At 46.3% G+C, this 288358-nt stretch overlaps 1 protein-coding gene across 2 annotated transcripts; it reads left to right on the top strand.

Moving 5' to 3' along the window:
* The first annotated feature begins 84125 nt into the window (after window positions 1-84125).
* LOC147692214 (uncharacterized) lies at window positions 84126-230112 on the top strand. 2 transcript variants are annotated; one of them, XM_086938488.1, is made up of 4 exons: window positions 84126-84335; window positions 150795-150987; window positions 207652-208719; window positions 229757-230112. In XM_086938488.1, the coding sequence occupies exons 1-4, from the start codon at window positions 84253-84255 to the stop codon at window positions 229937-229939; spliced, it is 1527 nt and encodes a 508-aa protein (XP_086794614.1). In that variant the 5' UTR covers window positions 84126-84252; the 3' UTR covers window positions 229940-230112. The 2 variants fall into 2 exon arrangements, with proteins under 2 accessions (XP_086794614.1, XP_086794615.1); XM_086938489.1 differs by lacking the exon at window positions 84126-84335 and adding an exon at window positions 84488-84624.
* Window positions 230113-288358: the final 58246 nt, after the last annotated feature.

Genomic DNA, 288358 nt, shown 5'->3' with positions numbered 1-288358 from the left:
GTGTTGAAGCAGGACGCAGAGACGGCGTTGACTTGCTTGGTCATGGAGAGGGTGGAGTCGAGGATGAACCCCAGGTTGCGTGCGTGCTCGGTGGGTTCCGGGGCTGTGCCTAGCGATGTGGGCCACCAGGAGTCGTCCCAGGCTGATGGGGTGGGTTCGAGGATGAGGACCTCCGTCTTGTCTAAATTCAGCTTCAGTCTGCTGTCCTTCATCCAGTCGGCGACGGCCTTAATTCCTCTGTGGAGGTTGGCTTTGGCGGTGTGGGGGTCTCCGGTGAGGGATATGATCAGCTGGGTGTCGTCGGCGTAGGAGATGATGTTGAGGTTGTGCTGTCGTGCGACGTGAGTGAGAGGTGCCATGTAGATGTTGAACAGCATCGGGCTGAGGGAGGATCCCTGTGGGATGCCGCAGATGATCTCTGTGGTTTTTTTAGCGGAAGGGTTGGAGGCGGACGCTCTGGGTTCTGCCGGAGAGGAAGGATGTGGTCCAGGCCAGGGCCTTCTCTTGAATTCCGGCGTCATGGAGGTGTGCTGATAGGGTGCGGTGGCAGACCATGTCGAAGGCAGCTGACAGGTCCGGGAGGATGAGGGCATCTGTTTCTCCTTTGTCCGTCAGGATCCTGATGTCGTCGGTGGCGGCGATGAGGGCAGTCTCGATGCTGTGGTTGCTGCGGAAGCCGGATTAGGAAGGTTCCAGGATGTTGTTGTCTTCGAGGTATCGGGTTAGCTGTTTGTTGACAATCTTCTCTGTCACTTTTGCCGGGAACGGGGGCAGGGAGATGGGCCGGAAGTTCTTGAGGTCCTTGGGGTCTGCCTTGGGTTTCTTCAGAAGGGCGTTGATCTCGGCGTGCTTCCAGCTTTCCGGGAAGGATGCTGTCTCGAAGGAGATGTTGATTGTTTTCCGGAGGTGGGGTGCGATGGTTGTGCTGTCTAAGTTGAAAACGTGGTGAGGGCACGGGTCAGATGGGGATTCGGAGTGGATGGAGTTCATGGTTTTGATGGGGTCTTCGTCGCTGACGTTGGACCAGGTGGTCAGGCGACTGGTGTGGGTGGAGGTCACGGGGATGGTGGTCTTGGTGGTGGGTGCGGGGTGTCGACAGTTGAAGCTGTTGTGGATGTCGGTGATCTTGCGGTGGAAGAAAGTGGCCAAGGAGTCGCACAGGTCTTGTGATGGTGGAATGTCGTTGGTGTTGGAGCTGGGGTCGGAGAGTTCTTCCACGATGCTGAAGAGCTCTTTGGTGTTGTGTGCGTTGTTTTCTAGGCGGTCCTTGAAGGCTGTCCTTTTGGCGGTCCTGATGAGTTGGTGGTGTCTGCGGGTGGCATTCGTGTGGGCTGTGAGGCTGTCTGGTGATCGGTCGCGGAGCCATTTCTTCTCCAACTTCCGACAGGTGTGCTTGGAGGTCAATAGGACTTCGATGAACCCGGGCGGCTAAATTGTTGGTGTGGTTGGTTGTGGATATCTTGAGAGGGGCAAGGGTGTTGGCGCAGTCGCTGATCCACTGTTTGAGGTTGGTAGCGGTGGTGTCTGGGTGGTGTCTGGGTCAATGGGGTCGGCGGGTGGTCTCAGGGCAAGGGTGGTGGTCAGTTGGTCCTTGGTGACCTTGCCCCAGCTGCGGTTTGGCAACTGTTGAGTGCGGTGGTGTGTGGTGGGTTTCCTGAAGGTGAAGTGGACACATCTGTGGTCGGTCCAGTGGAGTACGGTGATGTGGTTGAAGGGGGGGCTTGCGGAGAAGATGGGGTCCAGCGTGTGTCCAGCGGCGTGGGTGGGTGTTGTCACGAGCTGTTTGAGTCTGAGGTTGGTGAGATTGTCGATCAGGGCGGTGGAGTTGGCATTGTTGTTGTTCTCGAGGTGGAAGTTCAGGTCCCCGAGGAGGATGTAGTCCGCAGAGGCGAGGGCGTGGGGGCTGACGAGATCGGCGATGGTGTCACTGAACTGTGGTCGTGATCCGGGTGGTCTGTAGATGAGTATTCCTCTGAGGGTCGTGTTGGGGTCGGTGTGGATCTGGAAGTGCATGCGCTCGGCAGTGGTGAGGGTTTCATCAGTGTTGGTCGAGACTCTGAGGTTGTCTTTGTGTACAATGGCGATTCCCCCTCCAACTCCGTTGGCATGGTCTCTGCTGGAGATCTTGTAGCCCCGTGGGATGGCTATGGCGATGTCAGGTGCTGAGGTGGCGTGCAGCCAGGTCTCCGTCAGGAAGGCGACGTCGGGGCGGTAGAGTCTAGGAGGTCCCAGAGTTCGATGGCGTGCTTGCGAGCGAGGCGGTGTTGAGGAGGATGCATCTGAGGTGGTTGGGTTCTCTGGTTGGTGGTTTGGCGGGCTGGATGCTGGTGTATCTGCAGTTCCGGCAGGTGAAAGGCCCTTGGGTGTGCTTCGGGATGGCCTGGCAGCAGGGGTGGTGTCGTCCGGGGTTGAGTGCGTGGAGGGTGCTGGAGTCGTAGTGCAGTCGGACGTTGTGGGGGGCGCGGGGTACAGGGGTTCTGGCACTGGGCGCGGTCCAGGCGCGGACGGGGGCAGACGGGCTTGCCTTTGGCACGCAGCAACCTCCATAAGAGGTGAAGTGGGAGGGAGGAGCAGCTGGGAGGCGGGAGCGGGGCGGCCAATGGGCGAGGGGACGGGACACAGAAGGTAAAAGGGGGCGGGCCGCAGGAGAGCAGCGGCGAGAAGCGTGGAGCGGGGGGGCACAGAGGGCAAGGGGCGCAAAGGAATGCCAAAACAGAATATAAAAACAGAATATAAAATACAAAAAAACAAATGGCAAGGCGATAAATCAACTTAGCAGGACAGTACAGTGGAGAACGCAAAGACAGTCACCAGGGGCACACCAGCTGCGAACTCCCGGCAGCGGCAGCAGAGGGGAGAGTCATGGCCGCACAGGAGGAGACGCGTAGCGTGGGGAGCGACCTGAGGACAGGTGAAGAAGCTTAGACGATAAGCGTGCAATTCTGGGAGTAAAACTCCTGACATTCTTTCCACCAAGGATAAAGACTAAAGGCTTATGGTCTGTTTGCAGGCAGAACTTCCTCCCCCAAATAAAATTTCAGAATTTCATGACAGCCCACCAAAATGCCAACAATTCTTTTTCGATAACTGAATACTTTACTTCTGAAGGAGATAGAACCCTGGATGTAAATCCAATGATCCTAACTTCTCCTCCTTTCTTTTGAGAAAGAACAGCTCCCAAACCAATATTGCTTGCATCAACCATGAGAGTACAAGTGAGAGCTGGGTCATAATGTTTGAGGACCATAGGAGAAACTAATTGTTGTTTTACCCAATCAAACACAACTTGACACTCTCTGGTCCATTCAAACACCACTCCTTTCATTAACATTTGAGACAAGGGTCTTAACTTGCTCGCAAAACCTTGAATGAATCGTGAATAGAAGTCACATAGTCCAAGGAACTACTTAAGAGTGGCTTTATCAGAAGAAGCCTTTGATTTAACTATGGAATCAACTAGACTCGCTTTAGGAAGAATGCCATTTTCATTCACTAAATGTCCCAAGTATTCAACTTCTTTTGCCATGAAAACACACTTGTCTCTGCGTAAGACAACACCATTTGTTTGAAACTTAGACAATACTTCTTTTAAAATGTTATCATGTGTGACTCTATTGGGAGCAAAAACAAGAACTTCATCTTGATCTCTGTACTGGGGTGAATGTATGACATTGTTCTGCATTCTGTCCATCAACTGTGCTTTTTGCATTTGTCACCCCGACTGGGATGGGTATGCTCAGACGTGAGTCCCATGGTCTCCACACCACTGGATTAAAGCAAGCTGGGCTGAAGACGGCTGGAATGCCAGAAACCGGTCCTCGGACGCTTGTTTCCGGTTCAGGGAAGGCATGGCTTGGCAGTTCGTGCTGGACTGTTCCCATGAGGCACAGGGTCAGACTGATTTGCATATGGCCATGTCTGAACTGGGGTGGTCTGGAGTGCAAGAAAACAATGGATTTAGGCCCAGATCTCTGTACTGGGGTGAATGGATGACATTGTTCTGCATTCTGTCCATCAACTGTGGTTTTTACATACATTTTACCAGCAATTTTTCTACCCTTGTATTCTAGGATATCTTCAATGTAGCCTGACAGATCAATTTCTCGTCCTTCATATGGCACAGCCTTACGATCAGGGGGTAACAGGGACCTTCCAGGCCAAGTTGTTTGATACAATTCTAAAGTGATCATAGAAATGCGAGTACCAGAGTCAACAAGGAGTTGTAGTACTCGATCTCCAACTAAAATATCTACATAAGGATCTACACACAATTCTGGATTTCCTACAATTACTCCATCGTCCCGTTCTACAAACACCATGTTGCTCAAATCTTTGGTAAAATTCTCTTCCTCGTCATCATGGACGGTTAGATCAGTGACACACTTTACTTGAACAGGTTTTGCTCTTGTGTTCCCTCTGCTAGTTTGACATACCTTGGCAAAATGTCCCATTTTATTACAATTCTTACATGTGACAAACCTAGCTGGACACCTAGTGCCCGCAGCATGTGGTTTGTAACCACACCTAAAGCAAATATTACTTTTTGAAAAGAACGAGTTTTGATTATTCCATGAACTTTGTCTTTCATGGGTTTTGTTTTCTACTTTCGTTTTAACTGCAGAGACGGGTTCACTTTTTTCTCTTCTAACTCTTTGGCCAACCATTGTGACGTCTCAATACTTTTTGCAACTTTGATTGACTCTTCCAAAGTAGGATTACCCATTGAGAGAAGTTTCTGTTTGATATTTTTGTCAGTGCAATGGCAAATAAACTGATTTCGAAAAGTTGGTCAGCAAAGTTTTCAAACTGGCATTCTGCTATAAGCCTTCCAAGGGCAGTGATGTAGGTATCCACATCTTCACCTTGTTTGTTTTCGTAAAATAAATTTGTAACGAAGCATAACAAGACCAGGCTGGACCTCAAACCTAGTTTGTAATTTTTTTAATGTTTCCTAGTACTCATCAAGCGTGTTTTCTTCATCAACAGGAAGAGCGGGAGATGTTTTAAAATTTCTCAACCTTCATATCCTAAAGAGTATAAGAGAAGGTATTTTCTTCTTTCGGCTCTGAACCTAGTTGCACCAATGGCACCGAGGTAGGTCTCAAAACCATCATACCATTGCTTCTATTTGATGGGTGGGTCACCTGGTGTGTCTAAGAAAGGTGCAGGGGGTGTGACACTTTGCATGTTTCAAGTTGAAGATGATAAAAATGAGAATCCCCCCAAAAAATAATGTATAAATATATGGTTGCTTGAATAAATTGAATTAAAAAGAATGCTGTATGGAATTAAGCCACAAGAAGAATCTAAAGAAAAAAAATACTGTGGGTATCAGCGACGATAATGAGTTCCTTGAAATTGGAAACGGATACGCTGATGCTGCGTGCATTAGTATAAATAGCTATGTGGACTGGCGAGTGAAGTAGTGTGTATGAACTGAGTTGATGTGGAATACTGGTGCACAAGTAAACTTAACACACTCAATAATATCAATCTCTGTGTGCACATCCAATGGTTGGCATTGCATAAAATATGCTGTGCACATCAGCGTTGGATAGAATATAATGTGCACATCGGCGTAACTTTGGCCCAGTTTTTCTCCTTCTTGTACTCTATTTAATACAAATATTCCAGTCAAACGTGTTTAATAAGGTTAGAATGTTGTTAGGTGCTCCCTTTGTCTGCTGCTCCCTTTGTCTGATTGTGACGTGGAGCTTGATGCCAGCAGACTTTCAAGAATCTATTTTTATAATGTTTTGGGAAAGCACTGTGAGGACCTCACAGGAAGTTCCCATGCGTTTCATTGTTGGAACGGAAAGTCAAGTGTAGGAACGTGCTAACATCAACATGCCTCTGACGTCACGCACGTCACTTTTACCATTGCAGGAACGCACGTCTGTGCTGTGCGTTCCAGTTCACTGACCTTAATTTCTTTAGTTGGCGCTCTGCTCCCTTTGCTCTTTTAACATCGCACACCTCCCATATGACTTCTCCTTACTTCTGTTGTTTTCTGACTGCCAGGCTGGGAGTGGATTAACTTGTCTTCAGGCTCTCCGGTGATTTTCGTGAACGATGATCTTGATCTTAACGTGGGTTCTCGTGAAAGGCCCAGCGCCCGTCGCCATATAAGATGTGGCAATGAATGAAGACTCAGCACATAGTATGTAGATTTAACACTTTTAATCCACATCAAGCTGGGCCATCGAAGCAGAGCAGCAGAAGCCTCCGTTAGGGACCATCAACTGTCTTTTCCAGAATCCAGGTACAGAACACCTAGACTATGGTGTGCTAAGATGATAACATTCTATAAACAAGCCTAAAACACTACAGATTAATTACCAACCGTTGACATGTAGGTGATGTTAGGAGTGTTTGAAGCGTGTTAAGTGTTGGTGGTTTACTAGGGAATGTGGAGTAGATGTCTCTTAGTGCCGCCCGTAAGCTAAAGTAGGCAAATAGCTTTAAAGGTGTGTGATGTGTTGCTAGCGTAGCGTCATTCTGTGATACTGGCGGGACACTCAAACACTCTCTTACCTGTAGGGTTTTTGAAGGTGTTTCGCAGAGACGCTATGAACCAACTTCCCAGAGCTCTACTAATTAACCTATGGTTTTTAATTACACTAGGCTATACAATAGAACCCCGGGAGGAGGGCCGGGTACTGGACGCTGGCGAAGTCCTGTTGTCGACCTGCGAGGCAACAAGACATATGTATAAGAATACTACCCTGAGTTGTCTTTTTAAGCTAACAGATTAAGACCTTCTGACCTTTAGTTCTGAAATTCTAAAGAAAACCTTCCTACCTGCAATCTTTAGGAATTGGGAGGGACGTCCAGTAGTCTTGTGATGGTGAAGATACAGTTCAGAAGTTGTGTCAGCAGTAGGTGTAGTCAGGATGATGATGGCTTATTCTCTAGAACATGAACATACATTAATAAGTTACTAATTTCTCTAACTGTTCTATTTTAAACACTAGAACTTCACTACCATCTTCACTTACTTCCTTCTGATTCTCCTATGTCTTTATAATATCATGTTACCCTAAAAAGAAAACAAATATCATGCAACACATTGCACATACAAATTATTTAAAAGTATAGAGTCCCTTAAATTCTCCTTGGTTTCTTCAAAGCTTTTGTTGTAAACAAATGTTTCAAAAATTGTTCCTTTAAGTTATTAAAGATTATCTTTCAAATTCTGTGCTTTCTTGCGATGGGTGCCAGAAAAAGAAACATTCACTTAGCTCTCTTTCTGCTTCTTTTCTTTCCTTAGGTGTTTCTGCAATGCTGGACTGCCATCTAGTGGTTTCCAGAAGAAGAGAAGAATCATGCCGAGAATCAGGGGAGTTACCAGCTTTCCTCGATCGAAGCTGGAAGACTAAGCAAGGTGCTGCGTTGGGTGTGGCATTATTTAGTCATGTCACACCCAAAACGGCTGTTACGTTGCACGTAACGTGACGTGCCTTGATTCCCGACCCCCAGTAAAGAACCGGGTTGGTATTTCAGTTGTTAGTGCTGAAAGCAGTGTGTGGACTGCTCAGCACGAGTGCTTATTCTAGTTCTGCTTAATTGCTGAAACAGAGCAAACCTGACACCAGTTAAAACACAAGGGAAATGCTTCTGTGTCAAACTGAAAACGAGGAATAATACAAGCATTGCTACATGCAAGAGAAGTCAAAAGCACAATGAACACTACAACCTACAGTTATAAACATAAGCACATTATCCCATTCACATATACATATGGAGAGCTGGTTTGCACGGGACAGGAGAGGGTTTCAAAAGGAGAAACTGTTTTGAGTTGCTCATGGGTGACGTAATGCATGTAAAACTGTATTAGACATGATGTACAGTCCCTATAGAAATACAAGAGTTCAGAGGGGTGTATGAGAACTCAGAGCAAGATTGGGAGTCATGACAGTACCCCCCTCTCAAAAGCCCCCCTAAAACCAAGGGAACTGGCTTTGGTTTGTTAGGATGTCTTCTATGAAATAGTTTTACAAGTTTTGGAGCATGTTGAAGATTAGCAAGAGCCTCCCATGGCCTTTCTTCAGGGCCATACCCCTTCCAATCCACCAAATAATGTAATTTACCTCTGATTCTCTTTGAATCCAGGATTGTTTGAACTTCAAATTTGAGTTAACCATCAATTTCAATAGCGGGGGGAGGAGCATTAAAACAAGTTTGTGGAAGAAATGTTTTTATCAGAGAAACATGGAAGACAGGATGAAATCGGTACTTGGATGGTAATGTTAATCGTACACATACTGGATTTAAAACCTTTTCAATGGGCAATGGTCCAATGAAGCGAGGACATAATTTCCTACTGCTTTGAATTTTTTAATTTTTTGGGGATAACCACACCTTGTCTTCTCTGGCATATGAAGGCTGTAAGTAACGATGTTTGTCAGACCTTTTCTTTTGAACTTCTTTAGCAACTGCCAAATGACGTTGTGCAAATTGTTGAATGGACACCAAATCTTGCACATTAGCAGAAACTGAAGGGGTTCTTTCAAACTGTGTTTTTTGACCTGGAATGTTTTGCGGCTAAAAACCATAAGCACAAAAGAATGGGGACATATTAATGGATACATGATCAGAATTATTGTACGCAAATTCTAGAGCCCAGAATTTGTCTGACCATTCTTGTTCACAATCAGTCAACATGCATCGTAAGTATTGTTTTATGGTTTGATTCGTACGTTCTGTTAAACCATCCGTTTGTGGATGTTAACTAGATGATGTGCGGATTTCCATGTGTACGTTTTTCCCCAACTGTTGCCAAAAATGAGAGATGAACTGAGGAACCCTATCAGAAATGACAACCGAGGGAATTCCATGCAATTTAACGATTTCTCTCATAAATACTTGAGTAAAATCTTTGGCTGTTTGTAATTTCTTTAAAGGGAGAAAATACGTAATACGTGTAAAATGATCTATGACAGTTAAGATGGTAGTAAAACCTGTTGAAGTACTGGGTAACTCCACAATAAAATCAAGGGATATTGTATGCCATGGTTGTGGAGGTAAGAGTAAAGGGTGTAATAAACCACTTGGGGCTTGATGCATTGACTTGTTTTGAATACAGATAGCACATGTTTTTACAAACGTTTGTACATCATCAAACATTGAAGGTCACCAAAAGGTTAGTTTTAGCAACTGTTAAGTCTTAGTGACTCCGGGATGTGCAGTCAACAGTGTATCATGATGTAGGTGAATTATCTGATTTCTTAAAGACGAAGTTGGTACAAACACCTGAGTATTCATATACAAAAGATCATCTCTCCATTGTAATAATGGGTATTCTTTTTTCCAATTCTGCATTTCTTTTGTCTTTAATTCCCTTTTGATTTCTTGTATGATATCATTATCAATTACGCCAACATGGAAACATTGGTCAGGCAAAATAGTCTGTGATTGTTCTTTTTTTACTTTACAGTCATCATTAATTCCAATTTGTGACAAAGCATCAGCTTTGATATTTTCTTTTTCTGGCCGGTATGTAATAACAAAATTATAAACATTAAAAAATATTGTCCATCTTAATTGGCGAGCAGAAAGAGCTGTGGCAGATCAAAAAGACTGTAAGTTGCGATGGTCCGTATAAATCGTGGCCGGGTGACGGGCACCCTACAGGTAATGACTCCATTCTTCAAAGACAGCCTTTATCGCCAATAATTCGCTGTCAGCTATGGCATAATTTTGTTCTGTGGAAGTTAGTTTTCTGGAGTAATAGGCAATTGTATGCATTTGTCCGGTATCTTTGTGTCTTTGCGATAGAATGCCTCCAATGGCACATTGAGAAGCATCGGCTTCAACTATGAAAGGTTGGGATGGGTCAGGATGCATCAAAATGGGGGCTGTGGTGAATTTTTTCTTTAAGTCCTGAAAGGCCAGTTCTGCGGTGTGATCCCAATCAAATTTGGTATTTTTTCGTAATAATTCAGTAATTGGGGTTATAAGCTTAGAAAAGTCGTGAATAAACAACAGTTTATAAAAATTAGCAAACCCTAAAAAACTTTGGATTTGTTTTATAGATGTTGGGGTAGGCCACGCGAGTATAGACTGGATTTTCTTTTGGTCCATTTCAATTCCAGATGGAGTGATTATATACCCCAAAAAGTCAACTTTAGTAACATGAAACTTGTTTTTTTCCAATTTCACAAACAGAGAATTTTTTAAAAGCTGTTGAAGAATGGCTCTTATTTGTTTTACATGGTCTTCCTTGTTTTTAGAATAAATTAAAATGTTGTCGATGTATACAATACAACAAATGTCTAGATAATCTCTTAAGACCTCATTTATAAAAAACTGGAATGCTGCTGGGGCATTGCAGAGTCCGAAGGGCATGACTTGGTATTCATAAAGACCGAACTTAGTTCGAAATGCGGTCTTCCATTCATCGCCCTCTCGGACCCGTACAAGATGATACACCCCTCGTAAATCCAGCTTCGTGTAAATGGTGGCGTCCCTAATTTGATCCAACAAGGTTGGTATTAATGGTAAGGGGTACCTGTTCTTAATAGACACATTGTTGAGGGTGCGGTAGTCAATGCACATGCACAAATCACCCCCCTTCTTCGGTATGAAGACGAGAGGCGAAGAGATCAGGGACTTAGAATGTCTAATAAAACCATTCTCTAGATATTCATCTAGATAAGTTCCTAAATGTTCATTCTCTGACTCGGTAAGTGCATAAATGGGTCTACAAGGTAGTGTAGCTCCAGGCGTTAGGTCAATTCGGCAGTCAAAGTCTCTATGAGGTGGTTATGTGTTCGCTTTTTTTAAATCAAACACGTCAAGAAGATCTGTGTACTCTAATGGAACCCCCTGTATGGCTAACACAGTTTCTGACATTTTGGGAAAGTCATTACCTTGTATTAACAACTCAGAACTATGGTGTTGAAAACACACTGACTGACAATGTTCCGATTTGAACAATAATGTTTTTTGTACCCAGTTTATCTGTGGGTTATGTCGAACTAACCACGGGATTCCTAAAATAAGGCGAAACTGGGGAGCGTCAATAACATCAAAAGTAATGTCTTCAAAAGGTTGTCCAGAACAAATCATGAGTAGATTTTCTGTATGAAATTGTATTATGGCCTGAGGTTAATTCTTTGCAATCTACTGCTCTTACAATCTCTGGGTTTAGTTTTTGTACCTTTTCAAACCCTAACTCAAGTATGAACTTAGTGTCAATAAAATTGCCTGTGGCTCCGGGGTCAATTAAGGCACCACGGACCATGACAAGGCTTTATTGTTGAAGGATTGTATGGTCACCCTTATACTAAGATGGTTAGTTGAGACCATAGGAACAGTAGAGGCCAAACTTGACTGCTTACTCGACAAAGCGGCCTCAATTTTTGCAGAGTGATCTAGTTTTCCGACTGTTCTAAGACAGCCACTTCATTGCCCTTCCCTTTTGTTTTGTTTGGACATGTAGGACACTCTTCAACGAAGTGACCTGATTTTCCACAGTACAAACACTGATTCATTTTCCTTTGCTTCTTCTTTTCCTCTTTAGTAAGTGGGCCTCTCAAAGTTCCGATTTGCATTGGTTCTTCCTTAGGAGATAAGTCACTTTTTAGATTAGATTTTTCTTTGACTACAAACATCTTATAATCAGTTTTCCCTTTCTCTCCCTTTTTTTCATTTAACCTGTGGTTTAATTTGACCACTAGATCTATTAATTCTCCACAATCTTCGGGTGGGTCCAAGATTTGCGTAACCATATCTTTAAATTATCTCTTGGACCTCTATAAAACAGAGAGACTCTTTTTTCTTCAGGCCACTCATCTTCAATCACTAATCGATTGAACAAAGGATGTAATGGATTAAATCAGATGATCCCTGCTTCAAGTTAAGGAGTGCATGATTGGCCGACTGAACAAACACATGTTTAGCAAACAACTTTTTCATTGTCTCTTTGAACCGCGGAAAGTCATATAATAAAGGATCATTAAGTACCACTATGGGTACCGACCATAAGGCTGCATCGACCCCTAAATAAGACAAAACGAAAGCTATCTTTGTAGAGTCGTCAGGGAAAGCAGTTGGTTTTGCTATAAAATGAAGATGGCATTTATTCAGAAAAATAGTGAATTTCGCACTATCCCCATAAAACCTTTCCGGGGGAGCCAAGCGCACAGTAACTGGAGTTACATCTTGAATTTGCATTGGGGCAGAGGTAGTATGAAGAGTCTGCATGTTTGGTTTAAAACTAAGTGGCTTTAAAATTGGCTTCTCTGCCAAAGGCGATCCCCAAGGGTTAGAACTAGAAGTAGGGGTTGTTTGCATATCACTTTGTAAAGCTGCGATATCTCTACGCAAATCTGCATTCTCAGCTTTAATATCAGACAGAATTGCAGCAATATCCTGCAGTGAGATCTGTGGAACTGGATTCATAGCATCTGGGCAAAACTGTAATGGTGGGGTTAGTCTTCTGTCGGGACACTCAAACACTCTCTTACCTGCAGGGTGTTTGAAGGTGTTTCGCAGAGCTCTTCTAAATAATCTATGTTTTTTAAGTACACTAGGCTATACAATAGAACCCCAGGAAGAGGGCCGGGTACTGGACGCTGGCAAAGTCCTGTTGTCGACCTGCGAGGCAACAAGACTTATGTATAAGAATACTACCCTGAGTTATCTTTTTAAGCTAACAGTTTAAGACCCTCTGACCTTTAGTTCTGAAATTCTAAAGAAAACCTTCCTACCTGTGATCTTTAGGAATTGGGAGTGAGGTCCAGTAGTCTTGTGATGGTGAAGATACAGTTCACAATCACAAGTCGTGTCAGCAGTAGGTGTAGTCAGGATGATGATTGCTTTTTCTCTAGAACATGAAAACACATTAATAAGTTACTGATTTCTCGAACTGTTCTATTTTAAACACTAGAACTTCACTACCATCTTTACTTACTTCCTTCTTAATCCCCCATGTCTTTCTACCATCATGTTACTCTGAAAGAAAACAAATATCATGCAACACATTGCACATACACATTTTTAAAAGCATTGAGTCCTTTAAATTCTCCTTGGTTTCTTCAAAGCTTTGGTTGTAAACAAATGTTCCAAAAATTGTTCCTTCAATTAAAGATTATCTTTCAAAATCTGTGCTGTCTTGCGAAGGGCGCCAGAAAAAGAAACGTTCACATAGCTTTTTTGCTGCTTCTTTCCTTTCCTTAGGTGTTTCTGCAATTCTGGGCTGCCATCTAGTGGTTTCCAGAAGAAGAGAAGAATCAACACCGAGAATCAGGTGAGTTACCAGCTTTCCTCGATTGAAGCTGGAAGACTAAGCGGCGTGCTGCGTTGGGTGTGGCGTTAATTATACAGTCATGCCACACCCAAAACGGCTGTTACGTTGCATGTAACGTGACGTGCCTTGATTCCCGATCTCCAGTAAAGAACCTAGGGCCCGATGTAGGCGGCAAATACTGGTCCGAAACGGCCGAATTCGGCCGTTTCCGACCGGTATTTGGCATCTTGAGATGTAGGGGGCCAGATTTTACAGATTCTGTAAATTTACCAATTCAGTAAATTTACAGAATCTGTAAAATACCGAATCGGTATTTTTACCGATTCGGAATTCCCAGATGTAGGTGGGACTCTTCTGAGTCCCAAAGACCCTACAAATTCGGTATTTTACCACCCAATCCAATTGGGTGTTAAAATACCGAATTCAGGTGTGCATGCACATGTGTGCATGCACACCAAGCCATGTGACAGACAGACATGCCCTTAGGGCATGTCTGTGTGCCACATGGCGCACATGCCTATTTTTGGGGTGCCAGAGGGTGTCAAAGTGACACCCCCTGCACCCTTGCAAAATTCGGTATTTACTGATTCTGTAATTATAGAATCGGTATTGCCCATTGATTCCTATGGGCTTTAAGGCCCATAGGAATCACTGGGCAATACCGATTCGGTATTTACAGATTCGGTAAATACCGAATCTTAACGATTCGGTATTTACAGAATCTGTAATACCTACATCTCCCCCTTCATATTTACCGACTCTTAAATACAGAATCGGTAAACTTCGGTATTTAAGAGTCGGTAAATATGAATAACCTACATCTGGCCCCAAGTCGGGTCTTTTACTTGTTAGTGCTGAAAGCAGCGTATAGACTGCTCAGCACGGGTGCTTATTCTAGTTCTGCTCAATTGATGAAACTGAGCAAACCTGACACCAGGGAAATACTTCTGTTTCACACTGAAAACGAGGAATAAAACAAGCATTGCTACACCCAAGAGATGTCAAAAGCACAATGAGCACTACAAATTAGTTATACACATTAGCACATTAACCCATTCACATATACATATGGAGTGCTGGTTGGTACAGGACAGGGGAGGGTTTCAAAAGGAGAAACAGTTTTGAGTTGCTCATGGGTGACGTAATGCATGTAAAACTGTATTAGACATGATGTACAGTCTCCATCGAAATACAAGGGTTCAAACGGGTGTATGAGAACTCAGAGCAAGATCGGGAGTCATGACAGATATGAATTGGTCACTTCGGAATATGTCTCCCATTACGGGTAGACCCATGTCTTCTAGCAGTTGTAGCATGTTTTTTTCTTGTGTGACCGTTATGCATGGGTGGTGTCGCAGGGGTAGCGCTGGTGCATATATGGGAAGTTTTTTGCCCGTTTTGTCAGCATGTGCCATGCTACTGACATGCAGCATGCTGGGCTGATTTCCGCTCTTGAGGTGTGTTGTCTTGGCCAGTGCTTAATTTGTAAAATATGAAGTGCAGGTGCTCAATTTTTTTAGGAGGCCACGCCCACTTCACTCAGCTCTACCCACTTACTCTAGATGCCCCACCCACATCCTCAAAGGGCACTTCTGACTCATGTACCAGAAAACTAGCACATGGTGGCAAAGGTACATTTGGACCCTGGACAGATGCAATATGGGAGCTTCCATGCAAGATGGTGGCTGAAGTGAAGCAGCATGACAGTTACAAGTACTGGGTGCTTTATAGGACCTATCACAAAGGAATATAAGAGAGACGATGTTGAAAAGGAGATGCATTTTACATTTTTTAGGTCAGGATTACATGCTATCCCCACTTGAAAGGGCAATCCCTTTGTTTCACAGAATGTCAGCACGTCATCTAGATCTCCAATGAGCAGCTTCAGTCAACCCTTTCACTTAATTTGTGTACATTCCTTTTCATTACTGCTTTCTTCCTGTGTCACTGTTTTTCCATATTTCTCTTCCTCTTTATTTCCCCTTTTTTTGTTTTTGTCTCTCTGCTTTGGGTGAAAGTCTGATTAAGAAAAATAGGTAGCGGTCCCCGAAAAATAAGTGCTGGTGGGCCCCCCCTGCAACATCCTGTTCAAATTAAGCACTGGTAAAGCATATGTAATCTACCTTTCCATCGCGGTCATAGGCACCAACTTCCCAACTAGGTTTAGACCTAACACTTACCAGTACTTATATTCATATATACCCAGAATGTGTCAGCGCTCATAGGGTTAACGCATATAAGCTCAGTAACAGTCGGTTTTGGTTAAATTGAGAAGCTGGGTGAGCATGGTGAGCTGGGGCACTCCCTTAATTCACTGAAATGGGCCTGGTGTGGTGTTGCTAAGGCTCTCAACGCAGTCGAGCTCACTTGAATGCTGCTGATGACTCATGGGGGGCGTGGCAATTTGGAACAAAATCTGCACATGAAGCCTGGCTGCCACGCAGAACCTACACCTGCCGGACCAAATCCAGCCCAAATTGCCTAATCAGTGCCCTGCCCAGCAGCAACACTGACCAAAGGGCAGCAAAAACAGTAACATAGCTGCCAAAGTTTCAGATTGCTTATGAGTGACATTTTCATGGTTTAGTGTACTTATGAGTGACTTTCAAGACCAAATGTGTGACATTTAAAGTGACACTTTCGCACGAGCAAAATCAAGCAATGGAAATATCAGAAATGACACCCATTTGAGCAACAAGAAACTCTAAATAGATCTTAAAGCTGTTGCACTAACTTAGTCCCTTATGATAAAAGCAGTAACCCATGAAATTATCCATATTAGCTGGTGGTACACTTTCTTTGCAGCAGAGATATTAACCCTCTGTGCTGCTTTATGAGAAGTCAAACTGCCAGTGGCCAGAACTCTAATTTCTTTCCAACAGGCACATTTATGATCAGTTCTCTTTGACATTTTTATTGTTGCCTAGAAAAGTGATAGACACATAAGTAACTCTGCAGCAGGTGCTTTTAAACGCATATGCTGGAATGTAAGCACAGCACCTCACCCCAGCTCAGTGTCAGGTGGGGCTGAACACCAAGCAATAAAACGATTTCTGTGACAAAAGCAGTAACCCATTGAGCTATCCACATTACATGCATAGTACACGTTCTTTGCAGCACCTACATTAATCCTCTGAGCTACTTTATGGCAACTGCTACCAGACAAAAGCGAGAACATGAATCATGAGTTTCCTTTCACTTACCTACTCGCTCAGCAAAGGCAGTGGTTGGAAAAATAATGTCTGCATCGGGCTGGTGCTATGGCTGCAGCGGTCTGTGGACTCGCACATGCTCACAGACGAGAGCTGCTCAGGCCAATTGCTGATGAAGATAGGAGCGTTCAGTGGCGGATTATCATCTCTGTCTGCAGTACTGTCAAAGTTATCCTGAGAGCTCGTGTCTTTGCACACTGGAGTTCAGAGCAGGCCCGTGCCCTGTTGTGCCTTTTAAAGATATATACAGCAAGCTCTCACCGACCACTGGACACAAACAGGTGACACTCGGATATATGTCCAAAAACCAGGACTGTCCTTGCAAATGCGGGACCTCTGGTCTCCCTACCAGAGGGAAAATGTCCCTGTTTCAATCACCTCCCTTCTACCACCGGCTTCGGCTAGCACCTCCCAGCTGTAAACCATTCCTTGAGTGTTAGCAGAGCTGTGAACAAAGTAAAAAGTCTTCACCACGTCTTGCTCTTGAGAATCCTTGCAGTGTGCACGATAGCACAAGGCCCACCTGGCTCTGGCATGCCGACTCTGCTAAGATAATACTAAACTGTAAAGTTCTCGGGAACGAGCCAGGCTGTGCTCCCCAACTTCGACAGACCCCTCTCTGCCTCACGCAGGACATTTGTACCACTGCTGCAGGTTTTTTTTTTGTATTTGGAAAGATCAAAATTAATATTTTCGAGGTTGCACGCTTTACTACCTTTCTTATGGTCGGTTCCAGGTGCGGGACTCGGACATTGTTTGCCATAATTCCACGCCGAGGTCACCACAGGGAGCCATTCAAATTCAGCTCTCTGTTTCCAGGCACTGGACTTCACATGAGTAAAGCGCAGTGCCTCCGGAAGGCGCTCGGAACAGTAGCAAAGTGCGGGAAAGAGAACAACAAAAGCAAGGAATTGTTTCCGGCCTGACCGCATGCGCACAACAGCCTCACAACTCCAGTCGTCGAGGCCCGGCCGCCGCTTCTGACTGACCTCACTTCCTTCCTGTAAAAGACGTGAGGTCATGATGCCCCCACATGGCGCTCGGTAATTGGGCAGGTGACGTGAATCAGTGACTCACTGTGACAGCGGGCGGGAATGTATTTGTTTCAATTATGCAGGCACAGAGGCAGCACTACTAGCCTGCCTGGCAGATTGTAACATTAAACCACTGACTCTCTCACCCACAGCCGCACCACTCTTCACCAGGGACTCGGGAGAGGAGAATAACACTGCGCCGAGGTCGTAGGTACATATACAAAATTTAAATATCGATCATCAATATCATGTGTGACATCACGTGCAGCAACGTGTGTAGACCCGGCCCTACAAAGGAAGTGCCGGTGCTAAGCACCGGCAAGCACCGGCACAAATTAAGCCCTGCAGATAGGTTTGTATTAGCCACTGATAAGACGCCTTCCGCCAGGTCCTATTGATAACCCTCCGTACACTACACACATTCCTGAGATCAGCACAATGGTAACCACATTGTTATTTAGGCCATCTCTATGAGAGTCTAGTGGAGAAGTGTGGCTCAATGGTTAGAGCGGCAGACCCTGATGCAGAGGTCTGGCCTGGGACCAGGGTTCAATTCCCCGCCTCGGCGGGTCTTGGGCTCAAAATTCCACGGACCTGATAATTCTCGCCTCGGTGCCTATTCCAATCATGGAGTCCCACTCTGCAACTCTGGGCAATAGCTTGCTTAATCTCCACAACAGCCCCCACAACGCTAAAGATGCCTGGCCTCCACCTTGGGGTGCCCAGGAGTGGATGCCTCACAGGGAAAGCCAGGACTGGTTCCACAGTGGTATTCGTACAAGCGCCTTGAGACCCTTGCGGGTGAGTAGTGCGCTATACAAGTATCAATTTACATTTACATTACATTACATTTACATTTACTCTACATTCTACATTACTAAGCAATCTGCAATGACTCCAAATCTTCAGTACATTTCTGGAAATAAATAGTCATACCTCATAAATATCATATATATATATATATATTCACTGAAAAAACCATAGGTTTCACACCAGTTATAGTTAGGAATTAGCATATAAAAAAACGAATAAATTCACTGAAAAAACCATAGGTTTCACACCAGTTATAGTTAGCTGAAAATTTTACTGACATAAAACCATTGAAATTTCACGTTATAGTTAGTTGGACTCACTATAATGTGCGCGTGTAATGCACTGCTGATGACGTCACATATTACATCACTCATGACATGGTCAGTGACATCACTCATGACATCACTGATGACACCATCCAGTGAATGTGTGTCTTTCTGAAAAATAAATATGTTTTCTATATGTATATGAAAAAGGTCGATGGAAGAATAAATGTTTCAATAAGTATCTGAATGGATGTTTTTTTTAAAAAAATGGATTGGTTAACTGGCTTATTAAGTGTATCTTAGTGAATACATATATTAGCGAGTAATGTTTAAATATTTAAATATATGTATCAGTGTTTCACTTTGTGTATAAGTGGCTGCATGGGTTGGTGAGTACCTACATGTGTGTGTATATGGGTTATTAGATGTTTATTTTAGTATCAGTATGAATGTCTGTATGATTTGGTGGGGGTATTACTTAGCACATAGATGCATCAATGACTGATTCACTGTTTGTATGTGTTTTGAAGACAGCATATGTGCAGGACTGTAAGGGTGGATGAGTGTCTATATGTGTGTGTTAGTGAGTTAATGACTGTCTCACTAGTGTCTTTACCAGTAACGACATATGTTTTAATCTAGTATATGTGAGTATTGATGTTTATAAGTGAGTATATGTGAGAGTGAGAGATTGTAAGAGTTCCTGTTTAAATAAGTATGTGTTTCTATAAGTGTTTGTTTAAGAGAGTAAGTATGTGTAAGTTTCCTTAGAAGTAAGGTGGTAGTGTGTGTATAGTTGTATATGCAAATAAATGGATGTTCAATAGTTTATTTGCATGTGTGAGTAACTTTTGGATGACTGTCGATGTGTTACAGGATGTATAGGTGTATCACTACATATGATGAGTGAGTATATGTATGAGTGACTACATAGAACTGTTGGTGAATTAGTGGATGTGTATATAAATGGTGGAATTTCTGAATTGGTTGTTGTAACTGGTATGGGTTTTTTTGAAAATTTTTAGTTTCTATTTTTGAATATGTGTGTCAAGGGTTACAGTGAAAGGAGGTCTGTCACTCTGTCACAAGGATGGTGTCATCAGTGATGTCATGAGTGATGTCACTGACCATGTCATGAGTGATGTAATATGTGACGTCATCAGCAGTGCATTACACGCGCAAGTTATAGTGAGTCCAACTAACTAACGTGGAATTTCAATGGTTTTATGTCAGTAAAATTTTCAGCTAACTATAACTGGTGTGAAACCTATGGTTTTTTCAGTGAATTTCATAGGTTTTTTAAATGCTAATTCCTAACTATATATAAGGCCCCAAACCTATGTTTTTTTCTTTGAAGTTCAAAATTTGGTTAATAGCAAATGTCTATAGCTATGAAATGTATTTATATGTATTTATATATATTTTGTATGTATTTATTTCTATATTTTATTTGTATTTTAAACAATTATTTATTTTTTTTGGACCCTGGAGCGCTCCCGGGGCGCGCCCCGGTGAGCGCCCCGGAGAGCGTAGTCTTTTGAAGCGCCCCGGGGCGCGCTCCGAAGAGCGTCCCGTTGGCGCCAATGTCACGAACGAAAACATCATCGTGACGTATCGCGTAGCCGCGTCCGCATGATACGCACGGCGTAAGCGCACCCGGAAGCACTCGAGCGAATACGATCGCGCAACGTAAACTTCCGACGCGCTTACATGACGCGACCCGGGGCGCGCCCGCGGGCGCGCCCGTGGGTGCGTTGCGTAAGCGCGTCGGTCATGTGACCTGAAAATAACACTTTTAATTGGTGCAGAACACTTTTACTTTCATAATGATGAAATCCCTGGTCTTGTGACCTGAAAATAACACTTCTCATTGGTTCAGGCCTATTTTTTTCCAAATGATGAAAGACCCCACCTTTTTTCCTTATTCTGACTTTGTCCTTTGACTGAGGAAGACCTGATTGTACCTCTCTGTACCTTTTGGATCTATAGAATGGCTTAAGTAGCAGCAGCAGCTGGTGCATCTGCACCACCACCACCACCACCACCACCAAGAGGACCACCACAACAGTACATTGGTGGTCAAGAAGAGGAGGAGGAGGAAGAGGAGGATGGGAGAAGATGGCTGCCTGAACAAAATACCCCATACAAGCCCAAGTCACACATTGTATGGGAGTTTTTTCACTCCCAGAGGGAAAAAAGAAAGTGAATGCGGCAAAGGTGACTTGCCTTATCTGTAAGGAACAACTCTCAAGGGGCAACCCAAACAAAAAGCATTCCTTTGGTAACAATACCATGATTCGACATATGATCCGTAAGCACCCTAACAACTATTCTCGTGCAGAACTCAGGGAACTGGCCAGTAACCCCCCCCTCAGTCATCAAGGACCACCTCCCAAAGAAACGAACCCACTTCATCGGGACCAGAAACATCAGAGATGATGCCTTGTATTCAGCAACGATTTGCTGATTTTAAAATCACTTGTACTGCATGTGGCAAGCTTATCGCCTATGGTGAAAAGAGCGTAAAGCTCATCGTCCTTGCAGGTGACAATCACAAGTGCCCCAAAAAGAAGTCATTTTTTTCTTTTTTTGTTTTTTGCTCCAGTTGAGCCAGTTTCAATTCCCTTTTTTTTCTTTCTCCCCCTAAAAAAATACAAAAAAAATATAAAACTGTTTTGAAAAGCCAAAAAAAGTACAAAATGTTCAAAAAACATAAAATAAAATATAAAACAACAAAAAGAAGAAAAAAAACAGTTCTTTTCAGAACTACCTCCAATTTATAAAAAAAGGCTTCATTTTTAAAAAACTCTGTCATTCTTTTTTCTCATGGAACGCTCCCCGGTCCGCTCCCCGGTGCGCGTACCGGGCGCTCCTCCCGTGCAAAACGAAAAAAAAAAAATTATTGCCCCGCGGGGCCCTTTTAAAGCCCCCACATCAAACCTAGGGGGTCAGGGAGGGTCTACCCTGCCCCCTTATGGTCATTTCCCCCTTTGTTTTGGCCACCTCTTGTGTCTCGATCCTACCGAGACACAAGATGGCGGACGCTCCGGACTGTTTTGAATGTTTACAGACACCCGAAAGCCAATCAGATTTCCGTGCGCACCTCGCGTGTCGCGCCCGGGGCGCTCCCCGGTTCGCGTACCGGGGCGCTGCCATAGATATATATATTTTTTTGAACCTAAATTACTCAAAATCCACTGGAGCACATATCTTGAGACATAGCAAAGGCACATCGGGCTACCAATCCCTACAATTTTGCCAAATTTGGTGGAAATCCATTCAGCCGTTCGGGCTAAAAGTGAGGTCGACCGCCCTATGGAAATTAACATGGAGAAAACGCGTTTTGGGACCCCCCTTTTATCTCGGCCCCCGCTTGACAAATCCCCCCCAATCTTTCAGGGAAGGAACGGGGCGCCGCGAGGCCATTTTGAGGAAATTTTCAGGCAGATTCGTCAACCGGCGCCAAAGTTATTTCAAATAGAATTTTGAGATTTAACATTGAAAAAAAGCCTAACTATAACTACCTACTGGCGACCGCCAGTAGGTAATATATATATATATATATATTGACATAGACACGAGTGCATGAGTTCTCGTGACCGCGCTTTTATCCGAGCCGCCTGCCTCCGAGAGCTTCAAATTAAAGCCATCTGTTGCTTCCCCAGCGCACTCGGCCTCACTTCTCCTCCCACTAATTAACACACACTTCTTTCACGGCGGCCGTGCTTCAAAGGGATCCGCTCCGCCCCCTGCTGCATTCACTTTCCCTCCACGTTCCCTCTTCTTCCTTCCTCTCCCCGTCTCCCTCGTGACACCTCTTTGCCCACTTCTTGTTCCCCGTGTGGCTCACTTTCGTTTTTATGGCCGCGCGGCCGATGCGAGGGTCTCCTATGAATTCTCCCCAATTTCCGCCTTCAAGTACAGTGCTGCTGAGACCGAGCCTGCTACTATTTTTCTTTGCAACTATTCAGAAACAGCAAATGGAAATATGGAATGAAAAACAGGCGCACTTTGCCTATAGTAAAAAAATGCAATGTATCATTTTGAATGCACTTCACGCGTAAGTATTGATCAAACTGTTACCAATATGGCGACAAACCCCCGAATTCTCTTCAGAGGGGAGGGACGCGGTCTATTTAACGATGCAAGATTGATATTAAAGGCGCCCGAGACTGATATTAAAGGCATCCGGGGTATTTTGAGATCTCACCTTCAGCAGCACTTCGGCAATTGTCATGTAATACAGAATTTGGCATTAGTGGCTGAGTTTTTGAAATATCTGATTGATTTCATGTCCCAACACACAAACAGTGTAACCAACTTTAAAGACGTCTCGCTGAAGATGCCACACTCAAAACGGAGTTCACTAAATTTTAATTTGTTTTGTTTCTTGTTTGTTTCTCGCTCGTTGATGTACTAGCCTGCCGCTGAAGAATAATGGCAGAGGTCTTGAACTATCAGACTCTTCAAAGTGAGTGCCCCTGGTGACGATTAAGTGCGGAGGCGCCCTGTAGTGGGTACTTGGTGTAGAGCACATAGAGCTAACCGGAAGACTTTTATTGCAGGCATCCACCCAGGACAGCAGGCAGTCAGTTTGGAATCTTTGCAGAACATGGGGCAGTCCTGGAATCACAATCAGTGTGATGTTGGCGCTTGCATGTGCAGGCATGTCCGCCCAGACTACAGTGCACGTGAAACTTTGTTTGCCTGTGGGGACCAAGGTGTTGTTTATCGCCATGGTAGAAATTATGGTGAGGGGGACCTCTGCCATCCTGCTGGATAAATAGCCAGCTCGCAGGGTTCTTCACAGCAGCGACAGAGCCGTTAAAATATTCACAAATCTAACTAGGTGAAACTCCGAGATCAGGCGCAGAAAACGCTCATTTTCTGCCCGCTCAGCTTTATGATTAAATACATAAATCCCGTATAGAAAGAAGCCTGCTTAGGGCCTTGCTCCTATCTCCAAATAACTGCCAAAAAACAGATGCTCAAAGGGAAGCATGTGTCGTGTGATTTATTGAACGGGGAAAAGCTTTTTAAAAAAATACTGGCAAAAAATTGGTCTTTTTTTTTTTGCAGAGTTTTATATAGCGCGAACTTGACCTGAATCGGGTATCAGAGCGCTTTACATAGCACCCGTTGAGTTACATGAGGACACACATTCATTTTTGTTAGGCACGGGGAGATTAGGTGATTTTCCCAGAATTTCCCACGTTAGAGGGTGTAGACCGTCCATTTTCTTGCACTTTGGTCCTGATGAATACCTGGAAACTACCACACATAGGTTGAAACATGTAGACCACTCACATAGATACTCATGGTCATAATCACCTACTAAGTATCTCAACACCCTTTTTTTTTTTTTTTTTTTTTAATTTTTGAAAACCTTTATTGTGCACAAAGACAGTACAAATACGGGCCACAACCATCCGGCCGGCCACGGTCACACAGGTAGCACTGGTGCATGCAATACGGTGCCAGGGTAATGCGGTACGACAAGAATTACAATACAGGAACAGACTGAAAAGCGCCGTCATACCTAGGCAAAGGAGCAATGCAGGTTAATTTTCAAAGTCTTTTTTCTGTGCAAATATCAAGATCAGGTCATACTACACCGCACTTAATACAACTAAGAAAAAAAGGCAAGGACCATGTAGGCGGGACTCGACAAAAAAAGGATATCAAGGTCCGGCAAAGCAATTCGCAACATGCCAGTCCCAACCAGAGGATGGCCACAGAATAGTTAGACCACGGGAAGCTGACTCAACAACCCACCTTAGATGACACCACCACCCATCCCCCAGCATACCTAACACGGCCTAAGAAAGAAGGGAAAATCATAAAAAAGCAAAAAAGAAGAACCATAGAAATAAAAACTCAACTAACAGTTAACCCCCCACCCTACACACATGCAGAGGCTATGGCCTATCCCCCCCTAGCAGAGTGTCTGTCGCCCCGTAAACCCGAAATTTAGAAAGAGAAGAAAAGAGGGGTAGAAGAGAAAGTGAAAGTAAAAAGAAAAATAAGAGCAAATTCCAAAGACATAGGGAGTGGAAACAGGACCCCTGTCCCGAAACGCCCCTAAGAAAAGATCTGGGAGGAGGAGCAATGAAACATGCGCGCAAGCTCCGCCGGTCCAATAAGCAATCCCCACCCCAACAATAACAGCAATAGAACTACAGCAAGCAATACAGTGGGGAGTGAGTCAATGCGCAAACTTCCATAAGACCAACGAAGTTCAGAGTCCACCTCACCCTCTCACACCCGCCCGGGTACCAAGCAAGGAAAAAGGGTCCCCTATCCCTGGCCAGTCCTGGGACTCAGTCTCTCACCCCCACTGCTCACTAGTCCAGTGTAGTGCAGGAGGACAAAGGAAGATGGCCGCTCAAGCGGGGGGGGAGGTGCACAATCGAGGGAAGAATGGTGACCGGTCCCGGGAGAAGAATCCACCTCGGTCACAGTCCGCTCTATCATGGTCCAGCAGTGCAGATCACAAAGCAAAGCAATCCAAGTCCAAGGCAAGCATGCCGGCGGTGAGGCAGGAGGGCAACACACTGGGATCCCGGGCCATGATCTCTCGCACATCACACAGTCCGGCGTGGAGCAAGGGGGATACACTGTTTCCTCGATGATAATAGTAAGAGGCAACAGACCCTTACCGGCTCCCACGATGGCTACAGTATCCTCCTCTGCGATCCCCCGATACAGTGTTGCGGCGTCAGACTGTAGCAACTCCCGTCCTGAGTCTTGTTGAGGGTAATGCCCCAGTTTCAGGCTGGGGTCTCGGGTACAGGCGTCAAGTCGTGCCCCCAGTGCGTCGCAGCTGTCCCTTATTTCCAATCGCAACTCGCCCAGGGCTGTAACAACGTCAGCAAGGGTGAGTGTGGGCTGGAGAGGCCCCATGGTCGCGGTCCCGTGGGAAGGAGTTGTTCCGATCCCTACAACGCTGGGAAGCTCGCTGTTGTGGTGGGGGGGCCGTGTAGCCTGCGAGTCAGCGGCCAGCCATCTGCTGCGCCATCTTGTTCCCCGTCCGACACAGTGCGGGGAGAGGCAGGGGAAATCAGCGGGACGCGATCAGGCGGGTACCGGGCACCCACCGGCCGGCAAGGATCCGCTCGTCTCGGTGGACCATCCGGGGGTCTACAAGTGCGTGGGGAGGCTCACGGATTAGGGCAGGGCAGCCGTCACTAGCCGGAGGGACTCAAAGCACAAAGCAGAAACATGGCGGCCAAAGACAAAGGTCCCGCTAGCGAGTCGCTCAAGCCGTCCGGCACCCCGCAGCCCAGAGGGTGTGCAGCGGCTCCCGCCGGCCGGCAGTGCGCCGGTCGCGAATGCAAAGGGGAGCGCCGTCCAGCCGAATCCTCCCGGTCACGGAGCAGCTGCAGGAGGGGGCACGAGGGCAGCAGGGCGCTGAGGAAGAAGCTGGATCCCGGGCCGGGGCGCGTCCGTCCACAGCGTTGGACCCGGGGCGGGTGGAGAGGTCGGCGGTACACCAGCAGCTGCAGCTCCGTCTCCCGCACCTTCTGGAACCAAAATAGGATAGCCGGGCATACAGAATCGTGGTGCGGGAATCCGGGGCCGGCGGAGCCGAGGGCTGCGCGTCCGTTCAGGTCGCCATCTTGGCTCCTCCCCCTCAACACCCTTTTTTAACATTGTCCAGTAGCTTGCGAATAAAGTTTTTTCAACCAAGTCATACCAGGACAATTTTTAACATATTTTCTGCACTTATCACTCACAACAACCAGCTCCACAGTAGTTCAGGTGCAGTATTATATATGCCGGACGTACATACAGGAGTGCAAGGGAGCGGATATTTGTCTAGGACACTTTCTGAACACAACCATGTTTTTATTTAGGATGCAGTGGTTGCGAGTCTGGGCAAGGATACCGACCTGGCGCCTGCGCCCTGAGGCGTTGGAGGACCAAGTATATCGCGAGACTGTGGGAGAAGCTATCACACAATATTTTAGGGGTAATGGAGGAACCGCTTCCACGCCCCTAGTGGAATGGGATACCTTTAAGGCGGTGATCCGAAGCCGCTTTATCGCTGCAACAGCTGGGGTGCGGAAGGTACTGTTGACAGAAGTAACAGAAGCGGAACAGCGACTAAGCGAGGTGGAAAGGGACCGACCCGGGAGGCCTGACAAACAAGCAGAGCTGCTGAGGGCAAAAGAGGTGATAGCAGGACGGGTAGAGCGCTTGCACTGCTTTGACTATAAAGCTTATCTTGCCTGTACCCATGTGGAGGGGGACAAATCGGGAGCTCTGTTGCCATGGTTAGCTAGCCCATCGGGAAGGGGGACGCTAATATTAGAGACCAGGGGTGATCGGGGAAGCCTGTTTTACTCAAGAGGGCATTAATAGGTTGTTTTATGAGTTTTACAGGGAACTATACAAGAGCAAGACTACAGAAGGGGACTTCGTCGAGTTTATGCGCAGGCTTCAGCTCCCACGCTTAGACAATGAGCAAGCGAAGGTACTGGGTGGAGATATTGAATTGAGAGAGTTGCGGGCGGCGATTAAACACAAGGCAAGAAATAAGACACTGGGGTCAGATGGTCTCCCAATTGAATTTTATTTAACCTACCGACCTCCCCGAGAGAGGCAGTTATTATCCTGCTACTTAAACCAGGAAAGCCAAAGTGGGATAGAGCAGCGTATCGCCCACTCTCCATGCTTAACACGGACTACAAGATACTAAGTCTCGTTTTGGCCACTCGGCTACTACCACACATGCCGACCTTAATCCATCGTGATCAAGCTGGCTTTATTCCGGCCTCAAACACGGCCTTAAATATCCGGCGCTTACTGCAGGTACTTGAATCAGACACTTATGTGAAAGACACTGCCACAGTGTTTGCCGTTGATATAGAAAAGGCATTCGATAGTTTAGAATGGCTGTATCTGTTTCATGTCATGGCGGGCTTTGGGTTGGGAGACACGTTTACCTCATGGACGGCGTTATTGTATCAGTCCTCCACGACACGAGTTCGGACGAGTGGGGTGATATCTGAAGCTTGTGAAGTGAGCCGGGGTACGAAGCAGGGATGCCCGTTGTCCCTGCTCCTATTCGCACTGGCCATGGAACCTTTGGCAGCAAAATCTAGAACTGGGGGGGTATTATCGGGCCTACAAGTGAAAGACCAGACCCACCATATTGCCTTGTATGCGGATGATTTACTCATGTTTCTGGTGGATATGGAGCGAGCACTAGAGGGGGCGAAGGCACTATTGCATGGACTGGGGGAGGTATCTGGCCTCAGAGTTAACTTGTCCAAATCTTGTCTATTCCCAACAGACAATAGCAGTGGGGACTTGCAGGGAGTGGCAGGAGTGCAATGGGAAACCAGATGCCTCCCATACCTGGGGGTCCAGATTTATCATGAAAGGTCGGAATTGTTAGAGGGGAATGTGCTTAGAGTGATGAGAGGGCTGATGGGCAGTTTTGAGTTCTGGAGCACGCTGCCATTATCGGTGGCGGGCAGAGTGGCCTTACTTAAGATGGTGGCTCTCCCCCGGTTGCTTTATTATTTTACGACTCTACCGGCCTGGATACAGCCGCTGGTGTTTAAATAACTCACATTAATGATCACCGGCTTTTTATGGGGTACCGGGAGGTGCCGGGTGGCTCTATCTGTCTTAAAACACCCGTGTTCGGAGGGCGGATGGGCCGTTCCGAATTTCAAAACGTATTATTTGGCTGCACAGCTACAGTGGCTGACACAGCTAGTGATGGCGAGGTTAAGGGGCCCGGAACAGGACAGAGGGGAGTACCTGAGCTGAAGTTGTTATCATGAAGCCTTTTGGACCTTCCCGTTTGGCTGGGTGACCTGCCTGAGGACCTTAAGACAATGAGGCAGTGCTGGAGGAGGAGTGTTAAACGAGCGGGTATGGCATTGCCATATGCTCCCAATAAACCACTTGCTGTGTGTGAGGAGCTCCCTCACACACAACAAGGGGGCTCGTGGCGGGATCTGAGCGAATGGTAGGAGAAAGGGTTGACTACCATTGGGGACCTTTACGAGGATGGGTCTATGGTGCCCTTCCATGTATTGCAGGAGCGGTTTGAGTTATGAGGGGGAGACTTTTTGCTACATGCAGCCCTTACAGAGGCTCTTTCGGTGCACTGGAAGAAGGGCCAAACTGAGCCTTGGACCTCTTTGGGTTGTCAATATGTTGTGACTGCTGCAGGGAAATATAAGGCAGTCACGTGCCTCTATAGCCTCTATAAGCGATGACCCTGGAGAAGTTGGCCCCCTTGGATGGACTTAAGCACAAATGGGAAGTGGATGTGGGAGACGAGATACCAGATAGGGCTTGGGCTGACATAGTAGCACAGGCGTGGAAGAGCACTAGAAATGCTAGGTTTTAATTGGTTCATTTCTATATTCTGCACAGGGCTTATCTCACCCCAGCGAAGATCAAAGCATATTTTCATGCCGAGACGGACGAATGCCCGCGCTGTAGAAGGGAGAGCGCGGATTTTCCTCACACGATATGGGATGCCCATCATTAGCAGCTTATTAGATAGAGGTGATTGACCTACTGAATGTAATAATGGACAAAGGGTTGGATTTGGGCTTGGGAACATGCATCCTACACTAGCTTCCTCATACGGCTGAAACCAAAGTCACTAGTAAGTTCATAGATATGGGGTTATTGCTGGCCAAAAGGGAAATCACAATGCACTGGAAGGCGAGAATATCCCCTGGGGTGGCTAGATGGAAGAAAGAGTTTCTTAAATGGGCAGAATGCAATGGGGTAGTACGGCTCCAATTGGCAAAAAGATCCATGAGCGAGAGGGCACTAGAGATGGCAAGAGCATGGGAGCAACTGGTAGAATTGCTAAAGGACCCCGACACTGAGAGTGATGCTGATACAGAGCCGAGCGTACAGGACCTAGAGAAACACCACGAAGGTTCATACCACTAAGGAAAGTGATGCACTTGCAGCTATTATGGTGGCAGCCGGGGATGGGGACATGCACATGCACAAGTTCACAATATAGGGTTGTGGATCTACTCCAGCTTTTATGATGATTACAGTTTAATGAAAGTTATGTGCAATTCTAGAAGCGACATGCCTGGAGGGGGGTTAGAGGGAGGGGGAGAGGGTATTTTGGAGTGTTATTGGGTTAGTTTGAGTCAGTATGTTTATAGTGGGCTTATAAAGTACAGTTGTTGCATATTGAAATATACATAGTTGTGATGGGTTAGGCTATTGTTTTTTTTATTTATGGATCGAGGGAGGAAGGTGGGAGGGTAGGGGAGAGCTCATCACAGAATGGGGATGTGATTGAATGCAATGATAACTGTGATTTATGTAACAAAGAATTGACATACCTACGTGCCTAATGGGTGTAAATTGAAAAACCAATAAAGTTTGTTTAAAAAAAAAGGAATATCGAGGTAAAAGAAAACAATTTACGGTTGGAGCGGCCCGTGGATCGCTGGTTACTGGGACGAGATGCTGGGGCATTTACATAGAGTTACTGGATGGGCGATCGCTAGGGACCTTAAACAGTGCTTGTTATGGACGGTACCTATTAGGAAGAACAGAAAGCTCAGTCGGAAATTTGCACTGTTGGATTGAGCCTAGCCAAGTGTTGAATCGCTATTTGTTGGCTGAGACTGAAACCCCCACTATCGGTGACCTGGCTGTGATCCATGATGGAATGGGCCGGGATGGAGGAATAACACATGAAAAGAGTAAAGAAAGATGATAAACTAGCAGATAACTTGCTGGCATGGAGTGCAATGACTAATGACCTTGATAATGCTGGCCCGCTACTTCTCCAGCGGCTGAAAGTATGGCTGACGAGGGGCTTGACCGGATGTAGTGTACCCAATGTACGGCGAGGAGATGATATTATGAATGTGGGTCTGGGTCCTGACGACCACAGCTGGAGGGAGCCTGAGGGCTGTGCGCATGGGGTCAGTGGCGTAGCTAGGCACTTTTTCACCCATGGCAGTCTCTGCCTTTCCCGCCCGCGGCCGTGTTGAAGAGCAGGGGGGTGCTGGTGATAATTCCTGCGTTTGCCACCGCTGCGGCAAACTCATGTGAGAGCGGGAGGGGGAGCCGCCGCCCCCACAACTTGTGCCGCCCAAGGCAGGACTTGCCCCCCCCCTCCTTGCTATGCCACTGCCTGGGGTTACGTTGTAGAGCCTGTTGTCCTTCAAATATGAATCTGTATTGAGCGAGAGCACAGGCGGTGGGGTACTTTATATAACTTGCTCCATGGAACTTTACTACCTAGTATTTTGTAAAAGAAAAAAAAAGTTCTTGGAGCATTCATTGTTATGTATTATGAGGGCAATTGTTCTGCCACCTTGCTTAGTACCTTTGGTCATCCTGCAGAAGAGGCCTACTGATATATGGTGTGATGCTATTGTATATATGCTTTAGAGATGTATGTCACTAAAATGCCAATCAAAACATTTATTTAAAAAAAGAAATGTACATGACAAAGAAAGCAAAGGAAAGCAAAAGAAAATTGAGTTTCTAAATTTGGACTTCAGCTTTGCTTAACAATAAAAGACATCCATGCCACAAAGTAAGATGGCAACCAATGATAGCAATTCAAAATGCAGGTCCCAGTTATCAATGGCCAATGTAATGTGAATAATATACAAATTATAACATTTGGGGCCACATGTATCAAGCAGACCGATTCGCAGAATTGACCCGTTTGCGACCGCAAAAAAGCATTTTAGTATGTATGAAACCGAAACTGTGATTTAATAGCACATTACCAAATTGCAATTTTGGTTTGAGATCAAATGGAAGGGGTGTCCCTTCCAAATACCAAATCGAATGTATAAATGTTTTATGACCGAATTCCAGTTGCAAAACATTATTAATATACCAAGACTACCGAAGAATAGTGGTAATGCATTTGTAAATGGGAAGGAGTCCCCTCAAGACTTCTTTCCATTTGTGAATGTAAAAATAAAACGTTTCTTAAAGAGAAGGCAGTGGTCCACCGGACCACTGCATCTTCTTAAAGAACAACATTTAAAAAAAATAATGTTTGCTTTTTAAACACAGCCCAAACAGGTGGCATTTTAAAAAAAAGACTGCTTTATTTAAAAGCAATCACTGTCATGGTGGTTGTTGGACCCGGCCCGTTGGGCAGGTTCACCCCTAGACTTTTTGCGTTTTCCTAGCCTGTTTATGGAACCTGGTGTTGGTGATTTTAGGCCTCTGCGCACTTTTTCACTGTGGTACAGTGTAAAGTGCTTGAGCTCTCTGTGAATGAATGGTGAGTGACCTGCCCTCCCATATGAATGAATGGGGAATATGTATGCCCATGGTAGTTCCTGATGCATGGGGAGTGCAGGGGCGAGTTTGGTATGAGCGAATTCGTGAGAATGAATGCTGCAAAATGATGTATGCGGCATGACTGTGTCTAGTCTAGAAGTACTACTTTTGGAAGTTGGCACATTTGTGTAAGTTGTTGCTGGCGTGTGATTGGCTGGTGAGCCTGGCCCAGAGTGCCTGGGCCTGCTTGTGGATTGACTGTCTGGTTTGAGGATGACAGGGGCTGGAGAGCCCAGATGGTTGTCTGAGTCAGCCCGTGGATGAAAGGCAGCATCTGCTGCCAAGGAAGTGGGAGGAGATTAGCACCTGATAGTGAAGGGCTGTTCCTGTGTGACTACAAAGCTGGCTCCACCTCCCGCTGGGTGACTGTCACCTCTGTCCCTGATACTGACAGGACTTCCCTCTAAACCAGTCTAGCTGGTTCTCACACTGCTTGCTTCAAAGGACTTCAAAAGACTTGAAAGGCTTTTCTATGTATAAGAAGGGGCTGTGTCTCCTTCCAACTTGTTCTTGTTTCTAACTTGAATCTGCCAGGGGCATGCTGCTGCTGGGGCTCAGGGGAATCCCTGAGCCCTGCCCAGCTCCTGGACTCCTGATGGACTGCTGGGGGACTCTTCCTGACTGTCCCCCTGCCTACTGCATTTCTTGAAGGACTTTTCTTGCTGGGGGCTATGCTGCTCCCTCTTTATGATTCCAGGACTGCCTGGAAGGACCTCGTGGCTGGACTGTGTGTCCTACTTTGCTGGGGGGCCTTTTTGCATTGCTGTGTCCCCCTGAAACTGCTGTGGGCCAAGGAGATTGTGAAACTGCTGTGTGCAGTGGACATCGTAGACTGCTCGACTAAGCCTGGCTGTGGTGTCCCGGATAGCGCGCTGGCTGCTCTCTGCGCTGATTGAGGGCGCCGCGCTGATTGCTGCCTGCTTTGCCCCGAGATCGGCATGTTCATCGACACGTGCTCATGGGGGCCGAGGGGTTCTGAAGCTCCCCCAGCGCAGCGCGGGTTAATTCCGCTGGCCCGTATAATCACCGCCGTGGGCCCGGGCCCTGAAACTGACCTCGAGGGTCGGCTTGCATCCACGAAGGGGCCGTGCAGCGGTTGGCTGTGGACGGAGGGTTCGGCAGAAGTGCCGCGACGGGATTGGCCCGTGCGCCGCGGCGTCATCCTGGTTGCCGCGCTGGGATTGGTTGAGGAGAGGAGCGCCATGGAAGGCCTGTCCCGGGAGCCGCACTGCCATTGGCTGACTCCCGGGTGCTGCTGGAGGCTCGACGTAGGGGCCGCGACCGGATTGGCCCGCAGCACTGAAGCCGCCGAGGAGTGTTGCCTGATGCCACCTCAGCGAGGAGCCGGAAGCCGAGTCAGCCGTTCGACCCAGTCCTCGCCGAGGGAATCACCGAAGTGCCGGGTGATCACCGCCGGGCCCGGGAAGAGGAGAAGTCGCGTGGCCTGCTGCTGGGGCTCTCGTGTGTCGAGGGAGCCCCGGCGAGAGAGAGAGACCGGCAGCAACGAGAGCCGCGGTGAGTGAAGCTCCGTTGGGGGGGCGGCTGGTTCCACGTGGTGGCCAGGGGGGAGGACGAAGCATTAGAGCGGCCCCGTGGCAGCGGGCCGCTCTCCCTTTTGCCCGCATGTCATTTAGGAGCCACAGAGGCTCCCCTTGGGCATTTCTGAGTTCAGAGTCCCCCGTGGGGGACTCCAACGGCGGAGCATTTTGTTTAGAAAGCCCAGAGAGGCCCAGGGGCCATTTTGTGTGATGTCGAGCCCCAGAGGGGGGGCTCCAACGACCCCGCCGTCATATTTCTTTGAAGAGCCTGTTAGGCTCAGGGGGCATTTTCTGTGGCCAGAGCCTGAGAGCTCCAACGCTGGGGGCATGTGTTGCGACAGAGCCTGTGTGGCTCCAACCCTGGCGCAGTTTGTCTAGGGGCTAGTGAGAGCCCCCAGCCGCAGTGGTGATGATTTTCCCAGCTGTCCAGCAATTAGTGGGCAGCTGCACCGTTTAGGCCTTTCTGTGATGTACACAGTTGCCCAGCACTTTGTGGGCAACTGCCACGTTTAGGCTTTTTGTACTCTGTGACTGGCGCTGCATGGCAGCGCGCCCTGACATTGGACACAGGGCATCTTTGCCCCACAAGGCCAGTTGGCCTAGGGACTGCCACAGGTAGTGGCTTATGTAGGGTTGGCGCAATGCGATTTCTATGCTTTTTAATAGTCATTGCTAATGTGAGTTTTTGCGCTATTGATTTATTATGCACCTCTGAATGTGTTACTGCATCATGTGTCTTTCTTTCCATGCGCTGCACCTCTGAATGTTTAGTCATCATGTGTCTTCTTGCGCTGCACCCCTGAATGTATTTTATTGCATCATGTGCTCTATTCTTAACACCTCTGAATGTTTAGTCATCATGTGTTCTTCTTTATTACTCCTCTGAATGTAGGTTTATTGCATCATGAGTAATGTATTCTTTCTTAGACCCCTAAATGCTGTGTGATACTTAGGTGGTTCTTCTTTCTTAGTACAGGTGGTCCTAGTAAGGTCCTGGTTCCTGTTACCAGTGGTTACTGGTTGTTATCTTTGATTATTATTTTATGGTAGATTTATTCTTCATTCTAGAAGTGATTTTATATTCTACATTTTATCTAGAAGTACTATATCTGATTCTGACAGGCGCCCATGTGGCCCTGTCTGGTGTACATAATCCCTGTGAATATTGCCTGTGCCAGTTGGCACAATGTATATGTGTGATTTTATCTGATATGTTTTTACAATACAAAAGTTATTTTTATAATAACCTTGTGTGGAGTCTCTTTTGTGGTGTGCCTAGTATGTTGTTGCTGTTGTGCACTGGCGCAAATGCTTTACACATTGCCTCCGAGTTTAGCCTTACTGCTTGAGCCAAGCTACCAAGGGGGTGAGCAGAGGTTATCTTGGCGTGTGACTTCCTTGCCCTGACTAGAATGGTGGTTTCTGCCTGGCTTTGGCGTCAGCCTTAGCCTACCAGAAATAGCCAGTTCTAACATTGTTGGTCAGCGGTGCGGATTTGGACTTGTGTTTGCGCAGTGCCATAGCGACAACTGGCTACATCACAAAACTCTGCAATTGTTTTTTTCAGATAGTCACATGTATGGGATTATTGTTTTTGATTTTTTTTCCTCAAGAGTGTCATTTTCAAATGTGTTTCTGCGCTTTATGTTTAGTGGCAGATGAGAGAAAGTGACAGGGCGGGACGCCAGTAGAGGGGGAGGTTCCCATAGATTAGGAATCCCTTGCTGGGTCCTGTGTCCAATCCCAAATCCTGTCCCCATATGTGTGTGTGGGTAGATAGGAGAGAGAAGGGGTGTGGAGGAGAAATGACTAGCTCAGGAGGGTGGTTGTTCCCTGAGTGTAGTGTGTGTCTGGATTCCCAGTGTGGTAGGATCCAGTGGTGGCAGCTTTAATGTGTCCAGTGTGTTAATTCCCATTCCCCGCTCCCAGAGTTTGGTACCTGTGTCACGTGTGGTCAGGTTGAGTGATCAGGGGTGGTGGAAACTGCCTTACCAGTCCGAGGGGGGGGAGTGTGCGAGCGAATGATGTGCTGAACTGGAGGAGTTGGTGTGAGTTTTCTTTTTGTTAAAGTGCTTGCATGAGAGGTGTACCTCTGGTGGTGTGCAGGAGGTCCTGCAGAGGCACTGGACAGGAAGGTGGATGTCTGGCGGTGTGCTAGATGTCTTGCAGAGGCATTAGGGAGTGATTCTAAAAGGAGTGGCTTGTGTATCTGATGATCCTGTGAAGGGGAAGAGGTTCATGTGTAACCCAGCTAGGTCCCAGTAGTATGGTAGGGGTGTAGGGGCTCACGCCCTGTCTCAGTGGAGGCGGAGTGAGTGTGGGACGGTGTGTCCCACGTTGGCCTGAAACCCTATCTCAGGGCCTGGAGGGTTCCCTAAGGGAGCGCCAGGTCAGGGGCCTAAGCTGTACATAGGTCATTTGAGGAGGATCTTCCTGTGTCTAGAGGACGGGGAGTGTCTGTAACCAGAACTCCGGCGGTCCTAGTGTTGGGCAGTACCGCTCCTAAGTGGAGAGTGCAGAAGTCCTGGCTCGCTGAGCATTTGACCGTCTAGAGTGCTTGACCATTTGTGGGGCCTCTGGAGGTCGTTCCCCAAGGAGGGGGGAAAGCTGGGTTGGGGTTGTGGCCTGACCTAGAAAGGAGTACTGGAGGAAAGTGTGTCACTGATACGCCACTGGCGTGTGCTCTGTCTAGCCTGGGACATACTGAGAATCACCCTGTGATAGGGAGTACTGAAGGGGAGTGTGTCGCTGATACGCCGCTGGCGTGTGCTCTGTCTAGCCTGAGACATCCTGGAACTGGAAGGGGGTGCAGAGGGACGGTGTCCTTACTTCTGACCCCGGTGTAACCTGAGGGTTTAGATCTTAGGTTGGGAGATTAGGAAACTTCTAGGTCAAGAGGAATCTCTACCAAAGTGGATCAGCTGAAGAGACTGAGGGGGCTGCCCTTGCTGTGTGTTCTGGGGCTCACCTGCAGTTTGTTGTTTCCACCAAGGCAGAGGAAAGGGGGCTTTGCTGTGTGCTGTGTCCCCCCACCTGCTTGAAGAGGGACTGTGCTGTGTGCTTTGTACCTCAGAAGTGGAATAGTTTCCAGGTGGTATACCAGTGATGGAGTGAGGTCCTGATCTGGTAGAATTGTGTTCTGGTGAGTGCTTCTCTGTGAGGGTGCGGAAACCCAGAAGTAGAGGTAGGGTGGGGCATTCTTGCCCGTGACCTCTGGTCAGCCTGAGGGTATGGTCCCTAGTTTGTTGGATCAGTGGTAGTTGTAGCTACACTGAGGGAGAGAGTGGAGAATGGCTATTGTATGCCAGGGGTTACTACCCCCCACTCTGTGGATTAGTTAGGACCTGTGATTTGGATGGCCTATGGCCTGGTCTTGGCTGTGGATGACTAGTGAGTACCAGTGGGGTATCCTAGTTGTGCCAGAGAGTTATTGTTTGGAGGTAACCAGGTGGGTTCAGAGTGGCGAAAAACCGGAGGGTGTCCCTGCTGTGCGGGTCCGTGTTTTTGTCGCCCAAAGCAAGGAAGCCCATCAGTGGAGTGATTGGTCTACCCTGCGTTTTGGCTGGAAGGGGGTTGTGTTGGACCCGGCCCGTTGGGCAGGTTCACCCCTAGACTTTTTCCATTTTCCTAGCCTGTTTATGGAACCTGGTGTTGGTGATTTTAGGCCTCTGCGCACTTTTTCACTGTGGTACAGTGTAAAGTACTTGAGCTCTCTGTGAATGAATGGTGAGTGACCTGCCCTCCCATAGGAATGAATGGGGAATATGTATGCCCATGGTAGTTCCTGATGCGTGGGGAGTGCAGGGGAGAGTTTGGTATGAGCGAACTCGTGAGAATGAATGCTTCAAAATGATGTATGCGGCATGACTGTGTCTAGTCTAGAAGTACTACTTTTGGAAGTTGGCACATTTGTGTAAGTTGTTGCTGGCGTGTGATTGGCTGGTGAGCCTGGCCCAGAGTGCCTGGGCCTGCTTGTGGATTGACTGTCTGGTTTGAGGATGACAGGGGCTGGAGAGCCCAGATGGTTGTCTGAGTCAGCCCGTGGATGAAAGGCAGCATCTGCTGCCAAGGAAGTGGGAGGAGATTAGCACCTGATAGTGAAGGGCTGTTCCTGTGTGACTACAAAGCTGGCTCCACCTCCCGCTGGGTGACTGTCACCTCTGTCCCTGATACTGACAGGACTTCCTTCTAAACCAGTCTAGCTGGTTCTCACACTGCCTGTTTCAAAGGACTTCAAAAGACTTGAAAGGCTTTTCTATGTATAAGAAGGGGCTGTGTCTCCTTCCAACTTGTTCTTGTTTCTAACTTGAATCTGCCAGGGGCATGCTGCTGCTGGGGCTCAGGGGAATCCCTGAGCCCTGCCCAGCTCCTGGACTCCTGATGGACTGCTGGGGGACTCTTCCTGACTGTCCCCCTGCCTACTGCATTTCTTGAAGGACTTTTCTTGCTGGGGGCTATGCTGCTCCCTCTTTATGATTCCAGGACTGCCTGGAAGGACCTCGTGGCTGGACTGTGTGTCCTACTTTGCTGGGGGGCCTTTTTGCATTGCTGTGTCCCCCTGAAACTGCTGTGGGCCAAGGAGATTGTGAAACTGCTGTGTGCAGTGGACATCGGAGACTGCTCGACTAAGCCTGGCTGTGGTGTCCCGGATAGCGCGCTGGCTGCTCTCTGCGCTGATTGAGGGCGCCGCGCTGATTGCTGCCTGCTTTGCCCAGAGATAGGCATGTTCATCGACACGTGCTCATGGGGGCCGAGGGGTTCTGAAGCTCCCCTAGCGCAGCGCGGGTTAATTCCGCTGGCCCGTATAATCCCCGCCGTGGGCCCGGGCCCTGAAACTGACCTCGAGGGTCGGCTTGCATCCACGAAGGGGCCGTGCAGTGGTTGGCTGTGGACGGAGGGTTCGGCAGAAGTGCCGCGACGGGATTGGCCCGTGCGCTGCGGCGTCATCCTGGTTGCCGCGCTGGGATTGGTTGAGGAGAGGAGCGTCATGGAAGGCCTGTCCCGGGAGCCGCACTGCCATTGGCTGACTCCCGGGTGCTGCTGGAGGCTCGACGTAGGGGCCGCGACCGGATTGGCCCGCAGCACTGAAGCCGCCGAGGAGTGTTGCCTGATGCCACCTCAGCGAGGAGCCGGAAGCCGAGTCAGCCGTTCGACCCCGTCCTCGCCGAGGGAATCTCCGAAGTGCCGGGTGATCACCGCCGGGCCCGGGAAGAGGAGAAGTCACGTGGCCTGCTGCTGGGGCTCCCGTGTGTCGAGGGAGCCCCGGCGAGAGAGAGAGACCGGCAGCAACGAGAGCCCCGGTGAGTGAAGCTCCATGAGGGGGCGGCTGGTTCCACGTGGTGGCCAGGGGGGAGGACGAAGCATTAGAGCGGCCCCGTGGCAGCGGGCCGCTCTCCCTTTTGCCCGCATGTCATTTAGGAGCCGCAGAGGCTCCCCTTGGGCATTTCTGAGTTCAGAGTCCCCCGTGGGGGACTCCAACGGCGGAGCATTTTGTTTAGAAAGCCCAGAGAGGCCCAGGGGCCATTTTGTGTGATGTCGAGCCCCAGAGGGGGGGCTCCAACGACCCCGCCGTCATATTTCTTTGAAGAGCCTGTTAGGCTCAGGGGGCATTTTCTGTGGCCAGAGCCTGAGAGCTCCAACGCTGGGGGCATGTGTTGCGACAGAGCCTGTGTGGCTCCAACCCTGGCGCAGTTTGTCTAGGGGCTAGTGAGAGCCCCCAGCCGCAGTGGTGATGATTTTCCCAGCTGTCCAGCAATTAGTGGGCAGCTGCACTGTTTAGGCCTTTCTGTGATGTACACAGTTGCCCAGCACTTTGTGGGCAACTGCCACGTTTAGGCTTTTTGTACTCTGTGACTGGCGCTGCATGGCAGCGCGCCCTGACATTGGACACAGGGCATCTTTGCCCCACAAGGCCAGTTGGCCTAGGGACTGCCACAGGTAGTGGCTTATGTAGGGTTGGCGCAATGTGATTTCTATGCTTTTTAATAGTCATTGCTAATGTGAGTTTTTGCGCTATTGATTTATTATGCACCTCTGAATGTGTTACTGCATCATGTGTCTTTCTTTCCATGCGCTGCACCTCTGAATGTTTAGTCATCATGTGTCTTCTTGCGCTGCACCCCTGAATGTATTTTATTGCATCATGTGCTCTATTCTTAAAACCTCTGAATGTTTAGTCATCATGTGTTCTTCTTTATTACTCCTCTGAATGTAGGTTTATTGCATCATGAGTAATGTATTCTTTCTTAGACCCCTAAATTCTGTGTGATACTTAGGTGGTTCTTCTTTCTTAGTACAGGTGGTCCTAGTAAGGTCCTGGTTCCTGTTACCAGTGGTTACTGGTTGTTATCTTTGATTATTATTTTATGGTAGATTTATTCTTCATTCTAGAAGTGATTTTATATTCTACATTTTATCTAGAAGTACTATATCTGATTCTGACAGGCGCCCATGTGGCCCTGTCTGGTGTACATAATCCCTGTGAATATTGCCCGTGCCAGTTGGCACAATGTATATGTGTGATTTTATCTGATATGTTTTTACAATACAAAAGTTATTTTTATAATAACCTTGTGTGGAGTCTCTTTTGTGGTGTGCCTAGTATGTTGTTGCTGTTGTGCGCTGGCGCAAATGCTTTACACATTGCCTCCGAGTTTAGCCTTACTGCTTGAGCCAAGCTACCAAGGGGGTGAGCAGAGGTTATCTTGGCGTGTGACTTCCTTGCCCTGACTAGAATGGTGGTTTCTGCCTGGCTTTGGCGTCAGCCTTAGCCTACCAGAAATAGCCAGTTCTAACATTGTTGGTCAGCGGTGCGGATTTGGACTTGTGTTTGCGCAGTGCCATAGCGACAACTGGCTACATCACAAAACTCTGCAATTGTTTTTTTCAGATAGTCACATGTATGGGATTATTGTTTTTGATTTTTTTTCCTCAAGAGTGTCATTTTCAAATGTGTTTCTGCGCTTTATGTTTAGTGGCAGATGAGAGAAAGTGACAGGGCGGGACGCCAGTAGAGGGGGAGGTTCCCATAGATTAGGAATCCCTTGCTGGGTCCTGTGTCCAATCCCAAATCCTGTCCCCATGTGTGTGTGTGGGTAGATAGGAGAGAGAAGGGGTGTGGAGGAGAAATGACTAGCTCAGGAGGGTGGTTGTTCCCTGAGTGTAGTGTGTGTCTGGATTCCCAGTGTGGTAGGATCCAGTGGTGGCAGCTTTAATGTGTCCAGTGTGTTAATTCCCATTCCCCGCTCCCAGAGTTTGGTACCTGTGTCACGTGTGGTCAGGTTGAGTGATCAGGGGTGGTGGAAACTGCCTTACCAGTCCGAGGGGGTGGAGTGTGCGAACGAATGATGTGCTGAACTGGAGGAGTTGGTGGGAGTTTTCTTTTTGTTAAAGAGCTTGCATGAGAGGTGTACCTCTGGTGGTGTGCAGGAGGTCCTGCAGAGGCACTGGACAGGAAGGTGGATGTCTGGCGGTGTGCTAGATGTCTTGCAGAGGCATTAGGGAGTGATTCTAAAAGGAGTGGCTTTTGTATCTGATGATCCTGTGAAGGGGAAGAGGTTCATGTGTAACCCAGCTAGGTCCCAGTAGTATGGTAGGGGTGTAGGGGCTCACGCCCTGTCTCAGTGGAGGCGGAGTGAGTGTGGGACGGTGTGTCCCACGTTGGCCTGAAACCCTATCTCAGGGCCTGGAGGGTTCCCTAAGGGAGCGCCAGGTCAGGGGCCTAAGCTGTACATAGGTCATTTGAGGAGGATCTTCCTGTGTCTAGAGGACGGGGAGTGTCTGTAACCAGAACTCCGGCGGTCCTAGTGTTGGGCAGTACCGCTCCTAAGTGGAGAGTGCAGAAGTCCTGGCTCGCTGAGCATTTGACCGTCTAGAGTGCTTGACCAATTGTGGGGCCTCTGGAGGTCGTTCCCCGAGGAGGGGGGAAAGCTGGGTTGGGGTTGTGGCCTGACCTAGAAGGAGTACTGGAGGAAAGTGTGTCACTGATACGCCGCTGGCGTGTGCTCTGTCTAGCCTGGGACATACTGAGAATCACCCTGTGATAGGGAGTACTGAAGGGGAGTGTGTCGCTGATACGCCGCTGGCGTGTGCTCTGTCTAGCCTGAGACATCCTGGAACTGGAAGGGGGTGCAGAGGGACGGTGTCCTTACTTCTGACCCCGGTGTAACCTGAGGGTTTAGATCTTAGGTTGGGAGATTAGGAAACTTCTAGGTCAAGAGGAATCTCTACCAAAGTGGATCAGCTGAAGAGACTGAGGGGGCTGCCCTTGCTGTGTGTTCTGGGGCTCACCTGCAGTTTGTTGTTTCCACCAAGGCAGAGGAAAGGGGGCTTTGCTGTGTGCTGTGTCCCCCCACCTGCTTGAAGAGGGACCATGCTGTGTGCTTTGTACCTCAGAAGTGGAATAGTTTCCAGGTGGTAGACCAGTGATGGAGTGAGGTCCTGATCTTGTAGAATTGTGTTCTGGTGAGTGCTTCTCTGTGAGGGTGCGGAAACCCAGAAGTAGAGGTAGGGTGGGGCATTCTTGCCCGTGACCTATGGTCAGCCTGAGGGTATGGTCCCTAGGTTGTTGGATCAGTGGTAGTTGTAGCTACACTGAGAGAGAGAGTGGAGAATGGCTATTGTATGCCAGGGGTTACTACCCCCCACTCTGTGGATTAGTTAGGACCTGTGATTTGGATGGCCTATGGCCTGGTCTTGGCTGTGGATGACTAGTGAGTACCAGTGGGGTATCCTAGTTGTGCCAGAGAGTTATTGTTTGGAGGTAACCAGGTGGGTTCAGAGTGGCGAAAAACCGGAGGGTGTCCCTGCTGTGCGGGTCCGTGTTTTTGTCGCCCAAAGCAAGGAAGCCCATCAGTGGAGTGATTGGTCTACCCTGCGTTTTGGCTGGAAGGGGGTTGTGTTGGACCCGGCCCGTTGGGCAGGTTCACCCCTAGACTTTTTCCGTTTTCCTAGCCTGTTTATGGAACCTGGTGTTGGTGATTTTAGGCCTCTGCGCACTTTTTCACTGTGGTACAGTGTAAAGTACTTGAGCTCTCTGTGAATGAATGGTGAGTGACCTGCCCTCCCATATGAATGAATGGGGAATATGTATGCCCATGGTAGTTCCTGATGCGTGGGGAGTGCAGGGCCGAGTTTGGTATGAGCGAACTCGTGAGAATGAATACTTCAAAATGATGTATGCGGCATGACTGTGTCTAGTCTAGAAGTACTACTTTTGGAAGTTGGCACATTTGTGTAAGTTGTTGCTGGCGTGTGATTGGCTGGTGAGCCTGGCCCAGAGTGCCTGGGCCTGCTTGTGGATTGACTGTCTGGTTTGAGGATGACAGGGGCTGGAGAGCCCAGATGGTTGTCTGAGTCAGCCCGTGGATGAAAGGCAGCATCTGCCGCCAAGGAAGTGGGAGGAGATTAGCACCTGATAGTGAAGGGCTGTTCCTGTGTGACTACAAAGCTGGCTCCACCTCCCGCTGGGTGACTGTCACCTCTGTCCCTGATACTGACAGGACTTCCCTCTAAACCAGTCTAGCTGGTTCTCACACTGCCTGCTTCAAAGGACTTCAAAATACTTCAAAGGCTTTTCTATGTATAAGAAGGGGCTGTGTCTCCTTCCAACTTGTTCTTGTTTCTAACTTGAATCTGCCAGGGGCATGCTGCTGCTGGTGCTCAGGGGAATCCCTGAGCCCTGCCCAGCTCCTGGACTCCTGATGGACTGCTGGGGGACTCTTCCTGACTGTCCCCCTGCCTACTGCATTTCTTGAAGGACTTTTCTTGCTGGGGGCTATGCTGCTCCCTCTTTATGATTCCAGGACTGCCTGGAAGGACCTCGTGGCTGGACTGTGTGTCCTACTTTGCCGGGGGGCCTTTTTGCATTGCTGTGTCCCCCTGAAACTGCTGTGGGCCAAGGAGATTGTGAAACTGCTGTGTGCAGTGGACATCGGAGACTGCTCGACTAAGCCTGGCTGTGGTGACCCGGATAGCGCGCTGGCTGCTCTCTGCGCTGATTGAGGGCGCCCCGCTGATTGCTGCCTGCTTTGCCCCGAGATCGCCGTGTTCATCGACACGTGATCATGGGGGCCGAGGGGTTCTGAAGCTCCCCCAGCGCAGCGCAGGTTAATTCCGCTGGCCCGTATAATCACCGCCGTGGGCCCGGGCCCTGAAACTGACCTCGAGGGTCGGCTTGCATCCACGAAGGGGCCGTGCAGTGGTTGGCTGTGGACGGAGGGTTCGGCAGAAGTGCCGCAACGGGATTGGCCCGTGCGCCGCGGCGTCATCCTGGTTGCCGCGCTGGGATTGGTTGAGGAGAGGAGCGTCATGGAAGGCCTGTCCCGGGAGCCGCACTGCCATTGGCTGACTCCCGGGTGCTGCTGGAGGCTCGACGTAGGGGCCGCGACCGGATTGGCCCGCAGCACTGAAGCCGCCGAGGAGTGTTGCCTGATGCCACCTCAGCGAGGAGCCGGAAGCCGAGTCAGCCGTTCGACCCCGTCCTCGCCGAGGGAATCTCCGAAGTGCCGGGTGATCACCGCCGGGCCCGGGAAGAGGAGAAGTCGCGTGGTCTGCTGCTGGGGCTCCCGTGTGTCGAGGGAGCCCCGGCGAGAGAGAGAGACCGGCAGCAACGAGAGCCCCGGTGAGTGAAGCTCCATGAGGGGGCGGCTGGTTCCACGTGGTGGCCAGGGGGGAGGACGAAGCATTAGAGCGGCCCCGTGGCAGCGGGCCGCTCTCCCTTTTGCCCGCATGTCATTTAGGAGCCGCAGAGGCTCCCCTTGGGCATTTCTGAGTTCAGAGTCCCCCGTGGGGGACTCCAACGGCGGAGCATTTTGTTTAGAAAGCCCAGAGAGGCCCAGGGGCCATTTTGTGTGATGTCGAGCCCCAGAGGGGGGGCTCCAACGACCCCGCCGTCATATTTCTTTGAAGAGCCTGTTAGGCTCAGGGGGCATTTTCTGTGGCCAGAGCCTGAGAGCTCCAACGCTGGGGGCATGTGTTGCGACAGAGCCTGTGTGGCTCCAACCCTGGCGCAGTTTGTCTAGGGGCTAGTGAGAGCCCCCAGCCGCAGTGGTGATGATTTTCCCAGCTGTCCAGCAATTAGTGGGCAGCTGCACCGTTTAGGCCTTTCTGTGATGTACACAGCTGCCCAGCACTTTGTGGGCAACTGCCACGTTTAGGCTTTTTGTACTCTGTGACTGGCGCTGCATGGCAGCGCGCCCTGACATTGGACACAGGGCATCTTTGCCCCACAAGGCCAGTTGGCCTAGGGACTGCCACAGGTAGTGGCTTATGTAGGGTTGGCGCAATGTGATTTCTATGCTTTTTAATAGTCATTGCTAATGTGAGTTTTTGCGCTATTGATTTATTATGCACCTCTGAATGTGTTACTGCATCATGTGTCTTTCTTTCCATGCGCTGCACCTCTGAATGTTTAGTCATCATGTGTCTTCTTGCGCTGCACCCCTGAATGTATTTTATTGCATCATGTGCTCTATTCTTAACACCTCTGAATGTTTAGTCATCATGTGTTCTTCTTTATTACTCCTCTGAATGTAGGTTTATTGCATCATGAGTAATGTATTCTTTCTTAGACCCCTAAATGCTGTGTGATACTTAGGTGGTTCTTCTTTCTTAGTACAGGTGGTCCTAGTAAGGTCCTGGTTCCTGTTACCAGTGGTTACTGGTTGTTATCTTTGATTATTATTTTATGTTACATTTATTCTTCATTCTAGAAGTGATTTTATATTCTACATTTTATCTAGAAGTACTATATCTGATTCTGACAGGCGCCCATGTGGCCCTGTCTGGTGTACATAATCCCTGTGAATATTGCCCGTGCCAGTTGGCACAATGTATATGTGTGATTTTATCTGATATGTTTTTACAATACAAAAGTTATTTTTATAATAACCTTGTGTGGAGTCTCTTTTGTGGTGTGCCTAGTATGTTGTTGCTGTTGTGCGCTGGCGCAAATGCTTTACACATTGCCTCCGAGTTTAGCCTTACTGCTTGAGCCAAGCTACCAAGGGGGTGAGCAGAGGTTATCTTGGCGTGTGACTTCCTTGCCCTGACTAGAATGGTGGTTTCTGCCTGGCTTTGGCGTCAGCCTTAGCCTACCAGAAATAGCCAGTTCTAACAGTGGTCTGCTGATCTCAGCAGGCCATAATCGCTGTTATTGCATTGATTTCTAATAGGTCACAAATTGCGACCTACTGCATTAATATTCATGAGGTAGGTTGATTTGCGACCTACGAGGCATTGCTAAATGAAAAGATGAGTTTTATACTTTCGGAATAGCCCTTTGAAGGCTAATAAGCATGGCAAAGCCAATAAGTCTGGCTTAGATTCAGATTCAGATTCAGATTAGTTTTATTCGATTTTAGTTTAAAAAACTATAAACGCAACAACAATACATACATAGATATCTCAACATTTCATTACAAGGTTAATATCAATTATTAAAAGAGGATTAAATCAGTATAACGGGTCAACTAATCAATGTTCGTGCGTATTCAAGACTAATTAGAGGCTAGGGTTAATGGCACAGGGTACACAAGATCCCCTTCTCCAGCAATTATAGTTCATTGTCATTTGTCTTGGTAACGGAATATGTTGGAAGCTCGGATAGAAATCATACAAGTCCCAAATGCAAATGGGGCCCTCTCCTTCATTGGGCTGGCAAAATCGTAGGTAGGGGACTATGTTCCTGTTCTTAAATTTGATTAACACCAGGTCCCCCGAGATGTCTTTGGGCAATGTACCTAGCCACCCCACCCTCCTAACACTCAGGATTCCACCATCTAGGTCAGGTGGCAAAGGTCTGTTGCGCTTTAGCCAGAAAATGACCTTATTTAGCAGGTCCTGGTGTGTTTCGAGTTTGCCCTGGCAGGGACCCCAGGGAGGACAGTCACGTATGGGGCGGCTTCGGGGGGTAAATTTATGCGATGCCTTCTTTCTAGAGCGGCCCTGGATGCTGTATGAGGTGTTAACGCGGAATTTAATGTAACATTAGGGCCAGTTGGAATGGGTGTAGTAAGAGGCAGTTCTAGAGTTTGGACTTTCCTGCATGCAATGGGCTTAGACTTTTCGTGGTTGATAGGAGGATTAGGGCAAATAGGTATAGCAGTTTTATTGATTGGTAGAGAGTTCCTTTTAAGTGTTTTTTCAATGCTTGTCAGCCTGTCCCCTAGTTGGTTAATTTTTGTAACCAGAGGTGATATCGCAGATATTAACAATTGCTCAAACTGAGCCAGTAAGGTCAATTGGAGGGGCGATACAGGGTCGTCTGTTCTATACACAGCCTTATCCGCCATTAATGTGATTGGATTAGAGGGGGATGTTGTAGAGCTGGTGCACGATTTAGGAACGTTAGATTGGTTCTCATTGTCTTTTTCCTCATCGTGCTTCCTTTTACAATTTAGACCCCGGGACGGTATATTGGTTTGAGATTGGTCTTTATTGAAAGGTAGAGGTACATCCCGTGGAGTGCCGTTTAGATAGTCAACATCTCTACCCATAATAGGGGGGGTTGATGCGTCCGGGACATACTTGGTGCCACACAGGGCATTCAGCTCCTCCCAAATGGACATGGTTAATAGAAATAAGAACTCCAAAAGCGACAATAGGCAGTACAGTGCAAGACAGATAAGAAAAACGTCTCTATACCTCCTCCTTGGAAAGGGTCAAGTGGGGTGGCCCGTCCCGTCCTCCTCTGGCCTTTGAGGGCCGTAGAGGGCCCGCCCTTTGCCCGGGCTTAGCCCGGCGCTCCCGCGACGCAGGTCTGGTGAGGGACTTTGTAGCGCCTCCAGGCGCGGAAGTTAGCTCTCGCGGCTTCCTGCCGCAAGGCAGGCCGGGGATTGTAGTCTCCCCCGCTCGGCGGCCGCAGCACGGAGTCAGAGGCTGCGGCGGCGGGGGGAGACAGCTGGCAGGGTCCCGCTGGCGGAAGAAGGTGAAGCAAGCCTCCCCAGGCTTGTCAGGTCCACTTTAAAAAGGCCGCCCGCTCCCCCGAGACTGGTGAGGGACTTTGTAGCGCCTCCAGGCGCGGAAGTTAGCGTAAGCCACAAGGCAGGCCGGGGATTGTAGTCTCCCCCGCTCGGCGGCCGCAGCACGGTGTCAGAGGCTGCGGTGGCGGGGGGAGACAGCTGGCAGGGTCCCGCTGGCAGAAGAAGGTGAAGCAAGCCTCCCCAGGCTTGTCAGGTCCACTTTAAAAAGGCCGCCCGCTCCCCCGAGACTGGTGAGGGACTTTGTAGCGCCTCCAAGCGCGGAAGTTAGCTCTCGCGGCTTCCTGCCGCAAGGCAGGCCATGGATTGTAGTCTCCCCCGCTCGGCGGCCGCAGCACGGTGTCAGAGGCTGCGGCGGCGGGGGGAAACAGCTGGCAGGGTCCTGCTGGAGGAAGAAGGTGAAGCAAGCCTCCCCAGGCTTGTCAGGTCCACTTTAAAAAGGCCGCCCGCTCCCCCGAGACTGGTGAGGGACTTTGTAGCGCCTCCAAGCGCGGAAGTTAGCTCTCGCGGCTTCCTGCCGCAAGGCAGGCCGGGGATTGTAGTCTCCCCCGCTCGGCGGCCGCAGCACGGTGTCAGAGGCTGCGGCGGCGGGGGGAGACAGCTGGCAGGGTCCCGCTGGCGGAAGAAGGTGAAGCAAGCCTCCCCAGGCTTGTCAGGTCCACTTTAAAAAGGCTTGTTTTAGATATGCGCTGGATGTTGTGTAATATGTTCCCATGCAGAATCAGAAAACTCACAGAAAGGCACCTATCTACTGGTCAGGTGGCATGCTACGTGAAGCACAGTGTTTTAATTTACAAATTTAAGACACACCTTTATTTACATAGGCCATACCTCTTTAAACTAATTCTTAGTCATGCTTCTTCGGCCACGGACCTTTTAAAGATCTCCTCCACACCTTTTTCGGTCCACTTAGGGTGCTGTCCAACACACACCAATTTCACATACAGAGAAACAAAATAACATACATGCCAACAAATCCAACTCTGGCGGAAGCCTACCGATTTTTTAACCCGGAAATGGCTTTTTTTAACTGTCAGTAAAGGAAAAAAAAGTACCCTTGGAAAACACTTTAATGGGATGAGGGGCAGCAGAAAATGTAGTCAGTATGCAAACAGACCTGCCAACCCTATATTTGTTCATGACAGTACAGAGTATCATCCGCGGCCCGTAGAGGTAAGAGGTAAGAGAGGTGGGGCAGGGTGGTGTTTGGGGGTATTTGGGCAGGCGACAATGAGAAAAAATTGATTATTTATGTAACTGTCCCTTGTGGTTGTCTGTCGAATTCCCCCCCCCCCCCCCCCCCCCCAATTTGGCCCACGGCTCGTATCTGCACGGGCCGCTGCTGCAGAGTATAAATAATTCACCAATTATAGTAACTGCTGCACTGCCAAAGAAAATATTATGTAGGACTTTATATCTTAAAATGTATTTCATACATTAATTTACTGGCTGTAAGGCGGAATAAGGATACTGACCTTGGACCCTTCTGTTTGCCTTCCTGCGTGGGTCGCCGTCACATCTCGCCGCACCCGCTTCGCGGGTGCCGCTTCGAGGTTGAGGACAGAGGGCGGAACTTGAAACCTGTGCCTGTGAACCTTGTGGAGCCGGGGCGCCAGCAGTAACCTCAGGGGTGGTGCGCGGCAGGGACTCTGTTGCCCAGGAGTCCCTGCACAACCAGGAACATCGCGGCCAAGCCCCCTGGTAGCCAGTCCCCCTGCCTGACCAGGTGCATAAAGTACGGCATTCCCTGTGAGCTTGCGGGTCGCTCACTTTACTGGCTGTAAGGCGGAATAAGGATACTGACCTTGGACCCTTCTGTTTGCCTTCCTGCGTGGCTCGCCGTCACATCTCGCTGCACCCGCTTCGCGGGTGCCGCTTCGGGGTTGAGGACAGAGGGCGGAACTAGAAACCTGTGCCTGCGAACCTTGTGGAGCCGGGGCGCCAGCAGTAGCCTCAGGGGTGGTGCGCGGCAGGGACTCTGTTGCCCAGGAGTCCCTGCACAACCAGGAACATCGCGGCCGCGCCCCCTGGTAGCCACGCCCCCTGCCTGACCAGGTGCATAAAGTACGGCATTCCCTTTGAGCTTGCGGGACGCTCACATTACTGGCTGTAAGGCGGAATAAGGATACTGACCTTGGACCCTTCTGTTTGCCTTCCTGCGAGGGTCGCCGTCACATCTCGCGGCACCCGCTTCGCGGGTGCCGCTTCGAGGTTGAGGACAGAGGGCGGGACTTGAAACCTGTGCCTGCGAAACCTTGTGGAGCCGGGGCGCCAGCAGTAGCCTCAGGGGTGGTGCGCGGCAGGGACTCTGTTGCCCAGGAGTCCCTGCACAACCAGGAACATCACGGCCGAGCCCCCTGGTAGCCACGCCCCCTGCCTGACCAGGTGCATAAAGTACGGCATTCCCTGTGAGCTTGCGGGAGGCTCACATTACTGGCTGTTAGGCGGAATAAGGATACTGACCTTGGACCCTTCTGTTTGCCTTCCTGCGTGGGTCGCCGTCACATCTCGCCGCACCCGCTTCGCGGGTGCCGCTTCGAGGTTGAGGACAGAGGGCGGAACTTGAAACCTGTGCCTGCGAACCTTGTGGAGCCGGGGCGCCAGCAGTAGCCTCAGGGGTGGTGCGCGGAAGGGACTCTGTTGCCCAGGAGTCCCTGCACAACCAGGAACATCGCGGCCAAGCCCCTGGTAGCCAGGCCCCCTGCCTGACCAGGTGCATAAAGTACGGCATTCCCTGTGAGCTTGCGGGACGCTCACTTTACTGGCTGTAAGGCGGAATAAGGATACTGACCTTGGACCCTTCTGTTTGCCTTCCTGCGTGGGTCGCCGTCACATCTCGCCGCACCCGCTTCGCGGGTGCCGCTTCGAGGTTGAGGACAGAGGGCGGAACTTGAAACCTGTGCCTGCGAACCTTGTGGAGCCAGGGCGCCAGCAGTAGCCTCAGGGGTGGTGCGCGGCAGGGACTCTGTTGCCCAGGAGTCCCTGCACAACCAGGAACATCGCGGCCGCGCCCCCTGGTAGCCATGCCCCCTGCCTACAACGCCCCCTATTTCAACGGCTCGCCTAACGTCTCACGGGACGCCGGGCGAAGCCCGGGCAAAGGGCGGGCAGTCTGTGGCAGTCCGGGGCTGGCCAAGGCTGGGCTGGGACACCCTCCTGTCATCTGCTACTCCTGGCTGCAAGGCTTGGACTTTATCAGTTATAGGGTGTCGCTGTACCCCCACAGTAACTACTAATGTCCACACGCTTGGGGAAAATCTTGAGGGGAGGAGGAGAGGTGGGGCCTAGTACTATTATAGGGACTAGGGACCAGTTCATCACACGAGTAGCTGCAGTTATTGAGAAAGAGATTGTAATGACAGAGCGTCGCCTTTCACATGAACAGTTCCCGCCCAAGCGCTCTTCTCTGGGCTCACTAGCCCAGGTTAAGTCACCAGTATGCAGCTCGGTTCCCCTCTACCCCACCCCCTCTACATCTGATCAGCTACGAATTGCTTCTCTGAGGGATAGTATCGACAGGCTGGAGAACCTGGTAGCACCATCCATTCCCACTCCAGTAGTTGGTAGTGGACTGGACTTGTGTTCTCAGTATGTCCAAGCCCCTTCACCCTGCCCTGTATCCTCTTAAAGTGGTTCTGGTTCTCCACACCCATTGGCCTTACCGGTGTTGGCCACCAAGAACCCGTCACTTGCTAAAAGGAAAAGGATTGCTAGCCTGCGTAAAGGTAGCTTCTTCAAACTATACAAGAGACCAAAGAAGCTTGGAAGTAGGGGTACAGGAAACACAATGGGGGAGGGTTTAGTTACGGATAACAACATCACCGAAAAAAGGGGCCACCATCCCGGTACTAAAGTTAAGGAAGCATGTGTAGTCCCCCCTTCTAATTGCCAACTGGCTGCAAGTCACGATCCGGTAACACTAGCACAAATTGAAAACTTGATGAAAACACTACTGTCTTCGATAGCTGACAGAATAAAGGGGTTAGGGGAAAGGGTGGATAGGTTTGAACAGGTAACCATGGACAACTTTTTTTCATTGAAAACCCTCATCAAATTGCATTCTAGGATGAGGGAGGATGGACAGGGAGGGGTAGTTGGCAACTGGGCGATCCCGGATTCCCTGCAGACAACTTCCTCAACAACATCCACAGCAAATACAGTAATTCTGCAGGCGACTGATAATGCTCCTGCAGTATGTGTTGTGGATACCCCAGTGAGCACTACCCTGAATGCCCATGCACCTATGAGTATCCCCAAACCCCCTGAAGCCCCGGCGACGAAGTCTAGTAAGGCCAAGCCGCCGGGAGGGAAGGGCTCTGGCAATATCATGAGCACATCGAAGGGGAAGGGTATTGGCAAGGGTCCTGATCGGGCACGTCCAGTCTCAACCTCCACTAGTATATCCAGAGCCACTCATTCTGAAGTTTCTGTGCCAAAAACTGCCCCAAAGTGCCCCCCCGGTTAATCTGCCCCTGATTGCCATCCGCATGTTGCCATCCTTACAAATGTACCAATCTTGAAGGATGAACAATACGATTCTCACCAAGCACTCAAAAACAAAACCTTGCATTGGTTAAAGACCAACAGACCACTTCCTAGGGGTGTTGACGGGCTGATCTTGGGAGTAAGAAGAGTAGGGTGGGTGGGTTACGGCAACAAGCAATTTGAAGGGGACTGTGTGATAGTTAATTTCAAAGACAGTAGAGTAGCACAAGTTATTTGCAACCACAGGGATATAACTGGGGGTTCCAGCATTGGTGTAGTAGATTTGACCTACTTCTACCCAAGGCCTGTTGCAATCTCCATTTGTCCATATTCTGGCAGGGGTTGGAGTAATAGTCCATCTTATCCCGATAATCCTGTTGGTCCCCAGTTTCACCCATGTGCTCCCTGGCCTGGGTTTGACTGGAGCCCTCCAGGATATTGAACCGATGTCCACCATGGAGAGGCTACCCGGGCACAGAGTACGGGTGTAGTTGGCACAGCCCTTAAGCCATTAGTAGTCGGCGACATCCCGTTCGCCAGCCCGGTGGCCCCTATTATTGTATTGGGAGATAACGCGTCCCATGGAAGATTAAGCAGGGGCAGTGGAATAGGAACCCTGGATCAGTTGGAGGGTGGAGATGGTCCCGTACTCCGCGGCGAGCGAGCTGTGGCGTATCCAGGCCTTAGGATTTGCCGCTGGAATGTCGCGGGTATTGATAGGAAGTTGGGCCTGCCGGATTGGAATACCCTTGTGAAGGGTTACTCCATCTGTATCTTCCAGGAAACTTGGTGCAGGGAGCCTCGTCACAAGGTGGGATATTCAACCCACTTTGTCCCAGCTGTTCCCCCAGTGGCAGGGAAGGGACGCCCTTCGGGTGGCCTCCTTATCTGGGTCGAGATCTCCTTAGAGTGTAAGGTGGAGGAGCACCCCACCAACTCTCCCGACCTCCTTAACATCACCTTAAAGGATTCCCGGGGTGTCCTGCTTTTGGACATCTTTAACATCTACGCTAGAGGAACAAAGGGTGGCACACAATCGGCCACCATTGCTCTCGTGGAAGGACTGCTTAGTCAGCGCCCCCTTAAATCCCATATCTTGGTGGCGGGTGACCTCAATTGCACGTTCGAGCCCCTTGATACGGACGATGTACTAGGCACAGAGGAGGAGGACTCAAGGAGGGGGATCCCCGCTCTGGCCTTGCCCCCCATTAAGAGGTGGACTCAAGTGGCTCTACAGATTAACTCCCTCAATATGGAATTTGACTTAAGGGAAGTCAATGGAGGGTCCAAATCAGATCTGAAAGGGGCCCACACCTACAATAGGCCAAATCATACATCTAGAATAGATTATATTCTTCTTGATGTATGTTTATGGGGTGCCCTAAGGGATATGGAGATCAAGTCGACAATTGAGAGTGACCACAATCTCCTCTCTCTTGTCCTCTCTCCTCAGTGGCTTAAGGGTAGGGAGAAACCCCTCCCCCATATGGCCCCCAACCCCCAGGCAGTTACTATTTCTAACTGTGGCCGACGGTTGAAGTGGGCAAAATTTACCTTATCCCCAGAGAAAGTGGCAGCCATAGGGTCTCTCCTGCTTGCAGCTTCGAATAAACTAGATTTGTCTTCCCAAGTGTTTGAGGAGATTTCGTTGACCTTCTGTAACCTAACCAGGGAATTAAGTAATTTATTTATCCTCCCTGGTAGGTGTTTGGGAGTTAACATCAGAGAGAAACCGCCTATCAAACAGGGATGGTACACAAAAAAATGCAGGGCTATGAAAAAAGCCTTGGTGGGAGCAGTCAAATCTAAATCTCCAGTAGCTACCAGGCTTGCAAGGAAGGATTATTACCGGACCTTGAGGGCAGCTAAAAAGGAGTGGGAGGAGAAGTTCTGGGCGGACCTCTTGGCAGCTAGCATAGGGAGGGACGCCAGGTGTTTCTGGAGCCTGGTCAGGAACAGGGATAGGCCGGTTGATACGCTGGTCACTTGTAATATTCCAGCTCAGAGTTGGTATAACCACTTTGAGGCTCTTTATTCCCCGCCTGATGGGGTCATCAGCGATTCCTTATCCCTGGTGGTCGAGGCAATGGTTGGTCTCCCCGATGCCTTCACCGCCAGGGAGGTTGAAGCCGTAATAAAGACCCTGGTCCCACTAAAAGCTGCAGGACCAGATGGGATTCCCGGCGACCTGCTACGAGCCTACCCCAAAGAATGGGGCCAGTTGGTTGCTTCCCTATTGAACGCAATTTTGGGGGGAGGTCCTGTACCCGACTCTTGGAAAGGGGCGGAGGTTGTCCCGATATACAAAAAGGGATGTCGGGATAGCCCTGCCAACTATAGGCCCATAAGCCTTATTGACTCCTCCCAGAAGGTGGCAGGGAAGGCGATCCTGGGGAGGGTTCTCCAATGGGTGGATGACAATAAGATTCTGTCAGACTTCCAGGCGGGCTTCCGGTCGGGAACTGGAACTATTGAACAGGCCTTCAGACTAATGCTCCTGCACTGGAAGGTGGTGGTGCTGGGCAAGGGCAGTCTTTACTTGGCCTTTATAGACCTGAAGACTGCCTTAGACCTGGTACCTAGGGAGGAATTGTGGAGGGTCCTGCAGAACATGGGGTTGCCCCCCTATATTCTGTCGCTCCTAATTAAACTACACACAGGGAATTATGCGCAGGTGCGGTGGGGTACGGGGGGGCAAAAGACCAATAGGATCCCGGTATGCAGGGGTGTCTGCCAGGGATGTGTGCTAGCCCCCACCCTATTCTCTTTGTATGTGAATGGGGTGGTGGAGCACTTACAAAAAGAACCGGCCAATGCACCCTCCGTGGCGGGCATTCGGATCCCTACTCTGCTTTTTGCAGATGATACTCTCCTCATTTCGAAGACCCCCCTCGGCCTGCAAAAGCTTCTCGACCGCTTCCAGGAGTTCTGTTCCCTGAGGGGACTGGTGATCAATATTGATAAGATCAAATATTTGGTCATGAATCCCCCCAGGAAATTAGGTCGTCCACCGGTCCTGAATGACTGTCCACTGGAGAAGGTAGCAGAGTTTGATTACCTGGGAATCCGGCTTAGTGACTCAATGAGTTGGACTCCGCATATTAATAAAATGCTTCTCAGCCATAAAAGGGTGGGCGGTGCGTTACTCAGGGAACACTGCTCTTCCTCAAAACATTGCATGGCCCCTGTTATTGATATCTATAAAGCTAGAGGGGTCTCCGCTGCACTATATGGGGCAGAGCTGTTGGGCACTTGTAATTTGGAGGTATTAGCCAAAGTGGAGAGCGAATTTTTGAAAGAATTGATGACTCTCCCCTTGAGCACACCCACAGTTCCCGTACTACTGGACCTGGGATGTAGATCGATTGTGGATCAGGCACGACTACGGCCCCTGTTGTTTTGGGCTCGTTTGTGGAGGGTCCCCGAACTTGCGTCATACGCTGAGGGCCTGTCCGAGTTGATGGCCATGGGGGGTTGGCACAGGGTAAAGTGGTTGAGGGATGTCAAAAGCCTCTTAGGGGAGTTGGGATTGGGCGAAGCATGGGTCACTCGCTCTGCCCCACCCAAAGCCACCCTGAAGAAACTGTACTGGGACTGGGTCTCTTCCAAACTCATTAGCAACCCACAACACTGCAATTCCACCGCAGCTTTCTTACGAATCAAAGACGTGGTGGCCTACGAACCCTATCTTGATTTGGTTTCCATCGCATTTGATAGGGCATTGTACTTTAGGTTTAGGGTGGGCACCCTACCAGTAGGCAATTTGCTATCGAGATGGAAATCGACCTCCCAGCATTCCCCCTATTGTGCCCTATGTTCCACGCGGGTGGAGACGGTTGCTCACATCCTTTTTGAATGTCCAGACTATTGTAACCCGAGGAAGCGTTGGCCCAAATCAGTGTGCAGATCATTTGGCACCCGCCAATATTCAGTGGCCCTACGTATTCTATTAACAGACACTTCCGCCCTTGTAGTTTGTGGCATCTCAAAATTTTTAAAATGGTCTTGGTTGATTCATTCAAATAGGCTTTCTGTATCAATTTAATTCTTTTTTAACTGTTTTTATCCCAATGTTTTTATCCTCTTTTTTATCTCTTTGGATGTATTGTTATGTACATTTGGTGAATGCCCTTTTTTAAACATTTGTTGTACGTACTGCTTTTAAGATATTTTTATGTATCGAAATAAAGCATATCAACCACTTTATTTATCCAACAATAATCCTTCAACAATAGTGTATGCATTTTGTCAAAATTGCTATACACATAAATATTAACAATATATTACTTTAAAGAATAGAAAATTCCTGCACCCCCACAAACACAATATAAAAGTTAAGAAACAATTGCTCACGCTCTACCCCAATCATACAGATCCATATTTATTTTAAATAAGATCATACATCTACTTATTACAGTGAACACATAAATATTGATACTTGAAATGATATACAATATTTAACACCTTGCCTGCTGCCTTGATTCCTCCCCGGTGCTGGACATCCCTTAACTGGGTGTGGTCATGACGGAACCATTCCGTCATCAGCACAGCTCAACCATGACTGATGACGGAATGGTTCCGTCACCAGCATCGAAGGGGTTAAAGTACATTGAATGTGTACAACTATTCCACCTTTTTATACTGTCCTCTTAGATCTGTTATTCATAAAGTATCCAGATGTAGCAATGAATCTTCCCGGGATCACCGGACCTGCCGTGAGGGAAACGGCTTATCGCATCTTCTGCTCCCTGACCTCCTGGTGCTCTCGGGCAGAGAGCTATCATCTAGCAGTGACGCCCCCACCCCTGCCGTGAGGGAAACGGCCTCAACTACACCTACCAGGGTGCGTGCCCCACTGGGCGCATGCAGACAGCGTCATCTGAGGGCGACACAGGCCCTCATAGGCGGCGCTGCTTCTCCGCAGCGCGGGACGCGCACCAATCTTCCCGGCATCACCGGACCTGCCGTGAGGGAAACGGTTTATCGCATCTTTTGCTCCCTGGCCTCCTGGTGCTCTCGGGCAGAGAGCTATCATCTAGCAGCGACGCACCCACCCCTGCCGTGAGGGAAATGGCCTCAACTACATCTACCAGGGTGCCCCACTCGGCACAGGCAGACAGCGTCATCGGAGGGCGACACAGGCTCTCATAGGCGACGCATGCGGGTGTGCCCCGGCGAAGCCTGGGCCAAGGGCGGGCCCGTCCGCGCCCGTCAGAGGCCGGAATAGGCTGGGCTGGGCAACCCCTCCAACATTTTCACCACAAACTCTGAACTCAAGGTACTGTCATTTTACATTGAGCCGACTTTGGCTGAGACTTGACAATTTGTGGGAGTTTTATCCTAAATAGGAGGTCAAAAGGAGGAAGGCTGGGGGGGGCGTGGCTTCGAGGGCGAAGATGGCGGAGGCGGCTCTGTAGAGCTCCTGCCGGCCCGATACTTATCCGCTTAATTATCCTGGCCCTGAACCCTTTCCTCCATCTGACGTAAATAATTAATTTACTCTCTTAATTTCTATGCAGGTAAGTATTCAATCAATAATAACTCAGATCGGATGAAAAAAGACAGAGTCCGTGGTGTTAGAGTTTCTAAGGGTTTTATTCCTCATAAAGGAATGGTCGTGACCAAGATATCGGATTCTGAACACCACAGGGGTGTCAGAAGGGATAGATGAGCGCGCTAACATTTTATTGACAATACATAGCTTATATACTTAATTCACATCATAAGTAATAATGCAAGAGGCGTAACAGCTGAGAGAAGTCAAGATAACAGTATACACGTGGTACTAGTACGTAATCAAGAGGCGTGAACTAGGCGTGAACTGGAGGTGTGTACTAGAAACGTCACTGATAGGTGACGCAAGTGGGTGGCACCAAGGGGTGGTGCTAACAGAATTGTTGCAATGTCAGCAGAAATCGGAAGCTTGAATGCGCGCGCAGCTGCATGACGTGTGATTGACGGGGTGCAGGGGACTTGACATTTACACTGACGGAAAGAGACAGAAGTCTGGCATGTCAGATCAACTTGTACTTTTATCACATCTGATATCTGGTGTTTAGGAACCATACTATCTGGGCGGAAAGGTCTCTAGGGCAGAAGCTATTCTATGCTAACTGTGGATGCGTGTATAAGCGCCTAAGTGTCTACATGAGAAGCGTGGGGGCACGGGGCCTTCCATGGGAGCATGGTAACAGAGGCTATGAATTACTTGCATTGAGACAGGTCGGCCCTTTGGCTCTGCAGCTGGAGAGGATGTTTACTGAAGCTAGTAGGCAGGAATGTATTCTCGAGGAGCGGAACAGATAACTCGAAGGTTATAGTCAGTCTTGGCAGAAAGCAGGCTGAGCTGAGCGCGAGGGGCCGCGCTGAAAGTAAGTCAGAGTTCACGGGTACAGAGGTAGCCTGGGCAGAGGCTGTCAGAGTCAGGAGCCAAAAGAGGCTCGATGGCAGGAATTCAGGGCCTACTCGGCCAGAGCAGGAAAACATGTAAAGTGTACTACAAAAAGACGGTGGCATAGCATACTTAGGAACGGACTATATAATCCATTCAGGGTGGATCTGAAAGAGGACAAGTTAACGTTGGACGCAAATGTTTTTGCGTCTTCATAGCTGGCACAGGAGGGAAGTTACATGCACTTTAAGCTGGTACATGGAGTCGGTGGGGTACGCGCTAGGGAACATAACATGACCAAAAATTTATATTTCCTCATTCCCTCCTTGTTCCCTACGGACCCTTCATGATATATCGATCCTCATAAATCGATCAGTTTGTTCTTGTAACATCAGTTGTTCTTCTTTCTTTCGTTTACGTTTTGAGAGAAAACTGGAATGTTCAATACAAGAGGTGGCACATAGTCCACAAATCGCTGGCCCACACTGTAGGCACAGGCAGCAACTGAATACTAGAACTAGGCCAATGCCTAGGAAGGATAGGATCTTCCATCCCCAAGCTGTTAACGTTGTCCAGAACCAACCGGACCAAGTCCAGGTGCCTGGATTCTGATGTATCTGATTTGCAATTTTATGGAGACGGGTGATAGCTTGATATACAGATGGTGCGTTTTGTGGTATGAAAACACAACAACTTGACCCGATGACCTTACAGGCTCCACCTCTATCTGCCAAGATGACGTCAATAACAAGACGATTTTGAAGGACAACAACCCGCATGGCGGACTGCTCTTCTGTTAGGTTACCTAAGGCGGAGGCAGTTTCATTCACTACTGCTTCAAGTGTTCTGGTTAATCTACGTATTAGTTTACTATTCTGAACAGGTCCTAAAAAGAAAAAGAATCCTTTATTAAAATCGGTGTACTGTTCCCATGCCGTTTCTGTGTAGTCGACAAGTGGGATATCTCTTCGGGGTCTATTCTTTACTAGATTGGTATTTCTATGGTAATCAGGGGGAGCTAGGAAAACAGGTGGCAGAAGGAATGCAATGTAACAGGTACCATCCCAATCTGGAGGTAGACGTATGTATGCGGTATGACCACAAACAAAGTAAGAATGACTAATAGCTTTAAAGGACGATTTTCCATGATCACTGAATTCGACCACAGTAGTGCATTTACTATGACCTAAGTGTACTGAACCTTTCTTCTTGATACATAATTCACCAGTGACTGGCAATACTGACATAATGGGTAGAACTTGCGTGTCTTCGGATTCAACAGTAAGAATCATGAGGCTAATTGTGTAATTACCTAATCCATATACTTCATTTTCTAGATCAGTTCCTATTCTAGTGGGGAGTCCCTCCTTATCAGGGTAACAGACGTCGAGCAGGACTAAGTTCAAGTTTCCCCAAACCCAGCCCCCATCGAAAACAGCAATATCAGGATCTAAGGAATTAATTATTTTAAACCATGCTCCGCAAGAGCCATTGTGAGTGAATGGGTACGGAAAGAGGGGCAGAGCTCCCTTGTAGTTCTGGTAGGGAGGGAGTCGGCCACATATCCAGCAATTTGTAGCATTGTTAGTTTGATGAGAATGGTGTAACATACTAATGAATGTGTTGTTGCGCAGCGCAAGTCTGTAGGAAAGCTCGTGTGGAGGTAACTCACTAAAAGTGTGTTCAGCAGATACATTATAGACAGATTGTTCACGCTTGAAAATAGGGTAGTAGACAGATAAAAGGATGCTCGCAACGATAATTAAGATACTTAGAATAAACATGATTAATAGTGTCACTATACAGTGACTACGAAGTGATTTACAATATGTACGTTTCTTGGCTTCTCTCTCTCTCTCTCTATCTCGATCTAGGGGATACATGTCAGAAACGATTTAACCGATTTACCTAGGGGAGGACTTAAACAATTAAACTGTCTGACTTGCTAGATCGGAGTTTCATGCGGTAATTTTCTTGAGGAGTTTTTTCTCGTTCAGATTCTGTAAAGTCTTTTGGCTTAGCAAAGTCTTTGGTGGGGGTGGACGAGTCTCGATCAGGTTTCAGTCCAAAAAATTTCTTCACATGACTCGTGTGAACCCACCCCTTTCTTCCTTCGATTTTCACGGCCGTCCTCGTGGTGAGAAGAACGGTCTTCGGGGACTTCCAGCGGGGCTCCAGCGGACTCTTTCTGTCGAAGTTGCGAACTAGCACAATGTCGCCAGGACGGACGTCGTGTGGCTTTACATCAGTGTTGTCAGGGAAGGCTGCGGCAACCTGTGAACGACATGATTGGAGTGCAGACATCAAGGAGGCAAGGTAATCTGTCAACATATTACAATCAACATCAGTAATCTTTTTCGGAATGGGCGTCCCCCACATGTTCGGTGGTCTGCCAAAGACCACCTCGTACGGGGATAGCCCTGATCTCGAATGGGCGACCATTCTCATGTAGAATAGTGCCACTGGCAGGGCGACTATCCAGTCGACCCCTTTCTCCTGACATATCTTAGCAAGGCGGATCTTTAGTGTCTGGTTATGCCTTTCTACAAGGCCTGTGGCTTCGGGATGTCGGACACAATGGAACTTCCACTGATATCCCAATAATAAAGAAACTTCTTTCATTAAGGCAGATGAGAATGGCTGACCGTTATCTGAGTACACGACACGAGGCAAGCCGTATCGTGGGAAGAATTCACGAACCAGCTGCTTGGCAGTGGTCGGAGCAGTGTAATCTGGGACTGGGTATGCTTCGGTCCAGCGGGACAGAGCACAGACAACTACGAGAACATATTTAAATCCTCGACAACGGTCCATCTGGATATAATCCATCTGGAGGACTTCAAAAGGGTGATCGGGAGGATGAAATCCACCTTGCTCTACAGGGACGCTTTTACCTGGATTGAACTGACAACAGATCATGCAAGTACGCACTTTCTGTTTCGCTGCTGCTCGTAAGTGTTTATTGTTCCAGAGATTTTGTAAACTGTCTAACATCGCTTTCTCTCCTAGATGTGCAGGACTATGTGCTGTATTTATCATGACTTGAACCATAGAGTCAGGGAGAAACCATGTAGATTTTCCCTTCGTCATCCAACCTTGATCTGTCTGGATCCCTCCTAGTTCAATCCATTTCTTTATTTCTTCTGGAGTAGCGTGTGTCTGAATGTCGATAACATCTAGTGTGGGATCCCTGACTGTCATGCAATTTGTCGGATCTGTTGTCTTTGTCGTATCAGTTGTCTGAGTGTGAGTCAGTGCTGTATGTTTTGCTGTCTGGTCTGCCAGGTCGTTACCCTGGGAAACAGAATCTGTGACTTTAGTATGTGCTTTACACTTCATGACGGATATGGCTGAAGGCAGATGTATTGCTTCTAACAGTGCTTGAATGAGGGGGCCGTGTTGAATCTTGGCACCATGAGAGGTCAGAAAACCTCGTTCTTGCCACAGCATGCCGAAGTCGTGTACAACTCCGAACGCATAACGGGAATCAGTGTATATGTTGACATTTCTGTTCTTGGCTAGAATACAGGCTCGGGTCAGAGCGATGAGCTCTGCCGCTTGAGCAGACAGTGTATCAATACGATGTGTGTCTTTAACTTCAGTTTCAGTGGTCACTGCATACGCGGCCACTAATTCTCCTGTACTCGTTCTCATACATGAACCATCCACATAAAGTGTCAGGTCTGGATTTGTCAATGGAACATCTGTTAAGTCTCGTCGGGGCTTTGTTACTGCATTAATGATCTCTATGCAATCATGCGGAGCTGGATCTGTCATAACTGTAGGTAACAGTGTTGCTGGGTTCAAGATACTGCAGCGTCTGATTTCTATGTGTGGCTGGAATAGTGTCAATTCGTAACCTGTCAGTCGTGCTATAGTCAAGTGTTGAGTTTGGGTTCTGTTTAACAGAACCTCTACAGAGTGTGGGACTTGTACTGTTAACTGATGGCCTAAAACAATTGAATCGCTCTGTCTGATTGCTAACGCTGTTGCTGCTACTGACTTTAAGCACGCAGGGAGTGCCTGGGCTACTGAATCCAATGTACTTGAAAAATAAGCACAAGGCTTATGTGAACCTGCCTGATCTTGAGTGAGGACAGACAATGCTGTGCCATCACGTTCTGTAACAAAAAGTGTAAACGGTTTGCTGTAACATGGTGTCGCTAAAACTGGTGCTTGGCATAATGCTTTCTTTAATTCCTCAAAGGCTTGTGTGTGTTCCTGAGTCCAAGGGAGGACAGTCGAAGTCGCTGCCTCCTGTGTCGTTAACTGGATGAGTGGTTTAGCTAGAAATGCATATTGAGGAATCCATTGTCTGCAGTATGAGGTGAGGCCTATGAAGGCCCGCACTTCCTTTTGTGTCTGTGGTCGTGGCATATTTACAATTAACTGAATGCGATCGGGAGTGAGCTGTCTCCCCACTTTGGACAGCAAGTGACCCAAGTATACAACTTGCTGAACACAGAATTGTAGCTTCGAAGGAGACACCTTGTGTCCCTTGTCGGCCAGGAAATGTAAAACTGTCAATGATGCTTGTTCACATTCGGGCTCACTTCGTGCGGTGATCAGTAGATCATCGACGTATTGCAGTAAAGCAGTGTTAACTGGCATTTGAATACAATCTAATTGTCTTTTCAGTGCTTGACTATAGATGCTGGGGCTTTCTGTGAATCCTTGAGGTGCGCGGGAAAATTTGAAACTTCGTCCATTTAAACTGAATCCGAAGAGATATTGGCTCTCCGGATCAATAGGTACACTGAAGAAAGCGTTCTTGAGATCTATTACAGTAAAGAACGTTGCTTCTGAATCAATGGCAGTCAATAGGGAAGAGATATCGGGGACCACAGGGTACTGTGGTACAATGCATTTGTTCAGTTCTCGAAGATCAATCACCAGCCGATATACTGGCGGTGCATTGGGGTCTGTTCGTTTAAGAATTGGAATGATGGGTGAATTACAGATATTGGAGTCGGTCTCTACGACCACTCCCTGGGCAATGAGCTCTTCAATGATTTTCAGTAAAGCCACTACAGCATCGGGTGGTAACTTGTATTGTCTGATTCTGGGTAGAACAACTCCTGTCTTGAGTGTAACACGGTATGGAGTGATATGCATACAACCTACGTCAGCTGGGCCTTTTGCCCATAGGTGATTTGGTACATTTTTCAATCTGACATCAAAATCTCGTAAAACATAATGACCCTTGAAATCCCGTAGAAAGAGTCCAACTCCCTCCGGGGAACAGCATATTATAGCTCCTAGAGCCTTCAGTGTTTTAATTCCTAACAGATTTTCTGGACATGAGTTCGTAAGTAACAAATCTGTAACTCGTGATAATGGGCCCACAGCCAATGGTACTGGTTCCGATACCTCATTTACAATAGGCTGTCCTGAAAAACCAAGGGAAACATTCTGCGAGCCTGAGAGGGGTGCCCCTGGGACTTCATTATGACTGATAGTGGTGCGGCTTGCCCCTGTGTCAATTAGAAACTTTCTGTCTTTTCCCAATACGTGACTGTGTACATAAGGACCTTCTTGATCTACAGGAATTTCAATAAGAGGCAAACCACCTTCCCTCTCTAGGCTGTTTCATGTATATCGGGGGTAATCTGGATATGCAGATTGGGCGTACTGGTACATCTGTTGTGAAACCTGTTGAGTCGCGGCAATGGGCTGTGGCTGTGGTACTGCTACTGTCTGTGCTGTATGAGATGGAGCATGCATAGGCTGTGTATTCTGCATTGGCTGTACATTTTGTGAGGTCTGTTGCTGAACCTGATCTTGTCTAGGCGGATGCGGTCTTTCTTTAGTTTTACCTGTCGAGATGTTATGTTTCAGGACTGGGCATTCATGTACATAATGACCTGGCTGTTTACAGTAATTACATGTCCCCTTAACGGGAGCTGTAGTATGACTTGTCTGGGTCCCACCTTTTCTCTGACCGTCGGCTGGGACCGTCTGAGCTACTAACATTTTCATCTTAGTGTCTTTCATACGTTTCTGTTCCTGATCTTGTTCTTCTCTAATTCGGTTCTGATGATATTGTAACATTTGTAACATCTGGGATGGCGTATTTGCCTGCCAAGTACTTTCAACCTTGTACACTCTATTTTTAACTAATGGTAGGGAATTCTCGACTAATTTTGATACGAAAAGGTGTGGATATGACTCGCTACTTGGTTGTAGGCCACTATTTATAATGAAACATTTCTCGAATCTTGAATAGAAGTCACTAGTATCTTCATCATGTTTCTGTTTACAGGACGAGATGGCGTCCCAATCTTCCTTTCTAGTTGTCAATAATCTTGGCAAAACCTGTACTATTAAACCGGGTAATGCTTTAGTCTTGTCCCCAAGGCCTACTCCGGGGATTCGTTTGCTTTCTTCGTCTTCTATTTCTGCCCATGCTATCTTTGTGTCCCCCACCTCCCATTCTTTTTCCTTTAATTTCTCGTAAATGCCCGTGGGCAACAGTACCTTCAACATTTTCATAATATCATCATACGTGTAATCCCCCATTAACAACATGTCTTTAAGCTCTCTGTGAAAACCTGCAGGGTCTTTATCGTGACACGGAACTAATTTCTTCATTTCTAACAGTTCTAACTTAGTCAGTGGCGTGTGAACATACACACGTTTCAAGACGTGATCCGTACCCATAACTGGGTGTACTTCTCGTAAGGGGTTCTGACTTTCAATGCCACTCAGGCATTGCATGTGATACGTTTTCCTTTCTGGAGCGGGAACATATTCGGAACTTATGAAGGTGTTATATTTATGTCGTTGTTCTAGAATTATTTGTATTAACTTGGTACTGAAACCTCTCCATCTATCCATGAGTAGTGCTTCTAATGTTTCGTGTAAGGGACCTGGATCGGAATGGTGGTTTCTGTACTTGATGAGGAGGTGCTGAATCATGTATACACCTGCTATTTTCTGCTCGTCTGGGGAGAGGTTCAAGAATGTCTGCGCTAATGTATCATCATGATATATGTCTGGATTTTCGGCCCATAACACGGCTGACCGGGCTAGTTCTTGTTCATCCATAGTATTTAGTACATGGTACCCCATTCGGTCTCGAAGCCTTTTATCAGTTTCCTGGAACTGATGTTCAGAAGAATTCGGGTTTGTTAAAGCAGAGAGAAAAACTCTCTTGTTTTCCGGACGGATGCCTTTCCTAAGGTAGTTTCCCTTACCTACATACGCTATAGTATCTGTAGTCCTTCCTGGTTCTGCAAGTTCTTCTTCCTCCTCGGAGGAAGCTTTGTCATTCCCTTTCTGGTGTGCCGTTATCACTGCCCTTCTAATTTTCTGGTACATACTGGCTATGCAAGCCCCCCTGTCATGTTTTCCTTCGGCTATATTTTGACCCCACTTGGTTAGTGCATCTAATTCACTCTGATCTGTTTCAGGCCGATCTCGTTCTCTTATTAGACAATTTATGAAAAATCGTAATATCTGTGCTTGAATGTCAACTTTCTGTTTATCCATGGCATCCTTGATACTGTCAGGGTCTTTCCCTGTCTGAACAAACTCATATATTCTATCGAGGCGCTCCTTCATTCCTACATAGCATAACAAGATATCAGTAGCAGATCTTAACCGTAGTGATGCCAATATCATTAGATCGTTTTTTCCGGGTACTGGATCATATCTGCAAACGGAAATGTTTTCTTTAAATGCGTCAAGTCGGGGTGACTGGAACGTGAGAGGACTCTGCGTGTCCCTAAAATTGAATCTGCGTGTTAATGGCGGGGTCCGAAGACCCGCAGTCGCACCTCCTGAAGCGGATGCTTGGGCATTATCTCCCTGCGGAGTCTGGATCTGAACTTGAATTTGTCGTTTAGTAGGATCAGGTAGGACTTGTTTCGGTAGGTCAATCTTGGGTGCGGGAAGTGGCGGAGCTGGCGGAACAGGGGAGGTCTGTCGCGGTACCGGCGGAACATGATCTGGAGGCGTAGTGCCACCCCCGTCCCTGTCAGTGGGCAGGGCGCGAACAGGCAAATTGGTGTAAGCTGGTGCTACATCCTCTAGATAAGAATTTAGGAACATGTCTTTAGTAGTCTTATGCATTACTTTAGTTGGAACTAATGGTGGCGGTAAGTTTTTCGGTATTTCTGATAGGGCCTCAGGTGTGCCCTCGGCTGCAAGATACATACCGTTTACAAGATTGTTTCGGGCACGGTCTATTTGTTCTGTTTTTACTCGGATCCCTTCAATAACTAACTCGTTTTCTTGGGCCTTTTCTGATTCTTTAAGTCTGTCTTCTCTACGGAGTGCTTTCTCAGTACGCTTATGTGATTCCTTACGCCAAAATTCTATGGCGTCTTTCTGGGATTGTATAGCTTTCTTTTTCCATAATGCTTCTTCTACCTTCATGATGCACTCGGCATCCCATGTTCCGGTAACAGGCCATCTGTGTCTTTCATCTAGGTGCTTGGTGTAATCGGCCCATAAATCTAGATATAATATGGCATCTATGCCATGTTTGTGGTACATAAAGTTACCTGGAGTGTCCCTAGGGGGGATAGGAATTTCTTCCTCCAGTATCCCTTTCCTAGTTCCTATCTGCTTTAACTTGTTGAAAAACGGCATTTTGCTTACTTATTACTGAATACTCAACCCTTACTACTTAATACTGGTTACAGCTACCTTATACAAGAAACACAAAAATGCACATTAAACGGTCACATTCATACCACGACATTAATCACATAAGAGACATTTAGGACATAGATGACTACCCCCCTATACTGGATGTACTGCTCAACAGTACAGATACACTGGTGTAACAGTGCAGAAATTCGGAATACTAGATATACTGCTAAACAGTACAGATACACTGCCTAAAAACAGTGCAGACCGGACTTGCGTACCCAAACCCGTCTAGATACGACCCAGCAATGGTACTCACCGGGAAGCACGGAAACAGAAGGCCTCGGAAAACTCGACTGGACTCGACGCGGTACTTCGGAAAACTTCGGAAAACTTCGGAAAACTTCGGAAAACCTGGTGGGCCTCTTGACACCTCGGACCTTGCTTCTTTCGGCTAGGCTCTGGTCGGGATCCTCCGCACTCCTCACCGCCTCGTCTGGGCACTGATCGCAGTCTTCGTCACCTCCGTGGGCCAGAGGGAGATGCAGGAAATCCTGCCAGTACGCGTAGGTTCCGTCTAACTGATGGCAGGGGACAGAGCTTGCAATGCGCCAACCGGCGCGTGAGGTGGGGGAGGGGTCCCTGTTCGGGCGCCAAAATGACGTAAATAATTAATTTACTCTCTTAATTTCTATGCAGGTAAGTACTCAATCAATAATAACTCAGATCGGATGAAAAAAGACAGAGTCCGTGGTGTTAGAGTTTCTAAGGGTTTTATTCCTCATAAAGGAATGGTCGTGACCAAGATATCGGATTCTGAACACCACAGGGGTGTCAGAAGGGATAGATGAGCGCGCTAACATTTTATTGACAATACATAGCTTATATACTTAATTCACATCATAAGTAATAATGCAAGAGGCGTAACAGCTGAGAGAAGTCAAGATAACAGTATACACGTGGTACTAGTACGTAATCAAGAGGCGTGAACTAGGCGTGAACTGGAGGTGTGTACTAGAAACGTCACTGATAGGTGACGCAAGTGGGTGGCACCAAGGGGTGGTGCTAACAGAATTGTTGCAATGTCAGCAGAAATCGGAAGCTTGAATGCGCGCGCAGCTGCATGACGTGTGATTGACGGGGTGCAGGGGACTTGACATTTACACTGACGGAAAGAGACAGAAGTCTGGCATGTCAGATCAACTTGTACTTTTATCACATCTGATATCTGGTGTTTAGGAACCATACTATCTGGGCGGAAAGGTCTCTAGGGCAGAAGCTATTCTATGCTAACTGTGGATGCGTGTATAAGCGCCTAAGTGTCTACATGAGAAGCGTGGGGGCACGGGGCCTTCCATGGAAGCATGGTAACAGAGGCTATGAATTACTTGCATTGAGACAGGTCGGCCCTTTGGCTCTGCAGCTGGAGAGGATGTTTACTGAAGCTAGTAGGCAGGAATGTATTCTCGAGGAGCGGAACAGATAACTCGAAGGTTATAGTCAGTCTTGGCAGAAAGCAGGCTGAGCTGAGCGCGAGGGGCCGCGCTGAAAGTAAGTCAGAGTTCACGGGTACAGAGGTAGCCTGGGCAGAGGCTGTCAGAGTCAGGAGCCAAAAGAGGCTCGATGGCAGGAATTCAGGGCCTACTCGGCCAGAGCAGGAATACATGTAAAGTGTACTACAAAAAGACGGTGGCATAGCATACTTAGGAACGGACTATATAATCCATTCAGGGTGGATCTGAAAGAGGACAAGTTAACGTTGGACGCAAATGTATTTGCGTCTTCATAGCTGGCACAGGAGGGAAGTTACATGCACTTTAAGCTGGTACATGGAGTCGGTGGGGTACGCGCTAGGGAACATAACATGACCGAAAATTTATATTTCCTCACATCTGCTGTTGTGGAGGTGGCTGCTGGTGACCGGGGGTGCCCGTTGGTGTGGTTGCTGGGGCCCCGGATCGCGTTTTGGAGCGGCATTTGGTGGCGGTGCCTGCCGGGCCTACTCGCCGCGTGGTGAGCCAGGACCTCAATTTTTGTCCCGCCCGCCGGCCGGCCCTGGGCGCTGGGCGGACAGCAGGCGGCTGTGCCCGTAGGCCTGAAGCTGAGTCGCCGGAAGTGAGGAGAGGGTGCACCCTGCCGCTGCTACATCCTGCGGAGTAGTGACCTAGCGAGACGACGGCGCGGATCCGGAGGTCGCCCTGTATCTACTTGTCTGCCGGTGACGAGGTGCTTGCGGAGTCGACGGCGTCCCGCCGGCTGGAGTGGGCGGACTGGCTGCGCCGCATCCGCGGGCTTGACTTTGGGCCCATGATTGGCAACTACTGCGCCTTGGCGGAGCGACGCTGCCCGGGTGCCTGCTTGTGACTTGGCGTGCTGGTGGCAGGTGGACGCCGCGCGGCCTGGTGTGATCCGGACGCCCCGGCCTGGGCCCGAGTGGTGGACATTCAAGCGGTGCGACCCCTTTACGGGTGTGTGTCGCCTTACTGCCTCTGCCGAAGCCATGACCAGAGGCGGGGGTGGCACGACTGCCACCAAGCAGGGGCCCATCGATAAGTTCACTGGCCCTGGAGGAGGTGCCGGGACAGCCGGAGGAGGCCAGAGTGCTGGACCGGACAACGCGGCGTTGATGGCGGCCATTACGCAGTCCCGCGACATGTTGGATGCAAAGATTGGCGCGGTTGGTGCCGATGTGATGCTGCTGCGTCAAGATCTCCGCAACGCGGTCGCCCGCATCACTGCAACAGAGACCAGTGGAAGGGGATGTTGGCGCCCTTAAGAAGAAAGTTGCGGACATGGAGAGGATTCAGAAGGGCCTGGCGCTTCGCGTGGAAGATGCAGAGGGGCGGGCGCGACGGAATAATCTGCGCTTTGTTGGCTTTCCGGAGGATTGTGAGAAAGGGCCCATGGATGCATTCCTGTCACGGTGGTTGGAGGGCTGGCTCCCCCCGAACACCCTGTCGCGCTGCTTTGTAGTGGAGCGCGCACACAGAGCCTTGACACAGAAACCGCCGGCTGGGGAGCGGCCTCGCCCGATCATCGCCAAGATCCTGAACTTTCACGACAGGGACGTCATACTCCGGGAAGCGCGGCTTAAAGACACCTTGCTATACGACAACCATAAGATCATGATCTTCCCGGACTATACCAAACTGGTCCAGCAGCAGCGACACTCATTCCTGGCTGCAAAGGCCAAGCTGCGTGGCCTAAAAATCCAGTATTCACTGCTCTACCCGGCCCGCCTCCGGGTGATCTTCAATTCCAAGACTCATTTCTTCGACTCGTCAGAGGCCGTCTTCAGGTGGACCGACGAGGCGGTCAGGCTCCGACCAAACGTCCAGCCGGGGTTGCACTCCGGGCCCTCGCGCAGCTCATCTCAAGACCGGAGCGACCCGCCCGGTAAAGGGAAACGTCATCGCAAGTCCCTCTCGCGACGGAGGTCCTTGTTCCGAGACCCGCTTTTGGGGGACACACAGCCCGACACGGATCAATCTGGCAGGGAATCCTGATCATCGTACGATATGAACGTCTACTGATTGCCTTTGATCTGTGGCTGTACATTGCGGCAGCCAGGACTTGGATGGTGGAGCGGACATTGACTGGTGCAGTATAGACTTATGTTTTGGCGAGTGCATGGGGCCCTCGAGGACTAGTACATATATGTGATGCCTTGCTTCTGGACCTGATGCCTGTGGGATGGGGGTTCGGGGCACGTTTTGTGGGCTGCCTCCTCCTTTTGGGGCTAGGGGGTGGTTCTGGGGGTGCGCCCTGTTGGTTAGTGGGGGGACTAGTTGGGATCCATTGGTATGGCTGGCTTTGGGCGCTATGTTTTGGGCCTGAAGTACAGTATGCTGCGAGCCCGCGACAGATACTTCACTGTTCTCTGAGGTATAGTGGTGGTGGGGGGGCGGGGGGGGGGGGCTGGGGTGTTTGGTTGTTTGGGGGTTGGGGCTGGTCGAGAGGGGTGGTGGGGGTCGGGGTTGTTTTATGTGGGGTGCACGTGATTCTTATGATATTTGCAACTGGGGTGTTGGGGACCTGGGTCGGGTTCTGGGGGTCGCAGAGACTAGCCCACCGCGACAATGGCTGATGCCCCACGACTGGTACCTCCTAGTACCTCTATGCGGGTCCTGAGCTGGAATGTTCGGGGGCTCCTGGACAAGATCAAACGGGGGGCGGTGCTTCGCTGGGCGAAAAGGGATCTGGCGGATGTGCTCCTCCTTCAGGAAACACACATGTTGGGTACTAAAGCATTGAGTCTGCAGCGGTTTGGCTTCCACCAGGTGTTTCATGCCAGGTTTACAAGGGGCTCGAGGGGGGTGGCCATTCTTGTCCACAGGCGGTTGTCTTATACTCATGAGCGTCACTGGCTCGATCCTCCGGGTCGGTTTGTATTTGTGCAGGGGAAGATTGGAGTGGAGCCGGTGGTGTTTGGTAGTGTGTATGCCCCTCCCCCGCTGCAGTGGACCCTAGCGGAGAAACTGTTTGCCTTGTGGACTGAGCTTCCCCATTCCCTGGCGGTGATTGGAGGCGACTGGAATGATGTGGTGGATATGAATTTGGACAGGCAGAGGGGGCAGGGGTCGCGGCTGTGGCCTCACCTACACGGTTGAATGCCATGATTGATGGACTGGGATGGGTGGATGTGTGGAGGCATCTGCATGCGGGGAAGCGGGAGTACACGTATGTTTCTGCAGCGCATGGCTCCCTCTCACGCTTGGATTGTGTGTTTGTGCCGGGGCCTTCCTTGACAGGGTGAAGGGGGCGGCGATCCGGCCTCGCGGGTTGTCCGATCACTCCCCTGTAGCGGTTGAGATTGATCTCTGTAAGGCACGCCAACCGTTCCGGTGGCGGATGTCCACGTGGCATCTACAGCGACCGGCTTACTCCCAACATATGCGCAGTGCGATTGCCGGCTATTGGCAGGACAACCTCACGGAGGGGGTGGATGCGGTAACGGTTTGGGAGGCTATGAAGCCCGCCTTGAGGAGTGTTGACATCGCCTGGTGCGCTTCTGCTCGCCGGACTCAGCAGGAAAGTATTGTTACAGCGGCCGAGCGGGTGGAGGTGCTGGAGACGCGATACGGGGAAGTGGCTGATGACAGAACGCTGCGGCTGCTTCTACAAGCACAGCAGTCTTATTCCTCGGTCTTGCTGGATGAGGCTCGCCAGGCGTGGCTGGCTACGCGTAGTAGGGTGTACCAGTGGGGAGACAAGTCCTGCACCATACTCCACAGGCTTTGTCAGCAGACTCTTCAACCGATCACCTTACCGGGGCTTATTGACGACGCAGGAGTGGTGATAACAGACCCTGCGATCCTCACGGCGAGCTTTGCGCGCTATTACGCGCAACAGTACGCCTCTCGGGAGAGCCTTTCCCCCGAAGGCATTGAGGGTTTCCTTGCTGAGGTCCCTCCTCATGCAGTCTCGGATGCAGTACGAGATGCCTTAGATCTCCCCCTGACGGCTGAGGAATTGGGCGACGCGCTGGGTCAACTTAATGTGGGTAAAGCACCAGGGCCGAGCGGGTTCCCCAGCGAATTCTATAGGAAATTCCACTTGCAACTCGGGCCACATTACAGGCGGGCGTTGGAACTGGCGCGGGAGCGTGGCAGCCTGCCCCCGGACTGGCGTCAAGCCGAAATTGTGGTCTTCCAAAAGCCGGGCAGACCCCCTGACCGTCACGAGTCCTATCGTCCCATATCCCTCATCAATTTTGAAGCCAAGCTCCTGGCCAAAGCGCTCGCGAACCGCCTACTTCCGCATATATCTGACCTTGTCCACCCGGATCAGGCGGGCTTTATGCCGCACCGGGCGACGAGACACAACATTCGGCGTGCGCAGGCCGCGATAGACGCAGTGGGGGCAACCGGGGATCAGGCAGCGCTGTTGCTTGCTGACATTGATAGTGCGTTTGATTCGGTTAGCTGGACCTATCTCTTTGCCCTTCTGCCGCTACTCAATCTGGGGCCGGTGTTCATCTCCTATGTGAAATTGCTTTATACGGATATAACTGCCTCTGTGCGTGTCTCTGGGGCGATTTACGAGCGGTTTCCCGTTACCAGGGGCACTCGTCAGGGGTGTCCCCTCTCCCCATACCTTTTCGCGCTGGCCCTGGAGCCTCTGGCCACCCGAGTGCGCCGGGATGCACTTTATCGGGGCTTTGTATGGGGGGCAGACCACTCGGATCGCATAGCCTTGTATGCGGATGACGTTCTTTTCTTTATGACTGATTTGCATCGTACGGGCCCTCGCGTACTTGAGTTGATGCAGGAGTTTGGTCAAGCGTCGGGGCTTTTTCTCAATCCACGCAAATCGACCCTGTGGGTGTTGGGGGGTGAATCGGTGACATGCCCGTGGGCCGCGACCCTTCAGGTGGCGGTCGATGGCATGAAATATTTGGGCGTCTTCCTCTCGGCCTCGGCTACGGTGGCGTGGGATCGGAACGTGCAGCCAGTGTGGGATAGAGTTCAGATGGACGTCAAGACTTGGACGCGCATGCCCCTCAATATCTATGGTCGATCGGCCATATTCAAGATGGTAGCCCTGCCACGGCTTCTCTATCAACTGCAGAATCATCCATATAGAATAGACCAGCAGTGGTTCCGACGTGTCAACTCAGTGCTGGGCCGATTTTTGTGGGCCGGGGTGCCTCCAGGGTGGCACTGCATACATGCTTTCTCTCTACATACTGCGGCGGCTTGGCGTCCACGGATCTTCTGTCCTATTACCAGGCCTCCCACCTCCTAGTGCTCAACGAGTGGTGGTATGGAGACCGTAGCGATCCGGCTTATGCTTTGGAACACTCTCTGATGGGGGGTGCCACTCTCCACACCTTACTATACTCGGCCAGACGGAGGAGGACGCTGCCGAGGGTCACCCAGGTAGTCTTCGCGATCTGGCGGCAAGCTTTGCACCGTATGGGTTGGTGGGGCAAACTGACCGCCGAGACTCCGTTATGGCATAATGGTCTGCTTCCGGCGCTGGCGTCCCTGTCCGGATTTGGCGGCTGGGATGCGATCGGGATTTCGTCCCTCGGTCATGTCCTCACTGGAGCTACTCTTAAGTCCTTTCAGGACCTTAGCTCTGAATTTAATATGCCTAAGTCCCAATTCTTCCGGTACCCCCAGTTCCGCCATGCCCTCGGCCCTAGCCTGGTGGGCTTAGATCAACTCCCCGACTTTAGTCCCATTGAAGCGAAACTCTTTATGGGGGACCTGGGCGACAAGAAGGTCTCTCAGATATACCGCTCCCTGGTTACGCACTGCTCTCCTTCCCTCTTAACGTTGAAGGCCTCCTGGGAGAATGATGTTGGCCCCTTGGATGAGGATGACTGGCGTGAGGCCCTTGAATCCCCCCGTGGGGCTGCTATAGCCGTCCGTCTTAGATTTGTTATTATTATTATTATTATTATAGCGGCTTTTGTAACGCGCTCTGCTACTAAATAGTATAGTATCCTGGCGCGGAGAAAAAAGAAGGGGACAGATCACAGTAAATGCAAAAGAGGGACAGCCATTAGGCATTGGTGTTAAAGAGGTAGGTTTTTAGGCCTTTCCTGAATGCCATGATGGAAGGGGCTGTTCTCAGTTGCAGAGGCAGGGCATTCCAAGCTCTCGCTGCTCTAACAGAAATGGATTGTCCACCAAGCCTGCTATATTTGAACTTTGGTACAGTCATTTGATGAAGATTGCTTGATCTGAGAGGGCGGTTGGGGGCATAAAGAGAGAATCTTTTTCTCAAATAGGTTGGGCCTGTTAGGTGGAGTGCTCGGTATGCTAACACAAGGATCTTGAATAAGATCCTTTGAGCCACTGGAAGCCAGTGAAGGTCTCGGAGTGGTTGGCGGACGCTAGATCTTCTGGGGATGTTGTTCAATTCAAATACCTTCACAGGGCATATTATACTAGAGAACAACTGTGGCGGGCGGGCCTTATAGCTGCTCCGGAGTGCCTGCGGTGTGGTACTGAAAGGGGGACGCTCTTCCATACAGTGTGGTCTTGTGGGAGATTGACCAGATTCTGGGCTGGGGTCTGGGACTACCAGTCGGAAGTGTTGGGGTGGGACCATCCCCGTACCCCTAGATTGGGCCTCCTTCATGTCCTGGAAAACGTTGGGGGCAACATCTACAAGCGACATCTTTTGCTATTGGGGCTAGTGGTGGCCAAGCGAGATCTGGCTCAGGCCTGGAAAATTGAACGTGCCCCCCCACTCGGCGCATGGAAGGCGGGATTGGACTTTCTCATGGGGCTGGAACTGCCTGTCTTTGAAGCCAGGGGGTGTCCCCGAAAGCATTACAAAATTTGGAAACGGTGGGCGGACTACAGGGGGCTTACTCTTGACCCCCCGATTGACATTGATGATGTGCTGCCTCCTGATGTGGACCCTGTACCTTAGGTTGTTGGACGACGCCTCCATTGCTTTCCATCTAATGTTGCTACTCTGTGAACACGTGCACTGGGCTAGGGTGGGATAAGGGGTGGGTAGTTGGGGAAGGGTGTTGAAGGGTATTTTTGGGGATGTGTGGGACAGGGGTGGGATGGGGTTTGTTTCCTAAAAATCTGGGTTCACTGTCATGCCATTACCTGCGTACTGTTGACAGTCTCCTCCTGACTGTGGAGAGCTATATTGATACTTGCTTGAACTCTCAATAAATACGGTTTTGAAAAAAAAAAAGGAGGAAGGCTAACTTAAAAGGCCCATACATATTTTCTAATTGTACAGAGAAAATGGGGAAACGTGCATGTGTGGGCAACAAACCTGTAGCAGCCCTGCCCAAAAGTAGTTCTAAACCCACCTCAATAGATAGGATGCTGGAGAAAGCGCTGGGGGCAGTGGCAACAGAAATAGAGTGGACCGAGAGACGTCTTTCTATCACCCCTGATTTAGAAATCTCAAGGTTGGCCACTACACCCATATTAGAGTCTAGGGCTCGAGCCTCGAAGCACTCACATGTTTTATCTACAGCGATAGAGGGGGTACCCTTAAGTCACCCAAGGCTATGACTAAAAAACAGCCAGTTAGAAATGCAAAAGTTAAATCCAAGTCGATAACTAAACAGCCAGTTAGTCGGAAAAAAGAACCCCAGCCCATCCAAGACAGAGATGTTAGCGATCCTATCTGAATAGAGGACCCAGCAGACTCCATAAATGAACAGCGGGGGTGGGTTACAACTCTAGTGTCCAACCTCCATGTCCAAATGAGAATTATAGTTAAAAAAGAGATCAGTTTTTTAACAGAGAAATTAGATGGGCTAGCTCTAAACCTGAAGGAATGGATAAAATCCAGGGAGCTTACCAGGGATAATATTAGTTCCAATAACATGCCATGTCATCAGGATGAGAGGGTAAACCCTGTGGTAATCTACAACTCGAAATCAAATGAGAAAGCATCCTCAGGGAACTCTAGCAGTACTCAATCAGTAAGGGAGCAGGCGGGAATTAGATATTCTACCGAGCCAGGCCTTGCAGTAAACACTAATTCATCTCGGTCAAAAAACAAAGAGGCTGTACAGAAAAATACCAGCCCGGAGGCACAAGCACCCTTTCCGACACTGGAATGTAACAAATGGACCTATGTCCCTCCTACTGTAAATTTACCTCCTGCATCAACCCCTTATGTAACGATCCTTGCCGGGGTTCCTGTCTTAAGAAAAGACCTAATGGAATCACATCGAGAACTGATGAATAAAACAGTACACTGGTTAGTGAATAACACCAACTTCGGTTATGAAGATTTATCTGAGATTCTCACAACAAGAAGGGTGGGATGGATAGGAGGACGCAATAAGAGTATTCAAGGTGATTGCATAATAATTAATTTTAGACATTTTTATATAACCCAGAGAGTTTTTAACTCAGAGTCTAGCAGAACCAGGGGTGGAATTCAACTGCTTCCCCTGGGTTTTTTTTACCCACCAAATAGGCCAAAACGGTACGACCATATACAAGGGGTGGGGTGGCGACTACCCACTAACAATTCTATCAACTGTGAATCATCTAATCAAAGCTCACATTGGTTTAACCATATAGATTTTAATATCCCTATCGCAAACAGATTCAGTACCCTAGAAGGAGTAGACTGACTAAAAGAACCATCCCCACTTAATGAAGAGGGTGCATGTGATGTATCTTTAAAAAAGGACAGTGAGGGAAAAGGGGCAGATCTCCGTATAGAGGAGGGTGTAACTTCTGGATGCATGAGCAGCTCCAGCAGTAGTAGTAATACACAATCAGTAAGTGAGTTTGCCCAGCAAGGAAACCCCAAACCTTTAACAACTATAGGGCCAAAGGGGGTGAGGATAGAGGACAACAACAAGTATCAGTGAAGCTCGCCCTTAAAGAACACCACATGCAATAGAAAGACATCGCGGGTTTTGTCATGGAACATAGCGGGCATAAGTAATAAACTGAATGACCCAGATGAGGTACTTTTTATTAGTCAATTTGAGGTCTGTATGTTCCAAGAAACCTGGGCTAGAGGTGAGATAATATTTTCTGGATATGCATCTTTTAGTATTCCTGCAACAACTGGGGGCCTGGGGAGACCGTCAGGGGGTCTCATTATATGGATAGGGGTGCATCTTGGATGTTCGGCTGTACAAATTGATACAAACTCCTTAGATATTTTATGTGTCCAACTGCGTTCCCTACCAAGTCACCTGTTGTCTTAATTAATTTATACTCCAGACCAACCTCCCGAGGGAAAGAATCTAATACGTTAGATGATTTGTCTACATTTTTATGCTCTATTGAACCAAATCAAATGGTGATAATTGGCGGGGATCGAAACTGCCATTTTGAGCCACTGGAATGTTTGCTTTTAGAAGATTCATATGATGAGGATAAATCCCTGGAAATCCCTGAGACTAGATGTCCCACAATTAAAAAATTGATCCCCTTGGTGATACAGTTGAACTGTTTGGCCCTAAAACATTCCTTATGAGCGTGTAACGGAAAGTCAGTCTCCGATACGTCAAATGGTTACATGTTCTTTAGTAAGGATCGGGGATTTTTATTCGATTATATCCTAATAAACTGTAACTTTTGGAATATTTTAAAATAATAACTCGATTAGATAGTGACCACCATGCCTTATCATTAGATTTAAAACCTTTGAATCCGGCCAATGTGTCCCCCACAACTTCAACTGACCTGAGGTTGTCTATCTAGAACTGTAGGAGGAAAGTTTGTGGACAGACTTCCTTCAATCACAGGATAGAATGAGTAGTCTTTATCATGCGCTTATTCCTGTGTTTGAAGAGATGACTGTCATGAATTGTTACCCTAGAGATGCTGGTGTCCTGGAAGCGATGGAGACCAACTATGCTAAGCTAAGAGAAGCCGCACTGACCTATTTTTTTCCTAATAAAACCATGAGACCCTCTAGGCCACCTTCACACCCATGGTACAACAGTTCCTGTCGTAAGGCCAAAAGGACACTAATAGCCTCGATTAAAGTCAACAACCGCCTGCTGATTAAAAACTCAAGGAAGGCTTATAAATTAGCAGTCAGAGAAGCCAAACAAAGGTGGGAAAGGGAAACCTGGGATTCTTTGAAAATAGCTCTCGGTGAGAGAGATATGAGGATGTTCTGGGGTATTGTAAATACAGGCTCATCTACCCCGAAAGAGGCAGTTGAACCGAACCTGGATGAAGAGGTGTGGCGGGAGCATTTCGAATCCCTCTATGCGTAAGAAAAAAGATCTGAGAGAGACCCTTCTGTCAGTTGTCAGGTGGGAGAAGTCTCTCTTGAATGCACTGGGACATGTAATCCCTACCATGATAATGACCCATTTATTAGTATAAGTGCAAGGAAAATCGAGACCGCACTGCAAAAATAGCACCGGGTAAAGCCCCAGGTATGGACAAGATCCCAGGGGACCTATATAGGAGTGAGGCATCTATATGGACTCCGTATTTCTGCGCCCTCTTTAATGCCATACTGGCAGTCATGAAGATACCTCTAGTTGGTTGGAAGCAAAGATTATTCCCATCTTCAAAAAAGGTTCCCCACTCCTTCCAACCAACTATAGACCAATTAGCTTAATAGACATACCCCAAAAAATCCCATGGGGATCCAAAGGGTTTTAGATAGATTTGAACTTTTCTGTAAGGACAGTGGCCTAGAAATAAACTTACAGAAAACCAAATTTATGGCGTTCAACAGTCCCAAAAGTACACGCCCAAACCCTGCTCTAAATGGTAAACCCTTGGAGAGAGTTACATCATTTATCTACTTAGGCATCACCATAACTGACAACATGGATTGGGGGCCCATATTAATAATTCAACACTTAAATTAGCCCAGTCTATAGCCCCTTCGGTGCTCATGACGAGCTCAGATCGTCATGAGGCACAGTTCTTGTGTGCTCATGATGAGCTGAGCTTGTCATGACCACACCCGTTTCTATTGTGGTCCAGCACAGGGGAAGAATATCTCGAGCAGCCAAGGTGATAGGGGGAATCATGAAGGTATTTAGTAGGTCTGATAAGAGAGCAGTTAGCCCGGTATTAGAAATATATAAGATACAAGCACGAGGTGGAGCAATATATGGTGCCGAGTTATGGGGCCATTCTATATCTGAGACTTTGGTAAAGGTGGAAAACCAATACCTTAGACAACTTCTCAGGTTACCTATAAGTACCCCGCTGGTCCCGCTGCATCTGGATGCGGGAGTGGTGGCACTCTCAGACTTGTTAGGTCTGAAACCGCTAATGTATTGGTGGCGTCTGTGGACCAACCCTGAACTCATAGCGTACAGAGAGGAACTAAGGGAAGTTATGTTGCTACCGGGCGCCGCAAAAATCCCCTGGTTTGTTTATATTAAACTTACCTTATTCAATATGGGGTTGGGTGACTGGTGGTCCAAACCTGCCCGAGCCTGCTACGAAATGTCGAGGAAAGAGCTGACGATTCGATTTGAGGATTTTAGATTGACTCAACTCAGCTCCAGCCCCAAAACTGGCAATCTAACTTCTACTTTCTTAGAAATAAAAGAGAAACCTTGTTTTGAGGCAGTTCTAGATCTTATCACTCCTGTGGAGGCAAGAAAGCTTGTCCTACAATTTAGGTATGGGGTCTTACCGCTCCACTGTTTTACAGCTAAATGGAGAAATTAAACCATGATCACTGCCCCGCATGTGATTTTCCTGAGGAAACGGTGTTACACGTTTTCTTTTCTTGTCCTGGCTACCGAAAAGCCAGGAAACGGTGGCTAGCCCAGATCTGTAGGAATATAGGTAGCAGACATTATCTGGTTGCCTTTTGGATACTGATGTCAGATCTCAGTATTCCGATCGTTTTCTCAGTAGCAGGATTTTTGTTCTCCATGTGGAACACTAGAAGGGCTCTTCTGAAACTTGCCAGGGAGGTAGATGATCCCCTAGGGAATAATGTTATTTTATAAACTGTATATGCAGTCGTGACTAAGGGTTGTGTCATTAGCTCATGGAATGGTGTTGTTTTAAGAGTTTTTTAACCCAGAATATTTATTTATTTATTGCACTATGCACTAAGCACTTTTTGAAATCTATTGTGCAATCACCTTCTGATAAAAAAAATAAGATAATTCATCATGCTTCTATGTAGCAGAGGGGACAGCTTCTATTTCTAATAATCTGTGTCTGTTCCTATGAAATGTTTTTATAACCACGCTTTTCTTCTGTATATCTTACTTTATGTTTTAGGTATGTGTGCTTTCAAGGCCGTTCTGGCCGAAATAAAGTTTTTCGAACTGAAAACTGAATACTTCCAGTTGTTACCACTTGAAAATAATATAAATGTTCTTATTATATTTAGTATGTACATTCATCTAATTCAAGTGATTATGGTATCCTCCTATGTATGTTGATGAGCATTTCGATGCATCACCTTCCTCAGGACACATTCATATAAACATATATAAACTTGAGTGGGGAAAGAAAAGGAGGGCTTCCTAAAAAAAGGAAAATACAAACTAAAATCCATAAAGCACCGCAAGACGTGGAAAAGTAATATTTACCTGAGCCCCAGTAGATGCTGGTATTAGGGAAAAGTGTTGTGACAGCGTAGAGAGACAATAATTAAACAACAAAAAAAAGAGTTTAACCTGCAGCTCGCCGCTCTTCTGCTCCTCTGGCTCTACTGCTAGTGCTGGGGCTCTCGGACTCCTCTACGACCAAACCAGATGCTGCTCTCATGCTCGTCATACTATCACTCAGCATGAGAGAAGGTACGAGATTGGCCTGAGGGGGCTAGTTTTGCGCTCCCATGGGGACTGGGAGCCTGTTCCTGCTGTTCTCCACACAGCAACGCAGATCGTGTTGGAGAGATCTCAATGCGCATGTCAGTTTGGCTGTCCTTAGACAGCAGGTCAAACTGATATGTGCACTTGCAGCAGTGCTCCTCCATACTTGCTGCATTGCTGTTGTCAGGATGGCCCTACCTCCAAGACTTGACTCTGTGAAAAAAATAATTGAATAAACTGTTTTATTATCATTTTATTTTCCAAGTTTGCCTCTGCTGGCAGTGGGGCTACACTCCTCCTCCATACCGAAGGAGCTGCTGTGCGCTACCCTTAAAATACACAGTGAACTACCATCAAGAGAGCACATTACATATGCAGAAAAACCTTGTTCAGCGCCAGCCATGTGCCCGTCACCCTGCTACCATGAAAAATTATACCTGGCATGCAGATCTCATCAATTTCTTATCAACTGTATGCCATCTTTTAGTATACTGGTGATTCATTCAAATACCACCCTCCTTAACATACAACCTTACCTTAGTCCCCATATATTGGGTGTGACCCCTTCTCCAGCATCGGAGATAAAAAATCTTAGGGGTTTGGCTGGATCCGACCCTTAGTTTCATCTGCCACACTAAGAAGGTGGCGGCTACCTGCTACGGCATTACCAGAGGTCTAAGACCTATCCTGAAATTTTTCGACTCACCCACCAGGCAGCTAGTGGTCCAAGCGTCAGTGTTGTCCCGGCTGGATTATGCTAGCTCGCTTTTGATGGGGATTAATCAGTCGGAACTCATCCGGCTGCAGCAAGTTCAAAACGCTGCAGCCAGAGTGGCGATTGGTCTGCCAAGGCAGTGTTCTGTTTCAAACGCGCTGCGCTCTCTCCACTGGCTTCCTATGAACCAGAGGATTAAATTCAAGGTATTATGCCTTGCTTTCAAAATCCTCAAGGGTTCATCTCCCCAAATACTGGAGAATTTGCTGAGGCCATATGTACCCTCACGAACCCTCAGATCCCTGGGCCAAAACCTAGCAGCTGTTCCGCGCTTCAGGCTGAGCAGAGTCGGTGGTCGCTCTTTTCGGGTGTTAGCGGCGAAGTTGTGGAACTCTCTCCCCCCTCACACCCGGGCCCTTGAAGACCTCTTGCTGTTCAGACGCGCCATCAAGACTATTTTATTTGTGTAGTTTATTTTAATTTGCTTCTTTGTTGCTCCATTTTTCTGGCCTTTTAACAGAGTTGTGTTTTGGGTACCTTGCAAAGCGCCGGGACTCCCCTTTGCTGGGGCAGCTGAGCGCGGTATAAGTGCAGATAACATAACATAACATAACATAAATATTTTCTAGAGAATAACATCAGGGCAACAAATAAGCAGGGCATGACAATCTTTCCACCGAATTTCCACAATGAGGTAGTAGAATATGGGATCAAAAAAACCCTCTCTCAGATTTCTATGAAAGAAATACCTTCATGTTCCTAAACACCTTGTAAGGGATATCGTTCAATCTCATCAGGGCCCATACTCTATTTATCTCAAGGATTTCTAAGATGCCGGCATCCAAAGTCTTCCCGTCACTTTCATATGCAGCTTAAACTTCATCCGCTAAATGCCCATAGCTGCTAAGTTTTCTAGGTCCATGCGTGGTGTGCTGCTAAAGTCCAGGATTTTACCTTTGAATTCTGAGATTTGTAGTAGTCCTGTTATTAGGGTGACCAGAATTTTATAGCCTAAAACCGGGACATTTCACAAAAATAGAAGGATTACAATGTTACTTCAAGCGATGAGAGCACTCCTCAGCAGAGAATTACAGAACAGGCAGTAAGAACATACATAAAATGCAAATGTTAAGCTCAGTAGCTTGCCTGTTAATTAAATTGCTTTCTTGAAACAACTGCTAACTATCACTGCTTTGTAAAACATAAAAAACACCTCCCACCGTTTTTAGTCAACCCTCTCTAAAAACTGGGACGTGAGCTAAATTTCTTGAAATTTGCTGGGACAGCTGGTTAAAAACATAGACTGTCCTGGCAAAACAGGGACGCCTTGTCACCCAACCTGTTATGTTATGTAATGGAATAACAAAAGACTACAAGTCCCAGAATTCAAAGAAGAAAACCTGGACCGGAGCAAACATCATGCATAGATCTGGGTAACTTTGTGGAGCTGGTAACACCCGTGTATTTTGACCATCTGATAAGTAAACCTTAATGAGGAAACACATAAAAAGGTCAGTTAAGAATACCATAGATGTCTAAATCGTTTCAGGATGATTATTAGAGCAGAGTAAAATTAGATCAGTAAAATTGAAAGAATGATCGCCATGCCGCGATCATCCTTTCAATTTTACACATAATATTTTTCACCAATAAGTTCTTGGCTTTTCGGAAATAGCAAAACGTAAACAGGTTGCCGAGATTTTTTTTCCTAACGGTGGCTACCAAAAAAACGAATTAAAGTAAGTTAAAACAAGCTAATTTTTATATTGACATTATTCAGCACCATATTTGCCTGTTCTAAAAATGGCCGCTACGGGGGCCAGCCTATTACACTTATACGTTTATGTCTGTGCAAAAAAGTCAATGTGCGAGAAGGGTGATTGCTAGGCTTTTTATCCAGCAGTAGACAAGTACGATTGGTGGAGATGCCGTTTAATTGTACGTATTTTAGGCGGCCATTTTGTAAAGGAGTCATCTTAGTAAATTGTATCTCTTTTTACACGATCACCAACAAATATAAAGAGCATTAAGAAAACAAAAACCTATAATAAGAAATATAAATCATTAAAATGTATTATTCAATAGCTATTGACGTGTCGTAATCGGAGAAAGGTAGATCTCAATCACTGTTTACATTTGATATTTAGCTATGCTATACAAACGGCATCCTTTCTTAATCGAGAAAACATATTTTAAAAAACCACATTGGAATACACTGACTTGCTTTCTTTCCTTGATCTTTTTCAATTCAAACAGTCAGTGTAATGGATCGTTTATCTCGCTGCCTGCTGAGGCTGAAACTCCGTCTTAAGATGGCTGGTACTTTGCAGCTCGTGGCAGGTCACTTTTCTAGTGATTTGTAAACACGTTTGACAGTAGCGGCTCTTGAGCCGCAGCCGAGGCTCCAGGCCTTGATCAGGCCCGGGCGAAGATGCCCAAATACTGCAAGGCTGCCCATTGTTACAACTGCGCTGGACAACTTTCTGCGGACAACCGCAAGCTCAGCTTTTACAAGTGAGAGCTACGTGGAAGTGAGGAGGGGAAAGTAAAGCAATAACCACGGTTGGGGCACTTTTGCAAAGGGAGGGGGCATTTACAGCACAGGTTGTACGCTTTAAGGGGGAAAGAACGGGAAGTTCAAAAGACCGGTAGCGGGATTTCCAAGCTCGGGCAATGAGTGAATGTCATTTGAAATCGGTAGTCGTTGTTGGCTGCTGCTCTCAGTAGACCAGTCTTTGCTTTGACGGGCAAATAGACACCCTGATATTGGGAGAGAGGATCATTTTCAGCTGCCAGAGCAGAGGTGAGATCACTCAAAATGTGGCTTTCAAATAGGGGCAGGATATTTTCTTTGTATTCTCGTGACCCTTCATTTAAAATTAGATTATTAAATCAGTCAATCAATAAAACTCACGAGTGGATGAACTGTTATGTCCGATCAATAATGGAGAGGAGTAGAACTCTGCGAGCTGATTGTGTAGCTGTGGCCTCCTTACTCTGGGTCCTGTCTCTTAGTGGGTCACTGTCAGGCCAAAGATGTCTGATTAAAAGGCTGGGTTAGCTAGTGCCCTTGTTCCTCATCCTTGTTATAGTCATGATAGGTGAATATTTCTCAACCTGAGAAGTGACCGCTAGTAAGGATTTTTTTTTAATTGGCTACACCTCCTCAGTTGATTAATGTGGCCACCCTGTTCTTTCGTGTACCCCAGATTGATGTACTTAAGTTACACACTAGTGTTTTTAATAATCATCCTTGCTTTTTATGGGCTGGCTTGACAGCGCAGCCAGACAATTATGTGAACATCACTAGAGAGGGGAGCCCGGAGTACATGTTTTGATTAGGAAGAAGCTGTATGCTTTCACAAAAAAGTGTTTCCCTTTCGCTGCTGTGATCATTTTGTTTATTTTTCAGCTATCTAAGCTTGAATTTTCAGGGGCACATACATGCCATTGGAATTCTGATAGTGTCTTAGATAACCTAGATAATGCATGTTGTTTTTTTCGATGGAAGCAGTACAGATGGGAGGAGGGCAGTCATTAACCTATATGGATTTTTTGGTCTGGCTTGCCAGTGCAACTATCACCTGATATTTTAACCTACACCAATATTATTCTACAGTTCTTTGCTTTCACACAGATACATATTGATCCACATGCTATTTACATGTAAAGCTTCATATTACCATACAACATTCCTTTAAAATCAGGCCTATTTGCATTGCCAATGCCTATTCCGCAAGCTGACCATGTTCTATCCTTTCTCTATATTTTGGGGGATGTGGAGGCTGCAGTACTGCTCCATTGATGCTGTGCCATGGTGGTGTGCTGCCTTAAGGTGACATGCGTTGTGTAACAGTCATTCTTCCAGAATGATTCATGAATCTATTGTCTGACCATGAATTCTGTCCAGATTCAGTGGTCATCGGACTTTCTGTCAGAATTCTCTTGGAGAAATCTCATCCCAGGTCCCCTACGACAAGAAACTAGCACTTTCCTGAGGGTGACCACATAACCACTTATGTAGGAACAGCAGTGGATACCAGAAGCAGAGAAGCCATGTCCGTAGCCTTAGCCCTCAATTCCTTCTGCCATCCTGCCTCTTGCTGTTTTTTCCCCTAAGTGAACACCGACAGGGTAGTGGATCTTATCACTCTTTCAGGGACCCTTCACATATCCACATTAAGAAAGGCATTTAGAACTCCTGGAGCCTGTCCCTTCCAGTGGTAGCGCAATTCTTTCCTTCTGTGAAGGATTCCCTTTCAGCCTTTGTCCACGTCTGTCACGATCTACTTTCCTGACCATTTGGTGCTAGGAGTGGCCTAAGGTTATACCCTGGAATTCTCCCACATTCTCCTGGATTTGGGTCCTTGCTGATTCATTGGGTTGGCGACCCAAGGAGGTGTCTCATTTCCCAGCAGGGTATTGCTGGGCTGCTGAAGAAGCAGGCTATCAACCCTGTTCACTAAGAAGAATAGGAGTTGGGTGTAGTTCTTCTGGTGCCCTAGCCAGGAGGGTGTTTTTGGACTCATCGTAGATTTGAAGAAAGTCAGGCGACATCTCACGACTGTCACCTTTTGGATGGAGTCAGTTCAGAAGATGAATCCTATTTTGGAACCTGGAGAATGCCTAGCCTCGATCCACCTATAAGTTGCTTAAATCGACTTTCTGATTCTGCCTCTTTACCAGGTATGTTGATCTGTGATTATCTTGAGACAGTAGCAGTTGAAAGACATTTTTTGAGTCTACATCTGCTTTGAATGTGTTCACAGTAGTGTTGACTCTTCTGTAGGGGAGGGCGATTCTAGAGTACTCCATATATTTGGTTTATTGGCTGACTCATGCTCCCTCTCTTTAAATGACTCAGCCACACAAATCTCTAGTCTGTTTTCACCTCTGTTCCTTTGTATGGGAAATGATTGCCCAGAAATCTAACCTCTCGCGTGCAAGCGAGGAACATTTATCAGAGACCTATGAGACCTGTATGCATGCATCCTTCCTCATTCTGTATAGTGAAGATTAAGTCTTGTTTGAAGGGGCTTGTAAGTTACATAACTGTTTGGGTTTTGCTAGCATAATGCTGTGCTCTCGGTGTGCATGGCATTTTCATACTTGTAGTGACTTGTCCCAGGTTGCATCCAAAGCCCCTAGAGTTTTGGTCTTGTTGGAATTCGGATTCTGTTTATTATGGCCTGTCCGTTCCAGTCGCAGGTTCACTGGATTGTTCCTTCCAGTGGTGGTTCATTATAGGCAATTTTGCAGAGCATTTGGACTTGGGACAGCCACAAACAATGAGCTTAATTGATAGATGCCAGTAGCAGGGCCTGGTGATCTGCATTGGACTTCTAGAATGCCTAAGGGTTGTGCTCTCCTACTAAGTCCTCTGCATCGTCCATTTCTAAGGAGCTGTGCACAGTGTGAATGATGTACACTTTCTCTGTCGTGGTCAGAGGGGGGTACCTTCTGGCATTGGTAGACAACACAGTTACCAAGTCAATCATAGGATCTGGTGTTCTCTCTGTCAGCTGGTTAATGATCACCTTGCTTGGGCTGAGTCCAGTCTGCATTTGACTAAAGTCTTATATTTACTGGGGTAGAGAATTTACAAGCTGATGTGCAGATGCATCTGTTTTCTGTTTGTGAGAACTTTTCACTTCTTTATGTGATCTTCCAGTAGATTAAGACTCGAATGAGCCTGCTGAGGCTGATCCTCCTTGCAAGCCTGCACACTTTTCTGCTCTGTGGTTTGCACTGATTTATTATCTTGCGCTGATCAGGCCCAAGTTGACTTTGTGTCAGTGCTCCTCTCCCTTCTGTTGCCTTCTCTTTAGCTCTGGTCAGTTACAAATGACAGCGTGAAACCTGAACGCATAAGACTATTGAAACTGAGTGCGTCCCTGGAAGTAGCAAAGGCCCAACAATCCACATGTCCTACACCTCTTATTTCTTCCCCCACTTTCATGCAATGCATTTTCGAAATTCTCATTTTTCTGAGGAATGGATGTCAGTTGAGTTTGGCTTCCTACTCTCCAAGGGCGAATTTGTCACCATTCGGGATCTCTATGGGCCCTGTTTTTGGCCTTCGTTTCTGCTTATTTCTTCAGACTGATCTGAAACTTGTATTAAACATTTGATGCCTTTTTGGGATTTCTTTTTGTTTCTTTGGGGTCTTACAGCTAGCCCCTTGGATCCTCTGCAGGATGTTTCCTTGAAATTGTTTAATATCAAAGTCGTGTTACTGGTTTGCATAATTTTGGCTAGGCATTCGGAGGGACTTTGGTTTCTGCTGCTCATCAAACCCTGCCTCCCTGTGAGTCTAGTTATGCTTTCTTCTGCCTTCTGGCCAAAGGTTCTTTTGCTGTTTTATCTGTCCGAGGTTGTTGTCTTTCTGACTCTGCATGATGAGGTTAGCGACCTAGCTGAGTCCAGTTTCCATTGTTTGGGCTTTGGTCATGCGGGGCATAATTAACTATCACCCAATGATCATGTCCATATTTCTGAGTTCTTGTTTGTCGCTTTTGATCATCATGGATGTATGCGTTAGAAACTGACAATCTCCATTCTTGGTGATTCTGTGTGGTATTCAGTCTCACTGACCTATTAGTAGGCTACACGTCTTCGCTTTGGCATTCAGTACGAGGACACATATTCAGGTGAGGGTGGACTCTCTCTTGAGAGAATGCAATGGAGTCACATGGTGGATATCTGCAAGTACGTCATTTAGGCTTCTCCCAACCTCTTTATTTCTTAATCAATTCCAACGTCTCCTTCGCTTTGGCCATGCTTGGTGTGCCAGCTCTCCTTGATTTGAAACATCCTGTGTTGTTATGCTTGTCTTTCTAGTTTTTTTGTTCTCTCTTGTGTATTGTATATTTTCGTTTGGGGAAACAATATAATCAAGACATCGTTTAAGAAAAAAATTAATAAAACTGTAACCATCTATCCATCTTAAACGATAAAGCTATCCTCACCAAAAGAAAACACGCAAGGGCGATAATTGACGGATATAAAAAGAAGGAAATCCAACAATACCTGGTAACACCATGGACGGAAAAAAACAAACAGGTGCTCCTTAAAGCCAGATTTGGAACAATGCCAGGCCTGTGTCACCTTCCCCCCTGTGGGAGAGACCAGAAACTCAAAGGAAATGCAGACTGTGTAATAATGGTGAGGAGGATATGCTTCATCTTCTCTGTATTTGCCCTGCGCTTCTACAGGAGAGAAAATCATTATTAAAGTTTCCCTTCAAAGTACGTGGCATAAGGACATGTAGGCAGGCCTTTATTAATTGCATGAACTCGAATGACATTATTTTAAATGCTATTTTTGTAAAGTTTTTAATGATAGTCAAAAGGAAACTAGATGTCATATCTATTTTAAATATTTAATCACCTACACACCTGATGCAATGACATTTTAAGTGTTTTTATTCGTGAACACAGTTTTTAGTCTTTGTTTGAGATGTGTAATATTGTAAGATTTTAAATAATCATCACAATAAACTATTTACTATATTTTCGTTTATTTATAATCTTTCAGAGCGCACCCTGTGCTTGAGACATGTTTACCTGTAGGGAATGTGACTAGGGAAAGGCACAAGCAGGTAATACATAGATCCTTACTAGTAATTTTCATTACACAGAATCCTGAATTATGTCCTATAAGTTTCTCATCCTTCCCACCCTTCCTTGAGGGCTGGTTCCTGGTTGGTTGTTTTTGGTACTTGTTATTTCAGGACGTGCACTTAGAAGGCAAAACCCATGTGGAAGAATATACTCCAGACTTCAGATAAATAAAGGAGGAACATTTATTGCAAGCCACGTAGCTGTTGGATATCTGACCACAATACCAATGATATATCTTAAACTCAAGTGTAAACATTCTTACACTAGTAACAACATGATCAACAACATGAGTTTAGAAGTAGATCAGTTATCACACGACAGGCAACACAAGACCATACTAAGATAACCGGGAAAACAAAAGAGAAGTTGAACAACAACGCACATACTGGAAAAATGCAGACACATTCCAAGACTCATCTCCTTGTCATTAACAATAAGACACACTGCAAAGCTAAAGGAAAAACTGAGGACAAGAGGAGGAGAATAATCTACACACAAAAAATATAGAACTACCGTAAATCGAACTAAAATAGCAATACTATGAACCAAAAGAAAATTGGTTCTGAAAATACATCTTACATATGCCTGCAGCATAATAATAGAAGAACAGTAACATTTTGTGCTTAGTACTTCAAATGTCTTGGATGACAACAATTGTGGGATTTTTTTTCTCTGAACACCCCAACTTGAGGCTTATCACCATACTCGGGACCTGATTTTATGTTTGGCGGACAGCGCACTATCACATGCATAATGGATGTCCAGTCCTCTTATTATAAGTGCATTATATCACAATGCACTTGTAATAAGGTGGATTGGATATCCCTCACGTTTGTGACGAAGCATGTGTCCTCCAAACTCAAACCATCCTTGATGTCAGTGTTCCATTGAATATCTTTGTTATTTCACACATCCTGCGGAAACGCAACTCCTTTCACAGATCGTCCTCATCGTTATTTCCTAATGCATTTTTATTATAATTCCTGAAATACCAATTGCCATTAGCAAAAGATAATCAGCAAAAACAGAAATTGCATTCCTCTCAGAAGTGATAGCTTTGTTGACTTTGACCACTCTGTTGTGACTCTATCTGTGTCCATCTTCAATTTTTTCTGTAGACTTGTCCTTGGTAATTAAACAGCGCAGAGAATGTTGAACTGACCTAGCACACCCTCTTTGGATACCTCAGTTTACCCAATCCCCTACTTTCAAGTTGAGCTAATTCATGCTATACTTGCATGTTACAAACGGGGGTCTCTAGTTGGCAATCGTTAGCACCTTTGTCCAAATAGGGACCCTTGCTTCTAGTCAGGTAAAGGGGGATACACTTCTAAAATAACCCCTGCTCACCCCCTTGGTAGCTTGGCACGAGCAGACAGGCTTATCTCAGAGGCACATTTGTGAACACATACAGTAACACAGTGAAAACACTACAAATGGACACCACACCAGTTTGGAAAAATAATTATTCTTTATCTCAACAAGACCCAATGGCAAAAATCCACAATACAGTTTCAAAAATAGGCTCTTCAATGGTAGAAATAGTTCAGGTCAATTCAAGTTGTAAATACAACACTTTTCCAACAAAGTACCTTAGATGTGTCACGCAAAACAAACAAAAGGGTTGCAAGGAAGGCGATGCGTCAGTTCCCTGCTTCGGGGGAGGCAGCGTACCTGTTCCTTATTGCAGCGCAGGGGAGGCGATGTGTCTGTTTCTTACCAGAGAGGAGGGGATGCGTCTGTTTCTTATTGCGTTCCGGTTACGATGCAACAAGATGGCGCCTCGATGCGTGGCGACGTTCTGGTGCGATGTGAGAATCCAGACGATGCGTGAATGTATGCAGCTGCACGGCAGGTGCTGTGATGATTTTCTTGGTGATGCGTCAGGACTCCGTGTGGATGCAGATTATTTTTCTCCGGGGCTCGGCAATGCATCGGGGAAAAGGTGCGGATGCGGCACGCGTCTTCTCCGTGACTCAGCGATGTGGCGGGAATCAGTGCGGATGCAACACGCTTCTTCCTCGTTGGGTCGATCTTCCAGCTCCCAACAACAAACAGTCTCTAAAGGTCCTAAAGAGCAGCTGGCACCTCTTTGCAGGCCGGAATTCGCAGCATGGGAATTCAGGGGAGCTGGGGGTGAGGTCTTTGTGACCCTGAGACTTAAGACAGGAGGCAAGCTCAATTTCAAGCCCTTGTAGATCTTCCTCAAGATGAAAAAGCAAAACAGCAAAGTCCTTTTTCTCCTTTCCTTGGCAACAAGTAACCACTGCAGGCCAACCCCAAACAGCAAACATCACGGGGCAGTAATCTTCCTTCAGCTTCTCCGGTTCTTCTACTTGGCAAAGGTTCCTCTTGATTTCCCAGAAGTGATCTAAAGTTCTGGGGTCTGGGTCCCCCTTTTTATACATACAAATTCTTTATCTCTGAAGGCAGAGAGTGTCTGTACCCAGCCAAAACCAGTTCTATTCTCACTGGTGCAACTTCCTGGCAGGAGGTGGAGACAGCATTGTTGAAAGAAGACCTGGCCCAGGCAGGTGAAAGGAAATCTACTCCCCCCTACTCTAAATTCAACCCAGGTCCCATTCAGCCCAGCCCTGACTCTTCAGACTGCTCAAGCCGTAGCCCTCTCCCAGCTCCTGTCACTCACAAGCCAGGCATGCAATACACAAAGCTAGCTGAGGCATACTGGATGGTTAGGCAAGAAAATACCTACTTTCTAAAAATTGTATTTTCAAACACAGAATGTTAAAATCACCCATACTGAACAATGCATTTTAACATTCTGAGTTCAGGCATACTAAATTTTTCTATCTTGTTCCCTGGGTCAGTTATCTTTATAGGATGTTATAATCAAACTGCCCATTCTGGCCTATGGGAACAGACAGCCTTGCAATAGTGAAAAACGAAATTGGCAGTATTTCACTATCAGTACATGCCACACACATCAGGGCATGTCCTACCTTTCACATATAATACACTCTGCTTACAGTGGTACCTGAGGCCTACTTTAGGGGTGACTAACATGCAGAAAAGGGAAGGTTTAGGGACTTGCAAGTCTGTACACTTGCCAAGGGAACATGGCAGTCCCAGACGGTACACAGGCTCTGCAATGACAGGCCTGAGCCACATTTTACAAGCTGCTTCTAAGGGTGGCACAATCCGTGCTGCAAGCCCACCAGCAGCATTTGATTTACAGGCTTGGGTACACACGGTGCACTGTACTAGGGACTGACCAGTAAAAAAAAAAAATAATAATGGAATCACTAATTGTTAGAACTGGCTATTTCTGGTAGGCTAAGGCTGACGCCAAAGACAGGCAGAAACCACCATTCTAGTCAGGGCAAGGAAGTCACACGCCAAGATAACCCCTGCTCACCCCCTTGGTAGCTTGGCACAAGCAGTAAGGCTAAACTCGGAGGCAATGTGTAAAGCATTTGCGCCAGCGCACAACAGCAACAACATACTAGGCACACCACAAAAGAGACTCCACACAAGGTTATTATAAAAATAACTTTTTTACTGTAAAAACACATCAGATAAAATCACACATATGCATGGTGCCAACTGGCACGGGCAATATTCACAGGGATTATGTACACAAGACAGGGCCACATGGGCGCCTGTTAGAATCAGATATAGTACTTCTAGATAAAATGTAGAATATAAAGTCACTTCTAGAATAAAGAATAAATGTAACATAAAATAATAATCACAGATAACAACCAGTAACCACTGGTAACAGGAACCAGGACCTTACTAGGACCACCTGTACTAAGAAAGAAGAACCACCTAAGTATCACACAGCATTTAGGGGTCTAAGAAAGAATACATTACTCATGATGCAATAAACCTACATTCAGAGGAGTAGAAAAGACAACCACCTAAGTATCACTCAGCGTTTAGGGGTCTAGGAAAAGAACACATTACCCATGATGCAATCACCTACATTCAGAGGAGTAATAAAGAGAAACACATGATGCCTAAAGCATTCAGAGGTGTTAAGAATAAAGCACATGATGCAATTAAATACATTCAGGGGTGCAGCGCAAGAAGACACATGATGACTAAACATTCAGAGGTGCAGCGCATGGAAAGAAAGACACATAATGCATAAACCTACACATTCAGAGGTGCATAATAAATCAATAGCGCAAAAACTCACATTAGCAATAACTATGAAAAAGCATAGAAATCACATTGCGCCAACACTACATAAGCCACTACCTGTGGCAGTCCCTAGGCCAACTGGCCTTGTGGGGCTAAGATGCCCTGAGTCCAAAGTCAGGGTGCGCTGCCATGCAGCGCCAGCTTCAAAAGTACAAAAACCTAAACGTGGCAGCCGCCCACAAAGTGCTGGGCAGCTGGGATCAAAAAGCTGTGGCAGGGCTCTCAGTAGCCCCTAGAACAAATCTGCGCCACCTGAGCCACACAGGCTCTAAAACAAGTAGGGCCCATGGAGCCCTCAGGCTCTGCAACCAATGGCCCCCTCGAGCCTCGCTGGGCTCGTAGATTCAAATGCCCCCTTGGAGCCTCCGTGGCTCTAGACAAAGGGATGCCCCCCTAAGAGCCTCTCATGGCATTGTGACAACGTTGGGGCGACCCGCTGCCAACCGGGGCCGCCCTGACTCTGTGCCTCGAAGCGGCACCAACATGCAGCAAGGTGGGCCCTCAAGAGCCCTTCGCGGCTCTGTATTCACGGTGGGGCGACCCGCTGCCATTCGGGGTCACCCTTACTCGGTGCCTCGACCGGCACCGCACGAAGCTTCATAACATGCCCCCAGAGCCTCTCAGCTTCAAATCACGTTGGGGCGGCCCACTACCATCCGGGGCCGCCCAATCTCCAGGCCCACAGCTGGTGCCTCGCATCGGCACCACAACAGCCTCGCGGAGCCCCCCCCAGCCGCTTGCACTCACTGGCTGCCATCGGCGGGGGCTCCTCTCTGCAGGCGCGGCGCAGGACTTCTCGGGGGGTTCCCTCCCGGACATGGGAGCCCCGTAGCACCACTCCTGCTTCCTTTTCTCTCGCCGGTCTTCTCTCCGCGGCGGGGGCAGGCACCGACAATGTGCCTCGCGCCCCCTCCGCTACCGCTCCGCTCCTCCAGGGCTCCCTCAGCAATGGGAGCCCTGCACCGGCGCCACCTTCTCCTGGGCGCCTTCTTCCTGCGGCGTCCTCTCTTCTCTCCCCCTGCGGGGCGGGACTTCCGGCCGGCCGTGCTGCAATTGGCCGGCCGGCCGAGCACTTCCGGGTCACCGCGGGCAGCGCGGCGGCCCGATTCAGGCAGGCAGGCGGGCAGGCATTAAAAATATCGGCGTGGGCAGCCGAAGTTTGAATAAAATTAAAAATAAGCGAGGTGGGCACTCGCAAAGTAAATAAAGCGCTCCCAGCGCTAAATGACGATCCACAGCGCTCCCAGGAGCAGGAATAAAGCGCTCTTAAGCGCTAAAAGAAATTTAAAGCGCTCCCTGCGCTAAGAAGGACAAATCCAGCGCTCCCAAGCGCTACAGCACAGAAAAAGCACTTCCAGGTGCTTAGGGGGGCAGAAAGTCCAGCAAAGTCCCCCTCTCAGCCCAGGCAAGGCAGAGGGGTCCCCCCAGAAGTCCTCCAGGCATCCAGGGGCTGGGCAGCGCCCGCCCGTGGTAGATTCAAGTCAGAAACAAGAACATTTTGGAAGGGGACACAGCCCCTTTTTATACAGTGAAAAGTCTTTGAAGTCTCAGTGTGAGAACCAGCTGGACTGGTTTAGAGGGAAGTCCCTTCAGTATCAGGGACAGAGGTGACAGTCGCCCAGCGGGAGGTGGAGCCAGCTTTGTAGTTAGGCAGGCACAGCCCTTCACTATCAGGTGCCATCTCCTCCCACTTCCCTGGCAGCAGATGCTGCCTTTCATCCATGGGCTGACTTCAGACAACCTCCTGGGCTCTCTAGCCCCTGTCATCCTCAAACCAGACAGTCAATCCACAAGCAGGCCCAGGCACTCTGGGCCAGGCTCACCAGCCAATCACACGTCAGCACCAACTTACACAAATATGCCAACTTCCAAAAGTAGTACTTCTAGACTAGACACAGTCATGCCGCATACATCATTTTGCAGCATTCATTCTCACAAGTTCATACATACCAAACTCGCCCCTGCACTCCCCACACATCAGGAACTACCATGGGCGTACATATTCCCCATTAATTCCTATGGGAGGGCAGGTCACTCACCACTCATTCAGAGAGCTCAAGCACTTTACACTGTACCACAGTGAAAAAGTGCGCAGAGGCCTAAAATCACCAACACCAGGTTCCATAAACAGGCTAGGAAAAAGCAAAAAGTCTAGGGGTGAACCTGCCCAACGGGCCGGGTCCAGCACTAATCCATACAACAATTTACAATAGGGAGCACTTGCACTTTGGCACTGAACAGCAGTGGCAAAGTGCCCAGAGCATCTATACCAGCAAAAACAGACGAGGCAACAGCAAAAAAGTGGAAGGGAGACTCATGCAATGGTGCCAAGTCTAACAATGCAATATTATCATTTTTTCAGTTTGTTGCTCATTATAATCCACCCTCCTGGTGGCCAACCCATGCATATGGTGCGTAAATTTGATTTTTCATACTTGTCCATCTAGTGAGGTTTAATATCAAAGAGAGGAGCCCAATTGAAAGTATCTCTATAGGGCTAACACTCTGTAGGGAAATGAGGAGTTCTAAATCTTTATTATTATTATTAGCTAAATAAGTTTGTACTCATTCAGTAAAAATATATTCACTTTTTCCAAAAGGCCATTGCTGATAGGAGTGTAAACAGATGTACATTTATGACTTGTACCAAATATCTTGAGGAAATAGTTTTACAGGAAGGAAATTGAACTCTATTGTTTGTAATCCTTGAGAAATTCTACTACCAGTTATGTTGTGGGATCTCTAACAAATTTCCATTTAACATATTTTGATCACAATCAAGTACTTCAGATTAGGCTTAAGATAATGAAATGGGCTAACAAAATCCATACCTACTTGCTCCCACGATCTTTAAGTAAACTGAACTGGAAACAAGGGGACTTTACAACCCTTCGAACTTTGATCAGCACAATGACAGTCCTTATATTTCTTAATATAATTTGTATTTTTGTCATCCATTTATTGAGATCAATATTCTGATCTGACACATTTCTTTGTGTCAGTTTTTCCTAAAGGACCCTTTTTCCTATATGACCTTAATGGAAAACTTCAGAAATAATTTTCCTAACCATTTTGGCGCGAAGAAACTCATCACTTTTACGATGATATATCCCTCAACTCATTTCTAACTTCCCAGAACACCTTAAGTACATCAATTACATTATTTTCTGTAGGCTATCTTTTTGAATAAATTCATAAAGTTGGTTAATGCAACATCAGATTGCATACTTGTTAATCATTCATCTTCAGAATTTTCTTCAGAAAGAGAACCCAAGTCATCACTTACAGAAGCCACAACACATTCTTTGGAGCTCGAACTATAACCTATTCAGACATTACCAGTGAGCATTCTGGACAAACTACCAGCTCTGCAGTTACCTTTGCCAGATATATGCTCAATAAAATAAATTAAATTCACATTGTTTTGAAGAGCATTCTAACTAACCTTGACGAGGCTCTTCCATTACCCTATAAGCCAAAGGTAGGTATTAAAATGCTCGACATCCCACATGCAAATCAGGGTCTCACTCTCAACAGTGGAGTATTTACTTTCCGAAGTAAAGATTTCTCGAGAAGCAATGGAATTAGCAGTTTGGTTTTTATATTTGAATTTCTGGAAGAGGGCACAGCACCTAACCCTACACGCTTGGCACCAACAGTGGTTACACATTCAGAATTCTCATCATAAGGCCTAAAAGCTTGGACATTGAGTATTTTATCTTTCAAGAATGCTAAAACTATAGTCATTTGTTACTTCTAATGAAATTTAGATTTTTTATTTAGATACATTTTCAAGAATAGTGCACAATATTTACATAAGCCACAAAAATTGAGGTTAACTGAACTGTACCTTTTTGGAATCGGTACTTCACTAATTGGTTTAATAAGGGGATTCTTGGGTGTTATACTATAAATACAGTGTCTTACGTTTTCAACCTTTTTACAAAAAAAATTGAACTTTACAAACTTAAGTGTGACGCTTCATTCTTTTAAATTTCTTAGTACCATTCCCAACCTCTTCTTATTATACATTTTTGGAAAGACAATCCAGACACCAGATGAGTGTCTTGAAATGCTATTAGCCCTTTAACTTTCCAGATCAATTGCTCATAATTTTCTGAAGTACAAAAATGGCAGATGCCTAGCCAATAGAAATGCACAAGTAGCATAAGGCACTATTAGGAGTGAGAAAAGTGGTAACATATTTACATTTAGGGGTTGTGTCATATGATATACCTCACCTGAATTTAAGAAAATATTTGTCACCTTGCATTTTGGCAAATAATTCTTGAATTTTAGAAAATGAGGGACAATCAACCAAAATGTATTTGTTTGAGTAATCTAACGTGTAAGAAATTGGATTACTGGTTGACAGGAGTGAAACCCTACTCAAGCAGAAACCACAGTTCTTGTCGGGGTGAAGTCACAAGCAAACCCTAAATTAACCTATGCTCAACCCTGTGGTAGCTTGGCACAGAGAAGTCAAGCTTAATTTAGAGATAGTTTGTAACGTATTTTACAACACTTCAAACAGTATTAAGCTCAATACAAGAACAATCCCACACCAGAATAAGATACTAGAGTATAGTTTAATAGATAAAACAAGACCAGAATGACAAAAATTCAATCAGTCGAACCAGAGATATGCATTTTTAGAGAGTTAAGTGAAAATAGTGCCAAGAAGCACAAAGCACCAACTGTGTCCATCTGGTTACACCGGACCAGAGCACTGTCTCAAGTTCAGGCTGACAGCAATGGAGCATGGGCTGTTCTACAGGGACCCATTTAGCCCCGCTGTACAAGAGCACCTTAAATCCTGGTTGTGGAGCGTTGCATGGTCTTGTGTCGAGGATGCGTCATGCAGTAGAGGTGATGCCAGGCCTGTGTCGCTCACCATAGTTCCAGGGAGCTGCGATGCGACTACCTGCATCGACGACGAGGGGTCTTGCAATGCAAAATCCTGCACCATCGTCAAGAGAGCAGTAAGCCAGTGGCTTGCGATGCGATGGCCTGCATCGGGGATCTGTCGCACAGTGGCGGTTCTGATGAGGCTTGAGAGGGTGATGCAAAGTCCTTGCACTGGAAAAGTCCACACAGCGTAGGTGATGTCGGTTCTGCTCAGGGTTGTGCTGCACAGCAGCGGAGATGCGTAGTTTCTCCTGGGTTCACAGATGGGCTGGCAGAGCACCTCCAGACCCATTTCCAAGTGTCTAGGACTAGGGTGGCACCCCTGCACTGGCTCCTAACTTACTACAGGGGGTATGCAATCCTTTGTATGAAGGAAGGACTCAGCCTATTCAGGTTTAAGTAGGGCTCTGCCCAGCTCCACACTCCCATCCGGCCAGTTATGGCCCATCCAGGCACACCTAAGCTCTCTCTTGTGTGTCTCTGTCTAGGAATAATACACAAAGACCAATTGCCAAAGACACCTTGCCATGTGAATCAGACACAGGCCGCAAGAACTAAATGGCTAAGGCAGGAATGCTCCAACTTTCTAAAAGTGGCTTTTTCGAAATTGTATTTCGAAATCCGACTTTATCATCAAAGAGGATTTTCCATTACAATTCTAAAGGCACCAAACATGAACTGTTTACTTGTTCCCATTCGAAAGATATCCGTATTAAATGTAATAATGTAACTCCAATGTTACCCAATGTAAGAGGTTGGCCTTGCTATTGTGAAAAACGAAAGTAAGTATTTTTCATTAAAAGGGTGTACAACTCAAATGTGCATGTCCCACTTTTTAAATACATTGCACCCTGCCCTGTGGGCTGTTTGGGGCCTACCCTAGGGGTGATTTATATGTATTAGAAAGGTTTAGTCCTGGCAAAAGGTTTATTTTTGCGGGTGAAATTGAGAGTTTGAACCAGCACACAGAGGCTGCAATGGCGGACCTGAGGCAAGTTCGCAAGGCTACTTAAGTGGGTGGCACAACAAGGGCTGCAGAACCACTAGAAGCATTTAATTTACAGGCCCTGGGTACATGTAATACCACTTGGAATTTATTAGTAAATTAAATATGGGTATGAGCCAATGTTACCATGTTTTAAGGAATGAGCAAAAGCACTTAGCATTGGTTAGCAGTGATAAAGTGCAAAAAGTCCTATGGTCAACAAAAACCATATAAGAAAAACATGGATGTGTAAGATAAAGAATTTGGGGGAAGACAGGCCTGAGGCTGACGGGCCTAACATAAGGTCTGCACATAATCTCCATTTCCCTGCCTGTTACAAACTAGGACTATAGGCGAAACCCCAATTTTGAGGCACTAATAATTCGATTAGCTTTCTTTGCACCTATGTTTCGGCATGTCTGATTGCTCTTGCCTAACACTTTGCGATACGTTTCTAAACTTGCATTAGACCTGAATGACAACATTTTTCAGTTTAATCTCATGGAAAAACCAATGATCTTGCCAAGATCATCTTTTTTTTTTTTTCATTTCAAAGTATTTTATTCGATGTTTTTTTTATTTTTTATACAAACAAATACAATAGCATTCTGTCACGGGGTTAGCCAAAAATAGTCCGTATACAATGGTTACATGTACTTTACGGTAAGATATTTGTATTCGCTACCCCTCTTACATTGACTTGCCGGGAAATTAGGCAAAGAAAGAAACAGAAAAGAGAGAGGTGAGAGGATATGAGAGAGGTTCTATGGTTCTGAGTCTGGTAGGGGTTTTAGTCATGTGGCCATGCTGACACCCCACTAGATGGCCTATGTCGGGAGAGGTGGTCGAAATGGGTAGTCCAACAAACCTCCCCGATGTCCCATCGGCCCTTTGTGTTAACCTCTGATTTGCTCCGTCCCCCCTCGGGGGAGGAGAGGAGGGAGCTAGCTTGTCTTCAAGGGGGTTCGTAAGCGTCTAAGTACGCATTTAGTGACTTCCACATCTCCCTGGTTTTTTAGAGCCCTGGGAAGTAATAGATGAGATGTGCTTGGTCCCCCTTTTCCTTGTTACAATTCCAACACAGGTCATCATCTCTGAGTCCTAGTGAGAATAATCGGGCGGGGGCCCAGAAGGCTTTGTGGAGTAGCCAGAATTTAGTTTGTGCTAGCACTGGGGTGATTTTATTACATGAGGCAGAGGACCATAATGGTGCCAGTTCTTGCTCATTCAGTGGGGTATTGTGTTGTTTTATCCAGTAGTTAGTTGTTTTGTCATTAATTTTGTTGGTGTTTGGCCGTAGTAGTTTGTAGAGGTGTGATACCTGGTGACCTAGTCTGTTGATCCTTGCTAAATACTGTAAGATTGATGGTTGGGTTTGTGATAGTTTGGCTTTGGATAGAGCAGTTTTGATTTTTAGGAAGGTGTAGAACTCGATGTCTGATAGGTTATGTTTAGTTGTCAGTACAGCAAATGTGGTAGGGTACCCCCCCTTACTCTAGCTGGTCTGGGTGGGAGATGCCTTTCTCTATCCATGCATTGAGGACGAGGGATTTCCCCTTATGCTGTGCTCCATTTTCTTGTCTATTTTTAAAATGGCAATTTTTGTGATCTTAAAAATGAAGCTGGAGGCATGAGGGTGTTTGTTAGCTGTTAACAGCGCTAATAGGGTTAGATTGCACAGTATGGCTCTCTCAACATGCAGCCATACCGGTGTGTAGCCCTGAGGGGGTGCTATCCAGTATGCCCCTTGTTTTGCCAGAAATGCAGTTTGGAAGGTTCTAAAGTCTGCTAGGTTTACTCCTCCCATTTTGTTCCCCAGTCTTAGTTTTTTGATACTTTTCCGTGCCTTCTTCTCCCGCCAAAGGAATTTAGTAATCATGTAGCCTACTTTACGGTGGAAGTCATCTGTGAGCAGGAGTGGAAGCATGCTAATCGGGTAGTTGATCATTGGGGTGATCATTTTGATAGTTTCGATCCTACCCCACCAATTTATAAATTTCGGAGACCATGCCTTCAGGAGTTTCTATTTTTTCAAGCAGTAGCTTCTCATTGTGGGCTAGTGTGCTCAAATGGTCGTTGCCAAAGTGTATGGCTAGATATTTGACAAACACTGCTTGCCAGGTCAGACCTGATCTCCCTAGGATGTCCCTAGTGCAGTGGATGTTCAGGGGTTTACATTCTGACGCGTCCCTGTTGACCTTGTATCCTGAGTGCCCTGAGTATATCTCTATAGTGTCTATTAGGGCCTCAATCGAGGTCTTTGGTTGTTCCGTTACTATTAGGATGTCGTCTGCGTATGATGCCAGTTTAATTTCAACATCATTGATGTTGAGCCCTTTTATTTTCGTGTTTAGCTTGATGTCCCTAATTACGGGTTCTAATGCCAACAGAAGGAGTGAGGGGGACAGTGGGTAGCCCTGTCTAGTTCCGTGTTGTAGTGTGAGTGGTTCAGAGAGTGACCCATTAATGACAATGTGTGCACTCGGGTCCCCGTACAGCGCCATCACCTTCCGAATGTAATCTTCCACTAAGTTGAAGGATTTCATGCACTGTTCCAGGAAGGACCATGATACCCTGTTGAAGGCCTTCCCTGCATCCAGGATGATAGCTACCGCTGCTTCTGTTTTCTTTGCTGTCTGTTCTAGCATGTGGCAGAGAAGTCTGGTGTTGTCGTTAGACATACGTGTTCTCAGGAAGCCTCCTTGGGAGTTACTTATTAGGTTGGGTAGGACGGAATTAAGTCTGGTTGCTAGAATTTTGGCATATATTTTGCAGTCCACATTAATTCTTGATATGTGCCTGTAGTTCTTGGCCTGCAACTGATCCTCACCTTCCTTTGGTATTTCTATTCTGTTTGCTTCAGCCATGGATTGTGAAACCAACCCATTTTCTGCACAGTGATTGAACACCGTCTTCATGGTTGTTTTTAGCTGCTCTAGGAAGGACTTGTAAAAGGTGGCTGTGTATCCATCCGGCCCGGGGCTTTGTTAATCTCTATAGACTTGACCGCCATTTCAATATCTGCGGTGCTAATTTCTTGCCGTAGACTCTGTGAATTGGCACTGGATAGCCGTGGGAGGCCACTTCTATTAAGGTATTGCTGAAATGCCTCCAGATCTAGGATCTGATCGTTTTTATAGAGCTCCTGATAAAACTCTTGAAAGGTCCTGAGGATGTCTTTGTGTTTTGTGTGGGTTTTGTTGTGTGGGTCTGTGATTGACGAGATGGTGAATTGGTTGCGTTTGTGTTTCAGGTAGGAGTCTAGTAGTTTTCCGGCTTTGTTTGCTTCGCAGAGGTTAATGGCCTTGTATTTGTTGAACCACAGGCCGGCTCTCTCACTCAGGATCTTATTGTATTGGTACTTTTTTTTAGTTAGGTCCGATAGGAGTTTGGTATCTTGAGAGGCCCTAGCTTGACTCGTTTGTAGGCTTTTGATGTCTTGCTCGAGTTGAGTCAGTTGTGAGTTTGTGTCTTTATTTAGCTTGCCCTTAATTTCGATTATTGTCCTCCTGATTGTAGCTTTTAGTGCATCCCATAGGGTGGAGGCGCTAGTCCCTGGTAAATCGTTGTGCCTGAGGTATTCCGTTATTGCCTCCTTAATTTTTCCCTTGTTCTCGGGCGAGGCTAAGACGTCACTGTTAAAACGCCCCTTCGAGGAATGTCTACGTTGTGGCAATCGCTCAGTTTTAGGCTTATGCAAGAGTGGTCTGACACTAACCTGGGCGCTATGTCAGAATGTTCTATTAGGTGAGTGTGTTGGCCTGTGATTAGTATGTAATCTATCCTGCTGTATCAGTTGTGCGGGTTAGAGTAGAATGTGAAGTCCCTTGTAGCTGGGTGTTGGAGCCGCCATGGGTCCTTGAGGTTGAATTTGGAGCATATGTTCTTTAATGTAGTGTGTGCGCTTGTGGGTTGGTACTGGCATGGTGATTGTCTATCCAGTATGTGGTCTAGAGGCATGTTAAAGTCCCCCGACACCACCATGAGGTCATTCTGTGGGAGGGTATCAAGCTTCTGTGACACCCCTTCCAGAAGGTGGAGTTGTCTGTGTTTGGACCGTATATGTTTGCTACATTTATACTCTCTTCTCCCCTTCTCAGGTGTGTTAGCAGAAGTCTGCCAGCCTCGTCTTGGGATTGGGATTCTATTGTTGGGTTGGAGCTTTTAGATACCAGTGTAAATACCCCTTGTTTCTTCCCCTCGGCTGGTGAGCATCCCATTTGAGAGAACCAGTTACCTTTCACTAGTCTGATATCCCCCAGGGATAGTTTTGTTTCTTATAGAAGGACCACGTCACCCTTAGTCTTAGCTAGATAGTCGAGTATCTTCTTATGTTTAATTGGGTGGTTGAGCCCTTTGACATTGAGGAATACTATTTTTCGGTCAGCTGCCAGGTTGAAATTGCTGGTGTGGGTCATTATCTCGGGCAAGTCATGTCTGGCGAACCTAATCTGCGTCCCCAACTCTGTAGTGTTAGAGTGCCTTCTCCCCTCCCTCCCAACCGAATCCTCTCTTGTCGTTCTATTAGTGTCTGTTTTACGTTAGTCTCAGAGTTAGGTCTCGCTCTTATGGCCATAACAGGTGTCTGGCTGAACCCTCTCATTAAAGGATGTATGAGTAAAGAGGGGGAAATAGAAAGGAAGACAGAGAAAAAAGAAAGCAAATAGTCAGGAGCCTCTCACCCCCACCCCACCCTCCCTCCCCTCACAGAAACATCGTATGCTGAGCGTGCAATGACCGGGTCGCCGTCCCATCTCTCTGGGAGCTGTTTGGGTGATAGCTCTGTGTGTCTATGATCCCAAGAGTCTACATTTGCTGGTTCATATTAAGTCTGCGTTACTGATCCCCCTGCCCCATTATACATCACACTTGAAGTCTAATGTGTCCAAATAGAACAAGCATTGGAAATGCAATAGGTCTCGCATTAGGAAAGTGTGAGCGATTGGTATTGTAAATGACACTTTTTTTTATTTATGTGTTGGTTTTGAAAATATCAAATTTAATAGCTTCGTCAGTTACAATGTCAATAGTTTGAACTTTCGCAAATGTGACACCTATAGCATTTGTAATGCAATGTGTGTTGTATTTACGTGACTTACATGTATTGATATTACAAATAACAATGGCTTTTAATTTTGTAAATAATTAATACTTAAATTAAAAAAATTGTAATTTATAATGGCAATAGCTTAAACGTTTGTCAATAAATTTTGTGAAGATTATGTTCACTGTATTTTATTGTGACGAAAATCCAAGAAGATTGCATTTGCACCTACACACACACAGAGCCACACTCACACACACATAGATGTGGTGGTGGTGGATCTGGGGGATATGGTGGTGGTGGATGTGGTGGTGGTGGTGATGGTGGATGTGGTGGTGGTGGATGTGGTGGTGGTGGATGTGGTGGTGGTGGATGTGGTGGAGGTGGTGGTGGATGTGGTGGATGTGGTGGAGGTGGTGATGGATGTGGTGGTGGTGGATGTGGTGGTGGTGGTGGATGTGGTGGTGGTAGTGATGGTGGTGGATGAGGTGGTGGATGTGGTGGTGGTGGTGGATGTGGTGGAAGTGGTGGTGGATGTGGTGGTGGTGGATGTGGTGGTGGATGAAAAGTTGGCGCATAATTTGTTTCATTCACAATGTACCATATAATTTGCTTTTCAAAGCCACATAATAGCGCTGTCGGATAATTCGGCCCGGAGTTGCAGCATTTTGTCAGTCTCCTCCCCACCCTGCGGGTCATCAATGACATCGTTCAGTACCGGGATCTGGCCGAAAACAACTGACAGTGATTGAGGGGAGACGGGGGGCGGCATGTGGCCAATTTGTTCAAAAGAGAAGAAAGGGTAAGCTAGAGCAGTGCAGGGTGCGCACAGTATACGTGCTGGAGAGAGACTCAGTGCTCAAGGTGCTGGTCGGGGTGAGGGGGGCTGGAGATGTGGTGACAGAGGGGAAGGGTGGGTGAAGGAGCACGAGCTAGTGCTGGAGAGAGTGGCTGGAGGGGGAATAGAGGTGTTGGAGATGTGGAAGAGAGAAAAAACAGCAAGCTACTCCTGGATGGCGGGCGTGGGAGGGGGGTGGTGCTGGAGGATGGGGGGAGGTAATCGAAGAACAGGGCGAGAGAAAAAAAATCAAAGTAAGTGCAAAAAAATTGAGAGGAGAAAATACCATTACCGGAGAAAGGAAAGGCTACAGTCTGAACCCGTGCTCAAGGGGGGTGGGGAGGGGGTCAGTGGTGAAGGGGAAAGGGAGATTGGAGTTGGTGCCGGGGAGGGTGAAAGATAGGCGGGAGCAAGGATCCATGCATACTGAAATATAGGTGGCATGAACGAAGAAAAAAATTAACAACAATCTATCTTTTATTAAATTAAGCTGCTCGGAATGTTAAACCCTATTATCCACTACCACAAAGGCTGTACCGCTCCCTCCAGCTCCTGAGAAACATTTGAACACCAAAGATCCAGCATGCAGGCCAGCCACGCCCTTTACCCACCACAAGAGCAAAGCGAACTAGTACAATTGCACAACTCCACAGCTTCAGAAGTGGGAGAGCGGAGAGAACAGGAGCAGCTTTTTCGGAATTTACCTCGTGTTTTTATTTGTCCATTGTAGTTGCTTTTTGCGGCAAGAGCTACTTAATTTAAAAACAAACATTCCAATTATAGAAATATAAATGCCCCTTTTGGTTGCAACGCTAGCATTGCGACATAAGTATAGTTTTTGGTAGAGATTTAAAAGTATGTACGCAGCGATGAAAAAGTTCCACATAAAGCAGGGCGGTATCACAGAGCACACGAGCGCTTGTCAGCATTTCCTGCAAAATCACAGCCGGCCGTGAAAAAAATGCAGCGCTCCTGCTCCACCCAACGCATGTTCCACTTTTAAGCCCCTGTAGTGAAATTTCAAACATGCAGTCGATTGAATTAAATCCCCACCTTCAATGAAGGAGAAATGCGAGTCGGGGGGGGGGGGTGGGGGGAGGAGAAATGCGACACGGTGGGCAGGGGAGGGGGCGGAGCGGGTAAAAAAAAAAACAAGATGGAGGGAAGGCAGAGAAGGGGAGGGGGAGGAGAAATGCGACACGGCGGGCAGGGGAGGGGGCGGAGCGGGGAGAGGGTGTGAAAGCAGCAGGGGCCTGGAGTGCGGCTGAGGGAAGGGGCGGAGCGGGGAGAGGGTGTGAAAGCAGCTGGGGCCTGGAGTGCGGCTGAGGGAACTGAAGAAATGCGACAAGGCAGGCAGGGGAGGGGGCGGAGCGGGGGTGTGGGAGGAGTGCGCCTGAGGGAAAATACATGCAACGCAGGCGGCTGGGGGCATGTGCACGCGCTTTTAAGCTCAATGCGCATGCGCATTGAGCTTGAATTTCACGGGCACTGCAAGGAAACGCCACGATTCCTTTCAAGTTGGTTAAAGTCTGTTTAAGCCCCCATAGTCTCACAAGCTCGATGCGCATGCGCATCGACTGGCGAGACCTAAAAAGGATATGGTAATTGTCTTTGTTACAGTGCGTGGCCTCCGATATAAGGGTCTGATCTGCTCCTCTCCAGTACTTCACAGTGTTTTTGGTGGAGGCCATGTCGAGCTGGCTTATGGATGCCTCCACTGGGTAGGTGTGGTTGGTACAGTGGTGTCCGGGTGTGGGCCCTTGATCCCGGTTTGATACGCCATCATATTGCCAAATAATTTGAGAAATTCTGCTGTTAAGCTTGGAAACATATGAAATGGGAATCGCTGTACCAGGTTTCAGAGTCAAGTCTATATTTCCTAACATTTTTTGACCTTCCTAAGCATTATACACTTTTTCTTAAATGTTCCCATCTTTAAACTGAATCTGCAAAACAAAGAATTCAATGAGATCAATCTCATTATTCAGAACAAGCGCCTCTTCTTTGGCCCCAGTCATCAAGCTCTGCATCTGTCCAATTTTGGACAAAAAAGCATTAGAAAATGAGATCCAGAGTTTGCTAAAACATGCATGGAAACTTTATCAAATTAAATTTCACAGACTGGTGGAATGTAGGATTCATCATCCACTCCAACAAACGTCTTATTAACTCATTGAGCTGGATCTGCAATAAGTGAAACACAGAGCACCAAATGCCTTTTCTTTCACCTGCAATGGATTTAGAAATGTCCAGTTTTTCTGCATTTGTAGACTTGTTTGCTAAATGGTGGACAATTTCTTAATATTGCAGAGTTAGCACTTAACCCACAATGGTAGCATTTCCTGCTGTCATTCAAAGAAGAACATTTTCCTTTGCCTCTATCTTCTGTTTTTTTCCCATGTTTATTTATCTTAGACAGCACATACTTCAAAGGAGAGTTATTTTCCGAAATACCTTTAACTGACAGTAACGTGAATTCTACGCTCTCGACTATATCAATAGTTTCCTGTAATGTTGGATTTCTGTGTCTCAATAACTGTTTTAAATTAATTTGTTTTAACAAAGAGCTACAATCTTGTTTCTGACCTATATCCAGTGTATCATCAAATTCACACACGGGTGCAAAAATTCTTAACAAAGCCACATATGATTCCATAGGTTCAATAGGTGATTACAGTGTTACATAGCCTCCACGTACCTGCCCGTAATCTTCTGCATCAGTACCTCTCGGAGGTAATAGTGGTGGAAGGGATTCCAATTTCTGTTTAGCTTTTCTGTGTAGCAGATTTGTTTAATATGTGTTTTTGTTCATTATCAAAAGATTTAACATCAGGGCAATTGAAGTGAAACAATACAGTCAGGAATAAAAGAGAGCTTCTTTAATACAAGACCAAATCAAATTCTGCCTTTTGTCTTGATGCAAGAAGGGACCATACGGACTTGAGTTGTTGCATCATACTAAGCGTTTGTGACACTGGTCAGAGGGACTGTGTAGGAGTTTCTTACCAGGCACACTCCAGTTTCCTTTCAGTGTGCTGCTGCCTTCAGGCACCGATCTGCAGGCATCAAGTACCAGGGCAATGGCTTGGTTTCCAAGAAATACCGCACCACACTTCACTTGACTGAATATGGTGAAGGTGCAGTGGTGCAGGAGAGATGGCACATTACTTTCAGGCGAGCTCTATTGGGAGCTAGCAACATACAACCATAGCCAAAATTGTATAACCATATATTCCAGACTTCAGAAGAATAATTGGGTAACGTACACTGCGAGCCATGCAGCTGAGCAAAGTCTGTCCAAAACGAGTCTTTTAAAATCCCATATTCAAATGTAAATGTTCTAACGCAAGTGGAACCCCACTATCTATGATTCAAGGCCTTGGCCGAATACTTTTTAAGCAACAGGCACGCTCTAATGGGTCACAGTAGAATAGCAGGGAAAACAATAGATCTGGGGAAGAACTAAGCACAAATTGAAAAAATGCGGATACTTTCCAACAGTCTGTTAAAGGGGAAGCCTTCGGATTTGGGGGTAGCACCAGTATTAAAAAGATTATATATTTTTCCAGAGCTTGTTAGGTGCCTGTTCTCAGATTGGGAATGCTTCACATATGAGGTACATGACGAGGACAATTATTTTTCTGTGTAATGGAGTTTGCCACTAAGTAATCTAGATATTGCCCTCTCTGTAGTCCTTTCTACTCTTCCTTGTGTTGATTTGTTAAAAAAAAGTAAACAACATCCTTCTCATTTTAGTCCCCACCCAGTCAAATGCAACAAGGGTAAATGATCAAATACGAAGTGTATTTTTCTAGCACTTTGGACATTTTAGGTACAATAAATGCTGAAGGAGGACGGTAAACAATTTTAGAGCTGTAAGGACAAACCCAACTTCATAGATTGCCTGACTTGGGAACTTGTAACCTGACAGCAGGCTAACTCAGTTGGACTCCTTTGACCTTGTCAGGATCATAAATATTATAAACTCAGTGATATTAGCATTTGGAGCACTTTAATTCCATGTATTTAACTTTGTACAAAATCCAACAGAGATGCATTTTCTATTTTATCTAATGTGCTTTATACCGATTTTATATATAATTCTTTTTTCTGGTGTTTTTGTGATTAAATCACATGGAGATTGCCTAACTTGTTTCTAGAACTATGCATTCTATAGTTCCCTCTTGATATATGTTGAGATGTGCACAATTATCCAATTTAATGATAAATAAACATGCAGAATGCACTCTTGCATGTGGAGACCGGAGGAAGTGACTCCATGGAAATGACTGTACGAGCTTTCTCAGGTGACCAGTTTGTGTGATCTGAGTAAATCATTATTACAGTGTCACAGAGACTCATTTTAAATTGCTGCCAAACTTGCTAGTAGCTACAAGCGATTTAAGTAGGATAGTGTGCAATAGAAAAAAAAAAGTTGTATTTGATTTAAAAAGCTTATAATTTCCCCTGGTTGTTCAGTTTTGTTCTTGATGACCGTGGGTGAGACCTACAGAAATGGGTCGCGTGCGTTCTTTCATCCCTTTTTAGGTTTCGCTGAGCAAGCGCATGCGCTGCTGGGCGAGACAGTTAGTGTGTGGGTTTTCAAAGTACTACCACACGCTTCTTTTGGCAGGCATAGAGCGTGCGAATACGCGCACAATGACGAGCAGAGGTGCCGTATGGCTTTCCTCTCTTGTCATGGTACGCGCACACCACTCGCCAGCCTGCTTTTGCCATTGCGCGCATTCCTCGCGACACCTAGTCTAGTCTAGTCTGGATACTTGTATTGCGCAACATATCACATCCCAAGGGAGTCTCATGGCGCATGCGGATGATCCTGGGGTAGGAGAATGAGCCAGAGGATGGAACTAGCAGAAGAGCCAGGTTTTCAGTTTTTTGCGGAAGGTCATATGTTCAGTTGTTGTGAGTAGGCTAAAGGGAAGTTCGTTCCATAGGGATGGTGCCCTGAAAGAAAAGGCACAACCACCATTTCTGGCCGTTTGAACTCTGAGCGGCGTAAGCTGTGATTTAGTACTTGATCTCAGCTGTCGACCAGGCAAGTACCATGTCAATTTCTGGGTCCAGTATTTTGGTCCTCGACCGTACATGTGTTTATGAACCAGACACATGGTCTTGAAGATAGTTCTTTTGTTAACAGGGAGCCAGTGTAGTGTTTTCAGGCATGGCAATGAGGGGGATCGTCTGGGTAGGCCTAGAATCAGACGGGCGGACGTGTTTTGTACGACCTGCAGTTTCCTGGTATGGCACTCGTTAATGGCGAGAAGCAGTGAATTGCCATAATCAAGCCTGTTTACGATGAGGCCCTGGACCAAAATTCTGCGTGCTTCGGTTGGTATCCATTTAAAGACCTTGCGTAGACTCCGCATAATTCCGAAACAGGTGCCCACCGTATGATTCACTTGGTCTCTCCGGAACCCTAAATTGCGGAATGATTCCTTTGGAACGGGACACTCCCCTAATTCCGAAGGCCACCAATCTTGGGTCCAGTGTTCATTTGCTCGCCCAAATAGCATGACTTCAGATTTGGCGCCATGCAGCTGGAGATGATTGTGGCCCATCCAATTTTTTACCTCTACCATGCACATTTTAAAACGCCTTTTAGTGTTGTTTACGTCAGGGCCGAGTGTGATCAGTATTTGCGTATCATCCGCGTAGAATAATACGTCGAACCCAAATGCTCTGATCACGTTGGCCAGGGGAGCCATATAAACATTAAAAAGTGAGGGGCTCAAAATGGAGCCCTGAGGCACACCTCTTGTGACGGGCCGGGTGCTGGCCAGAGTGTTTTCTACCTGTAGTGTGGTTGTTCGGTTAGTCAGGTAGCTGATGAACCATTTAAAAACCTGCCCTCTGACACCACACTCCCACAGTCTTCTGATCAAGATCTGGTGGGAGATGGTGTCAAAGGCAGCCGACAAATCTAAAAGGACAAGAATAGAGGATTTACGTTTATCCAGAGCAAGCCTAATGTTGTCGACAACTTCGATCAGTGCTGTTTCCGTGCTGTGGGCAGCACGGAACCCTGACTGTGAAGGATCGAGTAAGTTGTTTGTCTCCAGGTAGTTTACCAGTTGTTCGTTTACAAATGCTTCCAACACTTTCCCTGAGTATGGCAGCAAGGAGATAGGGCGATAGTTTAGAAAAGCATTTGCATCGACGCCAGGTTTTTTTAGTATGGGTTTGACTCTTGCTGCCTTCCAAATTTTTGGGAACTCTGCTTCTTTCAGGGATTTGTTTAAAAAGGCAGAAAGAGGGTCTACTAGTGCTGGGGCAAGGATGGCAAATAATTTGGAGGTTAGTTGGTCACTGGGGGAGCCTGCTTTGATTTTCCATCCTACTCGCATAGTTTTTTCATTGTCCAACAGATCAAAAGTGGCCCATCTCGGGGAAGAGTCATTTGTATATACAGATTCTTTAGCGTATAGGTCCTGTTGTAAATATTGGGGGGGTGTATTTTCCAGTTCAAAAGATTTGCATATGTTTATGATTTTATCATCTAAGAATTTAGAGAGGTCTTCCGTCCATTCTTCAGTTTTTGGTGTTGACTGTGGGCTTTTATAGGAGGTGAATTCCTTTAAAATGTGGTGAAGCTCCTTAGACGAGTTCTCAGCTTTGGTTATTCGTTCAGCTAGGTGTGTTCTTTTTGCTGTTTTTATTTCCCTCATATATTTAGTGTGCAGGGTTTGATAGGTTTTACGATCGTTTGGATTTTTTGTTTTCCGCCAGATTTTCTCGGCATTTCTTGTTGAGGTTTTAAGGTTTTTTAGTTGGTCAGTGAACCAGGGAGAGTTTTTTTCCCTGCATTGGACCATTCGCAGAGGGGCGATTTTATCCAGTGCTTTACCGACGGCGGATTCCAAATGCATAGCTGCAAGATTAACATTTTCCTTCGGGTCAGTTTGATCTGCCACAAAATTCTCAGAGAAGGCGGCTAAAGTGATCTTTTTCGTATTTCTACAAGATTTTTTATTTTTATTTCTTGTCATTTCTGGTCTATAGCTATTTATGGCGAATTTCACCAGATAGTGGTCGGTCCACAATAGTGGAATAGGGTTGGCTGTCGAGACATTAGGAGAGTTGGTAAATAGGAGATCAAGCGTATGGCCAGCTTGATGGGTGGGGCCTGTGATCTTTTGAGTCAGGTTGAGTGTGTTCATGGAAGAGATACATTTTTCTGTGTCAGTATTTGACGGGTCGTCGGCGTGATAGTTAAAATCACCCAATAATAGGAAGTGGTCTGCTGTCAATACATTAGGGGCTATAGTTTCCAGTAAGATGTTGGCAAAGTCTCCTTTATTCCCTGGGGGTCGATATAGCAAGGCTCCTTTCCATGTATCTTCTGTTCCCAGGTTATTCACTCTGAAAACTATAATTTCAGAATCGTTTGTCACGAGGCATTAATGCTCTCCTTGGCTGCTATCAGTACTCCTCCTCCCCTTCCCCCTGTTCTGTCAAACCTGACTATAGAGTATTGCTGGGGAAAGGCTATGTGGAGGTCAGGAATGGCGTGCTCGTGTAGCCATGTCTCAGATATAAAGCACAAATCTGGCTTTTCGAGGTCAAGAAGGCTCCATATCTCCAAAGCTTGTCTTGGAATGGATCTAGCATTGAAGTATATGGCCGTATATTTTGTAGCGTGGGGCTGGTGGGAATAGTCTGAGCATCATCTGTTTTAGTGCAGGTCTTTACTAATGGGTCTAGTATGACAGCACAGAAGGCCTTCCGAAGATCTGTTGATAGTGTTTCTGATGCCAGAACGTGAGAACGGTTTAATGATAAAAGTTCATTTCGTGTATACCTGATATAAGGAGGGGTTTTAGCGGCCAGTTTTCTGAAGGTGACTGGGTAAAGTGCGAAAACCGGCCGGAGCTGACGATAGTGGTATGGCAGCTGGCAGCGTTCTTGCGCGGACAGGCGCAGACGGGCATGCCTTTGGCGCGCCTTTGGCGCGCCGCTGCGCGCGTCCGCGCCTTCCTGGAGATTAAATAGGGAAGGGGGCCGGATACGCTAGAGCGCTAAACTGTCTCCTCCGTTTTAGAAACCGGAAGTGAGTCTGCTGCCTGTGTGACCCTCCGCAACAAACGGCATACGCCGCGGCGGACCAGGGTCTGGGCAGGTGAGAGGCACTAGTGAATCAGTGACAATTAATACAGTTTTAAAAATTAGTTTCCCTCAATTATTACGGCGCAAAATTCAATGACCTGGGGAATATTAAAAATTAAACATGAAGTGCTGAGGTCTGAATTGGACATCCACGGTAGCATCTAAAACAGTTTTACCACTCGTGCTTTGTTCCAACAAGCGACTCACCCTCTTAGTCAGGGTGCCGCTGCAGACAAGTACCGGGAGACGGAGAGGGTGAGGAGCAGCGACAGAGAACGGAGCCCCAAATGACGTGCGCCCAAAATAAGTGGCACTTAAACAAGGGATCAACAGATGAAAGAAACATCGGCCCGGGCCCGCGGGGGAGAGATGAAAAGGGGAGCCGAAAAGCCCGAATATGTGCTTAACCCCTAACCGAAACTGAAACCGGGCATGACTACATAACAAAGATGCGCTGCCATTTTAGAACTTAAAACCACGACCAGCAAGAGGAGCTGCGTCAGCTGCAACACACCGACGGTGAGAGGCGACAGCCGCATAAAATGATCCGCATGGCGCCTAAGAGCCTCCAGACCTCTGCCAGAAGCGGCACTCCCAGGGACGATCACACGAGAACCCGGGGGATGTAGAGAGACAGGAGTGGGGCGGGGAAAAAGCCCAGTGACACTAAGAACCAAAACGAAACTGGAAGCAGAACAACAGAGCGCCGCCATTTTAGACCTGCGATCAGACAAAACAGCGCACGGAGAGGGGAGAGGGCACTAGAACAGCACGCAGACTGCGCAGGCCCTCAGTTCCCTAGTACCAGAAGCACCACCTACATTGCCCCATTACCCCAAGTCTGCAGCAGCCCCCCCAATTCTGGGCCAGTAGAGAGGGCCAGTGTGGAGCGACCCTCGGGGCACACACACCCCTGACTGACTGAAGGGTTTGTAAAGCGCCCGAATGCTGCGGCGTCTTGGCGCTGTAGTACAGAAAATCAGGCAAGCGCAAATTAGGGGAGGGAAAAAAGCCAGGTTTTTAAAGCCTTCCTGAAACTTGGTTTCGACTTTTGAGAACTAAGTGTGGGGGGCAGCGAGTTCCACAATTTTGCGGCTTGGTAGGAGAACGATTTCGATAACCCCACCCAACCCCGCCCCCCCCTCCCCCCTCCCCCCTCCCTCCCATCGGGCTCTCCTAATTCTGGGCTGACAAACTAGGTCATAGTTGGCTGACCTCAGAGCTCGCGAAGGTACATAGCGAGACAAGAGTTTGGCAAGGTCATCAGGTCCCTTCCCATATAGGGACCTGTGAACCAGGCAGAGTGCCTTAAACTGTACTCTGCGCCTGACTGGGACCCAATGTAGCTCCCGTATGGCTTTAGACTTAGGGTGGCGCTTTGGAAGATTCAACAAAACCCTGACATTCTGAATTGCCTGCAGTTTGGTTAGTTGTTTTTTTCCAGATCCCAGATAAAGTGAGTTACAGTAGTTCACACAGGACATTACAAGGGCTCCCATCACCATTTTTTTTAACGTGGGCGGAATATAAGGTAGGATTTTCCTGAGCACCTTGATATTGTAAAAACACGCAGATGTCACCTGGTTAATTTGTGCCATGCAGGAGAGATCTTTATCCAGCAGGAAACCAAGATTCCTGACCTTGTGTTCTGGGCTAGGACAGGACCCTGCCTCTGGAGGCCATCAAAGATCACTCCAAACGGATGGTTTGTGACCGAGCTCTATAACCTCGGTCTTATCCGTGTTTAGTTTAAGATAGTTGTGGCTCATCCAATTTTTTACCTCTGAGGCATTTCCTGAAACATTCCGCTGTAGCTTCAACTGATTGGGAAATCGACACTACAATTTGTGTGTCGTCAGCATAGGACACTAAACGCAGGCCATAAGATCTAATCAAGGCCGCTAGAGGTGTAACATATAAGTTGAACAACGTGGGTGAGAGCGCCGAGCCTTGAGGAACCCTTCCCGGAAGGGAGAATTCATCAGATTGCAGGCTATTCCAGTGCACTTGTTAGATTCGGGTGCTTAGAAAAGATGTTTTCAAGGCCAAAGCAGGGCCCGAGAAACCTAAAGTAGTTAGCCTATTTAAGAGGACGGAGTGGTTCACAGTGTCGAAGGCCGCTGTGAGGTCTAATAAAATCAGGGCCGTTCGACCACCCTCATCCATGGTCTTGCGTAGTTCTTCCGTTGCCATGATGAGAGCGAATTCAGTTGAATGAGAGGGTCTAAAACTGTGCTGTGATGGATCTAGCAGCTCATTCTCGTCCACATATCTCATTATTTCCTGATTCATGGCCTTTTCCAAAATTTTGGCAGGCAAAGGCAAACAAGATATAGGACGGTAGAGCTTAAATTCAGAGGGATCAAGAGTGTCCTTTTTAAGAATAGGCCGGATACAAGTTTTTTTCCAGCTGTTCGGAAATTCCCCTATATTGATAATCTTATTTAACAGAGGTGTTAACACAGCTGCAGTGATATCATGAACCATATGCAGTACGAAGGGGGGACAAGGGTCTAAGGGGGATCCAGATTTCATCTGTGTGAGTAACTCACCGACTTGCTTCTCCTCCAACGAAGGGAAGTTAGAGTAGCCGGAGGCTGTTCCAATAGAATTATCAATATTTGTGGTAGTTGAATTTACTACTATGGTGCTGAGATCATCATACACTGTCTGAACTTTCAGTTGGAAAAAGGTGGCAATACCACTCACAAAGTTCTGATCAGGGCTAAAGATCACATCCCGAGGACTCTTTGCTAGGTGGGTGACCGTTTTAAACAATTCCCTAGGAGTATTAGAAGTCTAAAATCTTCTTAGTGAAGTAGGTTGATTTAGCATGAACGATTGCTAACTTCTACTCCTGCAGAGCTTTAGTGTATTCTAATTTGCTTTCCTGGCTGTAGTTTGAACGCCAGATCCGCTCCAGTCACCGACATTTAATTTTAATTGCTTTCACCTCTGTAGAATACCAGTGTGCAGTGGCGAAGCGTCTTCTAGGCTTTTTTGTTTCTAGTGGGGCCAGCTCATCAGCTGCATTGCTGATCCAGTTATAAAATTTGGTAGCTAGAGTTTCACTATTGCCAGCTTCGAGATTCGGCGGATTTCTAGCAAGTGTTTTGGATAATAGGTTAGGTTCCAGCTTTTTCCAAGGGCGAATCTTTTCAGGGAGCGTCAGATTTCTGCAGTGATTTACAGGGTTATTCAGCTGCAGATTGAAGAAGATAGCGCTGTGGTCAGACCAGATATCAGGAGAATCGAGGCAATTTTAATATGAGAATTATTAGTGAAGATTCCATCGAGGGTGTGTCCTGCTACATGCGTGGGCGTCGAGATTAACTGACTCATACCAAAACTAAGAAAATTATCAAGTAGTGTGGCTGAGTCCGAGTCGTTATTTGCCTCAAGGTGGTAATTGAAATCACCCAGAATAGTGTATGTGGCTGAATCAGAGGTGGTTTCTAAGAACGTGTGTAATGCTCTGCTGAAAGAAGCTCTAGGACCAGGGGGGCGGTACACAAGCAGTCCTGAGACTCCCTCCGCAAACCAAAGCAGCGGGCCGTGAAAAAAACAAAAACAGTTCCACACAGCAGCCCTGCAGCCACATTCGAATGAAAGAAACTACGCCACGGACTCTCCTGGACTTCTTTACTTTTTCTTTTGTCCTGGCCGCCATTTCGCTGCTGCTCTCGGCCGCTTTACTCTGGACCCTGACCCGCCATCTTGCCCATTCCCTCGTCCTTCAACCATTTTCCCTCATTTCCCCCTTGACGATCCTCAAATGTTTCTTCCCTATTCTGATTTGTCTTTTCTCCATACCCGTGTATCCCTCCCACCCTCCCTTGGTCCTGTGACTGCATCCCTCCTCCGACACCACCTAATGGAACTCTGCTTTTCTGTATATAGAGATCACTCTAATCACTAGTATATGCAGTCGACCTTTGTACTCTCTACCATTCCTATGTGACTCCTAGAGTATATCCATTTGTATCCCTTTCCTATGTATATAGAGATAACTCTAATCACTAGTCTATGCAGTAGACCGTTGTACTCTCTACCATTCCTATGTGACTCTTAGAGTATATCCCTTCGTATCCCTTCCCTATGTATATAGAGATAACTCTAATCACTAGTATATGCAGTAGACCCTTGTACTCTCTACCATTCCTAATTGACTCTTAGAGTATATCCAATTGTATCTCTTCCTTGTGTGACTTTACATCTTGTACATTTGCAATTTTTTCTGTTTGTATCTTTTATGTAACACATGTAATCCTTAGTCCTTCTGTTTTGCAACTGGTTCTTATGTAAAGCGCTCTGACACCTTCGGGTAAAGTTTGCGCTATATAAAATCGCATTAAATGAAAATCAAATAAACCCTTTCCTTGGTCTCCCAAGCGCCTCGCTTCACCTCTCCCCCACCACAGAGCGTGTCCCCGCGATCACTTTCACTTGATCGTGATCACTTTTGCTTTTATGACCATGCAGGCACGTTACTTTCCACAGCCGCACGGCTTGTTTTTAAAGTTATCTTGAGAACTCAGTCCTGTGTTGGGCAACATGCTGTGTGGTTGTGCTGAATTTCTGTTTAAAGCTTTAGATCTCATCAGTTTTGCTATCCCTCCACTGATCGATGTTTTCACTTTTTCAATTCCCTCAGTTCTCTTAGTACCATCCACCTAATGCATTGTTGGTTGTGTTTTTTTTTTGTCCCATTTAGCGTAGTCTTACCTATGTGTGTTAAGCAGCGTCCAGTGGCGTGAGCAGGGTTCAATAGCGGCTCCCGGCTCATCACACCATTATCTGCTGCTGAAACCGCTAGGCAGATCTACCACCTATCATAATATCCAGGCAAGAATGGTCAATCCCTAAAAACAGACAAAACCTTTGAAAGTGGGCTCCAGTCAAGATCATGTCGCTCACTCTCTTCGCTGTTTCTCCCCTAGTTTCTATGTCTGGTGACACGTTCCATCAAGTTCACCAACCGAGATATCAAAGGACCACAGAAACTTCAGTGGGTCCATAATATCAAACCCTGACATTCTTTAGGAAAACACCAGCTATACTAAACCTAACACTCATAGCGGCCAAGGTTTCAGATTGCTATGTGTGACATTTTAATAATTTTAGAGTAATTATGAGTGACATTTCAATGACTATGAGTGACACTGTCTCGTGAGCATAATTAAGCAATGAAGAGGAGGGAAACAATAATATCAGAAATTGCACACATTTGAGGAACGAGAAACTAAGTTAACTGCTGCAAAACGTAAGAAATATAAACAACTTCCATTCATCAGACTCTAGCTAAAATTATAGAAATTAGATAAAGCAGCTTGGAAGTGGTTGAGAATGTCATTATAATCAGCTGAGTGACTCAGTCTCACTCAACAGCCACCAGTGACCTGAGCTATAACGAAACTGAAAAACAAAGCAGAGACGTACTGTGTGAGTGACAGGGGCATAGGCAAACTCAGAATAAGTCTAGAATGGAGTGCATTTGCTAGTAGGTGTCTAGGTAGGCACGTGATTGAGATGAGCCACACTTCACACATAGAACTGGGTACGCTCTCAGGTATGTTTGTCCTGTCTGTTTTTATTAGTTTAAATGGTTAAAGTTTTCTGTAGTTTAAAATACCCTAATAAATCGAAAGTAATCAATGGCATTTATTTGAACGTCGTGAATAAACACGGCGCAGTTTGTTCTATTTAATAAGAAGCTAGTGGGGTTTGATGTGCTGTGCTAGCTGCCCTGACCCAGGCAGACTGAGTGTTTCTGAATAAGTGAAAGATCCGCCGTGGCCTTCATGTGCTGCGTCTTATCCCTTTTCCTCTACTTGTGAGGAAGAGTGACGCTCTGAACAAACAGGGAGGCCCAATGAGGGAGTGGGTGGGGGGCTCCTTTACCAAGCAATAAAAAAACCTTTCCAGTCGCTTCAGAGCCCCGCGACCTCTCCCAAGGCTTCGCCGAGGAGAGATAACCGAGGTACGGTGGAAGGGAGCTGCACGTGGGGGCTCAGCCAGCATCTCAATTTCGCGCACACAGGCTCTCTCCTACTGACCACGACCAGTCGTACTTATGGCAATAGCAAAATGTCACTAACCTCACAGAAGAAGGGCCCTCCACCTCCACCTCCAGTCTGTCCAGGCGGCCCCGGTGTCACTGACTTCACTCCGCGACGATCGGCTACAGTAAGATATTTCATGATGCCCGAGCAGATTAAAGCCGGCGGACGGTGCCGTAATTATAGACAGCACTACCTCTAAAGACGATGACATGCTAAGCCGCCTGCAAACTATCCAGCCGCATCGAGCGCCCAAATTAAACTGCGCGCGCTTCTGCAGTGACGTCTCACCGTGATGACATCAGCCTGCCAGTAAGAGCCGAGCCGGGGCAGTTACATTCAACCAGGATACATTGTACTAAAGTTGTGTTAGCTCAGCTGAATCCCAAGCCTGCTGGAGCTGCCAGAGACTCTGTTTTAATCAGGCTTGACAGTCAGGCTTGACAGTGACAACCTCAAGTACTGATAATGCACTTAGCTTTTAAATACGCTTATTTGCGTGACAATCCTTTAACATGCGGTAATGCGGAAATGTAACTAAAAATGCGTTAGTGTCACACCGGATGTGTGACACTTGGCAGGGCTGAACACTCCTCTACCGTTAGGATGTAATCTACCCTCGCCCTCACCGCTCCTTACCACTGTATCCTAGGCTTTTTCTGGCTCTTCCTCTTCAGTTTCTTCCGGTTCACATTGTAGTTAAACTTTCTTCTGCAATTCTTTCCCTTAGCTTTCGGCATGCTGTGAGTGGGGACAAAAATGGAAATCTGTATAAGCCGCTCACTCCTAACTGCAGCCGCAATAGACACGAGGGACGAGATCTCGAGTACGCACGCTTCAGCTGAGGGTGCGTACGTAAAACGAGTTACCCTTTGACCCCAGCTTGGGCCCCCGCAAGGAATACTAGGTAATGTATTTCTTTAACAGCTTGTGTAGCTGTGCCAAGTTGAACTCAGCCACTGCTCTGATGTACAACCAAGCATTGGCGGTGGGCACAGGGAAGCAGTGTTTGTGCAGAACACATCCACGTATTCAAGGTGCAGCACGCGCCAGGCAGCGGGGCTCAGTGGAACGCTAGCTGACTCAGCGGGAATGCATTTTGTTTTTTTTGCTCTTATTTAACGACCTCTCACGGTGTGCACGTTTCCCTGGTGCCCCATAACACCCCCAAACAAGTTTTCTTAAGAAAATGAACGGAGTAAATATTAATTAATTTCTGCATCTTGCCATTCACTAATACATTGCACTGAAAATGGGTCTGGCACCCGACCAGAGCTGTCACGGGAGCTAGGAAGAACCTACACAGCTGATCTACAAACGAGTCTGCTTGGACACTTCCAAATCTACAGAACCGTAATTTAGTAATTTAGACCCGAAGAGAGATACGGTGAGTATTCAGCGATTCAAGAGCAGTTCAAAAACTTGCATCCTCCAAACGGATTCAAGTATATAATCAAAGCACGTGCACAGTCACTGTAAATAAATTCGAATTAATTTTATTTATTCGAGAATGGCTTTTCACCACATAAAGATTAGTACATAGTAATTGAACAATGAAGCATAATGGAGAATACATTAATATTATCATACTTCTCACTCATGTGCTCAGAGGCGGCTGGTGGACTTCAAAAGTGATGAGGTTAAAGAATATGCCCTTGATCCAAGGTAGTGAGTAAGCCCCATGTACTTGAGAGCGATTCAGGAGGTCTTTCTTCTAGAAATAAACCTGAGACAATGATTGCATTTAATTGCATCGTTTGTACATAAGTCAGCCCAGAACCAGGGTGTTCTTAATGGATACTGAAGTTGTATATGGGATTTGCATATGTACCCTAGCTCTGATTTGAAGGAGATATTTGGTCTGCTCCTTCGCGACTGCGTGGCTCATGATAAATTTATGATGAAGGCCTTGAGAAATTGTACAGTGATTCTCTCCTTTATCTGTGGTGTGCATTTATATTTGCACGGCCCGTTGTGTGAATGCTGTCCTAAATAAAGACACACTAGCATCTATTGATTTTTAATACATATTACTTAATATTTACAATATGTGACTGTTCTCTGCATGTATTTGCTTTTATATCTATATTTCTGAACATTTTTAATGGATTATGTAAAATATGCTGTTTTTCAGACCGTTCACATTTCGGTATAAAAAGGAACTGCAGGAACAGTGGGACAAATAGCATCAAAAGTGTTTGAAACAAAATGTTTCTTTACTGCAACTCCGGGCAGCCATAAATCCCATAATTGTGATAATGATCATACATGCAAGACATTGGACACCGAGAGTGCAGACCCATGTACTAGAAGTGAGAGACACACTAAGTATGACGCAGAGTTTGGTTGTTTTCACAGGAGATCGCTGTGATGGAGCGGTAATTTCTTCTGGTAGTTTCTCAATGCAAAACCTTCATGCTACCTCTAATTTACCGCTCAAAAGGTGTTGGGCCCTTCACACCATGTATTACCTTCAGGAGACTTTAAATAAAGATGAACAGTCAAAAATGCAATTATTATTTTAAGCCAATAAAGAGAGTTGTTGAGTATTTAAAGGGTTTTATTTTCTAGTCAAAAGTTAATTTTTCTCTGACCCTTTATTAATTAGTAAAATATCAATCAGTTTACAGAATTTGGAAAACAGGAAAAATAGAATTAATACAGAACATATTACAGACTGCATATAAGCATTACATATAGGAATGTGGCGCAAAATGTCATTCAAAACTCTTAAAGAGTTTCTAAGAAAAATATAGTCTTGAAAGGTTAATCAAAAATCAAATAGTTTGCAAAAATCTCCTATTAAGAGAAATAAATGCATAAAGCAAATAAATCTTTTCAGACCTAATTAATTAGTCAAAGTATAACTGAAAGTTTAGCATCTAAATCTAAAAAAAACATTCTCTGTTGCTGTTCTTCTGCATCTGTCTGTGTCTAAAGAGCAAGCAGGGAGGGAGACAGCCCGCCCTTCACCAGACCTCAAAAGAATGTGGCCTCCAGTGCAAAAATATGACGTGGAAGCAAGAACCCTCCCCCTGACTCTCCTCGGACGCAAACCCGCCCTTCAGTCTCCCGGGACGTTTCTCGTACCTAACCCATAGAATGAAGCAAAGCCTAAGCCAAAATGAGCAAGAAGCCAGCTGAGCTAAGAAAGCCAGCCCCTCCTCCGGAGAGGTCAGAATTTATACACAAAATTTTGGCAGACTACACAAAATGTTTCAATTTCAGGAAAACCTGTATGTGATTGGTCAGTCATGATGGCATGAGTTCGCACAACCCGGACTCATTCTAAAAACTTGACTTTATCTGTTTTAACAAAAGAAGCATACATGAATAACTACATTTTATAAGTTTGCAACAATTGCTAGGGAAAATGTTTCTATAGTTCCTTCCTTCCTGCCACAGAGCAGTCATATGGATACTTTTAACTAACTGGTACATTGGCACAGTCACAAGAATGTACAGTTCAAGCTGTCCTTGACTTCTTCGTGGTTTGAGTCAAGCTGCCACAGTCTGCGCATGCTCTCTTCTCTTTCAAAGCAAGCCATAGCCTTGCTGGTTTCACAGGTAGCCATTTAATGGTAGGCCCCAAAATAAAACAAACACAAAGATAATATTAATTTCATGTAAATCAGCCCATTATGTTTCCCAACTTTATACTAATACCCCTTATAAATGTTTACCTAGCCAAGCTACTAGTGTAAAGCAGCTTTTCTATTATTTATGACAACATGCAAAATAAATATGCAATGTGCAACAAAGTAAAAGAGGTGTTATTAACTGAAAATATTTATCAAAATATGCAACAAGTCAAAGTCTTTTAAGACAGGAATAGTAAATTTAGACTGCAAGGGATGAGCTGGGAAGAGAGAAACATATTCTATTAATCTTCAAAGCTAAAAAGGTCACTTTTCTCTACATTGCAAAAACACATGTTAATTCTGCAAAAGAATTACAGATTGAATAGGCCTCACTTTCATGTTTTTTATGTGCCATGTTTTTAACTTGCACCAAAATGTGCGTGGCAATTTAAATGCAGTCTGTCTGAAGCACAAAAAATAAAACAATGCCTGACTGCAGATGAAATCTGCTCCATCAGCTGTGCCTCAGTTTAGAGGTTTACAGCTGCTCTTTCAGCCCGTGCAATGACTAGAAGTTCCTTACAAAGCCAAACACACTGAGCATAACTACGCAAATAACAAGCACTGCCATAGCCAATAGGTCTCGCCTTTGGGACCTTATAAGTGTTTAGCCAATACTTATAAGGCCCTAAAGGCGAGACCTATTAGCTATGCCAATGCTTGTTCTGAGGTGTCTAAGTTCTCCCTGAGCTTGTAGATTGAGAACCTGATGGCCACTGGTTTACACATGCCCTCAGTTTCGGAGGTACTCTGTGAGCACAGAAGGTATGAGGTATAATGCTTTTACAATGTGTTGGTATGACATTCCATGCTGGGGCGTAACACAGGCTCCCGCAGCGCGGGGCCCCCAAGCTCCAGGGGCCCCCCTCAGCACAGCACTCTGGCTGCAGAGCTCCTGATTGAGCCCGGAGGGGGCACCTCCATGTGCCTTGCAGTGAGACCCCTTCGAGGTTCGTTACGCCATTGATTCGTTGACCCAAATTTCACCATTGCGCATTCTTGTTGTACTATTCTTCAGCTGCAAACATGCCTGAGGGTGGCATTGGTTTAAAACTTAAGTATGCATATAATTTTGTATTGGCATAATTGTGTCTGTGGGATTTTGGTTGCATGTAATGTGCTATCGAGATCACATTGAATAATGCTGCAGAGGCGCAACTAGAGCCAAATTTCAAGGGGAGGGGGGGTTAATAAAAATTCCGGGGGGGGGGCTAATTCTTCCAGCAATAGGCAGAGTGGAGATGCAGGGGCTCTAAGAAGGGGTGAAAAAACAACAAAGACTCGTTAACAAGTAGATGGTCTTTAAAAGACCTGTGAAGTACTCTGATGCTGCGATCAGATGAATGCCAGACCAGCCAGCCTACAGCAGCTCAAAACTTGTCTGTGTGTGTGCCCTGGAAGATGTCTCAGCCCGGGCGTCACACACGACAAGGTGGGGGGGGGGGGGGGGGTGGAGTGGCTGAAGCCCTTTGAGCCCTATGGGCGTTGTGCGCCTGCCACAGGGGAGATGAGAGGAACCACATTTAGTCCGTGGTTTAGGGTGACCAAACGTCCTAAATTTCCCCGGACGGTCCAAGTTTTTGGAGAGTGTCCCAGTGTACCAACACTTTTCTCCAAATTTAAGAAATGTCCTGGTTTTTGGGTAGTGCCTGGGTTTTTTAAAGAAAAGTTCCTCTTTTTAAGGGAGGGTCAGGTGAACCTGCACGTTAATCACAGTGTTATGCAGGCTCACATTTCGACCGGCCCTCTTAATAACGGGGATGGAAGTTCACTTCTTTAATCTCTCCTGCTGTGCTGCTTCACCTCACTCAAGCAGCACAGCAGGATTTAATGAGGAGTGAATCACGGCTGCAGAGGCCATAGGGCACGGCCAGGCCCACCAGCAGCCGGACCCTGGAGCTCTTCGCAGAACGGGAGGTAATGTGAAAAGAACAACACAAAATGTATATAATGTTATATATATATTTGTATATAAGAAGCCCTGAGACCTAATTGGACATTTAGTCCTATTTCTAAGTCTATGCCCATTCCGGTATTTCATTCTGAAAATCTGGTCACCCTACCGTGGTACCATGATTTCACATGTTGGTTCACTGCACTGTCTATGGATGAGATTAGGAACGTGTCTTCCTCCTCGTCACTGTCACGAGAGTTGTCTTGGATGAGCACTGCAGCTAAATTAGTGCAAAATGATTCATTTGATCACACAGAGCATTCCTTACCATCCTCTTCATCATCTCCGTTCTGTGTCCGTCCTACTGCTTCGCCTTTCGTAGGTGGTAGAATGTCACGCAACTTTAACTGCTGCTGTTTGGAGGAACACAGTCATTGACTCGAGTGACATCGACGGTGGCACTAATAGACAGTCCTTGGTTTTATTATTACAGTCTTTGTTTTTTAAACTCTAGAACCTGTAAGCCCAGCCACATATACACGTTTTCAGATTTACACATGCAAACGGCTCCTTGAATGAGGCCCAATGAATCTTATTAAGAGCAAGTCGTTACCCTGTCAATTTAGCATGAATCTGGCCCTCTAGGGCATATGTTGGACATCACTACATTAGGTTTTCTTAACAGCACCGCATGACATTTATTAAAATTCATATTATTGTCTAAATATGAACTTGGACACATTTAGAAGCAATTGACTGTCGATGTTGTCAAAACTCAGTTAACTTTCTGGTGTGCATTATGTAAATTGTTGATCTATTTATGTATGTTTAAGGAGGAAGTGATGAAGACTCTTTTTTTCTGGTTCCATTGTTCTTCCCATTTGGAAGATTAGTTTCTGAATTTGTAATAGCTTTGGTACCTTTTGACGAAACAGAACATGTTTCCCACAGTTGAGTTGGAATCATCCACCTCCACTTAAACCTGCCGATTTTCGTGCATCCATCAACTAGGTGAAAATGTATAAAAGAGCCCAAAAAGTGGCAAACACTGTAATAACGACTGCTCCATCTGTATTAGTCCAGGTATATATTTATTTCAAGCAGGTACAGGTAAAAGGTATTGACACAAACAGATCCAACTGATAACTAACTCCCACTATTCTGGAATACATGAGATACCAGGTGATGTATCATAGAACATAGAACACTCACCTGTAGTCATGGTAATAATGATGCAGAGATGCCACATCTCCCTTCTTTATAAAACTTATAAGTCTAATAATATGAAACAATATACTAGGTGAGGTGAGCAAACAAATTAAGATATCTAGTTGAAACAAATTGGAATTACAGAACATCACAAAATGAGATAAAAATTGAATATTACAAATTGGATTACAGAACACACTCTATTCCCCTCTTAACACAAAAATGTCACATTACATAACTTCTGTATTTAATAGGCACTTTAGTTACTCTACCAGAGCTGGTTGTACTTGAAACATTTTGTGCATTTCTCCGTGAATAGTTGACCTCAACAGAGGAGTGTCCCAACAAAGAACCATAATATTAGAAGGTGATGAACAAGTTGTATTTGAAGGAACATTTACATTATCAGTACTGTTAGAACTAGAGTCCATAACATCATCCCACATCCACGAAAATGAAGGAACGACATATTTTGCATTTTTTGAATTCTTATACAAACTCATCCTATTAAATGCCAAATATTCCCACCACTGAGTTTGGCTGATCTAGAATATGGCAACACAACCTGTAAGGGAGAAGAATATTTACTCAACCCTTTTAACTTTGTTTGGTAACTTTACTTTAACCCAATCACCCTTTTTTATAGTAAAATCATTGGCATTATGCATTTTGTCAAACTGAATTTTCCCAGCATCATGCATTTTCCTCATATTTGATCTCACCAAAGCTGGAGACCATTTGCTATGTATTTTTTTAACACTCCACGCCACATTGTCTTTGCAGAAAGGTTCTCTACCCCTTAAGATTCTAAAGGGGCTATATCCAGTTCCAGTAGGTGTAATTCTGTAAGCCCATAATGTGGCTAAAAGTTCCTTTTCCCAATCTTTACCAACATGTACTTCAGCTTGGACACTACCCATGATAACCCTGTTGAACCTCTCAACACAACCATTACCAGATGGGTTATATATAGGAGTGCATTTTTTGCAAATACCATTCCTTTCAAGAAATTTTTCATATTTAACTGAAGAAAAATGAGGACCATTGTCACTCAAGATTTCTTTTGGTATTCCATCTCTAATAAATAAACTTTTTTAAAAATTGACAACATGCTTGGAATACTCTAAAAGGTGATGAACATCCCAGCTTGTCGCCATTGTAATAACGACTGCTCCATCGGTATTAGTCCAGGTATATATTTATTTCAAGCAGGTACAGGTAAAAGGTATTGACACAAACAGGTCCAACTGATAACTAAATCCCACTATTCTGGAATACTTGAGATACCAGGTGATGCATCATAGAAGATAGTACACTCACCTGTAGTCATGGTAATAATGATGCAGAGACGCCACAAACACAATGTTAATTCACCGAGGGAAAAAACCTGAAATGCAACAAACCTCTGCATAGATTTCAACCAAAGTTAGCTAAGATGAAGGGACATGGCCCATCCCCTGGTACCTTTGCCATTTGGTGCAAATTCGTCAAATGAGGTCAAATAATTTTATACGTAGCTTCTCTGAAAAAGCTTCGTTCAAGTTTTTGCTCTAAATAAGGTAACATTTGTTTATAAAATCCAGAACATAAATTCCCTAAAAAAATTAGTGACATTATGTTTGCAACGTATAAATAAATACATTTAAAGTGATGATATACATAATGATATAAACATCGTCGCATGTTTCTCGAAATTAGACCAGATTACCAGATATTACCAAATAGGAGTCCAACAGATAAATTACCACCTTATCAGCACATGCTGGTTTGATGCTCTGCAAGAGACAGAACTTTGGGATTTCCTTATCGACTAGAGTTTGTTGACTGGAATCTGCAGGTCTCTTGCCTACATAGTTGCCATGACCAATAAAGATTACATTTTAATATATGCAACAGCCTTCTCTGAATAGTGCAGCAGGCTATGAGCAGTGCTTCAACGTATCTCGAAGTGCGAGCTGACAAAGCCAAGAGCAAGTGTTAGTTTCTACAAGGCACGTTCAGGTTCTGTGTTTTTGTATTCTCCTGCTGAGGAGTAAGTGCAGATCAGATGAAGGTCCAGGACATCAACTCACCTTGCCTTCCCAGAATGCAGAACTGTGTGCAGGTTGCTAAGCACACCAACATAATGTCTAGAATTCTGCCTCTAAGCATTCTTAGCCATCTAGAAGTCCTCTGAGAACTGACCAGTCAAAGAATGGGATGGATATAGAGGAGTAGGAAACAAAGGGTGCACTCCTACAAGATGCTGCAGTGATGTACATTGACCTGGACAAATCAACTCAACTGTTCATAGGTGCCAGGGCATGGCTTCCCTAAAGGACAAGTCGAGGAATCCAGTAACTTGCAAATGAAAAACAAAGAACATCGCCATTAAGTGTGGATGCTAGAACTGCCAAGACGGCCACCTATATCTGTACAGCAACAAGTTCAAGACTGTGATGGATCACAAAACCTTTGTCATTCTTTCACACACGTCTTTTGCAGAATGAGAAGGGGACACTTCAATTCCAGGTGTACACCTTCAACATAAAATACTACTCATGAATGAATAACAATGAGGATTATATTCGCTTGTGCAGAACACACCTTGATCTGATAAGAGAGCAGGATCTCAAACCGCATTGAAGGACTTATGTTTTTTTATCGTGCAAGGGGTAAATGTTCCTGAAATCATTATCGTCGAGTTAAATACAAGAGGCCAGTATCAAGGACTAATGTCTCCAAGCTCTCATAAAGGTGGCACAGTACCACAGTTGGAAGCACTTCTTGAGGTGATACTCCGGTACAAGCATCTCCTGGAATCCTATGGGTAGCCAGCAAAAGGTAAAGTTGTAAGAGGTCGCTACATTGTTAAACACTCTGGCCTGATAGCCCTCATTATGTAGATAGCAAATCAATGTCACCAAGGAATAGTTCAAATCAAAGGAGGTGTGGTACCCAGGCATTGGCACTCCTTGTTGTGTATGCTTCTGAGTCACGCACGCTCTTTCTCGCGTGCTGTTTCTCTTGCGCGCTGTTTTCTCGCGCATTGTGTTTCTTTGAATAACATGTTGCTGTTTAAATGTGTTGCATTGCTTCATGGCACGATCTGTTATCGGGCCGTTTCACAGTTAAGAGATGTAGAGTCAGTTGCTGTATGCTGACCGATGTATTAGGATGTGTCACTAGGAGATGCTTCTTTTATCCACGAATAAACTACATCCTTTCAACTAAACCTTTGTGATCGTGACTCAACACTCCTGTCAAGGAAATAGTCTGTATACGTTGTTAGCATGATAAACTAAATCCCAACGCCAGATCCACAGGAACCCTCGGTTAAACTGAGCTTTGAGCTTTCTGTTCAAGTAGGTGACACCCAGAAGTTTCATTTGGAGGTAAATAAGGCTTTATTGTAATAACTATCGAGAGTCTGTGCTCCTCCACTCCTGCCTCAGCAACCACCACTCCAGAATGACCGGAGAACCTGGAACAAACTAGAGTTCCAAGGATGACCCGTCAACCTTGCGCGGCAGGCTACAGAGAAAGGAGAGGGAACCATCATGACACTTTCCAAGAAATTGGATGGATCACAGCTATTGTTGGCAACTGCCTTTAGCACACATCCCTTGGTAGAATTAATACGCATTATCTCCTTTGAAATAGTTTTAAAAGGTTCATAGCTGCTAATGAAATCCAAGAAGATTGTAGCAATAAAAGATGAGTCTTTTATTGATTAAAATCCAATTTATTGCAAGTATAAAACTCCACCCGATCACGAAGCGTCTGACCAGCGGCGAGCCAGTGGTGACTATGGCCAACCGCAGAACAGGCGTTCATGCGCGAGTGACAAGCATTCAATTATAAACATGTTTATACACGCGCAGCAGCGCGAACATACACCGCGCGGAACATCGCGCGGTGTATGACATAATCATTACACTACATCACCTTCCCCCTTACAACAACAAACAACCTGAAAATAAAATAAAATAAACATTCAAAATCTAACAAATTCATTATATCTCTCCGGTGCTCTAATAGGTCTGCCAAAGGAAGAAAGGGTTTGATCATTAGCAACATTTCGTGGATTAACAACATTCCTAGTACATTGTTGACTATTAGTTTGAATAGGCAGTGGTTCAGCATGAGCAGGTTCTTTTAAGACATTAGGCACACTCAACAAAAAGCTCCAATCTAAACCATCTGAATGATCTTTCCTATGTCTACCCCCAATGATCCCAGCCTGTTGATTCGTCACTTTTACTAACTGGCGCTTATTCCACCAACCCTTTTTTCCCAGAAATGCAGCTCCCTTGCTAACTTTCAAAACTTGAACTGGTGCAAAGAATTTCGAACGACCTTTGACTACTCTTCCTGGATTCTTAATTAACACCCAATCACCAGCAAAGATATCCACAACTTTACCATCCATCCCTCCATCAAAATGTAACTTCATTCGAGTTTGCTTGTCCTGAACAGACCTCCTAACCAAATTTAAATCTGCCACTTTCTTGATAGTATTCTGACTCAACCAAGAAGGGAACAAAAGAGAACGATTTTCCCTCTCTCTCAAAAGAGAAAATGGAGATACACCAGTAACAAAATGAGGGGACGTATTATAATGCCACACCTTTTGTTTGTCAAAATCCTCCACCTTGTAATTATGACACTGCGGTCTGAATGCCTTCTTTAATTACCTTATTCCCCCTCTCAACTAGACCATTGGAAGCTGGAGAATATAATGCCACTTTCAAATGTTTGATATCCAACTCCTTCAAAAACCTACACATTTTTTCTGAGACAAAATGTGTCCCATTGTCGGTGACAATTAATTTAGGGGTCCCTTCCAAATCAAAAATTCTTTTGAGACTAGATATAGTTGAATCCGAATCCGGCGATTTCACAAAATCAAAATACATCCACTTTGAAAAATAATCGACCAACAGAATCACATACTTATTCTCCTGCTCCAGGACAGAATACGGCCCTGAAAAATCAACACCCACTTTTTCCCAAGCCGAGTTTGGAAACTCAGTCGGGTGCAAAGGAACCTTTATAGTGCGCCAATGTTTGTCAGACATCAAACATTCGGGACAAGAATCAATCAAATTCCTGACCTGAATATCAATTAAGGGCCACCAATAATGTTGTTTAATACGCATAACCGTTTTCGTCACCCCTAAATGACCTTGGTGTGCCTTATTGATAATTGACTCACGCAGTCTGAAAGGTGGAACACATTTTTTGCCTCTACGAATTATACCATTCTCCACCGAAAGTTCCTCCGCAACTTGTGCAAAGCTACGCAAATCTCCACTCAAACCCCTAAGTTCTGGCCAACAATGAGTAGCATGGTCGATGACTTTCAAAAGTACATTGTCCACTGAGGCAGCTTCTTTCCAGTCACTCTCCGAAATAATATCACCCATCTCATTCACAGCATCCACTACAGTAACACACTCCACGTCTTCCACTAGAAAGTCTTCTTCATCATCCTTAGTCATAGCCATCCTGGATAAACAATCGGCACGAAAATTCTTGCCTCCCAGAATATGCTTAACCGTAAAATTAAACTCTTGCAACTTCGACACCAATCTCATAAGTCTTGCTGACATAGAAGCCGAGCTAGATTTATTAAAAATATAAACTAAAGGCTTGTGGTCAGTAACTAACTCAAATTTCCTTCCCCAAATATACATTTTAAATTTGTGAACCGCCAGCCACATGCTAGAGCCTCTCTCTCTATTGTACTGTATCTTTGTTCAAAATCCTTAAGCGCTCTAGAAGCGAACGCAACGGTTTGCTCCTGACCGTTAACTCTCTGAGTGAGAACAGCACCCAGGCCAGAAATGCTGGCGTCCACTGTAATAATAGAAACCGCATCCTCCCTAAAAGCGTGTATGGCTTTAGCTGAAACAATTATTTTTTTCACCTCACAAAAAATTCTGTTTAACTCGTCTGTCCAAACAAAACTGGAACCCTTCCGCAAGAGATATCTTAAAGGTTCAACCAATTGGGAATAAGATTGAACAACCCTAGCATAGTACTCAGCTAAGCTGAGGAAAGACCGTAAAGCGTCTTTATCAGTTGGAGGTTTCGCATCCTCAATAGCCCTGATAACTGAGAACTTGGGAGTGATACCCTAGTCAGAGACTGTATGACCCAAATAATCAATCTTGTTAACAGCAAATTTACATTTATCGCTGCGGACTGTCATATTTCTGGACATTAAAATTGAAAGCACATGTCTTAAAATCCTGTTATGCTCATCTAAGGATTTTGCAAAAATTAAAATATCATCAAGAAATGCTTACACCCCTGACATCCCTTGAAATAACAAATCCATGAGTTTCTGAAAAACGCTACCGGCCAAAGCCAACCCGAAGGGAAGTCGTGGAAATTTAAAGGCACCAAAAGGGGTGATAAAAGATGTAAGTTCTTGAGACTCTTTTGATAATGAAACTTGATGATACGCTGACCTCAGGTCGATCAGCGAGAACCATCTAGCGTCCCCTATGTTCGCCAGAAGCTCATGGATCCTAGGGAGTGGGTGACAGTCCACGATAATATTCTTATTCAGGGAGTGCAAATCTGCACACAGCCTAATATCCCCTGTCTTTTTGCGGGCAACCACGATCGGAGCCACCCATTGAGAGGAATTAATAGGCGCTACGATGCCCTGCTCACATAAATCATTCAGCATTTTCTTCAATTCCGATCTAACACTCAAGGGAACCGCCCGTACCTTATGTGCAACAGGCTGAGCCCCGGGGATCAACCTGATTTTATGTTCAAACCCTTTTACACTTCCAACCACTTCTTTAAAAACAGGTTTGGACTCAATGAGGATGTCTTGAACAGCTAAAACATTTGTATCATCACAATCCACTATGGAAACAGGTAAATCATTGTTCATGAACTTAAGCAATTCACCCACTTTAATAGGGTCATCATCCCCAGGAACCAGATGTAGACCCATCCGAGCAAGATCTTTCCACCCCACTATGTTCCTTCCTTTTTCAGCCACATAAATCTTAGTTACTGTTTCCCTCCCAAGGCATTGACCCAAAACCTGAAAAATAACCAATCATGTTGATATCCTTTTCACCAAATACCTTGGGGTTAACATCAGATTTTATCAGCTCAACTCTTCTATTCCATTTTTCATAGAACGTTGAGTCTCTTAGAATTGTGAATGGGGAACCTGAATCTGCCATATCCTGTAATAGAACACTATCCATGATTGCAGAACATAAAAGAGCCTTGATAGAGTCTACATCCCCATTACAATCCAAATTTACAACAATATTCTTGAAAGAATTTGAGCAAGAATCAACATCATACTCAATGAAGTTTACATTTGGAGGTTTCTTTGCAAACCTGCATACTCCTTGGAAATGACCAATCCGATTGCAAACAGTACAACGTTTCTTAAGTGCTGGACAGTTTGGAGCGTTGCCTATGTGGTCTTTAGAACCACATCTGTAACAAAATACAATCTGTTTCCTCTGAAAAGGTTTAGAACCAAACTGTGTTTTACCTTTAGGGTTGATCGCACAAACAGTTCCTTCCTGATCAGAATCAGAAAAGTCAACCACATTTACTCCTTGTTTGATTGGTCCCATCACAACCTTACTAGACAACGAAGCCCGCTCAATACTTAAAGCGAGATCAATTACCTCGTTTAAAGATGGATTTTTACACCCAAGAATCCTTTGTTTAATTTTTCTTGAAGCGCAATTGAACACAAATTGATCTCGTATGAACTTATCTGGTGAAGGTTCAAAGTCACATGTAATGGCTAGAACTCTAAGAGCAAAAATATACTCTTCCACTTTCTCCTCCTCCTTTTGTTTCCTTGCATAAAAATTGTGACGTTCCAGCATAATATTAGGTTCATCACAGAACTGCTTTTTAGGTCTAGCAATGGCTTCAATATAAACATTCCAAGGATTCTCTCCACTTTCATCTTGAGAAACAGGAGGAGCTATAGGGGTAATGCTTTTAAAAATTCTCTGAGCAGCCTGACCAAGACATCCAAAAAGAATCACAAACTTGCGTTGAGAAGAATATTCTGAAGCATCAATTGCAATCAAATGATTTTCGAATAAACCAAACCATTCAGTCCATATAATATATGGAGTTCCTGGTTTACTCAAAAATGGGGGTGGTTGAGTGATCTGATGCCATTGGTTCTTTCTTCAAGTAAATGGGTTGTGCACCGCTCCTGGATAGTTGTGTGCTACTTAAACTGTGCTCTGGGGTATCACCTCCCTTCAAGGTGTGTTCAGATACTCTACTGGTGGCACACCTGTTCCATCACATGTGTGTCACCCTAGGCACAAGTATCGAATGCTGGTTCCCAGCTCTGGTAAACAATATCGTTCATACTGTAGTTTGATTTCACTCGTAGTCTTTAATTCTTATTTTCAACAGTTCATTCACATTAGATTCCAATTAGGTCATGTTAGGCGTAGACATAAATCATTCCAATGCATTTCGGTGCAATTAACACCTTCATCAGGGAACGCCTGAAAATTAAACATGAACATATTTTGTAATCAGCAACTTCATCTCTATCTCAAAAATTCATAAAAACTCATATTAATGCAATGAATACAACTGAAATATCGTGTTATAAACCTCAGTATCTCTATTTATACGGCTGTTGTCAAAAAGTATTTGTTGGTGTATAACACTCGTAAAGGATTTTAACTCCCTGTTCTAACCGTTCGCTCGTGTGACATTACGCGCCTATTACTGCCCGCTTGGGCGTTCGCACGATACAGCGAGCGTCTTCTCTGCCGTTACGGGGTGTACCCCGACTTTGTCTCTCACCTTAATCTTAACAGGGTCAATCCCAGTTACGCGCAGCCCCTCCGCTCCGTGTAGCTGCAACGATGTCAGTTCAAACACGATTTCTGCGCATGCGCGGCTTAAAGGAGTTCCGGGTTTTAAAAAAAAAAATGCTCAAAAGTAACTTTGTGTTCCGAGGCAATACCCTTGGATACACAACATACGCTCATCGCGCTCCAATCTTACGGATCCTACGCTATCCACATTGTCGAATGTTGAGCTTTGACATACATAATACAATGAATATTATTAAAGCATAAACTGCAAGCTTTACAATGATCATCGCTCTTTATAGGTAACAAGTAAATTCCATTCTTTCGTTAAGCCCAATAGGCTTCAGGCTACTTAGATGGTAAATCCAATGATTTTCCCTCTGTAAGAGGATTTTCTTGTTCAGGGGTCCTTTTTAGGTCGAGCAGACCTACCCTCAATGCGTGAGCATTGAAGGTGTCTGCTTCAGACCTATTGTGGCCCGTTAGTGAGAATGCTGGGGAATGAGGACACCAATCTGTTACGAGCTCGCAGTTTTCCCCGCGGGAGCGCGCGTCTGACCCGCGCTTGCGCAGATCAACTCACAGCCCCTGCTCGCAAACAGCCAGCCCCCACCCCTCTGCATGCACGCATACACAGGCGCGCGTGCGCACACACACACACACACACACACAGGCGCGCGCATGCACACGCAGCCATACGACACACATACAGGCTCAATCACACACAGTCACCTATGCGCACACACAGTCACGCACGCGCGCACACACACACTCCCCCCCCTCCCCTCCCAGGCATACACACAGGCACGCACGCACTTCACTTCAGCCCTGGGCCCCACTCACCGACTGCGCTCTTCCGGCGGGCTCCTCACGGCGCGGCTCGTCTCCTCTTCTCAATCGGGCTCGCGGACCTCGGGAGGCGGGACTTCCGGTCGGCCGCGACCTGATTCGCCGGCCGGCCAAGAGCTTCCGGGTCGCCGCGGGAATATTATTCGCAGGAATGAAGGAATATACGAATGTTGAATACTACTATATAACGGCTGGTAGTAGGACATTGTTATTTTTACATGGAGCGTTGAGTTTGGATAGGGATCTTTCTATCAGCCACTTTAGTTAACATACAGTACTCTGCTCAAATACGAATGGTCGGAGGGTTTTTATCCGAAGCAGATAGCAAAAGTCTCCATGAGAATGGGATTCATTTGAATTAATAATACTAACATGGATATATTCAAGGTGGCATTCTTGTTCAAACATGTAGGTGGCTTAAAGAAAGTGCCTTTATAGACTTGTGGTCGTCAGTTTAGCAGAATAATGATTTACTTTAATATAGTTCGAGAGATGTTGGGATAGCTTTAAGGACACAGGATCTTAGAGAGGTTGAAGTGTAAACAGTTGCTGGGTAATGAATTTGCATTTTTTTATTTTTTTATTTTATACGAGCAGAGTGCCTCGCAAAACAAAAGTTGTAGAAGGTAAATTTGCCAGTAAAAGGATAGCGCACTCGGATTTCGAGTGTTTCGTACAATGGAGGCTTTGGTATATTCCATGGGGTTGGTATTGTATTGTCGTAATGAAGGGCTTCCGAGTTCAAGTTGAAAGATCATTCTGATGGGTAGCGGACAGAACAGGAAGCCCGGTACATTCATCAATGAAAGGGAAAGATGATTGGTCGAAATACAGCAACTGGACATACTTGCTGTAACTTTCGGTTTCGGGCGGGCATAGTATTTATGAAATGTGTGTATCGTAAAAATTAGTATGCAAGAGTCAGTGATATGGATAGCACACTCGGATTTCGTGTGGCTCATACATTCAGGGCGTCTGTTTTTTCAATACGGTTGACACTATAATTGCGTGAAGACAGGGTTCCCCGTGCTAAATTGCAGGATTATTCTACATGGATAGTAGACTGGAGAGGGAGCAGGGTGCACGCAATACTGAAAGGGAGAGATGATTGGTTATAGTGTAGCCAACCGGAAATGTTTGCTGTAATTTCCAGTTTTTGGCGGGCATAACGCTTATGGAACGGGTATCTTTGGCTAATAAGACGGTGGTTGGTTGAACCAGGATAGGAAACAGTTTGTTATATATGTTTTTTTACCCATAAACAGGTGAGAATGGGGTGCAACGTACAGAAGATAGACTATAGCGGTCTGGCTGAATAGGCAATAATTGTCTAACAAGGATATTTTTTTATTGTATTTATTTTACTATATACAGATGGTGCGATTAGTGAATTCGAAATGGTATGGGAATTTTGGACCTGGTTAATAGTTCTATGAGCACTCGAAAATCCAAAGAAATTAACTGTATATAGAGGTGAGTGCATTACAATATTGCGCATCAATATTCGCATGGTTGTGCGATAAGAACAAGGATCCCATGGCTCTCAGATTACATTTTCAAACGAACAACAATGGCGCAGGATTCATATCATGCTATTTCAACTCTGTGTGCGTGCCCTCTTCGTATGGAGCAGGGATGTGTTTGGATATTTCATCAAGGCCGGCGGTTGGCACTGTTCACGCACCACCAGTCGTTCTTGGGCTTCTCAGCTGACCGCAGCTTGGAGTATGTGGCATGGTAGTGCATTTCTGATTAGCCCCCAGGGATTCCGCAGGTAAGAGGAACAATGGATGACTGCGGAGTGGGAGGTGGAGATCTCGACGCAAGGAGGTCTCTGTGGCATTCAGCGCATGGTCTTTGCTTTCCCCTAACCCGTAATGCCTTGTGCTTTTATCCGGTGGATACCTGGTGACTGGACACCATCATAGCCAACGCTGATATGGTGAGGTCTGCTTCGCATGTGGATTTTTTAGGCAATGTTCTTCCTGACCCTGCACAGTGATTAACTTTCATAGACTTCATGGTGCATTCATAATGGAGACTATGTGATACCTGCAGCATAAGGATGTGTTTCAGCTCACATTTGTTTATACAATGAAAATCAATCTCGGGGGCCTAAAGTACAATGGTAAAACCTTGTTTGTTTGACTATTTTCTCGTAAGGCATTGAACTTTCCGACTGCCGGTTTCATCGTGCATGCTATGGTTTAGATGTCTATTTGAACTTACAATGTACATTTTCAAAGCCTATTGACTGCCGTTTGGGCCAGTTCAGGAGTTTGGATGTGAGGGAGAGGGGGCTTATGGGATATGTAGTCCTGTTGGTTGCTGCATGAAGGGGCAGCCTTAGAGCTCTTTGAAATACACACTATGAGGCAGAGTTTCACAGTCAGGCATACGCTTGACTGGGTGTGAGCTCTTTGTTGCCCAGTGCTGAGAGGTAATTAACACAGCATTTAATAATCACGCTATCCCTCTCCATCATAAGTGATAATTACCGGCATGGCCTCTATTGGTCTCTATGTTCAATCCATGAGGTAGCTGCTTAAAGACACATATCTTTCATTTATCACTCTCACGCAGTATACCCAAGATTTTGAAGTGTTTTGTTATACATGTTTGCGCCATTTCATATTCATATGGGATTATTTTGGCAGGGGTTCTGATAGATTATGAAAGACACAATATAGATATAAATGTGTACTGTGCACATTATAGATATATCGTGGGGGTCCGATGTTACACTATGCAAGTTGAGGGGTTTATCATATTTACACTATGCACGCTGCATTTTGATTGATATATATTATCTTTTTTTCTTTATTATCGTTGTGTAATGTAAGCACTTCCTGTATAGCGCACTGCGACATAGCAGGTATACTGGCGGTGTGAGACGGGAGGCCTTTGACAAGGAAGTAAGTTAGCCTGATAATCTGGGATAGAGCCAGGTCTTTATTTTTCTTCTAAACTGCAACAGATCATTAATTCGCTGCAACTCCGAGGGTATGTTGTTCCAAAGCCTTGCTGCAGCAACACTGAAGACTTGTCCCCCCAGTTTAGCTCTTTTAATCGGGGGTACCTTCAACCAGTTGGCCAAAGATGACCGGACACAACAGGTAGGAGCATACCAGCTGAATTTTTTCTGCAACGGTAAGGGCCCCAATCCATGCAATGCCTTAAACACGACACAGAGGGACTTAAAATGAATCCTCTGCAAAACAGGGAGCCAGTGGTGCTCCGTTAGGGCCTTGGAGGCAGAAGACTGGCGAGGTCTCATCAAGTCCAGCTTAGCTGCCACATTCTGGATTCTTTGTAATCTCCCAATTAAATATTTTGGAGATTCCAATAGTAGTGCATTAAATAATCCAGTCTGCTCATGGTATCTATTTTATTTATATTCATCCACAAATATTTTTGTAGACCAAAGAGGAAGCTGCAGCTAAGTCTTTTGCACATTTATTTAAACATAAAATGGCTCTGTTGAATATAGACCCCACCTTCCTACACTTTTCACCACAGCCCTTCAATGCAATAGGTTTCACAGTGACGCAAATTTATGCAATTGACATTGTAAATTACAATGCCTTTTATTAATGTTTTTTAAAAAGAAAACAAAATAAAAGGCATTGTTATTTAGCAATGCCAAAAGCTCGAACTTTAATAATGCGAGACCTATTGCATTGCAAATGCTTGTTTTGGTACAATTTCCAATACACAAGCCCTCAATTGGCTGATGTTGTGTTTTTTATCCATAAAATGTGCGGCCACAGTAGATTTCAATTGTCCTGTTCTGATATTGCTTTTATGTTCATTCAAGCGGGTCTTCAGTTTCCGTTCAGTGTGGCCCACATAACCCTGTCCGCATGGGCATTTCAATAGGTATATGATATTGGTGGTGTCACATGTGGCATTGAGGTTTAAGGGAATTTTATGACCTTTCATCGGGTGAGTGATGCTGGCACCCTTCATTATGTTATGACAGTTTCCACAGTTCAAACATGGTACTGTTCCTCTAAATGTCTGTTTGCTTGTCCTCTCTTTTGGAGTATTTAATAGTTCACCTATATTTTTACCTCTGGTGAATGCGAATAGTGGTTCCTGTTGAAATATACCTTTGAAATCCGGTTCTAGTTGAACCATTTGCCAATTTTTTCGAATGATTTTTTTGAAGTTTGTGCTTACATTGGAATATTTGCTGACACACGTAATTCGTTGTTCGTTGGTTTTCGGTATCACTGTTAGCAACTTTGTCCTGGTCTTTCTTTCAGTTCTTCCCCTTGACTCTTTGATAATGTTGTGTGGATATCCTCGAGCTTCGAATCTTTCAGCCATAATGTCTAGTTGTTGTTGACAAATGTTCTCTCGGGAGACCAACCTTTTCACTCTAAGAAATTGAGATAGGGTAGATGTGTTTTCAATGATTGAGGATGGTGACTTTGATATTGCAATAAGTTATTCCTATCTGTAGGTTTGCGATATATGTTCGTGGTGAAGGTTGTTCCTGTTTTTGAAATCTCTACATCAAGAAATTGAATGACATCCTAACTCAAGTTCCAGGTGAATCCAATTCTGTCATTTGTGATGTCCAAAGTTTCTAGCTTTTGTTTTAATGATTCTTCTGTGCCTTTCCATATAAGAAAGATATAATCAATGAACCTCACAAACATGAGGAGGTTAGTGGCCCGTTCATCATCATGGTAATTGTGTTGGTCTTCAAATGCCGTCATAAATAGATTGGCATACGCCGGTGCGCGCAATTCCCCATCGAAGTACCATTTAGTTGGATAAACCATTTGTCTTTAGAGCAAAAGTAGCCATTGTAGAGTGTGAACTGCATTAGTTCCATTAGACAAATGGTTTATCCAACTAAATGGTACTTCGATGGGGAATTTGAAGACCAACACATTTACCATGATGATGAATGGGCCACTAACCTCCTCATGTTTGTGAGGTTCATTGATGATATCTTTCTTATATGCAAAGGCACAGAAGAATCATTAAAACAAAAGCTAGAAACTTTGGACACCAAAAATGACAGAATTGGATTCACCTGGAACTTGAGCAAGGATGTCATTCAATCTCTTGATGTAGAGATTTCAAAAACAGGAACAACCTTCACCACGAACATATATCGCAAACCTACAGATAGGAATAACTTATTGCAATATCAAAGTCACCATCCTCAATCATTGAAAACACATCTACCCTACTCTCAATTTCTTAGAGTGAAAAGGTTGGTCTCCGAAGAGAACATTTGTCAACAACAACTAGACATTATGGCTGAAAGATTCGAAGCTCGAGGATATCCACACAACTTTATCAAAGAGTCAAGAGGAAGAACTGAAAGAAAGACCAGGACAGAGTTGCTAACAGTGACACCGAAAACCAAGGAACAACGAATTACGTGTGTCAGCAAATATTCCAATGTAAGCACAAAGTTCAAAAAAATCATTCAAAAAAATTGGCTAATGGTTCAACTAGAACCGGATTTCAAAGGTATATTTCAACAGGAACCACTATTCCCATTCACCAGAGGTAAAAATGTAGGTGAACTATTAAGTACTCCAAAAGAGAGGACAAGCAAACAGACATTTAGAGGAACAGTACCATGTTTGAACTGTGGAAACTGTCATAACATAATGAAGGGTGCCAGCATCACTCACCCGATGAAAGGTCATAAAATTCCCTTAAACCTCAATGCCACATGTGACACCACCAATATCATATACCTATTGAAATGCCCATGCGGACAGGGTTATGTGGGCCACACTGAACGGAAACTGAAGACCCGCTTGAATGAACATAAAAGCAATATCAGAACAGGACGATTGAAATCTACTGTGGGCGTACATTTTATGGATAAAAAACACAACATCAGCCAATTGAGGGCTTGTGTATTGGAAATTGTACCAAAAAAAGAAGGACCCTTGAACAAGAAAATCCTCTGACAGAGGGAAAATCATTGGATTTACCATCTAAGTAGCCTGAAGCCTAATGGGCTTAACGAAAGAATGGAATTTACTTGTTACCTATAAAGAGCGATGATCATTGTAAAGCTTGCAGTTTATGCTTTAATAATATTCATTGTATTATGTATGTCAAAGCTCAACATTCGACAATGTGGATAGCGTAGGATCCGTAAGATTGGAGCGCGATGAGCGTATGTTGTGTATCCAAGGGTATTGCCTCGGAACACATAAAGTTACTTTTGAGCATTTTTTTTTTTTAAACCCCGGAACTCCTTTAAGCCGCGCATGCGCAGAAATCGTGTTTGAACTGACATCGTTGCAGCTACACGGAGCGGAGGGGCTGCGCGTAACTGGGATTGACCCTGTTAAGATTAAGGTGAGAGACAAAGTCGGGGCACACCCCGTAACGGCAGAGAAGACGCTCGCTGTATTGTGCGAACACCCAAGCGGGCAGTAATAGGCGCGTAATGTCACATGAACGAACGGTTAGAACAGGGAGTTAAAATCCTTTACGAGTGTTATACACGAACAAATGCTTTTTGACAACAGCCGTCTAAAGAGAGATACTGAGGTGTATAACACGATATTTCAGTTGTATTCATTGCATTAATATGAGTTTTTATGAATTTTTGAGATAGAGATGAAGTTGCTGATTACAAAATATGTTCATATGTTTAATTTTCAGGCGTTCCCTGATGAAGGTGTTAATTGCACCGAAATGCATTGGAATGATTTATGTCTACGCCTAACATGACCTAATTGGAATCTAATGTGAATGAACTGTTGAAAATAAGAATTAAAGACTACAAGTGAAATCAAACTACAGTATGAACGATATTGTTTACCAGAGCTGGGAACCAGCATTCGATACTTGTGCCTAGTGTGACACACCTGTGATGGAACAGGTGTGCAACCAGTAGAGTATCTGAACACACCTTGGAGGGAGGTGATACCCCAGAGCACAGTTTAAGTAGCACACAACTATCCAGGAGCGGTGCACAACCCATTTACTTGAAGTTAGTACCACGTTTACCCCCCACAGGGAAGTAGCACGCCCATCAGTAAAAATGCAGTACGAGGACATAACCCACTCAACGGACAAAAGGGCGGAAACCTTTGCATTCATGGCAGAGGCTAGTGAAAGAATCTACTCTTTAATCCAAATGGAAACTACCGAACATACATTTAGTCAAAATAAAGAACAACACATCAAACATCTACTCTAGCTCACAAGGAAAGAGATCAATCAGCGGCTCCACGATAGCACAATGGTTAAATATCATAAAGCCCAACGCATTCCTAGAGACCTCTGGATCGCTCTAAGACCTTCTCTTTGCAAAAACTCCAAACCCTTCACCGATCGTTGGTATGCAATTTTAAACAAATGCAGTTTAGACCTTATATTGTTGATAATAGAGGAACTATCTAAAATTCTTGAACTCAAACAAGAAATTGAAACTACCACAGAAGAACTCAAAAAAGGAGTTTCTGAAGATGAATTGAAAAAGATACTGGATGACATTAACAGCCAACTCCAACGTCATACGGAAGAGGTCAATAAGAGGAAATTAAGAAAACATAAGCGAGACACATTGGACTATAAACTTCAAGAGGTTTATACTTGGGCTGAAGTTTATGCAAAACGTCGTCAAACCAGACAATATACCTCACAGGCGGACACATCCTCAACTGATAGTGATAAACCAACTAACGACTCACGAAAAACAACCAAAACACCTAGACCACAGAACACAGAAGCACAACCCACACCTGAGGCTTTTTTAGGCGAAGGCCTAGAAGAAACAGTAGACCCCGGAGGGGACGCAGCAAAAACAAAAGAAAAAAATTCAGCCACAAACAAGGAATGTGACTTCAAAGAAGGACAAAAAGAAAAACCGTTAAACGATCTAGAGAATTAGGTCATAAACATTTCAGATCAACATTTGAGTACTATCCAAATACAAACACTACAACGAGGGCTGTCATTTGTACCTACAGCCCGTACTAACCAACTTGAACTTGAAGTGAGTCTTTTTAAACTCACACGGAAAATGAAATTAAGACATTTTTTTGAAAATGTGGTCACTAACCCAACACCGAAACAGGAAGACGAGTTGAAAGGACTAAAAACCAAGAGCACCTACATGCCACCCACGTCGCACAAAACCATTGATCTATTCGAGAACTTATGCAAACAAGAAATAAGCAAAATCAATACCAACAAGAAAAACAAATATCAGAATATGTCCAACAAGGAATTTGGAGTTATAGAAGGCATAGCTACCAATCAGAAAATAATGTGTCAAAAAGCTGATAAGGGAGGAGCGATGGTGATACTCAATACTGCATTCTACGAAAATACAGTCAAAGAACATTTAGAGGACCCGAACCTATACATGGAAATTCAAGCGAATCCCTCTGAAGAAATGAGAAAGACTCTACAAGACATCCTTAAGAAAGCAGTCACTAATAGAATCATCGCTGAGAAAGTAAGAAAGTATCTCACACAAGACAGCCCCAGGAGCCCATATATGTACATGGTAACAAAAGTACATAAAGACTTGTTTAAACCACCTTGTCGTCCAATAGTCTCCACAAAAATGAGCATTCATGAACCTGTAGGAAAATATATCGATAAACATCTACAACCATTGGTATCTAAGAGTTAGTCACATATAAAAGACACCACAGATTTTTTGATAAAACTACAACAAGTGGTGATACGTGACGATAGTATAATGGCAACAGTTGATGCAAAAAGCGTTGTACACCTCGATACCTCACAAAGAAGGCTTGGAAGCCATAGAAAATGCTTTGCTACAGAGTTCATACCCCCACGACTTACAAGTGTTCCTAATGGATCTAATGCAGTTCACACTCTACAATAGCTACTTTTGCTCTAAAGACAAATGGTTTATCCAACTAAATGGTACTTGATGGGGAATTGCGCCGCACCGGCGTATGCCAATCTATTTATGACGGCATTTGAAGACCAACACATTTACCATGATGATGAATGGGCCACTAACCTCCTCATGTTTGTGAGGTTCAAGGATGATATCTTTCTTATATGGAAAGGCACAGAAGAATCAGTAAAACAAAAGCTAGAAACTTTGGACACCGAAAATGACAGCATTGGATTCACCTGGAACTTGAGCAAGGATGTCATTCAATTTCTTGATGTAGAGATTTCAAAAACAGGAACAACCTTCACCACGAACATATATCGCAAACCTACAGATAGGAATAACTTATTGCAATATCAAAGTCACCATCCCCAATCATTGAAAACACATCTACCCTACTCTCAATTTCTTAGAGTGAAAAGATTGGTCTCCGAAGAGAACATTTGTCAACAACAACTAGACATTATGGCTGAAGGATTCGAAGCTCGAGGATATCCACACAACGTTATCAGAGAGTCAAGGGGAAGAACTGAAAGAAAGACCAGGACAGAGTTGCTAACAGTGACACCGAAAACCAAGGAACAACGAATTACGTGTGTCAGCAAATATTCCAATGTTAGCACAAACTTCAAAAAAATCATTCGAAAAAACTGGCAAATGGTTCAACTAGAATAGGATTTCAAAGGTATATTTCAACAGGAACCACTATTCGCATTCACCAGAGGTAAAAATATAGGTGAACTATTAAATACTCCAAAAGAGAGAACAAGCAAACAGACATTTAGAGGAACAGTACCATGTTTGAACTGCGGAAACTGTCATAACATAATGAAGGGTGCCAGCATCACTCACCCGATGAAAGGTCATAAAATTCCCTTAAACCTCAATGCCACATGTGACACCACCAATATCATATACCTATTGAAATGCCCATGCGGACAGGGTTATGTGGGCCACACTGAACGGAAACTGAAGACCCGCTTGAATGAACATAAAAGCAATATCAGAAAAGGACAATTGAAATCTACTGTGGCCGCACATTTTATGGATAAAAAACACAACATCAGCCAATTGAGGGCTTGTGTATTGGAAATTGTACCAAAAAAAGAAGGACCCTTGAACAAGAAAATCCTCTTACAGAGGGAAAATCATTTGATTTACCATCTAAGTAGCCTGAAGCCTATTGGGCTTAACGAAAGAATGGAATTTACTTGTTACCTATAAAGAGCGATGATTATTGTAAAGCTTGCAGTTCATGCTTTAATAATATTCATTGTATTATGTATGTCAAAGCTCAACATTCAACAATGTGGATAGCGTAGGATCCGTAAGATTGGAGCGCGATGAGCGTATGTTGTGTATCCAAGGGTATTGCCTCGGAACACATAAAGTTACTTTTGAGCATTTTTTTTAAAAAAAACCCAGAACTCCTTTAAGCTGCGCATGCGCAGAAATCGTGTTTGGACTGACATCGTTGCAGCTACACGGAGCGGAGGGGCTGCGCGTAACTGGGATTGACCCTGTTAAGATTAAGGTGAAAGACCAAGTCGGGGCACACCCCGTAACGGCAGAGAAGACGCTCGCTGTATCGTGCGAACGCCCAAGCGGGCAGTAATAGGCGCGTAATGTCACATGAACGAACGGTTAGAACAGGGAGTTAAAATCCTTTACGAGTGTTATACACCAACAAATGCTTTTTGACAACAGCCGTCTAAAGAGAGATACTGAGGTTTATAACACGATATTTCAGTTGTATTCATTGCATTAATATGAGTTTTTATGAATTTTTGAGATAGAGATGAAGTTGCTGATTACAAAATATGTTCATATGTTTAATTTTCAGGCGTTCCCTGATGAAGGTGTTAATTGCACCGAAATGCATTGGAATGATTTATGTCTACGCCTAACATGACCTAATTGGAATCTAATGTAAATGAACTGTTGAAAATAAGAATTAAAGACTACGAGTGAAATCAAACTACAGTATGAACGATATTGTTTACCAGAGCTGGGAACCAGCATTCGATACTTGTGCCTAGGGTGACCCACCTGTGATGGAACAGGTGTGCAACCAGTAGGCCATTAGTTCTTTGCCATACTTCCAAACAATGTAATCAATGAAATTATTTAAAAAAACATTTTTTTTCGATCACATAGGATTATGCTTTACCCTAAGATTTTAAAAGAATGTTACAAATAAAAGCAAAGTAGAACAATCAAAATGTGCATATAAATAAACACAACGTTTTGCGCATGTAAAATAGAATAAAATAAGTCTCTTTAATCACTCATAGAGAAGCGTGCGTATCGCTGTAGGAATACGCCTTAATAATCACCTTCTAAACAAGCGTGCGTATCGCTGTAGAAATATGCTTTTAGAATCACTATTGAACAAGCGTGCGTATCGCTGTAAAAATACACTTTTAAAATCACTTTTGAGCAAGCGTACGTATCGCTGTAGAAATACGCTCTTAAAGTCACTTTTGAGCAAGCGTGCGTATCGCTGAAGCAATTCGCTTTTAAAATTACTTTTGGACAAGTGTGCGTATCACTGTAGAAATACGCTTTTGAAATCGTTTTTGTATAAATGAGCGTATACGCTGTAACGCTATAACGCTATAACGAATAGTATAAAGACTGTCTTGAAATAAATAGTCACCTTTAGTGTCGCTGTAGTTATGTCTCAAATCACCAACCTTTCAAAATTCAATAAGCATGCACATCGCTGCAGAGACGTGCAGTAGTAGCAACACAGCCACCAATAATCGCTAGTGTTTAATCCAGCTGATTGACACCAACCAATAGGCAAGGATATTTCACAAGAACCAGAACGCCGTCCAGTCACATGCAGGCGAAATAATAATATAATCCAGACACTCCTCTTAAATCCAAAAAGCCAACAGGAAATTTGTGGCTTACCAATCAGGTCTCATGTTATAAAGCTTCCATAACGTAAGAATATAGGACGTACTTCCAACAACGCTGCTACCAGAATGAATTCCCCCCTCAGACTGTGAATTCAAAGATTTTGATCACGAAGTAAGTAGTCCAAATGTAACAAAATTCATCCGTGGGTACGGGTGGAGCTGTTTCCCCGATCCTCGCCAAATGTAGCAATAAAAGATGAGTCTTTTATTGATTAAAATCAAATTTATTGCAAGTATAAAACTCCACCCGATCACGAAGCGTCTGACCAGCGGCAAGCCAACGGTGACAATGGCCAATCACAGAACAGGCGTTCATGCGAGAGTGACAAGCATTCAATTATAAACATGTTTATACACGCGCAGCAGCGCGAACATACACCGCACGGAACATCACGCGGTGTATGACATAATCATTACACTACAAAGATCTAAATATCAACAATGAACCATCTTTTTAAGCAGATGTTTAACACTTAAGACCAGGAGATAAAATCTGATAGTTGCCAGCAAATAGGAAATGGTGGCGTTGTAAGTGTACTGGTGAAACAACAAGCAGACATGGAATAGATAATCTGAGTTGCTAAATAATCTCCCACTGAACAAATATAAGCACCAGTAAATAGATGAGCAAAGAGATACAAAACATATACATTAATACTGAACAGGTAGAATATTAGAAAACATCTGTTGAAAGTTTGTAAAGGGAATAACAAATAAAACCAGAGGTTGGGAATGTCATAGGAGGTCAGTTCCTTTAGACTTTAATCGTCAATATGGAAAGAAAGTGATTGAAATAACTTCATTCTGAGGACACAGACAGCAGGACTGGCAAAGAAGACTTGTTTTATATCTTGGAGAGCTGTTACAAAGTGGACGCCCACGTTGCTTGGTGGATAAGCAGTTGGGTCAGAGATTTCTCAATATATAATGAGTCTGAAAAGTAAATGCTGTTTTTTATACACCATTCCTACTGTCTCTGCTTGGTCTCTCTCTACAAAAATGGCAGTGGGAATGTAAGGGAAGGCATTAACTCAACAAAGAGAGGGTCAGCACACAAAGATGTTCTGGGCCATCAACCGTCTAGAATGGTGACAAGGTGCTTTTCCAAAATTGGAGCTGATGGTGTTCAGGGGTAGCCCGCTTTCTTTTTTTCAGGGTCTTCCCTTGCAAACACTGACACAAAGGAGTGAGGTTAGAGGGAAGCTGGAAATCTCATGACTTGGGCGCATGAGTAGTATAAAAATGATTTTTTTTGTCCCGTCTCTTCTATACTTTATAATGCCTGCCGCTTAGGATGCAGGACTCCACAATTACTTTTATAAAAAAAAAAATGGTTGTATTTGTCTGGAGTAACCGTTTCCCCAGAATCTCACAAATAGTGCTCTTAGAGCCAGTTGCTCAAGGGATCCTAGGGTTCCCAAATGTGAAAAGATATGTACAGGCGGCCCAGATATGTCCCGTATGAGACTGGAATCATATTGGCATCCCTGGAGGTGGTGGAAGGGTGGAATCTGGTTGAGAAGAGCTTCTCAGACTTCCCCCTCTGATGTTTGCTTTGGCTCCACCGAGTGTGTAGTAATCCAGGAGACAGTTGTGGTGGAGAAGAGAAGGTTTAATGCAGAGAAACAGCTTGTACATCCACAGTATGCAGGAGACAGGCTAACACTGCCCAACTCCCACATATAGAATACAGAACTTAAGATAGAACCATAACAATTCTTAAGAAACCATAACAACTCTTAAAGGGGCAATACTACAGAGTGCAAGAGGGTAGGATTTCATTTCTTCCTCCTCTCCTCCAAGGCAATTCTCCTGGAATACTGGTGTCTCTATCCTGATGACACTTTTCACTCATGACCCAGATTTTCTTCAGGGCCAAATGTACCTGGGTTTTAAAGCATGGGAGACAGAGTGCCCAAACACCCTAAGGGAGATGTTTTTTGAGGGGACTGTGATTACTTAGGAGGACCTGATGGAGAACTGGAACCTAGATCTGCATGATCACTATTGAATAATGCAGCTCCGACACCGGACGGCTTCTAGGTGGTGTCTTTACTGGTGGGACGGTAAAAACACCATTAGGGAAAAAGTTTGTTAACAACATTATACAAAAAGGCATCACCTGGCTCCAACGTTCCATATTGGATCTGTGCACGAAACCGAAACATACATACATCACGTAACGAGAGCAGGACATCAGGAGGGAGATTGAGGAGGAGTCATGTCAAAATCTGGCTCAGGTCAGTGAAGGCGTCTATCAGTGTGACTCATAAGGAGAATGCGTATAAACTGCTGATGAGATGATATCTGCCACCCACTCGGCTTCACACCATTACCGGAAGCTTTGCTGGTAGGAATGTGGAGAGAGGGGCACTTTCATTCACATGTGGTAGTCCTGTACCCACATACTGACATCCTGGAGAGATATTTTAACACGTTTGTCACATCACGGTTACTCAGCTACCCCGATCCTCTTGTGATACGTTTAGGTGACCGAGGTGAGGACTTTTTTTTTCATTCTGACCAGTTTCTGCCTAGCAAAGAAGGAATGACCAAGTTGAAGGCAGCCAGTTTTCTCACTCCCAACCACAAACTGCTGCACACTTACAGCCTGTCCTCAGCTTATCAGAATGGAGCTCTGCTCTTAGACACTTCCAGTTGGCTAATGGTAGGTAGTCCATTTATTAAACAATTGAGCTGCTCTTGCTGCCTCGTGTGGTTTAATAGTTCGGGGACATGCTGGACCCCTGAACACAACTAGCGTTTTTTCTAGTCTGTGGGTAGAGTTCATCCTTTATTGAGGTCTGCCAGAGAAGGGGAATGAGGCAATTTTCTTTTGCCCTGATCAGCTTTGTAGACGTACTTAAAAAGTATGAAAAAGCAAGATTCCCCATATTTTGCATTTCTGCTGAATATTTTGACCACCCCTTATTGTAAGTGTAGTTTCTGAAGAAAGATGTATTCACGTTTTTTTAAAACCTATTTTGTTGTTTTGTCCTCCAGGTTTCCGCTCCACAACAAAGAGCGCCTTCAGCAGTGGATGATTAATATGAACAGGGAGAAGATGGTACCCACCAAACACCAGCACTTGTGTAGTGAGCACTTCACTCCATCTTGCTTTGAATGGAGGTGGGGTGTCCGTTACTTAAAGTCGGATGCAGTGCCCACTATCTTTCAGCACACTGGGACCAGTCTGGTAAGTCTGGACAGCTGAATTTTAGCCAAACTAAATTTCTGCAGAGTGATAGACTTATTAACTAACCATACAGTATAGTTATTTGTAATCTTATTTCTCTTAATGGGGTTATTAAAAATTCATAATTTATCATTAATAAAATTACTTGCCTAGACCTGGGTCCCAGGCTCACTGTGCCACCGGAACCATGCTATACCTGGCTGAAGAGCCCTAACTGGGGTGAAACTGGTACTTGTTTGCTTGTGTTCTGGTTCTGGGAGGGGCTGGACTGGTCCTATGAGGAGCAGGGTCATGACTGATTTGCAGGTGGCTGTGTCCAAACTAAGGTGACTGGGAATGCAAAATAACGATGGATTGGGTTGTGGCCCAGAGGAATTGCCTGTGGCTGAGATCAATTCAAACATTCTATCCATCACCTTGTTGTTTGTGCATATGGATTGACCGCTATAAATGACCCAACAATAATGAAATGTTAGCCACCATTGGAAAGAGCAATTCGTTTTCCTCAATATACTTGCCATCAGCATGCCGTCAAATTAACCAACATTCTTCCTTGCACAATCTAAAGTAAGAGTCTCCAACCTTTTCAATTGTGCTAGCTATTTCTGATAAAAAATAAACCATCCTGAGCTTCTGTTTAATTTAGAGACTATGTAGATATACATAAAGGGATAAGAAGCAAGCGAAGAAAGCAAAACAAGCATTTGCAATGCAATAGGTCTCGCATTAGGAAAGTTTGAACTATTGGTATTGTAAATGACAAATGTTTTATTTGTGTGTTGGTTTTGAAAATAGTGAAATTAATAGCTTTGTCATTTACAATGCCAATAGTTTTAACTTCCGCAAATGTGACACCTATTGCATTTGTAATGCAATATGTGTTGTATTTACGTGACTTAGATGTATTGATATTACAAATAACAATGTTTTAATTTTTTTTTTAATAATTAATGCTTAAATAAGTTATTGTAATTTATAATGGCAATAGCTTAAACTTTTGTAAATATATTTTGTGAAGATTATGTTCAGTGTATTTTATTGTGACCAAAATCCAAGAACAGAAGTAAAATATTAAAAAAAATTTGTGACATTTTTTTTTTTTTTCCAAGACCTTTAATGCATATTTCAAATTGACACAGCATAGAGCCTACAACCCCGAGGGCCGGTTGCGGTACATATAGGCACTTAGTGAGAGTCTCAGAATAGCACAGCCATTCAGCCGACATCCCGGGGGTTCGGCGGCGTGATAGCAAGGTGTGCATAGAACAGCCAAAGCCGTGTATCGGATAATCTATAGGTCTATGGTATTTCCATTTTAAAACAAACATAACTAAGCAAAGCAGAGGAACATCTATGTGAACAATTGCAGTCAGCATTCTTTGCCACAGAGCATGCACGGTGCGACAGTAATCATATCCACACTCACCGAGGGATGACCTGCCTGGTCAAAGCCATATCTGCCGTTGGGGAAGTGCACAATTCGCCCCTATAGGCATTCCATCGACCCCACTTCTTGTCCCAGACCCTGGGACAACCCCTGGTTTTGAAAACTGATTTTTCTGACAGCATGCACACATCCATTGCTGCCACCCATCTAATCAGGAGCGGTTTGTGTGGCGAACCCCATTGCATAGCTATCTCACGCTTTATGAGGAGGAAGCTCAGGTCCGCCCAGCGCTGTTCTATCGCTGTGAGGTCTGTGGGGTCCCATATATGAAGGAGCGCGCATTTGGGAGTCAGAGGGACCGGTTTCCCTGGGGCGTCAGTCATTTTCAGGATAGCTCGGTTCCAAAGGTCTTGGACTACGGGGCATTCCCACAGGGTATGATAGAAAGTGCCCGTTGAGCCACAGTGACGGAGGCAAAGGTCAGATGGGTGACGGCCGATTTTAGCTAAGAGGGGGCCTGACATGTAGGTCCTGTGTAGTATTTTTAACTGTATCAACCGATATCTATGATTGATGGCTGATTCGCGCGGGGACATCAGGGCTGACTGTCATTCTGCCTCCTCCATATTGCCAACGTCAGTCTGCCATTTATCCCGCAGGAGATGGAAAGAATTTGGCATGTTGTTGCACAATTTGCGGTATGTGTAAGAGATCGCTTTAGCCTGAAGGGGCTCTGACAGGAGTCTGTCCTCGAGGGGCGAGGACTGTGGGAGGGAGGCGAGATCTGGGATGTTGGTGAGTATGGCGCGTGTAATTTGAAGGTATCGGAAGGTTTCAGAGTTTGCCAGATTGTATGTGTTTTGGAGTTCTTTGAATGTCAGTAGCTTGCCCTTGTGAAGTAAGTCGCCAATAGTGGAAATGCCTATTATGTCCCATTTATCGAAGCCACTACAATGACAGAGGGTGCCTAGCCTGTACGAGGTCCAAAGTGAGGTGGACAATGTAAGGGTGTTGGCCCACCCGAGTCTCTTGTTTGCTCGGTGCCATATTGAGAGTGTGTGGAACCATAGGGCCAATATAACGAGTACGGGAGTGTTTGCCGTAGAGAGCTTCGAGATATCCGCCACGGCTTGTTTGGTATTTCTCCAAATGGAAGGCAGGGTTTGTGGGCGTGCCGTAGATCCACGAATTGGTGGCGACCAGTTGGGTTGCCCAATTATAGAGAAGGATATTTGGGAGGGCGATACCCCCGTCATACCATCCTTGCGTGAGAGAGATAAGGGCAATGCGGGGGGAGCCGCCGTCCCATAGAAGGAGGCGGAGGTCCCCTTCAATTAAGTTAAAGTAGGAGTCTGGTATGGGGAACAGACAATTTTGTAAGACATAGAGGAACCGAGGGAGTGCAAGCATTTTAAATAGGGCATCTCTGCCGGGTAGAGAAAGGGGAAGCGATCTCCAGTGTGAGACATCTGTATGGAGTTTCTGTAGTGGGCCTTTGAGGTTACGGTCATGGAACAGGTGGGGGTCCGGGGTAACAAAAATCCCCAAATACTTAAAGCCGTCTTGGGCCATTTCAACTGAGTAGCCATGCGGAAGAGGTGGAGGTGGACCATGAAGAACAAATAGCACTGATTTTGACCAATTAATGGAGAAGCCCGAGTATTTGCCAAAGTTAGTTAACACGTGTAGCAGGCTGTTAAGGGAGGATTTAGGGGAGGAAAGATACACTAGGATGTCGTCTGCGTACAGCGAAATCTTATCGACTGTGTCAGCATTCCATTGGAGGCCACAAATGGAATTATCGGTTCTAACCCAGTGGGCCAGGGGCTCCAGAGTGAGGGTGAATAACAGGGGGGACAACGGACACCCTTGTCTTGTACCTCTATGGAGGGGAAAACACCTGGACGTATGTCCATTAACATAGACCTGTCCCCAGAGATCGGTGTAGAGTAGCTGAACCCACCGTATGAATCTGGGGCCAAAGCCGAAACTAAGGAGTACTTCCAAGAGGTAGGACCATTCGATAGAATCGAAGGCAAGTGTTGCGTCGAGGGAAAGGATAGCCGCGTCTTCACGGAGGTACGGCATCCTACTCATGACATTGTGGACACGGCGGAGATTGAGCGCAGTGTTGCGACCCGGCAGGAAGCCCGACTGGTCTTCGTGTATCAAGGCGGGGAGAACAGTCATGAGTCTAGTGGCAAGGAGCTTGGCAAGGACTTTTACTTCAGCGTTATTGAGTGAGATAGGTCGATAAGAGCTGCAGTCTGCAGCTGGTTTATTGGGCTTACGGATAACCACGATCGAAGCCAATCGTTGGTCTTGTGGCAAGCGGCCTACGTCGCAGCTGTCCTCGAACATCGCTTTAAGATGTGGAAGGATCTCACCTGCCATGCCCTTCAGGAACTTGACAGGGACACCATTGGGGCCCATTGCCTTGCCAGATTGAATAGAGAATAAGGCGTTACGAACTTCCTCCGTTGTAAGGTCGGCCTCGAGCTCCTGCATCTCGGTCTCAGAAAGAGCGGGGAGCCTCATTTCGGCTAAGAGTAATTTGGATTCATCCGCGTTGTATTGGGCTCTGGCGGCATAGACCCCTTCGAATTGGGTGGCAAAAGCCTCCGCTATATCGCCCGGGTCTGTGACAGTAGAGTGGTCTGGGAGGGTCAACTCTGGGATCCAACGGGAACCCTGCTCTCGTTTCTCTAGCCATGCAAGCATCTTACCCGCTCTGTCTCCCAGCTCGTAAACACGGTGGCGGGTTTCCAGGAGTTTGGCTTGCGCCTTTTCAAGAGCTAGTGCCCTATATTCTATTTGTTTAGCTTGCAGGCGAGCCGATATCTCATCTGTGGGGCTTGTGTTATGGAGGGATTCGAGGTTAGACAGGTCTGTTTCTATTTGTAACAATTGTTCACTCTGTTTGCGGCGGTAACCGTTCTTGAGGGCTAGCGCTGTACCCTTAATCAGTGCTTTGTACGCTTCCCATATTGTTATGGCCGAAGGTACTGACCCCACATTGTCGGCAAAGTAGTATTCAGTGTGTTCAAGCAAGCTATTGTGTATGTCAGGAATTTTTAAGAGCCAGGGTGCGATTACTATGGGACCGCGTGTCTGTTGACGGTGGTGTGTGAATTGCACCGTGAGGGGGGAGTGGTCGGAGATCCCTCTGGGGAGCCCCTCCGGATAGCGGAAGGACTGTAAATCCGCTGCGGGTGAGAATAAATAGTCAATACGAGAGCTGCTATTGTGAGCGTTGGAGTAGTCCGTATAGTAGGACGTGCGAAAGTGGGACAGGCGCCAGAGGTCCTCGAGCCCCATCATGTGTGCAAAGTTAGACAAGTCTGAACTGGATTTGTGTGAGGGACGGTGGGGGTGTCTGTCTTCGGCATCGTTCATTGTCATATTGAAGTCACCCCCAATAAGCAAAGGACCCTGTGGAAGATCGAGCATTAGGTGTTGTAGGGTTTGGAGCGCGGCTGTACCCAGGGCTGGAGGGATGTAGACTGAAATGACATTTAATGGCTTGCCTTCCCACGTGGCCTCCACTACAGCATATCGACCGAGGGGATCAGCTCGAGTTTTTGTGCATGTCAAGGCCACACTCCTACGCACCAGAATACCAGTGCCCCTAGGTCCGGAAGTGAAACCGGCATGTACAAGTCATCTATAACCTCCCCGGTTCAACGCCTGGCATGCATTACCCATGAGGTGCGTCTCTTGAAGGAGAACCAGGTCTGGAGAGCGGCGTTTAAGGTACTGCATAACCACCCCTCTTTTCACCTTATTGCCAAGACCATTAACGTTCCACGTCATAATGGACAGGGACGTTGTTGAGGGGGCGTCATGGCGGTCTAAATAAGTGAGATTGTGCACGGATTAATGATTTGCGGTGCATAGGATAGTGACCATAAATAGAGGTTCTGAGGGAGTAGGGCACCGTGGAGTCCGTATGGGGCCCAACCGGGGCGAAGCCTGAGCTATAGGCATACCGCAATGGTGTAAGATGGCATATAGGTGGGCCTAACGGCGAGAATTCGCTGGAGGTAGCATGTGAGGTCGCGGCGCGCTGCGTGTCGCGCTCCACGATCCAGAATCCGCTGCAATAAATAAGCAAGAATAAGAACAGAGACCATAGAAGTCTCGACTGCCATTTCCCAACATTACCCGCCCCTCCCAGTCCCTCCCACCTCACTGTTCCCTTCCCAACAACCCCCCACCATGCGTCTCTGCCCGCTGACTTAGAACTATCCACTCCCCAACTAGGCAGAGTGCCTGTCGCCCCCCCCAAACATTAAAGAGGAGTGTGGAGAGCCGAGGGTGCCCTCATTGGCCAGTAGTAGGATGGAGGTACCTAGTGCAATAAACAACCAATATCAACAAAAGCATTCACATGGTAGGAAGCATTGATGCGATTTAGTCGGAAGCCGGTCTCATGCCCGGGGTCACACAGTGATTAGTGCCAGCTGGGGGACCATGTCAAAGAGCATCGCCCAGTCTAACGTACAACCTTCAATAGTTCACCTGATAAGGGGAAACAGTGTCTATAACCAGTTCCGGTGACTGCAGGCTAATCAACTAGTACTCCACATTGACAGTGGAGCGACACCTAGGGCTGAGTACCCACCCCCATTGTGAGCTGTGAGAGAGTGCCGCCCTTCCCCAGTAGGATGAGTTCAGCAGTGATATGGAGTGGTCGAGTAACAACAACGGGTATGATGACCCACATTGGAAGAAAAACTGTAAAGGATACATAGGAGTCAGCTCGTGGATGAGGTAGGAGGTGGACTGTGCTTCAAGCCCGTGAGTTTCTGAGGAAGATGGGCCAATATACATCCACTGTCTGATAACAGAGTCGGACTGTCAATGCGGAGAGCGTATCAACGCGCTGAGGAGCGGCTGAACTGTTCAATCCAACTCAGGTCGTCCGGCGTTACTCTTCCTGCACATTGTCTGTGAATAGGTCTTGACTTTCCGGTGGCACCACCTCATTGGAGCGATCCGAGGACGTCCTGCGCCGGTTATGGGTGGATTTTGCCTGTCGCCATCCCTCGAGCCAGTCCCAAACATCAGCAGGAGATTAAAAAAACCAGGCCTTACCCTCCGCTTCGGCGCGTAGTTTCGCGGGGAATAACATAGAGTACTTGATGGACTGCGCACGGAGTGTCTTCTTCACCTCTAGAAAGCTGCGCCGACGGGCCTGCATTTTCACAGTGAAATCCGGGAAGATCATTATGTGTGCATTGTCTATTCGCAATGGTGGACCCGCACGCGCCGTTTGGAGGATGACATCACGGTCCCGGAAGTTGAAGACTCGGGCCACGATGGGGCGGGGGGGAGCGCCCGGCTTTGGGCGGCCCCCCAGAACTCTGTGGGCCCGTTCTATGGATAAGTAGTTGGAAAGGTTCCTTGGTTGAAGATGTTGGAGGACCAATTTCTCCACAAAGAGGTCAGTGGCCAGCTCCTCGAGTCGTTCGGGAACACCAAGGCTGCGGAGATTATTGCGTTGGGCGCGTCCTTCGTAGTCATCCAGGAGCACCTCTATCTGGTGTTGCTGCTTCTGTAGTTTGGTCACCTGTTGCTGAAGTGTGGAGGTGGCATCAACGAGAGCCAGAGACTTAACCTCGATGTCCTTCAGCCTGGAGTCCATTTTCCGGAGGTCGGCTCGGAGCAGCGTTACCTCCACGTTCACTGAGTCAATACGGGTTTCAAGTGACGAGCGAACCCCTGCAATTGCCTGCATGACATCGTCTAGAGTAGGGGAAGGTTTTCCCTGTGGAGGGGGGTCATTGCCTTGCTGGTGGCGTCCGGGGCTACATCCTTGGGGTCCCGCCGGGAACCCCATGACAGTTTATTGATTTGCCTTTGGTTGGGGGGTCCGTTTCCTTTATTGGAGGCCATCTCCGAGTTGGTCTCCGCCTGAGATGGTAGTGACGGAGGCACGGAGGCAATCCCGGTGGAGATAGAGAAAAGGGGGGGGAAGAGGAGCCCCCCACTGACAATCCCGGGGAGGTGGGGGGAGTCCTCGAGGTCCAAGTGGCAGTGGCCCCGTGGAGCAAGATGTCGGCGAGAAATGGGTAGCCAGGAGAACTCCCTCACCGCGGAGTGTGAGCCAGCAGCCGGTGTTCGGGTGGGTGAAGTTATGGGACCCCAAGGGTATCAAGTCTCACCTATTTTCGGGTTCCCCGGTGGCCCACCCGGTGGAATGCTGAAGCCGCGATTTGTAGCAGTCAAAGGGGGTGGGGGGCAGCAGAGCGTCTTATTGGGCCCCGGAAACTCAACTCTCGGTTGGTCCCTCTGATGCAGCAATCCACTTCCGTCGTGGTCTTGTAGATCCGGGCTGGAGATAAGCCGTCAGGTACAAGGCGAGATCAGTTTTCCCGGCGTGGGGCGAGTTCAAAGAGATCCGAGCCAGTAAGCAGTATTTAACCGGTGCTAGGCCGAAGCCGGGGACTCGCCTAGATGTCGGTGCCGGGCGGGTGGGGGAGGTCGGTAAGGGTCTTCCTGCGCCTCACTTGTGGGAGCCAGCAGCTCGATATTAGGCTGAATCTGTGGGGAAATGTCTCACCAACACTGGATCGGTAAGATTGAGGGCACCGGAGGTTAGGCGCAGGCCGTAGCAGCCTCGTAAAGAACCCTCTGAAGTTGCTTAGGTGGCGGCCTCCATCTTGGGCCGAGGGGTCCCGTCCGCCGGGATTTACTTGCGGCGATATCCGCGGGCCTGGAGGCGCTAGCGGTCAGCCGGGGGCCTCAGAAGGGGCACAGATAGGTGATCGGTCGACCCCGGGCCAGGCAACTGCACTAGCGGAGGTGTGGAGGTCGTTTGGCCGTACGGGCTGAGGAGCCGCCTTGGAGCACGACCATTCTCCTCGGCAGTCAGCCACGCCCCCCTCTTTTTGTGACTTTTGTAATACAACTTGAAACATTGAGAGAACATATTTGAACCAGTTGTTGTTGAATGGTTGCAGAGATTGATGCTGTGGTGGCGCTGAGTGATGTTGTAGTGGCGACGAGTGATGCTGTGGCGTTCAGTGATGCTGTGGTAGCGCATAGTGATGTTGTGGTGAGGGCGATAGATAGATAGAGTGAGGGCGATAGATAGATAGAGTGAGGGCGATAGACGGATAGAGTGAGGGCGATAGACGGATAGAGTGAGGGCGATAGACGGATAGAGTGAGGGCGATAGACGGATAGAGTGAGGGCGATAGACAGATAGAGTGAGGGCGATAGACAGATAGAGTGAGGGCGATAGACAGATAGTGAGGGCGATAGACAGATAGAGTGAGGGCGATAGACAGATAGAGTGAGGGCGATAGACAGATAGAGTGAGGGCGATAGACAGATAGAGTGAGGGCGATAGATAGATAGAGTGAGGGCTATAGATAGATCGAGTGAGGGCGATAGATAGATTTAGGGCGATAGATCGAGTGAGGGCGATAGATCGAGTGAGGGCGATAGATCGAGTGAGGGCGATAGATAGAGTGAGGGCGATAGATAGAGTGAGGGCGGTAGATAGAGTGAGGGCGGTAGATAGAGTGAGGGCGGTAGATAGAGTGAGGGCGGTAGATAGAGTGAGGGCGGTAGATAGAGTGAGGGCGGTAGATAGAGTGAGGGCGGTAGATAGAGTGAGGGCGATGGATAGAGTGAGGGCGATGGATAGAGTGAGGGCGATGGATAGAGTGAGGGCGATGGATAGAGTGAGGGCGATGGATAGAGTGAGGGCGATGGATAGAGTGAGGGCGATGGATAGAGTGAGGGCGATAGATAGAGTGAGGGCGATAGATAGAGTGAGGGCGATAGATAGAGTGAGGGCGATAGATAGAGTGAGGGCGGTAGATAGAGTGAGGGCGATAGATAGAGTGAGGGCGATGGATAGAGTGAGGGCGATGGATAGAGTGAGGGCGATGGATAGAGTGAGGGCGATGGATAGAGTGAGGGCGATGGATAGAGTGAGGGCGATGGATAGAGTGAGGGCGATGGATAGAGTGAGGGCGATGGATAGAGTGAGGGCGATGGATAGAGTGAGGGCGATGGATAGAGTGAGGGCGATGGATAGAGTGAGGGCGATGGATCGAGTGAGGGCGATGGATCGAGTGAGGGCGATGGATCGAGTGAGGGCGATGGATCGAGTGAGGGCGATGGATCGAGTGAGGGCGATGGATAGAGTGAGGGCGATAGACGGATAGAGTGAGGGCGATAGACGGATAGAGTGAGGGCGATAGACGGATAGAGTGAGGGCGATAGACGGATAGAGTGAGGGCGATAGACGGATAGAGTGAGGGCGATAGTCGGATAGAGTGAGGGCGATAGTCGGATAGAGTGAGGGCGATAGTCGGATAGAGTGAGGGCGATGGATAGAGTGAGGGCGATGGATAGAGTGAGGGCGATGGATAGAGTGAGGGCGATGGATAGAGTGAGGGCGATGGATAGAGTGAGGGCGATGGATAGAGTGAGGGCGATGGATAGAGTGAGGGCGATGGATAGAGTGAGGGCGATGGATCGAGTGAGGGCGATGGATCGAGTGAGGGCGATGGATCGAGTGAGGGCGATGGATCGAGTGAGGGCGATAGACGGATAGAGTGAGGGCGATAGACGGATAGAGTGAGGGCGATAGACGGATAGAGTGAGGGCGATAGACGGATAGAGTGAGGGCGATAGACGGATAGAGTGAGGGCGATAGACGGATAGAGTGAGGGCGATAGTCGGATAGAGTGAGGGCGATAGTCGGATAGAGTGAGGGCGATAGTCGGATAGAGTGAGGGCGATAGACGGATAGAGTGAGGGCGATAGACGGATAGAGTGAGGGCGATAGACGGATAGAGTGAGGGCGATAGACGGATAGAGTGAGGGCGATAGACGGATAGAGTGAGGGCGATAGACGGATAGAGTGAGGGCGATAGTCGGATAGAGTGAGGGCGATAGTCGGATAGAGTGAGGGCGATAGTCGGATAGAGTGAGGGCGATAGTCGGATAGAGTGAGGGCGATAGTCGGATAGAGTGAGGGCGATAGACGGATAGAGTGAGGGCGATAGACGGATAGAGTGAGGGCGATAGACGGATAGAGTGAGGGCGATAGACGGATAGAGTGAGGGCGATAGACGGATAGAGTGAGGGCGATAGACGGATAGAGTGAGGGCGATAGACGGATAGAGTGAGGGCGATAGACGGATAGAGTGAGGGCGATAGATAGAGTGAGGGCGATAGATAGAGTGAGGGCGATAGATAGAGTGAGGGCGATAGATAGAGTGAGGGCGGTAGATGGATAGAGTGAGGGCGGTAGATGGATAGAGTGAGGGCGGTAGATGGATAGAGTGAGGGCGGTAGATGGATAGAGTGAGGGCGGTAGATGGATAGAGTGAGGGCGGTAGATGGATAGAGTGAGGGCGGTAGATGGATAGAGTGAGGGCGGTAGATGGATAGAGTGAGGGCGGTAGATGGATAGAGTGAGGGCGGTAGATGGATAGAGTGAGGGCGGTAGATGGATAGAGTGAGGGCGGTAGATGGATAGAGTGAGGGCGGTAGATGGATAGAGTGAGGGCGGTAGATGGATAGAGTGAGGGCGGTAGATGGATAGAGTGAGGGCGGTAGATGGATAGAGTGAGGGCGGTAGATGGATAGAGTGAGGGCGGTAGATGGATAGAGTGAGGGCGATAGATGGATAGAGTGAGGGCGATAGACGGATAGAGTGAGGGCGATAGACGGATAGAGTGAGGGCGATAGACGGATAGAGTGAGGGCGATAGACGGATAGAGTGAGGGCGATAGACGGATAGAGTGAGGGCGATAGACGGATAGAGTGAGGGCGATAGACGGATAGAGTGAGGGCGGTAGACGGATAGAGTGAGGGCGATAGACGGATAGAGTGAGGGGGCGATAGACGGATAGAGTGAGGGCGATAGACGGATAGAGTGAGGGCGATAGACGGATAGAGTGAGGGCGATAGACGGATAGAGTGAGGGCGATAGACGGATAGAGTGAGGGCGATAGACAGATAGAGTGAGGGCAATAGATAGAGTGAGGGCGATAGATAGAGTGAGGGCGATAGATAGAGTGAGGGCGATAGATAGAGTGAGGGCGATAGATAGAGTGAGGGCGATAGATAGAGTGAGGGCGGTAGATAGAGTGAGGGCGGTAGATAGAGTGAGGGCGGTAGATAGAGTGAGGGCGGTAGATAGAGTGAGGGCGGTAGATAGAGTGAGGGCGGTAGATAGAGTGAGGGCGATAGATAGAGTGAGGGCGATAGATAGAGTGAGGGCGATAGAGTGAGGGCGGTAGATGGATAGAGTGAGGGCGGTAGATGGATGAGTGAGGGCGAGAGATGGATGAGTGAGGGCGAGAGATGGATAGAGTGAGGGCGAGAGATGGATAGAGTGAGGGCGAGAGATGGATAGAGTGAGGGCGAGAGATGGATAGAGTGGGGGCGAGAGATGGATGGAGTGAGGGCGAGAGATGGATGGAGTGAGGGCGAGAGATGGATGGAGTGAGGGCGAGAGATGGATGGAGTGAGGGCGAGAGATGGATAGAGTGAGGGCGAGAGATGGATAGAGTGAGGGCGAGAGATGGATAGAGTGAGGGCGAGAGATGGATAGAGTGAGGGCGAGAGATGGATAGAGTGAGGGCGAGAGATGGATAGAGTGAGGGCGAGAGATGGATAGAGTGAGGGCGAGAGATGGATAGAGTGAGGGCGAGAGATGGATAGAGTGAGGGCGAGAGATGGATAGAGTGAGGGCGAGAGATGGATAGAGTGAGGGCGAGAGATGGATAGAGTGAGGGCGAGAGATGGATAGAGTGAGGGCGAGAGATGGATAGAGTGAGGGCGAGAGATGGATAGAGTGAGGGCGAGAGATGGATAGAGTGAGGGCGAGAGATGGATAGAGTGAGGGCGATAGATAGATAGAGTGAGGGCGATAGATAGATAGAGTGAGGGCGATAGGTAGATAGAGTGAGGGCGATAGGTAGATAGAATGAGGCCGATAGGTAGGTAGAGTGAGGGCGATAGGTAGATAGAGTGAGGGCGATAGGTAGATAGAGTGAGGGCTATAGGTAGATAGAGTGAGGGCGATAGATAGATAGAGTGAGGGCGATAGGTAGATAGAATGAGGCCGATAGGTAGATAGAGTGAGGGCGATAGGTAGATAGAGTGAGGGCGATAGGTAGATAGAGTGAGGGCTATAGGTAGATAGAGTGAGGGCGATAGATAGAGTGAGGGCGATAGATCGATAGATAGATAGAGTGAGGCCGATAGATCGATAGATAGATAGATAGAGTGAGGCCGATAGATCGATAGATAGATAGATAGAGTGAGGGCGATAGATCGATAGAGTGAGGGCGATAGATAGAGTGAGGGCGGTAGATCGATAGAGTGAGGGCGATAGATAGAGTGAGGGCGGTAGATCGATAGATAGAGTGAGGGCGATAGATAGAGTGAGGGCGGTAGATAGATAGAGTGAGGGCGGTAGATAGATAGAGTGAGGGCGGTAGATAGAGTGAAGGTGATAGATAGATAGAGTGAGGGCGATAGATAGATAGAGTGACGAGAGATCAGATAGTAAAAAAGCAAGACTTCTGGTGACCAAACAGGAGCTTGAATGTCATATTTCTGGCTGTAGCACTTAAATTAAAATGCAGTTCGTTCAACTAAGATTACCCCTTACTAGAAGGTGAGTGCCCTGCTGTGGCGTTTTACTGGGTTCCAAATATAATGTAAGCATGTAAAAACATTGAAGAGGCCTTCATCGTGGCAAATACTAATTGCAAAGCATGTGGTACTCCTTCAAAAAACATATGATTAAAGTGGTTTTAGGTTGCCAATCTTCATCTTGTACATTACTCTTCTTATAGAATAGAGCAGTCTCTTTGGCACCAGAAGCCTTGCAGACACCCCTTTGGGGAACTTAACTATAATGTAAGAGAAGCTTTAAACTATTTCGTGCATCACTGAGTGTGATATCCTGTGTCCCTTCCACAACGTCTTGGGGTGTGCTGGAAGCGAACTCTGTGAATCCAACATGACAATCAACTGCCGCAATGTCTTTACAATAACCACTTATTGTGAATTACTCTGTGGTTACTAAAGAGGTTTTGTAACGCCCTGCACCCGTGTGTGTCCACCTGATAAGTCAGTCAAAAAGCTTTTATTATCGGTTAACCCCTTCGCTGCGGCGGCTATTCCGCCGCAGCGCTAAGGGTGTGGGGCGGCCGCGCGGCGGTTCCGTGCTTGTGACGGAACCGCTCCGTCACGGCTCGCGGGCGAGCTGTGCTTGTGACGGAACGGTTCCGTCACGAACCCGCCCACCCATTAATTCGTCAGCGCAGGCGCGGAATTCGCGCCGTGCAGGCACGGCGAGCGGGCCGTGATGGAACCGTTCCGTCACAAGCACAGCTCACCCGAGGCTTGTGACGGAACGGTTCCGTCACAAGCATGCAAGGGGTTAAAAACCCTAAAATAACATATTTACACATATACAAGTAAAATAGAAAAATGTACAATGCTAAAAGTCCTCAAGGGACACTAAGTAATACAAATGTTAAGAAGGGTAAAAGTAGAACAGACGTCGTTGGCTCAATATACAATGCAATGAGACTCACAGTGGGACACCCCGAACAGATTATTAATGAAAAGGCTCCCCACAACAGTCAACATACACTCCCAGGGGCAGTAGTCAATGATTTTGCATTTTTTTATATTGCACATCTGGAGTACCACATAGACAAGAGGAATCTTGCTGTTGCGGACACTGTCAAAGGAGTGGTATCAACTTTGAGAATTCTAAAAACGTCCCTATAGTCCCTTAAGCCCCTGGTCTTACAAAACTGGATAATACACTTGGCTCTCGCCCTTGAGTACAAGGGCCAGAAGAGCAGAACGTGCTAATCCGTCTCTCTGCAACCCGTGCACCCTGGGCAAGAGCTCACTTGCGATGGGGCTTTTGACCACTTGTAAGTAAGGCCCCTAAGGGGCAGTGAGCCATGCCTAAACTGGATATATAGTTTCTTTGCCAGGGGAGGCTGGATGGCATCCAGAAATTTCTCGAATTTGGGAAGGGCCTTGAAATCTAGAAAGTTATTAGTCAACCTGCCCATAGAAGAGTTTTATAGAATGAGAGCATAGCAGTGTTGTTTTAGTGCCAAACTCAAGGATTTTTTGGAGAGAATGGGACAAGCCACCTCCGGGGACGACTACAAGTCCCCCATGCTGAGAGCTTGAGAGAGGTGCTTAATGTACTTTAACCAAGGGATCTTCCCCACGCCCCCTCTGGACAGGAGATCCCCCAGGTCCTCTTTGTAGCTCACAAGTTCCGGAGTGGACCAGAGTCGTCTCCAATATAGTAACGGGCTGTTCGAGACGATTTCCTGGATAGGCACTAGACCTAGATCCAACCTTAAGGGAGTTAATGGGGTACTCCTGGGGAGTCCCAAAAGGCGCCTAATGAAACTATTCTCAGTGAGAGATAGCGGGGCATCGCCGACATGCCCCCATAGATCCGCACCATATAGCGCACCCCCTCTCGCCTGGGCTTTATAGATTTCAACAGGCAGTCCCACCAATTTAAGGGAGGTTTCATTAAAAACCTTTAGTTTACCACCGGAGGATTGGGCCAACTTCAGATTGGCCTTGGCCATGTGAGAGCCCCAATCCATTCTGTCATTTAGGGTAACCCACAAATAATCAAAAGTGGACACTCGGTCCGGGGCCATTCCATCCAAGTGCGGGTGTGGGCAATTGGGATGTTGCATATTGTAGACCACATACTTGGTTTTAGAGACGTTGATCTCCAAATTCCTGTCTGCAGAAGCGGCAGAAAGCTTCCAATGTACGCTGGATACCCCCAGATGACTTTGACAGTAGGAGGGTATAGTCAACAAACATTAGGGCAGGTATTTTCCGCCCGGCTAGACTGGGGGAGTCCAGGTCTCTAGCTCCAAGTAAATGTGCGATGAACCCATTGAGTAAAAGTGAGAAAAGCATTGGGGCTTCAAACGAAACTCTGCCTCAGGCCTTTTCCACCGGAAACGGAGCTGACAGCTCCCCACCCTTCCCAAACCTCACCCTTGCAAACGTGCCCTGGTGCATTTGTTTAAACAGCTCACACGGGTAGGCCGGGGTGCCCATCTCAAGTAGTATTGCCCAAAGCTTGTCCCTCTGCACCAGGTCAAATGCGGACCGAAGGTCCACAAAGATTAAATACAAGCTACCCGCCCCTAAAGTTACAGTCCTCCAATGTATAAGCTGTAACCGAAACAATTGGTCGGTCATAGAGACCCCTGCCCGGAATCCTGCCTGGAGGGAGGTTAGGATGTGGTGGTCGTCCATCCAGCTCTGCAACCTACTTAGGAGGACACAGGCAAAGAGTTTCTGGAGGACGTCGATCATGCTAATGAGGCGGTAGTTGACCAGGCCCAGGGGAGAAGCTTTCTTGTAGATGGGTATGATTTCTGCTCCTAGCCATGTCGTGGGAATGTCCAGACCCTGCATAATGGCATTAAAAAAAGAGCAAATATAGGGAGCCCACACCCTCTGATCAGTCCGGTAAAGATCACCGGGGATCCTATCGAGGCCCGGTGCTTTCCCTGCAGCCAAACGTTTGAGTGCCACCTTAGCTTCCAAAAGCTTGCAGGGGTAGCTGTCCTATACCATTCCCTTCGGATAGACAGTTGTGGGAATGCTTAATGAATCAAGTGCAACAGCAGAAGGATCTAAGGGACTACGTGAGTAGAGGCGCTTAAAGTGAGCAAGCCAAACATCTTCACTAAGGTTGGGCAGAATAGCAGACATCCCTTCCGCCGGTCCCCCACGGACCAAATATCAGCAGCACCTGTAGTCGTGGGCGTCGAGCGCCGCACTGACTTTTTCCCATCTGTCAGCCTCCCACTCAGACCTGGCCTCTGTAATCAACTTTTTATAGAACGACCTGGCATTTCTGATGCGGGAGAGTGACCCCAATTTCACCTCCTTTACCAGAGCAGCATAACAAGCATTGGCATAGGCAATTGGTTTTGCTTTTGTGACCTTATACTTTTTTATGCAGCATAATATCCTTTGTTCAACTACATCAACTGTTGTGTGTATAAACACTTTTACGGTGCCAAATGCGAAACCTATTGCCTATGCCAATGCTTGGTGTGGTTGTGTGTGTTGTTGTGTGTGTTTATGTGTGTGGGTGGTTGTGTGGTTTTGTGTAGGTGGTTGTGTGTGTGTGTGGTTGTGTGTGTGGTTGTTGTGTGTGTGGTTGTGTGTGTGTGTGTGTGTGTGTGTTTGCGCGAACTGTACCCATAGGGATTGAAGCTCTTTAAAGGCCTACTAGTTTAGAATGCAACATGACGTAGTACTGTACTTGCTGCAGAGATGGGCAGAGGGCAGTAGGTTTTTTTTGCTGTAGGGTATGCCATGTGCATTTTTCGAATTAAAAAATAACGAGTGCATTGCTATAGTGCGAATTGGCCCCAATGGCATTGAAGTGCTTTACGCGCGCACTAGTTTCTAATGCAGCTTGTTTTGTTAATTTATGTGCTGCAGAGAGGCCTCCGTGTGTTGTGAGTAATGTGCGATTGTATCATTTGTTTCGTGTTGATTAAAGTTTTTAACATTTGTATAGTATTGGAGGCGGAGGGACCGACCCGAGGAGACGCATTTTAACCTTTGTGCTGGAGGTTGTGAAGCATGTGCATGAAGCTAGTTAACATGATTTAAAGTAAGTGAATGGTGTTATTGGCGAAGGTGCATGCAAATTATTATTGTAACTGTGCACCTAAATGTGGTCTTATGTTATGTGAGAAGGTTTGTTTTAAACGTTTGAGTTTATTACCAAAATGAATCAAGGTAGTAATAGGGGTATACCGTAAGAGATATTTTTTGTCGGATTTGTGCTTGTGATAAGGGAATGCTTTTTGTGCACGAAAAAGGTCACCCTGATTACAGGTAAGTTTAGGAGTAGTGTTATAAAAGGCTTTGCGGCGCAGTTGTATTTACTTAAAGTGCATTACTTTGTATAATAGGTATTGCAGGCTGGGGAAGTAAGAATGAAACCGAGAGAGCCAGACCCAGGTGGCAGTGTGAGGCATGGGAAAGCACTGCTTGGGTGAATAAGTGACTGTTAAACTGGAGCATCAATGTGAGATATAGCAAAGCAGGGGCAGGATAAATAAGTGACTGTGTGTGTTTAAATGCAGTATTTGTGGTGACTAATGGTGCAGAATTATTCGAGGGTGGTGCTAACTGGGACGATGTTGTTGCGATGTGTGGAGCTGTAGTGGGGGTGATTGATGAAGAATGAATGAGTGACTGCTAGACCCAGGTAGCAATGTGAGGCATGGCAAAGAACGGTCAGGGTGAATAACTAACAACCAGACCCAGGCGTTGGTGTGAAGGATATCATACCACAGCCCTACACATAGGAATAGACTATGACCAAGCGGTCCCCAACTATAAGCCTCTAGTAAGACATGCATTTCTTACTTCTTAATGTGTAATCCCCCTTATGTAACGTAATAAGGTCTATTGTAAAGCTCCCTGACACCATTGAGCAAAATTTGTTTTATAGACAACATCATTAAGTAAAGTAAAAAAAATGGCCTTACTACCTATACGCAGGAAGTAGGTGGAATCTCCTACTGCTAAAAGTCTTATAGGTCGATGTTTTTTTTCTCCAGATTATAGCTGTGCATAAAGAGCTGTTTTTTTACAAATCATAGTGAAGACAACAAGGACCCCCTGGGTAGTATATAGACTCCTAGGGCAGGGTAACAACTGGTGTGAGAAAAATCCCAGGACGTCTAAATGTACAGTGTGAACAATCGGGATAGATCAGTGGTCAAGAAGGAATAATCGAAGAATTAACAATGTTTATATAAAATATATATTTTTAATGAGTATTTGTTTAAAAAAACATATAGTGTATGACCAAGGGGTCAAACCATATGATAAGGGTAAAAGATGCTTCAATTACATACAGTTCTAATAATCATACAACATAAAATTCATAATCAATACAATGAAATTTATACACAAAAATACACGTAATAACTCAAATAGTAAAAAAAATCATAAACAGACAGCGTGAGGTGCTGGCTCCTTACCACAAACAGACAGAAATAACTGTGTCTATTACACCAGAGACAGGGTGAAGTGCTTCTTATAAACCAAAACCAGACAGCAAAGGGTGTCTCCTATAGACCAGGGACAGGCTGTGAGAGGCTCCAAAGCAGTGTAAGATTATAGAGATATTCATGTAACAAAATTTCGAAACATAAAATTAAATTAGAAAAAAACTAAGATAGTACAGTGTGTATTCTTTGAAAAGTACATGTGTTTGCTGTATCCAGTCAAATTGGTTATTTTTTAAAAAATTTTGTTAGTTTTGGCGGAGCAGGGTAAATTAAAGCGGACGTCTGTGGCTAGATTTTCCTCTCTTGTTTTCTTTACTTGCAACACAATATATTTCCGACCAATTCATCATCCGGGATGGCTCTGTCTAGATTGCCCCTGTGGCGCTGGTGTTCCATAATCCGCTGCCCCCCGTGAGGCAGTGGCCCCCCCTGTTTTGCGCATGCGTACGCATTACGGCCGATGACTTAGTACCACGCCCACCATCATTCCGTATCATCATCATTGCGCATGCTCTATTCGAACATGACTCGCGTCTCGGGCAGAAAGCGCCCGCGGGGTCCTTGTGCCGACCTCTGTACACAGCCCGTCTCTGTACCACCCACCTGCAGGCCGGTATTGCCCCGCATTAAAGCTGCTACATATTTATTTAAAATGTAAACCGTGTATCCTGGAAGCGTGTTAAACAAATTCCATTTCTGACAGCTCTCAGCGTATCCCCAGTAAGTGTCCTCAATTCTTTAGCCTTTCCTTGCTATCGGTCCATCTGATCGGCCTCACTCGGACTTCTTCTCAGACCCCTCTCCCTTTCCTGCTGTAATCAAATCTCCATCATAGATGGTGATTAACATGACATTAATTAAAATGAATTTAGAACTGTTCCAGCCTCGTACACCGCCTTGGGCTGCTGACGGCTCGAGGCTGTGAACAATGTTGGCTCAAGGACCCCGCGGGCGCTCTCTGCCCTTCTCCGCCCCGTGACATAGGGGGTGCAGCCACACACGGGGATACAGTGAATCTCGGAACACCCGCAATGTGTTTCCAGCAGGGAGGAAGGTGCTAAAGAAGCAGGATGCACCCGCGGTTTCTGCAAATGAGATGCCACTGAAAGAGGATGACTCTGGCGGCCTTGTGGCACAGTGGAGCCTGTTGTCTGTTCTAAGGCTTACAGTTGCTAATTATTATTAAGCATTGTAGCTGTGGAACGAAAACAGTGACACCGAAAAGTACATTAAAAGAGTTTAAAACATTATTATTGTTCCAAAATCAAGATCAAGCACACAGTTGCTTTAATCTTAACAACATATTTTTTGTATTAAAAACTGTCACAGAGTAATATTTATTTTATGGCGAAGGAACATGCAAGGTTTTTAAGTGCTCTAATGATGCCATCGGGTGTGAGGACGCAAAGTAAATGTGCCCAGTGGACGGGTGGAAGCGTTTTTGTTGTGTGTGAGGCGGATCGAAGTAAGGACAAAGGAGTAAGAGCATTTAATTGTTCTAACATGCACTTTTTTTGGATGTGTGTTAAAATAAAAAGGCTTTCATTTCTTATGAACATTGCGCCATGTTATGGACAAGGCTCAACATGGGCTGCTGGAGAGAAGTAAAACACTAGGACCAGCTGAGCAGGCATGCAGGGATTAAGCAACTGCAAAAAATTTGCTGTGGAAAATTAATTCTGAGATGAGCACAGAATGTCCACGATGTAAAAAGTAGAGGCTTTGCTCCCCACCATGCACCGGGTCCACACAAACACAGTAGGTGGTGGCCGAGGGGGAGAGATGAAAAAAAAACATTTGCTTTGCTAATGGTATTTTATAGCAAAGCAAATGGCTTTAACTTAATTTAAGGTGGCCTGGGCAACCCGAGAATGTTCCAGCTTCATGCAAACTCTTTCACGCCAGGTTAAGGACTGCCCTAAGTACTCGTATTGCCAGCACTGAGCGAGTACTCAGCATATGGAGCCTGAATGTGAGATCATTGGTCAAGCACCATCAGTCCCTCCGGGACATGATAGATAAGGACTCTCCTGACCTCATTTTTCTCACTGAGACTTGGTTGCAGGATGCCGACACTGCTATAATAAATCTGGCTTTTCCTTCCACCTATACGGTGTTTACTCTGAACCGCACGTCTAGGGGAGGTGGCATAGCCATGGCGACAAAATCCTGCTTTCCGGTTGATTGGAAAGCTCTTGATCTGCCGATGTGCGAGAGCGCTTCTTTTAAGGTTACTGTCAGTCATCAGTTCACTCTTAGCGGTTTGCTTATTTACCGCCCACCAGGGAACGACACTGTCTTCAAGGCCGCTCTTGCTGATGTGGTTAGCTCGTTAGCTCCTAGATGTGCTAACTTTAACATCGTAGGTGATCTTAATATACATCTTGACCAGACGTCATCTTCACCCATCAGTTCTTTGTTAGCGGACCTTGAAGCCATGCAACTGAACCAACTAGTTACCTCCCCCACCCACATAGGAGGTCACATCCTTGACCCCTTCTTTACCACCTTGGTTCGGGCTAGGGCATCTGACCCGATGGTGGTAGGTTGGACCGATCATCTGTTGGTTAAAGTGTCATGCCCTTTAGATGACCCACAATTTAAACCTGTGGACAGACTGATCCTTAAAAGAAACTGGGTAAGCTCAAACTGGAGGAGTTTGTTAAGATCTTGGAGGCTCAGCCCCTGGGCAATCTGCCGAATGTGGAACAGGGATACGAACAGTTTTGTAACTGGGTCCTTACTGCCCTTGACTCTCTTATACCAATGCGCTGGTCGAAATGTCACGCCAAAACGCGCAGCCCATGGTATAATGAGACCCTTGCCGAGCTCAAGAGAACATGCCGGCAAGCTGAGAGGGCTTGGAGGAAATCCTTTGATCCCACGTTAAAATCGCTGTATTTTGCTCAGCTTAAGACCTACCACAGAGCTATCTGCCAAACCCGGGCCGCATATTATGCCTCTGAGTTTTCGAACAGCCCTAACCCATCTAAATTAATTTTTAAGGTGCTCAAAGATCTGATGGGGAAACGGGCCACCTCGCTAGAAATCTGCACGGACTCTCACTGTGAAAGTTTGGCATCCTTTTTCGTGGAGAAGGTGCAGGCAATCTACCGAGGATTTATGCCATCTGTGCCCGGGGTTGAGCCTAGTGATGTGAAGGCTTCGGTCCACGAAACTCTGTCCTCCTTGCCTGCTATGTCTGTCGAGGCTTTTGACACTCTGAGCCTCAAAATTAAATCTGGCTCTCCCTTAGATCCGCTGAAGCCAGAGCTTATTACACTTCTCCCGCCCCTCTGTCGTGAGCCCATACTGGATTTGATTAATCTTTCACTCACTGAGGGCGTGATTCCTTCCTCCTGGAAGCAAGCAGTGGTCAGCCCCATTCTGAAGAAGCCTAATCTTGACCCCCTGCTACCTGTGAACTATCGTCCCATCTCCCTCCTGCCCTGGACCGCCAAGGTCACTGAGGCACACGTGAACTCCATCTTGTCTGCCCACCTCTCTCGAAATAATATTCTAGACGAGAGCCAGAATGGTTTTCGCGCACAACACAGCACCGAAACTGCTCTGCTCTTTATGACTGAGCATATGCGTTCGGTGCTGGATGCGGGGCAGACAGCGGCGCTCCTCTTGTTAGACCTGAGCGCCGCGTTCGACACGGTGTCTCATGACATTCTGATGCGGCGTCTGGAGGAAGTGGGAATTGAGGGGAAGGCTCTTCAGTGGTTTCGCTCTTTCCTCTCGGACCGGTTTTTTAAAGTGGCCATTCCACCTGGTCAGTCCTCTTTCCATCCTTTGGGACTGGGAGTCCCTCAGGGCTCTGCGTTGAGCCCCACTTTGTTCAACTTATATGTGAAACCGCTGGCTGCTGTCGTCAGACAATGTGGCTTAACCATGACATCGTACGCCGACGACACGCAGCTGGCGGTGACACTCAGTGGGGACCCTGAGGTGACTGCTCCCAGATTCCGCGCAGGACTTATAGCCGTGGCGAACTGGATGCGTATTAACTGCTTACAGTTAAATGCCAAGAAAACCGAGGTCCTGATTTTAGGGAAGCAGGCGGAACTTTGGGGAGATCAGTGGTGGCCTCCTGAATTGGGGGTGACCCCCATCCCTGCTGCCGAAGTTAAGAACTTGGGGGTCTGGCTGGATCCTAACCTCTCTTTTACCAGCCACACAAAGAAGATTGCAGCTACCTGCTATGGTATTCTGCGAGGACTGAGACCAGTCCTCAAATTCTTCGACCCCCCTACTCGGCAACTGGTGGTCCAAGCCTCCATTCTTTCTCGGCTGGACTATGGGAGTGCACTGCTGCTTGGAGTAAATCAGGCTGAGGCCACCAGGCTGCAAAGGGTGCAGAATGCCGCTGCGCGGGCCATTGTTGGCCTCCCGAGACGTTGTTCTGTCTCTGCAGTCCTGACCTCCCTTCACTGGCTGCCGGTCAGACAGAGAATTAAATTCAAGGCTCTCTGTCTGACATTTAAGATCCTGAAACTCTCCTCTCCTCCTGCCCTTGCGGGTCTTGTTTCTCCCTATGTCCCCACGCGGGCTCTCAGGTCAGAATCTCTTCATCTGGCGATTAAGACTAGGTTCAGACTGAGTAGGATAGGAGGTCGTTCTTTTCGAGTTTTGGCGGCTGGATTATGGAACTCCCTCCCTGTCCATATTCGTGCCTTAAACAGCCTGACTCTCTTCAGACGCGCTATAAAAACCCATCTGTTCGCTTCTGCTGACTGATCCCTTCTCTTTCCAGCATCGATTTGTTGTGTTGTGGCACTTGATCAGGCGCCAGGACGCCCCTTTGCTGGGGCAGCTGTGCGCCGAATAAAAGTTATTAACATAACATAACATAACATGACCTGGAGGAATGCGAGGTGCACCTTGGTGGCGCCCGGCTTACCTGGTACCCGACTACGTTCAAGTACCTCGGGCTACACATTTACAGAGACCCGCAGAATATACTGGAGGGTAACCTGGTGCGCGCCCTGTCCTCGCTGAGGGCCCAGATGAACTTCTGGAAGACCTTACCATTGAATGTGCCCAGCCGGATCGCTCTGTCTAAAATGATAGCGCTACCCAGGCTACTCTACCACTTTGCAAATATCCCACTGTATGTCCCCACGAAGATCTTCCGCGAACTGGAGTCGATGCTCCGCGGCTTAATCTGGAACACGGGGCGCCCACGAGTGGCCCTGGCGAAGTTGTACTCCCCGACAGCGGAGGGAGGGCTGGCGGTCCCCAATATGGAGTTGTACTACCTGGCAGCGCAGCTGCAATGGGTGACGTACTGGCTCAGCGACTCACACCTCGACGACACAGCCAACGCGTACTACCAATGGACACACCCACGGGTGTGCGCCCTGTTTCATCCGCTGACCAAGGGACCTCGCCCTCTGCCCCTGCACATGGCCGTAGCCCGAAAATGCTTCATTCGCTGCTTGAAGCTGACAAAGAATGTCAGGCCTTATGCCCCCGCCCTTCCCCTGCTGGGTACCCCCCGGAGGAATGGGATGGTGACACCGCGCAACATGGAACCCTGGATTGCCGCCGGAGTGGAGACAATGGGGGACCTATACGCGGACGGTGCCCTGCTTCCTTTTGCGGAGCTATCGGAGGGCACGGGCCTGCCGGTAGGACAATTCCTGCTCTACGCGTCAGTAGTGAGGACATATACGGAGTCCTGGGGGGATATCCAAGAGGAGCCACCGCTCCATCACTTAATCCAATACCTGCATGTTATGGGCAGAGGCTCACATATTACACACTGGCTGGCACAGGCACTCCTCATACACACCCAGAGGCCCACACAACCGATTAGGGACAAATGGGCAGCCCACCGAGGGAGGGATTGGACAGATAAAGAATGGAAACTGGTCCTGGCCAGCCCTGTGAATGTCCCACGTAACTCCCGTTTCCGCACCATTCAGCTGTATATACTGCACCAGGCGTATCTATCGCCAGACAGAATAAATAAATATTTTACGACTGACACCGCAGCCTGTCCCAGATGCGACCTGCTGGGTGCGGACATCCTGCATATGCTTTGGAGCTGCCCAACTCTGTCCACATACTGGGGGGAGGTGACATCACTCCTGACACACAGCACAGGCCCGGGACTACCTAACACATGGGAGGCATGCGTTCTTGGGTTATACAAAAGGACTAAACAAAATAAAACGCAAGCCCGGTTCTGGGACCTAGGCCTTATCACGGCGAAGCGCCTGCTCACTAGGCACTGGAAAAGAAGAGAACCGCCAACTCCCGCACACTGGTATACATCCTTCACTAATTGGGCCAGGGCAGAGGGCACGGCGCTGCGCGGAGAGGAGATAGCGGGTTTGAGACAGTTCCCGATCGCACACATCTGGGATGTAAATGTAAATGTAAATGTATTTGAGCTTATATAGCGCACAGCTACCCACAAAGGGTTTCCAGGCGCTTGCTTAGGGAACCCGTCCTGGTATTCCCCTGTGAGATAACCCCGGCAGGGTATCCACAAGGTGAAAGCCAGGCATCCCGCCGCGAGGGGCCGTTGTGGAGATTAAGCAAGCTATTGCCCAGAGTCGCAGAGTGTGAACCCATGAGTTGAGAAGGCACCGGAGCGAGAATTATCGAGTCCGTGTAATTTTTTGAGCCCAAGACCCGCCGAGGTGGGGAATTGAACCCTGGTCCAGGGCCGATCTCAGCTTCCGGGTCTGCCGCCTCTAACCCCTGAGCCACACTTCTCCACAGGATGACATCCTGGGGTCCCTACAGGGGGAGGGCGAGGCCAGGGGGCTCACGCAGAGACAGCTGAGACGGACAGGCGCCCCAGGAGCGACGACACCATAGGCAGGGCTGCGTGCCGCGCTCACCCCCCTCCCCCCTCTGAGAGCAACACTGACCCCCCGACACACAAGCCGCGGACACAACCAGCCACACACACGAGGGCTCTCTACCATACACTGACCCAACCCTTGCTCTCAGCACCACAGCCTCGACACAGCCCCCACGAGTACACTCCCCCCCCCCCCCCCCTATTTCCGTCGCCCCCTACACACTCCCATGTTTACGGTTTCGCACTCCTGTTCTTCCCAGCTGCAAGTATACCCACCATCACACAGCGACAGACAGGTGCCACTGACTGAACACTCGGCAGAGAACCCGGGAGCGGGCGACACCCACCGAAAATGCAACAGGGGCGACTCATATGTTTGCCACACACGCCGCACACTGAGCCGACAGTTGATGGGACACCACCGCTCACTGAGTCTGTTCCCCACCAGCTTTACAGCTAACTGCACAAGCGCGCCATAGATCCCCCACTCCACTGACGCGCTCCCAGCGCATACCTAACAGATTGAAGGGACATCGGTGCTGTACGTACCGATGGGACATGGCGCAGCACTGGCACCACAGACACACTGGGACATGCCGATGTGAACAGCCCTGTTCTTTGTTGTAGAGTTAATGGTTGAATTATAGAAAAAATGTAAAATGAGACGTCAATTATGGAGATGATTGTGTGCTGAACGCGAAGGTTATGCATAAATTACCCTTGACAAGGCACGCCAGACAGCGAACGCAACACTGCACAATGCCTTCCCCTGTAACCCTATGCCCCAACGATTCACAGACTTCTTGCAGCCGGCCCACAGGGTTGTAGGCTTTGCTATATGTACTGCACTTTTTGAACAATAATAAACGTCTTCAAAAAAAAAAAAAAAATAACGTAACATAACATTATCAAAACAGCCAGCGAAGTGCTAATTAAGTTTTAGGTCCCACAGACGGGGATTTGGAAAACCTCATTTGCCCTGTGCGGCGTTTATGATTTGTTGTTTGTAGCGGCTGGAGGCTGTCCACTGTGTGGTGTATGTAAGCAGCTGCAGATCTGCACTGCATTATGTGGTGTTTTGTCATTTGATTAAGTTAAAAGCCTTCATTTCACAGCACACTGTCACATAGGTGGGCTTTTATCTGAGGTAATGAACAGGAATGGTTCGGTTAGGAGTAACGTGGTGCTGTGCGTACATTACCTGTTTCCATACTGAACAAATGTTCGAGATGGCTTACCCTATTACCTAGCACTATTTGTTGACAAATAACTTGAGTTGCTTTCAAATAATGGATATTTTTACAAAACGTGAAGTTATTACAAGTTAGAACTCATCCGCAGGTTGCCACAGCAATAACCCCTATTGTATGGACAGCAGTTGTAACAACAACTCAATTACTATTCGTAGGTCACCCCTACAAACCATGCGAGCACTTTGAGACATGGCAACATTTGAGCAATTTAAAAAAAAAAGTCCAATATATGATAACAGGAATTTTATTCGACAGGAACGCATCCTCAAAGCTTAGAGTTTCTCAATATAAGGTTGCTACATAATATTGTCGTGTACAACTCTTCGGAATGTATTGTTCATGCGGTTATAAACGAACGTGTTATTGCACGACTGTAAGATGTAATGTAATCAATTGACATGGTATTATATAAGCATATATCTGATGAACAAATTGCATAATGAAAATAAAATCGATATAAAGAGATCACCGTATAAAGTATAAACCGCAAAATCAACTTAAAACCCCTTAGCTCGCAATCGTTGTCGTCAGTACACAACTCCATCACCCTTCCTCCTGTCTTTAACTCATTGATCACATGACCAACGATTTTAGCACTGTACAAAAATTACGAATAATCTGAGCTTCTGTTTCTACCTCATTTACTTGTTACTGTCACTACGTACATACTCTTACTCACTCCATCTGTCTAGGATCGGATACATACATTTTTGACTGTTACATGAGATGTCGAGGGACGCCTGACATCACTTGTATAGCACCTTAAAACCAAAGGAATCCTTCCCTTAAAATCGCTGTGCGCCAGCCCTACCTACATGGCAGCACAAGACACACACAGGGTGAGAGCAGCACAGGACACACACAGGGTGAGAGCAGCACAAGACACACGCACAGGGTGAGAGCAGCACAAAGCGCACACTGGGTGAGGGCAGCACAGGACACACACAGGGTGAGAGCAGCACAGGACACACACAGGGGGAGAGCAGCACAGGACACACACAGGGTGAGAGCAGCACAAGACACACGCACAGGGTGAGAGCAGCACAAAGCGCACACTGGGTGAGGGCAGCACAGGACACACACAGGGTGAGAGCAGCACAGGACACACACAGGGTGAGAGCAGCACAAGACACACACACAGGGTGAGAGCAGCACAAGACACACACAGGGTGAGAGCAGCACAAGATACAGTGGGTAAGGGCAGCCGAAGACAAAGAGGGCAAGGGTAGCCGAAGACAAAGAGGGCAAGGGCAGCAGAAGACACATAGGGTCTGGTTGCAGGGCGGATGGGGGGGGGGGGCCGTAGGCATAGGGGACCGTTGGAGGGGAGGACCTGGACGTGGTTGGGAAGCGGCGGTGCGCGGGAGCAACAGGGGGGAGAACTGGGGGGGCATGCAGGAAGGGACGTATGCATGACTTGGATAGTCTTCATGCCTTTCATCCTTCTGAAGCCGGTTGGGTTGGTTACAGTTTCTGCGGGCGTTCGGGAGACAAGGCGAGGGGGGGGGGGCAGGCGCTGTCTGGGAGGGGTGAAGGGTTGTATTGCAATGGAGGATGCGGGGATGGTTGCAGGTAGTGCCGGATTGACCCGGAGTCAGTGTTCATTCGGAGCAGGCAGCAAGTTGGGATGCGGAAAGTAGCCCATAGCATCCCCCTACAGAGCTCAGTATACCCCAGTGCACCCTAATACAGCCCATAGCATCCCCCAGCAGAGCTCAGTGTACTCCAGCGTGCCCTAGTGTAGCCCATAGCATCCCCCAGCAGAGCTCAGTATACCCCAGTGCACCCTAGGGGTTCAAGGTTCTTTATTTCCTGCATAGTTACTTAAAACCATTGCAATATTACTGCATAAAAAAACAGAATGCAAAAATATATATTAAAATTTTAACAATGTATATATGATTACCTCCTTTTTCACTGCCTTATTGTTTTTTAAAAAATTATGAGCGGAAATCTTCAAGTTAAAACCAAATGAGATCCATTGTTAGATAAGACTTTGCAGATATAAAATCAAGATTGATTGTAAACATGTTATGTGTCCTTATATGACTTGATGCTATAAATAAAGTCTCATGTTCCTAGTGCAGCTCATAGCCCTCCCAGCAATACATTTTGCAGTTACAAAAAATGTACCTATTGCCATTTTTTTTGTAAAATTTTTATTTTGTAGTATGCAAGGTGAAACGGAAAGGGGGGAAGGGAATAGAGCAAGAGGAGCAAAGAAGAAAGAAAGAAAGAAGAACAGGCGACATACCGCCACAAACCCCACACAGGGGGTGCAATGATTGGGGAGAGGACACGTCCGCAAAGCAAGGCCAGCTAAACTCCAAAGTCCACACCATGACTCCAGGGATCGGGCAAGCAACAGAGGTACGGGTAGGAGGCCCACCCATCAGAGCGCCCACGTTAAGCTAGGCGTACCAACAATAGAGGCAGTGTCCCTGGAGAGGGGAGGCAGCTCCAGCTTGAAGCAAGGTGTAGTGTTCATCCCAAGAGTAAAGTAAGTCGCAAAAAAGGAAAACGTCCCCAACTACCCTCCCACCCTCATCCCACCCCAACATTCACCTCCCCCCAGTGGTGGCGACACCAAACACACAACCCATCACAGTCACACCCACAATCAGATCTGGAAAAGATGAAGGGATCGCAATGCTGACGGGCACACTGCCGAAGGAAGGCCCCGGGAGAGAAATCGTACAAGTGGGCCCCAGTTATGCATGAAGTTCTTAAAGTTACCCAGAAAGATGTCAGAAAGACGTTCCATGCTCAACAGGCGCCACAAACGGGCGTGCCACAAGGAGACAGCAGGGGCAGATGGGGCCTTCCAGGCGGCTGCCAAGGTCATCTTAGCCGCACCCAAACACAACCACATGATACGCTTATCCGCCCTAGTTTGATGCTCGAGCAGAGGGTCCCTGAGGCCTAATAGGACAAAAGCCATGGAGTCCGGGATTGGATAACCCAGGATATCCCTCATGTGCGAGAGAATCTCGGCCCAGAATGGCTTGATGGAGGGGCAGTCCCACCAGATATGGCTAAAATCCCCTAACATTCCACAGCCCCTCCAGCACCTATCCGAAGCAGTCGGAAATATGCGTCGCAATTTAGAGGGATACAGGTACCAATCAAAGATGAGTTTCATATGGGCCTCCCTGAGATCAGTGGAGTGGTTATGTGCCGACACGTCCCGCCACAAGCCCCGCCATTCACAAGCTGAGATGTCCCTTCCCAGCGTAGATTCCCAATGGTCCTGGTACCGCGGTCTCGGAGATATAGTAGTGTCCAATAGCAGCTTATATATGAAAGAGATCGCCCCCTTCATGGTGGAGGTGCGAAGAAGGAAAGATTCGAAACTCGTTAAGGGCCTGGTGGCGGCTTCCGCCACCGAGGGCGACGTCGCCCAGTGGAGGAGCTGGAGATGTCTAAAACGCTCCGTCGGCAGCACCCCGTAGTCCCTCATACAGTTGTGGAAAGTAAGGGGCTCAGTACCATGAAATAAGTGAGTGAGGGCTCTACAGCCGCCCTCCCTCCAGGTCTCAAAAGGACCCTCCGTCAAGGCCGGGGGGAAGGCCGGGTTAAAATGAATCGGGGTAAACGGAGACGGAAAGGTGGTCCAGCGATCATCGCCACTCACCACGTCCCAAACCTTCAATACCGTGCTCGTGGGGGTGCTAAGGTATGCGTTCCTGGGCCGGTCCACCTTAGGCTTCCATGCCAGATCCCATATGGAGCGGCCCGCCACACTCCGATCCATGTGGAGCCAATGTTTTTCCGAGCGTTGTTGGGACCACTCCACCAGAATTCTAAGCTGAGCTGCTTTGTAGTACAATTGCATGTCCGGGAAACCCACCCCCCCGTCTAAACGCGGGCGCCGAAGAACCGCAAATGGGAGCCGGGCTCGGCCACCTTGCCACACATATTTCAGCATCACGGTCTTCAACCGGCGGAAATAATCCAGCCCCACTGGAATCGGCAAAGCCTGAAAGAGGTACAAGAGCTTAGGAAGAAGAACCATTTTGAGGGCGTGAACCCTGCCAAGCCAGGAGATGAATTTAGGCTTCCACCGTTCTAGTTCAGCCCTGATTGAGGACAATATCGGCGGAAAATTAGCCTGAAACAGGGCTCCCACGGTGGAGGTCAGTCGCACCCCCAAATAAAGCAGGGACGTGGACGCCCAAGCAAGCGTGGTAAGCATCCGGGTCTGTTGCACTTCTCCTGGGGACAGGGTCAGATTCAAGATATAGGACTTATCAAAATTGACCTTAAAACCTGCCACTGCCTCGTAGGCGGAGAGGACTGAGAGGACATGGGGTAGGGATTGAGCAGGGTCGCGTATGGACAGGAGGACGTCGTCGGCAAAGAGCGATATCTTATGTTGTTCACCTGTAAAGGGAAGCCCCAAGATCCGCTCCTCTTCCCGTATCGCCAATGCCAAAGGTTCAATGCTGAGGGCGAAAAGGAGGGGTGAGAGGGGACACCCCTGGCGCGTCCCCCTGGAGTGGCTAAAACTCTCGGATCTGTGGCCATTGACCAGTACCCGGGAGGTAGGACTTCGATAATTGGCCTCGATCATGCGAATGAAGCCTGGCGAGAATCCGAAAGCCTCCAGCGTCCGGTGTAAGAACCCCCAATCCACACGGTCGAAGGCCTTCTCCGCATCCAGCCCTATCAGCACCGCAGGTATGTGGAATCGTTCCGCCTTTTCTATGAGATGGACCACGCGGCGCAGATTGTCATGAGTCTGCCGACCTTTGATGAACCCAGATTGGTCAGGATGGATCAAGGCCGGCATGAGGTCCTGTAGTCTACCCGCCAAGATGGAGGAATACAGTTTAGCGTCCAGGTTGAGGAGCGCTATCGGGCGGTAAGACGTACAGGAGGAAGGGTCCTTCCCCGGTTTGGGGATTACAGTGATCAACGCTTCGGCCATGGAGTCCGTAGTCCTACCGTCAGTTGCCATAGCATTGAAAAGAGAGACCAAGTAATCACAAATCTCCGAGGCGAACGTTTTATAGAAGAGGGCCGTGTAGCCGTCAGGTCCAGGCGCCTTATGCAGCTTTAGAGCCTTGATAGCATCCAGGACTTCCTCCCGAGTGATGGGGGAGGACAACAAATTGTTCCATTCATCGGAGACCGTCGGAAGAGGGAGCCCCTCCAGGAATCTGGACTGAGCCTCCGGGTCGAGAGTATCACTCGAGTAGAGTGCTGCGTAGAAGCGCCCAAAGATGGCCGCCTTGTCCGCATCCTTATGTTGAACCGAACCCGTGCGATCACGCACCCCTCCAATGTATTCCCGCTCGCGCTTGTCACGGAGTTGCCGGGCAAGATGGCGCCCAATCTTGTTGCCCTGGGAGTAAGAGGCGCGCCGCAGGCGCAAAAGAGTGAACTCCGCCCTGTTGTTATAATGGGCCCTTAGCTTCCCACGCACCGCCGTTAGGGGCCGTAAAGTCACCCTGGAGGGGTTCGCTTTGTGGGCCTGCTCCAGGGTGGCAAGCTCCGCTTCAAGGGCCTCCCTCTCCTCGCGTCGCAGTTTGTTCAGGCGCGCATTGAGAGCGAGGCAAGTGCCCCTTAAGGAGGCCTTGCACGCATCCCAAGTGTTGTACACCGAGGTGTCCGAAGGGGGATTGAGAAGAAAGAAATCGCCGATTGCCTTACGTAAAGCCTTACAGGACAGGTCATCCCTCGCCAGGGCTGCCGGGAAGTACCATTTGCGCCAACCGTCCCCCCCAGGGGCCCAGCGTAGTCCCAGAACCACCAGGCTATGGTCGGATAAAGAGAGTGGAAAGATATTAGATAGTTGTATATCACCCCGGAGAGCCTGGCCCACCAAGACATAATCAATGCGAGAGTACGAGCGGTGAACATTAGAGAAAAAAGTGTAGTCCCTAGCCTGTGCGTGGACAAAGCGCCAACCATCCACCAAGCCCATATCACCTAACTGACGCTTAGTTTCTGCCGAAAAAACTCCAGTGTCCGCCCTTCGTGCTCCGGAAGCATCCTGGTCCCTGTCCCACACCATATTAAAGTCACCCAGCAGGATCAAGTGTCCCTCCACAAAATCCCCCACCTTATCAAGCAAGCCTTGCAAAAAGCCATTTTGGCCCGTATTCGGGGCATACATCACAACAAAGGTACAGAGGCGGCCATGTAATCCCCCCTTCACCATCAGCCACCGGCCCTCCTTGTCAACATTCACTCCCAGGGGTTGAAAATGCAGGGAAGCTCGGAATAGAAGGGCCACTCCCCTATGCTTCGTGGCCGCAGACGCCCTATAGATAAGAGGGAACTGTCTGTGGCGGAGCCGCAATTCGTCTTTCCTAGCTAGATGGGTCTCCTGAAGGGCGACCACGTCTAAGTGGTGGTCCACAATATACTTCCATAACTTCTGCCTCTTCTGCGGGGAGTTGAGGCCCTTCACATTCCATGTACCTATGCTAATAGTCATAACGGGAAACTAGAAATCCACGCCATGCATACGCCGAAGCAGCCACACAGCCCACTCAGAAACTCGCGGTCAAAGGCCCAGAGAGGCACCAGGGCCCTAGGACTCCTCAAACAATGCATTCCAGGAAGCATGGGAATAAACAGGGTTGTAATCACACGTATCATACCGCTAACACACCAGGTCGCCACCACCACCACCACCCCCCCAAACCCCAGCCCCAAGCAAAACCGTACTGCCCCCACAAGCGCTCGACAAGCACCAACTGGCCCACCCCCCCCAAACAGCCCCAAAACCAAAAAAACAGAGCACAAGGCCCGCAACCTGAAGATTACAGTCAGCAGTTCCAATGGGCCACAGGTCACACGGTCCACATCAGACTGGTATCGGGGCGGGAGCACCAGATCAGGGGCCCCCAGGGCCAAGGCCCGGGGTGTCTTCTCCAAAAGTACCATAGTACCCCAGGGCCGATGAAGTAGAGGCGCTCCGGCGCCCAACCTTGAAAGAAATCAGGGGTCAAGCCGCTTCAGAGGAGTGCTGAGAGTTTGCAAGAGTGACTGATGCCACCGACGCCACTGCCGAACCTCTCTCCTGCAGGCGAATGGAGTGGTCCGGTCGCAGCCGCTCCGGGGAGGCCCCAACTCTGTGCCATGACGACGAGCGATGGCGGCGCCGTGAAGGCGAGGATCGTGCTGCCTGTGAGGACGGCTCTTCCTCCAGTCCCAACAGCTCCCTCGCGGACTTCAAGGAGCGGATTTGCACCAACCGGTTCTGCCACCGAAAAATGATTCGAAAAGGGTGACCCCATGAGTAAGAGATGCCCTGTTCCCTCAGATAGGCAGTCACCGGCCGGAACTCCCTCAGTTTCTGCAGGGTAGATGCCGCCAAGTCCTGGAACAACTGTGGCCGATGTTCTCGAAAGGTCGAGGAGGAGAGGGCCCTGGCATTCCGGAGGATGCGTTCCTTGATCTGAAAGTCATGAACACAGGCCAGGATGTCCGGAGGAGGGCCCCCTCGCCTGGGCAGGCCCACTCGATGTACCCTGTCCAGTTTAATCTCTAGAACGTCCTCCTCATCAAGCACCTGGAGGAAGAGGGCCTGCACGTAGCCCCTTAAATCCCCAGCCTCACCGTCCCAGGGGACCGCTCTGATCCGGATGTTATTTCTCCTGGAGCGGTTCTCCAGGTCTTCAGCATAGGCTTGCAAATTCAAGTTCTGGTCCGTAAGGCGAAGAACATCTTGCTGTAGCTGGTGGACGTCATTCGCCATACTTAGGTCATGGTCCTCCAGCACGGCCACTCGCTCACCAATGCCATCCACGTCCCTCCGGACTTCACGGAGGTCCGAAGCTAGTTGGCCTCGCAGTTCCGAGATGTCCTCCTTGATGGAGGCAAAGAGCTCCGACATGAAGGCCTTAGTGGCTGGCGCCTCTTCATCCGATGGTCTCGCCGAGCCACTCGCCCCCGGGGAGTTGGGCGGTTGCGACGCCTTGGAGGTCCCCTCCTTCACCGTCCTTCCTTTGCGAGGCTGGGTCGACATGGCGGCGGGATAGCGGCACAAGGCTGTCCGAGCTGCAGGGAAGAGCACTAGCACACAGCAATGAACACACGAGAAAAGTTCCTCAGCCGAGGAGCCAGGGAGTGGTAGCAAAGTCGACGGACCGGACTCGCAGAGCCAGGCCGTAATCAGTCACTCGGCACAGTGCACGACTGAGCCCTCCGTCTCCCGGTCGTTCAGGCTCGGTGGATGGCCCGTACAACGGCCAAGGCGCCCCAAGTAGTCAGCCGTTGAGCTTCCCAGCTGGCCAAAGCAAGAGGTGAACCTCCAATCCAGGGTCCGTTGCAGCGAAGGGGGCCCGAGAGCCGAGAAGGCAGAGGACGTCCGCTGCTCCGTGAGGCCCCGCCCAGCCGCCGCCGGTCTACTGCGCTCCAAGGCGGGTTCGCCCGTGCGCGAGGGCGGTGCTCAGTAGGCCCGTTGTTGCAGAGCACTAAATGGCGCCGGATGACCACTCCGGAGGGCGCCGATAGCACCAGATCACTCCGCCCAGCTCCACGGACCGCTGTCGTCGATCGGGAGCGGATCGGGGCCCCGTAGGCGATGCTGTACAATGCTTAGCAGGTCGGGCGCCGGAGCGACTCAAAAGCACGTCTTACTCCGACGCCATCTTGGCCACGCCCCCCACCTATTGCCATTTTACATTAGAATGCATTTTATTTATGGTTTACAAAGGAAAACGAAAACAAAATAACAATGTCATTCACTATGTCAATAGCTCAAAATAATGTAATTGCGAGACCTATTGCATTGCAAATGCTTGTTTCTATCAGATAGTCACGGATAAATACTTCGGAACTCCAGGCATCAAGCTACTCCAACACAGCCAGCAATCTACTGGTAGCTCGCGTTTGGCGTTTTGGAAAAGCCTGATCTAAGGTCATTCATAGCACCATTTGACATTTAGATGCAAACGCATGCCATTTGGGTTGGCTTCTCTGTCATTTGTATCTCAAAGACTCATGCAAGAAATTATTTGAAAGTGTTGACGGAGTGTGCTGTTTGCATGACAATATTTTACTTTTTCCTAGAGTAAAAAAAAGAACATGTAGCAGTTTACGGAATATTTTAGAGATTTTACATACTAACGATTTAACTTTCAAATCTGAAAAGTGTAAACTAAAGTTAAGTCTTACATGGCTAAGTCAGACCATTGATACTGATGGCACAAACCTTAGAGAGAAACTAGTTAACAGTATTGTTAATACCATTGTACCCAATCATAAAAACGACTGGAGGTTATTTCTTTTGGTGACCCTGAATTTTATTTAAAGGTTTTCAAGAATGTTGCTGATAGAACCAAAGCCATGAGAAATTTGTTAAAAGTAAAACAAGAAATTTGATTTGGATAAATTGTATCTACATCCGGTTTAGGTGCCTTGAAGTAATAACATAGTGATTACATCTGATGCCAGTGCCTATGGATTAGGTGCTGTTTTCTCACAAATGCAGAATGGTGAATATGTAGTAATTGCCTGTACTTCATGTATATAATATCAGACGCTGAACAATGTTACTATAATATTGAAGAATAACATTGGCAGTGTTCTGGGCTCCAAGACCTTTTAGAAAATATGTGTGGGGCATACCATTCACCATAAGAAGTGACCAAAAGCCTTTGATCATGTGTTATCTCCCAAAGGTTCTAGAGTCATTTCTCCAAGACTTGCTAGATCATTAACCAATAAGCAAGAGTTTAATTTTACAATGCAATATGTATCGACGGATAAGAATGTTTTTGCTGATTCTTTGTCAAGGATTAAAGTTGATAGTAATTTATGTAATAATTCTGGAGATGATTTACAAGATTATGGATGGGTGAAAGCAATGGAGTTCATAGACATGAAAACTATTACGATCGGAATGGAAAGATGCCGTAGGGACGATATTGAATTATTTTAGCTTAGTATATGGATCATGAAAGTTTGGTCTTCACATGTGAATGGTTGGCAGAGTTACATGAATGGCAAGGATAAACTCAGTGAGGATTAATGGGGTGTAGGTGGGGGTTCAAACTTAATGCCCCCTGTCGATATTAAAAGTGAAGTTGTTCACTTTGCTCCTCAGGGCCACTTAGGCAGAAATAACATTAAAAGTAGGATTAGGGAGTCGTTCTGATGTCCTGGGATGGCTAGAGATGTGGAGAGATTTGTAAAAGAATCATTGTTATGAACCACTAGTGATTAAATACACAAGGCGGGCCTCTATAACCTGTGCTTTATCCAATGAGTACCTGGGTTATGTTAGCCATGGATATAATGGGTCCCGAGGATGTCATAGGAATTCATAATCGATTTGTTCTGATGACTGTTGATTACTATTCCAAATAGTTTGAACTAGAGTTTGTTGGAGAAGTGACAAATATAACAGTGCGGGTTATCCTGAAGACATTGTGACAGACATTAGTCCACCGTTTTGTTCTTCTTAAGAAGAAGAATATTTGACAAAGACAAATATAGTACATTCCATTACCGCTGTGTACTATCCCAGGGTTATTCATGTAGTTGAGAGGATCAACAGTATAATTAGGAAGGGCATTCAGATGGATGTGGTCATTAGCAGGCCTGTTGTGGATTATGTCAAGCAGATGATGTGGGCTGAGAACGAGTGAATATTGCACAACTGGTAAATCCCCATTTAAATTATTGATAAGAAGGAAACCCAACCTGACTGTCTCCATGAATAAGAGTAATGAGGAGGTCGAAATTGATAAAGACGAATTAAAAAATATGTTTTTAGTAAAACAATAGTTATATGAAAGACATTTTGATAAAAATTCAGGACAATGAATTTTATGGTGAGAGTAGGCCAAAGGGTAAAGGTTAAATTACTGTGAAGTGTTCGCAAGAGTAAATCTAATTTTATTTTGTTCCAGAGGTCTTCAAAAGAGTGGGAAAGTATTATGGGGAGTATATGGAGTATAAATGGATTTGTTAAGTTAGACGAGGAAGATAAATATGGAAAGGTTCAAACTTAAAAGGCCATGGTAGGAATTAGGAGAGCAGATGATGAAATGATTAACGATAGAATAGAGACTAGATTGACTTCTAAATGCATTTACTATGTTATGTGTATGGGTAACATCAACCCATTTTTAAGTATGCACTCTGCTCTTTTATCAAACAAATGTGCATATATACATTGCATATGTTTGACCTATTGAATTGTCTTCATGGTGGTGTAAAGTATGTAATTTGTATATATTTGATAAGATAGAATGCTGCACATACCTGTGTTTGAGCATATTGTATTATTATGTCATATGCTAATTGTATCTATGCGTCTGTATTGTTTCATAAGAACGGTAAACATGAAGCGTTCTTATCTGCTCATAGAATGTAAAATACCACGGTTATGGAATGCTCCCATGTAATCTATGTGGAGTTTGTTTTGAAGGAGGGTCAGTTGCTACACTGGCTACTCTAACAGCTGCTCTGGGAAGCACTGGAAATTAACATAATGACTCTTTATTAATTTGTGCCTGTGATTCTCCAGCAACTGTGGGAATGAATATTTCACTATGGCAGTCAAACTGATCACCAAGTACACTGTTTACACACTTGACTCTCAGGGTGGCGGGACAAGCAGTCCAAGCCTTCTCAGGGAGTTAGTTTTGAAGATAGAATCTTAGCACTCAAATCAAATCGCCCTATAGAACAAAATAGTTATTGTCCAATTAAATGCTTATCGTTATGGGAAAGAGAACTAGTTAATGTTCCACCATGAATAGCTATTAAAAAAGGTATAAACAAGGGCACAGGGTTGTAAGGAGTTTCTACATGGAAAGGCACAATGTAATTGATAAGGTAAAATGGTAGGTTCAGGCTTGCAGTGAAAGCGTAAGCAAAATATTGTATTCTTGACTCGTAGGTCAGTCTCTTTGGGATCTCCATTGCAGTTCAAATAGCAGTTGGGCTCCAGTCTCCCATCAGTCCTTTAAGTCTGCAAAGACCCAAATAATTTGAGGTTTACTCTCTGTACTGGCTACGGGATACCTGTGCGAAGACCTTGCCATGATGTACTGTGGGTATGTGGGCCAGACCTCTCATCTGAAGGCACTAGAGAAGGTCCAGAAGTTCAAGCGAGTCTCTGTTCAGCAGTGAGCTTCGGTGTGCAAGTAGATCGCATGCAAAATTCAATGTCCAATGCCGACGAGCCCACCCAGGTTCTCTGCGAGATCATTGGTAGTATAAGCACCATTCGACTATGGCTGTGGGTGAGTTTCTGTGTTGTTTCCGCACGCCACTCTACAGCAGTGCCCAGGGAGGCCACTCCAGGACTAGGTCAGCTCCAGCGATGCCCGTCCAGTTGGGGGAACCCCTCAGGTCAGTAAAGAAAAACTTTGGAAGGCTTGAATCCCTTTTTTTATTGGCAGATTCCAGATAGGGAATGTTTATTCCACTGCCCCTGTTCTGGAACCGTTTTGAGGTGGTTCACTCATATAATGCAGGCTTCCTCTGAAGGTTGTATCCAAGTGGAGCACTCCAACCAAGAGCACACTCAGGAGTGAAGAACGTGCACTCAGCAGCTATCTGTCTTTTGAGAGCAGCACCTCTGGGAGTGAAAAAAGTTAGGCCCTAACGGAATGGTCAAGGTTTCATTTCAAAGGCATCCCTATATTCACTCTTCCTTGCCTAAATGAGTAGTGCATCTATGAAGTCTCAGGAATGAAAGTAATACAATTTGCTCGTTTTTGGGTCTGTGATCCAGCTTTCATCTTGCGGCATGCTTTACGAAGGACAATCCAAATGATTCCTATGAACTGATACCGCTGATTCATCTGTCACAAGGCTGCATGTTACTGCACTCACATAAAACACATATCAGCACAAGGAGTTGGTTAAAACACTTCAGCAGAACTTTACAGTGTGAAGGTGGCAAGCTACTCATTTGTTACCAGGACCACGGGAATGGTCCTTCAGGCAATCAAAACTGGCATGTTGCCCTCACTGCCAGGTATCTAGAAGCCAGTACATAGACAGACAGTAGTCTCATGTAGCAAGGAGGCCATGCTTGGTGCTCTGCTCCAGGCCACAGAGTCCTGCTCTGAGCCTCAATTCCTATGGTTGTGTCAGTCCTCTCGGTGCTCTCACGAATGGCTTGCATGCTGGACTCAAACAAATCTGTGTTGCAGTGGAAACTCAGTGTTGGGTAACTTTGGCCTTGGATACATGCTTACAAAGCGATGCAGGTGACACTTCCCTTCCCACACCAATTCCTCGAAAAAGTTTCTATCATTTTGAAGAAAATTCTGAAAATATTGGGACTTTTCTCAGCAAAGTGAATGATAAACAAAACAACTCTTTGGTATGGTTGACATACTTATGTAAAAACCACACTCTACAAAAACATAATTTGCTTTAAATTTCTTCAGCAAAAAATACTCTTGTAGATTTTTTACTTGTGCGATTATTATTTTAAAAATCTTACGTTTCATTTCCCCCCCCAGAATTTCAGCACATTTATAGAAGCATAATCGTAGGATGTACTGTTATGGCCAAGTTGCTTTTCTCTGATCAGTCCAGTTAACTGAGTCCAAAGCTAGAGGGTAAACATAATTGTGAGTCTATGTGGAAAATAGAAAATCGTTGCACTCTCGAGCCTGTGCCAATGAGTTACCATAAGTTACACAGTTATAAGTTTGTTTTTATAAATTATTTATATCTTAAAACTGTTAAACATGCACATTGTGTGATAAATGCCACTCACAACTCTACAAAAGCATTGGCAATGCCAGTAGGTCCCATTATCCACTGTCCTGTTGGATTTGCCTCTGCTTATTTTGTTTGGGAATGGTTTTTGCTTGACACACAGTCTATGAAAACAAGCACTGTCTTAAAGCCAAAGTGTGTATGTGTATGTGCGTATATATATTCACTGTAAAAAACAAAGGTTAAAGTAACATTATAGTTGGGTGAAATGTTCAGTGACAATGTAATGTTTTAAACTGTAAAAAACACAGAAATTCACCAGTTATTGTTATCACAAGTATCTATAACTTGTTCCCTAAGGTAATTACTCATCAATACTTTAATTTCAAATGTTGCAGTGATATTATATCATAGAAAATATCATGAGTGATGTAATATGTGGGGTAATTTGCAGTGCATAGTGAGGGTGTAAGTTACAATTGCCTTAGGGCACGAATTTGCAGCATAATGTAAGAAAAAAAAACTGTTTTTTCCCCAGCGGGCTCCCTCTGGGATAGGTTGACCAAATTTTGAGACGTAAAAACTGGGACAGGCCAGACCTAAAAGTAGGACTAAAGCATTGTCTTACTACTACAGCTGGCCTGTCCCATTGCTTGCATAGCCTTGTAAATATGTGTATATCAAGGCATATTTACAAGGCTTCATTTACTTAACATTATCTATCTCAGTACCTCCACTCTGAACCCTACTTCCCACCCCATCTTCCCTTTGCTGGGATCATACAGCCACCCTCCTCCTGTGCTGCCTGACAGACAGAAACAGATCATTACTTACGTTTTTTCAGTCTTCAGAGACACCTGTGAAAGGAGAGCATACCTTTCAATTCTGCTTTGCAGAATGATGGGGTCTTTGTTGCAAAAACTGGGACATGTATTTAAAATTATGAAAAGTGTTGGCACACCAGGACAGTCAACTGAAAACCGAGACTGTGTTGGGAAATCCAGGATGTCTGGTCACCCTTCTCCGGGACCCCATCAGCAGGTCTGGGAGCGCAGGGTATCTTTACCCTGCCCATTATGGCTTGTTTTTTCTTAGGACTCAGTGCTGAGTCCAGTGCTCTAAGATGGCTACCACCTCTTCCTGGTTGATGTGCTGGCAGCGAGTCAGATCTCTGCTTGGGATCTATCAGGTTCGCGGACCCTCTGCAGCCTGATATATACAAAGTTTTTTTAACCTTAACTTCTCCAAAACCACTGAAAAGATTTACACCAAACATTAAAAGCACTCTGTTTGGACCAATATCTTTCATTTTTCTAACTTGGGTGAAAATCTGTTCAGCAGCTTTGGCTGTAGCACCAGTGTAAACTAGTAAAAAAGTAGCACTTTTTTGAAGAGTTCGATGAAGGTTTTCTGAGCTCAATCTAGCATTTAAAGAGCACCAAAACAAATGCAGAAGAAATCCACTCAACACACGAGAAAAACAACATCAAGTTATAAAAATAGTCTATATTTTTATAAGAATTTACACACCACAAAGAACATGATCCACCGGAGGGTTCCACAGATATAGATTTCACAAGTAATAATAATTCAAAGCATTTTCACTCACCGCATACAAGCTGTGGCAAATTCTACGAATTTGACATTTAGAAAACTTTTCAATGTAAACTGGGGTGAGTGTCAATTTGGTTGGGTAAAAGTACTTGGGGCAACCAACTCCTGCAGGAAGCTTTTCAGGAGGACCAGCAAGGTCCTTATAAACAGTTACCTCCACAGAAGTGCAAAGAAGGGCTTTAAGCGGTTCCAGGCACTTTATATGTGTTGCAATTGATTCCTTTGAAGTGATCCTGATTTAAGGGATGAAGGATGCTGAAGATGCTCTCAGGATGCGATGCTAACGCCAAAGGTCTTCCTGCAGGTGCTCCTCAGTCTGCTAAGTTGTTGTGGGGCTCCTGGTTACAGGGTCGACGTCCCACAAGGTACTCTCTGGTCTGGCCAAAGTCCAGTCACCACTGGATTACCAGTTGCCCAGTGTCTCGTCACAGACCAGTCCTTCCTTGGTTCGATACTCGTCTTCTGAAGGGCCCAACAGCTCTCTAAGAGCATTGCGGACACCGAACTCCAGTGCAACTCTGTGCGTTGGGTCTTAGTCCTTGGTGCTGCAAGGCAGAGTGGTAGTGACTTGAAGACTTTGGGCTACCAACTTGCCCCAGTTGACTTCTCAGCTGTTGTGTCCCTGTGCTGTGAATAGGAGGCCAGCCAGTTGGCCCTTTAAATCTCTTGGATTTTTCTGGACTCGGGAGACAACTTCTCCTTGAGCAGGAAAAGGCAATCACAGTACCCTCCTTTGCTTGCAACCTGATGCAACAGGTGCAGTCGTCTTCTGTGCAGCCTCTCTCTGCTGGTCTCTTGACGAAGCAGGGCACTCCTTATTTGGTCTTTCTTCCAGGTCAGTTTAAATCTGAGGTTTTGGTGCCAGGGGTGTCCTATTTAATTTCAGAAAATGCCCTCATGGTAGGATGCGGTTGGTAGCCAGTGGTATAACAAATTCCCTCCCTCCTAATGACCACTTCCTGGGTGCATCATTCTGCCCACTCCCAACATGACAAGACCCCTCTTGACATGCTGAGCTCCCTAGGCAACCCCCAGAGGTGTGGCTACCAAGTAGCTACACACTCCTAGAAAAAAACAGTTTGACAACTGGCTTCTCCTCTCCTGTCCCCGGTGTGAGCATGTCTGCGTAAATATTAGAGTGCCCCTCTCCTGAGTGGTACCCATTTGCCCTTCAAAGGTGGCTTTTTCCTTTGAAACTCGCCTTTTGGGCTAACGCTCATGTGGCTTCCTGCAGGAGGCACGTAACACCTCTCGCCCCAATTTTGTCCTCGGGAGTCATTAGCATGTCTCCTTTATATTATGGTGCTGCTCACTGACCTGCTTTCCATATGAGATGTACACCAGATTTTCTTTTTTCACACAATGTCATGGGTTCTAAAGTTGTGGCGAAATAATTTTGCTAAAATTGTAGTAGCCTCTCTCAATAAAGATCAGGAAACCGTTCTGTATTGACGAGGTTTATGCTGTAGCACCTGAACCCTTGGCAGCGTCAGGGTAACTGCCAACACATGGAACCCTGATAACAAACCTCCCCAAACATTCTACATTATTTACCAGAATGTTGATATGTCATGGTATGACATATCATGACATCACCACACCCTATTACCATATACTAGGAACTTACAAGTAAGTCGGGCTATGCCAACTGAGGACAATCCAATTAAACAAACACCATTTCAAGGGCCCGAGCACATGCAGTCCTGTTTAGCAGGGCTCAGTGCATTTCAGAGTCATTACACCAGTGCCTAGTAGTCAAAATGGGGGCAAAAAGTATGTGTGAGGGGGTAAACCATAAACATGCAAAAAACACACACACACGCTATAGTTAGGGCAGCTGTTCCATAGGAATAGCTTTTTTTGTCTTGCTAATAATAGAATAGAATAGAATAGAATAGAATAGAAGGCATTTGTAAAGCGCCTGGTTACTCAAAAACAGAGTGTCCTCGCGCTGAAAACTGCAATAAGAGCTCAGAGGAAAGAACACAGGTAGATCCAAACAGGGCAGGGGAGGAAATAATAATTAAGTGCGAGGGAATAGGAAAGTTTTGAGTTTCCCCCGAAACCTGATTTCGGAGGGTTCCATACGGATCTCGAGTGGAAGCTCCTTCCAGCCCTTGGCAGCCAGGTATCTGAACCAGCAGCCGCCCATCCTGGCTCTGGTAATTTTAGGGATTTTGAACATCATCATTCCAGAAGATCTCAAATTCCTGGTAGGTCGATGTATTGTGAGTAAGTGATGAAGATATCCTGGGCCAGTGCCGTGGGCAATACGGTGGGCAAAGCATAAGGATTTAAATTTTATTTGCTCCTTGATGGGGAGCCAGTGGAGTTTGGACAAGGCAGATCTTCCTGAGGCTCTTCGAGGAAGTTTGAGCACAAGACGCGCAGCAGCATTCTGGGCACACTGGAGTTGGTGGAGTCCCTTTTTGCTCAAACCCAGTAGCAGGGCGTTCCCATAGTCCAGATGGGGGGTTACAAGGGCATGTACAATGGTTTTTCTGGAATCCATGGGAAGGAGATCCAGTACTTTCCGAAGAACTTTCAGTACGTTGAAACATCTAGCTGTGGTTTTACTGATGTGGGGCTTGTATGAAAGGCTAGAGTCCAGTACGATGCCCAAGTTACGCACCGAAGCCACAGGACTGGGAGGACTGCCTAATTCCGCAGGCTCACCATTCCGTGAGACCATGCGGAAGAAGATTTACCTACCACCAGCAGCTCGGTTTTGTCGCCATTAAAGCGAAGACAGTTGTTATTCATCCAAGCTGCCACGGAAGAGAGACAGTTGGAGAAATTGGTGGCCTCTTCACTGTGGTCGGGCGTAAGTTTAAACATCAATTGGGTGTCATCAGCGTAGCTGACAATGCCCACCCCATAAGTCTCAACTATGCGAGCCAGGGGTTCCATGTAGATATTAAACAGGGTGGGGCTCAGACTCGAGCCCTGAGGAACCCCATGGCTCGCCTTTCTGAGAGAGGACTTAAATGGGGGGCAGTGTAGCTGAAAGTTCCTGTTCACCAGGAAGGACTCCATCCACGCAAGGGCTGGCCCCTTTACTCCCATACCAGATAGCCGAGACAGCAGCGTTGAGTGCAGCACAGTGTCAAAGGCTGCACTTTGGTCTAAAAGTACCAACGCTGCTGTCTCTCCCTCATCAACTATGTGTCTAAGACTCTCGGTGGAAAAAAGTAGGGCTGACTCAGTAGAGTATCCAGCTCTAAAACCTGATTGAGTGGAATGCAGGAGAGAGTGTTCTTTCAGATAACTCATGAGCTGCCTATTCACTACTTTCTCCACAATCTTAGCACAAAAAGGGAGGAGTGAGATGGGGCGGAGATTCTGGAATTGGGAGATGTGGATGTTGGCCTTCTTTTTAAGGGGGATTACTTGGGCGGTTTTCCAAGCATCTAATACCTTGCTTTCTTTAAAGGAGAGCGATACAATAAGACTAATGTGGTCGATTATTGTAGTCTCCATAACTCCTCTACAGCGGGTAGGCGGACAGACATCGCTGGGAGAGCCAGATTTTATACTGTTTGCGATGCTTAGTAACTCTTGTTTGTCAGGAGTAGTAAAGCACGTGAGGTAAGAGGTCCCCGTGTTTCTGTTGTTGTTGTCTTCTGCGATTTTACTAGAAGTGGCCTCATCCTTAGTGAAGGTAGCATGAATTTTATCGATTTTATTTACAAAAAAATCTGCAATGGAGTCACATAATTCTTTCGAAGGAGTATCTTGAGCCTCCAATCTGGTTGGAATCGTAAGTTCTTTATAAATGGAAAACAATTCTTTAGTGGGGTTATCCGCTAAATCAATTCTATTTTTGAGATGGCAGCTTTTTTACGATCTCATAAGTTTATGGTATTTGTTTAGTTCACTCTTATATAGTAGTTTATCCTCTAGATTGTAGTGTTTTCTCCAATTACGCTCTAGGGTTTTACACCTGGCTTTGGCAGATTTTAATTTTTCCGAAAACCAGGGGGTGGTTTTGGATTGCCTGGCCGGGGGCTTGGAGGTCCAGGGAGTTATCTCATCCAGAGCATTGGACAGCCAATTTTCATAATTATTCCAAGCCTCTTGAAGAGAGTTGCTTTGCGGAGGGGGATTTTTTTGAAGGGCATGTCTAAAGGCTTCTTGGTTAAACTTCTTCCAATTTCTACGTTTTAGGGAAGTGGGTTTCAGAACTCTGTATTCTGTAGGTGAGTTATCAACCACAAACGGGATGACGAAATGGTCTGACCAAATTATTCTAACCGGGGGGAAGGCAGTAATGCCCTCCCAGTTGGCAAAGATAGGGTCTAGGAGATGGCCTAGTTGGTGTGATGGGGCAGTAGAAAGTAAATTCAACCCCAATGACGCAAGAGCTGTTGCCACCTCCTGAGCCTCCTTACATTCCCTATCATCGAAATGAAGGTTTAAGTCACCTAAAATGATAAACTTTTTGTAACGGAGAGCTGGTTCTGTTATAAAGTCTAAGAGCTGGTTCTCAAATTGTCCAGCTGCTCCAGGCGGGCGATATACCAACATGCCATTGATGATTTTTCTTGGTCCTAATTTGATGGTAAATAAGCCGCTTTCACTGTGCAATACAGTGGCTTTAACTAAGGTGCATGCTAACTCAGCCTTATGAATGAGGGCTATCCCTCCTCCTCTTTGTTTTTGTCTATCTAAACGGAGTAGACAGTAGCCAGGGGGGGTAGCTTCAAGCACTTCCGGAGAAGATTCCTCATCCAGCCACGTCTCGGTTAAAAAAAGCACGTCGGGCTTATTTGTGGTTATTAAATCATATATTTCCAATTTATGTTTTTTTAATGACCTTCAATTTAGTAGTATCATATTAGGTTTAGATGTTGCCTGTATGTTAATCTTAGGTAAATGAAAAGTGTGGTCGCATGAGTCACAAGCAGTGGGTAATTGATCGACTTGGAAGCTGTGATCTCAGTAATTAGCCCCAATGGGACGTAGGAGGAGCAACTCCTGTTTCGTATATTGTAAGTGGTACCTGGCCGGATCCACGGTGTCAGGTGGTATCAGGGGACTAAGGGGGGTCGCCCTACGTCCCTGTCTGTCGCGGACGGGCGCAGACGGGCTGGACTCTGGCTTGACTCCGGCGCGAATGCGGTGCGCCCGCTGAACGCGTCCGCTGCGCGGAGCCATGAACGTTTATTTTTATAGTCTTGACTCACCTAAGATGGCCACCGTAATTGCTCCACCCGAGACCCAGGAAGCCCAGCCCTAGAATCGGCCGGACCCTCTGGGGGAGGCAGCGCTGACTAAAGTGAGTGAAATTAAAATAATAACAGCAATTGTAAAATGCTATCTACACCCTCAAATCGGTGAGATGGCAAGCGTCGCGTTTAAAATGGGCTTGCTGGTGCTAACTTTGGCACCTTTTGACAAATCTCCACAAAACTGTCCAAAAGGTGCCACTCTGACTAGTTTGTGCATGGAAAGGTTCGGAGTGATCTACCAAATGGGGGCTAAGAAAAAGGGGTCGCACAATGCAAAATCTGCATGCATTTTCCCTAGATTTCTTCAAGATGGGCTACAGCAAAAACTGCTGAACATAATTACACTAAATATAGGAGGAAGCATGATCTTGGCCTTCAGATTGTGCTTTTGGTGATTTGATGTAAATCTTTTCAGTAGTTTTAGGGATCTTTATTTCCCTTGTACCATCTCTCTCCCACGGAAGACTCCTGTGGGGTTGAAAAAAAACAATCAAAAAACAAAATGGTGTCCTGGACACATTCACTGTGTGTATTCCCCGGGGAACTCACCCTGGAGACTGTATTCATAAAGAGGCCCAGGGGAGCCCAATTCCGGGACCAACATTTGTTTAAGTGTGAAAGGGGGCTGGATGGTCCCCTACCTGAGTCTCCAGAGGTCCCAGGGAGCCCACCCTGTGGCCGAAATTCATTTATGTGGGGAGGGGGGCGGTGCAGCCCCCCTGCCCAAGCCTCTAAAGGCCCTGGGAAGCCCACTCCTGGGGTCAAAATGTAAAAAACTGAGAGGGGGACCAGACAGCACCTCTCCCCTTTATTTAAATAAGTGACTCTGGGGGATGGGGTCCCTAGGGGTCATGGTGGGGGTCCGTGTGGGCCCCTTCCCATTTCAACATTTTCGTAGGTGCCCTGATGGATGGGGTACCCAGGGCCTAGCAAGGCTCGAGGAGAGGGGCTCGGGCCCCCTTCCCTTTAAGTAAAAAATCGGCCCTGGGGATGGGGTCCCCGGGGCCTAATAAGGCTCGAGGAAAGGGGCCTTGTGGCCTCCTCCTCTTTCATTAAATAAAAAGGCGATGAGGGGTGGGGTACACAAGGCCAAAAATGGCTCTGAGAGTGGAATATATATATTCACTGAAAAAAACTAAGGTCAAAGTCACTTTATAGTTAGGTGTTATAAAAAACGTAGAAATTTACTGAAAAACAAAAGGTGAAAGTAATGTTATAGTTAGGTGAATATGTCTGTGACAATATTAACGTTTTGTACTAAAAAAACAAAAAAAAAACAGAAATGCACCAATCCTAGTTAGCTGAGCTAACTATAACATGCACCCCTGCCATGCACTGCTTATGTCAAGGGTTGCTCCGCAGGATCCGGTTGCCGCAAGTAAGGGTCCACCTCCTGATATTACCAACGCCCTGAATGCAGGACACAGGGGTTTTGAACTATCAGGCGAGGGAAAGGAAAGGGAAGGGATAGCAGGGAAAGGAACATGTACCAACAAAAGAACAAAATATAAACACAGTTTGACATAAAAGGCTGCACTCAGTAGGTCTCTCTAAGTTGGGATATACCTGATCGGGAAAACAAACATAACCTAATTCTATTAGCAGTCAAACGTCTCTTTCTTTCTTTCCTGAAATGAAAAGATAGGTAAGTACATCCTAGTCGCCTATACCCTGGACAAGTACTATTTTGTTCATTGTTATGCCAAACACATAACACAGAGAAAGAGAGAGTTCTATATAAAGTTGGGATTCTAGAGTATGTGAGCAAAACGCTAATTCCTTTCACACATAAAACCATTCAAAGTATCTGTGGATTGTTAAGGAATCCTTTCTATTCCCGAATCACATTACCAGAAAATAAAAGACTGAAAACATGATTGAAGAGCTGGTACGTTATGAAGTCCAATAGTACTCTGCACCAAGAGTCTCAAACAATATCTAACAAACCGGTAACGCATGGCAGATCCCACCACCGTGCTCCAGCCTCAATTCCACTCGAGAGAACAGCACATACACTGCAGCGCGTAGTTGTGACCACGACAGCGCTCCATGAATCTGTGAAATCAAATAAACAAACAATCGAAAAAACTGCAGTGCGTGGTTGAGACCACCACTGCACTCCGCTTTTGGCCTCGGATGAGCTACATCAAAGTAACAGCAGCGCGTGTATTACTCTACCACTGTGCTCCGTATGAAACTCCCACAATGAATTTCCAATGAGACTGTAGCGCGCGAAACTCACCACCTCGCTCCGCTCACTATCGTAAATCCTCTTACCGGATTAGAATCTCTGGATGTGCCGGTAGTCTTTCCCCTCTCTCTCTGATTCCGAGGAAAGGGGAATCGATGAATCCCAAAGAATCATCCAGCCGGAGACCCAACAGCCACCAGCACTTCCTGCAACTCCCAACGAAATAACGCGCATCTGCCGATACGCTTTCGTGCCTAAAGTATGTCCTTCTGTTCAGAAATCATGGTAATTGTAGATTCTTGGTGTTTAGGTAGGCGCGATACGACCCGTCCTGACAGTAGGCCCTCACTCCTAGCACCTCCTAGGGCCAGGCTTTGCCGGAAAACGCCTATGGAAGGAACGGACTTTAGCCAGTGCGTGAACGTTCAGACATGACTCCCAAGTGTCCTCCTCAGCCGCATACCCCTTCCACAACACCAAATACCACAGAGCACCCCTACGCCACTTAGAATCCTTAATTCTCCTTACCACGTACTCCAACACCCCCCATCACACATCACGGGAGGAGGGGCACGGCGTCTGGCAGACAAGACAGGCTTCAACAAGTTACAGTGAAAAACAGGATGAATTCAGAGCGAGCCAGGCAGCTTCAATTTATAAGCCACAGGATTGATCTGTTTTAGGACAGTGTAGAGCCCAATAAACAGAGTGTGGAAAACACTTTGCAGCTTAAACCGAATATTCTTGGTGGACAACCATACACGGTCACCCACTTAGTATACCGGCCCCACCTGCCAGTGACGATCCTCCCATTGTTTGTACTCACACTTGGCCCTGATCAAATGTCTTCATCAGCCACTGAACACAGTGCAGCTTCCTCACCAGTTCCATGACTGTAGGCTGATTAGCCACCTCTCCTGGAATGCATATAGGGAGGACTCTGGCATCAAATCCATAATTGGCACAAAAGGGTGACACCTCCACAGAACTATGCCAAGCGTTGTTATAGGCCAACTCCGCCATCCATAACAGGGCCATCTTCGACTCATGGGCTTCCTTGGCATAACAGCGGAGATATTTCTTCAAGGTTTGATTCAACCTTTCCGTTTACCCATCCGTCTGTGGGTGAAAACTAGTAGACGGCGTGGGAACTATATGCAATGCCTGATACCAAAATTTCCAGAACCTGGCAATGAACTGTGGCCCCCTGTCAGACACGATGACCTCTGGCACTCCATGTAAACGAATGACATTATCCAACAGCAACTGGGCTGTTTGCCCAGCTGTGGGAAGATTCCGACATGGAATGAAGTCCCCCATCTTGGTGAGACTATCCACGACCACTAATATAGCAGACTTCCCTTGATCACGAGGCAGGCCAGTAATGAAATCCAGACAAATGCTTTACCAAGGTCTCTGTGGGGTGTGCATAGGCATGAGTTTCCCTTTTTTCTTACTGTTCTCACTTTTAGCACGGGCACAAGTATCACCCTGAATCACCCACAAAGTCACATCAGTCTTCATAGTTTTCCACCAAAAATGGTGGTACATTAGATGGAGTGTCTTCTTAATTTCCTGGTGCCCAGCCACCGGTGAATCATGACACCAAATGAAGGCCTTTCCTTGTGTCTCTACTGTGGGCAAGTACAGTTTATTGTTAACAAAAGGCAACCCCTGTTTCACCTCACGGCCTTTTTCTCTTGCCGCCCAAGACACCCATCCCAAGTGATTCTTTTTGCATCTTCTACTGTCCAAGAAATTCTCTGCACCTGGCACACAGATTACTTTGGAAGGTTCTACTATAGATTCTAGTGCTGGTTTGACAACGGATTCCTCCATTACCTCCTGTCTGGACATAAAATCCGCCTTTCTATTGTCACTGCCTGGCTGAAATGTAATTATAAAATCATATTCAGCGAAAAACAACATCCACCTCATTTGTCTCTGAGTCAGGTGCCAAGCTGTTTTCATATATTGAAGATTTCGGTGGTCGGAATATACTGTGACTGGGAAAACAGCTCCCCGTAAGTTCTGTCTACACTCCTGTAAAGCCTTTTTTATCGCTAGTAATTCTTTTTCATCGATGGTGTAGTTTCTCTCGGCTTGGCTCAGTTTTTTGGACAAATAGGCCACAGGATGCAGCTGACCAGTACTTTGATCTCTTTGTGACTGACAGAATGGCTCCTATTGCTTCATCTGAAGCGTCCGCCTCTACTATAAACGGGTACTCAGGTTTAGGATGGGCAAGAATAGGAGCAGAAGTAAATGCTTGCTTAAGATACTCAAAGGCCTCTTCAGCTTCCTTGGACCAATGGAAAGGTACACCCTTCCTAAGCAACCATGACAGAGGACCAGCCACCTGAGAAAAACGGAGGATGAATATTCGGTAGTAATTTGCAAATCCTAGAAAGCATTGCACATCTCTTATGTTTTTAGGAGTGGGCCAGGTCTGTACTGCCTGCACCTTACGTTCTGACATGTGCAACCCTTCCGGGCAAAGCATGACACCCAAGAATTCCACCCTCGGTTACTCCAAATTCACACTTGCTTAATTTACAAAAAAGACTGTGATTTCGCAATCTCTGTAATACCCTGATAACTTGTTCTGTATGTACTTCAATTTCCTCTGATTAAATCAGGATTTCATCTATATACACAACTACACACAGGTCCACATACTCCTTCAAGACATCGTTAAGGAAGTACTGGAAAGCCGCCGGGGCGTTACAAAGGCCGAACGGCATCACAGTATACTCGTACAACCCATAACGTGTCTTGAAGGCCGTCTTCCATTCGTCCCCTTTACGAACATGCACCAAATGGTACACCCCCTGAGATCCAGCCTAGTATAAATCTTGGCATCCCTCACCTGATCAAAGAGAACAGAAATAAGGGGTAAAGGGTATCGGTTGCGAACAGTGTGATTATTTAGCATCCTGTATTCCACACATGCTCTCAAATCTCCATTCGCTTAGCTATAAAAAACAGAGGAGAGGCAGCAGGGGATCGAGAAGGCCTAATGAACCCTATCTTTAGATAATGCTCAATGTATTCTTTCAAATGCTTAGTATCTGGCACAGACAACGCATACACACTGCAGGAAGGAATAGTAGCCCCATCCATGAGATCTATACGACAGTCATACTCTCTGTGTGGTGCTAACTGCTCGGCCTTAATTTCACTAAACACATCCATTCATGACTAATATTCCTTGGGTAAAGTCACCTCCTTCTCAACAGGGGTAGCTACTATAAGTGGTATCGACAGTGCTGTTGACTGAGTAGGTCGATGAAAAAAGAAATGGCTCTTACATTCCTCTGCTAAAAACTGCACTGTCTTAGTTTTCCAATCTATGGTAGGGTTATGGTAGCTTAGCCATGGCATCCCTAGAATGACTTCATACTGTGGGGCATCTATTATGTTTAAGGACAGCACGTCTCTGTGTTCGCCCTTATCAACTGGAACTGTTAATATTACTACCTCAGTTTGTTCTGTGATTAACCCTGATATTAATGGTTTTCCATCCACCGCCCACACCTCCTCTGGAGTGGCTCTAGTTACACCGGTTAAAGCCAGACTGGTCACTAACCCGTTGTCAATGAAGTTCCCCGTAGCCCCTGAGTCAATCATGACTAGAACCTGGTAAAAGTTCTGATTGCTCTCTAAACTCATGGAAATCACAATGTGCGACTCTGTGTCCTGTAATGCCAATACAGACAAAGAAGTCATCTTCCAGTTAGTCTCACCCTCTGATCTCTCTATGGACTCTTCAGTTTTACCAGTACTAAGACTCATGGAGGACACTGCTACCCTTTTCCGCAACCACGTAATGCCCCTTTTTGCCACAGTACATGCAGAGACCGTGTACTCTGCGGGTATCTCTTTCTTCTCTGGTCAAAGGAGCCCGGACCGCGCCTATTTCCATGGGTTTATTCCCGTCCCCAGTAGAAGACAGGACCTTACAAGAAGTAGCGTCGGTTCGCAAATAACCTCTGTCCCATTTTCTCCTTTCTCCTCCTCTTTCTGCCAATCTACCATCTAATCTTAAGGTTAGATTAATTATATCTGCATAAGTGGTAGGTTGAGGATCAATTTGTGCTATGATATCTTTTAATCCTTCTCTCAAACCTTGATAGAACAGTGACATTCGCTTCTCCCCTGGTCAGGCTGTTTCGGCCACTAACCTATTGAAGGAGGTTAAGTAAGTGATTAGATCATTCCTCTCCTGTCGGAGGTCCAACAACTCTATCAGCACTAAATGTAGTAGCCCACCTGTTAAAAACCTTCTCAAACTCAGCCCTGAAGGCAGACCAGTCCGATAATACAGCATCATTGTTTCTCACCAGAGGAACTGCCCAGTTTGCAGCATCCCCTACCAAATAAGAGATGGCAAATGTCACACGAGAGGGGTTATTAGGAAAGGAAGCCTGTTTGCAAGACAAGTGTAACATTATCTGCTTCAGAAACACCTGCGTTTTTGATGAATCCCCAGAATAGCTTTCTGGACTGGCCAATAGAATGGTAGGTGGAACTGTGACCTGTATCTGAGGAGAGGTAAGAGAGGCATCAAACGGATTCCGTGCTGATCTACCCACCCTCTCTCTGAGTGCTGTGGTTTCTGCCCTGGAGGCGGCCAACTCCTGCTGCACTAACACTAATGCTTGAAGGACTTCTTCGAAGGACGCCATTACCCGCAGCAGAATTCTTGGGTGCGTTTCTTTGTCATGGGTTGGCCCGCAGGATCCGGTTGCCGCAAGTAAGGGTCCACCTCCTGATATTCCTAACGCCCTGAATGCAGGACAGAGGGGGTTCGAACTATCAGGCGAGGGAAAGGAAATTGAAGGGACAGCTGGGAAAGGAACCTGTAACAACAAAATAACTAAATATAAACACAGATTGACATAAAAAGCTACACTCATTAGGTCTCACTAAGTTGGGATATACCTGCTCGGGAGTAGGAACATAAGATAATTCTATTAGCAGTCAAACGTCTCTCTCTTTCTTTCTTTACTGAAATGAAAAGATAGGTAAGTACATCCTAGTCGCCTATACCCTGGACAAGTACTATTATGTTCATTATTATGCCAAACACATACTACAGAGAAAGAAAGAGTTCTATATAAAGTTGAGATTCTTGAGTGTGTAAGCAGAACGCTAATTCCTTTCACACATAAAACCATTCAAAGTATCTGTGGATTGTTAAGGGATCCTTTCTATTCCCAAATCACAATACCAGAAAATATTAGACTGAAACCATGATTGAAGAGCCGTGTATTCCTCTACCACTGCGCTCCGTATGAAACTCCCTCAATGAATACCCAACGAGACGGTAGCGCGTAGAGCTCACCGCCGCGCTCCGCTCACGATCGTAAATCCTCTTACCGGATTAGAATCTCCGGATGTGCCATTAGTCTTCCCCCTCTCTCTCTGATCCCGAGGAAAGGGGAATCGATTAATCCAAAAGAATCATCCAGCCGGAGACTCAACAGCCACCAGCACTTCCTGCAACTCCAATGAAATAACGCTTATTGGCCGATGCGCGTTCGTGCCTAAAGTACGTCCTTCCGCTCAGGAATCCTAGGAATTGTAGTTTCTTGATGTTTAGGTAGGCGCAATACGACCCGCCCTGACAGTTTATGACCTGCCATGTTACATCACTCATGACATATTCTATGACATCATTTATGACATAATTGATTACATCATCGAAGCTTCTTTTGCACACATTGTTCTATAAACTAGTGTGGCATTAAAGACCAGTATGTAAGAACAAAATAGCTCAGAATAATATGAAGCATCATTAATACCATCACAGATAAAACTCCCTTGAGTGTAGCATGCATGGGTTATGTTTAACATTGACCTTATACCATACACTTCACAGGCAGCCTAGTTTACATTAATGATCTATAGAGATAGTGCAGACCGTGAAACTCTTGAGAAATTCACCAAAAAATATTTACTAAGAACCGTATACAGTCTATGCAAACCATGTCCAAAGAGATATTATTCGCTTTAAATAACCATGGTATGAAAGTGCTAATGGTCATACTACCTGCAGCATTCATATTGTGCTATAAACCTTACAGATACACCATCTTCTAAAGCTAAACAAGCACAAGTACATAGGTTAGTACCTCGTGCACACGATATTCTATGTTAAGTAGAAATTGTCATGCTGATCTGATTCTGTCTAATAACCCTTAGTATCTAAGCCCTGTTGAAAACTTTTTCTACACACCAAAAAAGTTTGTGTGGTACATACTGGACACAAGTTGTCATCTGCACACTGAGTTACTCATCAATACAAAGATTTGTAACATGTCCGGTACCTCTACACATCTATGATGCATTAGAAGCACACCTATTTTGTAAATACTTTCACCCATTACCTGCACACAGGCTGTACCAAATTAGTTAGAAAAGTAATATGGTAGCAACCCACCACTATGTAAACTATAAAGCAAACTACCACACTCATTGAATGGTGTCATTTAAGATGTCATTCGTGATGTCATAAATTATGTCCTAGAACAACATGAGTGATGTAATATGTGAGTTCATAAGCAGTGCATGGTGGGGTTGCTAGTTATATTTGGCTCTGCTAACTGTAACTGTGAATTTCTGTGTTCTTTTTTTAGTTTATTACAATTTTGTCACGGACATATTCACTTAACTAGAACGTTACTTTAACCTTTGTTTTTTCCATTGAATATAGATCTAGTGTAAAAGCTCACATTGCACCAGTAGTGCCTGGCCCTGAATGGGGATACTTATTGTGTGAATGTGCACATTATACAAGAGAAGAAATGCTTCACTCATAGGCAGGTAAGTCAGAGGATGAAGTGGGGTGACCCTATACCCTACGCTATATGCTGTGGCCGGCCTCAAAATGTTAATGAAAAGACAGCAGACCAATGGATGAAAAAGATTTAGTAAAATCCCATTTAAATATGTATAGTAGACTAAATAAGCATTTAAAAAGACTATAGGTCTTGTGCTGGGTGCCAATCGTTTCAATTTGTCAATGCATGTTTAGTTATGTTTGTGTAAAACCTGATTGTTGGGGGAGCTTCCCTGGCCTTTATATAAAATAAAACATTGGCTAAAAACAAAAATATTATTTTAGTCTGAAAAGGCATGCATTGGCATAATTGTTCCTGGCTTTGAATTGAACAACTGTGTGCGGAAGGAAGTGCTTATTAGCTAAAAGCATAAATAAAGTAAGAATATCCTGGGCAATGAAGATAAGTTCTGAATGCACCTCTCAGGATCACATTTTGTCATTTTTTGTATGTATATTGTCTTGTCTAAGTTAGATACACTTTTGGATATAATTTAAAACTGAAAGACCCTTGGAACAAAGAGCTATTCCTCAGTTTTGTAACATATACAATCTATCTTGTTTCTTTGCAGAAGAGAAAGCACGTATCAAAAATGGGATTTCGAAAAAAATTCATGATCGCCAGCAGCATTGCTTGCAATTCGCCAGCACCGCAAGCAGTCCTTGTTCGACCTTTGTCAGAGATTCAAGACTTAAAAACACTTGCATTCTCCATTGACCCATGCCAGTCTTCAACGTCTCTATCCATTGGAGGGACCCAGGCCTTCGCCAAAGATTTAGATGTCCATAAAGTACCCGCTCCTATTGGATCTGTGAATTTATTGCCAGTAATACAAATTGTTGAACCTTTTCAAGGTGTATCTTTTTCATCGAACACCAAAGCTGATATTATTACAGCACCTGAACATACATCAGGTCTGGCAACTGCTGATACAGTTGCAGTGAAACAGTTAGACATTGATTTAGAATGGGCCCATGAGGCGGCATCCGAGGAGAATCTGGAAGGTTTACCTGTGTCCTTTGAATGTACAGCCCCTACAGGAGATAATGAGTGCTCTACCTCATTGGTTCTGGAAGAAACACCTGCAACATACTCAGTGGATGGAATAAACTGGCCTGGGGCACTGATAATCGAAAATGTCTCCATAAATCCACCAGCTGAAACTGATGTGCCTGCATTAACTTCAGCAACGGCTCAGGAGTTACAGCCACACCTAGGAGTAACAGCCCCTGAAGTGTCCCCTGTCCAAGCTGATGCTGTCACTCTTGTCACTGTCCTTCCAGAGACTGTGTTATCGTCCGCTATTTCTGCACCAATCGCCTCTACTCTGCCAATTGTGTCCAATCATGCAAACACATTATCACCTGACTCTTTTCACTCCACTGACTCAAAGGTTGCTGCCAGCTTGGAGGAAAGTCAACTGGAAATTTTGGATGAAACGACAGTGCCACTACATCTGGGGGGCAGCGTGACCAATGAGCAGCTAGTTGCCTTAGCAGTGAGCCTCCAGAAGAAAGTGAAATTACTCCAGCAAAGACACCGACGACATCGCGCCAAAATAAAATCTCTGGAACGCATTGTGGAGGAGCTGAAGAAAGAGAACTTGATTTCCGAGGAGAAGCTGAAAATGTTGGAAACGGTACAGTATATTAAACCCCGAGTTATATGTGATTTCTAATTCTCTAGAACATGGGGAATGTATAAATGCGTCACATAAACAGAGAAATCAGTCTTTGCCTTTTTAAAAGTAGTTGCGTTTTTAAAAGAGCTGTACATAGTGCACAGGGCCGGCTCTAGGCTCATGGTGGCCCTGTGCAGGGAGCGTAGGTGGGGGCCCCTGAAGAGGGGGTCCGGACGGGGCGGAGAGAGAAAGAGTTATTTAGAAAGAGAAGTAGAATATACAGAGGTGATATAGAAAATTCAGTTCCCCAAAGCTCCTTGGAATGTGGGGGCCTCGGCAACTGTCCTCTTTGCCAATGCTTCATGACATCTAAGGCTGCAGGTGTCACACATTCGTAGATGCACGTGCATTCTCCTGCTGCTAGGACCGCTGCTGTCATACTGTGTCAATGCATGCATAGACATTGGAGTGACGGTCGCTCTCCTCTACAGTCGATGAGGGTAGCAGTGGTTTTATCACAATGTTTCACTACATCCGTGAAGATATTACTGTTGCCTCCGACCTGTTGTGGTTAGGTGTACCTGTTACAGGTTGCACCGCTCTTGTAAATAGTCTGAACACCTAGCACAAGTAGTTTCTTCTTCAACTGCTGAAGGTGAACTGAAGCTGCCAAAGTCTGTTTCAGTGTTCACACTGTACCTGCTTGGCAGGTGCACTGAGTGACTGACATAGTGTCTGCCGATTCATGCTCCTCACAGGATGATTTGGAATATCAAAGCTTTACACATTTATGCAATGAGAAGAATCTCATTAACTCATAGGCACAAGAGAGCTAAAGTTGTCTTAGCTAGACTATTTGCATAAAGTCTTCTTCCAAAAATGTCACAGAAGCCGTGGTGGCTGTTCCAAGTATAAAAACAGCACAACAGAAGCAGTTCTTTCTGTATTGGATATACAGTAACAGCGGATGCCCAGCATAGGTCCAGGGGAGATTGCAAAATGTGTATGAAACAGAACACACATTCAGATACAATGTAAATGAAACTAATTAACATAAGTCAGTGGCAATCTTAAAACATCTTCAAGGGATTCGACCCTCCTGGACGTACTTGGACACCCCTGTTGTCAGCCTAATTACCCGAGAAGTGGTGCACACATAGCCTGATGGCTGAGGTGTTGCCTGCACAAGGTGCCCACAAATTGTGGCAGAAGCAGCTGTAGCAGCATCAGATGTGCAAAACCAGCAGGAATGAGGAAGATCCGGGGCTGCATGCACAGGCTAAAACGAAACTGAAGACTGTGACTGTAGCTGTCACGAGTGCTGCTGCACGAGACGAAATTACATATTCTTAGGTTTATGCTTCCCGCTCTTTCTTTAAGTTTGGACCATTTATAAAATAGTTCTGCTTCTTATTGTTTGTGGAATAATAGGAGTGCTCCTTTATTCTGTCGCTCTGGTACCCTTCTCTAGGTGTTTGTTTACGGCAAATGTACACATCCTTTACACAACAAATGCCACACTCCTAACGAATATACTGTCCTTTCCGCATATAGTCCAGTTAAATGATACACAACAAACTGCTTAACACACACAGGCTCACTGTCAGTGTCAGGGCTTGGAACTGGTCGGAACTAAGTGACAGTAAAATTGGAAGCCGGGGTTGGAGGCCGCCAAATCTTGCTAGGGGCCGCCAGGGCCACGATGTATCATTCCGATCCTGGATCCGATCCTCGTCGTGGCGGCCCCTGGGGTTTGGCGGCCCTGTGCAGGTGCACACTTTGCACATGCCTAAGGCCGGCCCTGTAGTGCAGCTCTGCACACCTTGTTAGTCTTTCAGTTACTAAATCCAAGATTAATTGTTTTTGCTTAACCCTTCCAATCACATTTCACATCTCTAAACCTGGAGAGAAACATGAACGAAACTTCTGCACGGTGCACTTAAGTAGATCAGCATTTCCTTCTACAAAATTCTGGGCCAGATGTATGACGGCCTCGTTTTGCGATTTCCTAACTGCTAATCCTTGCGATTCGCAATTAGGAAATCACAAAACGGCAAGTATGAAAGTGTGTTGAAAACGATCTGCGATTCCTAGGGGATCGCGAATGACCTACCTCATGAATATTAATGAGGTAGGTTGCAATTTTCAACCCCCTAGGAATCGCAAAAATCACAGGGATGGTAGACCACCATATCCATGATTGCTTTTCAATAAAGCAATCTTTATTTTTTTGTAAAGCAGCCCAAAAACGGTCTGCTTTGCAAAAAAAAATTTTAAAAAATGAAACGTTTTCCTTTAATTTTTTAAGAGCAAGCAGTGGTCCATGGGTCCGCTACTTGCTCTTAAAAATGTTTTTACCAACATTCACAAAGTGGAAGATGTCTCTGGGAACCCCTACCCTTATGCGAATGGGTTACCACCTACTTGAACTAGTTGGTCAAATGCGAATGTTTAGCGACCGCATTTGGGTCGCAAAACATTCATGCATACCGATGAAATTCGGTATTAGGAAGGGACGCCATAAACACGCCCCTTCCTAATACCGAATCGCAAACCCAAATTGCGATTCTGTAACACGTTACCGAAAAGCAATTTAGGTTTCATACATGTGAGAACCTTTTATTGCCGTTTGCGGACGCAAACCTGTTTGATATATGTGGACCTCTGTGGGATCAATCTTCAATGCACCTAAATAATGATGTCATCTTTGAATCTGTGAATTTTTCGGTTATACATTGCCACACCTACTGCCCCTCCTGGACATGGCTTTGGAATACCATACATTTTTACGGCCATTCGACACAATTTCCTCAATTGGTTTTCTGCACTCCAAATAGAAACCATTCTACTCAGTTGAATGACTTCAGGTATTGCCACTGAGTTTACTCAATTTTAGAGCATATAGGTTATTACCCCGGCATATTCCAGAAACTCCACTTCTCTAGATGCTCCAGGACCCCACTTTCTTCACTAACAGGACAAACAGGGAGAATGGAGCCCATATACAAGAGAAGATCCCCTAAATAATCAGTGCAAATCAATCATTTACAGATCCTTCTTAGAGTAAGTAAACTGGTTCCACTATTAAATTAAAAAGTGTTTTATTCTTAAAATGTTTGTGAAAGCCTTGTGAAAATTGTCGATTTAGTAATAATTATACAGAGTATTACATAGTCCAGTCAAGTCAAAGTAACTTTATTTGGTTCCAAAAAACCCATAAAAGTTTAAGAACAAACATTACAAATTAGAATTTCTATGACTTATTTACAAAACAGCATACATAACTAATAAAAGAGAAATTCATAAGATTCAATCATTTAAAAAAGGATATTATCCACAGTACAAAGCACTTAAAACCAAAACAAAAGATAACCCGTCTTGCAATTTCATAGGTATATAAATTGTGCATAAAAGATTACAGCGTTCATGTTCATCTACTATGACTCATAACGTTTCCTAATAGCCATTGCGGCTTTAATGTAATTAGAAACCATAGTGCATATATCAGGGCTAGCCAGAGAATGGAGATAATTAAAAACCTTGATAGAAGAACAGGGCCTAATTTGTCTTAAAAGTGGGGCTAAAAATGTTCCCCTCCGCAAAATAGCATAAAGTGCAAAGTGCTCTGGGCTGCCAAATTTTTGCAAGGGCGAGGCGTAAGTTTATCAACCCATCCCGATTGTCTCGGGAAGGCCACTAAGAAATTCAGAGTATGTAAACGGAATCTTGTTAGATAAAATCTTCTCTGTGCATTTATGGTGAATGTTAGATAAAATTGCTGTTGGTCAGGGAACAAATATGGGAGACCTTTCACCTCGGGTTGTGAGCGCGGCATATTTACCCGTGAGTAATGTGCTTCTTTTTATAATTGCCATCGCATTTTTATGGATACTAGCTGGTTTATCAAAATAATGCCCCAAGCTTATCTCGTGGAGGTTATCTCCTACAAATCGGAGCAAAGGGATCAACAATGCTCTATCTAAGTTAATACAATCTTTAATACCCTCCCTTGAGAACATTAACTCCTCAGACAACTAAATTTTTGCCTATAAGAGCAAGGGGGCCATGTCTATACGATCCTCTAGGAATTCCAGCCTCAACTCATGATGACAGAGGAGTGTAGGGGCACTGTTTTGGGTCATCAGTAGCCTTTTTATGAATTTATTCTTATGACCTGTAAGTGGCTTCTTTTATGGTAACCTCAAACTCCTGCCTCATATGATGCGACAGACAAACATTGCGCTTTATAAAGTGTAACCAGCTCCGTCACCAGCTTATGTCCCAGCTTGCAGGCAAAACAAAAAAGCCCCTTCACAACCCTGCCCGCATGTTATACCCTTGCAGTAACGAGTGGTTCCCAGCTCATCTTATTATTAAAAAATGTCCCCATAATAGTTAAAATTGTTCAATTTATCAATGCTCCAGTCTTATCCCTTACAGCAAAGTTCCTAGTTTTAGTCGTTTTAGGACCACGCACCATAGTGTGTGATTTAATAAAATTGACTTTTGAATCAAGTGCCAACATAAAATCTGTAAAAGCATTGAGTGATTTTTGGAGGCTGTTTGCTGTCAGGGCCATTAGCACGGTGTCATCCGCAAATGGAAGTAGCGGGACCGGAATGTCCCCAATTCGTAGAAAATCAATGTCCTTGTCTAATAAAAATGCCTCTAGGCCATTGGTGTAAATTAAAAAGAGAACAGGAGCTAAGATGCACCCCTGCCGAACACCTTCCGTAGAGACTATAGGCCTGGTCTCTTTCCCTTCTCCAGTATTGAATTGTTCATAGATTCACATGCTTGAATCCTCTCCGGTATACATATAAAAGCAGTAGATCAAACTACTATAGGCTACCATGCAATGAAGAGTCACTGCAGTAGCCTATCCACTATCTTTTGTAAAAAAGAACCAAACTTAATCACCAGCCAATAAGGCGACAGCACCCTCTAGAACAATCCCAAGAGAGGCTAGGTGTTCCTCAAATTTTATACCGCACCTCGTGTGAAAGGAATCTCCCTGAGCTCTGCTCAGTTTTCTCTTGCTATCCAGCTTTCTAGCAATTTTCCTTCCAAATATGTTGGAATCTTCAAAGAAAGGTCTCTTCAGACCGTGTGGATCATGCGGTAAGAAGAGGCTGCATGCTGAGGATCCACATAAGAGCTGCATCTACTTCCTTTACCCTCAACATAGGTAAAAGACTGCAAAATCTGTAGAACCTTTTCTACAAAAACCCTCAAGGATAGAGAGGGTAGATTATTGATTTGGTTATAGAAACTTAAATCAAAATCTGACTATGTCTCTGAGGATGAGGAGAGCTCTACCTCACAGACTTCTAAGGAAACACCCAGAAGGAGAGAGAGAGATCTCTTGAATCTCCTAAAGTTTCCGAGAAGAAGTCTTCAAAAAGGTCTCATCAGGAAGAGGAAGGCACCTCACAAAAAGGAAAGCTTCCATTTGCTACTGAGGAAAAAAGCCATAAAAAAGAAAAATACTCTTCTATTCACTCCATGAAAATCTCTGTCTCAAAAAAGCTTGTATCACCGACGTCGTTAACTTCTAGATCACCGTCGACACAAAATCATCTTCTAAGCAAGTTTCTCCTACCTCGTAGTCGAAAAAATCGACATCGTCGACGACCGCCCTGTCGACAAAACTTCTAGTGACGACGATTGCTACACTGCCGACGACCTCATTGTCGACGGCAACTCTGTAGACTACAAACTTTTCGTCTGCGTCCTCGTCGACGACTGTGGTTCCGTCGACGACCTCGTCTACGACCGCTTTTATGACTATCTTGTCTACGATGCTGAAGACGGCTTCATCCGTTCCTGTCATGTCCTCGTCGACGCAGACGCCACTACCGTCGACTAAGCAGATGACGCTATGTCCCCCGCCTGGTCGTAAGCGTCCTTCTACCTTACAGCTTACGCCTGTGTATCCGTCGACAACGTTCTCTTCGACGACACCGTCAACGTGGCAATTTTTGCAAAATCCAGCAATAGTATCACCTTTACCTCCTTTAACCTTTTTAGAGGAATCTGATGACGATGGAATATTTGGACCTGCTGATTGTCCTTCTCAATTACATGTCAAATATCAGGAGGAAGATGACGACGAATATGAGGGATACTACCAACAAGAATATCACCCTCCTCATGCAAAAATTCAGTATATGGAACCAGTTAATGAACATATGGTCCACCTTCCTGTTGCTTTGGTACCAGACCTTCAGGATTTATTACATGACTATCGCACACGCTTTCCTTCAAAGCCTGTTCCTCCACTTCCGCAGCCACCACCGCCTGCTGCTTCTCCACCACGTACCTCTGTTCCTCTAACTGTGTCCTCCCCTGCAGGAGGTATTCGTCTGCCGCAACATCATCAGGATGCTTTTGATGAAGGAGAAATTGAGGACAATCAACCTAAAAAGATGGACAAACAGGAGTTGAATGGGATGACTAAGTCAAATCAACACCAGCATCTCCTCTCCGCAAATGGTAGAGTCTCCACCAGAGAATTTCGGCGGCTTTCATGCCTTACTATGCCAGAAACCGGTCCGCGGAAGCTTGTTTCCTTCCCAGCGAAAGAATTGGCTTGGTAGTTTGGTTTGCCCTGTTCCCATGATGCACTGGGCCAGGGACAGCCTAATTTGCATATAGCCAGGTTCTAAGCTGGGATGGTGCAGTGAGCTAAAAAAACGGTGTTGGATTAAGCCCTGATCTCTTGACTGGGTGAGAGTATTCTGCTTAATTCAAAAACTCTGTCCATCACCACCCCCTGTTGTTTAATTATTTTGTCCACCATAAGCGTGGAAGGGTATACTCAGACGTGAGTCCCTTGCTCATTGCACCATCAGGATTCAAGCAAGCCGGGCCGAAGACGGCTGAAATGCCAGAAACCGGTCCCCGGAAGCTTGTTTCCTTCCCAGTGAAAGAATTGGCTTGGTAGTTTAGTTTGTCCTGTTCCCATGATGCACTGGGCCAGGGACAGACTAATTTGCATATAGCCAGGTTCTGAGCTGGGATGATGCAGTGAGCTAAAAAACGGTGTTGGATTAAGCCCTGATCTCTTGACTGGGTGAGAGTATTCTGCTTAATTCAGAAACTCTGTCCATCACCACCCCCTGTTGTTTAATTATTTTGTTCACCATAAGCGTGGAAGGGTATACTCAGACGTGAGTCCCTTGCTCATTGCACCATCAGGATTCAAGCAAGCCGGGCCGCAGACGGCTGAAATGCCAGAAACCGGTCCCCGGAAGCTTGTTTCCTTCCCAGTGAAAGAATTGGCTTGGTAGTTTGGTTTGTTCCCATGATGCACTGGGCCAGGGACAGACTAATTTGCATATAGCCAGGTTCTGAGCTGGGATGGTGCAGTGAGCTAAAAAACGGGTTTGGATTAAGCCCTGGTCTCTTGACTGGGTGAGAGTATTCTGCTTAATTCAGAAACTCTGTCCATCACCACCCCCTGTTGTTTAATTACTAGAAAGAGCAGCGTAGCATTTCCAGCTGTCATTGATGGTAAAGCAATCGGACTTTCTCTATGATTTTAAAGACCTATCTCGGAAATCTGTTAGGTCTATCCCCATTGTAGACCACATATGGGAAGAAGGCTTAAAGGTAATGGGTAATCACTGTAGCATGCCAAGGAAATATTTTTTGTTTGGTTTAAGAATTCTATTTAACAAAACAGGAGTGCTTCCCCCCCTTTTCAAATACAGTTAAAGGTAATGAAGCCACCGGCCACAGTTATCTGTGTCTTACCCAGGATCAACAAAAAGTATAAAGCTGCGGAGGATGCTCTAGCTTGTCTAGTAGGACATCCTTAGTCTGACTCAGTTATCTCGCAGGCCGCTCAACGGAGATCAAGAAACCCTCTAGCGCCCTTTACTGCTCCACCTGACAGAGAAGGGAGGCGCTTGGATAACATCGGAAAACGATTTACAGCCACATCAGGTGCAACTGTTCGTGCTGCCAACGCTCTTGTGATTTTAGCCACGTACGATTGACAGATGTGGTCCCACATTGCTCATTGCTTAGATCTCCTTCCAGAGGATAAGAGGATGGAAGCAAGGAAAATACAGCTCGAGGGGAAAAGATCTGCATCCGAAATTATTGATGCTTCTATGGATATTGCTTCCTTAGCTTTTCGTCAGCTTGCTGGAGCTGCTGCCCTAAGAACCCAGGGTTGGCTGAAAGAAACTATATTTCGCCCTGCGATGCAAAGCAACATTTTGGATATGCCATTTACTGGTGAAGCACTCTTTGGCAAGCATATTTATGATGCTTTGCAGACCAACAAAACAGACACGAACACAGCTAAGGCTCTCAGAGCGCTCCAATATAGAAAGACCCCCCCTTTCGTGGAGCACGTGGCAGAGGAAATTATTCTTTTCGAGGAGGTTACCAAAGATACCAGCCTCAAACTTACACCTCTTACTGGCCTTCCTACCAACAGTAATAACAATACCGTGCACCACCACAGGCTGCCTACTCTAGACAACCTAGGCGAAAGCAACAAGTTCAGCCCAGAGATTCGGGCTGGAAACAGTGACGACGCTTCACCGCCTGCCGCTCTTCCCCTGTCTTTTTCTCTGAAGAAAACCCCTCTCTCTCATTACCTACATCAATGGCAAAAAATAACATCAAACAAATATTTAAATCTGAGGGCAAATCCCCACCTTTCATCTCTAGCTGGAGGCCATTTGGATTAAATATGGCAGAGTAGTGAGATTCCCAGACACCCCCCCCCCCCCCCACACGCCCTCTCTGTTCTTGGTGGTACTGATTGATTTGAGCGGAATGGTGCCAGGTGAATCTACAAGCTCCTTGCTACCAAGTTCGTCTGTACATGAATCTCTCCCTTGGTTGCTATAATGCGATCCCATTCTCCTCATTATGACTGGGTTTCTAGGTCGCACATTCAGTCAGTCAATTTCAGACAAATCGGAAAGAGCATCAAAACGGTTAGGGTGAATAAATGGGGATGGCTGGGGGGGGGGGTAGTCTGTTTGCGCATAGCCATTGGGGCTGTTGTCTCAAAACAGACTCCTGGTGGGGAGTATTAAAAAAAACAGCTTGCAAACCTTTATCAGATCACCAGGAGAATCTCTGAAGTGGGTCAGAGTGAGATGTACACACCTAGCATTGCTAAAACTAAACTCAACACAATCCCCTTCCACACATTTGGCTGTATAACCCAACCAGCTCACCCGCCTTGCCATGATGATCTTTTCAAACCAATTTGTCTTGGACGGGATTTTCCTAAAACACCAGTGGGCTGATTTATTAATAAGGCTTTGACAAAGTTTTTGCTGGCCAGTTGCCAGATGGGGAACCCCCATCAAAATCATTGTATTCGGTGTGCATTCGGGGGTAGATTTAGTACATTTGCCCCCGCGCATGTAGGTGATCACATGCTGGGCCATTGGCATTTTTACTTCCTTGTGAGGTTCTAGCCCCACTTTTCATGCCAGGGCTTGGCCAATTTGTAAGCCCCTGTCCCGACTTTTGGTTGTTTCTGTGGGAATTCCCGTGGAGCACGGGTTCCCATAGTGTTGGGACCAAAAGGTTATTGTTGGCATTATTAAGATTATTAAGAAGGGCATCTGGAGAGGGAACCTGACTACTTAGGGTAGGTATTATGCTTAAAGGAGCCATGTGGAGAAGTGTGACTCACTGGTTAGAGGAGGCAGACCAGGAAGCAGAAGTCAGCCCGGGACCAGGGTTCAATTCCTGGCTCGGCGGGGTCTTGAGTCCTAAAATGTCCATGGACCCGACAATTCTCGCTCCGGTGCCTACTCGATTCACGGGTTCACACTCTGCGACTCTGGGCCATAGCTTGCTTAATCTCCACAACGGCCCCTCGCGGCGGGATGCCTGGCTTTCACCTTGTGGATACCCTGCCGGGGTTATCTCACAGGGGAATACCAGGACGGGTTCCCTAAGCAAGCGCTTAGAGACCGGTTGGTGATTTGCGCTATATAAATTCCTGTACATCCCACTCAATGCTCCGAGGGGCATCATCTGCTATATAGACTAATCGGGATAAAATAGGTGTCAAAGCCTCTTGTACTATTTTGATAAATCTATCAATAGAAGTATCCTTTTCATCCAGTGCAGTGGTTCTCTCCCCTTCCACGCGAGTTCTTGATGCATTTCCGGTTAATTGGTTTCTTTAGTTCTCATAACCCTTGGTGAATTGCCCTTTAATTTACAGTCAACCCCTGCCAGTTCGGTGCGTTTCCTCTTTCCTCCTGTTGCAACTTGAGATGCAGTGTTTTTCGCGGCTGGGCAAGAGATAGGCTCAACTCCCTCATGAAAAGCATGTGAATCACCCTACCTCAAAATCATTATAGTGGGTGAAAGTGAAGGTTGTGACCTCTGTTCAGTGTCTATTTCTGCCGTGATTACATGAGTCAGTGGAGGCAAGTGGGTTCGGGAAGTGGAGCTAATGAGAGTCTTTGCTCGGCAAGTTCTATCTCCTTTGTTATAGCCCCTATCGCCTTTTGGAGAAAACCATCCAGGTTAGTATCAGTTGCTTTTGGAACAGACGTAGATTTCCTTTTCCCCATAAAACAATTTGGCTTGTATGAACACAGCTAGGGGAAATAAAATATTTTTATCTTCACGTGACTTCACAAAGCTGTGTCTCGATGACAATGACCCAGAGCCAAAATGAAAAATAAAACCAAAAGAGTAGGCCCAGCCCAGCCTCCGACGGGTGTGGACGGGCCGCCTTTGGCCCAGGCATTGCCAGGGTGCGGCCTGGGCACGTCCACGTGCGTTCAATCAATCAATCAAGATATTTGTATAGCGCGCTACGCACCCAGAGGGTCTCAAGGCGCTTGGACGAGGGGGGTCCGCTACTGCTCGAACAGACAGGTCTTGAGTTGCTTCCTGAAGGAGAGGTGGTCTTGGGTCAGACGGGGGTGGATGGGGAGGGAGTTCCAAGTCTTGGCTGCCAGGGAGGAGAAGGGTCTTCCTCCCATGGTGGCTCTTCGGATGCGTGGAACGGCCGCGAGGGCGTGGCTGGTCGATCGTAGCTGGCGGGTGGGAGTGTAGAAGGTCAGTCGGTTGTTGAGGTACATGGGGCCCAGGTCGTGGAGGGCCTTGTGTGCGTGGGTGAGGAGTCGGAACGTGATTCTCTTGCTGACGGGGAGCCAGTGCAGGTCTATCAAGTGTCCGGAGATGTGGCTGTGTCGGGGGATGTCCAGGATGAGTCGTGCGGAGGCGTTCTGGATGCGTTGGAGTCTTTTCTGTAGTTTGGCTGTGGTTCCAGTGTAGAGGGTGTTTCCATAGTCCAGTCGGCTGGTGACAAGTGCCTGGGTGACCGTCTTCCTGGTTTCGGTGGGGATCCATCGGAAGATCTTTTGGAGCATGCGTAGGATGTTGAAACATGATGATGAGACGGCGTTGACTTGTCTGGTCATCGAGAGGGAGGAGTCCAGGTTGAAGCCCAGGTTGCGTGCGTGCTCCGTTGGTTTGGGTGTGCTGCCCAGGGCAGGGGGCCACCAGGAGTCGTCCCAGGCAGAGGGTGTTGATCCAAGGATGAGGACCTCCTTCTTGTCTGAGTTCAGTTTCAGACGGCTGTTCATCATCCACTCGGCTACGTCTTTCATCCCTTCGTGTTGGTTGGTTCTGGCGGTGGCTGGGTCGTTGGTGAGGGAGAGGATCAGCTGGGTATTGTCGGCCTAGGAGATGATGTTGAGGTTGTGTTGGCTTGCGATGGCTGCGAGGGGGCTCATGTAGACATTGAAGAGGGTGGGGCTGAGTGATGATCCTTGTGGTACACCGCAGATGACTTCGGTGGCCTCGGATCTGAACTGGGGGAGGCGGACTCTCTGGGTTCTTCCGGCGAGGAACAAGGTGATTTCTCTTGGATTCCGATGTTGTTGAGGCGCTGCACTAGGGTGCGGTGGCAGACAGTATCGAACGCTGCGGAGAGGTCCTGGAGGATGAGGGCAGCTGTTTCCCCATTGTCGAGCAGGGCTCGGATGTCGTCAGTGGCTGCGATGAGGGCGGTCTCGGTGCTGTGGTTGGCTCGGAAGCCGGACTGCGAGTGGTCGAGGGATCCGTTCGTCTCGAGGAAGGCAGCAAGCTGTCTGTTGACGGTCTTCTCGATGACTTTGGCAGGAAAAGGGAGGAGCGAGATGGGGCGGTAGTTCTTGAGGTCGGTGGGGTCTGAAGATGGTTTCTTCAGGAGGGCGCTGAGTTCGGCATGCTTCCAGCTCTCCGGGAAGGTGGCGGTGTTGAAGAAGCAGATGATGATGTCCCGGAGTTGGGGTGCGATGACCGAGTCAGCCTTGTTGAAGACGTGGTGGTCGCATGGGTCTGTAGGTGATCCGGAGTGGATGGTGTTCATCGTGTGGAAGATGTCTTCGGTGCTGACCGGGGTCCAGGCGAGGAGGGTGGTGGTGGGGGGCGTTGGTTCGGTGGTTGGGTGCGTGGTCTGTGCGCCAAAGCTGTTGTGTATGTCGGCGATCTTGCTGTGGAAGAACGAGGCGAGGTAGTCGCAGAGGTCTTGTGAGGGAGTGATGTTGTTTCCGGCGCTGGGGTTGGAGAGCTCTTTGACGATGCTGAAGAGTTCCTTGCTGTTGTGCGCGTTGTCTATTCGTTCCTTGAATGCTGTCTTCTTGGTGTTGTGGATCAGCTTGTGGTGTTTGCGGGAGGCGTGCTTTAGGACGGTCATGTTGTCTGTAGTCGGGTCTTTGTGCCAGGCTTTCTCGAGTGTACGGCAGTTCTTCTTGGAGTTCTTGAGATCATCGTTGAACCAGGAGGCTTTCTTGCTGCCGGGCCTGCTGGGATGGTTTTTCAGAGGTGCGAGGTCGACAGCGCAGTTGGTGATCCACTGTGTGAGGTTGTTGGTTGCTTGGTTGGGGTCCGTTGAGCTGGCGGGAGGGTTCTGGCTCAGTGATGTGGTGAGCTGGTCGGTGGTGATCTTGTTCCAGCTTCTGCGGGGACCCTGTTGCGGGTGGTGGTGAGTCGTGGTCCTTCTGAAGCTGAAGTGAACGCAGCTGTGGTCTGTCCAGTGGAGTCCGGTGGAGTGTCTGAAGGAGATGTACTTGCTGGAGGAGAAGACTGGGTCAAGCGTGTGTCCGGCGTAGTGGGTGGGGGTGTTCACCAGTTGCTTGAGTCCGAGGTTGGCTAGGTTGTCCAGCAGGGTGGTGGTGTTGCTGTCGTTGTTGTTCTCCAGGTGGAAGTTGAGGTCCCCTAGGAGGATGTAGTCAGCTGAGGAGAGGGCGTGTGGGCTGATGAAGTCTGCAATGTCTTCGCTGAATTGTGTGCGAGGTCCTGGGGGTCTGTAGATGAGGGCGCCTCTGAGTGTGGTCTTGGGGTCGGTGTGTATCTGGAAGTGAAGATGTTCGGCGGCTGTGAGGGTGTCGTCGGAGTTGGTCGTGATGCGGATGGTGTTCTTGTGGACGATGGCGATGCCTCCTCCTGTCTGGTTGACGCGGTCCCTCCAGGTGATCTTGTATCCGTCCGGGATGGCGATGGCGATGTCGGGCGCTGAGGAGGCGTTTATCCATGTTTCCGTGAGGAAGGCGACATCTGGAGATGTGGTGTCGAGCAGGTTCCAGAGTTCCATGGCGTGTCTGTGGACAGAACGGGTGTTGAGCATGATGCACTTCAGGTGGTTGCTGCTGGTGTTCGGCTTGGCGGGTGCGGTACAGGTCCGGATGCAGGAGAATTTGCAGGATTGGCAGGTGAAGGGTCCGTGGGTGCGTCTTGGGTTGGCTCGATAGCAACCAGGGATCTGGCCGGTGTTAAATGCGGTGAGGGTGGCGGCGTCCTAAGTCCGGCTGTTGGGCTCGCGTCTGCGGGGGCCAGGGGTTTTGGCGCTGGGCGCGGGCCAGGCTCTCGCACAATCGGCGCGTCCGCTGCGCGTGGATGCTGCACGTACACGCGGACTCTGCCATAAATGGAGAGTGGGGGGGGCGGAGGGAGGGAGGAGCAGCTGGGAGGTGGGAGCGGGGTGGCGAATGGGAGAGGGTAGAGGGACCAGATGGAGAGGGGGCGGGGCCACGGGGGAGCAGCGGCAGGGAGCGGGCTGGAGCAGCGGGGAACGGCGGCAGAAGCGCTGGAGGGCTGAATACAAACAAAGGCAGGGGGCTAAAAAACAGCGGACAATCAGGGGCACAGCACAAGTACAGAGACACTAGCCAGGGGGCTAAACACAGCGGACAAGAAACGGGGGCACAGTACAAGTACAAGGACAGCAGAAGTTCCAACAATGATCAGGGGTACAGCGGGCAAAAACGGGGGCACAGCAGAAGTACAAGGACAGCAGAAATACATACACAGTCAGGGGCACAGCGGAAAGCAAGGCGGCAAATGAGCTGGCGGTGGCGGCAGGGGGACCGGGTGACCTCGGGAGGGGCCACACGGCGGGTTGAGCGACCGGCACTGACGAGGTCAGGCTAGGTCACGTTCCATGCTGCGGGAGTCCCAAGCAGTTCTGAAGTCCATTAGAGGATCAACACATAGCTGTTAGGGCTATAACACCTTGAGATCTATTTGTAAGCATTGTGAGCAATACAGATGTTATAATTCAGTCACTCATTTATTCCTACTTGTGTGTCGATTATGCTCTACGTGGGATGAAGTGAATTATTGATTCAGAGCTATTCCACATCAAATGATGATCACATAATCGGTGTCACTGCTAAGATTGCCAGCAAGAGTGCCAATTGAGATGGAGTAAAATACGTTTTTAGCAGAACCATAGACTGATTTCATGTTGTCCACTCGAGTGCCACTTTTGATCACTACCAGCAGGATTTGTCCACTTTGTTTAGCCACCCTGCTCCACCACTCCAAAAAGTCAATTTGTTCGCCTATAAAGGCAAGTGAAATTTGAAAAGGAGCGGCATCAGCGAAAAAGAAATAGGCTTTCTTGCCATTTCAGTTTTCAAATCTTTGCTTTCAGTGTGGCTAGATAGGTGTTGCCTTGTCTGAATATTTATGAGAAGGTGCAGCTTTAACTGCTGGATGTTGTTTTATTTGGTTACTACCATGGTGTACTCCATTTGTATCCCGGTAACGTAAAATTAACTTTAAATGAGATATACCAGTGAATTTTCATTACTCGGCAAGCAGTTGAGGGTTTCTAAAACGGACGGTCAATATGATTATATGTAATGGTACCTTTACTGTAGGTCACTAGACTGTAAAGAGTTATTAGTTCTGCAGTGATGTCCCTGCTCGCTAGTGTGAGTGAACTCCAGCAGCAAAGGAGAAACCTCCACATGTCTGCCACTCTTATCTCAAAACCTGTATGCAAGAGTGAAATGATGTTGGTATTGTTATTCCTATTATAACACAATGGAAGCCAGCACACTGAAGACAGATTTAATTACTAGAAACATTCTCTCACCATTAAGCAAATCTTACTACTTGTAAAAACAAATGTCTACTTGTCCAAGACCACTGCTGAAGTCTGCTATTCTAGGGTCTGATCAATGCCAACTGGCACGCCATCCTCCCAAAATTCTGAGCACAATTAAACCTGCAAGTCTTCAGGGAAACTAATTACACCATAGCTGCTGTGTCAGTAATTAATGTACATGAATGAACCTTGCGACCCTAATTGGGGTGGAACACCAAAGGTTCATATTCTTTTTGAGTAATTGATTAAGTCCAGTCCATCCTTTTGTTATTTTAAACACCCTACACCTACAGTTTCTGCGGCATATTTCTTAATCTTGCAGCAAATAGAAACATGTATTTGCTGAAAGGAATTTGGCAGTTGTTAACAAACGTTGTGCAACATTTCATTGAACACATCCCTGACTATCACAACACATGCTACCTCCAAGGGCACAAGGACAGTGCTATCATGGAGTTTTGTTAGATTGGTGCAATGTGGGCTAGTTTGCAGTAAGGGAAACGGGATGTGCTGCAAAAGTGGGGAGGGTTCCCCCCGAGACCTGTTTCTTCATTGGTTAGGAAGTGTCTAGAAATCACCCCCACCCACTAGCTAGTAAAAAAAAAAAATACAAAGCTGACGCCTCACTCACATCTCAGAAAAACTTTCTGGACCTGTTGAAGTTCAGAAGAGACGCTATACTGCTGTCAATGACGTGTGGACACCAGAAAAACTGGAGCTGCTCTCACTTCTACTGAGGATTGAGAAGTGCACTCAAGGGGTCCGTTGCCTCGCCCCTTTTGTGCCTACAGGGACACAAAAAGCTGGGCAATTAATTTTCCCTGATGTGACCAGCAAACAACTGGACCTTGACTAGACCCTGTTGGTTGACTCTGCTGGAGTGAGTCCTGGTCCCTAAATGCTGCCCCTGAAGTTCTGGGAGCCTTATCAGTAACCCACACGAGCTTTTCCAGAAACCCTCATGGGTTGGGGCTTCCAAGATCTCCTGTGCATCAGGGGACCTCACATTAAAGGTGTCCTATTTCGATGCAAATTTGTCAGATACAATTTCAGGCTTGCCCTGATGGCGGATTTTGAGCTCCATGCAGAATATTATGTCGGAAGGTAAAATCTTTGGCCGGGATTAACAGGCTTGGTGTATCAGGCACACACTCCATCGGTGTCGGCTAAAATCGCGTCCAGGTCTTAGTCTACTGAGCTGATAGACTTTCATTGGTACTTTGTGCTTTCTTTACGCTATTGTCACTTAAATCTTTAAAAAGTAATTTCTACTGTTCCACTCATTGTTTTTTTTTTTTCATTTACGGTCATTTCTTTGCTAAAGTTTACTCTATTTTTCTTGTATGGTTTGGGATTTTTATTGTTTGATGTTTTGACTTTATTACTGTTTTGATACTGCATAAATACTTTACATGTAAGCAAAGTCAAGCGCACACAACCTGAGTTAGTTCCTAGGTAAGGTCTTGTATCATTTCAATGAAAGGATAAGATCAAACTCCAATGTTGTTATCTTATTTGTTTTTATTTGTCCGGTGAGAGTATTTGTTTCACAAGAAACCAGCTGACTCGTGTTTCGTCAATAACAGGGTAGACCCGTGACTCTTCAGGGCTGTCGAAGTTAGGCTGAAATCGGGAGTCAAGGCAACCTGGATGCACTCAATTTTAACCAGTAATCAGTAGTGGTTATTACATATAATCACATTTTTCACTCAATGCTCAACTGCGTGCAAAAGGAAAAAAGGTCCTGCAAACCTTTTGTCATTAAATGTGAGAGTGCACCAGACGTGTGTCTGAGTACCTAATGCACAACACAAGTCACTCCTAGGAGTGTAAATCAGCAATCTTTAGTAGTAATCAAAGTACATTTTTTAACAATTTTTGAAAGGTTAGACACAATGTGCAAACATAAATGAAATGAAACATATAGTCCTTATTCTCTTTCTTTTGATTTTTTCTCCTTTATGTAGAAGCAGAAAATGTATCCATGGAAAATGTTGAAATTCGCAAAATCCAAGCTTAAGGTATACAGTTCTTCAAATATAATTCAGTAACAAATCCCAATGCATTTCGGGCGGTAACTGTGGCCCTTCATCAGGGGAATCTATAAAACCAATATCATATTTTAAGAATGGGAATCTTAGGCTGCAGGCTATTTAGTAACACAAACGCAGTAGCGAGAAGTGGAAGATAGGATACATTGAAGGACAAGAGTGATAATGTATCCGAGAAGTGGATAGTTAGGAGAGTGAACGTGCCAAGTGGATAGTGAAGATAAGCTGCAACGTGCCTAGAGTGAAAAAAACGAGTGAAAATTAAAGTGAGCGGATCGTTTGTATTAAAACTGGTGTGAAGGGTTTTGTATTTAAAATTTCATATTGAGTCTATCACTGTGATAACAATTTGAATCTCATCTTTTCGTACACATTACATACCAACCTGTTGTTAACTGGATCTTTACATTCCGCATTCTACCTACTCTTTTACTTTCATTCACTGAGTATTTCTCCATTCTAATATGGCCGATACTTTCTTTTCTTAACTCTGGTCCTATCTTCATTTCTACTCACTTCCAGCTATCCCCCATAAACACAGCCCTCGGCTCACACGACTTTAACGTTTCCGGTTTGGTTTCCACCGGGTTTTCGGCATACTGTTTCGTGTTTAACTCTGGTAAGAAGACATTAATCTAGCACGCTCACATACAACTAGTCATACCATTTGTATTTTATTTTCATGAGCCACTCGTTCGTTTTCTACAGGCATTGTTGTACTGACGAATATGGCACTCTAGACATCTTTATGAAAAACCATTACGGTAAGCCACATTTGTGCGTTTTCCGCATTCACGCGTACTTCACTGAGAAGCGTGGAAACTCATAGAGTTTTACGATCCTTTTGTTTATTCAGCTGTCGTGATTTCCGTGGTGGCGTAGACCTTTTGAGTAATTCACCTAACTTCGTAAGTGACTCACTGGATTTTGAACGCACGCTATATCGGCATGCTCACCAAATTCTGTTTCGATTTTTACATCACAGTAATTTCTTTCACTTCATCACGATCTCTCTCGAGTAATTCACGATTCATTCACTTTAAGTTTCTTTTATTCTCTCACTTTTGGTACGTCGCAGCTTATCCCCACATTGGCACGCCATAGCTCACTCTTCACTATCCACTTCCCGTATACATCAGCACCCTTCACGCCCGTTTTAATATTAACGATCCGCTCACTTTAATTTTCACTTGTTTTTTCACTCTAGGCACGTCGCAGCTTATCTTCACTATCCACTTGGCACGTTCACTCTCCTATCTATCCACTTCTTGGATACATTATCACTCTTGTCCTCTGATGTATCCTATCTTCCATTCCTCGCTACTGCGTTTGTGTTACTAAATAGCCTGCAGCCTAAGATTCCCATTCTTAAAATATGATATTCTTTTTATAGATTCCCCTGATGAAGGGCCACAGTTACCGCTCGAAATGCATTGGGATTTGTTACTGAATTATTTTTGAAGAACTGTATACCTTAAGCTTGGATTTTGTGAATTTCAACATTTTCCATGGATACATTTTCTGCTTCTACATAAAGGAGAAAAAATCAAAAGAAAGAGAATAAGGACTATATGTTTCATTTCATTTATGTTTGCACATTGTGTCTAACCTTTCAAAAATTGTTAAAAAATGTACTTTGATTACTACTAAAGATTGCTGATTTACACTCCTAGGAGTGACTTGCGCTGTGCATTAGGTACTCAGACACGCGTCTGGTGCACTCTCACATCGAAGTTAGGCTGAAGGCAGTATCGTGGGACCGGTGATAATTCCAACCCGGTCCGAATTGGGTGTAAACAATAACAGACAGATCTACTACAGTGATTTGCCTCTTGCTGAACCAGTTTGTTTCCCACTGTAGAATAAACTGTTAAGAAACTGAAACAAGTTGTAAACCTGTGAAAGGCAGGATGCTGGAATCGGTAGTCAAGACAAAAATAGGAGGGTGTGGTTCTTGTACCAGTGAGCAGTGTGGCAGCGGCTGTCACTGGTGGATGGCGAGGTGCTGGCATGGTGACGTATGTGACGCTGGCAGGACTGGCGCCAATGAAGAGGAGAGCTCTGGTACCAATACAATGATTAACAAGATGCACCAAAGGCACTGTTGGGATGTGTGAGTAGGCACAGGCAGGTGTGTGCAAAAAGAACACTGCTGGGCATTCTGGGGAGCTGTTACAGGTGGCAGTGTTGATGTAAGGAGATGGCACTGGTGGGCGCTATATGGAAGTGGACCAACGTGGGCAGTATAAGAAGGTGGCACCAATAGACTGTGGGAAGAACCACTGTCATATGGGAATATTCTGAGGAGGTTACAATGGTGGGAAGTGTAGATTAGCACCAGCAGGTAGTTTGAGGAGGTGGCACCGGTGGAAAGGAATTTCGGTTGCAATGTAAACTGGCACAGGTGGACAGTCCGAGGAAGAGGCCCGAGAGGGAAGTGCGAGGAGCAAGCACTCACAGGGGGAGCTGCCATGAGGCGAGTTTGCACCCACTGGCAGAGTTAGCACCGCTGGGCAGTGTGAGAAAGCATCATGGAGGACAGTGTCTGGAGTTGGCAGAGTTATCTGTCTTGTCTGGGTTATCTGAGCTAGGCAGCACCTGTCTGGCCGCTGTGCTTCAGTCTGAACCTTTCATCACCAGCCACGATTCCACGCGCAACATTTCCCAGGTGCCCGGAGCAGATCTGCCTCATTCAGTGCGCTACACTCAGCGCTCTCTTACTCCCTACCTGCCGAAGAGGAGGTTGTTCGATAGGTGGAACCCTGCGACGGTCAGGACACGGAGATCGCTGCAGCCGGATCATTAACCCAGTCTGCTATCTAATCACAGAACAACCCAGACAGGAATGTCGTAGACTGAATGCAGAAAAATAAGCACGGAATCTAAACCAGTGGTGCGTGCGCACCACAGACGAGCGGGAGCGGGAATCGAAACCAGTGGTGCGGGCGCACCACAGAGGAGCGGGGACAAGGGAGCCTGTTGTCTGTGCCACTTCTACGCGTAACAGACACCACTGGGAAATGGGCGTTTACATTTGTAAAGAAGCTGGGACATTCACACACCTTTCACCAATGGCATGCTGCCTTTTTTACAAAGATGCACGCTAAAGCCAGTAGCAGCTGATGAAAGCAAAAGCACACGCATGAGCGTGTGGTCAGCTTTCAGAACCCCCTACATGAGGTCTCTCGCTGCGCGAGCAATGCTGTGCACTGCAACGCTAGGCGCGAGACCTAAAAATGAATATTGATAAAACCAATAGGTCTTGGCCTATCCATCCATGGTGTTGCAGAGCAGATTTGACAGTGTAATACAGTACAAATGGAGCACTCTCAGTGTATCTTTGATTCATATTTCTACATGTTTCATGTGGAATCCATGCTTTAAATTCATTCTCTGTGCTTAAAACCATTGTGTGAAATGTTAGACTAAATATTAAAATTCTGCTACAGAAAACATATATTTGATGATTGAATGCCTAGAAAGAATAATTCCCTACAAGAGAGTCTTTTTATTGTGCTTTGTTCAAGGTATCTCTAAGGTGTCATGTATGTGGAATGCAGCATTTAGCTTATCAGAGTTCATGTAAAACGTGTGATGATGACTGACTGCTTTGCTGTTTCAGGCATGTTCACAGTCCAACATGGAAGTTCCTGAAACGGGGGGTACTGTGGCCATCCTCTGCCAGAACAATGAGAACAGATTGGTCTATGCTGTGCAGCAGCAGGAATCAGAATGTGAAGCCGTAATCCACCTGGAAGACAACACAGCGGATGAAGCAAACTCACTTTCTCTGATCACATGTTAAATATTGCACTTAAATGTTACTGACAAATCTAATTCAGGGAGGAGCATGCTTTTGCTCTACTAACTGTTGGTAACGGATCATTAGGAAATTCACTACAGTATAAAATACCTATGGTGTTATGGCACTTTATTGCTAGTTTCGTTTCCCTACCTAATATATATTTCTTCGCAAAATCTGTCTTGTGTTTTTCATTATTAGTTCATACATTGGAGTTGCTTGAAACTAAAACTAAACAATTGCCAAGGTATTTTAACTGATACATTACAACATTTTTATTTATCTATTTTATTTATAAAGTTTAACGTAGGGCAAACATGAGCCAAGCAGGTATTGGAGCGCTTCACAGAAGATCAAAGACAGCAGAGAGGGAGACAAGTAGGTCAAACAACAATATGAAAGTGCAGGATAAACAAGTAAACAAGAGTACCTAAATATCGGAACATCACATAAACACTAAACATGAGCATACGTTTGAGGAGGGAGCATCAAAGCATGGCCTCACGGGGGAGTAGGTACATTACAAGTTCAGAGAGTATGGATAAGTAGTGCTTTAACTTCTTTTTTGAAAGAGGACGTTCATAGTTGATTTATAGTGAACTAATACTTCCAACCAGCCCTCAAGATCAGGGCCAAGGAATAGGAGAAGCATTAACCTCTGAGGAAACCCAGTGTATCTATCAGGTAGTGCTCACTCCTAAATACTACATCAAGGGGTCGCATGATATCTTGATCAGGAGCAATATCCTTTGCCGATTTAAACATGTAGCATCCTGTTGTAAATGAATGTAGATAGATCACAGGATACTTCTGGATAAGTTACAGGATAGTTTTATTAAGACACAGCAGAGCAGTACACCTCGCCAGCTGACCAGACCATCAACTGCCAAGTGTGGAACCTCAAGTACAAAGTAGAATGCACATAGGTATACTGGGAGGTTTAAGAGGTGTGAACATAGAGAAAGGTCTAATGACCAAAGATGGTCATGTTGCGAGGAGTATACATTTACTACACATCCCTTGCACAAACTTTTTTCAGATGATGTGGAATGGGTCAGATTCTTGAAACTCCATGGGGACACCAATGGTGTCTCGACCCCAGTGAGATTTCGCCAACAGCAACTTCAACTTGGAGTACTCGGAGAATCACAACAGCTAGCAGATTGGGGCATAGATGCTCAGCCCCCTGGATGAAATACCCGCACGTACTTACACTCATCCATTGGGAGAAAGGGGCCCTGTCAGTTCTGTGGGGCACTAACAGTATTAAAGTGTAAAGGGCAGCAAGGTAGGTCTCTGACAGGTCATAAGGGGGAGCGCAACCCGGGCCACCTTATATTAATCTACTAGTCCAGTTTACGCATTCCAGACTTTCAAGTCTCTAATATCTACTGGTCCTGGTTTAGTGAGCTGCTACAGAATAATCCACAGGCATTGAGGGGAGAGCACACAGCACTTTAAATCAGCACTCTTTGCACTTTATCTTTTTTTTACAACGTTTTTTTAGCTTTTTGCACAGTGTATCCCCATTAGGCGTAGATGATATCGATTGCAAAGGCCTCCTTGTCCACTAGCTCACTCAGTCTTGACCAAAAAATCCCAGTCCACTCACAAGTCCTTAGGACAAGCTAGGCCTCATGCAGGGTTGCACAGTACAGGCCTAACTCGAGGAGACTTGCCTTATTTTATGATATTTTACCGTCTGTATTTTACCAACAAATAGTCTAGCAGATGAAGCTTTTTTCCACCTGTAAGTGCAAATAACTTTGACTTAAGAACTCATGTGGGCAGGGGACCATTGTTATACCAAGAACTCAAGAGACTAGTGGCAGGGGGGGGGGGGGGGGGGGGGGGGGGGTGGTTAAGATTTTAATTAATCGAACAGTCAATAAAGAATTATAATTAGTGAACTAACACAATGAATCTCCTTTTTAGGTCTCACCCACAGACCGATGTAGCTGCCTGAATGGAGCTCATGTCATGAAACATCATGCATTTACATACACTTAACATACATACATCTATCAATAGGGGTGAGCCATTCTACCATTAGAATGCAGGTTGTCACACCTATGATACGCATCTGTTTGGCTATTAATACAGCTTACACGGGAACAAAGCCATACAAGACCAAACTGTTTTACATTTCACATGGGAAACTGACCCATCCATTTGCTTCACTGTGGATCTTACCTTTCTAGTCACTTTACAAGGAGACCATACACAACAGCTTCAACAACCAACGCACACCATGACCGAATAACCACCCCCCACCACCACCCTCCACGCCTGGACCCCGATCAGCACCGAAGACACCATCCGCACGATGAACTCCATCCACTCCGGATCACCGACCGACCCCTGCCCTCACCACGTCTTCAACAAGGCCGACGCTGTCATCGCACCCCACTTGCGAGACATCATCAACACATCCTTCGACACCACCATCTTCCCTGAGAGCTGGAAACACGCCGAACTCAGCGCTCTACTCAAGAAACCAACAGCGGACCCCACCGACCTCAAGAATTACCGCCCCATCTCGCTCCTCCCGTTTTCAGCTAAAGTCATCGAGAAGACCGTCAACAAGCAGATGGCCGCCTTCCTCGAGACGAACGGATCCCTCGACCCCTCACAGTCCGGCTTCCGAGCCAATCACAGCACCGAGACCGCCCTCATCGCCGCCACCGATGACATCCGAGCCCTGATGGACAATGGAGAAACAGTGGCCCTCATCCTCCTAGACCTCTCCGCGGCATTCGACACGGTCTGCCACCGCACCCTAGTACGGCGCCTCAGCAACATCGGAATCCAGGACAAGGCGCTGGAATGGATCATCTCCTTCCTCGACGGAAGAACACAGAGAGTCCGCCTACCACCGTTCAAGTCGGAGGCCTCCGAAGTCATCTGCGGCGTCCCTCAAGGATCATCTCTGAGCCCCACCCTCTTCAACGTCTACATGAGCCCCCTCGCGGCCATCGTACGCAAACACAACCTCAGCATAATCTCCTACGCCGACGACACCCAGCTGATCCTCTCCCTGACCAACGACCCCGCCGCCGCCAGAGCCAACCTGCACGAAGGGATGAAAGAGGTGGCCGAGTGGATGACGACCAGCCGCCTGAAACTGAACTCGGACAAGACGGAGGTCCTCATCCTGGGCTCCTCGCCCTCCGCCTGGGACGACTCCTGGTGGCCTCCCGCCCTGGGCACCGCACCCAAACAGACAGACCACGCACGCAACCTGGGCTTCATCCTGGACTCCTCCCTCTCCATGACCAGGCAAGTCAACAACGTCTCCTCGGCGTGCTTCAACATCCTACGCATGCTACGGAAGATCTTCTGGCGGATCCCCACCGAGACCAGGAAGACCGTCACCCAGGCCCTCGTCACCAGCCGACTGGACTACGGCAACGCCCTCTACGCCGGTACCACCGCCAAGCTCCAGAAGAGACTCCAGCGGATCCAGAACGCCTCAGCCAGACTCATCCTCGACATCCCACGAACCAGCCACATCTCCGGACATCTGAAAGACCTTCACTGGCTCCCCGTCAACAAAAGAATCACCTTCCGCCTCCTCACCCACGCACACAAAGCCCTACACGACCAAGGCCCGAGCTACCTCAACATCCGACTCAACTTCTACGCTCCCAAACGCCACCTCCGATCAGCCAACCACGCCCTCGCCGCCGTCCCCCGCATCTGAAGAGCGACTACAGGAGGAAGGTCCTTCTCCTACCTGGCCGCCAAGACCTGGAACTCCCTCCCTCCCGACCTGCGCCTGACCCAAGACCACCTCTCCTTCAGGAAGAAGCTGAAGACCTGGCTGTTCGAGCAGTAGCGGCACCCCCCCCCCCCCAGCGCCTTGAGACCCTACGGGTATGTAGCGCGCTTTATAAGTGTCACTGATTGATTGATTGATTGACCAGACTCACTGTTTGCATCACAAGGAGACATTTTCCATCCATATGCACCTGTGAGGGAAAAACACATTAATACACTTCACCGGGGGTTTACCTATCTATCCCCCTCATAGAAGATTCAAACAACTCTAGTTTACTCTTTGCAGGGGGGGCTAATACCTTACATTTTCACCACGAGGAAACAGACCTGCCCATGCACCTCTCATGTGGAACCTAGCAATCCAGTAAATCTCTGGCAGGGAATCAATTCTTTGTACCAGACTCATCTAGTCACACTGAAAGAGCAACCAGTTCCTCCTTTAACCCAACTTGGAAAGTATACCAATCAATTCACATCATTGAGGTGCAAGTCTGTTTCTTCAGCTCTCAGGGAGGTGCCCCCCCTTCGTTTGCCCCACTCTGGGGAGCCAGGCCTTTCAGTGTAGACCTATTAATTTGCATTCAAATGGGTACCAGACCTTTCCACTCAATTTAATTGTGTTACTGCTAGCCAACAATCACATTGAAGGGGATAGGTAGCAAACCTCATGAGGTTTTTATGTACTTCATTGCATCACTTACCCATTCGCATCTCGAGGGGCTAGATAAATCTCACCCCCTCATGACGGGCCATGCCTTTCAGTTCCCATCAATTTCTCTAGATTTATTGGGTTATTTATCTAGTGACAGATGGAGAAGGAGGGCGCATGGAGCACTGTATATATGATGCGTACCATACAGAGGATTACAGGCATGTGGGAACATTGCAGACAGGCGTGTACATGACATCTAAATAAATAGATGTATATGAAACAAGCATTGGCATAGCCAATAGGTCTCACCTTTGGGACCTTATAAGTATTTAATTATGCAGCATAAGATCCTTGGTGCAACATCAACTGTTGCATGGCTAAACACTTATAATGTCCCAAAGGTGAGACCTATTGGCTATGCCAATGCTTGTTGTAGGTTACCAAGGGGTATGTTATCGGCTGCACAGGATATTGGCCAAGAAGTAGCAGAAACTGAGCAGCAACAGTGAAATAGACAGAATTCACAACAAGGTCTATGCTCTTGTGTCTCCAGATATCTACGGCATACCACTTAATCCTGCTGTACATAACAATCTTGCAAGAAGGGTTGAATTCTTAAGATAAATAGGGCTGACCAGTTACATATTCTCCATAGGAGACATCTTTATGTACTGACGAGCAGGGTCCGATCCCTACATACAGTTAGGTGTCTAGGGATCTGGGCAGACAAGGGGGTTTGCATCTCTGAGCACCACAACCCTCCCCAGAGCTCCGCTGCTGAATGCAAATTTTGACGTGGTCCGGGAGGTTGCAGTGGGTTTCAGTGTCCGGCGCTGGCAGGCCCAGAACGAGCTGAACTTCCCCGCGCTGCTAAAACCATGCTGGAGGGAGTTCTACTCCTTAAAAGAACCCCAGGAACCAGCATCTAAAGAGGATCTGCAGTTAAGCTTTGTCTTTTCAGAGCCCTGCCTCATTGAAAGGGCATTAGGCTGAACGCCAGGGTGAAACCAAAGTATGGTGCCCCGCGAGCAGAAACCAAAGTATGGTGCCCCGCGAGGGAAACAAACCTTTCTCTTATACCAAATGTACACACCCGCCAGCTGATGCTCGGTATGCCCACACAAGAGAATAAAATGCCTAGCTGCACTATCGTATCAGACGCTGTATCCCAGACACACAACATTAAGCACTGGAAGACGATGCACAGGAGAAACCTGCGGTCCTCCAGTGGCCTGAACACACATGTTTAATTTAGATAATTGCCTACTTGTCGTCAGCAATGAGTAGGAAATTTATGACTGGAAAAATCTTCAAGAAAAGCTTGGAGGGGTGGCGGGGTTATAGAGCACGAACGACGCCAGAAAGTATCTGAGGCTTTACATGAGCACCAGTCACGTTATATAAGGACACATTCTTTTTTGTTCGGCGGAGATTAAGTGATTTGCCCAGAATCACAGGATGTTGAGCGTCCCTGTCGAGACTCGAACCCGGTTCCCCAGCTCCGAGGTCGACCGCCCTAGCCATTAGGCCACATCCTCTCCCCTTAGGCTATGACTCACAGCAAGAGAGAGAGAGATAAACAAATTAAAATGGAGGAAAAGAGTAAACCAGCAACAAAGGGTCATATCTGGGATTAAAAAGAACCCGCACGAATGGTGGACCAGCAGCACCTTACAAACACCACCGCTGAGCGAACTCCCGGAAAGAAAAGTGTTTGGCTGACAGCCTTTCGACATTCAAAGCGCCCGTGGAGGGGGAGAGATGACCTCAGCTGTTGTGAAATGGCCACACCAGTGTCCACGGCTGTGTGTTCATTGCACGCTGTCTCGGGGACACAGGGCTGCCCCGGAAGGGAGCTGTGTGGGAGAGAGGATCCTGGCAACGGCCCTGCGTTAGCAGCTCGCTCCAAGGCCCTGTCCGGCCATGACAGCGCCTAACGCTCAAGCGCATCTTGTTGCCTTTTTTGTCCAGAAATCCGATGCGTGTCAGAGGATAGAAGACCTGAGGTAAGAGAACAAGTAGGAACAGTGCTCGGAGTGGGCCTGGAGTGCCAAGGGTGGAACCAACCTCCCTCCAGCATGAAGCTTGGCTTCAGTGCGCCTCTGACCTTGTTACCTCCTCGTGGAATTGAAACACGGGTAAAAGTAAGGTTGTCATTTCTCAGAATGTACAGTAGCGTAGGCTGCTCGTCATGGATAAGGCGGGCTATACAAATACAATTGCTAGTGAAAGTATCGGCAAAAGTGAAAACGTTTACCTTGCAGGAGCGAGCTGCGCCAGGAGCAATAATTGCTAATACATGGCGCCAAAGCTCGCTCTCGCAAGGGAATGGCCAAACGTGCATGCGTTGCCATTAAAAGCAATGCAACCCGTGCAAATTTTTAGGGCAAAAATAAAGTGATTCCAAAAGGTCTTTTTCCTATGCAGCGTATGCGTGCTGCGTAGGCGAGACCTAAAAACTTGTTAGTGCCAATGTGAGAGTAATCTGGTGAAGAGGTAAGTCTTGGGTTCTTGCGGGATGGGTGCAAAGAGGGGACCAGTCTTAGGAGTGGTGGTGGTAGTAAGGGGTCATTTTAAACCCCAGAAGCACATAAAAAGGCGTATTGCTAGGTATGTTCTCTTTAAGATTTCGGAACTTCAAGGCTGGCTGTCGTGGAGCTAAGAAATTACTTCTGTAATGTCCATTTTATTCACAAGGGAGCCCAGCTTTTTTTAGTGGACATTCTTCAAAATCACATTGCAGGCTTTAATGTGGATGCAAACTGAAGGCGGTAGCCTATATGTTTGTTTTCTTGTGATGTTAGGAGATTTCCTTTGGTTGTTGAACAAGCTGGTTGCCTCATGTAAATGCAGTTTGTAGAGGAAACAGCAGACCTCACATGCTTTTCACCTGTGCATTCAATCTTCCTTTGACTTTATCTAGTAACATACTTCATATAAATTAACTTCACAGACTGTTAGACTTTTTAGTATCTCTTATAAGGGGCTATATATGTATTTCCACTGTGAAGTCTTCAGTTCTCACCTTTCATAGGTATCAGGTCCATTCATTGATGTCATGAGGCATATACCTTCCCTTTTACCCTGCATGAAGTAGATACATTTCTCTCGATGTAGGCCAGGCACCTGCTTTCACTCCAAAGATGAGACAAAACACTTTCAATTACTTCCCAGAACAATCCTATCCATGTATTTCAAGCAGTTGGATCTGCCAATTTACTTACCAGGAGGGCAGGCCTACCCATTCACCTCATGGTAGCTACAGACCCTTCCTTTCCTTACTAAGACCTATTGACTTTTGTGATTCTTGATTGTAAAAAGAGGGATGACGTCACTGTTTCAATACTTGTTTCCTGCCTTTCTAGGAAAACTGATGAGCGACTTGGTTTAAACTCTCTTATTGTACCAGTGCAAATAACATCGAAGCTATATCCTAACTTCATATTAAGCAGTTTTCATGGAGAAAAAAATCTGATTTAATTTCGGTCTGAATCTATAAACAGAGATAAAGTGAGAAGATATTTTATCCATGATGATGATAATAGTAATGACTAGTCAAACTATTCCCACTCCTTTCTGTTTGACCTGTTTTTAAATGTATGGCAATTGTAGGTGTCGGATGCAGAGTGCATGTAGTCTCTCTTCTCTGTCGTTGGCTATTTTGTTAGTCTAAGACTCTTTCATGTGAGCCCCTGGGTTGGTCACTTTTGTCAGCTCATTATTTAGTGGCTGATATTCTGCCAGAAGTGTTGTAGAACTTCTTCAACCAGTGAACCACTAAGCGCTGCGTTCGACACGGTGTGCCATAGAACCCTGTTGTCCCAACTACTCGACCTGGAAGTCTCAGGAACCGCCCTCGACTGGCTGAGTTCCTTTCTCAGCGAAAGAACCTTTCAGGTCTTCGACGGCGACTCTTGCTCCACGAGCAGACCCCTAAACTGCGGTGTACCCCAAGGCTCCTCCCTGAGCCCCACGCTGTTTAATGTGTACATGAGGCCACTGGCTGGTGTCGTCCAACAATACGGTATCAAGATCATCTCGTTTGCGGACGACACCCAGCTGGTGGTCTCCCTGACACAGAAAAACAGCGGGCTCCCCCAATCCAACCTGGCAGCCTGCATGGAGGATGTTAGAAGATGGATGACAACATCATCGTTAAAACTCAACGGCCATAAGACCGAGATAATGATCCTCGGCCCCCCTACTCTCATCACCTACGACCAGATATGGCCCGCAAGCTTAGGCCCACCTCCAACCCCGAAGGAGGCCATCAAAAGCTTAGGAGTATAGCTGGACAAAACGCTTACCTTCAATACCAAGGCAACTAAAACAGCAGCAACCTGCTTCGGGATTATCCGAATGCTGAGAAAGATCCTGCCGATTTTGCCCTTTGAAGCTAAGCAGGTTGTTATTCAGGGCCTCATCCAGTCCAGGCTCGACTTCAACAACGCCCTCTACTTGGGAGCCCCTGAATATGTGCTGGAGAAACTTCAGCGCACGCAGAACTGTGCAGCTCGCACCCTTCTCCAGATCCCTCGCAGAGAGTCAGCTAAGGCAGGGATCAGGTCACTTCACTGGCTCCCCGTCAGGGACGGAATAAAGTTCAAAACCCTGTGCATATCGCACCAAGCCTTCCATAGAGCTAGCCCTGAGATTAACCACTCACTTCTCTCCCCTTACTGTCCTGGTAAATCTCTTCGATCCACAAACGCATTCCTTGCCGCAGTTCCCAAAGTCAAAAGGTCCAGAGCAGGAGGCAGGTCCTTCACGCTCAACGCTGCTAGACTATGGAACTCTCTTCCCTTCTCACTAAGGTCCAACACTACTCTCTCGTCCTTCTGCAAAGAGCTGAAAACATTCCTCTTCAGAAATTAGCTCCCCCCCTGGTCTTTTTCCCCTGTCCCTCAGAGTTTCACTTCCTCTACTTAGCGCTTGGACGCCCTCGGGCAGCAGTCGAGCTCTACAAAACCCCTTCACTTCACTTCACTTCACTTCACAAGTGTAAACTGTGTGACTAACCAGAACCGATTTCTTCTAATTTCATGCCAGTTGCTGCATTTCCAACTGTTGAAAGTCTCATAATAGCTTATTAAAGTCTCTAATACAGAGTTCTAATAGTCCAGCCATGGTCTGATCTGATGCTCACCGTGATAGGTTATACCTCAAGAAGGATGAAACGTAAAATTTGTGACCCTAAGATAAAGATGTTTAAGCCACATTCTTAACATATTGGCAAAGTGGCTTGTCCTCTTCAAACACTGCATGTATATGTTTTTAAAAGTTGAGTAGTTTAATGTTTTCATCAATGAAAATGAGAAATTTTTGTCCTAGCTTCCTCTTACTTTTTGGGGTCCCAAAATAGTCTTGGTTTATTTTGGATAACAATCCTCTAGCTTTACTTCTAATCATCTGCAGAGTAGGTTGTATTGTGGCTCTGGGATTTCCATATATTGTTGCAGCTTGGTATCGTTAATATGTGACTTCAGTAAACTAGGACTTTTTTTAGGTCTCGCCTGTCAATGCGCTTGTGCATTGAGCTTGCGAGAATATAGGGGCTTAACGAGAGCTTATCCACCGGGCGATTTCATGCTGTGCCCGTGAAAAGCAAGCTCAATGCGCAAGCGCATTGACCTGAAAAGCGCGTGCACATGAAAGCCATCCATCTGCCGCCAGCAGCTTCACTTCAGAGGGATCCGCTCCGCCCCCTGCTGCATGAAAGGCTTTCATTTCGCGGCTGCATTTATTTACATCATTTCGCGGCCGCGTTTATTTATTTACTTTAATTTCGCCTGACTTGTTTTTGTTTGCCACACATGCATAGAATAGGATTTGATGCAGGGGTGATTCATTTGCGTGGCAGGAAGCAGTATTCCGTACGGGCTCACACAGAGACGCATATTCCATTTTATCAAGGGTATCACCGTGGAGTAACCTCGGAAAGTTCACTTTGTTTATACATGTAATACAACCTATAAACGTGTGCACTTCAAAGCCACCAGCCTCCTACGTCGCAAACCACCATTTGACTCTTCAAAGGCTCTGCTCCCCGCCCCCGCCTGCACCACTCTCCTACTTCTCCTCCCACGTGGCCCTAGCGCTTACATCCCTATCACTCCCCCCTCCCACCCCCCAAACAGCATCGAGCCAGGAAGACAGTAAACGAGGCCCCATCGTCTCTCGAAGCCGCTACTAATAAGACTACATGTATGTTTTCTATCTTATATTTCCATGTTTATTTCCCTTCAGTTTACTGAAACTCAGTTCTTCCAAGAAACACACGGATCACAGCTCGCTCTCCTTTCATGTGCCATGTGACGCTTCTAGTTAGTACAAGCTCGGTAGGAAAGGCCTGGGAGGCATTGTAAAACACCACACTTTAAATTCGCCTTTTGGTTTAAAAAACGTGTCCCGTACAAGTGTACATAACTTATACCGCTGACAGATGCAACATGTAATCATATTTTGTAACCTAAAAAATGCACTGAGGCACTCTGCCCGGCGGAGTTTGGGCAATCTAAACACACACTCAACGGCTTTGCTACTATCAACGGGTGTGAAAAACACACTTAGAGCTTGAACCGCGATAGCCTGTTTCTGTACAGCATCCAGTCCCAGCCGCATTTCGCGTGCCTTGTAGTTTACACCAGTTTGTCATCGCTCTGGAAATAATGAAGATATATGTGGGCGGTATAATGTATTTTATGTAAGCATGCACACGGCATGTGGTATTCATTTCGATAGTACGGGGTCCACATTAGATATTAGAGCCACTAGCTGGCCGGGTTGACCTAATGCGTTTCAGAGAACTTTGATGTAAAACAGCCCTTTATATCACAGAGACCCCCTTTAAGCTGCAGCAGTAACTTCTAGCCGCGGTGGATTAATGCTCTGTGCACTGTGGCCTGCCAAGAATGATGGCTTCCGGTACAGTTTAATGACGTTGTTTGGAGTAACCTCAGAAAGTTCACTTTGTTTATACATGTAATACAACCTATAAACGGTGTAATGGGTTTGAGTAGACTCGGAATGAACAGCTCGGTGTTTATGAAATGCGTTTATCTTTTATTTCTGTGTTTTAGGTAATAATATCATCGTGTATTTCGCATTTGTATCTTAGTTTTTTCTTAATAAACAATACTGCAAACGTGTTGATAAAGTATAGGTTGGCTCGGTGTGGGGTAAATACGTTTCATTATCAAAGATTTTGAAAACTGAATAACGAGTACAGATGGTCCTGTGAAAGATAAAGAACCAAAGTGTTAATATATTTTTATTCTTAAATGTCGTGAATAGTAAATGTAGGATGTTGGATTGACATAATGAGAGTTACTGCAACTGTGTGCACGTTTAGACCGAAATTACAAAATAACTTTCTTTCCCAGTTTTATATAGCACGAACTCGACCCGGACGTATTGGAGCCTTTACATGAGCATCAGTTACATTACACAAGTCACATTCATATTTAGGCACGGGAGATTAAGTGGTTTCCCCAGAATCGCCGAATGTTGAGCTGGCGCCTCAACTCCAGCCTTGTTCATCTGTTTCAAAGTCGACAGCCCTCCCCAACACTTCAGAATTTGTTTCCAGTCGGGTCTTTTTAAAAAAAAAAAATCGAGCAGCACCTCACACATTTCATGGTGGGAGTTAATTAACACCACTTAGGGGGAGTTCGAGGCACCAGGCTGTTAGCTCCAAAACACACCAGGCTTATGACGCTAACCCAAGTAAGTACATGCCCAGTTCGCCAGTTACAAAGGGTCTCTGACATCTAGTTGTGGCATACAGGCTTTGGATGCTGGCTCATGTACGTTCCTCATAGTTAAAATAAAAAAGTCTGAAACTTTGCTGTTAATTACCTATTGTAATCAACAGATACAGCGAGTCATAATTAACAAGCATCGAGGAGCACTTGAATCAACTAAAACGTCCCTTTAGAAGGTCAGTTGTACTCCCAGATTCCATGTGCCACTCTGCACCACCACAGCATCATTCAGCACCACCACAGCACCATTCAGCAGCACCACAGCACCACCACAGCACCACCCAGCACCACCACAGCACCACTCAGCACCACCACAGCACCACCACAGCACCACCACAGCACCGCCACATTATCACTCAGCACCACCACATTATCAGTCAGCAGCACCACTCAGCACCACCACAGCATCACTCAGCACCACCACAGCATCACTCCGCACCACCACAGCACCACTCGGCTCCACCACAGCATCACTCAGCACCACCACAGCACCACTCGGCTCCACCACAGCACCACTCGGCACCACCACAGCATCACTCAGCACCACCACCCAGCACCATCACAGCACCACTCAGCAGCACCACTCAGCAGCACCACTCAGCACCACCACAGCACCACTCGGCACCACCACAGCATCACTCAGCACCACCACACAGCACCACCCAGCACCATCACAGCACCACTCAGCAGCACCACTCAGCACCACTACAGCACCACTCAGCGCAACCACAGCACCACTCAGCGCAACCACAGCATCACTCAGCGCAACCACAGTATCACTCAGCGCAACCACAGCATCAATCAGCGCAACCACAGCATCACTCAGCTCAACCACAGCATTACTCAGCGCAATCACAGCATCACTCAGCATCACCACAGCATCACTGGTTCAAATATGTTTCAAGCTTTATTACAAATGTCAAAAAAGATGTTAATATTTCACTTCTGTTATTGGATTTTCGTCACAATAAAATACAGTGAACATAATCTTCACTAAAATTATTTACAAAAGTTTAAGCTATTGCCATTATAAATTATAATCACTTTTATTTAAGTATTAATTATTTAAAAAAGTTAAAAGCCATTGTTATTTGTAATACCAATACATCTAAGTCACGTAAATGCAAAACATGTTGCATTACAAATGCTATAGGTATCACATTTTGCGAAAGTTATAACTATTGGCATTGTAAATGACAAAGCTATTTATTTAGCTGTTTTAAAAAACAACACATAAAAAAAAAAATGTCATTTATAAGACCAATAGCTCAAACTTTCCTAATGCGAGACCTATTGCATTTCCAATGCTTGTTTGTTAAATACTTTTTATTGAAAGAATGAACACAACAGGTAAAACATTACATTACCAGGACGAAAAAGCGAAATAGGAATAAGCACATAATGGTAAAGTCCATTTCGAATGAATAAAACTGCATATTCACGTTTACAACTATTATAAGAAAAGATTATAATTACATTAAGTGAAGAAGAATAGTATAACATTATAATATTTTATTAAAATGTGTGTTCCAGAAGATAAAAAGTTATAAAGTCTATGTAATTTTGAGATAAAGAGGGAGAAAGAAAAGAAAAAGAAGAGGAAAGACGAAGAAAGGAGTGGAGAAGAAAGAATTAGATAGAAGGAATATTTAAAAAGGAAGAAGAATGAACATTATGAGAAAGAAGAGTGTGAGGATAGAAATGTTGTAAAAGGTAACCATAGTAAATCTAGCTTAATCTTTTGGAGAATAGAACAATGGGAAACTGATGCAATTCTATGTTCATCACATATTAGATTCCACCAAAGCATGTAAGGTATGTCTTTCCAATTTGTTAATATAACTTTGAAAGCAACTGCAATAAAGAGGTCAAATAAAAGAGTTATAGACGAACATTGGTCAAAATCGAGAGACATAGTACCTAAAAAGATATTATGAATAGCAAAAGGAACATCACATGAAAAAATCAAACCGCATTTTGACCAAATAACTTTCCAAAAGTTAAAGACCTTAGGACAATAATAAAGTAAGTGAGTCAGTGAGCCTTCAGACGAAAGACATAACCAACATAATTGTGAAATGGAATGGTCACATTTATGGAGAAAAAGAGGAGTAATTAAAACTCCATTAAAAATTAAATAGAATGATTGTGTAATGTTGGCAGCTTTTGAAGTTTTGAAAATCTTTCACCCAAAAAAATCCAGGACTTCTGATCATCCGGATCACAAGAGCTGAGCAAATATGGTCCTCAGTTGGTGAGTTGAGTGACATCTATAGTGCTCCGTAACAGGTGGTCTGTTTAGCAGACTTGAAATCCCTCAGTCTACCCATTGCTGACATAAATCTAGTAATGATAAGAGCCAGCGTGCAGCATCATCACTTATTTCCAGTACCATGAACCATCTACCCATTAGAATGCTATTGGCCACAGCGATCAATATAGCAGGCAATTCAAGTGAAAACAAATAGGCCCCAGTGGCAACGTTTCTGAAAAGGTATTCTATCTCTTAGCTGCCTTTTCTGTAGTTGCTGTTGTCCTGTTTCTGAAGTTAGGCCATCAACTAGAGCAAACTTTGTGTGCTTATCAGTATTTATGCAAGGAGTGTCTACTTTTGCTGCCGCTGGAAATGTTGAACCCGAATTGTACAGCAATCTCACTGAAATGTAAACAGCCTTTTCTGATGGATACATCTGCCTGTGGATTCCTCACATTTTGATATACCTCATGCAGAAAATTCCACGGATACTATTCTCAATAGCTCTCCCACTTTGACGTCACAGTGGAACCGGTCTGCACGCGACTCCACGTGACCTCATCTGCGCCGTCAACCCTTAACAGTTTTTCTCCAGACGGCGAGGTTCTCGATGCCGGCGCAGTCCCTGGAGGGAAGAGTGCCGCTGAACGGATCCTCTCCTGCTCCGTCTGGCTCTGGTCCGTCGCCGCCACTACCTCGTCTGGCGTCTTCTACTATCCCAGTGGGACTTCCATTTTTACTGGTCCCAAAGTCACCGGTGCCACATCTGGTGCTGCGGACGCCGGTCCCAAGGACGCGATCAAGAAGAGAAGCACAAAGGCTGATGGAAGAGGAGGAATATCAAGAGCAAGATGAGGAGGCTGAAGAGGGTGAGGTTGTTGACCCCATACAAGAGTTTGTGGGTCTACAGGAGGCTAGTGGCCTGGACAGACCTCCTGTATGGGAGCTCTCCTCACAGAAAGGCCTTCCAATGCAGGAGGTATCTTCATATCATTCTGTAATAAGAAAGGCAGCGGATCTGCTGGATTTGCCATTGCCTACTGCAGAACTTAATTCCAACATTTTCACTGAGGTACTTCATTCTCCTTCTTCTGTCTCAGAACCCTTGCTTCCTTTTAATGATGCTTTGACTGAGCCTATCTTGGAGGTGTGGCAGAAACCAGTGGCTGCTCCTGCGGTGTCCAGGTCTGGAGAGGAGGTTTATGGTGGCTCCAGGAGATCCTGATTTCCTTTCTACCCACCCGTCTCCTGAGAGTTTGGTAGCCCAGGCATTGTGCTCCTCTAAACAAGCTGCAGACTCCATCTACGCCTTCAGATAGAGAATCCAAACGAATGGACCAGTCAGCAAAGAAAGTATTTTCTTCGGCTAGTATGGCTCTGAAATCAACATAAGCGATATGCCTGTTGGGTCGCTATTTCCATGCTTTGATGGACTCTGCGAGGGAGGTGCTCCCGAAGCTTCTGGAGGATGTTCAGGCTATTTTGCAGAAGTACTTTCCGATACTAAAGCTGCAGCACATCAGGTCATTCAATCGGGCCTAGACACTGCAGACTCTGTTGCCATAGTACTGGGTTCCTCTTTTGCAACGAGGAGGCACGCTTGGCTAAGGGGGTCTGGGTTTTCACGGATGTACAGGCTTCCCTATTGGACTTGCCTTTTGATGGTTCTCTTCTTTTTTGCTGCCAAAGCAGACTCAGCAATACAGCGCTTTAAAGATAGCAGAGCCATGGTGAGATCATCTCCAGTACAGGGGTTTTGGATACCGGAGGTTTTGGGGTTTTGGCAGGAATTCTTCCTTTTGAGCCAAGCAACAGCAACAACAAGTGAACACTGTACAGGTCATACGGGGGAAAAGGTAGAGGCCATCTGCGAGGCACAGCTCGGCAGCACGTCTCGTCTTCCTCCTCCTCTCCTGCCCCTCCAACTGGTAGGTCAGAGAAGCAGCTCTAGCTCCTCCATCCTAGAGCATGTTGGTCCCATGGGAGGACAGGTCTCCTATTTTCTATGAAATTGGAGGTCTGTTACTTCAAATCTCTAGGTCTTGAATCTTATGGAGAATGGATATGCCCTACCCATCTGAGAGTTTCCCCCTCCTTTCCCCCCTCACCAGGGTTGGTGCTCAGAGGAGCACCTGTTACTACTACAGCAGGAGGTTCTATCTTTGCTACAGAAATGTGCCATAGAGATGGTTCAGGAGCAGGAAAGGGGTTTAGAGATGCTACTCCCGGTACTTCTTGATTCCCAAAAAAGGGTGGTCGATTGAGGCCGATCCTAGACTTCAGGATCTTGAATTTTTACTTCAAGCAGGAGAAGTTCTAGATGTTGACCCTATCTCAGTTTCTTCTGGTGTTGAAGCGGGAAGCCTGGGTGGTGTTGGCCGATTTGCAGAATGCGTATTTTCACATTCCAATCCTGAAGTCGCATCGGAAGTATCTCCATTTGATGATGGTGTCTCAATACTACCAGTTTGCGGTCCTTCCGTTTGCTCTTACTTCATCACCTCGGGTCTTCATAAAGGCGATGATGGTGGTAGCAGACCATCTCAGAAGATCGGGGATTCCTGTTTTTCCCTATCCAGGCGACTGGCTGCTTAAAGCATAGTCGCCAGAGATGGCGCTGCATCATTTGCAAGTAACAACTCTTCTGTTGTTCGACTTGGGTTTTTCGATAAACATACCCAAATCTCACCTGGTGCTCTCTCAGTGCAACCTGTTCATAGGGGCGTCATCCTGTGAGTCAAGCCGTCCCGCCTCTGCAGAGGATTCAAGACACCCAGTCTATGATCCTCCTTTTTTACAATGGGGTGGTTTTTCCGGTCCTGAAGGTCTAGCGCCTGCTCAGTCTGTTCGCTTCCTGATGCACGCTGGCACATGAGGGCCTTTTAGTGGTGCCTCTGCATGCAGTGGTTTCAACACAATGGAGATCTCATGGAGGTGGTCAGAATCTCTAAAGACACTGCAGCTGAGCTTTTTATGGTGGAGTGTCTCTGCCAACCTGTCTCAAGGGAAACCATTTCAACCTCCTTCTCCAGTGGCCACAGTGGTAAGGAATGACGCCCCTTTAGGGTGTGGAGCTCATCTGGGGGATCTGGAAGTCAAAGGCCTTTGGTCTCCAGAGGAAAAATTGTTTCACATCATCCGTCTGGAATTACGGGCGATACGTTTGGCTCTCAAAGCCTTTCTTCCCTCCCTACGCAGTCATTCAGTTCAGATCCTGGGAGACAACACTACCATGTTGTGGTACATGAAAAAACCGGGAGGAATGGGGTCGTATGGTCTCTGCAGAGAGGCTCTGTGACTCTGGTCCTGGGCTCAGGACCATCAGATTTTTGTGATTGCGAATCATCTGGCTGGAGTGCTGAATGTGCGTGCGGACAGTCTCAGTCAGCAGTACTTGGCCAATCACAAGTGGCATCTCCTTCTGGAGGTTGTCCTTCACATTTTCAGAATGTGGGGGTTTAATTGTTTTCATGATTTCTCTAATTTTATTGGGTATTTATTCAGTACTATTTTTTGTATTGTTTCTTGTTATTGTTGATTTATCATGGAAATTCAATAAACAATTTTGAACTCAGAATGTGGGGGTTTCCTTGGTTGGACCTTTTTAGCCACTCAGGAGAGCGCACACTGCCCGTTGTTCTGCAGTCTCCAGTATCCAATGAGGGGAGCGTTGGGGGATGCATTTCCGTTGGTTTGGGACTCACAGCTTCTTTACGCGTTTCCTCCCATACCCTTGATTCCCCGGGTTCTGAGGAAGATTTGCCAAGACTAGACTTATGTTATACTGATCACCCTGGATTGGCCAAGAATGGTTTGGTACACAGACCTCATTTACCTCTTGTCTAACCCTCCGTTTTGTCTCCCTCACAGGGTAGACCTCCGCTCGCAGTCGCAGGGGCTGGTTCTACACCCCCACCTCCAGAGCTTGCACATTCATGCCTGGAGAATTAATGGGGCAGCCTGAGCTCGTTCTCTCTCCCTCCAGATGTGGTGGATGTTATTGTATCGGCCAGAAGACACTCCACCAAATTTGTCTATTCTGGTAGGTAGGCCAAGTTTGTTAAGTGGTGTGGAGAGAGATCACTTGATCCTTTGCAAGCCCATTTTCCTGATATTCTGAGTTTCTCTCTTTCCTTGGCTCATCAGGGTTGTGCGGTAGCTACTGTTAATGGCTACTTGTCTCCCTTATCTGCTTTTCTGATTACCAGCCCAGCCCTATTTATTTAAATCTCCCATAGTTATGAGATTAATTAAGGGTCTCACCAATAGGTTTCCTCCCAACCCCATTTATCATGCTCCAGTGGGATTTGAATTTGGTTCTCACTTTCTTGATGGGGGTTCACTTTGAACCATTACATAGTTGTCTATTGAGGTTCTTAGTGTTTAAGACAATATTTCTGATTGAAATCAATTCTGCTAGGAGAGTGAGTGAGTTACAGGCTCGTAGCTCCAAGCCTCCATTTACCTCATTTCATGTGGATAAGATGGTTCTTAGGACCAGAGCTGCTTTCCTGCCTAAGGTGGTCACTCCCTTCCACCTAGGGCAATCTATCACTTTATCCCATTTTCCATCCTCCCCTCACCCTTCTAGGGAGGAGGAGAGAGTTTATCACCTGGACCCCAAGAGGGCGGTCAGCTTCTACCTGGACACGACTAAGGATTTCAGGTTGGATGACCAACATTTTATCTGAAATATTGGCAAGATGAAGGGCACAGCTGTCCACAAAAGAACACTGTCCAGATCGATCATCCTCTATATAAAGATCTGCTAGAGCTTGGCCAAGATGTCTACTCCTGAAAGTATTCAAGCTCTATCCACCAGAGCTAAGCCGTCTTCTTCAACTTTAGCTAGAGGTGTCCCTGTTGTAGACATCTGCGAGGTGGCAACTTGGGCTTTCCTCCATACTTTTGTGAAGCACTATTGCTTAGACTCATAGGTGAGGGGGGACGGCCATTTTGCACATTCTGTGCTGCAGGATTTCCTGGTATAGGTAGGCAGGCACTAAAGGTGAGGAAACCACAGGCAGATGTATCCATCTGAAGAACAAGTTACTTCGGTAACGCTTTTTCTGGTGTATACAGTATCTACATGTGGATTCCTCACTGATCCATCCGCCTCCCAGTTGCCTGCCTGTTTATACCGAATATTGATTATCATGTAATCTATGTATTTTTAATATTGTGATACTGGTCACTAGGAAATGTCTACGTTTTAGAATTTTGAGTTTTAATTGGTTGTCTATACTGTGTATACTTGTGGAAATGTTGTTGGTTCACCCGTTTGCCTCGAGGCACGGAAAAATTGGTGGAACTGACGTCAGCATGCCGACGAGATCTTCTTATGGCTCCAATGACGTCACGCGGAGTCGCGTTCGGAGCTGTTCCACTGTGACGTCTTCGTCGACGTGGGAGAGCTATGGAGAAATGTCTTAGTGGAATGCTGCACATGGTGTAATTCAAACGGTGAAGAATCAACAGGCAGATACTCTATCCACCGGAAAAAGCGTTACCATCGGCAAGTAACTTGTTCTTTTTGGGACTTTGACTTTCAGTGGGAAGTGAAGGTGATCAGTTGAGGCATAAGAGGTTTGTGCAGAGGAACCTGGACTGAACATCTAGTTCTGATTGATATTTCAAGCTAGAAATTCCTCACCTTAGAATACTTCCAAGGTAAAAGGCTGAATATGGAAACCTTTTCATAAGTGCTCTGAAATGCTGCTAGGTGGAGTCTGACTCTGTGTGACTGCACACTTCCCTGAAGTCACAAAGCAGATCTACATATAAGCTCCACTTCTATGCACAGATGTTCTTTTCTTTTCATGCCTTCTACTGCAGATCCGGAGCTCCGTTCTTATTTTTTTGCCAGTTGTCAGACTGCCTCTAGAAATTTCACAGTATGCTAGGGAACAATGCCCCACCTAAAACATCCAGTTTCAACCCATTCCTGGATTTCAGGAAGCAGATTTTGGTCATGGACTCTTGTGAGGTCTAGTTTCAGAGCATGAGACATAACTCCAAGTCATGAGATAATTGTTCCTTCATGCCGTGGAAGGCCATCCAAGACCGAGAGGTGAAGCGGTCTGTTGCTAGCACAAGAAGATGACGCAGACGTAGGTCCCACTTATGCTCCAATTCACAGACTTAGACTCAATTCTGGTCCAGAGGCGGCTCCTGTGACTGTTCAGTTTTTTGCTCGAAGTCTTCCAGAAAGTCCAAGTCCAGTGGAAGCATAAGCCTGCAACAAAGAATTTAACCACATATTGCCACGCTGACACCGAAGAGAAGGCACAAGAGCATCATGATGTCAATCACACTCTTTTGAGGTCTTCAGCCACAAAACTGATTCTTCTGTTGGTCAGGACACACCTGGAATTTCTGGAGCTGTTGTTGACTCTACGACAGATCGAGGCCTTCAAGGAGGCTGTGCTACACATTTTCTATATGTTTTGGGTTCTGGATTCCTTTGACACATAGTCAGGCCCCATGGAACTGTAGGGGCCTCAAGTCAGGTTACCAAGGGTGGACACTGTTTTTCTTTTTGGGACCCATTATTGGGTCCGTACCATCTCCGTATAGACTGCTTCCCCAGCTTCGAGATCCAAGCCGATCCCTCCTACCCCCCCAACACTGGTACCAAGGCCGCAAAAAATTATCAGATGACAACGCCAATGTTGAACCTCAAACTGACTAACTTTTTTTTAAAATTATTTTTATTAGCACTTTTATGTTACTTTGCATACAAATAGGCGTATAGGCATTGCAATTGATTGAAACAATACAATTATACATCGCATTTTGTCGGTTCTTACAAGGGTGCAGGAGTACATACTGACGAAACACGATTGGATAGTGAACTCCCTGCAACAGGCTTGTGATGCCGTATTAGGCCTCAATACTTGCCTAGTGGGATGCTATGTCATTGGGCAATTGTCCGGCCCTTTAAACTACGGGTGTGTTCTTAACTGGGGGTTGAAACTTTCAGTAAATTCGTTCGGGTGGGTTGAGGCTGTTTCTACGAGCATTTGGGGGTAGTAGTAAATATGTTGCTGTATGTATTTATATGCGTGGGGCTGTCAAGGAGTGTGGCTCGATAGAAGTAGTGTATGTTGCGGATGGTTCTATAGCTATGGAGTTATTGCTGCGCCATGGCTTTTGGCATGGTCTAGATGCGCGGGTGTTCATGCATGGGGGAGCTCGGGTTGTGTATCATGGCTTGGGTCGTCTGGTGTATTCGGTGGCAGGGCCGGCTTTTGGGTATCAGCCAAGTGGTGGTGGAATCGGTGCAGCAGCGTAGCCCATTCCATGGAGATGTGCTCCTGCGTACCACCTGTGGCTCCTCCCTCCTGATTGTGTCTTCTTCCGCCAATACCCATTTTCTAACTGCTCCCACCCAGGCTGCCAGTGGGGGCCCTCCCGGAGTTCTCCAATGCATGGTGATCCCTCTCTTTGCCAGTTGGAGGGCTAAGGAAACGCAACGCGTTTGGACCTTGAGGCTCTTTTCCCTTCGGTAGAGCCCTATCCCGCTGGCCTCCCAAGTGTTGATGTCGGTAAGTCCTGTTAATTCCTGTAACGTCTCATGAACTGCGTTCCAACACGGCATTGCTTTGACCATTGGGTTAAGAAAGTAGTCGACAAAGGTCGAGAGTGGTTCTAAGACCGACCCAATGCCTGATATAATGGGCCTGCCAGGTGGTGGCCTTTGTGGCTTATGCACTTTGGGGAGGCAGTAGAAGTATGGGATTGTAGGGTGTTTGGTCACCAAACAATGCCTACATTCCTCCAAGACACTAAAGATGTCTTAAGACTCCTTCCAACGATACAATATAACATCGAAACTGACATCTTAGTATCGTTCGATGTTGAGTCCCTATACACATCGATCCCGCAAACCGAGACCCTAGAGGTAGTAGGCACACTGTTGGAGCAGAGTAACTACCAATCTATTACTCCTACACACTTCATCATGCATCTAGCAGAAATTGCTATGAAGGAAAACTATTTTCGCTTTGAGGATACCTTTTACCTGCAAACATCTGGGACCAGTATGGGCAGTGTTTTCGCGCCGAGCCTGGCGAACTTGTACGTTCATAACTTTGAGCAACAAGATGTCCTAGTAACCACCAATCCATACTTACCATCGATACATGTATGGAAACGTTACATTGACGACATCCTGGTGGTGTGGCGTGGCACGGAAGAAGACCTAGTGTCATTCCACAGTTGGTTGAACGGCAAGAACACCTATCTCAAGTTCACCATCGAGTACAGTAGAACATCTCTGGCCTTTCTGGACCTAAGGTTACATGCCACTCCGACTGGCATTGAATCGGAGCTATATCGCAAACCTTTGGCCAAGAATGCACTATTGCGATATGATAGTTGCCATCCGCGAGCCCTGAGAGACAACTTACCCTTTGGCCAGTTTCTCAGGGTCCAGAGAAATTGCTCCAACAAGGAATCTTTTGAGGTCCATTCAAGAAACCTGGAGGCTCAACTGAAGGAGAAACATTATCCCAAGAAAATCATCCACCAGTCTAAAAAGAGGGCTTCCAACAACAACAGGGAGGCCCTACTCGAAGTCCTCCCTCCCAAAGAAAAGACGGATCGCATTGCTTTCGTCAACACCTTCAACAGTCGATCTAACCAGTTGCAAAAAATCATAAGAAAACACTGGTCTATCCTCAAAACTGGAGGTGACGACATCCCCCAGCCTATGTTTGCCTACAAGAGAGGACCAAATTTAAAAGATCAACTAGTCCACACACGCCCACGTAACAAGGAGGTGAGGCAAGTGGGTACCCTATGGGACCTACCACCTGTGGTCGGACACCATCCGTGTGGGACTTGTACCGTCTGTCCCCAGACTAATAAGTCTACTGAGATTGACATAGGCACTAACCGCCCATGGATACAAAGCAAGTTTACGAACTGCAACAGCAGTAATCTTATTTACTTGATCAAATGTCCATGTCAATTACAGTACGTCGGCATGACGACCAGAAAGATACGGACACGCATCCAAGAACATAAAAGCACGGTACGCTGTCGGAAACAAGCCACCCGCCTCACAGCACATTTTCTGGAGAAGGGTCATGGTCCTGAGGACTTTTATTGGACAGTCCTTGAACAACCGCACATCCCTGACTCATGTGCGGATGTCAGCCGGTTCTTGTTTAAAATCGAACAAAAATGGGTGTACCGCCTTAATAGCGACAAGGAGGGCCTCAATGAGCCTATACCCTGGATGTCCCTCTGAGTGTCGCCCTGTATAGTGTCATCACACACCACCCGTAAATACCTTACGGAGTAAGTTTTCCATCTGTACATTTTGGATATCCTTTCCGATATTAATGTCCAACATTGTTGCCCTGTATTATGTTATCTCACACACCATGGAGTGGGTTTGTCCAGCTGCCACACAGCTATCAATGTTTAACAATACATGTGTGACTTATTTTATCACACTCTGGTGCACCGCCTAGAGTGAAGTCTTTAGACATACATTTTCGCCTGGTTCTCGCTGTATAACTGGCAGAAACGTGCAGTGAACTACGTTTCCCAGAATCCCTGACACCACGTGACCTCCTTTGTCACGTGACATTCAGGGAGTTATTCACAATCCTACAAAACATCACCGAGATCCGAGGTCGGTGCCCCCCCAAGCAGTACTGAAGACTGCCCGGAGACACCGACGGAAAGGTGAGCGGGTCCTGGCTGTGCACAATGACTCACTCCTTAACGCGCACTGATTATCTTTTTAACGCGCACACGGAGAAGCTATTGCCTCTAAAGGCCTCTCCGTTTTTGAGCTCAAAAGCTTTGCGCTCATCGCGCTAACTACGAGGCATCTTTCTTAGTGCTGGTATTCTTTAGAATAGTTACATTTACACGGAGCATTTTCCGCTTTTAAAGAGCTCTCCGTGATCGCACAATGTTGTACTTTGCAGCGATATTTTGTACTTTGAAACACCCGGGAAAGCTAATTAACCGTTCCCAATCACTTATTGTCATCTAAAATGAGTCCCAGCCACGAGCATACCATCAGAGCAATTTATCATTGGTATACTCGTCTCTATGTCAAGCCACGCAATTCTCTCGCTTGTCCATGTACATTATTTTCTGTACAACGTGAGAGACTCTGTATGCATAAATATTTGGTATTCGTCCTCTCTGACTTTGATAGATCACGGCGGGCAAGCCTAGAAGTCTGTCACCACTTGATATATAAGAGGTCCAGACCACCTCTTGTCTCTAAGTATACTCTGTTTTATTTTATTCTATCTTTGTGTCACATTATGAAACCACTCTGTAAATACCTTATGATTATCCCCAGAGCGGTGCTCCTTTTACCTGCGCTGCAGCCAGGTGGGGTGAAGCCTCTCAACCTACACATATGGGTGAGTGTATACTTGAGACTGTGTCCTAGTATGAGTGAACATATTGTATTGCCAGTATGATTACAAACAGAAACAATGTGAATAACATTTGGTGTCTATTTGTTTCTATGTTTGTCTGTCTGTTTGTTTTACATGTTGGATCCCTTACCATTATGCACTAGCAGTATACGGTTGAGTACGCTTGGATCTCCAGGTGATATTTTTTCATTATTTATCTCATTTTCATTAATAAAGCAGTAGTGTATTTCCACGGTCCTGAAGAATGCATTAGAAACTCCTTTCTTGTGAATGCAGAAACATGTCGACCACTAATAAGTGCGGTTATTATTTAAAACCTGCACCCACACCTGCCTTTTAATCTTAGGGATTGGGGGATATTAATAAAATTCTTTTTCCACCCAACTCACCTAATTTTATTATTACCCCTCACTTTTCACTCCAATCACCAGACACTGCTTTTTTCATTAGCCACTAACATACCTTTCTGTTCTGCCCTCACACCACATCTCGGTCACGGCAACTACTTACCGGCCGTTGTGTCTCCTGGGTAAGGAGAACCCAAATGATGACAACAAGGGCGGTACAGTGTGGCTTCTGATGGGAACAATATTTTTCTCCATATACTCTTGAGCCTTGACTTGGCCGTTTATTAATTATCATTTCTCACTGATACTGTTTTGCATGCTTTTGGTTTAGTGGTCCTTCTTGTTTGACTTACTGACTTGCTCTCTGACCCCCAGATATTATTTGTTGTTGTGAATATCACAATATGCCGACACGTGTTTCGTCGTGTGCCGTTGAGTCAACACGACTCTTCAGGGCTGGTGGTACAAAAAATAGCGTATACATATTCAGTAGTGCGTCATATCACTGTAATAAACTGCATATGGTGACAAGAAGTGCATCACACATGCAGTGGTAATGTGCGTATCCATTCGCACGTAGTGGATGTGATGGGTGATGACGCTCGAGATACTGGAAGTGTGCCACTACAAGGAAGTGAGTGGTTGACCTTGAGTGGTGGTGCCATGGAAGTGAGGTATGGTGAAATTAACGTTTAAGTTGTGGCAAGCGTTGGCGCACACACGATGGTCCTGCATTCCGAAGGTTACAAAGTGACACAATGTCATGGTGAGAGCAATCTAAAGTGATGTTTGTGAAAATTGTGAATGACAAGTTCATACGGGAGCGTGTAGGTATAATTAATAGTTTAAGAAGATCGGCGGTATCTGAAGTAACTCAACGAGAAACATGCTCTCTCTAAACGGTCAAGTAATTACCTTTAGACTCAACTCCCGGATGTGGGTTGAGAATAGTCTGGAACTTATGGTAATGTTCTACGTGGGTAGATTAGAGAGAGACTAAAAGGCGAAAGGAAAAGGAAAAAGCTCGTCAGGAAGGCATTAAAATGGGGAATGTTCGAGGACATCTCAGTGGATGGCTAGAATTTAAGCTGTGAGATCGAAAAAGGGGACTAAGTGGAAAGTATCCTTACCACTGAGTCTTTCAGATTCGAATTAATAGGTAAGTAGGGGTGGAATATCCAGTGGAGTCAGATGCAAGATTTTATTCTTGCCGCTATATTCCGCCCTATTGGGTGTGTTAGAATCTTCAAAATTTTAGCGCTATGGTAAAAGGAAAACATAAAATAACAGGATCATCAGGCTGAAAGTGACATATATTGCGTCATTCTGCATAACATTCATGGTGAATTAGGCGGAAAATATCGGTGGGTAGCGAGAAAGTTCTGTACCTGAATACGGGTGTGTATCAGGCAGTAACCGGGAGGGGATCCATCAATCGAAATACATCTGAAAACGGGATCGTTTTCTTAGTTAGCGGTATGCTGTAAAAGTTCAAATTAACGTACACGCATTAGAAAATGCGAGAATCAGGGCGTGTGGGCTTATCAAATCCATTATACTGGGAATTCAGTTGTTGTGGGGAAAGTCCAACGACTTACCCGTAGTGTGGTATCCCTCGTCTGTTGGTTCCCGGTCTCCGTCTATCGTGAACGGACACATGACCAGAGGGGAGGTGTTTCTTTGTAGAAGTATTAGACATACAAGATGTCGGTTCGTTTGTTTGTCAAAACGTGGCCGCCATCTTAGTAAGGGGAGTTGATGAGGCAAAAATACTTAGTATTCGCGTAATACCATGTTGTTGAGAGAATAGAGGTGTGCCAAAGTGTCACACCTTTTGGAAGGAGATGATGGGTAGTATCAGGGTAGGAAGCATTAGCAATATTATTATTATTCTGATTATTTGCTCGGTGGAAAATGAGTTCTCCCGACTATAGTGGTCTCGTATCTACTTCTTTCTATCGGTGGAATAATCTTATTTGTCAGTGTCCTGTTGATCGGTTAGTGGTGAACGGTTGTTGAAATTGGACTTATCACCTACTAATGTGACCCGGTGCCCATAAGTGTGGTGAAGTCTATAGAAGGCAATTAAAATAAGTAGTAATCCGACGAGTGAAGGTGCACAGTCGTTGCTGTGCATTTGTGACCTTATTTATCACATTTTCAACATTATTTCATTTCTATCTGATCTGGCAAACGATGTAATAGATCTTGAAAAAACCACAATACAAGTTACATATTAAAATCAACAATACAACAAGCATTGTACGCATTACAGTATATACATTTTGTGGTATCATCCTCATTCCAAAAGGTATAGACATTTCTAAAAGTGTCTATGGTCGTTTCATATAGGTTTATCAGTGAATAGTTCTTAAAACAATAAATACAATGAGTATTCCAAAAAGAGGATCCCAAAGGGTAACTGTTAGTCACCCAGAAAGTATTGAAGCTCAGGGTCGTAGTTTAGCCCATGTTCCACGCTCTGTAGACGCATGATCCATGTGGCCTCTCTACGTCTGAGCGTCAGTTCTCGGTTGCCCCCTCTGATATTGAGGGGAATCATGTCAATCCCAAAGACACGCACTTTGATGTCATCCTCCATAGGTTGACATTCATCTATGTGTAGAGCTACTGGGTACCTAGGATCTCTTTTCTGAATAGCTCTCATACGTTATGCGATTCTTTCTTTGAGTGCCCTGATTGTGCTGCCTACATAAATTTTGCTACATTGGCATTCGATTATGTAAACTACTAATTTGGTCAGGCAAGTGATGTTATATTTGATTTTGTACACTGTCCCTTCCGGACCCTTGAAAGTTGTAGTGCCATGTTTACCCCAAATACACATGGAACAGAAACCACATTTGTGGAATCCCAGGCCTCGTGTGGATAGCCAATCACGAGCTGTAGGTTTGGGGGAAATGTGGGGCTCAATTTGTTCCTCAGAGTGAAACCCTTTCTGTACGTGATGGAAGGTCTGTCTGGAAGGAAATCCTTAAGCACAGGATCCTCTGTTAACAGTTTCCAGTGTTTGTTGAAGCTCTTTTTGGTGGTGTGATTGAGTGCATTGAATTCTGTTATTAGTCTGATTTGCTGGCCGGAGGACTCTGCCTCCGTGCGTGTCTTTAAACAATCTGGTCTCGGGATGGTTCTGGTCCTTTGTTCTGCTGTCTTGAGGGATGCGTTAGAGTACCCTCTCTTTCGGAATCTGTCTTTCATATTCGAGATACAATTCTCGAATTCATTGGATTTGCTGCAGTTACGTTTAGCTCTTAGGAATTCTCCATATGGGATAGAACGTAACTGGTGCTCAGGGTGAAAACTAGAGGCATGGAGTATAGAATTACAGGAAGTAGGCTTCCTGAATAGTTTGGAGTGTAGTCGGTTGTCCTTCACGTAGAATTCTAGATCCAAGAACTCCATATTAGTGAGGCTGTGTCGCATGGTGAAGCTAATTTCCCATGTATTATTGTTTAAATGTTCAAAAAAGGATTGAAGTAATTCCTCAGAGCCCGACCATAAGAGAAAACAATCGTCGATGTATCGACCCCAAAAGACTATGGAGTCGACGTATTGGTTTCCTTTGGTGCCCCAAATCAAGTCAGCCTCCAGAGCCCCCATAAAGAGATTAGCGAAGGAGGGTGAGAATTTGGAGCCCATGGCTACTCCCTTCTTTTGTCGATACCATTTTCGATCAAAAATAAAGAAGTTGTTCTCTAGAATGATCCTCATCATATGTAGTAGCATGTTGGTGTGTGCCCAGAGTGAAGCTGGTCGGTTAGATAAAAGTTTGGTAATGGCTGTTAAGCCTAGTTCGGGATTAATCCTGGTGTAGAGAGACACCACATCCAAGGTCACTAATATGGTGTCTCGTTGCCACTCCATGTCTGACATGATGCTCAGTATGTGTTTAGAGTCTTGTATGTAAGACGGAAGATTCTTGACCAGAGGCCCCAAGAAAAGATCCACATACTCTGCGATTCTTTCGGTGGGACCCCCAATCCCCGATACTATCGGTCTTCCTGGAGGAAACGGTAGATTCTTGTGGACTTTGGGTAACGTGTACAACCAAGGATACGTAGGTCTGAAGACTTTGAGGTACAGGTACTCATTGTCATCCAGAAGACCAGATTGTTTCCAGTTAAGTAAGAGTCCATTAATTAGAAGTGTTAGTGGACCCATGGAGTTATGATTAAGTAACTCATAACATGAGTCGTCATTGAGTTGGCCTTGGATCTCATTGTTGTAGTCGATCAGATCCATGACCACCACATTGCCCCCTTTGTCTGCCTCCCTGATGATGATGTTGGGATTACTGCTTAAAGTGGAAAGTGCTAACCGTTCCCCTTTAGTTAAGTTGTCTTTATATTTAAACTTAGTGTTTAAGTTCTTGGTATTGGTTCTGTTAAGATCCTCAAGAACATGTCTGTGAAAATTGTCAATCACATTACCCCCTGATAACGTGGGTGTCCATTTAGATTTGCTTTTCAAGCCACTCGCCATACTGTAATCGGTCTCAACATCAAGCTCCTCAAGTAATCTTTCCATTTCAAGAGGACTGTCTTCCCTATCTGTTAAAGAAAGAAGCAAGTGTGTAGATTGCACATCTTTAATGGTCAAAGAAACATCATCAAAAACATTTGGAATGTGTCTAGGTTGTCTCTGCCTGTCCTGTAATCCAGCAAAATGTTTTTTTAATTTAAGGTTGCGAATGAATTTAAAGATATCAATCTTGGTTGGACACATGTCACCGGTGGCATAGGGATTAAAGTTCAGGCCTCTACTCAATAAGGAGACCATCTCTGGTGTCAAGGGAAATGAGGACAGATTAATGACTTGTACTTTGTCATCTGGTGTAGCTAATTCTTCTGTGTCCCTGACCTCAGTTTCCTGCGATAGTCTTCGCTTGTTCCCGCGTTTGCCCCTGTGGGGTTTGGGTCTACAGCGACTCGTGGTGACTGTGTCCTGTTGCCTTTCCTCACACATTCCATTTCTAAAAAAAAGGTTGAACTGTTGGGCTCTGAATTAGCTAGAATTTCATTTTCAATGTCGCTGAGCCCAGTAGAGCTCAGTGAGGTGGTGCTGGAGTTGACAGAACTGGTGGTTGTGGTTCTGCCTGACTGTGGGCCTGCTTTGGGTTTAGGGATCAGGGAATCATATTTTCGATCAAAGGTGTAGATTCTACCAATTTTATAGTCTGCCTCATCCCTTTTAATCTGACGTGCCTTTCTGTTCTTTATTTCCGTTTGATGTTTGAGAAGAATCTCATCTAGTAGGGTGTAGTTTTTGACTGTGGCTTCAGGTTTATTTAAGTCTTTAATCTCCTGTTCTACAGTGGAGATTTCTGCCTGTAATTTTGTGGTTTTACGGTCAGCACTCTCGATGAGAATATCCATGAGTGTAATGGAATTCTGATTGAGTGAGTCTTCCCATTTGGTCATGAGATCTCGGTCTAGATCATCATAAGTCGGAAAAATGTGGGATCGTAGTCCTCTAGGAACTAGTTTGAGCTTAAGATAGTGTTTCAGGGTTGCTCCATCCCACCAACGGGAGTTCTCTTGTTTTTTGAGTTTCTCTAGTTTGAAGAACTTGTCTCTTAAACCCTCTATGCGCGCAGGACCTGCCGTGGCCGATGCCTGGTGTGTGGGCATGCCTTTGGCCAGGTTATCAAAGAGATCTGCTGCTGCCTTGTCTCTGTCCATAGTGTGATGGACAAGTATGGAAAATGGGTCAGAACGACAGTTAAATTTGTAACGTGGAGGCACCCAATCTGATAAGATTGAAGTAAACTGCTTAGGGGTTTTTAGCAAAACTCAGATATCAAGGGCGCACTGCCTCAATTTTTACGTTATAGTGTGTAGTTCAAAATAGTTGATGTGTAGTGCGTAAAGAGCAGGCGGAAAAACACCCTTAACCGTCTAAAAAGTCAAAGACTATACAACAATCATACTGCTGTGCTCTCGCAACTACAATAAGGTGTCACAAAATTAAGTACAATAACAAATGTGATTCAATGAACAGAAGCAGATTCTTTAGTGTGTTTCTTGTCCCAGCAAGATGATGATTTATTGTATCCAAACTTGAGGAATATCACAATATGCCGACACGTGTTTCGTCGTGTGCCGTTGAGTCAACACGACTCTTCAGGGCTGGTGGTGCAAAAAATAGCGTATACATATTCAGTAGTGCGTCATATCGCTGTAATAAACTGCATATGGTGACAAGAAGTGCATCACACATGCAGTGGTAATGTGCGTATCCATTCGCACGAAGTGGATGTGATGGGTGATGACGCTCGAGATACTGGAAGTGTGCCACTACAAGGAAGTGAGTGGTTGACCTTCAGTGGTGGTGCCATTACCACTGCATGTGTGATGCACTTCTTGTCACCATATGCAGTTTATTACAGTGATATGACGCACTACTGAATATGTATACACTATTTTTTGTACCACCAGCCCTGAAGAGTCGTGTTGACTCAACAGCACGCGATGAAACACGTGCCGGCATATTGTGATATTCCTCAAGTCTGGATACAATAAATCATCATCTTGCTGGGACAAGAAACACACTAAAGAATCTGCTTCTGTTCATTGAATCACATTTGTTATTGTACTTAATTTTGTGACACCTTATTGTAGTTGCGAGAGCACAGCTGTATAATTGTTGTATAGTCTTTGACTTTTTAGACGGTTAAGGGTGTTTTTCCGCCTGCTCTTTACGCACTACACATCAACTATTTTGAACTACACACTGTAACGTAGAAATTGAGGCAGTGCGCCCTTGATATCTGAGTTTTGCTAAAAACCCCTAAGCAGTTTACTTCAATCTTATTAGATTGGGTGCCTCCACGTAACAAATTTAACTGTCGTTCTGACCCATTTTCCATACTTGTCCATCACACTATGGACAGAGACAAGGCAGCAGCAGATCTCTTTGATAACCTGGCCAAAGGCATGCCCACACACCAGGCATCGGCCACGGCAGGTCCTGCGCGCATAGAGGGTTTAAGAGACAAGTTCTTCAAACTAGAGAAACTCAAAAAACAAGAGAACTCCCGTTGGTGGGATGGAGCAACCCTGAAACACTATCTTAAGCTCAAACTAGTTCCTAGAGGACTACGATCCCACATTTTTCCGACTTATGATGATCTAGACCGAGATCTCATGACCAAATGGGAAGACTCACTCAATCAGAATTCCATTACACTCATGGATATTCTCATCGAGAGTGCTGACCGTAAAACCACAAAATTACAGGCAGAAATCTCCACTGTAGAACAGGAGATTAAAGACTTAAATAAACCTGAAGCCACAGTCAAAAACTACACCCTACTAGATGAGATTCTTCTCAAACATCAAACGGAAATAAAGAACAGAAAGGCACGTCAGATTAAAAGGGATGAGGCAGACTATAAAAATGGTAGAATCTACACCTTTGATCGAAAATATGATTCCCTGATCCCTAAACCCAAAGCAGGCCCACAGTCAGGCAGAACCACAACCACCAGTTCTGTCAACCCCAGCACCACCTCACTGAGCTCTACTGGGCTCAGCGACATTGAAAATGAAATTCTAGCTAATTCAGAGCCCAACAGTTCAACCTTTTTTTTAGAAATGGAACGTGTGAGGAAAGGCAACAGGACACAGCCACCAAGAGTCGCTGTAGACCCAAACCCCACAGGGGCAAACGCGGGAACAAGCGAAGACTATCGCAGGAAACTGAGGTCAGGGACACAGAAGAATTAGCTACACCAGATGACAAAGTACAAGTCATTAATCTGTCCTCATTTCCCTTGACACCAGAGATGGTCTCCTTATTGAGTAGAGGCCTGAACTTTAATCCCTATGCCACCGGTGACATGTGTCAAACCAAGATTGATATCTTTAAATTCATTCGCAACCTTAAATTAAAAAAACATTTTGCTGGATTACAGGACAGGCAGAGACAACCTAGACACATTCCAAATGTTTTTGATGATGTTTCTTTGACCATTAAAGATGTGCAATCTACACACTTGCTTCTTTCTTTAACAGATCGGGAAGACAGTCCTCTTGAAATGGAAAGATTACTTGAGGAGCTTGATGTTGAGACCGATTACAGTATGGCGAGTGGCTTGAAAAGCAAATCTAAATGGACACCCACGTTATCAGGGGGTAATGTGATTGACAATTTTCACAGACATGCTCTTGAGGATCTTAACAGAACCAATACCAAGAACTTAAACACTAAGTTTAAATATAAAGACAACTTAAATAAAGGGGAACGGTTAGCACTTTCCACTTTAAGCAGTAATCCCAACATCATCATCAGGGAGGCAGACAAAGGGGGCAATGTGGTGGTCATGGATCTGATCGACTACAACAACGAGATCCAAGGCCAACTCAATGATGACTCATGTTATGAGTTACTTAATCATAACCCCATGGGTCCACTAACACTTCTAATTAATGGACTCTTACTTAACTGAAAACAACCTGGTCTTCTGGATGACAATGAGTACCTGTACCTCAAAGTCTTCAGACCTACGTATCCTTGGTTGTACACGTTACCCAAAGTCCACAAGAATCTACCGTTTCCTCCAGGAAGACCGATAGTATCGGGAATTGGGGGTCCCACCGAAAGAATCGCAGAGTATGTGGATCTTTTCTTGGGGCCTCTGGTCAAGAATCTTCTGTCTTACATACAAGACTCTAAACACATACTGAGCATCATGTCAGACATGGAGTGGCAACGAGACACCATATTAGTGACCTTGGATGTGGTGTCTCTACACCAGTATTAATCCCGAACTAGGCTTAACAGCCATTACCAAACTTTTATCTAACCGACCAGCTTCACTCTGGGCGCACACCAACATGCTACTACATATGATGAGGATCATTCTAGAGAACAACTTCTTTATTTTTGATCGAAAATGGTATCGACAAAAGAAGGGAGTAGCCATGGGCTCCAAATTCTCACCCTCCTTCGCTAATCTCTTTATGGGGGCTCTGGAGGCTGACTTGATTTGGGGCACCAAAGGAAACCAATACGTCGACTCCATAGTCTTTTGGGGTCGATACATCGACGATTGTTTTCTCTTATGGTCGGGCTCTGAGGAATTACTTCAATCCTTTTTTGAACATTTAAACAATAATACATGGGAAATGAGCTTCACCATGCGACACAGCCTCACTAATATGGAGTTCTTGGATCTAGAATTCTACGTGAAGGACAACCGACTACACTCCAAACTATTCAGGAAGCCTACTTCCTGTAATTCTATACTCCATGCCTCTAGTTTTCCCCCTGAGCACCAGTTACGTTCTATCCCATATGGAGAATTCCTAAGAGCTAAACGTAACTGCAGCGAATCCAGTGAATTCGAGAATTGTATCTCGAATATGAAAGACAGATTCCGAAGGAGAGGGTACTCTAACGCATCCCTCAAGACAGCAGAACAAAGGACCAGAACCATCCCGAGACCAGATTGTTTAAAGACACGCACGGAGGCAGAGTCCTCCGACCAGTAAATCAGACTAATAACAGAATTCAATGCACTCAACCACACCACCAAAAAGAGCTTCAACAAACTCTGGCAACTGTTAACAGAGGATCCTGTGCTTAAGGATTTCCTTCCAGACAGACCTTCCATCACGTACAGAAAGGGTTTCACTCTGAGGAACAAATTGAGCCCCACAGTTCCCCCAAACACTACAGCTCGTGATTGGCTATCCACACGAGGCCTGGGATTCCACAAATGTGGTTTCTGTTCCATGTGTATTTGGGGTAAACATGGCACTACAACTTTCAAGGGTCCGGAAGGGACAGTGTACAAAATCAAATATAACATCACTTGCCTGACCAAATTCGTAGTTTACATAATCGAATGCCAATGTGGCAAAATTTATGTAGGCAGCACAATCAGGGCACTCAAAGAAAGAATCGCAGAACATATGAGAGCTATTCAGAAAAGAGATCCTAGGAACCCAGTAGCTCTACACATAGCTGAATGTCAACCTATGGAGGATGACATCAAAGTGCGTGTCTTTGGGATTGACATGATTCCCCTCAATATCAGAGGGGGCAACCGAGAACTGACGCTCAGACGTAGAGAGGCCACATGGATCATGCGTCTATAGAGCGTGGAACATGGGCTAAACTACGACCCTGAGCTTCAATACTTTCTGGGTGACTAACAGTTACCCTTTGGGATCCTCTTTTTGGAATACTCATTGTATTTATTGTTTTAAGAACTATTCACTGATAAACCTATATGAAACGACCATAGACACTTTTAGAAATGTCTATACCTTTTGGAATGAGGATGATACCACAAAATGTATATACTGTAATGCGTACAATGCTTGTTGTATTGTTGATTTTAATATGTAACTTGTATTGTGGTTTTTTCAAGATCTATTACATCGTTTGCCAGATCAGATAGAAATGAAATAATGTTGAAAATGTGATAAATAAGGTCACAAATGCACAGCAACGACTGTGCACCTTCACTCGTCGGATTACTACTTATTTTAATTGCCTTCTATAGACTTCACCACACTTATGGGCACCGGGTCACATTAGTAGGTGATAAGTCCAATTTGAACAACCGTTCACCACTAACCGATCAACAGGACACTGACAAATAAGATTATTCCACCGATAGAAAGAAGTAGATACGAGACCACTATAGTCGGGAGAACTCATTTTCCACCGAGCAAATAATCATAATATTAATAATATTGCTAATGCTTCCTACCCTGATACTACCCATCATCTCCTTCCAAAAGGTGTGACACTTTGGCACACCTCTATTCTCTCAACAACATGGTATTACGCGAATACTAAGTATTTTTGCCTCATCAACTCCCCTTACTAAGATGGCGGCCACGTTTTGACAAACAAACGAACCGACATCTTCCATGTCTAATACTTCTACAAAGAAACACCTCCCCTCTGGTCATGTGTCCGTTCACGATAGACGGCGACCGGGAACCAACAGAGGAGGGATACCACACTACGGGTAAGTCGTTGGACTTTCCCCACAACAACTGAATTCCCAGTATAATGGATTTGATAAGCCCACACGCCCTGATTCTCGCATTTTCTAATGCGTGTACGTTAATTTTAACTTTTACAGCATACCGCTAACTAAGAAAACGAGCCCGTTTTCAGATGTATTTCGATTGATGGATCCCCTCCCGGTTACTGCCTGATACACACCCGTATTCAGGTACAGAACTTTCTCGCTACCCACCGATATTTTCCGCCTAATTCACCATGAATGTTATGCAGAATGACGCGATATATGTCACTTTCAGCCTGATGATCCTGTTATTTTATGTTTTCCTTTTACCATAGCGCTAAAATTTTGAAGATTCTAACACACCCAATAGAGCGGAATATAGCGGCAAGAATAAAATCTTGCATCTGACTCCACTGGATATTCCACCCCTACTTACCTATTAATTCGAATCTGAAAGACTCAGTGGTAAGGATACTTTCCACTTAGTCCCCTTTTTCGATCTCACAGCTTAAATTCTAGCCATCCACTGAGATGTCCTCGAACATTCCCCATTTTAATGCCTTCCTGACGAGCTTTTTCCTTTTCCTTTCGCCTTTTAGTCTCTCTCTAATCTATCCACGTAGAACATTACCATAAGTTCCAGACTATTCTCAACCCACATCCGGGAGTTGAGTCTAAAGGTAATTACTTGACCGTTTAGAGAGAGCATGTTTCTCGTTGAGTTACTTCAGATACCGCCGATCTTCTTAAACTATTAATTATACCTACACGCTCCCATATGAACTTGTCACTCACAATTTTCACAAACATCACTTTAGATTGCTCTCACCATGACATTTTGTCACTTTGTAACCTTCGGAATGCAGCACCACAGTGTGTGCGCCAACGCTTGCCACAACTTAAACGTTAATTTCACCATACCTCACTTCCATGGCACCACCACTCAAGGTCAACCACTCACTTCCTTGTAGTGGCACACTTCCAGTATCTCGAGCATCATCACCCATCACATCCATACGTGCGAATGGATACGCACATTACCACTGCATGTGTGATGCACTTCTTGTCACCATATGCAGTTTATTACAGTGATATGACGCACTACTGAATATGTATACGCTATTTTTTGTACCACCAGCCCTGAAGAGTCGTGTTGACTCAACGGCACACGACGAAACACGTGTCGGCATATTGTGATATTCCTCAAGTCTGGATACAATAAATCATCATCTTGCTGGGACAAGAAACACACTAAAGAATCTGCTTCTGTTCATTGAATCACATTTGTTATTGTTCTTAATTTTGTGACACCTTATTGTAGTTGCGAGAGCACAGCTGTATAATTGTTGTATAGTCTTTGACTTTTTAGACGGTTAAGGGTGTTTTTCCGCCTGCTCTTTACGCACTACACATCAACTATTTTGAACTACACACTGTAACGTAGAAATTGAGGCAGTGCGCCCTTGATATCTGAGTTTTGCTAAAAACCCCTAAGCAGTTTACTTTCAGTAAATATGTTCGGTGGGTTGAGGCTGCTTCTACGAGGATTTGGGGGTAGCAGTAAACATGTCCCTGTATGTATTTATATGCGTGGGGGCTGGGGCAGCTCCAGGAGCGTGGGGCTGTCAAGGAGTGTGGCTCAATAGAAGTAGTGTAAGTTGCGGATGGTTCTATAGCTATGGAGTTATTTCTGGGCCATGGCTTTTGGCATGGTATAGAGGCGCGGGCGTTCATGCATGGGGGAGCTCGGGTTGTGTATCATGGCTTGGGTCGTCTGGTGTTTTTGGTGGCAGCACCGGCTGTTGGATATCAGCCAAGTTGTGGTGGAATTGGTGCAGCAGCGTAACCCATTCCATGGAGATGTGCTTCCTACGTACCCTCTGTGTCTCCTCCCTCCTGATTGTGTCTTCTTCCGCTAAACCCCATTTTCTAACTGCTCCCACTCAGGCTGCCAGTGGGGTCCCTCCCAGAGTTCTCTAATGCATGGTGATCCCTCTCTTTGCCAGTTGGAGGGCTAAGGAAACGAAACACGTTTGGACCTTGAGGCTCTTGTGCCTTCGGAAGAGCCCTATCCGGCTGGCCTTCCAAGTGTTGATGTCGGTAAGTCCTGTTAATTCCTGTAATGTCTCATGTACTGCATTCCAATAGGGCTGTAGTGTGGGGCATAACCAGAGCATGTGTTTAAATGTTACATCTGGGGATTGGCATCCCGGGTATACTAATTGTGTGTCTGGGTAGTAGCGCTGGAGCCGCGCTGGACTGAGGTAGGCACGGTGTATTATGTAGAACTGTATATTTTTGAAAATGGCGATTCAGGACACTTTCTTTGGATGTTCGATGCTCCCATCCCTTATAATGTAGTGGGCGTCCTATTTCTTCTTCCCATTTTGGCATAACGGAGTTAGTGCGGTGGCGGTGAGGTCCCTGATTGTTTTGTAAAGCCATGTAATTAAGTGTCGCCCCAGCCCCACGTGGAGGATTGCATGGAGTACAGAGTGTGTCATGGCTCCCCTTCGGTGTGATCCCAAGTGCGACGGCTGCTGAGGATTATTTGTCTGTGTAATAAGAATTGTCCTGGTGGGAGGCCTGTCTCATCCGAGAGTCAGTCAAATAGTAACAACTGGCCCTCCTTGAACAAAGATCCCACCTCTAAAATTTTGTGATCCGTCCAAGTTTGCATTGCTCGAGCGGAGTAAAATCCCTCGTTCCTGGGTAGGCTGGCGAGTGGGCATAAGGGAGTATATAGATTAGTGTCACCAGAGATGCAATGGATTCGCAGCATGCATGTTCACGCCACATTTACCTGCACTGACTTAGGATGAGTGCCTGGGAGCAGTAGAGGACATATGACTTGCACCGACATGGGTCCTCTCTCCGAGTTGGTCTCCGCTAAATGATGTCCTGTGGTCCAGCCGGCCAGCCACTGGGTTTGTGCCGTAAAAAAGTAAGACTCAAAGGATGGTACTCCCAACCCTATTGGTGCATCAGGAGTTGCAAATTTTGGTGAGCAACTCTTCAGCATCCTCCGCCCCATTAGAGGACGCTTAATAGGGTGTCTAGCTCCCTGAAAAAAGGACCGTGGGGGGTCAACAGGGTTGTTGGCGAAGTAGTAAAAAAATTGTGGTACTAGGATTATTCTGCTGATGGGCGCCAAGGGTAGGGTCTTCTAAAAATTAATTTGCCTTTTGGCTTCTGCTGAGGCCCGATGGTGGTTGTCTTTGAATATGTCAGTGTGGTAGAGTTGGACGCTGAGGTATCGCAGGGCGCTGTTGCTCCAGGCTATTTCCAAATTCCCAATTCTTATCTCTCGCAGGAGGAGGTGAGGGCTTAAGGGGTAAATGGTAGATTTTGTCCAATTGACTTTGAGTCATGTGGTGGCCGCAAAATCCGAAAGTATGTATCCAATGGCGCTGAGATCGGACGCTATGTCCCTCACATATAGTAACAGATTGTCCGCATACATGGACACTATGTGCATGGTTTCGGCTATTGGGATGCTCCATGAAGTCTCCCTCCCGGCACAACCGGACCACAAGGGGCTCCATTGCCATGGCGAACAAAAGGGGGGAGAGAAGACTCCCCTGCCTGGTACCTCTATCTATTTGGAAGGGTGTGGAGATATATTTGCCTAGCCTCACTTTAGAAGTGAGCTTTGTGTATAATAGTTTTATGTGCGCCCTGAAGATTGGCCTGTCCCCATTTGACTCCGCGTCTTTTTAGAGGTACGGCCACGTCAGGGTGTCAAATGCTTTATCCAGGTCCAAGATCCGACCAGCCGCTCTAGGGTAGCGATCCCGGGTCTGACACTGAAACAGCCTGCGAATATTCTGGGACATTTTTCTTCCTGGTACGAATCCATTCTAATCTTGATGTATGAGCGGTGGGAGCACCGGGCTCAACCGACCTTCCAGTATCTTACCCAAGACCGTGCAATCGGCAGAGAGTAGTGTGATTGGTCTGTATGAGGCTAGTTGCATCGGATCTTGATCAGGTTTTGGGCTCAAGACTACAAGAGATTCCCGTAATGAGCCTGGCAGTTCGCCCTCCTCCAGAGCCACCACGTACATGGAGGTCAGTTGCTGCGCAAATTGTGTATTGAAAGTGCTATAGTATTCTAGGGGCAAGCCATCTATTCCTAGGGCTTTATTTCAGACCAAGGCCCAGATTGCTTGTTTTACTTCTCACAATGTGATTTCCGCTTCAAGGAGGTCTCCATCCTCTCTCTGGATCTGGGGTATAGCGAGGGACCCCAGGAACCGGGTGAGTGGCCCCCAACTGACCTGCGTAGGGTATTGGTATAGCTTTGCGTAGTGGATATGGAAGTGTCGCAGGATATGGGATTGGGAAGTCGTAATTTAGCCGATCGGGTCTCTAATTTCGGTGATTAGTCGAATGTCCTGGTTCTGGCGAGCCAGCCAGGCTAGAAGCATTCCCAATCTGTCGCCCTCTCGATGCCTTTTGGCTGCATATGAATTAAAGTTGTACCATCTCAGGTCTGCTAAGCCTTCCTTGTACTCCATCTAGGCTTCCGCAACTTATGCGAGGTCACTGCATTTGAGTCTTCCGCCTTAGTCATTGCCGCCAGCTTAAGCTCTGATTTTTCAAGGCTTCGGTAAAGAGTCCTGCGGAGTCCTGCTATTTGCCTAATACAGGCTGCCCAACTGACAACTTTAAAGACGTCCCATTCCAGCACCCTGCTGGACGCCATATTGGTGTTGTTATTAAAATATTCTGTGATGCTATTTTTGTGGTCATGACAAAATACTGGATCCTCAAGACACTTTCGCTGCAGTTTCCAGGTTGTAACTGGTTGGTGGGGTTTTCGCCACCTAAGAATGAACAAGTGCACATTGTGATCAGAGACTACTCTCCCCAAGTAATCTGTGTTGGGTCGTAGGGAGTACTTCTGATGAGCAGAGGAACCGATCAAGCCGTACCCGCAGAGTGCGAGGTATTGAGTGAAAGGAATATAGTTTAGAGGTTGGGTTCTGGCTCTGCCAGGCATCCTTTAGTCCCGAATTTTGCACCCATGATCGGAACCGCTCTGTGTTTGCTTGAGTAAAGGAACCGCGACCTGGAGGGCTCGACCGATCTAAGGACAAGTCCAGTACGCAGTTGTAATCGCCCCCCAGTATCCATGGTGATGTTGTGAATTGTGGTAGGATTGCCGACAGTTAAATACTGCCTAATAATAAGGGCCGCCCGTCTAGCAATCCCTCCTTAAATATGTATCTCCCCTCTCTGTCCACAACTCTGTGAGTTTCTTAAAACTGAACCCCTAGTCTGAGCCATATCAGTGTCCCTCGAGCAAACGCTGAGTAGGTAGTAGCACAGAAATTACTGCGCCTGCAACTCTGTTCCTGGTCTAATTCAGGTTTTGTGAGATGTGTTTCTTGTAATAGTATTATTTGCACTTTTTGTCGCTTAGAATAAGAGTAAACTGTGTATTGTTTTTGTGCTGTGTGCATTACCCTGGCATTTAGGGTCAGAAAACTAATGTCTGTTTCTATTGGGATAATTTCAAGTCGTTGTGGGGGATGGAGGGCACAGATGGGGAGAATATTACACTATGGCCTTGTCCTTAGCCCCGCTACATGTTTGTCTGTCTGGTAGAGGCGCGGGCCCGGAGTAGGACTGTGTTCGTGGGAAACAGGGATAACTGGGGAGTGTGCTAACTGGTTGCAGTGAACTGGGTTCCAATATTACAGATCTATCACAACCGGTGATATGTCCAAACTGCACGTATAAACCAACGTTCTAATGTATTGTGAGGAGTGTCTGCTTCTGGTGTCCTGTGTCTGTTGCCTATTATGGCCGATGTTGTTATATGTGTCGTTCGTGGGTCGTAGTGCGCCCAGAGATGAGTGTTCATGGCAGTGTGCGATAACGAGGTTTCAACTGGTACTACTGGGCGTGAACCAAGTATGGGTTGCAGAGGGCAGAGAGGTATAATCTCAAGTGTCCGGTCCTTTCAGATCTATGTATCTGCCGTTTGAGGAGCCACCAGAGTCTGGGTCATCGAGCCCGCACATGAGGTGCTTGTGTCTCTGGAGGTGTCCTCCCTGTCCAATGTTGTAGCAGTCATATCTAGGTTAGCTCCCACCTGAATAGCTCGCCTGCGCTCCGCTATTTTTTCCTCGAGGTTGGGGGGAGGGGCGTGACCGGGCTTTGTACTTTCAGTACTTGCCTTTTAGGGCCTCTTTTCCCACAAATTCCTCGGCCTCTCAATCTCCTCTGGCTGCTGACTGTCTCCCATTGCGGGCCGCCTTGAATATTGGTTTCTGCCCAATCAAGCACAGTCTTTGGGTCTGTAAAGAACTTTATTCCTCCATCAGTGATGACCCTGAGGTGAGCCCGAAACAGCAGCGAGTATTGAATCCCTTTTTGGCCGAGCATTCCCTTTACTTCCATAAAAGTGCCCCATTGTTGCTGCACACCTCTAGACTAATCCGGAAAGATCATCACCTGCTTATCCTCAACTTTAAGCGGGCCATGGTCTCTAGCTGCCCTCAACACAGAATCCCTGTCTCAGAAGTGGAGCAGCTTCAGGAGCAGCCATCTAGGAAGTGTCGGCGGTCTTCAAGCAGGGACCCTGTGAGCCCTTTCTACCGAGAAGAAAGGTGTGAGGTCGGTGTCTGGGGTAAATTATTTGAACCAAGTTTTGATGTACTTTTCAGGGTTGGACCCTTCAACTCCCTCCGGCAAATTAATCACCCGGATATTGCTGAGATGGGAATGCCGCTCTAGATCATCGGCTCTTTCCTCCAGCTTGGTTATGCAGGTTTGGAGACTCCGTATGCTGTCCTGCTGCAATTTAGCCAGTGGCTGAAGGGCAGCCAAGGTTTCTTTCCCCCTCTGTCACTCTGTCAGCCAGCTTCCGATGGTCGTCGCATAACAGGCCAAGGTCTGAGGACAAGGACCTATATTACCCATAATAAGGTGTTAATGCAAGTGTCAATGCATCAGTGGGAACCTCCTACTGGGAGTTCCTCTGTCCAACCTGTATCAAAGAGAAGAGAAGAGAAGTAATAAAGACACAACAATTCTGCTGGTTTTTGGAAACACGAGAATCGCATATCATGACGTGCCGATACATACGCGCATCCCAATCAAAATGTGTCACAGCAAAGCTTGATATACTCAGAGTGCCTAGAAGATCGGGAAGAAGGCCGATAGTGCGGTGCTTGTAATCATGCTTTTAAAGTGCATTTAAAGAGGCCTCTATTTCTATGGGCTGAGAGGCCAGTGGGGCGAGTTCTGTGGTATGGACCGTGATACCGATAATGATGCGAGCATCAGATAATCCTGTAAAATGGTATACATAACCCACACACACACACTTGGGAATGAGTTCACATAAATGTAGAACAAGGAATCATTTGTATATATCGTACCCCACCAATCGTGAAGGCTGGCTTCATCGGTTTGGATAGCAAAAAGCGGCGAAAGGAAATCTGTCAGTGACATAATGGGCCACAAGTCATTGCGTGTCAATTATAAATGGTATGATATGGTGCAGCGCTGAGATCCAGAAGGAAAATACTCACTTGTCCTCTCCCAGTAAAGCGATTATTACCTGCCGGTAGCTTCTCTAAAGCCGGTAAACGGGGTTTGTCGTCCTCTTGTCTATTTGTGCACGCCCTGTGGTAGCAACCCGGAACGCCAAAGGGGCTGTGGGAGGAGTATGGAGGAGCGCTCAGTGACGTGGTAGCGCCTCGAACGTGATTGCCCTATGGGGACAGAGGGGGTTGTAACCTGACCTGAATGACACACACGAAGGTGTGCAGGTCAAATGTGTGTCGGCCATCATCGTTGAGTGTAGTAGTTTAACACACAAGTACCTGATCTTTGGTTAAGGCAAACGTGGGATGCACGTTTGTATCGGCACGTCATGATGTGCGATACTCGTGTTTCCAAAAACCAGCAGAATTGTTGTCTTTATTACTTCTCTTTGATACAGGTTGGACAGAGGAACTCTGAGTAGGAGGTTCCCACTGGTGCATTGACACTTGCATTAACACCTTATTATAGGTAATATAAGGAGACTGAGTACCTCTGTCTCAGCCCCCTATTTTTTATCTTTTTGATTTCACTCACTTTTACACAGTCCTGAAGAAACACCACAGGATCCATTAGGGTCCAAAAGGGCGTGAAACATGTCGACCTAGACCTTAAAAAACCTATTTTCACTATCACTATCACTCTTTCTCTGGCTGACAACAAAAACAGAAAGAAAATAGCCACCTCTCAGGTATAATTTCCCCTGAGCTCCTAGTTGTCTCCATCACCTACCATTTTTATCTAGGCAACTTGGACTCCTTAATAAAGGTACTACGGCGTACCAACGCTTTTTTTATCAAAACACTTTCCAGCCCACACACCCGCACTCACAACTGTGGCGTTACTCTATAAAAAGATCTCCGATAAAGTGCCCTCTCCCGGGGCCCGTGGGGGACAGAAGCGCCACCCTCACGAGGAGCAATGCCAGATGATAAAGCATGACACCTGCGAGGGTGTGTGAGGGCATTTCTTCTTAAAGGAGGAATCCCCGCCCTGTTTTTCCTTTATCTTTTTCTAATTTTTTCTTATCTATTCAAAGAGATGTTATCTGAAAGACCCAGACAAGAGACTAAATTTGGCCGACTTATTCTAGTCATAGGAACTGTTACACCCTAGTGTTTACTGCATTAACTTTGGGAGCACGGTAACTGGGCCTCTCTTTTCTTCAAGCTCCCGGTCCTTCCTATATTGTGATTTGTGTCCCAAACCTATCCTTATTGTAATGCAAGTGGGTTCGATTGCAGCCAGCACCTTATCTAATCTATCAGACATTGCCTGCGGCGTGGTTTTGTCAGTCGTTTGGGTGGGTCTGGGTCTAGCGGTGGTGGCTGACACCCTGGAGCTGCAGTCTGTGATCCATTGGTTTGACGTTGGCGCCCCACGATCCTTTCTGTCCACGCGGCGGGAGCGCCTATCTGTGTCTGTCTAGGAATGCTTTTATGTCTGTAGTCTTCTACAGTTAAAGACTTGCTGCCTCCTTCTCAGGTGATCCAAATCTGGTCCTGGTCGAGCATCCAATATACTGGTAGGGGCAGTGGCCTGGGGGTTGAAGGTTGGCAGGGGGATGCCTTACACCCTGTTTAGGTTCTTCTGGTGCCCCTCATTCTTTGAGGTCCATCACCGGGGTTGGGGGCACCTTCGTTTATGCAGTTCCTGATACTGCTGGGCCTGTGTTCGGAACAGGAGGGTTTTCTTACACCTTCCCCTCGGAAGTGGTTCCGGGCGATGAGCTCTGCCCACATGTCTGGTTGCCATTCCCTCCCAGGTTGCCGTCTGTCTGTCTGTTAAAGCCCGTCTGTGCGCTCCTCCCAAGGAGTGGCTCTAATGTGGGTGACAGCCGTGGCCGGAACCACAGTTGCGCCCTCACTTATGCCTCAGCTGAGCTAGTCTGTGCCCAAGGTGATTGGGGTACTCGAATGGGTGCCCAGCACTTTCCGCATCAGTGGCACTCCCGCCTGTGTCCTCCACTACTCGACGGCTCTCGGGCCATGTCATCCAGCTCCAGGCGGCGTATGGCTGTTCCCAGGGCTTCCACTGCTCCTCGTCGCTGGTGCTTGAAATGAGGACCCCTGCACCTCCACAGGCCCGTTTGATCCCAGTCTCCAAGTGACGTGCTCCGAGATGCTAACCCCGCTAGATTTTTGCCTCCTGCGTTGCTCTCACCAGTGCAGTGATTGTGGGCACGTCTTGGGTCCTGCGATGGGTAGGTAGTTATCTCCGACCCGGGCGGAGTAGTGGGCTGCTGGTAGTTGCACTCTCTGGCCCACCGACTGCTCTCCGCTTCTCTAGGGGGGGCACCATTTTGGATTGGGTGCCGCTGCAAGGGTGTGCGTCTCCGGTGCGCCGCTCTCCTGTATTGTCCTTGGGCTATGCCGCCTCCTTCGTCTCTCTACAGGCCCATGTAGGCCCAGCCACATTCACCTCTAGTCATCATCCCCACAGGGCCCGCACCACCGGCAGGTCTCCTCGCCAGATATCGCTGTTGGTGGCTCCTGGGTCGAGTGCATCGCGGGCCCCATCTCCACCCAAGTTGGTATTCCGCTCAGTTGACGGGAGGCACGCAGCCTGGTCTTCCAATCCTCTGGCTGTGCCGATTGCTCAGGGGACCGCCACTTAGGTGGAGGCTCAGGTCTGGTAGTCCCGGTGCGCTGCCTTTGTTATTTTGGCCCCTTACTTAGGGTAACGGGGAGGCTTATTCTGGAAGCCCTCGACTGTCGGGCTTGATCCCCTCCTCTTCCACACCCCAGGATGGCGCAGGCCTCATTGCGCATGATTTTGGCTGCCAACTCCACGGGGCTCTGACAGCGGTATGCCTCCTCACCTGGGTGTCACTGCCGGTGTACCCTTAGTCTGATGTGTGGTGAACCCCGGCTCCCTCAAAATTGGTGTTCCTCACCCTCCGCAGCCCGCGGGAGGTTTGCAGCTCGGCTCTTTGATCTTTCGGACACGTCGAGTGCTTGGGGGGCTGTCATTTTGTGTGAAGTTTCACTCTTGCTTGTAGGCACCACACACACCTCTCGTCGGTGCTACGCCTCTCAGCACCAGTCTGGTAGTTACCAGTGTGTGGCCACCAATTTGGCTCATCACCAGGCCCCGTCTACCAGGATGGCTATCGATGTTAAAGGCCGGTGGCCGGAGCCCTACTCGGGCATGTCCGCCATCTTGGCTGGCTTAGCCATGCCCCCCCAAACTGATTTTAACTTGAGCTCATCCATCATTGTTGCATGAAATCACAAAAGTGTGACCAGTGGTTATGCAACCTTACAGTAACTCAGTGTACCTGCCATGTAGTATCTACCAGTAGAGGCTTTATTATATTTTTGGTTCTGACTCTGATACAGTGCCAGAGCAGGGGGCATCCCAAGATGTAAAGGATGATAAGGTTAATGGGGATGGCTTGGTCCTCCTCTCATGTCTCATACTGATGATATCTCATAAGTTGATATACAGAACACAGTGGACTTGATACCTGAGACAGAATTTGACTTGCCTCTATCAGCTGGTAATGAGAAGAGTGCCTCATTTGCAGTTGTGGTTCAGAGTGTAGCTGAGGTACAAATCAAAACAAAATTTCTGGCAAAAATGTTGCATTGGGACCAACAACTTCTGTGCCTTACTTCTTTTTTATGATACGTTCAGTGATAGTTTGATGGCTACTTGGATGAAGCCTTGCCGTTGTCTGCCTGTGAATAGGCAGGTGGCCAGACGTCACAGACTGGTGCTTTGTGAATTGTACCCAAGAGCATCTTATTGTTCAGACCTTGACCAATAAGGTGAATCTAACCTCATTTATTACCACTCCTGTGCATAGGGAATCCAAGAAGATTGAAGATTTTCGCAAGCATGGTTTCTTTTGCCAGTGCGGTTTGTCTGATAGGCTACTACACACATGACTTTATCAACACAGCCAGCTAGATCTTGTCCACCGTCTAGGAATGCCTTCTGGCTTCTTTAACCCCAAAATATACATGATGGAGACTATGTGGCCATATATATTATCCACACAGGGCTGGATATTACAGATTGCCAAGGAAGAATGTCAGTACCAGTGTTGTCCTTTGTAGATATGCCTGATGCTATCCACATGATTCTCTAGCAATGTACAAATCTCCCTAATAATCTCCCTTTTAATGGGTGTCTCCTTTCCGGTAGTAAGGCTCACTTTCTGTTCTAACCCTTTAACACCTTGGGTGTTATGGGTTTTCCCCGCTGGGTGCTGAATTCTGAAAATCCCAGCCAACGTGACAAAACCAGCTCGTCATCCGTGTAGCGCAGGTAAAGCCCATGACGAGCTGGCTTTGTCATTAGCGTCGAAGGTGTTAAAGAGAACAGAGCTATAGTGCACTCAATGGGGCTGCCAAAGAGTTTCCACATCAATTCTGAAAGCTTATAGGCAATTTTAGGGGACTAGCATACACACTGAGACAGCTATAACAGCCAGTGATGCAAGGGATACCCCAGTTCTTTCAAAGCTGTGGACATGGGTCTGATAGGCAGCGTATGGGCCCGCAAGTGCATTATACTTTCAATTTCTCTCACCTGTTGCACTGGCCACCAAGCCACTTGGACTTGCCCTTTGTGGATCATGCACATCTAGTGGCGGGCATGATATACATTTCCTCTACATCAGTATGGTTGAGTTGTTGGCTATTTGTCTGGCTCAGAATGCCTTCCTGGCATGCATCAGTTGAAGGCCGGTGGAGATTCTCACAGATACAGCACCATGTGGTACTGCAACAAAGTTGGTGATCAAACAGATGGGTCTTGCAGATTTATAAAAATGGCTATGCCATGCCATTTCTTTCTGCTTGCTGACTTTTCTTCCATGCGAAAGCAAATTTCAGAGGAACACCTGCACATTCTGTTACAGGAGGTACTCTGGTTTCTTTCCAAGAGTGCACACAAGAGGGTGCTGATCTCAGAAAGAGAAGGGGGTTCCTATTTCCTTGTTACAAAGTTGCTCTCGGAAGAGTCAACAACCAACCTTGTACTGGCCAGGGATTTCAATATGCATTTAATAGGACCACAATCGAGGGAAACTGAGCTGGAGGAACAATTTACAGCAGGGAAGATCACCACCCAGGTACAGGGCAAAAAGATAAAGCTGACAGCCCAGTCTAGGAATTTTATAGAGGACGTGGATCATTTAAGCCTTGTGGTACTAAATGGTCCCTTTGTGGGAGACCAACCTCCCCGCGCAATTTATCACACAGCCATGGCAAGCTCTACAATAGATTACACGCTTGTTACTCTACAATTGTTTAGTAGGATTTCTAGTTTTAGGATCAGAACAAAAGAGCATAGCGACCATCAGCCCCAGGAAATTTCAATGTGTATAAAGAAGAGGCCCCTGGTCTTCCCAGTGGAGGATCCTGCAACTATTTATACCATGAATATCAGAAGGCTCAACTGCAAAACTAGCCAACCAGACAAACTCCAAACCATAGCCAAGTCAATCTGTGAAAAGCAAGCAGCGATACATAGTAATGCGAAAGCCCATTGGGAAACTGACAAAACAACTAGGGGAACAACTTGCCAAAAGATCAGAGGGTCATGTGCCAGACCGACGATCGTCCAATACACAGATTGTAAGATCTCAATCTGGAAACCAACTCAACCTCTTACCAACCTCATGTATACCAAATGTGAGGGCCCTCAATAAAGATATAAATAAAACTTAATGAAAGCTAAGACAAAGGGGAAATGAGACTACTCTACAAAAACCCCTGTGCAATTAAAAGGAATGAAGAAGAAAATGATCTGGCAAGCAAAAAGGGAAGCAGAAGAAACGTTGTGGGCTAAGCTCCTGTTTGACACAAAGACAAATCATAGTGCAAAATTCTGGCAAACAATAAATAACTTAGGTAAAACCCACGTGCAGGGCATGAATTCCCACCTAACAGAGGAAATTTGGGCAGGCCACGTCCACGATCACTTCAACCCAAGAGGGTAAAGCTCCGTTTCAGCACAACCAGGGTCAGGACAGCTTGACAAGCTGAGCACCCATAGGAACATCAGCAGGAGGTCAACAAGAGAACTGCACTTCACGATTTTGCAGATTAAAAACCAAGTAGCCAAAGGTAGGCCAGAGGGGGCACCTGGCCCCAACGGTATTCCCCCAATATTGTTTAAAACTGATCCGAACTACTGGGGGTCTGCATTATTACAAGTGTTCAACTCCATAGAAGAAGGGGCGGGTATCCCAGACTCCTGGAAATGCTCAATAATATCTCCAATCTATAAGAAGGGAGATAAGAATGAACCTACTAGCTACAGACTTGGTGCCCTAATTGATGTTGAGGCGAAATACTATGTCAGTATCCTTTTGGACGAACTAACAGCATGGGCAAATGAAAAATCCCTCATCCCCATCAATCAGACAGGCTTCTCCAAAGGCACAGGGACCATCACAAATCTACTTGCCCTGACGCTACTGATGGACGGCGCCAAAGCAGCAAATCTCCCCCTATTTTTCTGCTTCATCAATTATTCTGCTGCTTTCGACAGTATAAACAGGCAGAAGCTGTGGGCTAAACTAGCAAAGATGGAAATTGCAGCAGCACTATTAAAACAGATAATCCACCTACACACGAATGCTTGGGTTCAAATAAAACTACAAACCGGAGAATATCTGTCAAGGAGAATACCAACATCTGGCGGATTGAAGCAGGGGCCCCCACGCTTTTTAACCCGTTTATGGCAGACCTTTCTACAGAACTAAACAACAGCACCTCTTATGCACCGAGGCTAGATGGGCTGTCACTCTCTAACTTACTGTATGCTGACGGCATTGTCCCAATAAGCTGAACTCCAATTGGGCTTCAGCACTTGCTAAATACAACTGCCAATCATGCTGCATCTAATGGTTTAACCATCAACCTAGAGAAGTCAAAAATCATGCGGTTCAACCCGAAAAAGAACACAACCGGGTTTCACAGGAACCTGGCAGGTGCACCCATGGAAGTCGTGTCAGAATACAAGTACCTAGGGGTGATACTTGACGAGAAAGGTACTTTCAAGCCACAAAAAGAAGCCATAAAACGGAGAGGAAATTCCATAGCGGTCGCTGTAAAATTTCTGAAACATAAAACTACCGGGCCAAGCTTTTACCCCTTACTACAAGTACAAGAAAAGTTAATTCCAGCTATTACATACGGAAGTGAATGTCTCTGGGGAAAAGATGAAGAGACTGTGGAACAAACTGTGCTAAGAGAAGCAAGAATAATCTTTAGCCTACCAGATTATGTCTCTACTGTGCAAATCAGACTGGAGCTTGGCCTACAGTCATAAAAAATAGCTCGCAATGCTGCTTATGTGAAATGCTGGTTTAGGATAAAAAGCTCCGATAAGTGCTCTCTGAATTTCCACCTATGGAAAGAGATAAACTCAAGCAGAGCTTGCACCCCAAATGATTACCTGACCGCATCCATAAACTGCCTAGGCCTGAAGGAACTCTGGGAAACTATGGGAATGCAGAACAGCTTTAAGTCTTTGGTAAATAAGACAGTAAAAAAGCTATCAGTACTTGAAGACAAAGAAACGCTCAGGAGACGGTCCCATTGTTGTTGCGTGCTGCAGAGCTATATAACACCGGGCCCTCAAAACTACATGCGTTCGGGCTTCAGCAGGAGGCTAAAAGAGAAATACCTCCAGTTTCGATTGGGAATTCTTCCTGTCCTCCCGCATCTACCACCATGGAAGCGAACAGCAGAAATAACTCAGTGCCGCCTCTGTGGGAAAGCAGAAGAGAAAAATGATTTAGTCACGCTTGCACTCCATCTCTCCTTTAACTTGTAGTTGTTGCGTGCTCCAAGGTGTACCCTCCAAGATTCCTAGATTCTTTTGAAAACCTAGTGAAAGCAGAGTTATCAAAACTAAGTTTTAAGAAAAAAACAAGACAACACAACTTGACGCAAAAACAGATCCATGTACTCCGGAAAATTGCGAATAATCCACACATCATTTGTCAGAAAGCTGACAAGGGAGGAGCTATTGTGGTAATGAATACTTCTCATTATGAGCAGGAGGTGGAAAAACATCTGGGGGACACACATACATACTTACTTTTGGATTATAATCCCACAGACCAGTTTGCAAAGATCATAAATGGTATCATCGATAAAGCTTTTGCCGATGGAATCATAAATGAAAAAAACAAAAAATTCCTGATCACGAACCATCCGAAGAGTCCGGCAATACACATGTTGCCGAAGATACATAAAGATTTGGTTCAACCTCCCTTTCGACCCATTGTATCGACAGTTGGGAGCATACACCACCCCATAGGTCAACTATTGGATAGACACTTGCAGGCAAATGTGATGAGGATGAAGACATTTGTAAAGGACACAACCCATTTTTTGGAAAGACTAGGCATGGTTCAACTGAAAGAAAATGAAGAAGTAATGTTATGTAGCATGGATGTTAAACCTTTATATACTTCTATTCCTCACCAGGATGGAATTGAGGCAATAGAACATACATTGCTCAACACAGAAATGGATTCAGACTATAGAGTGTTCCTCATGGAGCTACTTCACTTCACTCTTTTTCACAGCTACTTTGAATGGCAGGGGAAATATTATTTGCAGTTGACCGGGACGGCCATGGGAAATTCGGCGGGCCCGGTCTACGCAAATCTGTATATGGAGCATTTCGAAACTGAACATATCCTCAACCAAGAGCCATGGAAGTCCAAAACAAAAATGATATTGAGGTACATAGATGACATGTTCGTGATTTGGACAGGTTCAGAACCTGAATTAAGGAACGCCATTATTGAACTCAACACACGGGATGAACGCATCCAATTTACATCTGAGATTGATGCCAATAAAATCACGTTTCTTGATGTAGAAATACGTAGGAATGGGTCACACTTTGAAACAGATATCTATCGTAAGCAGACAGACCGCAACAATCTGTTGCATTTCAATAGTTTCCCTAACAACCCATTGAAAATCACTTGCCTTACTCGCAAATGTTGCGAGTGAAAAGGATTGTTTCATCCCCAACAACATCTGAGACCAGAATCCAAGAAATGGAAGAAAGATTTTAAAAAAGAGGATATCCTCAAAAAATATTGGATGAGGCAAAATCAAGATGTGCGCAAAAAGATAGGAAAACCTTGTTGATTCAAGCCCCAAAAAAAGAGAACACAAGAATTGTTGTGGTATCAAAATACTCAACAAAGAGTAAAGCTTTCAAAAACATCATCACTAAACATTGGGCGATATTATCCCAAGAAGTTGATTTCAACAAGATTTTCAATGAAATGCCCCTTTTTGCATATCAGAGGGGTACGAATTTGGGCAACATGATTAAATCTTGCACGAGCAATCCTGAGGAAGTTTTTCATGGCACATTGCCCTGTCACAATTGCAGTCACTGCAACAACATTATCAGAGGGAATGTAATTACCCATCCTAGTAAGGGTTATAAGATCAAATTACGTGTTTCAGCAACTTGTGATTCTATGAACATTATATATCTCTTGAAATGTCCCTGTGGACAAGGATATGTGGGCAAGACTGAGAGAAAGATGAAAGTGAGACCTAATGAACACAAGTCGAACATTCGCAACAATCAGACCAAATCGACTGTTGCAACCCATTTTTGTGAAGCTTCGCATAATGTGAGCCAACTCAGATTTACCATTCTAGAAATTGTCCAGAAACGTGAGGGTGTTGACAATCACAACAACCTGCTACGAAGAGAAAAGTTCTGGATTTTCAAACTAGAAACACTTAAACCAACTGGAATGAATGACCGAACTGAATTTAAATGCTATCTATGAGAGTGATCATGATATAATTGATTCAAATGTACTCTGCATGTTTTCTCATAATTGCCCATTGTTTACAACAATGTTAGTTTTTCATTGATAACCCTTTTTTTGCCATCCAGTTCACAGGAACGTTGTTTAACTAGGTACACTCACAATATTTTTAGTTGCGTTCTCAATCACATATTATTGTTGTCACCCTATGTTTAAAAGTGCTGCTATACCACTGGAAGCCTCTCTTCACATGGATCACGTTTTTCTCAAATTCTTCACCATATACTCTATCAATTAATTCATTTTCATTTGTGTGATATATTTCTTCCCTATCCACTATGGCTACCTGTTTTCACCCGTTTTTTCACCCTATTCTCGTCCGTTTTCGATCTTAACTAACCACTGAGGGACTTTGTCTGTTGTTTGTGTTTAGCAAATACGTAGCGTTTTAACGTGGGCTTTCGAGCTCGCGGTGGGAAATACTTCCGTGAAGCGGCTTACGGGCGCGCTATCTCAACGTTACTGGTAAGCGGTGGGATAGTACTATCGGATTCTATATGCGTAGGGTCCGCTCTGCATCATAGCTGTTTCATAACGTACTGCTCATTTGGTATCTTTATATAAAAGTGCACTTTTCACCTGACCATTGTTTTTACACGGAGCTTTCTTTCTCGGTGGAGGTTAATTTACATAATTTACATCTTGCACCTGTATCTGGTTATCTTTGGTCTTCCAAATAGACATTATATGTGAATTGTATAAATGATATGCATTGTGTAAACCATAATATTTCACTTGGTGGTAACAGAAAAACGGTTAAATCTACTCTTTATTATGATTGTATTAATTTATTAGTTGTGATTAAGACATTAGTTGTGATTATGACATTGAAGTCCCTGACATATCCTCATATTTGGTTTTTAGAATCCAGTCCCTGATGAAGGCTAGCATGTAGCCGAAATGCATTGGACGCAAAAAAAGTGATTTTCATAAGGCTGGATCGTTGATTTTGATTTTGATGAAGCAACTTTGAAAAAATGAAAAAATAAATACAAAGATATTTGAAGAGCATTCATATTTGTTTTGGAATACATTTTGTGGAACTTTTGCAGCCCAGTGAATGGGTTTCACGCTGTGACCAAGGGACGTTGCTCAGTTAAGGGTCACGCAATTGTTTTTGGAAAGCAGAAGAGAGCATCATGCATCTACTACGCATTTGCCAAGGTCTGGAACTAGAACGACGCTTGTTTCTGAAATCTACCTTTAACACCAAGAGGATACGAACCTGCAGGCAAGCAGTTAAGGATTGCTTTGGTGGAGAAGACCTACAGCTGGCATGCCGGTTTGTACAATTTATGGTGGCGGCAGAGGAGAAAATAAAGAGATCTGGCACACCATAAAACAGTTCTAAAGTAGGGCCTTACCTTGCCTGGTCCCGAGATTGGCCTCTTCTTTTTACACCGGGGAAACGCCTGACACAATAAAGCTTTCCTTCATCGCCTTGAAAACAATGGAGCTTTGGAAAGGCCAAGGTCAAGAAGGACCAGTAGCATCTACATCATAAAAACTGAAGCAACCCTGATAAATGCAACTATTCATTCTGTGACATTTAAATATAAATGCAATTCTTAAATTCTTTTAATCTATGTTTTTATATCACAACTTTTGCACTAAGGATTGACTAAAGCACACCTGTTGATATAGACATTCTGTCGGAGGAAGACTCATCCAAACTGAAAGGAAAAACGGGCCCAGGCCAATTCCTCCCGTAGCTCTGTTTATCTTTATTGTTTGCAAAAATGATGAACTTTTTAGTGCACTATTTTTATGAATTTGTTTTGACTTGAGCAAATCTCCTTTTGTAAAGGTTTATATTAACTTGTACAATAAATATTTATTTACTTACTTACTTACTTACTTGTTCCAAAGAAGGGCAGGAGGCTCATGCCTATTTTCTACCTTCAGCTTCTGAATACCATCCTGCGAAACGACAAATTCACAATGCTCATTTTCACACAGATCCTTTATGCTCTTGACTAGGGCAACTGGATAGTATTCTTGGACTTCGAGAATGCGCATTTTCATACACCCATCATGCAGTCCCACAGATGTGGTTCAAGGTAGGCCAGGAGCATTTTCAGTTTACTATGATCCACTTTGGCCTCACCAGCTCCCCTTGGAAAAGTGATGGCAGTGGTTGCTGTCCATCTTTGGAGGTTGGGGATACTAGTATTCCTATACCTCGAAGACTGCCTCTTGAAGGTGGGCTAGCTGCAGTCAGTCATGGACCCCCGCTGGATGTCGGCAGACTTCTTGACCTCTTTGCCGAATTACCACTTAATTGCTTCGGAGAGGGCTTTCATTCATTAGGTGACCCTGGGCACAGTGGAGTTCAAGGCTTTGCCTCTGCTGCAACTAGTCTGGAACATTTGGACTATGATCTCATTGTTTCAGGCTAGCTCCTGAATCGTGATCAGAGTAGCTGTGAGGCTTCTATACCTCTTAGTCTTGTGCATCCTCCTTGTCAGGTATAAATGGCCAGGTCTAACTAATCCTAGTAGTTCCAGATTAGGTGGTACCCAGAACTTCAGTGCATGAGTGATTTAAATTGGGTTTCGGGTTGGCAGAGGTATGCACCCTGTCAAAGCAGGAACCACAATCCTATTTAGGGTAAGTCGCAACACACCCTAAATTATCCTGTGCTCACCTTCTGTAGCTTGGCACAGAGAAGCAAGGCTTAATTTAAGAGGCAATGTGTAAAGTATTTGTGCAGCACTTCAAACAGTAACACAGTGAAAACACTGCAAATAGGGTCCACACCAGGTTAGACAAATGAAGAATAATTATATAATGAAAACAAGACTTAAATGTCAAAAATCCAACAAGTAGAAGTCGAGATATGAATTTTTAAAATATAAATATAAAGTAGCGCTAAGAAGCAATAAGCACTTAAATAGGCTATCCAGTCGCTTTGGACTGGGGCAAAGTAAAAAGTTCAGGCAGACCTAGATGGTGCGCGGTTTGATACAGGGACCCACTTAGGCCATCTTAACCAAAGTACGCTGATCCGGGATACGTTGTAAACAAAGATGCGAGGTGCAGCCGGTGCATCGGTATCAAGCCACGCAGTGGATGAGATGCGTCGATTTTCTCCATGAAACTGCGGCGATGCATCGCTTAAAAGAGCAATGCATGGGTTCAGAATCTTATGCTTTGCTGCTGCTCCTGTAGTAGGCGATGTGCTGATTCTGAAGGCAATGTCCCGGGTCTGCTCCATGTAACAACAAGGAGAGCGCTGGTTCTGACTCGAGCAAGGGCAAAGGTGCACTGGTTCTGATGTAGAAGCATGGGTTCGGATTGTACCAGCACTTCAAAGGGTGCAGGACTGGTGTTGGCATCACTTAACAGGGCAAGACTTGCTGCAAGCGAAATTGAGGTGCTGTAGCTAGATGAGTTGAACACTTTGATGTCTCTGAGACTTCAAAACAGGAGGCAAGTCAGCAAGTTTTTGGAGTCACTCTGGGTTCAAGAGATTAAGGTCCAGTTCTTCTCACCCATGTAGGAGAACAGCAGGCAGTAGGGCAGCTCAGCAAGGCAAAAGCACAGCTAGGCAAGAGTACAACAAAGCAGCAGTCCAGCAGTGACTGTCCTTTCAGCAGCCCAGCGGTTCTTCTTTCTGTCAGATTGGTTACAGGTCCAGAAGTGTTTTAAAGCCCTGGTATCAGGGGTCCAGTATTTATACCCAGGTGTGCTTGTGAAGTGGGGGAGATTTCAAAGAAAGCTTTGAAGTGCACAGAGGCCCTTTGTTCCTGCTCCGGATCCAGACTTACTTCAAGGGGGTATGCAGCCCTTTGTGTGAGGACAAGGCACTGCTTATTCAGGTTGGGTCCAGCTCCTCCCTCCCATCTCCCAGGAAGGCATATCAAGACACATCTTAGTTTCCTTTGTGTGTGGCTGTCTAGAGGGAATACACAAAGCCCAGCTGTTGCCCAACCCAGACTGAACAGACGGGCAGCAGACACCTAATGGCTAAAGTAAGTAAATGTCAACTTTCTGAAAGTGGCCTTTGCCAAACTGTAATTTAAAATCCAACTGCACCCTTTTTTGAGATTATGAATTGTGAGTACAGTGACACCAAACATGAAAAGTCTATCTCTGGACAAATAGGAACTACACTTAAAAGATGTAATAAGGTAATCCTAATGTTATCCTGTGGGAGAGATATGCCTTGCATTAGTGGAAAATGAAGTTGGGAGTTTTTTACTATTAAGACATGTAAAACTTAAAAGCACATTTTCTGCTTTTTAAATTCAGTGCACACTGCCCTGTGGGTTAGATCGTGCCTACCTTAGGGATGACATGTATGTATATATAGGGAAGGTTTAGGCCTTCCCTATTTATACATACAAGGCAAGAGGGTTACCTTGCCAGGTCGAAGTGGCAATGTAAAACTGCACATACATGCTCTGCAATGACAGGCATGAGCCAGGGTTAGAGAACGACTTAAGTGGGTGGCACAATGAGTGCTGCAGGCCCACTAGTAACATTTAATTTATAAGCCCTGGGGACTTGTAGTGCACATTACTAAGTACTTATAAGTACATTAAATTTGCCATTATTACCATGTTCAGGGGAGAGAGCACAAGCACCTTAGCACTGGTCAGCAGTGGTAAAGTGTACAGAGTCTTAAAGCGAGCAAAAAAGATGTCAGAAAATACAGACAGGCACAAAGTTGAGGGAAGATCACCCTAAAGCTGTCAGGTCTAACAATGAGCATCTATTCTCTGATGAGGCAGCTACTTCGCAAGGACCTCTTGTCTCTGCAATTGGGCAGCAGGATCTTCCATCCAAATCTATGCAGT

Source organism: Lissotriton vulgaris, chromosome 9 (assembly GCF_964263255.1).
Source record: "Lissotriton vulgaris chromosome 9, aLisVul1.2, whole genome shotgun sequence".
NCBI lineage: Eukaryota > Metazoa > Chordata > Amphibia > Caudata > Salamandridae > Lissotriton > Lissotriton vulgaris.
Note: the sequence above shows the minus strand (reverse complement) of the source record. Positions and strands in the feature narration are given on the sequence as shown.

What these genes read in the sequence shown, in the direction of transcription:
- LOC147692214 (XM_086938488.1), top strand. Translation starts at nt 84,253, where the DNA reads ATGCCCAAATACTGCAAGGCTGCCCATTGTTACAACTGCGCTGGACAA. An exon ending in CGCAAGCTCAGCTTTTACAA is followed by an intron (nt 84,336 to 150,794) that starts GTGAGAGCTACG and finishes TTTGTCCTCCAG; the next exon opens with GTTTCCGCTCCACAACAAAG. An exon ending in AGCTGAAAATGTTGGAAACG is followed by an intron (nt 208,720 to 229,756) that starts GTACAGTATATT and finishes TTGCTGTTTCAG; the next exon opens with GCATGTTCACAGTCCAACAT.